At 33.4% G+C, this 288358-nt stretch overlaps 3 protein-coding genes and 1 pseudogene across 3 annotated transcripts; 2 read left to right on the top strand and 2 right to left on the bottom strand.

Moving 5' to 3' along the window:
* Nucleotides 1–60740: 60740 nt before the first annotated feature.
* Nucleotides 60741–164588, top strand: RASA1 (RAS p21 protein activator 1). The gene is made up of 25 exons (XM_051993159.1): nt 60741–61287; nt 87768–87920; nt 88836–88975; nt 92510–92576; nt 98904–99021; nt 100924–100955; nt 113520–113572; nt 115249–115399; nt 118184–118262; nt 126512–126632; nt 127326–127482; nt 130509–130596; nt 133885–133962; nt 139889–140046; nt 140868–140944; nt 141506–141678; nt 142079–142238; nt 143350–143492; nt 145890–146005; nt 146818–146904; nt 148507–148574; nt 150562–150650; nt 161315–161392; nt 162173–162307; nt 163430–164588. The coding sequence occupies exons 1-25, from the start codon at nt 60824–60826 to the stop codon at nt 163511–163513; spliced, it is 3069 nt and encodes a 1022-aa protein (XP_051849119.1). The 5' UTR covers nt 60741–60823; the 3' UTR covers nt 163514–164588.
* LOC127545934 (charged multivesicular body protein 2b-like) lies at nt 118498–123104 on the top strand (annotated as a pseudogene).
* Nucleotides 164589–166532: 1944 nt separating the features above from the next.
* Nucleotides 166533–188579, bottom strand: CCNH (cyclin H). Its single transcript, XM_051993171.1, has 9 exons — nt 188324–188579; nt 183848–183970; nt 181519–181592; nt 181143–181353; nt 179375–179538; nt 175209–175279; nt 170439–170550; nt 168934–168994; nt 166533–166708 (listed from the first exon to the last, which is right to left on the bottom strand). Exons 1-9 carry the CDS (start codon nt 188438–188440, stop codon nt 166670–166672), a joined length of 972 nt encoding a protein of 323 aa, XP_051849131.1. The 5' UTR covers nt 188441–188579; the 3' UTR covers nt 166533–166669.
* Nucleotides 188580–231376: 42797 nt separating this feature from the next.
* LOC127551456 (prohibitin-2-like) lies at nt 231377–232669 on the bottom strand. Its single transcript, XM_051981230.1, has one exon. The coding sequence runs from the start codon at nt 232604–232606 to the stop codon at nt 231707–231709; it is 900 nt and encodes a 299-aa protein (XP_051837190.1). The 5' UTR covers nt 232607–232669; the 3' UTR covers nt 231377–231706.
* Between the last annotated feature and the right edge of the window lie 55689 nt (nt 232670–288358).

Raw genomic sequence — 288358 nt, forward strand, 5'->3', positions numbered from 1 at the left:
TGAAGGTGGCCTAGCTATACCAGATCTAAAACTATACTATAAAGCAGTGGTCATCAAAACCATTTGGTACTGGCTAAGAAATAGACTAGTTGATCAATGCAATAGGTTAGGTTCACAGGATAAAATACTCCATAACTATAGCAATCTAGTGTTTAACAAACCCAAAGATCCCTGTTTTTGGGGGGATAAGAATTCACTATTTGACAAAAACTGCTGGGAAAAATGGAAACTAATATGGCAGAAATTAGGCATTGACCCACACTTAACACTGTATACCAAGATAAGGTCAAAATTGGTTTATGATCTAGACATAAAGAATGACATTATAAATAAATTAGGAGACTTTACCTCTCAGACCTGTGAAGTAAGAAGGAATTTGTGACCAAAAAAGAACTAGAGATCATTATTGATTACAAAATAGATAATTTTGATTATATTAAGTTAAAAAATTTTTTGTACAAACAAAACTAATGCAGACAAGATTAAAAGGGAAGCAATAAACTGGGAAAACATTTTTACAGTAAAAGACTCTGATAAAGGCCTCATTTCCAAAATAATATAGAGAATTAACTCAAATTTATAATAGTTCAAGCTATTCTCCAATTGATAAATGGTCAAAGGATATGAACAGACAATTTTCAATAAAGAAATTGAAACTATTTCTAGTCATATGAAAAGATGTTCCAAATCACTATTGATCAGAGAAATGAAAATTAAGACAACTCTGAGATACCACTACATACCTCTCAAATTGGCTAAGATGACAGGAAAAGATGATGACAAATGTTGGAGGGGATATAGGAAAACTGGGACACTGATACATTGTTGGTGGAACTGTGAACGGATCCAACCATTCTTGAGAGCAATTTGGAACTATGCTCAAAAAGTTATCAAACTGTACATACTCTTTGATCCAGCAGTGTTTCTACTGGGCTTATATCCCAAAGAGATCTTAAAGGAGGGAAAGGGACCCACATGTGCAAAAATGTTTGTGGCAGGTCTTTTTGTAGTGGCCAGAAACTGGAAACTGAGTGGATGTTCATCAATTGGAGAATGGCTGAATAAATTATGACTTATGACTGTTATGGAATATTATTATTCTGTACAAAATGACTAACAGGATGACTTCAGAGAGGCCTGGAGAGACTTACATGAACTGATGCCGAGTGAAATGAGCAGAACCAGGAGATCATTATACACAGCAACAACAAGACTATATAATGATCAATTCTGATGGATGTGGCTGTCTTCAACAATGAGATGATTCAAACCAGTTCCACTTGTTCAGTGATGAAGAGAGCCATCTACACCCAGAGAGAGGACGGTGGGAACTGAGTGTGGACCACAACATAGCATTCTTACTCTCTCTGTTGTTGTTTGCTTGTATTTTTGTTTTCCTTCTCAGTTTTTTTTTTCTTTCTAGATCCAATTTTTCTTGTGCACAAGATAACTGTATAAATATGTGTATATAGATAAACATATATATACACATATATATAAATATATACATATATATATGGGATTCAACATATATTTTGACATTTAACATATATTAGACTGCCTGCCATCTGGAGGAAGAGGTGGGAGTAAGGAGGGGAAAATTTGGAACAGAAGGTTTTGCAAAGGTCAATGTTGAAAAAATTACCCATACATATGATCTGTGAATAAAAAGCTATAATAAAAAAAGAGAAAAAAACTAATAAAAAGCTAAGCCATGTTAGGTGCTTAAATTGAACTAAAACCCTAACAGCAAGGAGAAGAATTTAGCTGGTAAAGATTATAAAGCCCAAGGCAGTAGAAGTGATACTCCACAATAATTAATAATATCATTTATGTTGTAATTTTGAAATCTGCAATGCCCTTTACTTATGTTAACATATTCCATCCTTACAACAGCTCTGGGAGTTAGGTGCTATTATTTTTCTCACTTTACATATGAAGTAACTGAGACAAAAAGTTTGTGATTTGTCCAGAGTCACATAACTAGTAAATGTCTGATGGGAAAATTGAACTCAAGTGAATGTTCCTGATTCCAAGTCTAGCATTTTTTCCATTGTACTACATACTTGCCTTAAAAAGCCCTCAGAATGTCATAGAATGAGTGAAGTGAGTACTCAGGGAAGGGATAAATGGAACCTGTCTGACCTTGGGATAAAGAAACCAGAGCATGCGTACTACATCATATTTCTTAGTCAAATGGGAATGTTCAACAGAGATATTGTTACATTGGAAAGCATTTATGGTATATAAAAAAGGCATCAATAATAGAGTGATTTTAACAAAAGAAAAAAGCCACATTAATTTATAGGAATTTAATGAAGTCCATGGTAAAGGTATAGGAAGCAAGTAAATAATTCCTTGAGGGCAGAGATTGTATATATATGAAAGCCTTTTTCTTTTCTGCTCAAAATGATGTAGAAAGTTCATTATTTTAAGGAAGAATGAAGACTTTTCTATAGTTTTCCCTATTTCAGGGATACAACCACATGGTTGTGTCTAGAATCTAAACACAGAGATCAGCTTGTTTCAGTTATAAGTTTTATTGCAATTAAAAAAACTTGAGTCAATAAATTCAATAAGGAAGTTATATAGAAAGTACCCTAATAAGAAGCAGGTGGTAAAGGCAGATTCTGTGAGTTAACTGTAATTTTATGCTACCTTTTCATTGAAGAATACTCTATTTTAAATACACGCAAACTCCTTATTAATAACTGACACCTTTCTGGGAGCTAGGAGATCCTGCTTTTTTTTTGCAACATAAGTTGCAAAACTAATTAGAATACAAACATTAAGATCAGAAAAGAAAACACTCTCAAAGAAAATGCAATCCAACTCAATTCAGTTAAACAAACATTTACTGAAAGACTATTAAGTATAAGACACAGTGCTAGTTTCTGGTTGTGAAAATATGGTAGTTAGCTAATTGTTGTTCTTTAATTCTTTGAATAACACTAACCTTTCCTGAGTTCCAGTTGTAGCCATGGCATAAAGCATCTACACGGACATACAAATCTGGTACCTGAAAATCACATTATACCCTGGAGCATTTTCTTTCCCCTTCTCCAACATCAACAATAAAATTGTGGATAGGTTTCTTGGCTAGTAATAGATTCTAATCCCTTAACATGTATTATTGAAAAGATTAAGCTAGTCACAGTTTACATTATTTATAAGGATAAATTTTCATTGATATTGCTAGAAGCAAGAGCTTTCTATTTTGTTAACTTAGTCTAATAAAAAGGCATTTAAAAAATCATCTACCTTTGCATGGTCTATTGCCCATAAGTCAGCCTACCAAAGCTTAATATAGCCATTATTATAAACTGTTCAAAGAAAAGAAATATGATTTAGAAATAGAGCAGTCTTTGTTGAACACTTTTAGAGATGAACTTAATTTTTAGAGTGACCTTTTAAAAATACATGAATGAGTTTTAGGGGTATTTAATACTCTCCAAATCCTTAATTTCTTTGCCTTGTCTTCATAGCTAAAAACAAACAAAAAAAGGCACATACATTTCTGGGGCATGGGAAAACAATAAGGGATTTTCATTGAGTCACTGGTATTTTATAAAGATCACCATTATCAGAAAATCTGGACTTGAGGCCTCACTCTGACACTTACTAGCAATAATAAAATAATAATAATAATTGCACTTACTATGTAGCTGGGCCCTGTGCTAAGTGCTTTACAATTATTATCTTATATCTCACAACAACCCTAAGAGTTAGGTGAAAATATCCTCATTTTACAGATGAGGGAACTGAGGCAAAGAGAGATTAAATGACTTGCCTAATATGATTCCAGTGAGTGACTTGAGATCAGAGCTGAAGTAAGTCTTCCTGACTTCCTTAGAGCTCCAGGGCTTGAGCTCTATCCTTTGTATCACTTCATTGCCAAGTAGTAGGTATGTGACCTGGACCAAGATATTTAACTTCTATATTTCTCACTTTCCTTTCATCTGTAAAGAAGGGGTAATAATATTTGTCTTACCTCCACATAGGCTGATCTAAGTTCTAAATGAGTTATAACATATTTTGTAATTTTAAAATATTTAATGAATGCAATAAGGGGAGAAGGGGAAGAACGTCTGTAGTGAAACATAGCACTATTTTCTCTTTGAAAACTTCATTTCCCAGAAGTCTGTGCAGCAATTTCACATCATAGAAAAGCTCACTGAGCTACATAACAATCTTGCCAATATGGATTAATATGGAATTTTAGGCTAAAGCTAGAGAAGAGTGGCAACAGGAAATGAAGGAAACTAGAATATCCAAGAGAACAGAAATAGGACTACAAATATGATACGTCTGGTGACACAGAAATTATAGACCTCGACATGTAATCAAATGATGGTTATGATTACTAATATATGAATACTTAATATAACTGGCCTTTTCAAATTTGCCAGTGATTTCTTAGTTGCCAAAACCAATGGCCTTTTCTCAGTCATTCTCTTCTCACATTGTTCTCCCTAGCCTGGTTTCTGAACAAAGTATTTTTATTTCCTACCTCCTTGTATGTGCACAAATTATCCTCCACTCACCTGGAATACATTGTCTCCTCATCTCTGTCTCTGAGACTCCTCAATTTTATTCAAAGACAGATAAGTTGTCTTCTCCTCCATGAAGCTTTTAAAATTCCTTTTGTTTTTGTTTTTTCCCTCCTCAAATTATCTTATATTTATCTACTTATTATATTATCTACTTATATTTATCTATATAAGTATAAATACTTATATTTATCTATATTTATATTTATCTAGTATAAAATACTAGAACTGTTTTACTCCTACCTTTATATCCCCAGTATATAAGTGCTTAAGGAATATTTAATATTCATATATTAAGGAATATTTGAATTTTATTAAATTAATCAAATCCATTATCTCATCAATAGAGGCATATTAAAATCCTTTTAAACATCAAAATATGTTACTTTTAAAATGCCCTAATCAAAATATTCACACTGTTTTAGCAACCTGATGTTGAACTTTACCACACTTAGCCAGGTTAGTTCTTTGCCTTAAGTGGTCCAGGACTTAAAGATTTCCAGATTAGTAATATATGCCAGAGTTTGTACTCTATTGACAGGGTTTGAAATAGGACCAATTCCAGTCCAGAATGAGGCAGCAGAGTAAGATTTCAATAGAAGAATCATTCTCCATCATTCTCCATTTACTTTGAAAATTAATGAAAATTTCTGTCAAAGTGTAAGTTGTTAAAATAATAGTATCTCTTTCCCATTCCCATTTCCTAAGCTTACTTGCTCTTTGCTCTATATTAGAATGTGCTCTTAAATCATAGTTCAATTAAAAACATGTATTTATCAAAGTGGTTTTTGTACATTATCTATCTTAAACTAACTTTATCTTCATTTCTTTAGCACAGCAATTAGTTCTTTGATTCCAAATTTAAACAGATTGTGCAATATGCTATTTTTTCTAAATAGAGGATCTATTTAAATTCTTTTTCCTCCAACAGATGTGAGTCCTCTCTGGCCCAAATCATTTAAGTTCTAACATGCAAATTAAAGCACTATATTATACAATTTGTTGTGCTGTTATTCTACTTAATTGACATTTCTTAATAATAATAAACTCAAAATATGTTGCATATAATATAACAATAGTTATCAATATGTAGTCAATTTAGTAGGAATTAATGACATCATATATGAAATTCACTATAAATTGTAAAGGGAATTTGTAGAATTTGAACATAGGAAGCAACAAACTTTATGTTAAGTACATATTGACAGAATGTTAAAATTTCAGAGTAAATACAAATTATTATTTGAGGTTATAATTTAGAAATAAGGTATAATTAAGTGCAATAAAGCATGCAATATTTCATTTTAAAAACATTATCTATAGATGATTTGAGTAGCTTTTCTCTCTCATCTATCACCCCTCCTATAATCCTCTCTTCCTTGCCCCAATCAATCAAGTAGAATACAGTCAAGGAGTTGAGGTTAAAAAGAAAATTTTCACTTACTAATTCAAAATAGCTCCAAAGCAAATTCCACCTTTACCCATAGTCTCCTAATGATGTTTTGACTAGTAATCTATTATTATGTAACTCGTATCCCAAAGTTCATTGGTATGAGATGATGGAGAAGAAAGCCCTGCCCTCAGGTGAAATTGGTGAGAGGTGAACTCCAGCCTTCTTGAGTCCTCTTCTGGACACTTCAACCTCTGAGTTGCTTCGAGAACCTCTGGCTTTCAGGTTGGAGAAAAAAGATACAAGAGGCCAAACCCAAGTTGCTGAAGGAAAAAAAACATAAAGGGAACCCGCAGTCTCCATCATTTCCCTATCCCAGCTACAAGTTCCCTATGTTATTATAAAAATGAAAAGAAACAAAACCAAACACAAATAAAACCAGAAACAAATAACAAAACCTAGTATCTGATTAATTCTCTACAAACAAATATCCTTGAGGATGCATGGTTTATTATATAGTAAACAAATCATTGTGGAGTTGTTGCTAGTGACTTCCAATTCTTTGGTACCTGGTACTAACACCAACATGAGTGCCTAGCTCCCAATACTGAATATGTTGTTGTAATATCATTTACCCAATAGTTCTGAATAGATAAGCATTGTCTAAAGTCTGGTAAGAAATTTTTCTCAACAAATTCTTTATGTTCCAAGAGGCTATAAAGAAAATGCCAGCCAGCATTAAACCAATCATTATATTTGTTAACAGGCAGCTCCATTAACACAAGTTTGTTCTAATATATGCAGATTTTTATTGGACTTCATCCAGTTGCTATGCTCCTCATTGATGTTATGGGGCCTTCTGTCATTCAAGATTTGCTTTTTCAGTAATTGGACTTATCTGTTATTTCATTTTTTCAAATATACCATAATAACTTATATAGATGTTGCTAGGCAATGAAATCTAGGAAGAAGATAATAGGATATATCACTCAATATAAAGTGATATAAGCAGAATACTAGACATACTAACAGCAATATTATAATGATAATCATCTATGAAATTTTTAGCTAATAAAAAATACAATGGTCTACTATAATCCCAATACACTTATGATTTAAAAATGCTATCCCTCTCCAAAGATAAAATTGACAAACTTTTGAGTGCAAACTAAAGCATATTTTTCACTTCCTTTTCTTTCATTCATTTATTTTTGCAACATGGCTAATGTGGAAATATATTTTTCATCACTACATATGTACAACAGGAATTTCCTTCTCAATGAGTGAGAGAAGGGGTAGAAAATTTGGAACTGAAAATAATTTTTAAAAATAATTAAAAGAAATAAATATTAAATCTCTTACAATATCACATTTGTGAAATAGTATGGCACAAAATTAACTTTGGAATGGAAGGGAAGAAAAGTACTAACAAGATTTATGTGTCAATGAGAAAATCTCATCTTTAAGTGTTTGGACTAGATGACCCTTCAGGTCTAACATTCTATAAATCTAAGCATGAATGTAGTTTAAAAGAAGCCTTCAGGAAGCTAGGGCATATAAAAAAATGAAATCCATCCTCACTAAGCTGACTTTTTTTTTTTTTCAATTGAAGGTAAAGGGTAAACTGAAGATAAAAATGCTAAAATATGACAACTTTTTTTTGGATCCTTTAGCTTCTTTCAACGCCCTTTTGCTGATTTTTAGTGACCACTACCCTCAATTAACCTATACCTTCCTGTTTTCTACACCTCACTATGTTTTCACTCCCTTACTCTATCAAAAGAAAAAAACCTGAAATCATGACAAGATTCTGTACAGTGGAAAAGGCAAACTGATCAAATTACCAATGGGTGGCTTTATATGATTAGACAAAATAAGAGCAAAATTCATCTCCAAGAACAAAAGGTCAAGGACCTCATGAAAAATGATGAAAAAAAGTAAATAAAAGTAGTAAAAGGGGCCTTAAATTACTAGATCTCATATTATATTATAAAGTAGTAATCATCAAAACTATTTGGTACTGGTTAGAAAATATAGAACCCCATTCAATGGAGCAGATTAGATAAAGAGATCCAGAAGTAGCAAGTGTGATTAACTTAAGAATCTATGAATTACTGGAATAAGAATATGATAATCAACAAAATTTTCTGACAAACTAGATAGCAGCCTGACAGAAATTAGATTTTACCATAATTTTATGCTAGACATATCCTATAATAAAGACCAAATAAATAAATGATTTAAAAAAGAAAAGATCAGATCATTAATAAATGAGAAGACAAGAGGAGGAGATACTTCACGCATCTATGATAAGGAAGAATCTCTAACTTAACAAGGGACAAAGGATAAAATGGACAATTTTAATTATGTAAAACTGAAAAACTTTTTCACAAACAAAATCAATATGGCTATGTATTTATAATTTTATTAACATTTTAGATATATTTATTTTGTTGTTATTATTTATATATAAACAAGCCATGCTACTTTACATACAATGTCAAAAGAATTCTGGTAGGTTTTTTTTTTTCATTTTAATTTTCAGTTCCAAATTCTCTCCTTATCTTCATTCTCTACACCATCCATTGAAAAGGCAATAAATACGATATTCATTAAACATAGATAAGACAGGTAGGTAGGTGGCTCACTGGATAGAGTGCAAGGCCAAGAGTCAAGAAAACTTATCTTCTTGAACATAAATCAAGCCTCAGATACTTACTAGCTGTATGACCTGTGCAAATCACTTAATTCTGTTTACCTCAGTTCTTCATCTGTTGAATAAGTTGGAGAGAGAAATAGAAAATCCCTGTAGTATCTTGGTCAAGAAAATGCCAAATGAAATCACAAAGAGTTGGACACAACTGAAAAACGATAGAATAATATACATATGTAGTCATGCAAAACATATTTCCAATTAATCATGTTGGGAAAAAAAAAAGCAAGAAAATAAAGAAAGTGAAAAAATACGCTTCAATTTGTACTCAGAGGTTCAACAGACGTCTCTCTAAAGACATCATTTCATGATGAGTTCTTTGGAAATATCATATATCATTGTGTTATATAAAAATAAATATTCATCATATTTATATGTATAAATTTATTTATAATTCTAAATTAGAGCTTAACTAATTACTAACTTAGCTTTTTATAATTCTTCACTAGGTAGCTAGGTACAGAGAACCAGGCTTGGAGTCAGAAAAATTTAAGTTCAATTTTGGCCTCAGATACTTACTAGCCATGTTGCCCTGCTCAAGCCATTTAACTTATGCTTGCTTCTATTTCCTTATCTGTAAAATGGGGGCAATATAAACATCTCCCAAGGTTGTTGTGAGGATCAAATGAGATATTTATAATGCATTTAGCACAGTGCCTGGAACATAGGTGTTATGCAAATATTAGCTATTATCATTAGGCAACGAGTACAAGGCAATTTTGATTATGTAAAATTGAAAATTTTGGTGGGAACAAAGAGAAATTGTTAACTGAGAAAAATCTTTGTAATAAATTTCTTCAATAAAGATATGTTATCCAAGATATAAGAAATTAATGCAAAATATGCAAATAAGAACAAGGGTCGTTTTCTCAATAGTTAAGCAACCAAAAGATATAGGTAAGCTGTTTTAAAAAGAAGTGCAAGTTATCAATAACTCCATGAAAAATTACTGCAGATGACTAAAAATAATATAAAGTAAGTTAAATAACTCCAAATTTTACCTCACACTTAGCAGATTAAAAATAAATGACAAAAAAAAAAAAAAAAAAAAAAAAGGAAAATGGCAATTGTTGAGAGGGTTGTCAAAGGATAAGGATATGTTTGTACTATTGAAGGAGGTCTAATTGATCCAACTATTGGAAAGGCAATTTAGAATTCTATTCCCAAAGTCACTAAACTATGCATATCTTTTGACTAGTAATTGCCACTACTAGCTGTATAAACCAAAGAAGTCAAAAACAGAGGGAAAAGTTCCATATGTATAAAAATATTTATAGTGCCACTTTTTTGTTGCTGTTGTTATTGCTGATTACAATAAAGAATTAAAAACAAAGTGAGTCCCTGTCAATTGGTGAATAGATAAATTGCTGAATATGAATTTGATGGAATATTTTTGTACCATAAAAGAGAAAAAAATGACAAATTCAGAGAAACCCAGAAAGATGTCTAAATTGAAGGGAGAGGTAATGTGTATTATCAAATGAACAATTTAAATGATGACAGCAATAAAAAAAGGAAAACAATTTTGAAAAATTTCTGAACTCCAGCCAAATACTGACCAATCTTGCCTTCAGAAGACTGATGATGAAGCATCCTACTCATCTCTTGGTAGAGAGGTGAATGACAAGAAATGGAGAATGACACATATTTGGAAATATGGTCAATGTGTTCATTTGTCTTGCTGGATTATGCTTACTTGTTACAAAGGTGAACATCTTTTAAGGATAACCATGAGTTAATAGTAATACAGATGTACAAAACAAAAAGAAAAAGGAAAAACCATCAATAAAATAATTTAAAATACCCAGAAGAAAATAAACAGTAAATTCTTTACAATTCTGCTATTTAATATATACTTAAAATACTACATGTGAGAAAAATTCATTTTATATACAATCTTTTTATTCTTTGTGTGCTTATTCACATTAGTTGATGATTGTTAAATTCATAATAAGAAGAGGCAAAGGGGAAAGTCTGAAATAATGAAGCAGCAATGTGAGAGGGGGGAAAAAAGTTGGGGTGAGGAAGAAGGTTGGATGTCAGAAATATTGTGAAGCTAAAAAAAAAAGATTTGGCAACTTATTAGAAAAGTTGGGTAAGAGAAAATGAAGACTGGAGGCTAAAGCCATTTGCACGTAGGGAAAAGTAAAAAGATCTTTCAACAAAAAAATTTGAAAAAGGTTGAGAAATTAGAGTAAAAGATGATAAATTTAGTTTTGGACATGTTGATTTTGAAATGAGTTTGGGGCATCCATTTTAATATGTCCCATAGACAATTAAGATGATACCTGAAGCTCAGGGAAAAAGACTGAATATGTTGAATGTGTATGTGTTGTGTGTGTGTGTGTGTGTGTGTGTGTGTGTGTGTGTGTGTGTGTGTGTAACAGGAAACTGACTAAAAAGGGCTCATTTTGGGGAAGATGCAGATCTGCATTATTAGTGCATTACTAGCCCATTACTAGATAATTGTGATGATATGGAATGGAGGGATCTGGCTCTCCACTTTAGAGAATGCATACAGCTGAACCCATTTCACCAGTTTAACCATAAGGAAAATCTGATTCACCTAGACCAGGAATGGCTCTACCTGGCAGGCAGAAGAATATGTCCCACAGTAAGGGAATGATTTGTCTAGTAGCTATGCCACATTTAGTAACAAAGTTGATAGGGTGAATTCTTTGTGGCTTTAAGTTTGAACCTACTCTTCCTCAGGATTTAGTTGATTCGTGTGACTTCATTTGAGGAGAATGTTTGCATACTCTATTTCCTGCTATATCTTTTTAGGAAATATTCCTTTAAAAAAAACCAAATTGATGTTAACTAGTTAAATTTATTATGAGTTGCTAATTAAAGACATTAACTTTATTGAAGAGGTAACTGATGATTGATATTGGAAAAAAACACTTTAAAACGGAAGCTCAACCCTCATTAGAAAGTCACATAACTGTCCCTTACAGGGGATGAGATGTGGCAGTCCTCCAGTGAACCAATTCACCAGGAGAAAGAGTTTGTAGGAGTTACATATCTTAGCCCAAATTCCCCTTATAAATACATTTTCTCCCAATTATAGAATCATAGGACTTTAGAGAACATCTAGGCTAACTCCATCCTTTCACAGATGAAAAAATTCAGACCCGCAAAAGGTATTTTAAAGATAATAAAAGTAAAAAGGCCAGGATTCAAATTCAGATTCTCTAACTTGCAAATTCATTCCATTTTTTTCACATTGCCTTCCCCATAACAGAAAAGTTACAAGAATAAACTGGATAGATATGTTTAAAAAGCAAATACTATGTAGCATACCTTTTTGGTACTCACATATTTGCAGGTTAGGTTTCCTTTGAGTGGATACTTTCAAAAATTCTAAGGGGTAAAAGTGTATGTTCAGAACTCCCAGAACTAAAGCTCACAGGCCTTCATCTGTTAGCTTTCCCTTAATAGTATTCTAGTAAAGAAAATTGATTCAAAGCAATTACACTTACACATAGTAGTAACAGTAGCTGCAAAATATTCCCTCCCAAACCTGGGGCTCTCTCGCTCTCCAAAATATGCACAGAATTTATGGAAAGATTGGAAACAAGCTTCTGGTATACTTGACATGAGGTATGAAACCAAGGCATCTTGTACCTACTGTACTGCATAGTTTTGATGTTTTTTTGTCTCCTTATGAAAGCTTCTTGTTGCTTTCCCTATGACCCTCCTCTTCAGTATTTCTTCTCATTTAGTTGAGCTTCCAAGATTCATCCTTCTCCATGGCTCAATTTTCAATTGCCAAGCCTAGTTCTCTCTTCATATTAAATCTCATCTTTGCTGCCAGAAATCCAATCTTCTGAAGTGCTTGGGTCTCATATTGATCAACTAGACACTCTGCATCCATGTCTGTTTTAAATAAATTCAAACTGATAACCTCTGTTAAACTGGTTTTTCAAAGGAAGCTGGCATATGGTCAATATCTTATCCAGTTAATAACTAGGCTCCACTTCTAATGTAATCAACAGAATTTTTTACACTTCATAAAGGAATGTAGGACATCTGTATCCATGTCTTTACACTTAATTTAATAACTTTCAATATCCCTCTTCTTATGAATATATCCTGGGCTTAGGTATTTGGTCAGGAATCAACTTACCAACTCTTCCCTACATTTATACAAAATTGATGATAGCTGACATCTATATAATGCTTTAAGGTGCATAAAATGTCTTACATACATCATTCATTTTCATCTTTACAAAAATTCTCTAAGTACTGCAGATATTATAGCTATTTTATCAATGAGTAAACTGAACTCGGAAAGGTTTGGTCATTACTATTCCCTTATTATCAGAAGCAAGCAGCAAATTCAGCTTTCTCCTTTTTCACTGTCATTTATCTTCCATTTTTCCATTTGTCCATGTATATAAGGAATGTCCATTCAACTCCTAAGAAAAAAGTACAATGATTTAAAAAAAAAAAAAAAAAAGTAGTCTCCTATAGTAAGTTTCTATCAAACCTTATTATAATATTCAGAAGATGGGATGAATTTTCAAGATAATAAGAGTACTACATAAAAGCTATGACTTTTGACTATTTCAGCTTAGAATTTTTGAAGTGAGGTGTGTGTGTGTGTGTGTGTGTGTGTGTTCTATTAAGTTGGGAAATAATTATGTCTGAATGATTGCAATTTAAGAATTTTTAAAAGGCAAGCTCACCCACTCATTTCTCAGTCTCCTCAAGGCTTTTCAGTCAGTAGACTGGCTCAATACTAATCCAATTGCAATACTATCAGCTGATACGGAAACAGTGATGTTGAGTCTACTACAAACCACTCCCATTCTTCTCTATTTGCTATAGCTTACCTCCTACATGGTTAAACCAACACTGTCCCATTACTATTGTTCTATGTAAAACTAGGAATGGATGGGGCCTCTGTAGTATTTTCAAAAGGCATGCCTACAGCCCTTTCCCAAATAAACTACTAATGTCCTACCCATGGTATCATCAAGAGAGCAGGAATAGCAATATTTAAGTTGTTGGCACTGTGCTTATTGCCATCATCATCATCAGTCTTTCCATTTGCCCATTGGCATTTGCCCAGTCCCTTGGGTAAGTCCCTAATTTCCCATCAGGATCATCCACTCTATATCTGCTGTTCTGCCTGATTTCAACTCTATGGGACAAAATGTCCCTCCCAGATTGAGCTCATAACCTCTAATGTCATCACCACGCTGCTAATTAAGCCTTAAGTGATACTACCTCCTTCAGCCTCCTCTCCCCTCTGATTGGAGGACTGGAGGGTGGAGTACCAAACTCCTCTTAATGCCTTCCTTTCAAGCAGGAAGTGGAACCTCTAAGTTCTCTCCATTTTGTTATTGCTTCCCTGTTAATTTTCAATTCCATGAATAAGATATTATCTGATCTCTCCTTTCTTTTCCTGTTTCCTTTCCTGCCTCTTCTTGTACGCTTTCTCCCCTATTTTAAGCTCCTTGAGGGTAAGGGCTGTATTCCTTATTAATCATATCCTTAACACTTGGCACAGTTCCTGCCAAATACTATAGGTTTAACAAACTATTTTTTGGATTCTTAGATTGCAAAACATTTGTACAAATTGCCTAAAGATTTCCTCCTAACCTATTTGGATCACATTTTAAGAGGGAAGTGGGATCAGGGAGATGTACATTTTTTCAGAATTTTTCAGAATCATCTCAATTAGTTGTATAATCATTGATGAGACCCATAGTTTAAATCTTGACCTTTGGTTGCATAGCTGCTACTTGTGTGTGTACAAGTTAAATATGGAGTTGGCTCTGCAGCTAGACAGAAGAACTTTAAAACCTATCATTTCTACCACTTCTGTGTGCCAAAATAGGGCTTCGTGTATGACTTAAAATGCATTTTCTTTCTTTAATTCAAGAAAAATAATAAATTGGCACAGAGGAGTTTCTTCTGATTGTCTACAGAATTGAGCAATGTAGGAAATGTAGTCATCATACAAGTAAGTCTTCCAAGAGTAACAAAAAATATCTTCTTATTACCCAAGGCAAATAATTTTGGAAACAAAATGAAAATCAAAGCTTGAGTTTTAAAACAAAAACAAACCAAACACCTCAATTAGATCTCTAGCTTCTGTGTAGCATGTTGGATGAACTAAACTCATTAAAAATGAACATAGAAGAATTAACCCAGATCTTCTCCCTTCAGGGTAAAAACATAGTTCTCCACACCCAAAGTTAATTATAAAAGCTGATTAATAAATATGTCATTTACAAAATCAGAATGGTACCAGACATTTTTAAGATGTTTAACAAAATTGTTTCTGTTAAGTATCATGCCTGGGTGAAAGGGTAGGTCAATTCTCTGAGAGCCTTCGCAGCTGTGGATTGTGACACTTGAGGGAGTTGCGGGGCAGCCTTTACTGACACAGGTGTTGCTTGTGGACTGGGAATGAAATAAATTGGAGGCAGAGCGAAGAGGAGAGAGGTCAGACAACACAACAGTTTCTTAGTAGGGAGGTCGGAAAACAGCAACTGCCTCTCAGTCTCCTCGTACCACCATCATCTACTCACAAGAAGAGATACATTCTACAGGTCTAAGTTAGATCTCCAGCAGCCACTGGCAGGTGACTCCCGGTAGCATAACAGTTTCCTTAACCCAGGTTAAGCAAGTCTTCAGATAAATAAATAAGTAAGGTAAAATATAAGTATAGTTCCTTTGAAATTTTAAACAATTAATTTTCAAGCTTAATTCTCTCTCCTCCCCATACTCTATTCCCTGCAGATGATAATGGTTCATGTATTTGGGACAATTTAATGTATTTATGCATCAAAAAAAAAAAATCTAATTTCTCTACATAGATTTAAAGACCTAGAATAGAACAGAACCCCAGAAGCCCTCTAGTTTAATCCCTACTCAAATCATCAATTCCTTTTACAGCTTTCCTAAGAGAAGGTCATCTAGTCTGTATAAATAACTAATAACCGGGAGCTCACTATTCACTGGAGCAACTCATTCCACTCTGTAATTATTTTAAGTGTTAGGAGTTTTTAAGTACAGGATACCCTCTTCTGTGCGCAGATACCATTCCTGGGAGCTTGATATAGAGAAAAGAACTCTACATGACTGCTGAGTTGGAAGAATTAATGACTTAGTGAACCTACAAAGGAAAGTAGCTTCTCCCTCAGCTCAAGCTTTTCACTTTCCAGCTTTGACTCCTGTTAAAACCTGTTTCAAAGTGCTTCCCAAGAGTATTAGGAAGAAATCGAAGAAGAGGTACAATTTAAGGCCAGGTTCCTTGAGACAGAACCTGTTATGACTATATGCTTGGGTATAGGATAAGGATGGGTACAGTAATCAATATCTATGGTCGCATAGCAGTTCTTCAAGGTTAGATTTCTTTTAAACCAAAATATACTACCCTACAACTGCTTCCTAATGTGGTCTTAAAAAGCACCTAAGTCTCCTTTTCCCCAGGCCAAACAATTCCAGTTCCTTCAATCTATCCTTACATGGCTCAATTTCCAGGCCATTGCTCTGTGTGTGCTGCAACTGAGGTTGAAAACAGCAGGACTATAAAATATAGATCATGGCATTTAGAACTGGTTCTGAAACACATGCACACACCTTTTTGGGACAATGCCTGTAATTTCATTGACATAAGGAGCAACAAATGAGGAAATTTCCTTACTTAAATCATCTACTCTGCAACTTAGTCTTTGACAGTTGCCTGGGGCATTGACAGAATGAGTAACTTACCTAGGCCTACAAATCTGATATGTGCTAGATATAGTATTTGAATTTAGGTCTTTCTCAAGTCAAAGCCAGTTAAACACTATGGGTGTGTGTGTGTGTGTGTGTGTGTGTGTGTGTGTGTGTGTGTGTGTGTGTGTGTAGAGAAGTTCAAAGAAAAGTTGCAAAAGTATACTTCAAAGAAATAAGTAATAGACTTGGGATTTCACTGATAAGCAATAGCAATTCATTTTGGTCTCAGAATTACTTTATACTCTTAAAAATTATTGAGAAACCTATTCCCTCCTCAACAAAAAGAACTTTTGTTTCTGTATGTTATGTCTTGGACTTCAAAACATCTTAATATTACTATGAAAAAAGTTTTGACCTTATAGATGCTTTGATATCCCTATTTTAATGGTCTTCAAAACATGGTCTAGAGACTCCCAGTTGTTATGCTAAAATTGCTTAAATAGAGAAACTTTCCCTACCAGTGCAGGTCTCCACCTTCTCTATAATTTATAATCATAGAAATTTGCCTGAGGCAGTGAAAGGTTAACTAGCAATTCTAGAAAAAGTCAGCAAGTTTGGAGTTCATGTGGCAGTTTCCATTTTGGTACCATGCGGGAGTGCTCCAAGAGTCCAAGAACTTTTCCTTCCCACTCTTATTTCCATATGACAAGTCACTCATTGAATTGTAGCCACTGAAGTCAATGAGGATGTTGTACTGATAAAAGCAATGACTGGAGAGATAGCGGAAATGTCCTTCAGAGATAGTATCTTTCTCTCCTGCTAGCCAGTTGAAGAAATATGCTTTCCCTCTCATTGAACCCTTTTTCTGAGGGGAAAGAAATCTAAGCAGAAAGCCTTTCTTTTCTGTTCACAAAGTGAGAACTGGCCCTGGCCTCTATTATATCCAACCAACTTTGCCCCTTCATCCTTTTTCTTTTTTCCCTCTTATTGAGGATGTCAATTCACTTCTATAACAAGTATTATCATCTCATATGGAAGTTGAGTCTGAAAAATTGGTCAGTTTGGGGAAAGCAAAAGGTATATTCAGCCCCTAGTGGGAAAAGGTTAGGGAAAGCAGCAGGGTAAATGTTTCTTCTACAAGAGATCACAAACTTGAGCTTACTCCAAAATTATATTAATTAACCAGTTCAAAATCGATTTATTAAAGAGAGTTTAAAACAAGGAAGTTTAATAATCTAAAGAGAATTAAATTTTTCAGTAAACATCATCCCTCAGAACAGAAAGCCAATTACATTTGAAAGAACAAGACCAGGGCTTATAATAAGGTCACCAAAACTCCTCTTTAATTTCCATTTAAGTTGCATGTGTAGTTGTTCCCTTGTACTTCTCTGTTCTGTATTTTACATATAAGTAAAAGAATATATAGAGTAAGAGACTCCCCTTGGTCCTCTCTGTCATCAACCACTACCCAACACTTCTATTTAATTTACATATGTCCCTCTGTATTACATGTGGTGGCTATTTCCCATGGAGCTTTATTATTCATACAAGTGGAAGATAAGATAGGGTAAAATAAGGTAAGATATTATATAATGTAATTTAATAGGAAATTAAGGGAATTTGATGTTACTTTTTTTAAAAAGTAAACTCAAGCCCTAATTCAGTGAATTAAGTACTCATTGAATATCCAAGGGATAACATATGAAGAACAAAGAATCAAAGGAAGACTTCTGGCAATTTGTAATATATAAATACTTATAAAGTTTATTCTATAAAAGTATTTTGTAGAAAAACTTTAGTTTATTTCCTATAAATGTCAGTAGTGTCATTAGTATTAGTATTGGTATTAAACTTTTTTGTAGCTAGGATTAGATGGAGTGTAGGCTGACCATCTAAGATATTTCTGAGATCTATAAGAAGTATATTTGTAAATTTGACACAGAAACATTTATTCTACACAAAGAGGATCAGATGATGAGGATAGCAAAGACTTGGAGCTAGAAGAAATCATATGTACCCATTTCCTGGATTATATAGATAAAATATTATCCTCAATTTTATAGATGAAGAAACAAAGGCCTATAGACTCAAGATCACACTGCTAATAAGTAGTAGAGCCATTACTGGAATTCAGTACTCTTGTCTCCAATATAATGTTACTTTCCCACCACAGATTACATTAAATAAAGTTCAATGACCAAAGGCAAATGATAATTCCATTATTATCTTGTCAGGCCACATCTGAAGCATTAGATTCAGTTCTGAGAATCACTCCATAATAAAGATGGTGATTTAGGTGCCATCAAAGCATACAGACCAAAGACACTTTAGAAGGAATTGGTAGCATTGTGAATACAGACTAATTCTGTCATTCACTTAGAAATATCCCACACTTCTATCAAAAGATTCTTTTTCTGTGAGCATAATATAAATTCAACAAAGAGATTAAAGATGGTCTAGTGCATATTATTCCCTCTCTTCCATTGTGAACTTGAATGAAGATAAATTTCTAGAAAGGAATCAAAGAAAGACTCTTCTCTCTTCAATATGTCTTATGATGCTCTTGTACTAAAGGGGAAGAATTAATCTCCATGAACTATTTATTGAAGGCCCAGGTATCACAAAATATCAGATCCATTGCTTTTATTTTTTGAAAATGTTTTATTTGATCTCAAAAACAATTCAAAATATAAGTAGCAATAATTGTTATCCAAGCACACTCTTCAGTACCTGGAAGCCCTACCAAAAGAAAAATTCCTGAAATTTTTTAAAAAGGATTATTTCTCCAAGGATAGCAAATTTTAGAGAAGACTTTTAAAAAGCTTTACTTCATACCCAGAATTTAAATTTAATCGATTTTAATATGCAGAAGTAAAAATTAATATCTCTTAAAAGTCAATTATACTTTTTTACTTTAATGCCATTATAAAATAAGATATTTAAGGTACCCCTTTTAACAAGTGAAAAATGTACTGTGAAAAATGTACTGTGAATAGTGAGAAATAAGGAGTGAGCATTAGATCCACTTTCAGCATTAAAGGATCTCTGTTCCATACTAGTACAACGGATTCGCATAATACCTGAGATATCACTTTCTATGAGTTATTCCAAAACCAGTGCTCTAGTCACTAATTCCAAGCCCAATACTCTTCTTTTTCAATACCTAACTAAATGAATGTTACTTATTGTTATTATCACCTCTTCTTTTCTTTCTTTGATGTTCAGATGAAATACTCCTAGCACTAATCAATTTCTTGCTATTATTATTTCATATTTAATGTTTTACAGATTATTGCACAGATAGATAAAATTACTGCTTTTGTGGCTGAATAATGTTAGAAAGTACACCTACCCTTATAGGCTCATAGTAAGCATACTCAGAACAATTTGAGTAGCAAACAAAGCAAACAGGATGATTTGGCTCTCTTCCTATTGTCACATAATTCTTTTCGCCTCAGTCAGATATCTCTAGTTTAGAATTCTTTGACACCATGGAGCCTAGACTGAATATTTAATATGGCAACATCTTTTAAAAATACTGTTGACAAATTTTCATGGGATCGATAGGATCTTTGATTGTAAGAATTTTGTCTGTGATAATAATCTGATTCCACATCTCCAGAATATTTTGAAGACTGTATTTATAGTAAATGGATCTGCCACCTATCAATGTTCTACAATTTTAACATAGGCCCCTGGAGATTCCTGATCTAAGAGAAGCTTTCAAAATTACATTTTGCTCTACTGAATCAATTTTTTTTTAAATGATAGATCTCAAGCTAAGGGGCATAGGAGAAGAGAATGACAGAAGATTTCATACAGGTAATGACACATGAGCTGAACTTTAGAGAAAGCTAAGTATTTTCAGAAGTTGTTAAAAGGATTCTGAAAGGCAGAGGTAAGGAAAAAATGCATTCAGAATATGGGGGATACCTTCAAAATTAAGTTAATTGTAGGTACCATGTTTTTTAGCTAAAGCTAAAAATCACAATCTTTTTTTTTTTTTTTTTTTTTTTGCTGGATTTGGTCATTTCAGGGATATTTCAGACTACTTTTATGGAGACTTTTTTTATATCATTTAAACTTCTCTAAGAAATAACATTGTCTTTACTTTTGTCCATTTCCTCTTTCTCTTCACCTTCAGCCCCCATTCACATATTACCTCTTCCATAAAATGTAGAGGCAACTAATTAGCACAGTCTGGATTCAAGAAAATCAGAATTTGAATCCTGATTCAGATAACTCACTATTAATTGTGTGACCTTAGGGAAGTCACAACAGAGCCTCCTTTTGCCTCAGTTTCCTTATCTGTAAAATGGCAGTCAGAATAGTATTTACCTCCCATGATGGTTGTGAAAAATCAAATAAGGTAATATTTGCATAGTGTTTTGAATAATGCTTTGCATATTTTAAGTTCTTAATAAATCTTTGTTTTCTTCCTTATTTACTGATTTCAAGATCAGTAATATCATTTCTTCTCACAGCACTGTTTTGTACCTCACTAATATACCTATCCAGTAGTATTGCAGATTATCTATGTTTTTATTTAATTTCTCTAAAAGACATGAAAGTTCCATGAGGACATAACTACTACAATAAAATTTATATTACAATAAAGTGAGTCATATAATTTTTTTTGTTTTCTAATGCATAAAAATTATATATAGTCTTTACTACAGTCTATTAAATGTGTAATAGTATTGTGTCTGAATATACATATGTATACATACACACACACACATATATATATTATACACACACACACACATATATTACACACACACACACACACACACACACACACCTTAATTTAAAAATACTTTATTGCTAAAAGATAGTATCATCTGAATCTTCAGTGAATTATAATCTTTTTGCTGGTGAAGGGTTTTTCTCCAATTTTGATGGCGATTGACCAATCAGAATGGTGGTTACTGAAGGTTGAGGTGGCCATGGCAATTTCTTAAAAAAGAAATTAAAATAATAAAGGTTGCTACACTGACATTTCTTTTACTTGAACACTTAGAGGTCATTGTAGCATTATAAATTGACAAATTAATATTGTTGTGTTTCAGGAGACTAGAGGACAGGGAAAGAGAAAAGGGGAAAGACAAGTTGGTAGAGCAGTGAGAACATTTATTAAGTTTGCCATCTTATATATCCACACTCCAAAATAATTATGATAGTAACATAAAAAACTGATAACAGATATAATAATAATGAAATAGTCTGAATTGTGAGAATTATCAAAATGTGGCAAAAAGACACAATGTGAACATATGATACTGGAAAAAAATGGTGTTGATAAATTTACTCAACATAGGTTACCATAAACCTTCAATTTATGAGAAAAAGTATCTATGTAGCATAATAAAAGGAGGCATGCCTATATTTGAATTCTGTATCTCCCAGAATGTTTATTATATGGAATAAATAAAATGTAGCTCTTCATCACATATAATGTCTTATTTTTCACCATTAACTTCTCTTCTAATTTTTTTTGTTTTTTTTTAATGTTTTCTCTAATATGAAAAAGAAAAGTTTATGCTATGAATATAATGAATTATTATTATGAATGAAAATGTATGTTTATTGGTACAACAACTGGTCTTAATAGAAAAGATGTTTGTGAGAAAAATTAAGTTATAAATGCCCACAAATGTCCCTTTGTTTTCAGTCCATTGCATCAGATTTACAGTTTTACTAAGACTTTCTAGAGAAAATAATCACCATCTGCCTAGTTAGTCTGTTTCCTTGGTATCTTGCCTATTCCAACTATTTTAGTGTCGGCTTTCTTTCAAGTTATATACTCATTAGGGATGGTCACAGCTGTCATCATATGAAAAGAAGCACATTATAATAATACCTTAGTGTTTCATTAGCTGTAAGTAGAAATTGACTTCTTCTGCTTTGTACTAGAAGAGACAAAAACTAACAAAAGAGACAAGAGACAGTAGTAAAGCAATAGGTACAAAAATTATACAAATACAAACTCAGAAACTTTAATATATCTTAGCATTGAAGTGAACATATGTTTAAAAGTACAGACTGAAAAGAAGTAACTTGAATTATGTGGGGGAAAGGCCACTTAATGCTTGTAAACAATTCATTAGAAATTTAAAATAGATATATTAGCTTTTTCTGAGGACTTTTCATATTTGCTTATTCCTTTACATAAGATACCTATATAAATCTCAGAAGACTCATAAATGCATGTCTTTTCTTAAACCTTATTATAGAGCTCTTCAAGAGTGTAGATTGTGTTTTGTTTGTTTTCTTTTCTTCCAATCCCCAGTGCCCAACACAGAGTAGGCACTTAAATTCTTGCTGATTCAACTTGACTCTGACATCATTCTGTGAAATTTAGATTGCCTTGGATTTGCAAAGCCAGCGCATTTGAAAGTATAAAGGGGACACTTATCCAATATTAGGAATCTCTATACATTTATCTTCACACCCAATAACTCACACTGTATCTTGCTGCCAACATCTATTAGTATTGAATCATAAAATACAGGATTGGAAGAGGCCATAGAGTTTAACTAGTTCAATTTCTTTATTTGGTAGAGATAAGGAAACTGAGACTGAATAAGGGGAAGTGACATAGAGATAGTGATAGGCCTAAGAATCAAATCCAAGTTCTTTAACTCCAAATTCAGTGTTCTTTCTATTATATCACACTGTCTTTGATCTTATCATTCTAACATTTAGGATGATAGCAACTGAATTTAAAGGCAGGGAAAACAAGGTCTTGTTTTATAGTTTTAAATTCACTTCCTCCATTTGTATTATCTAAATTAAATAGGCATAAAAATGCAATATTGTATATTGTTTATTTATAAGAAGCAGAGAATTTTAGAGTTGAAACAATATCATTCAGTCTTAACTTCTCATTTTACAGAGTTGAAAACTGAGGTCTAAAGGGGTTGAATGACTTATTTGAGATGACACAGGTAGTAAATAGAAGGGCTGAAATGTAAACAATTGGACTCCAATTGCTCATTCCAATTTACATAGTGTCCTAGAATTGGCAAATAGTTACCAAAACTAATAGTGTAAATTCTTGAATGTACACCCACATATTTCATATTTTAAATTAATAATAATCAGAAAATAAGTAAATTAATAAGTATATTAGTACTTAAAATTTTATATTTAAATAAAAAACAGAGTAGATCAATATAACAACATATATAACTTATCAGAATACGGAAAGCTATAGTGCTTAAATCATTGTCTCAGATTGCAATCAAATGTGAGAAGCTTTGGAAGGGGACATGGAAAGAGCAAGAAGTCTGGACCTAAAATAATAGAGACCTGGGTTTAAATGCCACCTGAGAAACTCAAGGATTATATAACAATGGGCAAATGATTCAACAGTTTATACTCAGTTGCCTCATTTACAAAAATGGTGATAAAATACTGCAACTACTTCTGTTATGAAATATGAGATGTGCCTTGCAAATCTTGAAATTCTATAAGAATAGGATTTATTCTTAAGAGAAAGGAATAAGCATTTATATAGTGCCTCTTGTGGGGTAGACACTATGCTAATTGCTTTTCCATATACTATCTCATTTATTCCTCACAATAATCCTGAGAGGCAAATACTATTATCTCCATTTTACAGATGAAGAAATTGAGGCTAACAGAGGTTAAATTACTTGCTCAAATTACTTGCTTAGACTAGATAGCCAGTCTAAGTTTACATTTGAACTCAGATCATGTTGATTCCAGACCCAGTGCCATCGTTCCATCTATTGTGTTACTAGAAGCCTCTACATGGGATAAATACAAATCTTTTTTTTTCTTCCTAAATATGAATTAATAAGAAGTTTGATTAAAATCCATTCTTGTAAAAATCAGTCTTCAAAAGTTTCAGGTCATTAATAAATAATTAATGTTGTTACTTTGGGAACATATCCATCCATCAAGTTTACTGGATAAAGGAAAAAAGTATTAGTGGCTTATAAAGGAGTGTTAAAACATGTTTTCTTTTCATTTGACATATTGTATTTTGAGTAGATTCACTATCATAGGAAGTTTGCAAGAAAGAAGTGAATGATTTCAGAAATGCCCATTGACCCAGCCAAATAGGTATGTGACCTCAGGAATTAACATACAATAAAATAAGGTAAACACAAATTGTGCATAACTGTTAATGAAGCAATGGTGAGCATATTGAGACAAGTTAAACACAAATTTTTTAGTCTTTTCAATAGTATTTTGTTTTCCAATTACATGTAAATATAGTTTTCAACATTCATTTTTTGTAAGATTTTGAGTTTTACATTCTCCTCCATTCCTCCTTTTCCTTCCCTCTCTCCATGACAGCAAGCAATCTGATATAGGTTACATATGTATAATCATTTTAAACATATTTCCATATTATAAAAATATAGTACTCTAAACAACATAGTACTCTAAGGACACTCTAGTTGATAGATCAATGATGAAACAAACTATTCACTTTCTGAAAGAAGGGTCTCAGAGTTTGGGTGCAGACATTTTTGTAGCATTTTGTTTTCATAGAACTATAGATCTAAATTGAGAACTGCCATTCATAGCTTTACATCATTTATACACTTGGCAATGACTCTTAATTTTACAAATTTGAGTCTGTAATATATTTTGGATCTTTATCATAGAAACCTCACCTATCCCTGGCAAAAATGACTTAAAAAAATGTTGGAGAGGCTGTGCAAAAACAGGAATACTGATTCACTATTAGTCTACCTAACAATGGACACAACCATTCCAGAAAACAATTTGGAATTGTACACAAAAAGTTCTAAACAGTGCATACCCTTTGATCCAAATATACCACTACTAGGTGGTATACCTAGCAAAAGAGATTAATACAAAGGAAAAGGTTGTAGGTATGAAAAAATATTTATAGGAGATCTTTTATTGTGATGACCAAAAAAAAGAACAAAATAAAACTCAAACTTGGAAACTAAAGGGAAACCTATCAATTGAGGAATGGCTCAGTAAGTTATGATCTAGAAATGTGAGAGCATTATGAGGAAATAGATTATTTCAAAGAAACACAGAAAGATTTATATGATTCATTTTAGAATGAAGTAAACAAAAATAAAGTTCTGTCTGTAGTATTACATCAATATCATTCACACTATAATACCACCATATTTATACTATAACATCAATATTATTAAAAGGAACAATTTTGAAGGTTTTGACAAACTGACAAACGATGAAATGAGCAGACCTTATTTATAAAATATATTTAGCAGGACAACTTAAAGAATAACACCCTTGAAGATAATAAGAATTATGATCAACACAATGGACATCTAAGGACTGATGATAAAATAGTCTATCTACCTCTTGACAGACAAGTGACATGTGTAAGGTACAGGAGATACAGATATTTTTGTACACAGTTACTGAGGGAATTTATCTGCTTGATTATGCATATTTATTACTAGGAATTTTTTTAAGTATTCAAATAGCAACCTATACATATCTTTCTTAATAAAAATGACATTCATTTCATTCACTTGTCTTTCATTTCTCTTTTTTAGGAAGGATGGGAAATGGAAGGGAGAGAAAACAGATTTCTATTAATTTTAAAAGAACAAACAATTTAAAATAGAGGGTTATTATAGATGTGCTGTATGTTTTCAGATGACATCCCTATATCATTAATTTTACTAAATCGTTTTTACTTTGTTACAAGAGATTGCTCACAGAATGGGAACAATCTTTAAATGTCTGTAATACAAAAACAAAACATATCAATAATATTCTTCTAAAATTATACGTATGTAATTCATCCTTGCTAGAGTGCTTGCTATATTATAGAACTCTTGACAAAGAGCTTGAGAATTTGATTCAACCTTTAATATAAAGTAAGACAAAGGCCAAGTCTGCATAATCATAACTATCAAAATACCAGAGCAAATCTTTGCTGGAATATTTTTTGAAGGGGTGGAGGAATCTAGAACTATAACTTTGTTATATCGAATTCCTGCTATAGAAAGGTTTTCTACCCATGTGGGGACTTAACAATTGATCTACAATTCACAATAGGAGAATCAACTAGAGTTACAGAAAGTTTTATGGCTAATTTTATATCAAAGGCAGAACTTGAACCCAAATCTTCTTTATTTCAAGTTCAGTCCTTGTATATTATTCAGTGCTGTTCCTGATTTGCTGAATATTTGAAGGAAGCATGCTTTGTGGTATAAACTATCCTCAAAGCTAAACTCATCTAACTTCATCTAAAAGCAAAAGAACAAAAGGAAAAAATACCATTAAAGTATAAAATATTATTAAAATCTGTGAATTATGTAGACCTAATCATCGCATAGTCACTAAATTTTACCAACATTTGTGCATAACATATTAGGTCAAAGAGAGTAAAAAAATTAAGACATGAAGAAATATAATATAAGAAATATTTATCTCATTCTATGAAGTTAAAACAAGTTTTTAATTCCAAATTATTATAAAGATGTTGTTTCCTAGAAATACTTAAAGGCATATATATGCATTTCTATGTGCTTAAGATTTCATTTTTTAAACAAAAAGCATCCCAATAGCAATATACACATCTTCCTTAATTAAAAACAAAGACATTCATTTTACTCATTTGTTTAAAAGGATAGAAATGCTTATTTAGGCTTAATTAATATCTCAACTTCAATTTATATTTTACAAATATGACTAAAAAGATGATCAACTTGTAATTAGATAATCGACAAATAATGGAACAAAAATTACGGTTTGTCACTGATGATTAGTTATTTGACCGAGATGTTCTAAAAAATTTAAAACAACAATAATATGATAGTCACTTGGCTATGAAACCACATCAGAGATCATTAAAACTACCATTTGGATAATTAGAGGGAAAGCAGAGTGTAAATTGGGGTCAGTGGCATATGAATGCTCAGAAATAGAATATGATAAGAAGCATTTAATGTGTAGGTAAAGGAGGATTTGGATTTTAATAAAATTAGATGTGCAGTTTAGTCATAAGCCCCCAGAATATCATGTTCAAATTAGAAAATGTTTTGTGCCATTAATAATTGTCACAATCTGTGAGTGTTTTTTAAGGGAAGTTGAAAATTACAGAGATGAAATTTTAAGTCATTTTAATGCATATTAATAAACATTCATCAAGCATCTACTATGTAAAAGATGAGAGGCATTATGATATATGGATAGTCCTCAATCTTGAAGTGAGGACTTGGATTCATTGGAGAAATTCTACTTTTGACAATATTGGCTAAATGACTATAGATAAGTCACTTTATTTCTCAGCATGTCAGACATCTCTGTCAAACTAAAAATTATTAATATATTGCTCTTTGGTATCTGAAGCAGGAATACCAGAGAATTCTTCAACTGATGAAATCACAGGGCTAGACACCACAACATTATATATCTCACTCTCTATACTCCCATGAAATGTGCAAAGCTTTCCATTAGGCACTAAAGATGATAAGACAAATGAAAAAATAGTACCTATGTTCAAGGACATTATGTACTACTGGTAGGAGAAGAGGGTAAAATACAATATTTACACAGATAAATGAGTAGAATCAAATTCATTTGAAGACAAAGAGTTTTCTGGAAAGCTATGGAATCAGGAAAGGTTTCCTATAGAAGGTGGCACCTGAATGGAGTTTTGAAGGAATTTAAAAACTCAGGGAAAAAAATGAATTCCAGGTATACATTTGCAAAATCCCAGTAACAAGAATGTCATATATAGGAAAGAATAAATTGCCTTATTTGAAAAGTATGGAGTATAGAATGATATTAAATATTTGGAAAGATAGACTGGAATCAGAACATGCAGGACTTTAAAATGCCAAACTAAGGAGTTTGTATTTTACTTAATAAGCAGTAGTCAACCAATGAAGCTTCCTGAACAGTGAGGAAAGGAAGAGAGATATAATATGTCTTTTTTTTTTGGGGGGGGGGAGAGGCGGGAATTATTTTGGCAGCCACATAAATGTTGAGCAAAGGTCGGATTGGAGAAAGAAAAAAGATTTAGAGAATAAATACCAATTAGAAGACTATTATAATAATATCAAGAAGTTCCACCAACAATGCATTAGTGTGCCTTTCTTTACATAACTCTTTCAACATTGATTATTGTCATTTTTGAGGAGTCATTTTTGACAATTTTCAGGGTGTAAGGTGAAACTTCAGGATTGTTTTGATTGATGTTTCTGTTATTATTAGTGATTTTGAGCATTCGTTCATACTTTGCAATTTTTTTGAGAACTGTTTGTTCATATCTTTTGACCACTTATCTATTGGGGAATGATTATTAGTAATACTGTATATATAGATATCGATAAGTACATACACATATAAAAACACATGCATTTATGTATACATATTTGCATGTGTACATATACATTGTTGGTTTATGTTGGATAACAAATATTTATCAGAAAAATTTGATATAAAGATTTTTTTCCCATTTTACCATTTCCCTTCTTATCCTGGGTACATTAATTTTGCCAGTGAAGAACTTTTTCAACTTCATAAAATCATATTGATTGATTTTATCTTTTGCAATTGCCTCTATTTGATGTTTAGTTAAGAATACAACTATAAATGTGAAAGGTATATTTTTTGTGTTGTAAAATGTTTGATATCAAAGTTGTTTATCCATATAGAATATATTGTAGAATATGGTGGAAAGTGTTGATCAAATTTCTGCCATACAATTTCCAGTTTTCCCTGAAGTTTTTATCAAATAAGTTTTTTTCCCTAGTAATTTATATCTTCCACATTATCAAACACTGAATCATTGAGTTCTCTTGTTTCTGACTTTTCCCTCATCTAGTTTGTTCCATTGATCTATCTTTCTGCTTTTTAATTAATACCAAATGGTTTGATGATTGATGCTTTATAGTTTGGGGTCTGGAAATGCTGTTCTCCATATGTCTCTGTTTTTCTTCATTTCCTTTGATATTATATATCTTTTGAGTTTTATTTATTTTGAACTGGAAGGGATTTTAGTAACCATTTTACTCAGTCCCGTAATTTTCACAAATGAGGAAGTTCAAACCAACTTAAGTAACTTGTATAAGATCACAAAGGTAGCAAGTTGCAAAGTAAGGATTTGAACCAGATACTTTATAAAATCAATGCAGTTTTGATTTTACCAATAAGTAAAGAAAACGGGATTGATGAAAGAGTTGTGGAAGATAGAAGACTTTGTGAGTGGTTGGATAACAGGAAGTGACAAAGTTTTTTTACCCTTAAAAAGAGGAGGTTGAATCAGATGGGTTCTCAGTTCCAATGCAGATCTAAACTTATAATTCTATGAGTCTAAGATAACTCCAAAGTTTTGAATTCTGGGTGTCTAGGAGACTGAGAATAGGGACATTTCTTCCCATTAAATATATAATAAATAATAAGCTCCCCATTAGACACTTGAGTTAAGATATTTAATGTACATACAAGTTGAAATATCTAGTAGTGAGCTAGTGGTACAAAACTAGATTAAGAGAAATATTAAGAATGGCTTGAGAGTGTGTTCATAACAACTGAAGATTGTTATAAGTCATAAGATTTCTAAGAGAGAGTACAGACAAATAAGATCCAAAGAAGACTCAACCTAGGGTAAAAAGTTAGGACATAGATGATGATCCAGAAAAGTAAATTCAGAAGGAATAACCAGATAGGAAGGAAGAGAATTGGGAGAGAACTGTTTCTCTCAAGGAACAGAAAATATCTATTCCTAGAAAATATCTAGGAATGAATAGTCAATATTATCAAAAGCCATATTGAACAATGATCCAAAACAATTCCAAAAGATACAACATGAAAAAAATGTTGTCTACTTTCAGAGAAAGAATTGATGGAGTCTGAGTGCAGATCGAGGTACACTATTTTTCACTTCAGGTATTTTTTCACATGATTAATATGGTAATATGTTTTGCACGGTTGAACATATATAACCTATATCAATTACTTACTCTATAGGGAAGGAGAAGATGAGGAAGGGAGGGAGTAAGTTTGAAATTCAAAACTTTTGAAAAATGAACATTAAAAATTGTCTTTATATGTAACTGAGAGGAAAAAAAATTTAATTGAGATAAGGGGGGATAGATTGAGATGATTGGTTTTGAATATTTAATTTAACAATTGAATTAATTAGATTTAATCAGTATTTATTAAGGTCCTGCAATTAAATGATTGGTAACTGTGAAAAAAGTAGTTTCAATATAGATGTAAGGTCAGAAGCTACATTGCAAGAGATTGAGAAATGAATGGGAAATTCAACAGCATCATGCTATCCAAATGAATAAAAAATAGAAACAATTTTGTTTATATTATGTTTCTAATATTATTTTAGCTCTTCGTTTTAGAGCTATAAATCTTTCAGAAAAGTAGTTAAACTTGTCTAGTTCTTCTGCAAACATACTCTATTAAAAAACCCTGATCTGAAATTTTACATTATAGTAGATTTTAGGCATCACTTACAGTGACTACAGTGATTCTTACAGAATGTATCATACTATATACATACATATATATGTATATGTATATGTATACACACACACGCATATACATGGGAGACAGAAAAAGAGAAAGGAGTAAGAGAGACTTATGGGGATAAAAATACTAGTATTTCAAAAGAAATAATAAATGTAGGTTTAAAGAGGAAATAACAATTTTGGAACTTCAATTTTATTATAAAGCAGGAATCATCAAAACTTTCCTAGTTAAAAATAGATCAGTGGAATAAACTACAAAAAAAAGAAAGAATCAGAAATAATCAAATTCAATAAGCCAACATTGGATAATCCTGAGAACTCATATTACTTGGTAAAGATCTCTCTATGTGACCATAATAAAGTGCTAATATTAAGTCTACCTCAAACAGAGACAAAACCTCAAAGCTCTTTTGATATGCATTTCTCTTATTTTTAGTGATTTGGAGCAATCCTTCATACCATTGTTAATTATTTACAAATCTTATGTTGAGTGCTCTGTTCATATCCTTTGACCACTCATCTATTGAAAAATGACTTGATAATATATATGTTTGTGGAGGTTCTCACTATATTTTCATCAGACCCTTCCCAAAGATATTTAATGCAAATGTTTTTTCTACCTAATCATCAGTTTCTTTTCTAACCCTAGTTGTACTTTGTTAGTGCAAAAGCTTGTCAATTTCATGTAATTGAAAGGATTTATTTATCTCTTTCTTGTTTGATTAAGAACTTGCTTTCTACCCTGATATAATTCTTTTCTATAATATAATCTTTAATATCAGCTGATTGAGCTAATTTTGCGGCACTATCTCTTTTTAGTCTGAACTTAAGCTAAATGGATTTCCTATTTTCCCAGGAGTTCTGGTCACATAGGGAGATATTCCCCAAGTAATGTATATTCTCAGATTTACCCAACATTTGGGTTGTGAATTTCATTGTTTCTGATTCTTCCTTATTTGTAGTTTATTCCAGTTACAATTTTTAACCAATATCAGGTTTGATGATGCTTACTTTATAATGTAATTAGAGCTTCAGTAGTGTTATTTCCTCTTCATACTTACATTTCTTAATTATCTCCATTGAGATATTGTTGAGTTAATTCTGGTTCAATTTTGGGATGAACTAAGGCATTCAAAAGTCATTGAAGAGTTAATAAAAGTGGCTAACTCTGTACTAACAAATATATAAAAAGCATGCAATGGCCCTTACTTCAGCTATAAAGAAATGTGGCTGCATTTGTCTCTTATGGAAATATGTCTAGTCATTAGGCAGTTTTTGATGACTTTCATGGTCTCAGGCATTTTCCAAGTCTGACAGACCTAGACTTAATATGAGTGAAACTCATGACTACAAAATTAAATCAAAAGATATAAGAACCGATCAGGTCCTGGGAGTAGCTTTGTTTTTTTTTGTTTTTGTTTTTTTTTCTGGAGAAAACTAATCTTTATTGTATAGGGGTACAGGGGAAGTGTGGGCTAACATTCTACTCCAACTAATAAAACCAAGTCTCGTAATCTCCTAAAACCGCTAGATTCTTTATCTGACTACTTCCTTTAAAAATTCTGTTGGAATAGCCGAAAAGATCCTATAATCAATACACTAATTCCTTCAAAATAAGAAAAAAATGATTCTAACCTTTGTTTATTCATAACTCTAATCCCTGTAGGAGATAGGGAAGGTAATATTAATTAGACAAGAGAAATTTCTGATTACAAATGTATTTACTATCTTTAATCATTTTTTCCAAGTTTAATTTTTCTTCTTTTTATATGCTAAAGAGAAAAGTTTGGAAATGGCTTTAGCCGGAGAAATATTTCTTTATTTTTTTAATTGAACTAAAAATGAAGTTTTTTATGCATTTACACAAGACCAATCTTCTCTCCCACTGACTCCTACCTATTATTCCAGGTAGCTAATATCCCAACTTGGCCAGTGTTTTAGGCCACATTTGAATTAAAGTCTTTCTGATTCTAGGTCAGGTGCTCCATCTGCTGCACCACCTACATGTTCTTTTTCCACACAAAAAAGGGAATTTTTTTCTCCCTCTGATGCCTTGTTGTCTTTACAATTCAATCAGTGCTTTTCCTTATCTTTCTATGTATCTCATATGCATAAACAAATTATAATCTCATTAAAGGAGGGATTGTGTTTCTGTATAATCACAAATATAAAATATCAAGACTTTATATATATAATATGATCTGAATGAATAATTGTTAAAGTTAAAATAAAATCACTGAAAATAAAGATAAGGCCTAATTGTTAAGTCTGAACAATTATTGAATATATAAATCCATGTAATTTGGTGAGATTCGTGGTTAAAATACACTGAATTGGATCATATAAATGCAAATTTCTTATTTTAGTCCATTCTCAGGACTGATTCATTTCTAGAAGTTTTTTTTTATAATCTACTCAATTGCCATTTCTTAATTAAGTCCTATAATAATACTTTAGATTTGCATAGCAACTTTACTGCTATAAGTTTGAAGTTCTTATACTATTCTTAACTTGGCCTCTTCTTTATTAGTGCTCACATATCACTGTGTCAGACAGATAATTTGGTAATGTGAATAGAGGTCCATTTAAGAACTAATTTAAAGCAACAGAACTCAATTTTCTTTTGAAAAAGTTTGGATTCAAAACCATGTTTTCAAAAAAGAGCTTATATTCTTCTGGTAACCAATGATTTTTTTCTGCTAATGAAACATGTAAGAATATTAGTTATCAGCCATTCTCCAATTGATAAATGGTCAAAGGATATGAACAGACAATTCTCAGATGAAGAAATTAAAACTATTTATAGCCATATGAAAATATGCTCCAAATCATTATTAATCAGAGAAATGCAAATTAAGACAACTCTGAGATACCACTACACACCTGTCAGATTGGCTAGAATGACAGGGAAAGACAATGTGGAATGTTGGAGAGGATGTGGGAAAACAGGGACACTGATACATTGTTGGTGGAATTGTGAATACATCCAGCCATTCTGGAGAGCAATTTACAACTATGCTCAAAAAGTTATCAAACTGTGCATACCCTTTGATCCAGCAGCGTTTCTACTGGGCTTATACCCCAAAGAGATACTAAAGAAGGGAAAGGGACCTGTATGTGCCAAAATGTTTGCGGCAGCCCTGTTTGTAGTGCCCAGAAGCTGGAAAGTGAATGGATGCCCATCAATTGGAGAATGGTTGAGTAAATTGGGGTATATGAATGTTATGGAATATTATTGTTCTGTAAGGAATGACCAGCAGGATGAATACAGAGAGGACTGGCGAGACTTACATGAACTGATGCTAAGTGAAATGAGCAGAACCAGGAGATCATTATATACCTCAACAACGATACTGTTTGAGGATGTATTCTGATGGAAGTGGATCTCTTTGATAAAGAGAGCTTTAATTGATCAAAGATGGACAGAAGCAGCTACACCCAGAGAAAGAACACTGGGAAATGAATATAAACTGCTTGCATTTTTGTTTTTCTTCCCGGGTTATTTATACCTTCTGAATCCAATTCTCCCTGTGCAACAAGAGAACTGTTCAGTTCTGCACATATATTGTATCTATTTAACATGTAAAGGACTGCTTGCCACCTGGGGGAAGGGCTGGAGGGAGGGAGAGGAAAAATCGGAACAGAAGTGAGTGTAAGGGATAATGCTGTAAAAAATTACCCTGGCATGGGTTCTGTCAATAAAAAGTTAAAAAAAAAGAATATTAATTATTGTTAATCTTAAAGTGAAATTTTAAAAATTATTTTGTTACCCACTTAAGAAGGAAATAGCCTAAGTGTAATGGCATTAAAGGTAGCCAAAAGTTACCAGTTTTTCTCCGTTTCCAGTGTTTCTAAAAGCTACCTTGAGATTTGTGTAACCTCCAGGGTAATTTGCATAATTCTAGCACTAGTAGCCAGAGGTAATCATGAAATATTTCAGCTTCTCCCTATCAGTGGCATGGGAATGAGTGAGAGATTGTACCCCCTAATGAAAGGGATTTAACTTTTTATTCACTTTGCTATTCTGTCCTAAATAATGGCTTTTCTATTTGACTTGTAGCTCTTGGTAGAGGATGCACTGGATAGGGGCTCAAGTTATATTTGTATAAATACCCCATATTGAATAGGAAAGTTATGTAGTCCCCATACCACAGTTAAACCTGATAGTTGTTTTAATTAAAATTAAGGAAAGTAATTGCTTTATGCAATCAATATATCTTGCTCTTAAATAATGAATAATAAATCCTGGTCATATGAATTCAAATTAGCACTATTCAAAATCATAATTAAACAAAATATAATCATTGGTTTCAGTCTAATGGAAATATGCAGTATGAATTCAAATAATGCAACCACATAATGAAATTCATTATTAACACTACTTGGAACCTAGTTGTATATAATAATTTCCACCAACAATTTTACCTACAACAGAAAGTTCTTTTGAATACATCCTGAAATACATACAGTGACAAAACATAATGTAAGCATGAATTTTGTCCTCATAGGATCAAATTTTCTTTCTATAAGATATACAATCATTTTACAGTCATTCTCAGTGAATTTTATTTGCAATTTTCCAATATTGAAATTGAAGGTGCAGATATATTACATAAAGAAAACTACAAAACGATTACATAAAGAAAAAATGGAGAACAGGAAAAGTGTCACAATACTAAAGATCAAGTGTATTTGTTTTCAAAGAAAAAATTAATAGAATCTGGACAGCTAGGTAGCAGTGGAAAGAGTGCTGGCCTTGGAATCTGAAGAACCAGAGTGTAAATCAGGCATTAGTTGTGTGACCTTGAATAAGTCATTTAACTGTTTCCCCTCAATTCCTCATCTATAAAGTGAACTGGAAAAAGGAACAACAAACATTTCAGAATCTTTGCCAAGAAAAGACAAAACCAGTCACACAAAGAGCTGGATATAACTAAACAACATTAAAAATAAAATCTACAGACCACCCATTAAAATTTACTTTGAGTAGTAGGGGGAAAATAGAACACTGTATTAAAAATATATGTAGTGAACATCTAAAAAGAGAATCGAAGAAGGGGCATGGCCACCAAGATCTAGTGATGATAACCTTGCATCCATTAGCCCTGGAAAGTAGCATATCCAGGATAGTAGGCCAATTTTCAGGCCTGCCCCTACTGCCAATTTTTAAGGGACCTCTCCTGTAGAGAAATTATTCTCCATATTCACCACCCTTGGCACTACTACCAACTGAAAGCCACTGAAAGGAAGATGTGGAGTCTGTCTCCTCAGAAGCCACAGCTATTGAAGAAAAAAGACATTTTCACTACTAAAGTCCTTGACACTATCAAATGGCTCAAGATCAGAAATGGATGTGGTTTTATTAGAAGGAAATGGATCTAAAGAAGATGCAATACTGTTTGCTTGTTGCTGCATCAAAACAACCATATTTTCTCTGTAACTGAAACCTATTTGTGCTATCTCCTCCTATTAGGTCATGGCCTCCTTGAGAGAATGGAATGAAATGCTTTGCATATTATAAATACTCAGTAAATTTTATTAAATGAAGCAAATGTTTGTTCACTGACTAGGTCATGTCGATCTAAATTAATTTCTTTTTTTTTTTTTTTTTGAAGAGGGTTACTAAATTAATAGATCAGGAGAAATATGGTTTGTTGTTGTTCATTGATATCCAATTCTTTATGACCCCATTTGAGGTATTTTTTTCCTTGAGGCAATTGGGGTTAAGTGACTTGCCCAGGATCACATAGCTAGGAAGTGTTAAGTGTTTGAGAGCAGATTTGAATTCAGGTCCTCCTGACTTCAAGGCTGGTGCTCTATCCACTGTACCATTTAGCTCCCCCATTTGAGGTATTCTTAATAAAGATACTAGTTTGCATTTCTTTCTCCAAATCATTTTACAGATGAGGAAACTGTGGCAACAGAGTTGTGATTTGCCCAGGGTCAGAATTGTATAGTTAGTCTGAGATGAGATTGAACTCAAAAAGATGAATTTTTCTGACTCCAGGTCTTATGCTCTAACCATTGGGCCACCTAACTGTCCCTTATTTGGATAATTAACCCATATTTTAATGTAAGGTGTTTCATGATTTTTTTGTTGGAAAGTTAGAGAAATATGGGCTAGTTGACAGCTCAAGGTAAAGGAAACCAGTATTTGATAAGTATAGTGCCAGGTACTATGCAAGTCTCTATAAGAATATGGAGAGAAAAAAAAAAAAAAAAGAATCATACATGAAATGTCTGATCTCAGATCTCCAAAGCTTGGAGCTTTGTATTGATCTTTTTAAAGATTACAATCCATTCAGCATATTAGTTTTAAAGTTTATCTGCTTTCCTTGAAAACCACATTCTTGCTCTGTGCACTTTTAAAAACGCTTTATTGACCCTCATCATTTTTTGATGCTTCATTTACACTCTTACCATTATCATTACCCTTTTCTCTACTTCTAATAAACATTGTCAAGTAAAATAAACCTATATATTGGCCATATCTAAAAGTTTGTCTCATTTTTCACTTCTAGTCTATTTCTTATTAAGTATTGTATGCCAGTTTGGAAGTGAGATAGCACAGGAATTTGTGTTAGGCCAGTGCGGCTTAAAATTTTTATCAATGACTTGGGAAAAAAAAAAATAGATGGTGTCCTTATCAAATTTGGTCAAGTACTAGAGATATAATTAGAAAAGTAAGACATTCCAAACTACTGACAGTTAAGAGAAACAACAATAGAAAATGAATAATGGAACTAACTTTGGCATAGACAATCACCTTTTCCTGTGGAATGTTAATTAATATAAGACACGGGATAGGGATAATAATAACACCTACCTCCCACAGTTGTTGTGAGGATCAAATTAGATATTTGTAAAATTCTTATAGAACTTGTATAAATATATATTACATATATAATATATATGTACATGTAACATATATATATTATAAAGTAACTAAATATAAAATTTTATGGAATTTACATAATTACTACTATATAAATGCTAGCTTGTATTTATCTACATAAATATTTACATGCATACCTTCTTTCTTACCTCTATCAAATATTTTTGAGAATAATCTACCTACCTATTAAGGATATCCTTTATGAAAATATGAGAAAGGAACAAGCAATTATGTAAATATAGATATATGAATATATATGTTTATATACACATATGGTGATATGTATATAGAACAGATGACAAAGGTCTAGAAGACATCTTAGTCAGTAGACATTTGATATCCTTGCTAAATAGAAATAGAAGAAGTGGAAGCCAAGATAATAGTAGTTTAAAATGTAAACTTATTTGCCAAACATTATGGAGGGGAATGTGGAATATTATAAACACCTTACATAAATATAAACAGTGAAAGAAAAATAAATTTATAGGAAGTTTGATAAGAGTCCCAATTAAATCAGATTGTTCTAATTTAGAGATGAAATTAAAAGGAAGAAAAGAAACAAATAAAAATAAAAATATGTCAATGTTTTTATTTTAAAATGTTTATCAATGACTAGAGAGCCATCATACTTGGACTCTAACATCATAGTTCCCAACTGTTTCATGAGGAAATAGAAATAACACTTTAAAAATATAGGAAGAACAGCTGGTCCAGACTGAATATGGCCAAAGGAGGTTCATGAAGGAGTTAACAAAATTTAAGGGGACATTGAAGGACTTATTCTCAAAATATCTGCAAATGGAGAATATACCAAATAATTAGGGAAAACTATGTTAAATTACTATCCCAGAATGTAATCAGTAATATCAATTAACCACCAACTTGTATCCCTTCTTTCTCATTTTTATAAAATATTGTAAAGAATAATCTATATACCTAACAAGGACATCCTTTATGAAAAGATGAAGAAAAAAATGAATAGGCTTTCACAAAGGATATTCTGAAGGTTATGTCTTTACAGTCACATAATGGACAGAAAGATAGAACGCACAAGACTCCTCTATTAGATGACTTACAAAATAAACATTTGATAAGGTAAACAAAATGTATCCTTAATGGTTCTGTTCAATCAAGATGTCTATCATATAATGCTAATATTAACTCATTTGTTCAACAAGCAAATATCAACAAGCTATAATCACCTAATATGAACCAGGCACTAGATTAGATATTAAAAAATCAAGGCACTTACATTCTATTAGTGGGTATTTTAGGTTTCATGCACATTGCATCCAAATGCATACTCAGTATTTTAAAAAGCCTTTGTCAATGAGGCATATAATTAAAAATTAAAAAAAAAAACTTTTACTAAATACACTTAGCAAGGAGATAGACAATATTTGATAGATAGATATAGACAGACAAGTGAAGCTCTTCAGGTGTGCATCCAAATCAATAACAATAATAGCACATATGAGAAGAAACAATCTGCCAGTCCTGAAGAGCTACACTTCCTCCCCAACACTGATTTATATTGGAGTTTCCATTCCTTTAGCCTATTCTTGTTCAGATTCTCCATGACTAAAGGCTCTCAATACAGTTTAAATTAGGACTATGCAGCCTAAGCAGCCTGTAAACCCAAAACTGATACAGAACAAATAATGCCTAAAACATTATACCCTTGGATTTTTTCCTGGCATGGTCACTCCAGGACTAAAATCAAACTTTATACCCTACAGAACATCACAAGGTCCCCTCAATAAATTCCAGGATTATTAAAAGAAATTGACCTACTGCTCCCCATAAGATAAATCAGATGAATGAAGAATACCTACTTCTTAGATTGTGATAAGCAATTAAATGAATACTTCCTTGAGTAAGTTTTTCATTTTGTACCTCTTAGATATACTCTACAGATAGGTAATAAATGACAGAGAATTGAGTAATAATAAAATATTAATAATATGTTTATAGATGTTACAGTTTGATAAATATTTTACACAGGATATACTCATTTATCCTCCCAACAACCCTATAATGAATGTTGCATTTTAGAAATCAAGAAACACGCAAACAGTGATTGAGTGACTTGTCTAGTGTCACCTAGCTAGAAAGTGTCTGAGGCAAAATTTGAATAGAAGTTTTCCTGAAACCATGTCCAATATTTTATCAACTAACCCATCAAGGTGTCAAATAAATTGTTGGGTATTTTCAATAATCCCTATCTATAACCCATCACAAAAACAAACAAAATCATCTTTTCAAAGTCAATATTCTCCATGATGCTATCTATATAGTTGTGAATTACCTAGTACCATGAATTCAGAAAAAATAAAAATTTCAGGTAATCTTTTAATGGGCATGGTAGATAGAAGTAGGCTGCAACATATTGCTAACAATGATCTTCATGGGAGAAGAGGCTTAAAAGATTATTTTAAGTACGCATGCATTCAGAACTTCACAAGAATAAAGTAGTTTTAACATATGATTTCAATTGATCATTGCATTTGACAATTCTGCAAAGTAGGCTAAACAAATATCATTATTATTTTAAAAGAAGAGCTCAATAGACTCAGAAAAGTTAATTGACTTGTTCAAAGGTCAAACAGCTAGTTGATATCAGAGGTAAAACCCAAATTCAGATCTTTTGGCTTTAAGTCTAGAGATCAATTGTTACAAACTATGATGCCTTTTGTATTGTCAGGCATATGCTGTAAGTTGTTACAATACTATAAAATTGTTGAAGTCATTGCCATCACCTCTTTGGAAAGCAATAGGTTCCCCCTCATTGGAGAAATTCAAGCCAAATGCATGCCAAAGTACTAGATGGACTAGTGCTATGATGAGAACAAAGGGAAACGTATGTAGTATGAATGCAATCCTTGTATCCATGAAATATTTAAAGAACCAGAATAAGATCTCTATGGCCTTGGGATACATTCTTTGTGCAGAATTTATGGAAAATAGGTAGGGAATACCCATGGCTAAAAACTATACAAATGAAAAGACATTGATGTTTTGCTTTTGTGTCCAATGAGGGGGTATCCACACTGATGATATATATTCTTTGAAGAAGCAATAATAATAACTGATATTTATATAGAACTTCACAAGAATAAAGTAGTTTTAACATATGATTTCAATTGATCATTGCATTTGACAATTCTGCAAAGTAGGCTAAACAAATATCATTATTATTTTAAAAGAAGAGCTCAATAGACTCAGAAAAGTTAATTGACTTGTTCAAAGGTCAAACAGCTAGTTGATATCAGAGGTAAAACCCAAATTCAGATCTTTTGGCTTTAAGTCTAGAGATAAATTGTTACAAACTATGATGCCTTTTGTATTGTCAGGCATATGCTGTAAGTTGTTACAATACTATAAAATTGTTGAAGTCATTGCCATCACCTCTTTGGAAAGCAATAGGTTCCCCCTCATTGGAGAAATTCAAACCAAGACTGGATATATCAGTTATAGGGGAGATCATCATAGGAATTCTTGTTCAGATATAGGCTTTTTTGCCTTTGAGAAATCTTTTAGCTCTAGGTTTCTGTGATTCTGTAACTTTATAGGTGACTAAAGACATTTTAGATGTGTTTGGGCAAAGTATAAATAAAGTATAAATTTTCAGTTTTAGAGTTCTGTGATTCTGTAACTTTAGAGGTGACTAAAGTCATCTCAGATGTGTTTGGACTAAGGAAAGCCTCACACAATACTATTTACTCTTTCTCCTATTACACAATATTTATATATGTTTAAATTAATTGCAGTTGTTTGATTAAAACAATTTAAATTTCTATAGCACTTCAAGGTTTACTAAGTGATCTTCATAACAACTCTCTGACATACATGGTTCAATTGTGGTAATCCTCATTTTACAAATTTGGAAACTGTGATCTGAGACACTAAGTGATTGACTCAGAGGCATAGGGTGTCAGAGCTACACTGAATAAATTGAATAAATGTCTGCTGAATTGATTTGGGAGAAAATATTTCTATCCTGAAGACAAATTTCTATAATGGTCCAGACAGAATTTTGAAGAAATTCTTACAAGGAGTTATCTCAGTGGAATTGATAAGACAATGGTTATCTAGTTTAGCATGATGATTAATAGTTCTCTAGTTCAATACATGTACTCAGTACTTAATATAGTTCTACAAGATTGACACTTATTCTATAAGATTCACACCTACGATGATGTAATTATAATAGAGTATATAAGCTGAGACAAACTCAGCCAGAGTCATTCATTCCATCTCCCACCTTTGGGGTGGCTGGAAGCCAGAGCACAGGCCCTCGGATTCAGAGAGATATTCTATCTTTGATCAGGCTCCTGGTGGCTCTCCTTCATTTCTCCATTGAAACCAAGTCCCCTCTGAAAGACCTCCAGAAAGCTAGCCAGGCCCCAAATGAAGGAGATAGACTTTGAAGGAGATAATAAAGAATTTGGACTGTATCACTAGCTATTCTCGTGGCAATTACTCTGCTGAAACAAAGGCTGGTCTAAAGACTTCCAGAAAACCAACCAAGACACTACAAATTTCAATTTAAAAAAGCAAAAGATTCAAAGTAATAGAAAATTATTACACACTTTATTTCATTTTGGCACAATACTTTGAAATGACTCAGCTCTCAATTTTAGGAAATGCTTGATAAATTGTTTTAAGAAACTTGTCACCCTCAATAATTTCAAGAAAAATACTTTAGCAGTTTGTATTAATGTCAGGGAACATTTTGCTAATGTATTAACTAATTTAAAATAAGTGTATGTCAAGTTTGAGGATTAGAGTAATTTTTAAAGAGTATTGAATGCAAACATGTCTATTGTGAACATCAGGCAAACTGTTTCAGACTTTGTGCTTCCCTTCATTTTTTGTTCAGTAACTATTGAACCAAATATGTCACTTGAATTCTGACTTATCTACTCAGGCTCAGGAACATAAAATAAACACCGCAAAAGCAAAGAATATCTTTGTTGAGAAAAAGGAGAATCACCAGTCTCAAAGTTATGATCTAATGCCCAGAAATGTGGGGTGTGATACTTACTCATTACCACAACAGGAATGTCATCTCAATGTGGTGCTGTGATGCAAGCAAAAGAAACATTTACTGAATTGAATTGAATGGAATGTAGTGTAGTGGGAAGATATTGTGTCACTAGAACTATCTAAAGATCTATTTAATGCTCTCAGTCTTTTCCTTTCTTGGTTGCAACCTAAGCATATGAGAAATACAATTGGGCCTTTTCAAGTCAAGTTAACAAGCATTTATTAAGCATTCCCGATGTACTAGGCACTGTGCTAAGTCCTGGGAAAAAATAAGCAGAAAGATAGTCCCTACCTTGAAGATTATCTTCTGAGGAAGACACAGAATAAGGATCCCAAAAAAGGGAGAGGGATATTAAGGGTTTCATACATAGGTATGGTAGGAAAAGTGTAGAGAGTCACGACTGCAGCCTAGAAGGGAAAGAAGATATGGCTGACCAGAGTCCTTAAATTGAGGAGTTTTGAACCAGCCAATCAAAGGAAGAGGCTGCAGATCTAAGGGTGTGAGAACTTCAGGGATAAGTGAGCTTCCAAGGTGAAGAGATTTCTATGGCATGCATGATAAAGTCCAGCAAGTCAGGAATGCAGCCTAGAGAACACTCATCTAAGCTAGTCAAATACAACCAATCATCTTCTAGTTTCTTTGCTTTTGTGTTTTCTTCATAACACCTTTCCCTTACCTCAGCAAATCAATGTTATCATCACTTTATCACTGACATCCTTCTCCCCCAAACAAGATTTGTTCTCTGATTCTTAAGTTACTTCAGTTTCAATACCTCCAGGATCCATGATTTTATTTATGTGATTACCCTTTCCATCATACATTACCTGTCCCTCGATAATATAGTAGAATAGTCTCATTCTATTATCTTATCTACTTGAGATAAAGATAATAGGCATTGCTGAGATTGAAAAAAATTAATCATTCTTGAGTCAACCTACTTCTTAAAGAATAGACACTTGATTAAAGGGGCTTCTATTCTAATCCTTGAATTTATGCACCATTGGCTCTGTTTTTAAGAACCAGAAACATCATTACACCAGGAAAAGTCCTGGAATAGGAATTTAGTGAAGATGATTAATTTAACTTATATTAAAGTATACATGAAGACTTAAAATTTACTGTTATCAGAGGAATTTTCACTTTAACAGTGATCAAAGGCTTAAGCTTAAAAAAAGACAAAAGTTCAGCTGATAGGACTGCAGAATTAAGTCGGGAAATAGGGAAAGACTTGGAAAAGGAAGAATTAGAACTCTCCTATCTTCCTCTTGCCCTAGTATGTACCCTTAGATTGTAGTCTACTCCAAAATAAATCTGCAGATTTAAAACTGTCTTGTCAGCTCTATCCTCAAATTTTCTGCTTGAGACTAAAAGTTAGGGAAATGAGTTACTGATTGAAAAAATAAGAAGCATCATATCTCTTCTGTCTTAAGCTAGCATCCTCTCCTTGGTTAACAGAAACATTCTCAGAATATGAATTGTTTTACCTTCTAAACTTTTCAGAAGGCGAGGATTCAAAAATAACCTCAATTTGCAGGCATGAGAGAAAATCAGAATCAATATCAATTAAAGAATTTCAGAATTTTAGAGCCAAAATGAGCCTTGGAGATCATTTAGTCAGTTTTTTTTTTTTTCTTCACTCCTTCCTATCATCAGTTTATCAATTAGGAAACTGGGATTAGGAAACTGGGGCCCAGGTGAGTAGGTATAGCACTTAGTATAAGGTCATATGATAAGCAGAGGACCTGGGACCAGAACCCAAATCATGATTTCACCTCCAATTTTCTTTCCATTATTTTCATTATATATTTCCATTATATCATTATATATTGCCCCCAGTTATTACAATAACCATATTACCTGAAGGGGATTTCCTAAAAAAGAACAAGATCAATCAATAATACACAAAGCAATAGGCCTTTTATTTCAGTGAATTTTAACTAATGCATGAGGAGATGAGGTTCTAAAGCAAAAAATACTGGAACAGGGTGATAGAGTTGAGGGCAAGGGTAAAAAAGAGGACTAAGACAGAGATCTTGGATGTGTTGACCTTTAGGCTACAATAAAAGGAGGAAGAGGTCAGTAGTGGTATTTCAATAAGGTCATTCAACTCAGTATACCTATGCCTAGTTCATAATCACCTGCATACCATGGTTGTTCCTGGAGGTAGCCAAAGATTGTGGGTTTTATGGGAAGCAGGGGGAGGGAGGACATTCTTGCTCAGGCAAGTCTGGTTTCCTGTCTCTGATTTCATAGGCAGGGAAATGATAGGTATTGGCTAATAGGAGAGGCTTAGGTGAACCAAATAGGTAATATAAGCACCTATGTATGTGAAAGCTTCCAGAAAATGGCAGCGAATGGATGTTAATAATAGTTGAGCAGTGGGAGTGGGAAAGAGGGAGAGCAAGGAAGCAAACCCAGACCTACCTCTCCAGGTAGAGTGGGGGATCTATTATCACTTTCATTCCTAGGCATTCTGACTAAGCTTAGAGACAGCTAACAGCAGGTAGTTATAAATAAAAGATCTTGGTTCAAATCTTAGATCCTCTGAAGCAGTTCCAGAGCCTCATAATTCTGCCATTTCTATTTTTTGTGAAAAGACATAACTGAACATTCAGCACTCCGAGTCTTATTTTCCTCATCAATATAATAATAATTTTTGTCTTACCTACTGTACCAGATTGTTGTGAAAATCAAATTACATAATCCATATGAAAATGCTTCGCAATCATAATGAGTTATTTTAATCATCTGAAAATCCAGGAATGAAAATTAATAATTGTAAGCATAAGCATGTAGTTAATAATTATATGATTAGTTGAAATTATCCCTATGCTATAACAGGAAATAAAGGTGCTAGAGAGAAAAATCATAGAAGTGCTATCCAAATTGAACTGGAAAACAGCATATTGCTTAGAAGCTGAAATAAATTTTTGTGTCAACTAGAAAGTTGTAGGAGGAATTATACATATAAAAACTGCATTTTAGCAATCTCAGGCCTAAATTAGCTTTTACTTTTAGTAATGCCAAGCTTTGAAAGCCTGATTGTTTCACTATATTCTGGAACCTACTTGAGAAAAGGGCAACTGTAAACAAATAAGGCACATTAGAATTCCTATCTGCTTAGGAGATCAAGAGCATGAAATGACACTGGAGTTATTTTTCAACTACTAGAACATTCTGGTGCTTTGATTTTTCATGCAAAAAGAGAATTCTGATATATCATTTTTCCAAGTTGTGCAAACACCACAAGGACATAGAGAAATAAAATAAAATTTATTTTCACTAGTAAGCACAGGGGGAAAAATCATGTTATGAAACACCTAACTTGCAATTCTAAACAGAATTATAGATTTTCTATAGGCAAAGCAAAAAGGAGAACTGAGAAATAATTGGATTAAAATGAGTAATGGTTGAGCCAAACTCAATTAATTTTAATTTTCTTTTACCTTATGTTCATATAATATTTTAATTTTTTTGCCAAGTATTTTCTTATGGGTTATCTAGTTTCAATGCTGCAAGACATTGAATTAGATGATGAGGAAGATATAATAATTAATATGACAGAGTCCTTTCCCTCAAGGAACCTATAATCTAGCAAGGGACAAATGAGAAACATGTAAATAAATACAAAGTAGGAAACAAAAGAGAACTAAAGAGTACTATAATAGCTTATAGAGGCTATTGATCATTTCTTATTATTCTATCTGCCTGATTCATCTATGACATAGATAAAGGTACCCATTAATAATAAAAATAACATAATTTATGTTAGATCCTCTTGAAGCAGTTCCAGAGCCTCATAATTCTGCCATTTCTATTTTTTGTGAAAAGACATAACTGAACATTCAGCACTCAGAGTCTCATTTTCCTCATCAATATAATAATAATTTTTGTCTTACCTACTGTACTAGATTGTTGTGAAAATCAAATTACATAATCCATATGAAAATGCTTCACAATCATAATGAGTTATTTTAATCATCTGAAAATCTGACTCTATGTCAGATACTGTGTTAGATGTTTATAAATATTAACTCATTTGATTCTCACAATAACCCTGATTTGACCTTTTAGTCAAATGTGATTGTAAATATCTGGAATATCATTTGTAAAAGTCTGCTTCATCAAAAATGTCTTTAATGTGTCTGTTGATTTTTCTAAAATTTTTGGATAGATAAGAAAGATAGATACAAAGACAGTAGTCACTGATATTCTTTCAATTGCTCTAGGTGTTAATGGTAGAGTGGAATTAGTTCTGAGATTTTTCTTTCTCCATGCCTTTATCATCCTCTACTCTTTGCACCTTGAGAATTGAATCCTTACTGCTAAGTTATGTTACCTTCACTTTATACCTCCTCTATCTAGTTCATAGGCTTTTCCCATCTTTGCTTTTTTCAGTACTATTTCCTCTTCCTCCAGCCGTCTAGAACATACATGTGATTTAAAGTCCACATGTAGAAATTAATTATAGAAATCTTTATATACCCTTTCCATTTTTTGTTTGCTTGCCATTTTCTTTCTAGGCTTTTTCTCAAATGACTTTCCTTTGATGGATCTTTAGCCAAGTTTTCTTTAAATTTGTTTTTCTCTTCATTGCTCCTCACTGTTTTAACAGAAAGCCTTCATAATATTTCACAATCCTTCTCAGCAAAGTTTTACAGATAAATTTACATTGTTTATTATTATTATATGTATATTATTATTACATGGTTTATGAGTGTATTTAATTGCATGCCTTATCTTTTTCATATTTTTAGTCTTCTAGGTCAGTATTAATTTTAATTCTTCCTCTAATAATTCAATGGTCTGATTATACACTCAACTCAAAAATGACTTTTAAATCAGCATAATTTCCTTTTCAATAAAACATAATCAATTTCATGTTTAATGATTCTATTTGATATTTGCCATATCTGGTACTTGTCAATTATTTTCTTGACGTAGTTATGATATAGGTATAAGGCTTCTATGTAGCCTTCAAGTCTTTGATTTAATTTCTTACTCCCAAACTATATTTTCAAGCTTTTTTTTGTTGTTGTTGTCATTACCTTCATATTTTCTCTCCCTTGAATTGAAGTAACAAATAGTCACAACAATACATGTTGATTTAAATTGAAAGATCCCATTGAGCTTATCATAATTTGTTGACAGGCGCTGACACACACAGTTTATAAACTGTAATTATTTTCATGATTTCCTTTTTTCAAATATTTATCAGAAGCACTGAATTAAGAAATTATCAAATATCAAAATTATGTTTCTTTTTATCTTTGGATTCATGATAAAACCAACCCCATCAAGGATATTTTTTTTTTTTTCTAAGAAGAGTGTGTGAATTCTTCTATTTAGCTGCAATTTCTGTCTTCTAGTTTGGGTTATGGTGAGAGTGTTATGAGAGTCGTGATTTAGTTCCCCCAGTAGTTTACTTGTTGGTCATTAGATAAGGTTCTTACATTTAAAGAAAAGCAAAATGAATATTTTAGATGGTTTAAAAACTATGCAATCCTTAACACTATCAACTTTTTTTTCTAACATTTTGCCATGGTAACTGCAGAGAAGGTAGTGGTGGTGATATAGATGGGAAAGGAGAAGAAGGAATAAAATTGAGGATTACAGTAGTTTGCATTTCCTTTGTTTCATGGGTTTCCATGACTACCAAGTCACAGATTACTAGTGGTGACCCTCTCCCTAAATAGCTAGGTTGTTCCTCTAAAAGTAGTCTATTCCCTTATTTAGTTTAATTTTTTTAAGCAAGTAATGTCACAAATAACCCTTAGAGAACTGAAACTTTAAAGTTGTCTCCTAGAATCTCGAGTTTTATTTAACCAATCTTTAATTTAAAAATTAAAAAAAGATAAATTTTCAAAATTTATCTCTACTTCTTAAGCTTTTAGCAATGTAATACTAAAATACACCAAGAAGGTGTGACCAGAGAAGAATGGAAAGGAAGCATAACTCTCTTTGGGAAAGGGGGATTAAAATTATTAATCTTATTTTTGGATGACATCATTATTATTTTTAGGAGAAGAAGGAGAAGGAAAAAAGAGAAAAAAGAGAGGAATGTTATTGTTTTGGGCCTCACCTTTCTGCAAAAGTAGAGTCAAGATTATATGGTGTCCATGAAAGGTATCAAAATAGTTTTGAGTTGAGAGGAATAGGTAACAGTGACATGTGGTGAGTTAAAGCAGGTCTTATATATAGTCTTGTATGAATCCTCCCGAAAAAAAATTAATTTGGGGAGATATAACTGTCACAAGGACAGTGTGGAAAAGATTTTACATACAAGACTCTTGGAATGTAAGATATCTGGAAAGATGTTCATAAAATGATAAAATAGCTGCTTCTTTTAGTGAACTGCTAGACACTACTGAGACTTTCCAAATTAACAGAGATCCCAAATTAAAGATGTAGGTTACTGTATGCAAAAATATTCTATCGTGATTTGTGAAGACTACAAATTTTTAATTAGGTCACATCACAGGAGGGGAAACAATATAGAAGTATGACAAGGAGAAACCTAGTCAATGTTAATATACTTAACTGATTCCACATTTGAAACACTTAGCAGTGACAATGTCTCCTTTAAAAAACACTCACTGATCACTGACCTCATACTGAGGATGACTGAATGAGTCACGAGCTAGCCATTCACCTGAGCCATTCCTTGCCGTTGGCTTTAACAAACACGGAGCTCTGGGATTTAAAAGAATTAGAGCTGGTAGACTAGATATGAAATGGGCTCTAGAAGTTTAGTTCTCAGGAGGATTCTGGGAAAATAACTGAGTAGGTCAGTAAATCTTAAACTCTCCAGATTTCACTCACAAATAGAATAAATTTGCGCCTCAGGGGGAACATAGATTGGTTAAAATAAACAAACAAACAACAAATCCCCCTAGGAAGACTTGGAACAGAACCAGAGGCCTCCTGGGACAATCCAAGAAGATCCGAAGAAAGACTTTAGGTCAGGGATTAATCCATGTGAAGGGAAAATACCACTCGGTTGACAAGCAAAAACACCAAGTGGGGACCTCTGGGATGAGCTGGATGTGGCTGAAGCATCAGCAGAAACCACGGAAACCTTCACCTCCTGGACAGTGTGACAAGTAGTGGTCTGAATCCTGGAAGATTGAGTGAACCTGAGCTGATTAGGAACCAGGTCCTGCTGTGCTACCGAAATTCAGCCCTGGGTGAGAACCAATGGGAACCAGCATACCTGGTGAGGACAGAGGTAGTAGGACAGGGATGTTGCTGACTGCTGGCAGTTGCAGAAGGGAATCTTGGTTTGGGGTTCCAGATCAGAGGGGAGAGCTGAGATGAATGGTGCGAGGGGCACCATTCCTTCATTCCACAATTAAAGGAGTTTATACTAATACTTCTCATTAAAATAAATAAAAAGAACAAGAAGAAGAAAGATGAACCCAACCATAGAAACCTACTATGGGAATAGGGAAGACTGGGGCTCATCTTTAGAGAAGTTCCCTAAAGTAAAAAGAGTTTCTACTCCAAAAAGGTGATGTGAAATGGCTTTCTGCCTATAGAGAATTTATAAAACTAATGAAAGAATTTGAAAATCACATGAGAGACATTGAGGAAAAACTCAAAAAAAAATTAAAACCATCCAAGAAAAACAAGATTATGAAATAAAGCTAACCAACTAGAAAAGGAAAGACAGTCATAAAGACAAAAATAACTCTTTGAAAATTAGAATTGGGCAAGATTAAGCCATTGATGGATGCTATATGAGACCACAAAATAATAAAACAGAATATAAAGGATGAAAAAATAGAACAGAATATGAAATATCTTATAAGAAAAACATAGGTTTGGAGAACAGAGTGAGAAAAGAAAATATAAAAATCTTTGGACCACCTGAAAGTTGTGACTAAAAAAAAAAAGAATCTTGACACAATAATGCAAGAAATAATCAAAGAAAACTGTTCTAGAGTGATAGAACATAAGAGGAAAGTAGAAATAGAAAAAATCCATCAATCACCACCTCAAAAAGATTTTTTTGGGGGAAAAAAACCTATGAATATTGCCAAATTTTGAAACCCCTAGATCAAAGAAAATAAAAAAAAATTCAAAAGCTACAATTAGAATGTTACAGAACTTATCAGCAACCATAATAAAAGACCAAAGGTCCTAGAATCATATCTACCAGGAATCGAAAGAACTAGACCTGCAGTCAAAAATATCATATCCAGGAAAATTATCCATAATATTGAGTGAAAAAAAAGTGGACATTCAACCAACTTATAGATTCAGGACTTTCAATCAAATCTGAACTCCACAGAAAATTTAACATGTAATGTTGGAATCCTAGTGTTAACTCAACTTGAAACAAGGTGATAACTCAAGGGAGATGTTAGAATCCTAGTGTTAACTCAACGTAATTGATACAATGCTTGTGTTTACACCTTTACTCATTGGAATTCACAAGTATGAGAGATTCACAAAGTTAACTGTGCAACTTTGTGAATTCACACCTCCCTTGAAGCTCTTAGGGCCAGAGAGCACTCTGGGAAGAAACCCATAATCTCTCTCTCTCTCTCTCTCTCTCTCTCTCTCTCTCTCTCTCTCTTTCTCTCTCTCTCTCTCTCATCCCACAATTCCTCTCTTTCATATATAAGAAACAGACAGAGACTCTTGGACAGAATTCAGCTGAATTACACAGGGAATTCAGCTGAATTTAGATTGGAGAGGAGCACTCTGGGACAGATGCAAAGCACTCTGGGAAATTGAGAGCCAGAAGCCCTCTCTCAAAGGCAAGAAAGATTCATTACAACTTTTGCCTTGGTGCTGGCTGGAGGCAGAGGCAGAAGCAGAAGCAAAGGACAAAGTTGCAAGAGCTCTTGGAACTAAGCAGAGAGATAGGTCTCTAAGCTAACTGGGCTATATTGGAGGCAATAAAAGATCTGAACTTTCAACACCTGGCTGCGTTTTGGGTGATTATTACTTTCAACTGAAACTAAGACTGCCTCCAGAAAACTATCATATTATATATTTTAAAGAAGAAAAAGAACACCAACAATGTAAGAGCCAATATAAAAGATCAATTTCAAGGGATTTAACATGGACAAATTGTTTGTTTTTTACATGGAGATGTATACCATATATTTAAGAATGACATCAGCAATTGAATAGCCCAAAAGAAAAATTGGGGCAGAGTTGAGTATAATCTGACTCAAAAAAAGCAAAACTGCCTTAAAAAAGGTAAAAATAATAATTAAGTTATACAAATTAAGTGTAAAGGAAGAGTAGAAACAGAGACATTAGAGAGGGGAGGAGGGCTTGTAGTTCTGAAAATCTACTTACATGGGGAATGGGTTAAATAGGCAATACTACATATATACCATGAAGTGTATAGCACCCTTCAAAATCTATAAAGAAATAAGGAGGGAGGGATGGATGAAGGGGAAAGCAAAGGGTGAGGGGAAAAAACTAAGGAGGGAACCATGGGTGAGGGGAGGTTAAGTAATAGCAAGGCAAATAAAGGAGCAGAATTAAAGCTAGCAGAATTAAATCAGAATAGTTAGCAGGGATTGAAAAAAGATAACACAGACACTACAACATGGATCAGAGGTAGAATTTATTACAAAAAATATGACTAATAATCATTGATCTTAAACAAAGATTCAATCAAGAGAGCAATCTACATTATATGTCAGCCATACTAATATTGTTTTAAATGTATGTTTATATATGGCAAGTGTATATATATATATATATATATATATATATATATGTGTGTGTGTGTGTGTGTGTGTGTGTGTGTGTGTGGTGAGTATATGTAGACATATATTCTTATTGCTCCATGTATGTGTGTATGTAGATAAATGTGTATGTGACTAGGTCTATGAGTGGAGGGGAACGTGTATATATCTGTGTGTATGTGAGAGACAGGGGTATATGGGTATATATGTGTACATGTGTGTATAATGTATGTATTTCTGAAAAAGGAAAAAAACAATAAAATTTAAAAAGCATGTAGCAAAGAACAAAAGAACAACATACAAAGAAGCAAAGTAAATACATATAACTCATAAATATAATTTCTTCTATTACTATATATTCTTTCTTGAGCTGGCAATTTATTGTTATTCATTTTGAATCCTGCCTGATGTTCTGCTATGAACAATGCAATGTTGTTTGGTTTTATTTTTTCTTTTTTTCTAGTCTAGGTTTTGTTTGTTTGTTTGTTTCTGAGGCAATTGGGGTTAAATGACTTGCCAAGGGTCATACAACTAGGAAGTTTTTTTTTTTTTTTAATAAAATAAATAAATTTAAAAAGAAGCTAAGCTCACTAATGGAGAAGACCGTGTGTCTATAAGGACTACAGAAGTATATGCACTAAGCACTATGTGATCCTAGGAAGAACTACATGGCCACAGAGATGAAAACTACTACAAGTAGAGAAATCCTTAGGGAGGAGTTTCTAGACAAGACTGAGTTCATGAACCAAGATGAATTGTGGGATCATGAAAGTAGGGGAAGTGAGGCTCCAAGAAGGGAGATAAGGAACAATATGAGGTAGAACCACTTTGTATACAGCAAACGTGGATTTAGCCTTTCATCTGTACTGTCAATTTTGTGAATGAAACTGGTTCAGAGGAATGGGAACTCTCTTTTCTTTCCAAATTCTTTCTTTCTGTAGGTAAGCGTCAATTCTAGAGAACTGTATAGATCCCTGAGAGAGGTGGAGCATAATAGAGACTATTTAAAAACTCTAATAATATATGAGTCCTTTATGTTTGAGTTTACTGTAAGAAGAGATAAAACATCCTATGTTGCATATTTTGTTAGCCAGAGTTTTCAGGGGAGCTCATCAGTAACACTTTTATTAAAGATCTAGACACAAACTATACTCAATGTTCCTAGAGAAAACTCTGGGTAGGGACTCAAACCATTCACTAGGGCAGTTTGTGAAGTGATCCCAATATGAATGTGGCCTGTGCAAATTTGGTACTATAGTGCTGAGCTATGTATGGATTTTTTTATCCTAATTAATTTTGTTATCTTCCATTCTACACTAGTTCTATTCCCCAGTTTCTATCAATGACAGAAATAAGGAACTAGATTTAGAGTAAAGGAACTGGAGTAAGAATGTGACTTCGCTATTTTACTAGATGTGTGACCTTGAATAAACTACTTTTGGGACCCCGATTTTCTCATTTATTAAATGAAAGAGTTAGATCAAATGATCTTTAAGGTCTTAAATTTATAATGCTAAATCATAATCATGGTATATGTATGGCCCAAGGCCAAAGCTCTGGATTTACAAGGGTTTCATTTTGTAGGATTGTCATACAAATCTCTCTTTTTGGTTTATGTCCCCATCCAAGCTTTTTCTTAGGAACATCAGAAATTGACTTCTGTCTAGTTCTGAATTACAATTAAAGGTTTAAAATCTTAAAATAATTCTTTATTTTTTTTCATTTCTTCACTTCCTTAACACATTACTTTCTAACACTTGCCAAGTCTTATCATTTATCTATAACAGCATTCATATAACTATATATCATTTATGCAAATATCTAATTTAGCTTATAGAATGCTTTGAGATCACTGTGAAGTCCAGATTAGCTCCCTGGAAGCCTCAGAATCAGCCAGAATCAGGATAAGCAAAAGTCCTTGGTCTTTACGGGGAGAAGTGAAGGGGACTGACAAAATTGCCACATGCTCTCCACCCACCGACTTCTCTTCTCCTGGTCTTACTCCATCCCCTAATCCCTCCTACGTATCTGTATATACCAAAAGATTGAGCCAGCACAGAATAGTAAGAAGGACTATTTTTCCAAATATATGCTAATAGAGTATTGTCCAATAGGTAATTAGCCTTAAGTGCTCAGTTGTCTGATTCCAGTGCACCTATTCAGAGTTTCAGGCCTTTACAATCACAATTTTCAAAACAGGGTTTTCATCTTGCCCCTACCCCCCACCCCCCAATCCCCATGATCAAAAACAAGAGTGGCTTTCCATTGCTATAAAAATAGAGACCAAACTATTAGGCTTTAAAGGTTAACCATAATAAGCTAATTTCACTTTCCTCATCCAATTTATATTATACTATGGGCAATTTCCTAGGCATATAATGGTGCCAGAAGGAATGTTTTCTTACAATGATATTATTAACATATAACCAAATTCCACTGTAAAATAGCTAATCCTTTGTAATATTGAGTGACTTTACTTTCCATGTCACAGTAAGCAAGTCTAAAAAAGTTTCTTTCTCTCTTCTCCCTTTCTGCCCCTCTCTATTGCTCTCTCCTTTTCCTCTCTTCTCTGTTTCTTCTTTTTCTTTCTTTATCACCATTTTTGTAAGCCTCAGGATACCCTTACTTGAACTTTCTTTAGGCTTTCCTTATTATGTCAGTGTTACCCTTCTGCAATTATTTTTCTTTATGTGTTCCTCCTTTTAAGAGTCTTTTAAAAAATCTATACTAACTTAAGTTGTTTCCTATACAGTTATATCCCTCTTTTTAGATATCCTTTTATTCTTTTCCCCCTATGATTCGTTTACAATGTCATTGTCAGATTATTATCTTTGAGAGCCAACCATTTCCCTTAAGCCTCCTTTTATAGATTCTATAGACTTCTGGTTGCCACCAAAACTAAGATCTCTTCTTACTTTTTTTTTTTTTTAATTATATATGGGGCAACTGATTGGTGTAGTGGATAGAGCACCAGCCCTGAAGTCAGTAGAACCTGAGTTCAAATTTGACCTCAGACACCTAACATTTCCTGGCTGTATGACCCTGGGCAATCACTTCATCCCAATTGCCTCAGTAAAAAAAAAAAAAAAAAAAAAAAAAAAAAGCTTTTTTGTTTTGTTTTTTAATACTAGAATTTGAGTTCAAATATTATAGTACTTGCTACTTTTTTTGACTTCAAGCAAGTCACTTAACTTTTATGATTCATCTACTACTAACCTTGAAGAGATAAAAGAAATGGTAGTTATAGCAATGCCTAAGAAATTATCTCTTTAATGATATTAAATGTTATCAATACAACTTTTATTCCAGGATGACATTAATCCATCATTCAAGATATCACTGAGCATGAAGAATAACTCATATTATTGACTCTTTATAGCTAATTCTTTTCATCTATATGATATTTAGATTTTTTTCCTCATTAAATAGTGTCTGGTAGGTAAATGTAATATGAAAAATTATTGACTTAAAATTTTTAATCTCATTTTACACTTTCTCTCCTACAATTTCCTCTGGGTGGTTTGTCTTGTTTTTTAGCACCTCCCTATTTAATATTATTTGTGAATTTCATTAACAGATTGTTTTAACAGATGTTATAAATGAACAGACTTAACACTCACTCTTGCTACACCCCAGGACACCTCTCTCTAACTAGATACTGACACACAGTTGCATATTGTCACTTTGTTGACTTGCTTCTGGTTTTCTATTCTCCTGTCAGTGTCACTCAAAGCTAAGCCAAGTCATTCAGAAGCTTCTGCGTAAAGTAAAGCACCATATAAAAGGCAAAGAGGAAAATTAACAAAGAAAGAAAAAATAAACACAAACAAGGAAAAGATTGCACAGGCAGGGCAGGCCATGTGTGCACAACACACACACACACACACATACACACACACGATGGCAGAAAAATCCTCCAAATATTTGAAACATGAAGCACATTGGGAAAAAAGTAAAAGATGAAGAAAATCTAATGGAATTTCTTTTCATTTTTCAAGATGGGAAGTTCAATTAAATATCAGCACAAATTTTAAAATACTATGCAAAGGAAAAATATATTTTACATTATTTTAAAAGAAAAAAATCAGTCTTTCTGTTGAAAATATGTAGTAAGACCCTCAAAAATATTTTTGAGGGGCCAAGTATAAACTGTTCTAATCCAGAATTTCTCAAAATGGAAATTGTGACACAGGAGATTGTGAAGGCAAATATTTATTAGGAATCTAAAATTGTAGACTGATACTAGAAGAAGTATCAAAACTCATAACACAACACTCCTGAGGGTAGCAGAACTGATTAAAATGTAATTGGAAAATATTTTAAAAATAAACAAAATACAATATGGATAATATTACATTTAAAATTAAGTCAGCATATGGCTTGAAAAGATATTTTCAGATTAGTAGCTGGCATTTCTATTTGGTCTGACATGACTTTAGAAGTGGTATATTAGGCATTATGTGGAATGTAAAAATAGGACAACCTTTTCTGCTTACAGTGGTGCAATGTATCTGAAAACACCTAGGAAAAAATATAAGGCAGCAGTTAGATTCTGATTCCTCATTTGGTAGAACTCTAAGAAGGAAAAAAATCTGACTCTACCTTTTGAAGTTGGGGAGGTTAGACATGTGTGCCCTGAGAGGTGTTATTTCATTACCTTTCCAAGAGTCAAAGAGATACTTCATTCCTCTGGTCCACTATTCTCAATTCCTACATGTAAGGGTCTCCCATAGTTACAGGCAATAGCTCAGTATTTTCTAACGTGTTTCCTTCCCACTCTTACTGTGTGAATGCCGAAATAATTTTTTAATAGTTCCACCCTTAATCTTCTCCTGTCTATTCTGCCCCCTCTCCCTAACATACACAATGGTACTTGGCAAATTTGTATAAGGATGATAACAAGTGTAAGAGAATTGAAATAGTCCTCAGAATAGATATTAAGTGAAAAAGTGTTGCAGGCAAATTAATGACATGAGTAGCCTAGGCATTGAAGAAAATGCCTTTTATCATCCCTTTCTTTTTCTCCTTCCCTCCTTTAGGTCCTTTCCCATTTCTACCCAGTGTGTTAGTATTTTTCTTCTGCCAGTTACACCACAGTGAGAAAATTTATATAAAAATCTAAATTCTTAGGGACTTAATGTTTCCTTTCTCAAAGGGATTTTCATTAAAATGGGAAGAAATGTTTGTATGTAGAGCTTAAGCCACTTGAATGAATCAAATGCTGGTATAATTTGAGATAGATATATAGAGATTTTCTGGTAAATGTTTAACAACTCTCAAAAATTCGGTATTTTACAAGGTAAAACCCTTTAAAATTTAATTAGCACAATTATTTTATTAAGTCTACAAAATCAACAAAATAATAAATCAAATCTAAATTTGTAGCTTTGATTTCTGAGGTCTAAATGCTTATACTGAAAATTTAACAATTTGATTTTAGCACCTAGGAAAAATATCTCCCTATCAAAAGGCAACTGCCTATTTTGCCCAAGCACCTCCCCCTCTTCCTACTAGTGTTATTTTTTGGTTTTTATTGCTAATGGGAAAATATCCTTTTCTATATAAAGAATCTATAAGTTTCTTTCAAGAACTTGTTGGAAAATTTGTAAGAAATACTATGCAAAGAAATCTTAAGGATCAGTAATTTTGCTCGTGTGGTTATTTCCCCCCTCTCCCTTCCCCTCTTCCCGCCCCCCCCCTCCCAATTAAGTAATGTCTCAAGTCGCCTGTATCTTTGGATATTATGGTAGAAAAATTTATTTTCCTACCAACTAGGTGATGAGCTTCTTCAAAATTAGCTAGGCTAGTCCTTGCACAATATGTAGTCATCAATTGCTGGACTTCTACTTTAAGCCTTTCCACGTTGGTAAGACCTGCTAGAACTTGTGCTATCTGGCATAGTGTTCAAGACCCCCCCCCTTTATGCCAGGATGAGGGATGGGAAAACTTGGTGGTGGTATGCAAAGATATCTTTCATTATTAGTTTTTCTGGCCTGTTTCATCTTGCAAAGGTTGTTGATTTTCAGTCTTCTATTTGTCTGTTCTGGCACAAGCAATGAATTGTATATGCCAACGCTTTTTAGGGCAGGGGTTAAGACAAACAGTTTAGTGTTTTGTCTGTGCCGCTGTTGCTTCCTTCCCTCCTCCCTATTATCGTTATGTCTTCCTTAATCTGATCAGAAAGTCACAAAGAAATTGAGCATTATGAACTGAGAAGAACATTGTCAACTAGTCAACAAGCATTTATTAAGCTGATACTATGTGCCAGGTACTATGTGCATACTACAAAGGGAGCGGGGGTGGGGGTGGAGGGGAGTCAGGTGGGAGGGAGTGGAGAGACAAACTAAACAAAAATCTTCCTAGTTCTCCAGCTCAGCGTAATTGGGGGAGAAAACGTATAAACAACCTTGTAGAAATAAGATATATAAAAAATTAGATAATCAACAGGGACGAGCACTAGCTTTACAGGTAACGTGGGGAGGGAGAGTAGGAAAAGGCGAAGGGTTGAGTTTAGCTGGGATTTGAAAAAAGCCAGGGAATGGAGGTAAGGAGGATAAGAATTCCAGGCATGGGGTTATAACTAGATGATTGTAGCAATTTAAACTCAGAGTAATTTAGAGTTGGAAGGGAATTTGAGAGATTATGTAGCACGAATCCCACATTTACAGATTAGACAATCTAGGTTCGGAAAAGGATTAAGTGATTTTGCTGCCAAAAAAGTTACAAAGGCAACTGGCATTTTGACTCGTGCTCTTTTCCACCTCACTCTTTGGATCCTTTACGACCCTACCCCAACTGCAGTTTCTTCCTCCTGGAAGTCCCTGCCAAAATCATACAGTCTACAGGAAACTTCCCCTGTCCTCTTTTAATTAAAGAGCCTTCCCCACTTGCAATTATTTGCATATTGTTTCCACTTTTCGTCTGAGGCTTTGTCGACTGCGGAGACTACTATTCCTACTTTAGCACTTAGCACAGTACCTGGCATAAAGAGGTGCCCAATAAGTGTTGACTGACATATTCCCTTCCTTGTTAGCTTCTGATTTGGGGGAAAGGGGAAATGTAGGCGCTCTAGGGAAGTGTTTTATTATCCCATTTCGTATCCGAGTAAGCCTGGAGACCCCTGAATGTGACGCCCCAGTCTGTGTGTTCCCCGGAACCCACTTTAGACTTCCCATCCCTAAGCCATGCAACTCCTCCAGCGCTCCGGGGGGGGAGGGGAGGGTCACACTTTCCTCGGTCCCCACCCCCTGCAGCCAGCAGCTAGCCTCAGGATGGGTCAGGGCGGCAGAGGTTGGCCGAGGCACTCTGAGGAAGTCTGGGAACAAAGCGGATCGCGGGCCGCGGGCCCATTTGAACAATGCCTTGGAAGACGCGCGCCGCCGCCGAAACGAGGAGGACAATTCAGAGTGGCCGCTCGCCACGCGCCCGGCTGGTAGGAGTCGAATAGAGCCGCGAACGCGCGCGCGCCCACCTCTTCCTTCCCTCTCCTCCCCCGCCCCTTCCTTTTCCTCCTCCCATCAGCTCCACTCCCCGGCTCTCCCCGCGCCCAAAGCTTTCCCAGGGTGCGCCTGCGCAGGAACCTTCTTTCTTTTCCTTTTTTTTTTCCTCCTCTCCCCCTCCCTCCCACCTTCCCTTCCTTTCCCCTTTCGGTATCCCCTCCCCGTTTCCCTTTCTCTTCTCTCTAGTTCCCCTAACTGCGTGTTCCAGTTTGGGAATCGCGATTCGGGATTCTGCTCCGCGCTCTCTCCCGCCCCCAATCCTTCCCTCCCTCTTCTCCTCCTCAACCCTCCCTCCTCCCGCCCCGTGGAGGATGAAGCCGCGGCGGCGGCGGCAGCAGCAGCAGCAGCGGCAGCGGTGGCGGCGGCTGCTGCGGTGGGGGTGGCCAGAACTGGGGCGGTGAAGCGGTGGTAGTGGTGGAGGCTGCAGCAGCAGCGCCGGCTGCAGCTCAGTTTCTCTTCTTCCCATACTCGTTAGTTAGTTATAGAGCTGGGAAGTTTTCTTTTGGGGGTGTGTATCTTTTGTGTGCGTGAGTGCACGCGCGCGTGTGGAAGGTCTGCTTTTAGGGGCGTGTGCGCGCCTCGGCAGGGGGCCGGGGTCGCGGGTCTTTTTTTTTTCCCTCCTCTCTTTCCGTAGCCGGTCAGGGCCGCTCCGGGGCGCCCGGGCTGCAGCCCCAGGGGCTCCTCGGGCCGGAGGGCGGGCGGGCTCCGTCCTTTTATTGTAGTTTCCTCCGCGGCCCGGGGAGCTGAGGGGGGGCCCGCCGGGGAGGGGCGGCCAGGACCCCGGGCCCTGTGGCCCCCGGGGCTCCCGGACGGGCAGGGCCGGGCAGGGCCGGGCCGAGAGGGCTCCAACATGATGGCGGCCGAGGCGGCCGGGAGTGAGGAGGGCGGTCCAGCGACCACAGGGGCGGGAGGCAGTGGAGGCGACTCGGCCTCGGCCGCCGACCCCAATCCCTGTGCTGCTGTGGGTCGGGTCAGGACCTCGGCGGCCCTGCCTTGTCCCCCCGCCTCCTGCCCAGGCCTGGCTCACGGAGTTGGGGGCCCTGCTTTGTGCTCGGCTCTGGGAGGCGGGCCTGGGGCGGGAGGTGCTCCCGCCGCCGTCGGTTCCTCGGGGGAGGCCGTTCCCTCCAAGGGCGCCCTGCTGCCCGCTGACGCCCCCGGCCTGGGGGGCTTTCCGCCTCTGCCGCCACCGCCGCAGCAGCTGCCCTCTCTCCTGGGCGGGGGCCCGGGGACTGTGGACGAAGGCGACTCCCTGGATGGGCCCGAGTACGAGGAGGAGGAGGTGGCCATCCCTCTCAACGCGCCCCCGACCAACCAGTGAGTCTGGAGTGGGGCGGGTGCCTTCGGGGAATGGGAGAATTCGTCCCCCTGAGGGGTCCCTCAATTCGCCACGACTGATCCCGAAACAGACTATTTGGGGGGCAGTTCTGGGCAGAGGATGTAGGGACTCCTACGTAGAGGCATGTTCCCGCTTTTTGGTGCATTTGACTCCTTAAGGAAGGTATAAAGTTTGAAAGGTTGGATGAGGGGGAAATGCCTGCAGAGCAGAACAGTTTATGAAGCCCCAGGTGATAAGCACCTGAGGTTGCTACACACTTGATTGCTGAAACTCAGTTGTCCTGAATGAGGGTGATGAGGGGAAGGTTTAAAATGAGTTAATTATCGAAATAGCGTTTGGTGCTGCTACTACCTTTAAAAAAATGCATTGGTTATTGAAACGATAACTTTTAAAAGAACGCCAATCTAAACTTCAGCACTTCGACGGAAACCACAATGAAGTGAGTGAGGCAAGGAAGGAGACTTGTAATTTTTGAATGAGGAATAATTGAGGGAAGCAATGCCTAATATTCGTTTGGTGATTCAAATTTTTGAATTATATAGTAGTTTTTTTCCCTCAAAATTAATTTTTAATGATACCTATTCAAAGTACTTGTTGAATCTCGAAGAGAGGGAAAAAAGTTTATACTTCTTTTCAATAATTAAAACATATTGGTAGATTCCAATAATCCCATAATCACATGGAAATTAAATCGGCAATGCCAGGAGAATCTTATTTTTGTGTATGATACTGGTAATGTTATAAGCATTTTTAGTTTAATTGTCTTATCAGATTATTTCCTCTTCAGTTGAATTCTGAGTTTAAAGAGATGATCAGGAGTGTAATATTCAAGCATCCTAAACTTTTTTTTTTTTATAAATTTTCTGTTTTTAAATTGACACTTTTCGTCTTGGTAGACTAAATGTGTGGCAGAACCAAAATGATTTGGTTAAAAATCTGTGCAGTTAAATAATTGAGAACACATGACTTGCAATATTTTGATTTTAAGCTACTTAAGAAGTTTAACTGGATTATTCTTAAAATTAATTAGGAAAATATGCTGTAATGCTCATCACACTAAAGTAGGATCTTTTGGTCCTTTTTTGTGGGTGTACATTCTGATTTTTAGGGCAGAAAAGTAGAATTAAATTCTGTTCATAAAGCCATGACTAAAAAGTTCAGAGAGCAATTTTAAGATCTAATTTTATTGTTTTAGGTTAGGTATATGCGTCCCAAATTTGTATGATGGGAATAATAACTCTAATTCCCAACCATCTTTTTCAGTTTACTTTTTTCTTCTCCGAATACAGTATTGACGACTTTATTAAAAATAGGAAATGTTTTTTCATACTGTATGATTAGTCTGTTTGATCACCATCAATTTAAGTTGTCAGTTTATGTATTCAGTAGCCTTCTCAACTAATAAAACACACATGATGAAAATTAACAGTACAAAATTGAATTTGCAAAGAACCTATTTTTTGGGGAAAGGGTCATAAGTATATATAATTTGAAAAGCCCCATGTTTAAACAATGTTGAATCTCTTGAGAATTTAGTTTTTGAACATTATTTCCTACAGAGATTTTGCAGTTTTCACTAAGTGATGTAAAAATTGGTTATTTAGGGGATCATTTTTGAAAATACTATTAAAAATTCAGATTATAGATATTAAGGGTTGTTTTTAAGGTGGGCTAGTAATTTTGTAGTGATAGAAATTTTCTAAAAATTCACTTTGGTTATTCACATGGTAAATAATTGTTTCAAGAAATAAGTTCATTTCTTGTGAGTTTTGATAAGATTGATATTTGGTAAAATTCTTACTTTAGAAATAAAAATGTGATCTTGTAATAATAGGTCACATTTATGTAGCATTTAAAAAATATGTAGTATTTTAAGGTTTACAAAATGCTGTCTTTACAGTTTGATGTAAGTGCTCAAATATTTATTGATTAAGTGTTATTTTATATAAATTTCTGTATATGAAAGAAACCAAATTTTGAAATAGTGTAAAATTGAGTTAGAGACAAATAAGCTGGAATCTTGCACATTTTGTGCTACTGTTCTGTACTACAGATCTCTTGAGATAAAAAGATATTTTTAATATTTCAGTAACTCTGCCCCTTTGGAAGGAAAGACAAAAACAGCTCTTTTATTAAGTATTATTAAATGTTGCTATTGATTAACAACAATATACAGAATTTCCACTAGATTTAACTTTTTTTTTTGTGCTTCAAAGAAAATCAGGAGTGATCATTTGTAGTTACAGTCTAACTAATCTTAGACCCTTACTAGCTCTGTGACCTTGGATAAGATATTGGTTGTTGTATGGATCAAAAGGTTTGTAGAGTGCTTTGCAACCCTTAAAACTATATAAAAATAGAAAGCCTTTTCTATTTTTATTATTATTAAGAATATACTTTGTTTTGTTATTGTAAGTATATGCTATACTTGACATTTTGTTTCATCAACTATTTGTCAACTGTTTAGTGTGTGGTCTTAAGAGCTAAGTAATATTGGGAAAAGTTTAGATAAGGCATAGTCCCTGACGTTAACTGACTTACTGTCAATCCAATAGTGCTACTACATTATAATATTTTGATAAATATATGGTTTCACGAATGTGAGTATACTCCCCAAAGTGTTCTAGATCTCAATTCATTCCTAAATCTTCATCCTTTATGTCTTGAATATCCTTCACTGGGCATCTACCAAAGCACTGAGGGCCTTTCTCTAGATCTTTTAATAGTGGAGCTTGTAGGTGTCCATGGATTATTACATCACTATCTACTTCCTGTTTTGGTCATATGTCTTTTGGATGATACTCTTTATTCCGCTTCAATATATGTATAGCATATGCCTAATACACAAATAAGCAATACAAAGTAAGTACAAGTAATGATAAATGTGAGGACCAAAGAGAAACTTTCAAATAGATTTGCTTTTGACCATTTACCATGCATGCTTTGTGTTATGTTGTTTTGTATCTTGAAGATTTGTCCTATAGTGAAATTTATAGTACATATACAGGATGCTTATTACTTTAATGATTAAAAATCTGTGATTTCATTGATACGTTGATAGTCCCATTTAGGAAAGATGCAGATAATAATCACTTAAGAATTTTGTAGATGGTTTTATAAAGTGGACAAGAAATTAATTACTTAGTGGCAAAACTCTTGATAAATAATGTATCAATCAAGCAACAAATATTAAGTTCCTGACATATACAAGGCATTGTGTTAGGTTTGGGTTACAAATTCAATTTGTGAAATAATCCCTATTCTAGGTAACTTTACATTTATTTCTATGTGGGAGATTTTGTGTGTGTGTGTGTGTGTGTGTGTGTGTGTGTGTGTGTGTGTGTTAAAAGGAGGGGGGGCTGGGGAGGGATGGGAGAAGGGAGGGAGAAGAGATTAGGAAAGTAGTAAGTATTTCTGTATCATATTTTGTGTCAGGCAGTGTGCCAAGCACTTTTTACAAATTTTACATTTGATCCTTAAAATAAGTGAGGTAGGAGCTGTTATTATCCTTATTTTAAATTGAGGGAACTGATTCAAGTTAAGTGATTTGCCTAATGTCACACAGGCTAAGTTTCTGAGAACTGAATTAAACCAAATCTCCCTAATTCCAGGCTCAGTGCTCTAGTCTGGTGGGACTTTTCCATATTTCACCAGTCCTTTTAGCCTGAGAAATGACCCCTGATATGTAAGTATATAAAGTAGGTATATAGATCAAACATTTACTGATAATAAATCCTAAAGAAATTAATTTTTAAAAATTTGGTAAATAATTTTATCATTTAGTAAAGACAAAAACAACTTTGCATACTAATGAAATGGATGTACTTGTATATGAACAAGAATTAAATCTTGGCAGAATATTTGATACCTTTTACTGTTGGCAAATTTTTCTTAACCCCCATATTCAGTTATGTGACCCTATTTTGGGTTGCAACACACAGTTTAAGAAGTTTTGTTCTATGCATGGCAACACCACCAGCTGGCTTATATAAAATATAAAACTATTTGTACTTTAATGTAAAATTAATAAATACATAGACACCCAACTTGGCTAAGTACATAGTAATTTGGGATGGATTAACATCAATAGTTAGGGTGCTAACAAAAGTCTTTGTACTTAATTTTTATCTGACTGAGAGTCCTACTTGAAACTTTCCCAATATTCTATTAATTGGCAGAGCTTCACTCATCTAAGAGAACCTCTGGTTACCTCCAACCCATGATAAGGCAATGCAGAAAGAATTTGATGCCCATGGAAATGTTTTATTTAGGTTATATCTGTTCATGTACAGCTTTTACTGTTGCGATTATTATTATTTTAAATTTGCAGCTATATATCTTTTATGAATTTGGAGAATGCTCCTCATTAAACATTGCATTTGATTTGAAATATTCTTTATCTATTGATCATGGTTATTTTTGTGATCAGAGAATCTTAAATTTGGAGCTGGAAGGCCATTTGGACCCAGCCATTTCATTTTTACAGATGAAAAAACTGTGCATGTTATATAGGTGGTAAGTAATAAAAGTGGGATTTGAATCTTGCTCTCTGATTCTAAATCCGGTGCTCTTTCTATTATACTATGCTTTTCATTACTAGTGATTTTAGGATCACACATTTAGAGCTTCCAGATACCTTAGAAATGTTATTGTCCATTATCTTTTTTTCTACATCTATAGAAACTAAAATTCACCATTAAACTCAGCTCCCTTCTGAAGAGCAGAGACCATTTCCCTCCCCCCCTTCTCCACCCCTCCTTTTTTTTTTTGTATCCACAGGCCATGGTATTTTGACAGCTTTCCAAAGTTCACAGTAGTAGTGAGAGAACCCAGAATTTATATCCAAGACTTCTAATTCTATATTCAGTATTTCTCCCCACTGTAGCTACCACTATCTTTCATGTCATTTCCTTTCCATTCCTAATGTAACCACCCTATTATAATTCCTCATTTCTTCATATTATACTCTTGTTTAATAATTAAGCATTTTAATTGTTCTCTGCTTTCTTCAGTCCATTTTTTTCAATTATCCTGCTATCAGATTAATTTTTCTAATTTGTCTTTCTGATAATAATGTTCCTCTACTACCAAAGGAAAAAGAATGTCATTGGCCTTTCCTTGTTAAACAGATAAATTATAAATTCTTGATTCTGGCAATCTTGGGCTCCTCTATAATTGAGCACCAACGTGTCTTTCCAGGATTAACTATATTATTAAATATTATATGTGCCCATTCCCTTTCCCTCTTCTGGTGTCCCAAATTCTTAAAACATACCCTTCCTTCCTTCTTTTCAGCAAATGCTGTTGTTGAAATCTCACATTCTTCAAGGTCCAGCTGAAATACCCCTGCTTTTATGAAGCGTTTCCTCAGTTATCTAATTGAAAATCAATTCTCAGATTTTTCATAGCACTTTGTGTGAACCTACTCTATGTATATTAGCACATTCTCTTGTTAAATTATCAGTTTTCTTGTTTAATATCAGTTTTCTTTCTAATTAGATTTTAAGTTTTTGAGAGAAAGACTTTGTCTCCTTCCATCTTTTTCTAGTGTTTGGTTATGGTATTAAGTAAAGTGATATATGAAACAATTTGAATTTCTGCTCAAATAACATGGTCACAAAAATAGTTTTGTGATCTGTATGAAGGCTTTTAGGCCTATATGACTAGCATTAGTTTTGCAGAATAATTTTCCATATTTTTTGAATTTGCAGCTTTTGGAAAATTTAAAATCTTACCAATGACTGATAGGAACAAGCAGGATAACTCTTGATGTTGTGGTGTTTTTAACGATTTAAATGTCAGATTAAATCTTGAGTTGTAACCATATTAAAAAGTGGGCAGTGTTTGATTTTCTGATTGGTAAGTTCTTTTGTTTAGAACAAAGTGTTTTAAAAAGAGAAAGAAAGCTCTAACTCACTGGTTTTAACCTTCTATGAGAGTAATGCCTTTTTCTGTTATATTGTCAAAGACTTTACCTGTTAGCTTGGCCGTCTGTGTTTTGCTCTAGAAGGAGAATATCTGAATGGATTAATTAGTACGAATCTGTTACAATTACTGAAAAAAATTATTCATAAGAAAACTGAACAAAGTCTTCTTTGTATGTGAAGATTTAAGACTCCCTGGACTCTAGTCTCCTTTGGACTATTGCAATATTCTTCACTGTTAGGAGAATGATATTCTTAAATGGTAGTCTAGACCATGCCATTTTCTGGCCTAGTAAACTCTGTTGTCAAGTCACTTAATCTTGGCCTTAATTTCTTCTCTAACATGAACATAAATAATCAAAGCACCTACTTAGCAGGTTGTGAGCTCTTCAGGATCTTTGTTCAGTTTATAATTCTTATAACGGATCCTTTAAACTTTTTTGGGGGAGTCTACTTCCCAGATCACTGGCATCATATCTTAGTGGGCTTCACTTCATACTTGGAATGCACTCCCTCTTGGAGCCCAGGTTAGGGGTTAGGGGGTGGGGGCAGTGTTTTTTTGACCATAGGATTCAAAGAAGGGCAGGAGCATGGTAAGACAAAACAAAACTCAATTCTTTTGGCCATCATGAGTCTTCATAAAATTCTGACCAATTATGTTATTACCTCATGATAGTAACTATAGAAACTATCTTGTGTGTTTTAGTTCTTTTCTAATTATATTATGAATAGTTCTAGTGTAGGGCTTACATTTTCTGTTTCTTATATTTCCCCATTCTGTTTAGTACAGTTTTCCTGTACTCAACATTGTGCTTGTTATTGGTTGATGCTTAGAGCTTAAAAACTTCTTTATGATATGTGGAGCCATAAGAAAGGTACAATAACATTTCTTATCTATAAATATCTTAGAATCAGGTTTCATAGTGAATAGAGCCTTGGACTTGGAGTCATTATTGGTTGATGCTTAGCCTAAAACTTCCTAGTGATGTGTGCAGCCATAAAAGAGGTGCAATAAAATTTCTTATCTATAAATATCTTGAAAGTAGGTGTCATAGTGAATAGAGCCTTGGATTTGCAATCAGATCTGAATTCATATTCTGCCTCAGACAATAACTTGCATTTAAACTCCCAAGGATAAAATGAAATAATATTTATAAAGTGCTTTACAAAACCTTACAATGATATATAAATGTCTAGCTATCATTATTATTAGTAGTAATAGTAGTTGTAGTGATATATATATATCTGAAAATTTCAAGCCTAAGTTCTGCTGTGCTTTTTATTCTTTCATTCCCATTCTCTTTTTCTTTATTTCTATTTCTTTCCCCTACTTTCTTGGGAAATCTGAAAAAGATTAAAACTATTGATCCACATGTGAATGCCATAGGAGCAGATATAGAAGGTTGTTATAATTCAGAATTTCAGTGAACGTATGGTTGTTAAATTATGCATTTAAAATAATTTCCTGGATTCCTTTTACTAGAATTCAGTGGATAGCAGAAACAATAGCAGAAATATTGAATTCTAAAAACTAAAGCACTTTTCACCATTTAGTCTCAGTTCTGTTCCTTTATTCATTCTGCTTTTTGATGACCTCCACTTCTTTGATCAATTCCTTAGTTCCCCCCACAGTAAAACTTTTTCAGAACATGGAAAAAAAAGTTATGTTTAACATTAATAGAGAAATTTTTTTTAAAGCAACAACTGGGCTTATTTCTTTGATTTCCTGATAATAATTTTTTCCCCTTAGATTGAATATTATTGTATTACATTCATAAATCTTAATTTTTCTTGCTACCACAAAAAGTGCTGCTGTGAGCATAGTACCTAGTACTGCTTGCTGAATAACTGAATATTTCAGTTGGCGTGGCACCTTTCCATTGGGGTATATGTGCAGTAGTAGTATCACTAGGTCAGAGTATGTACAATTTAATGACTTTGTTAGTAAATTTACCAGTCATTTTCCAAAAATTTGACCCAGTTTGTTACTAGTTATCATTTTCTTCTAAATTGGCATCTTTGCCAGTGTTACAAATATTAATTAAAAAGTAAGTTATTTTAACTTGTATTTCTTTTATTAGTGATTTGGATAATTATGCATTTGCTGACAGTTTGCATTTTAGGAAAAAAAAACCTGCTTATTCACCCTTTTTACTTATCTTTTGGGAAGTAGTTTTTGACTTTGTATCTTCTCCACATAGCTTTCTCTGACTTTCAAATAATATGACATTTGCCCTATAAGTACTGAAGTGTCAGTTTTCTGGAGAAGAATGTAATTTCATAGAGCAGTCTTATAAGAAGCTCATAAGATTAATTGGTTTTGATATTCTCATTGAAAGGGAAATTAATTGTGTGGTTATGGATTTACTTTCAGTGAGTGTGAAACTTGGATAAAATGGCAGATTGATAAACCTTTCTTTAAAATTAGGGCAGAAACACACCTAGTTTTCCCTTTAAACAGGGAAGAATACTTCTAGTTAACATCAAGGCTCCTAAATGTGAAGTATTAAGATATATTTGAAATTATGATAAAAATCTTTAGGAAAATATTTCTGCATACATAGTTTTTTGAAACTCCCTCCCCCAATTTAAATTTCTTTTTGGTGAGGCAATTGGGATTAAGTGACTTGTCCAGGGTCAGGTAGGAAGTGTTAGGTGTCTGAAGTCAGATTTGAACTCAGATTCTTTTTTTTTTTTTTTTTTTTTTTAATAGCCTTTTATTTACAAGTTACATGTATGGGTAACTTTACAGCATTGACAATTGCCTCTTGTTCCAATTTTTCCCCTTCTTCCCCCCACCCCCTCCCTCAGATGGCAGGATGACCAGTAAATGTTAAGTATATTAAAATATAAATTAGACACGCAATTAAGTATACATGACCAAACCGTTATTTTGCTGTACAAAAAGAATCGGACTCTGAAGTATTGTACAATTAGCCTGTGAAGGAAATCAAAAATGCAGGTGGGCAAAAATATAGGGATTGGGAATTCAATGTAATGGTTCTTAGTCATCTCCCAGAGTTCTTTCGCTGGGCGTAGCTGGTTCAGTTCATTACTGCTCCAGTGGAACTGATTTGGTTCATCTCATTGCTGAGGATGGCTAGGTCCATCAGAATTGGTCATCATATAATATTGTTGTTGAAGTATATAATAATCTCCTGGCCCTGCTCACTTCACTTAGCATCAGTTCGTGTAAGTCTCTCCAGGCCTTTCTGAAGTCATCCTGTTGGTCATTTCTTACCGAACAATAATATTCCATAATATTTACATACCAAAATTTATTCAGCCATTCTCCAATTGATGGGCATCCACTCAGTTTCCAATTTCTGTCCACTACAAAGAGGGTTGCCACAAACATTTGTGCACTTACAGATCCCTTTCCCTTCTTTATGATCTCTTTGTGATATAAGCCCTTTGGGATCAAAGGGTATGCACAGATTGATAACTTTTTGAGCATATGAACTCAGGTTCTTTTAACTTCTGGGTCAGTGCTCTCTATTGCATCAAATAATTGTATTCTTCCCCATGTTTTTGAGGGTACCACCCCTTAGCCACCCAGACTTATATTCACTTTCCCATTCTTATATCTATTCACACAGCTATCATTCTAATTCAAGTTCTTATCACCTTTTACCTAATATTTTGATAGCCTAACTGGTCTCCTGTCTCAAGTCTCCTTCCATTCCAATTTGTCCTCTATTAGCTACCAGACTAAATTTTTTTAAGGTAAAGGTCTGACCAAATGGCTTCAGGATTAAATAAAAGGGCTTCTGTTGGACATTTAAAGCTCTTTGTAATTTGATTCCTTCCCACCTTTCTTCCACTTTATTCTCCTCCATTAACTATGATGCAGCTATACTGACTTAATTGTAGTTACACCAAGATTCTTCACATTATATCTTGACATTCCATCTGTTTTGTAGGAGAACTAACTTCATTTTCTAATTATACTTATTTTTGATATAAGTTCTATACAGCTGCCTAAATAATCTCTGTAAAGTATAGAACCAAGTATGTCAGTTCCTTACTTAAAGGAAAATCTTTTCTAATCTTTTGGTTGCTCCATAAATTATATTGTCTTCACTTCTCTATTTTAACCTTGAAGCCAGGAATTGTTTTTCTTTGCATCTCCAGGATCCAACTTAGTCCCATTTCCAGATGCTTATTGCATTGAATCATTTGGTGATAAAGAGTCATTGGTGAAGAAGTTAAGAATTGATGGGAGAAGAGTGGTCATTGGAGTCAGTTTAGTAAAGAAGATGCTGAAATTATCAAGGAGAGAGCTGACCAGGACTTGACCTAAGGTTGTACCTTAGAGATTTTTTAAAGAAAAACATATTTTGAAGATAAAGTCCTTTGTGAGGGGCTATTCTTGATATCAGTGATAGGAAGAAGAGTAAAACTTAGTCTCTGCTTTGAAGAAAGCATATATATAGAATATGCAAAAACATGAAGGTGACAGCACAGGTGTGTTCAGAGTACATAAAGAGAGACTTTATTTAGACTGGGGGTGTACAGGATGCGGAGAGGAGCAGGAGGTCAGATTGAAATTGCAGAGGACCATGCTTGCATTTAATGTCAGCTGTAATCATTATTATTATTTCTGCTTTATATTATCTCATTTGAGCCTGATAGTAACCCTATGAGGTTGATAAGACAGGATTATCATCATTTTAAAGATGAGGAAACCGGTTCAACCAAAAAAAGGAGTCATAGCATGCCAGTGGCAGGGCCGATTTAATACCTTTGAACATGAAGCTTTGAGCTTCTCAGCTCTCTCTACTAAACTGCTTTTCCTACTATAAGTAAGCCATTGAAGATTTGTCTCTTTCTTTCTTTGTTTCTTTCTTTCTTTCTTTTTTTTTGAGATATTTCTTTTTTTTATTATTATTATAGCTTTCTGTTTACAAGATATATGCATGGGTAATTTTTCAGCATTGATAATTGCAAAACCTTTTGTTCCAATTTTTCCCCTACCCTTTCCCCCAGATGGCAGGTTGACCAATACATGTAAAATATGTTAAAGTATAAGTTAAACACAATATATGTATACGTGTCCATACAATTATTTTGCTGTACAAAAAGAATCAGACTTGAAATAGTGTACAATTAACCTGTGAAGGAAATCAGAAATGCAGGCAGACAAAAATAGAGGGATTGGGAATTCTATGTAGTGGTTCATAGTCATCTCCCAGAGTTCTTTCCCTGGGTGTAGTACTGCTCTATTGGAACTGATTTGGTTCATAACATTGTTGAAGAGGGCCACATCCATTAGAATTGATCATCATATAGTATTGTTGTTGACGTATATAATGATCTCCTGGTCCTGCTCATTTCACTTAGCATCAGTTCATTCAAGTCTCTCTAGGCCTTTCTGAAATCATCCTGCTGGTCATTTCTTACTGAACAATAATATTCCATAATATTCATATACCACAATTTATTCAGCCATTCTCCAATTGATGGATATCTACTCGGTTTCCAGTTTCTGGCCACTACAAAGAGGGCTACCACAAACATTCTTGCACATACAAGTCCCTTTTCCTTCTTTAAAATCTCTTTGAGATGTAAGGCTATGCTGGATCAAAGGGTATGTACAGTTTGATAACTTTTTGGCATAGTTCCAAATTGCTCTCCAGAATGGCTGGATGTATTCACAATTCCACCAACAATGTATTAGTGTCTCAGTTTTCTCACATCCCCTCCAACATTTTGCATTATCTTTCCCTGTTATTCTAGCCAATCTGACAGGTGTTTAGTAATATCTCAGAGTTGTCTTAATTTGCATTTCTCTGATTAATAATGACTTGGAGCACCTTTTTATATGGCTAGAAATAGTTTCAATTTCTTCATCTGAGAATTGTCTGTTCATATCCTTTGACCATTTATCAATTGGAGAATGGCTTGATTTCTTATAAATTAAAGTCAATTCTCTATATATTTTGGAAATGAGGCCTTTATCAGAACCTTTGACTGTAAAAATGTTTTCCCGGTTTATTGCTTCCCTTCTAATCTTGTCTGCATTAGTTTTGTTTGTACAAAAAGTTTTCAATTTGATATAATCAAAATTTTCTATTTTGTGATAAATAATGATCTCTAGTTCTTCTTCTTTGGTCATAAATTCCTTCCTCTTTCACAGGTCTGAGAGATAAACTTTCCTATGTTCTTCTAATTTATTTATAATCTCAATCTTTATGCCTAGTCATGAACCCATTTTGATCTTATCTTGGTGGAAGATTTTTCAATAGAGGAATATGTAATTAGAGCGCTGGTCTAGGAAAATTTCTGGAAAAACTGTAGCATTAATAATAGTACAGAGTTTGAGGTAACCAGGACCTGAAAATAGTAATAGAAAGGAGATAAATTCTGGAGATTTGTTAGAAGTCAAATAATAAGATATGGTAACCAATTTGGATTTTGAATGTGAAAGGGGGAAAAAAGATTAGAACTTAGTTTTAAACTTGAGTCATTAAACCATGTATTGATAGGTGAAGGAAGGTTGTGACGAGTAGAAATCTGAAAGTTTAGGAGGGAGAAACAGGTTTATCTTGGTTTTTGTGGGGGTGGAGTATGAAATCTAGTTTTAGAGGTTCAGGTAGGGTGCTTATTATACAATTATACATGTTTGGAACTTGAAGAATTTATTTTTGAATATGATTCATGATAAGTTGAATCATATTCAGCCTTGTGAATTTGATTTAATTAAAAGAAAAGAAATGAGCAACTTTAATGAAATAAGTTAACAAAGTATTAGAAAATGTTAAACCATTGACAAGGAAATTGAGCTTGGAGATTTAAAATTTTTAATAGGAACACTAAGAAAATAGCTTTCCACTTCATAATTATTATCAGGAGGAAGTCATTGTGTTGGGTTCTTAAGTCTTTCAAAAATTGTTTTACTAATGTTGTAGTTATCTTATAAATTGTTCTTCTGATTTTGCTTGCCTCACTCTGCATTAGTTCATTCAAATCTTCCTAGGTTACTCTGACTCCATCCCTTTGATCATTTCTTACTCCATTGTATTCCTATTTCATAATTTGTACAGCTATTCTCTAACTAATGGACAAGCATTTAGTTTGTTTCTTAGGACAAAAAAAGGCTGCCTTCAATGTTTTTGTACACAAGGGTTCTTTCCTCCATTCTTTTATTCTTTGGGATACGTGCCTAGCAGAAGCATATTCAAATATTGGATGTTGTTAATGGCTTTTTGGGGGTATAGTTCTAAATTATTTTCCAGATTGATTGGAGCAATTCAGCACTCCATTTATAATATGTTAGTGAGTCTTAATTCCCCCCTAAAATTTCTATTAATTTAAATCTTTTTTAATACTATTTTTGCTAATGTGGGGGTGTGGGTTTTTTTTTCCCCCCTGTTCATATATCTCTTAATAATCTGGAAGATTTTTTCATAACTTGATAGCTGTTAATAGGGTTTTTCTTTCTTTTTGTAGAACTTCCTAATCTTGTCCTGTCTTTTCTTAATCAGTTCTTTATATAGTTTAACTCTCAAAAAATTTTGTAAAATTTGCTACAAAGAATTTATACTCAGTTAACTTTTCCTGCCAATTTTAATACTTCAACTTTATGTAATCAGAATTTATTATCTCTCATTCTCTCCTTTGGTCAAGAGCTCTTCTCTTTTCCACAGTTGGCAAAAAAAAATATTTCCTAAGCACTCTTAACTTGTTTATATAGCCTTCTTATACTTATGTCTTGTATCCATTTGGAATTTATTGAAGTATATATAATTTTGACAGATTAGTTGCATTTTCCTGGCAGTTTCTGTTGAATAATGAGTCCTTAGTCTAGTAATTGGGTCTTTGGTTTTATTGCACACTCTTTGCTTCTATGCTTTGCCTAATTTATTCCACTGAACACTATTTCTATTTCTTAATTTGTACCAAATAATTTTGATGATGATTGCTTTTCTAGTATATTCCTTTTCTGTTTATTTCAATATTTCTCTCGAAATCTCTACTGCCAGATGAATTTGGCTATATGTGAGGGGATAGGAGGATGAGTATATTGTTAGTTACCAAAATAACTCTTTGGTAGTTTGATATGTTGGTAAGTTAACAAACATTTATTAAGTGCCTACTATGTACCAGGCTAAGTGCTCAGTTCAGATGGTCCAACCATGAACTTACTTAGATCTTTTTTTCCTACAAAGACAGGTTTTTAAAGTTATATTAATAAAATTCCTGTGCCTGTCTTAGATAAATGTATTCCCCAGAATGCTGAATTTGTTTTGAATAGAATTTCTCATTCTGTATCTTCCTGCTGGATTTTGTTGTGTACAGAAAGGTTGATGATTTATGTGGGTTTCTTTCCATTCATTGCTACTTTGTTGAAATGATCCAGTTAAATTTGTAATTAAATCACTACATTTTCTATTAAATCATATCACTTGGAAAAGTCAATAATCTTGTTCTGCCTTGACTTCTTTAAGGTTTTTTTTTTTTCTGTCAATAAAAAGTAATTATTAAATAAAAATTAAAAAATAAAATAACTCACACCAAAAAAAAAAAAAAAAGTGGTAATGATCTTTTACTTTTTTACCCCTGATCATCTTGTAAAGGTATAGCTTATTTTTCTTCATTATCTGTGATTTTCTTTTAGTTTTAGATAGAAATTATTAAGCATTTTAAGGAAAGATCCATTTATTCCTATATTTTTAATTTTTTCCCCAGAAATGGATACTTTTTCTCATATAATTGTGATGTGTGTGTGTGTGTGTGCGCGCGCGCGCGTGTGTGTGTGTGTGTATTAGCAAGCATTTGTTAAGTCCTTACTATGTATCATCAAGAAACATCTATTCGAATATGAGAGACAAATAATCAGGCACATATAGGCTACATACAGAATAGATGGAAAGTTATTTAAGGGGGGAAAAGCATGAGTACCTACATTTTCTGAGGTGGGACTTAAAGAGTTCTAAAAAAAAGCCAGGGAAACAGGATAAAATGTGGAAATAGTTTTTTTAAAACAGGGGAATAGCTAGTGCAAAGGTATAAGCACAGGATATGGACTGTGGTGTCCTAAGACATAAGTAGAGTGGGATAATTGGATAGACCCCAAAAGAAAAAAAAGTCCATGTTTCATCTAAGACTACAATGAAAGAAAGGGAAAATGAGTAATGAGAGATGAGAAGGGATAAGAGAAGCAGGAATTTTCAACAAATGGTATATGAAAGTGAGTCATGTATAAGACTTGAATAGCCTGGTTGTGGCAATATTCTCCCTTGAAATAGGTGTGGATTTAGAGGGAAAGATAATGAGCTTAGTTTTGGACATTCTGAATTTAAGACGATTACAGAGCCTCCAGCTCAACCTGTACAAAAAACATTTTGTGACATAACAAAATGTGAGGTCAAGAAGGATAGGGACTAAGAAAAAGGCATTTTTAAAAACATTTTTTGACACTTTTGTACATTTCCTTCCCACTGCACATGCACATATATACTATATAAATACACAGAATCACTGTGAATTTATAATGTGTTTAGGAAAAAACAAAGAGGGTCAAAGAGGCAGTACTGCTCCAGAAAACAGAATTGGCACCTATAAATATATGTTGCAAAGAAGTACATTTAGACTTCATACCAGGAGAATGAATTATTTCATAAGTAGACTTGTCAGTGACTGGAATGAGCTTCTTTGGAGAGTTATGAATTTCCTCTCATTGTTAAGTCCTCAATGATAGGGCTAGAAAATGACTGTAGGTGTAGTATGTTTTAGTGGACTTCCTTTTCAAATGTAATTGATTAAATGATTTCTGAGGTCTTACCCTTTCCAACTTAGAAAATATATGTATACTGAGACGAAAATGTGTTATTATCACTCTTATCAGTGAAGGGAGTACTTACATTAAAAACAACATACCTTAAAATTAAAAACTTGATAACAAAGTTACAAAATTAAACCATACAACCCAGATGAGAAAAAACATATGCAGTATTCTTCAACCTAGGTGCAGAAATGGCATTCTTCTCTCTTCTTCTTATTTCCTTTTCCCTCTCCCTCTTTTCTCTCTTCCAAATTTACTTTGGAAAGAACACTGTTCTGGGTCTGAAGAGCTAGGTTTTAATCCAAATGGTGCTATTTGTCTACATGTATGATCTTGGGCAATTTCATTTAAGTTTTCTGTTGGCCTAATTTTTTTTTCCCCATAGGTAAAAAATAAGGAATTTGGGATAGGTAATCTCCCAATTCTTTCTTATCTTAAATTCTGGGTTATATAATTTTAAATTATTTTCCATATTTAGAAAAATGATGAACAAAAATGTTTTCCTCTGCTGCATAATATATTTTAATTTTAAGCAAGTTAGGATAACTTTCTGTAATAATACTCTTGGTATTTTGCTTGCTCTTTCTACATGAAAATAGACTTTGAGCATATGTGACAAATCATCAGCAATATAGTAACAGTTCAACAAGACTTGACCTAATGTGCATGAAATTTTGGTATTGAGAAGAGTGATAACTATGATAATTAAATGTAGCAGAGGTTTTGAGTATTATTCCTTTTTCAGATAATTAAAGACAGGTTATTCTGGTGTGCTCTTCAATGCAAATTAAATATCAGAAATTATAGAAATATCTAAGATTGCAAGACAGAACTCTTGATGGATCTCATTTTAATATCATATTGATCCTCATTATTTTAGAGACCATTAAGTATTGTAACCTTTAGGTGTATTAGATGAATGCTTCAGTAGCTGATATTTATTTAGCATGTAATGAATAGTTTGCAAAGCACTTTATATGTATTATTCCATTTGAACTTAACAGCTAAATTTGATAGGTAGTGCAAATATTATCTTTATTTTATAGATAAAAAAATTGTAGCAAATCACTTCACCTTCCCTAGCTTAATGTAAAACAGCTACTAGATGGAACAGCATGGGCATGAACTAAGTCTTTCTAAGACTGAAAACTTAATTTAAATTCATAAGGAGTTTTGATGAAATGATTTCTAAAGTGCATGGTCTTAAGACTGTAGATTTGGTCCTTGTAAAGCTTAGAGACCCTAGTTTTTCCTTTTTTTTGCTTGAATTTCAAAGTTTTTGTCTTTAATTTTTATGATGCATCTTTATAAACAAAGATAAGGGGGAAAAAAAGCCATCATGTATTGCCCTAAGTAGTGTGATTTATAAGATGTTGCCCAATAGAAAAGGAACTGGTCTAGGGGATTAAAAAACAAATGGGAACTCTAATTAAGATAGTAAAATTTTAGCATTGCAGAATTGGAAAAGGCTTAAGAAAATGTAATCTAAATCTTACTTTTAGCACTAACTGGAACCTAAAAAGGTTAAATTCATTTCCCAAAGATATACAGGAAGTTAAGTGGAAAATCCAGTTTCCATTTCTGCTCTGTTGAGTTTTTCTGCTAGTAAAAGCTACTTAAAGAGCAATAATTAAGAAAATGATGCCACATACATGTAAATTGTGACGTCCCAATGAGTAAGTTTTTAAAAGATATTTAAAAATTTTTATTTATTATTTTATTTTTCCCCACTTATGTAAAAACATTGTTTTAACATTCATTTTTAAAACTTTGAGTTCTAGATTCTTTACCTTTTTTCTTCCTCCTTCATTGAGAATGCATGCAATTCAGTATAGATAATATTATATAATCATGCAAAACATTTTAATCATTCATGCAAAACATTTTAATCATGTTCATATTGTGAAAGAAAACATAGACAAAAAACCCTCAAGAAAAATAGTTTAAAAAAAAGTATGGTTCAAACTACATTCAGTCACCAAAAGTTCCTTTTCTGAGGTATGGACAACATTTTTCATAAGTCATTCAGAATTATCTTGGATCATTGTATTGATGAGAGTAGTTTTTAAACAACATTTAATATGTTCAGAAACTGAAGAAACTAAGGTCAGTTATTCACATTTATTAAAGCTGTGCACATACTTCAGAGGTGCTTTGGGTTTTTTAATGTTAAAAGTAACACTTTGTTGAAATATAAACACTTAAAGTTTTTCTGGAAGTATTTGTATATCAACTGGAATGTGAGTTCACTTTCCTACTTGAAAGTGGAAATATGCATATTATCAGTGAATAAGAAATTGTTGGGGTTGGAAATACTTAGAACTTCTTTGACAAACCCCAAGTGCTTATCATTTTCTTCTCAGGATAATCTTCTACTGTCATTGTTAATAAATATTTGATTGTTTATTATGTTCAAGGGAATAAGGATTCAAAAAAATTTGACATGTTCCTTATGATCTCATCCCTCAAAGAGCTTATAGTAGTTTAGTTGACAAGACAGAGCACAAGCATAAAATGATAAAAGCAACATGAGGTGGCTTATTTTAAATGCCAATTAGTGTTTATAGATAACTGTTATTGGAAGAGAGGAGTTTATTTTGTTTCTTGTACCACAAAGGGGAAAAGGATAATTGTAGAGAAGGTAAGGTGTTTCTGTTTCAGATCTGTAAATTCTGTAGATGTTACAGGGTCTGTAAAAAAGAAAAAGCAGTTTTTCATTTGGGTTGACAGGATACCTGTCTTGAAGTTGCTCAGAGGTAGTTTGGCATTGGGCAAGTTATACGAGGTCAAAGGGATGCCAAGAATAGGAATAGCATAGTATGAACAAAGTTGCAAAGCTGAGGAAGGATATTAAGGAATTAATTAAGGAATTAAGGAATGACAAGCTGTCATTTGACAAGTCATCAAATTATATGTTGACTGGAGTGAAGGGAAAATAATGTGAAATAAACCTGGAAAGATATCCTCCAAGATAGTTCAGATCTACTGTTTTCTTTTCATGGAAGAGTTTTTACTTCCAAGGTAAAGGATTTGGAAATTAATTCTGTAGCGTTAACTAGAGAGCCACTGAATTGACTGAAATAAAAAATTATTGGGGATAGCACTACTTTATAACTGGCACATCTCTTGAAACATTTATGATTTTTGAGAACTGAGACTGACCTCTTTGCTTGGTACAATTAAATTACTAATGAATAGATAATAACAATAAAGGATCATTGTAAAACTCTTAAGATTGCACCCTGATATAAGGCTGTGACTTATCAATATTTTTCCTAGTCAAATTATTTGAAATTATATCATGTTGAACACCCAGAAGTATTGTCACTATTCTTTGATATCTTTTCATTTGAAATGCCATTAACTAATGATATAACGTTCTTTTAAGACAATTTTAAGCAGAATTTAACTTTTGTTATTATTATTATTAAAGCTTTTTATTCACAAACCATGTGCATGGGTAATTTTTCCAACATTGACCCCTGCATAACTATACCTGCCGCAAATCTTCCCCTTCTTCTCCCCATCTTCTTCTCCATCTGGCAGACAGTGCCAAATATGCCAAAATACATGCCAGATCCAATATGTGTATACATATTCACACAACCATCTGGTTGTGTGAATGAAAAATCAGATCAAGAAGGAAGAAAAACTGAGAAAAAAGAAACAAAATGCAAGCAAATAATAATAGAGCGTGAGAATGTTATATTGTGTTCCACCCTCTGTTCCCATGGTTCTCTCTCTGGATGTAGATGGTTCTCTTCATCACTGCACAAGTAGAACTGGTCCAAATCATCTCATTGTGGAAGAGAGCCATCAGAATTGATCATCATTTACTCTTGTTGCCATGTATAATGATCTCCTGGTTCTGCTCATTTCTCTTTGCATCAGTTCATGTAGGTCCCTCTGAGCCTTTCTGAAATCATCATGTTGGTTTTTTCTTACAGAAAAATAGTATTCCATAGCATTCATATACCATAATTCAGCCATTCTTCAGTTCATCTGAAAATTGTCTGTTCGTATTCTTTGATCATTTGTCAATTGGAGAATGACTTGTATTCTTATAAATGTGAGTCTCTATATATTTTAGAAATGAGGTCTTATCAAAACCCTTGGATATAAATTTTTTCCCCTAATTTTCCGCTTCCCTTCTAATCTTGGCTGCACTGTCTTTTTAATTTAATATAGTCATTTCGCATTTCACAGTGCGCTCTCATTGTTCTTTGACCAATACACTCCTTTCTTCTCTATGGATCTGAGAGGTAATCTATATCTTATTCTAATTTGCTTATAGTACCACCCTTTACATCTAACTCATGAATCCATTTCTACCTATCTTAGTATATAGGGTGTTAGGTCAGTGCCTAGTTTCTGCCTTACTATTTTATATTTTTTTTCTTTTTTAATTAAAGCTTTTTATTTTCAAAACATATGCATGGATAATTTTTCAACATTGACCCTTGCAAAACCTTGTGTTCCAAATTTTCCCTTCCTTCACCCTACCCTCTCCCTTAGATGGCAGGTAATCCAATAAATGTTAAACATGTTAAAATATATCTTAAATCATATATGTGTGTGTGTGTACACATATTTGTACACTTGCTGTACAAGAAAAATCAGATCAAAAAGAAAAAAAAATGGTAAAGAAAACAAAATGCAAGCAAACTGTTATGAGCCAGAATTCTGAAACAAGGATTCCTCCAAAGTGTTGTCAGTGGAATTGACTTAATAGTTCTCTAGTTCAGTACATGAACTTAATCTTTAATATAGTTCCACATTCACACCTATGATAATATATACTCTGTTATATATTATATGTACTCTATTATATATATAATATATAACAGTATATAACAGCCAGCAAAAGCTGAGACAGATTCATTCCATCATCCATCTTAGTGGTGGCTGGAGACTGAAGCACAAATCTTTGGATGCAAAGAGATTCATTCACTTCATCTCACACCGTCTTGGTGGCAGGCTCTCCTCCTTTGCTTCTCCACTGAAACCAAGACTCCCGAAGGCCTCCAGAAAACTAGCTGAGTGCCAAGTGAAGGAGATAGGACTTTGAAGGAGAGAATAAAGGATTTCTTTTGGACTTTTAACATCTGGCTATTCTTGTGGTGATTATTGAACTGAAAGAAAGGTTACTCCAGAGACCCCAAGAAAACTGAACCCAAGAACATTACAGCAAACAATAAAAAGAGTGAAAATGTTTGTGTTGTGATCTGCTTTCAGTTCCCACAGTCCTCTCTTTGGGTGTAGATGACGTTCTTCATCATAAGCTCATTAGAACTGATCTGAATCATCTCATTGTTGGAAAGAGTCAAATCCATCAGAAATGATCATCATATAATCTTGTTATATCCATGTATAATGATCTCCTGAGTTGCTCATTTCACTTAGCATAAGTTCATGTAAGATTCTTTAGGCCTCTGTGAAATCATCCTGCTGATTGTTTCTTATAGAATAATAATATTCATATATCATAACTTATTCAGCTATTCTCCAACTGATGAGCATCCACTCAATTTCCAATTTCTTGCCACTACAAAAAGGACTGCCAAAAACATATTTGCACATATGGGTCCTTTTCCCTCCTGTAAGATCTCTTTGGGATATAAGCCCAGTAAAAACCCTGATGGATCAAAAGGTATGTACAATTTGATAACTTTGAGCATAGGTACAGATTGCTCTCCAGATTGGCTGGATCCATTCACAATTCTACCAACAATGTATTAGTATCCCAGTTTTCCCACATCCCCTCCAATATTCAGCATTATCTTTTCCTGTTACCTTAACCAATCTGAGAGGTATGTAGTGGTATCTCAGAGTTGTCTTAATTTGAATTTCTCTGATTAATAGTGATTTAGAGCACTTTTTCATATGATTGGAAATAGTTTTAATTTCTTCATCTGAAAATTGTCTATTTGTATCCTTTGATTATTTATCAAGTGGAGAATGGCTTGAATTCTTATACATTTGAGTCAGTTCTCTATATATTTTAGAAATGAAACCTTTATCAGAATCCTTAAATGTAAAAATGTTTTCCTAATTCATTGCTTCCCTTCTGATCTTGTCTGCATTAGTTTTGTTTGTACAAAAAAATTTTAACTTAAGATAATCAAAATCATCTATTTGGTGTTCAATTATGAGTTCCAGTTCTTCTTTGAACACAAATTCCTTCCTTCTCCACAGATCTGACAGGTAAACTATTCTATGTTCTTTTAATTTGCTTATGTCTAAAAATAAACTCATTTCGACTTTATCTTGGTATATGGTGTTAGGTGTGGGTCAGTGCCTAGTTTCTGCCATACTAGTTTCCAATTTTCCCAGAAATTTTTGTCAAATAGTGAGTTCTTGATCCTAAAAACTGCTGTTTTGGGATTTATCAAATACTAGATTACTATTGTCATTGACTATTGTGTCTTGTGAGCTTAACCTATTCCACTGATCCCACTACTCATTTCTTAGCCAGTACCAAATAGTTTTAATGATGGCTGCTTTCTAATAATCTTTTTAGTTCTGGTACAGTTAGACCACCTTCATTTGCATTTTTTTCATTAACTCCCTTGAAATTCTTGATTCTTTGTTCTTCCAGATGAATTTTATTATTTTTTTTTTTACTCTGTAAAGTAATTTCTTGGCAGTTTAATTGGTATAGCACTGAATAAGTAGAATAAGGTAGGATTGATTGTTTTTATTATGTCATCTTGGTCTACCCATGAGCATTTGATATTCTTCCAGTTGTTTAGATATAGTTGTATTTGTATAGAAAGTATTTTTTAATTGTATTCATATAGTTCCTGTCTTGGCAGGAAGATTCCGAAATATTTTATATTATTTACAGTTATGTTAAATGAAATTTATCTTTGTATCTCTTTTTGTGGACTTTATTGGTAATGTATAGAAATACTGGTGATTTGTGGATTTATTTTGTATCCTGCAACTTTGCTAAAGTTAATTGGTTCTGTTTTTTAGTTGATTCTCTAAGATTGATTTAGATTCTCTAAACATGCCAAAATATCATCTGCAAAGAGTGATAATTTTGTTTTCTCTTTACCTACTCTAATTCCTTTAATTTCTTTTTCTCCTTTTACTGATAACATTAACATTTTTAATACACTATTGAATAATAATGATGATAGTGAGCAACCTTATTTCACCCTGTTCTTGGGAATGGTTTTAGTTTATCCCTATCATATATGATGCTTGCTGATAGTTTTAGATAAATGCTACTGATCATTTTAAGAAAAACTTATTTATTCCTATGCTCATTAATAATACAAACAGCTTTTAAATGAGATTTTCCATCTTTGTGTCTTATGTGATATTTAGATCATCAGCGCTTTGTTTTAATAAAATTTTAGGGATGATTTGTGCTGTTCTCACAGTGAAGTAATTTAATGAATAATGTTATTTTTATACTTATACACATCATAGAAATTTTGGAATTGTGAAGAACTTTCAACATTATCCGGGCCAAAGCTTCTTAAACTTTGGATCAGAAAACCCATATAGGGTGATATAACTGAATATAAGGGTCATAAAATTGTGATTTATCAGAAAAAGTTTTATTTGTATGCCTATTTTTTAACACATATATTTGGAATCATGTAAAAAATTCTCTAGTGAAGAGGGGTATTAGTGAAAAAGTTGTAAGAAGCCGTGATCTCTAGGGTAAATTAACCTTCCTTTTCCAGTAAAGAACTGGAGTCTCAAATGTGTTGTGGAAGGTTGGGGAGTAGAAAATATTCACTTCTAAGACAATATTATAGGCTTCTTGATTTAAATAATTAAAATCCTAGATTTAAAAACAACTGCTGGCAAGCATTCAGTACACAGTAAACTTCTTAATCTCCCCTTCCCTGCTCATTTTACAGGTGAGGAAATAGAAGCTCAAAAAAGATGACTTATTTATGATCACACAGCTAGTTAATGATCTGGGCAGGATTTGAATTAGGTTTTTGAGACTGCAAATGTAGCATTTTATGCACTCTGCCTTTCTAAGGTCTTTTGCGCATGAAAATTAGAAAAGTTCTATGAATAAGCCTTATTTTTATGGGGGCAGAGAATAAGGAAATAGTGGTAATACATAAGAATTTTTACTTGATTTGTGAATTCAGTGGGATTTCATTACAATAAACTATCAAATGGTGTCCCCTTTCAAATTTGCCTAACTTTTATCATTCATATTACCTTGCTCTATAGTTCACAGCAACTTGAGATATTTGTGACATTCTGCTGTACTTAAAACTTTTGGGGGATGAACTTGATTTATCTATCCTAGATTTCCCTTAAACTTACAAAAATTACTTTTGGGGAAAGTCATCTGGATTAAGTGACTGGCCCAGGGCCACAGATGCTATATGTCTGAAGCCAAATTTTAACTAAGGCTCTCCAGACAACAAGGCTGGTGCTCTATCTGCTGTGCTACCTGACACCAAAGTTACTTAAAAAAAAAAAAAAAAAAGTTTCTTATTTGATGAACTGAATGCTTTGTAAATATTTTAATATGTCCAAAAATTGAGCTGTTCTTTTCTTCTAGTTCTTTTCTTTCTAATTTCTTTATCCTTTTTGAGTCTACCACATCCTTCTGAGTCACTAGGCTTTCAATCTAGGTGTAATCCTCAAATCTTTACTTCTCTAAAGTTTTGTCAGTTTTCTAATACTGTTTTGACTATCCCCTTCCTCTCCTCCTGATCTTTGCTGTTTGGTCTCCCCTGCTCTAAGTCTCTCCTTGCTCCAATACATCCTCCATTCAATTGTCAATTGTTCTTTCTAAAACACTGATTTGATCATATCATCCTATTCACAATTGCCTTCAGGATCAAATCTAAAATCCTGTGGTTGGTTTACAGAAGTTTTTATTTTTTATTTTTTTTAAACTTTACTCCTCCTTACTTTTCCAGACTAATTACACTCCTGGGCACTATTGCAAATCAATCTTTGCCACCTTTGTTCCTTGCACGTGACATTGTCTTTCCTGATTATTTTCATTGTTTTTAAGTGCAAGTCCATATTTTTCTAAATCCACCAACTTAGCGTTTCCTATACCACAGTAATATTGCAACCTTATATACTACCTATTTTAAATAATCTAAAACAATATTCAATATGGCTGATATATAGTTTCCCTGTTTTACTTTTGATTAAGTTTCTTTTAGCTTTAACTTTAAGATCAATGATTACTACCTTTGCTTTTCTTTCTAATAAATTCTACTGATTATTATTATGTTTGTGTTTATCTTGTTTTCCTATTCCTCTTGACTCTTATGCTTTATTTCTACTTGCTAACTTGCCCTGCTATTACTTAACTTACCTATCCCCCTCAAGGATTTCTTTCCCCTGTTCTCTTTGCCCACCCTTTCCCTTCCTCTTTATCCTGATTCTGGTAATTTACACACCCTTGTATACCCCCATATTTCTTTATTAATTTTGAAGCCTTTTATACCCGTGTGTGTATGTAAATTATTGTTTGCTCTTTAACACTATTCCCAGTGAGAGGTTTCCAGAACTACCAGCTATCTTCTCCCATTGTCCCTCCTCTTACACCTCAATCATATAACATAATTACCTTTTTTACTTTTTCCCCAGACTATTTTGCTTTTTAAGTTATATCATACTTATTAACTAGTCTTTCTTTCAAACTACACAATTATAATGACAATCTTAAACATATGGTTTATATCTTAGTTCTCTTGGATTTTATGTCAAATTTTCTGTTAATTTCAGATCTTTTTGCAAAACCTGAAAGTTGGGTAATTGATTGAATTTCTTTTTTTTCCATTCAGGATTATATTTAACTTCCATATATATGTGTGTACACACACGCGCGTGCACACCCCCCTCCCCCAATATTCTAATTGTGGCACTACTGTTTTTGAATTTTTTTCCTTGTTACTTAAAATATTTTCTTGACCTGGGGGTTTTGGAATTTAGATATGATAGTCAAAAGTAGCTATGTGTATATAGTCTAACTATAGTTATGAGTCTTTTTTTTTTTTTTTTTTTTTGCCAATTATCGTGTCTTTGGTCATGCACAGTTTACAAAGATAATTGAAGCTTTAAAGTTTTTCACGGCCAATACTTTCCATAATAAATTAGAAGTTATCTGATAATTTTTTTTCTCATTTTACTATTCAACATAGACTGTCGTTTTGGTAAATGTTTGTCACATTTTGAAGTATATATTATTCAAGAGTTAGGATGATTGGAAAGCTTGGTAATAATTTAGATATGATATGATCAATTTGAATTATAAATTTAATAAGAGAACATGTATTGATTGTGGATTATGAATTGATTTGGGAAGAGCTCCTTGAGATGCATTAGTATAAGCCCTAAGATCTGAGACTGAGGAATCTCTTGAGTTTAGAGGTTGTAAGCACTATAGGGCATTCTCAGCACTTATGTTAGCCCATTGTTTGCAGTCAGTCACTAGTTGCTTAGGAGAGATGAATTTGCCCATGGCAGAAATAGAGCACATCAAAATTCCTGTGCTGGTCATTAGAGGTGTCCCTATGAATAGCCCCTGAAGTTCTATTCTAGGTCTGAGGAAACCTAGCATTTAGAAAAGACAAAATGATTTAGAAAAATTTGTGTGTAATTTGTTTTTGGTCAAAATTAGCTATTGAAAAGTTGGAAATGAAATGTGGGTATTTCAGTGCCCTCCAATCTAGCAATATTATTTTCCTATTTGCCCTTTTTATTATAATAGCAATTTCATGAGTTCTTTTATTTTTCCTAGATGGTATCATGGAAAACTTGATCGAACCATAGCAGAAGAACGCCTCCGGCAAGCTGGGAAGCCTGGCAGTTACCTAATAAGAGAGAGTGATCGGAGGCCAGGATCCTTTGTACTTTCATTCCTTAGCAAAACAAATGTTGTCAATCATTTTAGGTAAGTTCTTGCTGCTCTATAAAATATCATATAATAATAATAAATTAACAGTAAGTAAATGCAAAGAATACTTAGTGTTAAAAGTTTGAGTTAGAGAAAATTCATAAAGCTGTAGGTTAAAAAAAAAAAAGCAAAACAAACCAAAAAAAATACTTTCAATAAAGATAAGTTACATTTACATTATATACGCTTGCGAGCATACACACCCCTCACTTACACGCTTACTTACTTGGTTTATATGTTTTTCCAGAAATTATACCAATCAAATAGGAAAGCAGTTTTTCAATGATCAGATCCAAATATTCCACTTTGTGTTATTTTGTGGATGATTTCGCTGTTAACACAAAATTTAAGGGAAGAATAGTTGTATCTGAAATGCATATCTTAAAGAATAGAATAGCATAGTTAAAATAAAAAAACTTAATGTTTAAGAATATAAATAGTTGCTCATTTGATATACTTTAAATTTATTATTGTTTTTTTACATTTGCATATGTTTATGTAAATATTTCCAGAACCCAACTATTAGCACCCCACCCCCAATAAAAAAAAAAAAAAGAGAGAATGACTTTTATTATAAATCCAAAATGGGTGATGAGAAGAAATGGGGTTGAGGGGAAAAAAGGATTAAGTTATATTATTAGAGACTGTCAAATATTTTAGTGAATTGTTTAATTCGGTTAGGGCTCTGATATTCAATATATGTCATTTATGTAACAAAAGTTAATGCTTCCCACAACTTAGTATGCAATGAAAAGAGTAATTATTTTAATAATAAACATATGTCTTTGAAAGCCATTTAAAATGGATTATAAAAAATACTTTTGCTATTTAGTTGTCAAAATTGCATTAAATAAATTTATATATTTGCCTGCATTATATACTTTATTTGATTCTTTTTGACTTCACAAACAGGATTATTGCTATGTGTGGAGATTATTACATTGGTGGAAGGCGATTTTCCTCGTTATCAGATCTAATCGGTTATTACAGTCATGTGTCTTGTCTGCTTAAAGGAGAAAAATTACTATATCCAGTAGCACCTCCCGAGGCAAGTAAAACATTAGAATACAAAGTTTCAGATTAGTTGACATAAACATAAGGGTTTCAACTTGTGTTCAGTATTGCTATTTAAAAAAAATAATAATAATTGTAAAGCCTTTTCTTGCTGATCATTATTTATAATGGGAAATTTGTAAAGAAGCATTTTGAGACTCAAGTATCTTTGAGTCATTGAAAATAATTTATATTTTTTGTGCTTCTGGAATTAAATATTTCATTATATTTTAACAATTTGGAAATTTAAAAAATTACTATCTTGTGTAAACTTCAAATGTAGAGTTTTAGGATTTGGATTAAAAGGTACTTTTTAATGATCATCTATCCAGCTGTACTGAGGACAAATATTCAGGCTTAGAAGTGGAGAATGATTTATCCTGAATGATAGTTAGTAAATTTTGGTATTGAAATTTGAATCACAGTTGCCTAGTCCAGAACCCATTCTATTAGACCACATTGCCAAAAAAAAGGGGAGTTTATGTGTACAGAAAAAGGATGCAAAACTTGGTAAAATTTTGTGACAAATTTAGTAAAGAGCTTAATGGGCATTTCATAATCTTAAGTATAACACTAAATAGGTTAAAAAAATCACTAATTAGATAAAATTTCAGTTAGCTTTTCCATTTATCTGGGCCTCATTGTCTTTAAGGAGAGGGTCAGGAATTGCTATATTTATTTGATTTCTTTGCTTGTTTGTTTTTCCCATCTCCAAATTTTAGTTCTAAGATTTCTGGTCTTAGTTCCTCAGTTATTTCAAAAATATTTTATTCTGTTTCTTCTTTAACCCCTGCTCTCCCCATCCCTATTTTAGAGAGAACAACTCTCAGTACTTCTAACATATTTTGAAAGATCTATATTTTCAGTGTAACTCTATACTTTTATAAGTTTGCTAAAGGAAGATTTGTAGAGGTCTTTCTTTTTATTTTACTACTATCTTGAAGAAACCAACTCTTCATCTGTTGGTTTTTATGCTTAGTGCATAAGTGTCCCACTAGTTTTCTGATGATTTTATAGATGCGAAGTAAGATCTTGTAACATAATTCTTTCTTATAAACCATTGTTGGCATTGTGCATGATACAATCTACTGCTACTAGCCTTGCATCTTTGCCTTTTAAGTAGTCTGCAGTTAGTGTGGTTAACCATAGTAATAGTAATAATAATAAGAAGAAACCATGCCACCCCTTACAGTAATTGTGGAAGTTAAAAACTGGCATTTGCATAAATGAGCAATTTGGAAGCACTTTATATAACTTTTATCTCTTCTTCCTATTTAGTCCTAGACTCATTTTATTGTCCGCTTAGAATTCTTGTACAAGATGTGTGTATTGATAGACAGATTTGAGAGTTGTCTGTCCAAATGCATTCCATAATTTAGTTAATATTTTTTCCACTGTTAATTTACTTGATTTATTTTAAAACTATCAATGATTAGATCTCTCACAAAATTGGATTTATTTTACTGAGGGTGCATTGTAGGACTTTAGGGATTTAAAAATTTAGTGTAATGTTACCTTTAAAGCTTTTGAAGAAACTCAGTGAGAATCTATAAGAAGTATTATATTATTTAGACATGCATTGCTTGTGAAACTTGTGAATATGTTTGGGGAACATCTTTTCTATCAGTATTCAGTAGACTTTTGAGTAGTGTAGATTGTTATCATTACAGCATTATAAATTTAGAGTTGGAAGGAATCATTAATCTAGTTGAAACATTTCATTTTACAAGTGAAAGGTCAAGGAAGTTAAGTGGTTTGCCCAAAGTAACAAATATATTAATGTAGCAGTTGTTAAAGTCATTTTTCAATCATGTCTGACTCCTTATGATCCTATTTGTTTCTTGACAAAGATACTGACTGGATTGTTTTCACATTTCTTTGTCCGCTTCATTTTACAGATAAAGAAACAGACACAAATCTCATTAAGTGACTTAGCAAGGGTCACACAGCTAGATTTAAACTCAGAAAGAGCTTCCTGATTTCAGGCCCAGTGCTTTATCCACTAGTGCCATTTAGCTGCTTCATATGTAGCAGTATAAGCATTTAAACTCAGTCTCCTGACTCCAAAGCTAGTATTTGTCACTGTACCATACTATATCCCAGTGTCTTGTGATTTTGATTTAAGAGAAATCATATTTGAGGAAAGCTTTTTGGGTATAATTTTTCCAAATATTTTCTTAATAGTCATGTTATTGACTTAGAAGTATATTTTTCTCCAGCCTATTTTCTTCCAAGGAAGCTTTTGATATGCGCAAAGACTATTTTCAACAATATTTTTATAGAGATGAAGAGGGCAGATAGGTTGGCAAGTTGATGATGTCTACCTTTTCCATCACATGATAAATTTCTTGAGAATAGGAATTAATTTCAACATGTGTCTAAATCCTCATCTCCTAGTAATGTGTCTGGTGCCTAGGCTTGTTGATTGATCAGGGAGTCTTCCTTTCTTTGAGCTATTTTGAAAATTCATCCTTGAGTATTTTTAAAATTGTGTAGTTGTAGCACTAATTTCCTCTCTGTGTGCTTGATTAGCTTCATATGTTTTTTCTGATTCCATCTTTTAAAATTTTGTGTCTACCTGTGGCCTAGTGGCAGAATGTTTATTAATTAGATTTTTGTATGTTTTTGAAGACCAGAAGTTCAACCTATCTTCATAAAACTTTTATTACTAGGTTAGTTTCTGGATGATCCATTTTTTTGGACAGAAAGAGAAGACATGAGTGATGGGAGGGAGGGAGGAATAGTGAACTCTAAATAAGAAATGATGATAATAATAATAATAATACTTTTCTCCCTAGATGATAAAAATATAGTAACTACTAGTTCACGTACCTACTTTTTCACCTTTACAAAATTTTTACAAAAATAATCTAAACATTCACTGGAGTATTCATTGTGAAGCAATGAGAAAGGAACACACAGTTTTGAAAGAACTATTTTATAAGATATCTCATCTTTTTAACTACAAATTAACTAAAATCTATAGATAAGACAAGATCCTATTGCTTACATATAAAATAATTGATTCAGTAGAAGAAAAGTACACTTTGAAGGTTCTCTAGCAAGGAGTCTCCTATACATTTGTTAAAAACAAGATGTCTTTGTAAAATAGAATGTCAAATACAATAATGTTTAAACTGTTTAAGAAAGGCATAAAACAAAGCATCACATTCTTTTCAAAGGCATTTCTCCCTTGGTCATTCCTCACTTATAGTATGTGTCAGGCCAATTTTTTTTTTAAGGTTATAATATTGTTCTTATGACATCTTTTATACCTTCAGCATAATTTCTCATTTGTAATGTATTTCAGATTGTTCAGTATGTTATGCCTATCATAAACAGTTTTTATGTTTCCCTTTGGATGATCCTTGACTTCATTTCTTCAAAGATACAAATTTAAAGTACTCATTAATTTGTACAATCCATGAAGGTAGTTGAATGGGATTTGATTCTTTTTTTGTCTATGTAACACTTTAGTTTGAAAAAGCAATAGTACATTTTAAAAAAATTCTTTGTTTTACCATTTCAGCCAGTTGAAGACAGAAGGCGTGTACGAGCAATACTCCCTTATACAAAAGTACCAGACACAGATGAAATCAGGTATCTTTTTTTATACATATACATATATATATATATATATATATATCATATTTTCATATATGAAAATTATATTTTCATATAATTCTTATAATTATATTAGTATGATGAACCTTGCTTTGAAATCTGGAGGATGTAGGTTTTTTGAGTTAGTGCTCGAAAAACTCTCAGAGTTTGAAAGCAGTACATACTATCTCAGGGTGAACCTGTGTTCATCAATCTCTTTTGGTTGACCTTTATTCATTGTGAGAGCTGAGATAGTAAAGGGAAAAATAGTCAGGCTTTAGTTTTATTATGTTGTTTTATCATAAGGGGAGGGCAGTTCTTGATATTCACCTCATTTCACATTGATCCATGTATCCACAAGATCACTCCCAACTCTATAGCCTGACATTCATTTCCTTCAGGTTGTTCAATTAATTTAAGATATTATATTGATTATTTTAAATATACTTTTTGAGAGGCAGTGTAGCATATTGAATATAAAGTCATTCTCACATCTAAGAAAACTGGACAACTTATTTTTAGACTCTTGCATCAAAGGTGTTGATTTGGATTGGTGGAAGAAATTTCCTCACCTAGGAGTTCTAGTGCCAGTGAAATCACAAGTCTAGTCCTTGTGCTTATAAATGGTTTCCTTCATTTGAAGAAAGCCAGAATAGAACATGTGTTAAAGTAACAAAGACTGTTTTTTGATCAAGGTCTCTACCAACAAATTGCCTCAGTCCTCAGTCTCAACATTTTAATTTCTTTCAATCTATCAGTATTTTATTTTCTGAATTGAAAAAATGATAGTAGTTACCCAGGTAACCTTTAAGATCATAGCTCTATCACTACAAGAGGTCTCAGGCTTTTAACCTCATTTTTTAGTTAAAAGTTTAAGTGACTTACTCATCACATAAATATAATCTTCAGAAGAATTCATTAAACCAATTCCTCATATTTGAGAACCACTTGTCTTTCTTGGTTATTACATTATGAGGGTGCCTAAGTACAGTCTGTAAAATGGATTAAAAACAGTTGTTACAAGAAATGTAAAAATGTCCATTATAAATAGTTGGAAAATTACAGCAGTGATTTTGTTGTCTTAACAAAAAAAATAGAAAAGATTAACTTTTCACAGATGGTACTACAAGACACTATTATTAGTGGCCTGAGGAATAGAAAACAGGGGAAAAAATATGGGTATAAAAAAGTATAAGGATAGCATTGTAAAAGAAATTTTGATTATATATTCAAAAAAGTTGCATCAATCTATGGCAAATGCAGGAGATTAAAAGCTAAGAAGAGAAAAAAAGTATTTTATGTTGATAGGCATATGATAGTTTTGAACTTTATTATTAGTGAGCATGATGTTCCTATGAAGTTCTTGATTAAATAAAAGAAAATCTAAGGATTAATGGGATTTCACAAAGTACTTTAAGCTCCTTTGCAGGGAAAATACAAATTAAAAATGAGGGTGATATTAATGTTATTTCTATTTGTCTTGTGGCTGTCTGAATTAAATAGTTTGGCATATGCTTAATTGTTAGTCGTATGCAGAACCATGTGTCCTAAGGCCTTTGTGGTATAGCAGAAAGAAGATTGGATTTAGAATTTGGAGATTTGGTTCTGCATCTCTGCTTTTCTATTTAACAACTTTTTGACAAGTCACTTAATCTCTTTGATCCCAACTTTTCTTATCTTTAAAATGGAAATAATAATATTTCACATCATTTGTAGGGTTGTCCTGAAGGTCTAATGAGATTTGTGAATTTAGCAGTTATATAAAGGTTTGCTTTTAACTATTAAAGGCAATGAAAAATTTGCTGAGCTTTGTAAGTCAGGGAACAGTAGAGTCTGGATTTTATATTCTACCTCTGAAACTTTTGTGTCCTTGGGTGAGTCACTAGACTTTCCTGGGCCCCACTTTCCTTTATCTATAAAATGAAAGATTTCAGCAAGATAACTTCTGAGATTCTTTTTAGCTCTAGATTTTCATCCTTCAAGTATTATGCAAATATTAGCTGTTAATTTTGCCAAGTTAATACAAAGCCTAAGTATGTGTCTCATGTCATGTCACAGATCTTAGTGCCTTGTGGAATGGATTTGATAAATACAAAATAAGTACTTAAATATAAATAATGATTTCTGGACTATTTAGATTAGAAATGATTCAGTTATTATTGAGTTCCCATGCTCAGCTCTTTTAGTAGGTATTTCTATAGATTAAGAATTAGTCTTATCTTTCATATTATAGTTAGTTAAGAGAATAGTGGCTTTCTTATTTTAGTTCTTTGATATTTGTATTCATACTTGCATTGAAATTCACTTTTTGATCCTGTTCTTTATAAAGCCACTATAAACTATATACGTGTGTGTGTGTGTGTGTATGTGTACTACAATAACTAGTGTTTTAATAACTTAATAAAAACTCATCAACTATTTTGATTGTCTTGACTTACTGGTTTTAGGGAGCAAATGTATTGCAAGGTAAGATAAAGTATACTAATTTCTTAGAAATATTGTAAAAATAAAGCCTTTAACAACATGCCTTTTAAGGAAATTGTTGTCAACTCAAGCTTATTGTGTAGTATAAAGACTTTAATGTGTATAAAGACTGTTAGGACAGAAAGACATCAGTCCCATATCCTAGTGATGGCCATAAAGGCTAGTTTTGAAAAGAAGAATTTTTTTTTTCTTCTTTTAATAGAGTCACAGAATTACAGAATTGAAAGGGAGCTCAGTGTTCATTCAGTCCAATCTGAAAGATATCTCCACTATGTGATATGCTAAAGTTATCATTTAGCCCAGAGATGTCAAAATATATGATCCACAACACTTCTAAATACAATACAAACCAAATTGAAGTAAAATTGGGAAATATTAAGCAAAACAATTAAAATTAAAATGAAACATAATTTTAAAATCCAAGTCAATATGCAACCTACAGAGATCTTTATGTATGGATTAGCAGCTTTCATTTCTATTTGACTTTGACATCTCTGATCCAACTGTTTGAAAATCTCTACTATTTGAGGATTTCCAAGGAAGCACTTCACCAAAAAAATCTGAAATCCTTCAAATAACTAGGGTTCACCTGTGCTTGTTTATAAAATCATGTTTATTTCAGGAAGATACCAAAAGCTAGGAGCTGTTCAGGGTATGAGAACAGACAAGCATTAGGACATTTTAGTTTGAAATGATAAAGGCTGAAAGGGAATGTTAATGAAATCTATAAAATCATGAAGAGTTATGAAAGGATAAAAATTAATTCGTCTTATAACTCCTAACCAAATCTTGGCAGAGTAGAAATTAGTTGCCATTCAAGTAGAGGAGAAATTCAAAGAATTTACTGGTGTGTGTGTGTGTGTGTGTGTGTGTGTATGTATATATAACTAATAAAGAATTAATTATCTCTAAGAGATCATTTGACCAGCCTCCTTCCTAATTTTAGAGTTGAAGATGGTGAGGTGTGAGGCCTAGAGAGTTTGGAATAACTTCTAGCTCATACAACTAATAAATCAGTAGAGCTAACATTCAAACCAGTAGTCCCAGACTTCAATTCAGTATTGTAGTAGTGACCAAAATATAAGTAACTTTGAAAAGTTCTAGACTCATTTCACCATTGGCCTCTCTTCTAAGGGAAAATTGGATATTTGGATTATGTTCCTAACTTTGTAAGATATTAGAAAGACCAAACGTGTCTACTTGTTACATGTTGCTTTTGTGTACTATCAAGAGAGAAAATGCTAGGATTAGATGGACTGAACCTATTTCTGTGGTATATACAGTTAGTGTTTTTAATCGTAAAATATTTAATGTTAAAGCAATAGTGGTTATTTAAAATTTTTAATCTTTTAAATTAAGGCTTTTTTACATTAGTCGTGCATAGTGTTTTACCAGGTTCTATTTGCTTCACTTTGCTACTGTTTTACTTGTTTTCTCATAGACTTCTCTATTTGTTCATATTCATAATTTCTTATGGCACCATAATATTCCTTTATAGTAATTTTAGTAGCCATTCTCTAATCATCAGGCTTTTACTTTGTTTCTAAAAATTCTTTTTTGTAACTGAGAAGCAAAATAAAATGTCAGTAATATGTCTGAGACTATATTTGAAGTCTACTCTTCTCTACCAAAAGACTATATACACACACACACACACACACACACACACACACACACACACACGAGAAAACTAATTAAATGCCAACCAAAAGCTGATTACATACATGTATGCATGCATGCATGAATTGTTTGTTCTCTGAATTAGTCAATGGTTTGATCCTAAGTTGGGATTTATCATTGTATCATAGCATATATCTTTTTTTTTTATTAAAGCTTTTTATTTTCAAAACATATGCATAATTTTCAGTATTCACCCCTTCAAAATCCTGTGTTCTAAATTTTTTCCCTCTTCTACCTATTCCCTCCCCTAGATGGCAAACAATCCAGTATATTTTAAACATGTGTAATTATTCTATACATATTTCCACAATTATCATGCTGCACAAGAAAAATCAGATCAGAAAGGGAAAAAAATGAGAAAGAAAACAAAATGCTAGCAAACAACAATAAAAAGAGTTAAAATACTATATTGGATTCCACATTCAGTTCCCATAGTCCTCTTTGGGTGCAAGATGTCTCTCATCACAAGATCATTGGAATTGGCCTGAATCATCTCATTGTTGAAAAGAGGCACACCCATCAGAATTGATCATCATATAATCTTGCTGTTGCATACGCACAGTTTTTTTAAATAAGATTGATTTATTATTTTTCAAAATTCATTGGAAACTAAACGCAAAATAAAGAAAAAATAAAATAGAAAAAGATGGAAAAGAAAAATTTAAAAAACAAAATAAAGGATTATTATGTGCTCAGCAGAACATTAGAGAGGATTCAAAATATGCAACAATAAATTTGCATTTCAAGAAAGCATGTATAAAAATAATAATAGAGATTATATATTCGTGACTGTCCATCTTTTGGCCTGTCTTTCTCTCAGGCAGTCAACAGTTAAGCACAGGTACACACATACACATATCTAGTTGCACATATCTACACATGCATGTAAAACAATATTAATATGACTGACATATAATGTGGATTCCTATTGATGCATCTTTTAAGTTGGACTTTGAGATCAGTGATTACTGGCCCTACTTTTTTTCTCTAATGAATTCTACTCCTCATCTTTACAGTATTTCTGTATATTTATTTCCAAACAAATTCTACTGCTACTCTAATTCTATTCCTTAACTTGTCTTGCTAATACTTAAAACTTTTCCCCACTAATGGATCCCTTCTTTATCTTCTCTCCCTTCTTCTTTATTCTTTTCCCATTAATCTATATCCCTTGTCCTATTGCCATAAATCTATATAACTTCTGTATCCCCACCTTAATATCTAGATTCCCTCTTTATTTTTTTTAAAGATTTTGGAAAGTGCTGTACCCATCATAGGGGTGTTTGTATATATGTATGTGTGTGTGTGTGTGTGTGTGTGTGTGTGTGTGTGTGTGTGTGTTTTATTTCCTATATAACTCACATTCCTAACGTAAGTTTTTAGCGTTCCCATCCCTCCTCCTTCCTTAGCCTCTCTATCTAGTCTTCCTCTGTGCCTCATTCATATAGCATGATGACTGTTTTTACCTTTTCCTAGATAGTTTTGTTCTGCTCCAATCTTTCTGTTGAGTTACCCAATTACTGATGTATTTTCATGTAATAAACAAACAATGTGTCCTTGTTGAGTCCCTTGAAATTAGTCTTTGATGTTGGCTCTTATATATTAAATTTTCTGTTTAAGGTCGGGTTTGGTGGGGTCCTGAAAATCTACAAGTTTGTTGAATGTCCATTTTTTTGTTCAGTATTATGGTTAGTTTTGTTGCACATGATATTTTTGGAAGCAGGCCAAGTTTTTTTGATTGTTGATTATTTCTTACATTATTGTGTCAAGATTCTTTTTTTGGTCATAGTTTTCAGCTATATTCCAATTATTTATGTTATTTTCTTTATCTTTTCTCCAAATTTGTTGTTTTTTCTTATAAGATATTTCATATTCTCTTCTTTTTTTTTTTTTTTCATTCCTTATATTTTGTTTTGTTATTTTTTGGTCTCATAGCTTCACTGGCTTCCCCTTGCCCAATTCTGATTTTCAAATAATTGTTTTCTTTCTTAAGACTATAACTCCTTTTCTAGTTTAACTTTTTCCTCCATAATCTATTTTTATTTATGTTTTCCTCAATCTGTTTGGTTTGTGGAATAGTACAATGACATCTAGAATTTCCTTTCTTAATATTTTTTAGTGTGATTTAATTTTTTATAACTTCAGTATTTTTCTCCTTAGTTTCTTAAAAGGAGATATGTTCATTGTCCATAACGAATTAGAAGATGGATGGATGTGGGTTACAAATTTAAGAACTGATGAACAAGGCCTTATTGTTGAAGATCTAGTAGAAGAAGTGGTAAGTGGTTTTCTTTTAATTTATAAAGAGTTCCAAGTAATTTACTAGTTGTGTTGATTGAATACTTTTTGATGAGAAAGTTTGATATTTGTTTTACTGAAGGATGGAGATTTTCTAAACTAATATTCATATATAATTAAGGTTATGATGTTAAACTATTAAAATATATGGCAGGATTTTGTTTATATGGAAACATCAAATCAACCTCATAATTTTGAAATGTTTGCATATATTTAGTGTTCCTGCTTTAGATTCCTGTCCTTAGAACTTTATAAGTTCTTTGTTTTCTAATTGTTAAAATTTTACCATTTAAAATTTCCCTTTCATTTGTGTATTACATGGCATATCATTTCATTTTTCTCCATGTGATAATTAGTTATAAGCATGGAAAATGTCTTATTACAATAGTGTAAATTATCATTTAAAATCTATAATTGTAAATTTATGAATATAATAGAAAGAACATCCAAATCATAAGTCTCTCCAAGGCTATTAACTGTGTAATTCTCCATTCTCAGTGAAAATTAAAGTCACTACCTCTTTGAGCTTCCCTATCTATATGTCAGGTGAGGTCATCTTGTTTTTTCCTAGCTTCAAAATTCTACATGTACACGTAATGGAAAAAATTGTCTTATTACTAAAATATGCTATATGATTAAAACACATCATAACAAGTTTTCAGAGTACATCTTTTCCAACAATTTCCAATATGATAGAATAATACTTTAGGACTTCTCCGAGCGTAGAAGTATGAAAATTGACAGACTATGACATGAATATGATTGTGTACTAGATTCTGCCTTCTAATGACCACTTCAAAAAAAGAAATCACACAAGATCTTTTTATCTTTTATCTAATTATCTACCTGATAAAGTAATTACCTGGGGATGAAGGACAGCCTTTTGGTTTTATTTCTCAGTCCAAAGAAGAAAAATATCTTGGGGTTGATGACAGAGATTTCAACCTGTATAAAATGGTTAATATACATGACTTTGAATTAACAATTTTTGTAACAAAAAGAATTTTAAAAATTGAAAATCCTTTGCTTAGTTTTCTGAACAAGTTATGTTTTACCTGTCTGGCAATATAAATTTAAAAATATACTGCAAATTATTGTGTAATGTCTTTGTTTAAAAAGACATGTAAAAAACTTTGTTAATCCTTGTAATAATAGGTTTTTTCCTTCATACTCTTGTTAAGTTAATAAGTAGAAAAATTGAAAGAGAATAAACAGCAAACAGCACCATTTATCTAATTAGAATTTGTTTCATTTAGAAAATTAATTCTTGGCACTTACTCATAGAAGATAAATGCTAATATTTTCTTTACTTTTCTTTAGCATTTTATTTTTATTTTTATTTTTTTTGGGGGGGGGTATTTTTTTTTTTTTTAGTATTTTTTTTTCCAGTTACATGGAGAAACAATTTTTAACATTTGTTTTTAAAATTTTGAATTTCATAGGCCTCCTTCCCTTCTCCCCATTGAGAAGGCAGGGAATTTGATAATGGTTTTATATGTGTAGTCAGTCATACAAAACATTTCTGTGTTAATCATGTTGTAACAGAAAACGGCGACTCTGCCCCTCTGAAGCCACAAGAAAAATAAAATAAAATAGTATGCTTTGATCATTATTCAGACTAGATCAGTTTTTTCTCTGGGTATGAATAGCATTTTTCACCCCACATTACTCAGAGTTGTCTTGGATCATTGTCTTGCTGAGAATAATAGCTAAAATTTTCTAGAAAGAAAGTATCACATTAAGACAAATGTACTTTCTCTCCTGATGTGCATAAACAGATAAGAAGTGTTGATTGTTTTAATTTGATTTTTAGTAAAACTTCAAAATAGATTAGTAATTCATCATAAAAAATGTAAAATATTAATGTCTTCCTTTTAATCAGGGTCGTGAAGAAGATCCACATGAAGGCAAAATGTAAGTTAATGTTAACATTTCATTTTTCAAACTCACCAAGCCATTCAAAATGTATAATAATTTGAATGTTGACTAAACTAAATGTTATCTTTTTATTAGTGGAGAGTTTAACTTAATACTATAATTAAGAACATATTAATAAAAGGGATCTTGAAAGATCATTTGATTCAAGGAAGTGAATGTCTAATATGCTTAAGATAAACTGTTTTAAAATATCTCTGGGGAGACTGGTGTTTTCTTAAACTCATTAATTGATATTATGTCTTTATATAGTTTTTTAAAAAAATTTTCCATAAACAATAAATTTATTACAAATCATTCTTCTAAACTTCCTTAAATCTTCATCCTTTAAAAAAGAAAATATTCTCTTAAAAATATAGAAGAAAAAAAATGTTTTGTGCTTTGCCTCCTCTTATAACTTTTTTAGAGTTGTTTTTCTGCTGTTCCAGAGAATATTCCATTCCATGTTTTCTTTTCTCTTGGAAAATATTTTATTTTTTATTTTAAAAAGAAATCATAGATACCAAAGTCATTATGTTTTTATATCAGATATATTCTAAATAGATTCTTCTGGCATTGCCTTTCCATCAAATCTTCTTTTCTAATAATGGGGGAAGGGAGGACTATTTCAGCAAAACGAACTAAAATTTTGACTGTCAGATAACATTTAGTACTTCATACCTGTGTTTTCCTACTTTAGCAGTGAATGAAAGGGGAAGTGTTATTTTCTGATCTCTTTTGAGTGAAAGTTTGATCATTTCAATTATAGTGCTCAGTTGTTGGTTTTTTGGGTTTTTTTTTCCTGCTTATATTATTTTCTGCTTATATTGGGTTCATTTTCCTTTGCATCCATTCATTTAAGGGAGGGAAAGGAACAAGTGTTTATTAAATGCCTTATGTTCAAGGATTGTGCAAAGTACTTTAAAAAATATTTGATGATTTAAGAATTTCCAGATATCTTATAATACAGCAATATTCCAATGTATTCATGTGCCAAAGTCGAACTATTTCCCAATTAATGTGTACCTATTTTGTATAGTTTTTTCCTATTTTGTATAGTTTTTTACAGAAAATAATAATATAAATATTTGGATGTTTGTGTGATTTGCTTGCTTTGACCTACTTGAAGTCGGCTAGATTCTTTGGATCAAAGAATAGGGACAGTGTTCCAAATTGTTTTTTTTAATATAATGAGAATTGATCTCACCAATTCACATTTTCACTAACAATTCTAGTATACCTTACTTCCTACAACTTTTTCATTTGTTTTTTTTACTTTTTACCAGCTTTATTGGAAATCTGAGTTATTTTCATTTGCATTTCTCTTGGTGATTTGGCATAGTTTTTTTTTAATATGGTTGGTTCTTAATAGTTTGATTCTCGTTTACATTTTTGACCACTTGTCCATTTGGGCGTGGTCCTCTTTGATTCTGGATATCAGACCATTTGTCAGAGATACTTGACGAACTAATTTTTTTCTACTCAGGAGTTCTTAGTTGGCATTGGGTTTTTTGTTGATATGATAGCCTTTCTAATCTTGTGCAACGAATTCATTTAATTTTTTGAATATAGCATTTACTTCTATCCCTTGTTTGACAAAGGATTTCTCCCCTGCCATAATTGTAAAATATACTTCTATTTCTTTTCTTTTAAGGTATTTTTTAATGACATTTTTCCTTTTAGCAAAAATTTTTTAAAAACTATTTTCAAAGATGTTCTCTTTGTCTTCTGAAACTTGATATTAGTTTTATTAGCTTGTTATCTGTGGGGAATTGTTCACTTTTTTGTTACTTGACTTAATATTTTTCTTTATGCCTTAAAATTCTTTCAACCTCCTTCCCCAACTGGGGAGAAGCAAGAGAACAAGGGGGAAGGTGGCAATCCAGATTCCATCTATTTTAGGTATAGAATATGTAATTGTTATTGTTTTTCTTTCATAGGTCCTCTGCCTTTTTCCTTTCTGCAATTCTCATTAATCAGTTGTTTTATAGGTCATGCCTTTCTCTTTCAGTGTCTTATTTTGTTTCAGGGGATCATCCTCTTTATAGGACTTTTGGCATAAGCAGATAAAATTCAAAGTTTGACCTTTCCATTGTTTGTTTTTCTATTATGAATTCTTACATTTGGAATATGAAGACAATGAATTGTTAAATAATGCTGACTTAAATCTGCTTAGATTTTCTTTTTTGTGGCAGATATATTTGCCTATATCTGACCTATTATTCATTGTGGTGATAAATGTTTCCATCACCTGATCTAGAGAAACTCTTAGCAGATTAACGTGAAACATCTCTATCTACAAAGCAAAATATAAGTTAACCCTTTTCACTAGCTGTTCAAGAAGATTCATAGTCTAGTCCTTTCCGTTATGTCTTTAAATATTAATCTGTACTACTCCTTTATGTGATCTCTTTAGTCTCGACAAATTTTTCTACTCCTTGTTCTTGGGATAATACATATTCCTTGACTTTTGTACCTTTGCTGAAGCCATTGTTCACTCCTTCTGCAGAATAGGCCTGATCATCCCCTCTCTGTTTATCTAAGTTGTAAGTTTGACTATTTCAGATGGTTCTGTGAAAATATTTTTATTTACTTCACAGTAATGTTTTCTATTAAAGTTTGTGCCTTTCTGTCAGAGAAGTTTGAAGTGAACTATAAGTGTCAGGAAACCAATAGAAGAGAGATCATTAGGAAGAAGGTGAGTTTTCCACAGTGCCACATTTAAAGAAGGCAAAAAGGATAAGAATTCTTGGCTGTTATAAAGTGATTAATCACCTTGAAAACATTTTTTGGTGGAGTGCTAGATAAGAAAAGTCAGATTCCCTTGAGGGTTAGTTCATAGTGGATCATAAAATAGTCGTTTAGTATATGCTATTATTTACATACTTTTGGTCTGTGGCAGCTTTGAGGAAGGAAAGAGTGAATAGTAGTTTTACCAAATTCTGGAGATTCCCTGGGGCATAAGTGATAATACCAAAAACTGATGATGAAGCATCTCTTTCTCTGCTGCTGATTGAAGGCAAGAAAAGAGAAGATAGATATTGTATGTGAGTCAGCTAGTTAAACTTAAATAAGAAAAGCTTACTTAAGAAAAGACTATTTTAGAAAAGTTTTAAGAGAAACCTTGTTAAAGTAAAAGATGCCATCATATAAAATCTTGGAAGAAAATAAGTGGAAGTATATTTGACAACCATGGCTAGGGAAAAATCCTCTATAAATAAAGGATAGATACATATGCAAAGAATAAAAAAAAATTTAAAAGATTGGGATTTCTGGACCATAGGTTAAAATAGATAATTACTGTTTTTTGGTAAGGGATGGGAATGGAGTGCAAATTTCCCCTTTTAGGGAGGGAGAAAATTTCTTAAGCCTGTTTACCAAGTTAGGTATCATAAAATAGCCACGATTCTCTATGAACGTAAATACTCTCGTATTCTTCCCACAGCATAGGAAAAAGAGATGCCCAGGTACTTATGAGAGAGGAAGAGAATCTAAGAAAGAAGTCAAATAAAAGTATATATTCCAAGTGTTGATATACAAGTGACTGAAAAGAAAAATAAATTAGGACTCTGATAACAAGAAAGCAAATTGATCTAATAGGTATAACATGAGTAAGACCATGTTACTAGAATCTAAATCTCTGAAAGTTTATATTTTATCCAAGGGAACAGGAAAGGAAAGGAGGATGACTATGCAATGGAATAATGATATATTGAAAAGACATTCATATAAGAAATTCTACGGACCTAGAGAGGGGTTTTGTGTAAAATGCTTGTGTAAAACATAATCAGAGGCAGAAACAGATGTTACATTGTCAGTGATCTCTACTCCAAACCATTTGGCTAGAAAAGGACATCGATAAAGATTTGGAGAACAGCTCATAAACCTATCAAGATCTAAGAATAATAACAGATTTCGTTTTTATGATCATATTCAGGAGCCCTCCCTCTATACAGTGAATAATTTCTTGATTTGTCTTAATAATTTTATCCTTTAAAAAAATTTTGTATTTAGAAGAATAATGTTGTCAATAGTGTGATTCTTAGATTCTCATGAAGAAGAAAGTTGATGAAAACCTTTAAAGGGAAGTGATCATTTTTCATTAGAATCTGAGAGGAAAGCTCTGCATAGCCTGAAATTCAAAGAGCTCTTTTTGCATGACAGAATTAGTAGTTTTCAAAGAAAAAGGTTAAGATCCCTTAAGCTCAAGCCCTATGCAAAAAGATTTTCTATTTATTTGATTTTGTTTTTTAAAAGCTTACATTGGTTAAAAAAATTTTAAGTTATGCTAGTTAAAAGAAAATACTCAAATAGGATAAAGGATCACTAGGAATGAACCAATGGCAAAACAATAGACATAGATGTGGCTGTTTAAGATAAATGTGGAGATTATAAGGTAGTATTAATTGCATTTGATGAAGTTTTAATGGCTTGGTACAGATGGTATAAAAATGTATTCCAAGGTACTGAAAACTAGAAATTTGATTGCTAAGCTATTGTCATTGGTTGAGAGGTTTGTTACAAGGAAGGTCTTTTAGTTATGGGAAGAAAGATGCTTGATAGTGATAGTGCCTCTTCCCTAAACTAGCAGCTCCCCTATGACTTCCTGCCCCTTCAAAAAAAAAAAAAAAATCAAGTGATTTTAGATTGTGTTGAGAGATGTACTTTTCAAAATGAGTGAAATTATAGACTTTTCACATACAAAATATTGTGATAAGTCCTGGAATCCATATTTTAGAAAGAAGCAGAGAGCATTTGGAAGATATATTAGAAGGATGAGGATCCTTAAACTCTTACAATATAAGATTTGGCTAAGTGAGATTTAAATTAAGGGAATAAAAAATTTAGGACAGTAAATGACAATAACTTTTCAATACTTCAAGGATTATCATATGGAAGAGGAATTTAGAATAAACTTGTTCTACTTCCTGCAGGAATAACCCAAGAGTGGTAAATGGAGGTTTAATAGGCAAGTTTAGGCTTGAAAAAAGGAAAACAGTTTTGATAAATAAAGTTTATTGAAAGTGGAATGTATTTTCTCAAATAACAGTTGAGTTCTCTCCTACTTAGTAGTTTTGGAACAAAAACTGAATGATGACTATGTGTTTTAGAGAGGATTTTTCACATACAAGTTGAACTAATCTTTATTTCTATGATTTCATTCTATTTAGGATAGGAATGCTGAGCACGCTTAGGAGTTGGGGAAACAAAATTATTTTTCTAAATAAAGAAGTAAAAATTTAAAAGGTGTGGTGAGCTTTTTCTTCTCAAAGCGCAGCCAGGTGATCAAAGTTCAGATCTTTTATTATCTCCAATATAGCCCGGTTAGCTTAGAGGCCTAACTCTCTGCTTGGTTCCAAGAGCTCTTGCCGCTTTGTCCTTTGCTTCTGCCTCTGCTTTCTTCAGCCTCCAGAGCCAGTACCAAGTTGAATCTGTCTTGCCTTGAAGAGAGGGCTTCTGGCGTAATTCTGCTGAAATCCCGACTTGTAGCGTCTTCACTCTGAAGAACCTCTTCGACTGGCCCATTGGCCTATTTATGCTCCTTCCAGAGAGAGGGATTATGGGTTTTCTCCCATAGTGCTCTCTGGCCCAAAGAGCTTCAAGGGAGGTATGAACTCATTGAACTCCAATGAGTAAAGGTGTGAACACAAGCCTTATATTAATTAGCTCTACTTAGTACCTTGTTTCAGGTTCTGCCCAAAACATCTTCTTGTAAGATTAGATCAACTCTAATTAGTTAGCAGTTAGTAAGGATTCCAACAAAAAGGCATAAGTCAGGTATAATTGATGGAGTACAATTCACAAAGGTTATAGTAGTATCTAAAGAATGTTTGTCCTTGGAAAGAAGGAATGGCCACTTATTTTTTTTCTCAGAGTTAGGAGGTGGAGTAATTTTTTTTTTATTTTTCTCTTATATTGTCATCTTGATCCCTTATATAAATCACTCATTTTTCAAATTTTCCTGTTTCTGTGCTGATTTCTTCTTAATTCCTGCTTTTCTAATACATTCTGCTTTCTGACATTTGACTGACAGAAATCTCCATTTGACACTCTAAAATCTTTTTATCTGGTTTCTTCAGAATTCAAATCTTTAACTTGTTATACCAAAAGAGATCTTGAGAAAAAATTTGTGATAGCTTATGTGGAAGATGTAATAGAGGAGTAAAGAGATTCCAAGATATTGATGAAAATTTAATTGTTGCCAGAAAAAAAAATTAACTAAGTAAATGTAATACCATGATTTTTCTCTAGTGCTCAATAGTGTGGAAATAAGAGGAGGCAGATAGGGCAAGTTACCAAGAATTGGAGGATTGCAATATCAAACAGTGTATCCAGGGATTCAAGGATCTGTTTAAGGGACTGATAATTTGGATTATTAGAAGTGAATCCAAAATAAATTTCTTACAGAGAATAGGAAATATTGAGCAGCCTGTCTTGTTCTCTACTAATATATAGGTTTGAAAGAAAAACTTTAAACATTTTCTTTCTACCTACCTTTTGTTGTTGTTACTGATTTCTTTTACAAAACAGTGTGTTATTTCTCACCTTTATTTCTTTCATTTTTCTTATTTTGCCCCAGGATTCATGGACACATGTAGAGGGCTGAAACTCTTGAGTCGTTGCATTGAGGTTGATTCAAGCACTTAGGGCTCATGACTGATTGGACAGTAATCTATCGGCATATGCTTGGAAAATGGTCCTTCCCACTATCCTGTGCTGGTTCAATGATTGGTGTATACAGAGGATTGTAGGAGGGACTAGGGAGTGGAGTAAGGCTAGCCAGAGACACACTTTTTGTGGTAGACGAGGGAGAAGGCGGTCGTGGAGATTCTACTTCCATCCTGTTTAATCCTGTGTCTAAAGACCAAGAATAAAGACTAAGGACTTTTGCTTATCCTGACTCTGGCTGATTCTGGGGTGTCCTGGATGCTAGTGCAGTCTTCATAGACACATATTTAATAGTCTTAGTGACTTCTTAGTTTCTAATATTTTTCCCTTTTCATCTTTTAAAAATATCATGTTTAATAACAGCTTATGTCACTTTGGTCACTTCACCATTTTCTTGACTGATTCTTGTGTCACTGAGTCATTCATTTCCATTTGTTCAGTTCTGATTTTTAATGAATTTCTTTCTTTCCTTTCTTTTCTTTTTTTCTTTCCTTTCCTTCCTTTCCTTCCTTTCCTTTCTTCCTTTCCTTCCTTTCCTTCCTTTCTTTCCTTTCTTTCCTTTCTTTCCTTTCTTTCCTTTCTTTCCTTTCTTTCCTTTCTTTCCTTTCTTTCCTTTCTTTCCTTTCTTTCCTTTCTTTTTCTTTCTTTTTCCTTTCTTTTCTTTCCTTCTTTCCTTCTTTCCTTCCTTTCTTCCTTTCTTTTCTTTCCTTTCTTTTCTTTCTTCTTTTTGTTATCTAGTTCAATTTTTAAATGAGTTGTTTTGTTCTATGGATTTTTTCCCCCCATTTCACAAATTCTGTTTTTCTGGGAGTTGTTTTCTTTTTCTATTTTATCAAATCTATCTTAATGAGTTATATGCCTTTTCCAAACCCTCTTGCAAAATTTTCATTTCCTTTCCCCATTTTTCTTCTAGCTCTTATTAAAGATCCTTTTTAATTCCTTCTAGGAGAGCTTTGTATGATGGGGATCAGGTTATGTCACCTTTTGGGGCTTCATCTAAAGACACAATGTGTTTTAATCTTTTCAGGGTTTTAAATCTATTGTTCTTTCACCATAAAAACTGTCTATGGTCAGAGTTCTTTGCTTTTTTACTCATTTTTTACAAAAAAGTTAAGGTCTACTTTAGGTCAGGAGAGGTTTTCCTCTACAAGCAATAGTGGTTGCATTGAGCCTATGCTGACTCATTTCCAGTGCTGGGTGGCCATGACTATGTCCCGTGAGATTCTGGCCTTTTGGGGTTCACTATCCTTTTGTGTTTATGTTGGATGTTTAATAATCTACTGGCTTACAACCAGCAGAGTAGCCAACACTGCTGTACATTCTTCCTCATAGATTCTCTGCCCCACCCTGCCCCTCTGAGTCTACCCTGTAGAGTCTTCCCTGCCCCCTCTTCCCTCCTTGTCTGCACTGGGGTCTGTGCTCAACCTGCTTGCGCTTGGCCTGCCTCCCTCCATTTCTGATTGAAGTAGACCTTTTCTGGTAATCTTTGAAATGGTCATCTTCTAGTAATTTGTTGCACTCCCAATATTTGTGGATCCTGTCAATCCAGAACTAATTCAGAGGCTGGATTTGCTAATTGTCTGAGGGTTGTAGGAGAAGCCATCTTGGCTCTGCCCTGGGAAGACCACTTCACCATTTTCTGTATGCTTATGCTGCCAAAGATTTATTTAAGCAATTATTAAAAGCCTTAAATACTTTATTCAGGAGGCCATTATAAATGTAACCTGGGCTTTTTTTCTAGACTGCTAAAGTGGTTTTGTTATATAGCAAACAAAAATCTCCATTATTTTTTTTTTTTTAGAATTTCTTTTTCGCTGTCATCTTAATCTGTTTATTTTGATCTCTTAAAGTTGCTGTACATTACAGTGTGCCTTAATTCTCCTTTTTTCTAACTTATTACTTTGATCCTCCATCTCTGTATAGTAAAAATTTTCCTGTTTCTGCATTGATTTCTTCTTAATTCTTGTGTTTTATTTACATTCTACCTTCTCTGTCTTTTTAGTTGAAATCTCCACTTGACACTTCAGAGATTTCAAGTTTTTAACTTTTTGTACCAAAAAGAATCAGTTGGATGAAATGACGTCCTTAATAGCTATTATCTTAAGCTGAGAAAAATTTAGATAATTTTTCAAATGAGAGATAATAGTTCTACTATATGCTCTTTCTGCAGTATTTACTGTATTCAGTTCTGGATACAAAAATTTAGGAAGGAATAATAGGCAGATGGAGGCATGATCTGCATAATAAGATGACTGGGGAGAATGCTTTGCGTATGTATATATGTTGAATTAGTTTATGGGCACTTAAGGTGCACTATGCTAAATGTTAGTGTTACAAAGTGTTACAGAGAAAAATAAAAATTAAAAAACAAGCCAGATCCTGCTTGCATGGTATTTATAAGAAATGTGCAGAATTGAGGTAAAATGCCCTTAGAAGCAAAGGAACTGACATGTGCACACGCATGCTTGTGTGTATATTGGAAATATAGAAAGATACCAAGTTGTGAACAACTTTGAATGCCAAGTACTGGAATTCATGTTTGGTTTTAGAACTATTAAGGAACCAGTAGAGTTTAATGTGTAGGGAATATGAAAGGTAAGACAAATGCTTTAGGAAAAAAAGTATTTACAATTTGAATGTTAATGGAAGAAGTCAGATTGAAAGGAGAAGGGTAGTGAAACCAAGAGAATTGACTTTCTCATTGAGTTTAGCTGAAAAGGGGAGAAAAATATTCAGCATGAAAACTAATGGGGAAGAAGAGAAGTCAGTGAGGATTTTTATTATGGATGGGGAAGCCAAGTACATTTGTAAGCAGCTAGAAAAGAAATCATTCCATATAGGGAGATATTGAAGATGAAAAAGATAGGGATGCTCCTGTGAACAGTTTACTATAGACTACCCAAGAGGGTGGGCTCCAGCATTCATATGGAGTAGAGGAGGAGTGGCCTTGTTAAAGAGGATTGCTTCTTTATCGGAGGTTTGAGGGAAGACGGAGTTAATGGGGCTTGATTTCATAGAGATTAAAAGAAGGGTTTAAAAGAACTTTGAATTACCTCAATTTTTTGACTGAATTATGATGATGGTGTACTCAGCTTAGAGAATACAAGGAAGAGACACCAGAAGAGGCTTAATAAAGAAAGAATAGTTGCTGTCTCTGAGTGGAGACAGAGAATTATTTGGGAAGGAATGAAAAGAATTGCTTTTGCAATGAGGACCTGCTTGAGATTATTTGAGTTTTAAGAGAACGTAAAATCAAGACCAATGAAAAGGCTACTGTAGCAATCCAAGTAAAAAATGAGAGCCTAAAGTAGGGTTGTAGCCATAAATAGAACGAAAATGAGTGCAAAACATGTTGTTGAGGTTGAATCAATAAGATATGATACTTGATTATATACTTGGAGTAAAACTGAGAAAAATAAGATTCTAAACTTCATTTTGGAGTACAGCCAATTTTTACAGTTTCATTATTTCCATAAGTAATAGCATTTGAATGCAAGTGAAGGAAATGGACGATGAGAACAAATCAAGGTTAGAATTGGACAAGGTGGTAATCAGAGAAGAAATAGGGGGACAAAGAATTGGAGAGAAGAAAACTTTGCTGAAAATTTAGTTTTGTTTAGCCGGAAGAAGAGAATTCTTGTGCAGTTAGATGTCTTCAAAGGTATGCTAAAAAGGATTAGATTTGCCTTACTTTTGGCCCCATAGAACAAAACTATGAGCAGCAAATCCTTATAGGAAAGACCTTTGTTTGGTTAAGAGCTAGGAGGGAAATACATTTATTTGATAAATGTGTGCCTTAGCTATAACCAGAAACTGAATTCAAAATTCTTTCCCCCCCCATCCACAATATAATGCCCTGATTTCTATAGCTAGACTGTTCCTATTCCCTCAGAATAATCCCATATCCCCTTATTGCCATCATATGTACCTACTCAATCTGTATGGACTTATTTATTTATTTTTTGGGGGGGATGCTCCTATCAGTTCAATTTCCAGATCTTAAGATACAACTGAAATTGCTTCTGCAAAGTTGCCAATGTTCTCTTAGTGACATTAGCCCAATGGCTTTTTTCTCAGTTTGACCTTTTGACATTTTTCTTTCTTTTTTGCAAGGCAATTGTGGTTAAGTGATTTGCCCAGGGTCATACAGCTAGGAAGTATTGAATGTCTGAGGCTGCATTTGAACTTAGGATCTCCTGACTTTAGGGCCAGTCTTCATTTCCTGCTCCATCTAGCAACTCCTGCTTTTGACACTTTGCAACCCTTCTTCCTAGATTCTGTCTTTGCTTACATGACAGTTATCACTCCTGCTTCAGCTTTCTGATTCCTTAGTCTCATTTTTCATCATCTTCTGTATCCCATCTAAGCTGGTTGTGTAGCAATATATTTTCTGCTCCCTTGTGTTCTGTTGTTCTCTCTCTGTAACTGATTCCTATATTTACATATCTGATTCTAATCTCTCACTTGGGACTTAGTCTTACAAGACATCACCCTTGCTTACAGATATGTTATAGGGCTTTCTAGAACAGCATGCTTAAAATAGAGTTAGCTGTTTCACATTCTCTCCATGGCCAGATTTATTCCTATACCATCAAACGTACCATTTTTCTAGATTTTCATTATCTTTTGGCCACCCAGGTTTACAATCTTAGCATTCTCTTGACTTCTTATTAATTCTTCTCAATTTTACTTTGGAATATAAATCATTTATTAGATCTTGAGTCAGTCTTTATATTATTCATCTTTTCTCTACTCCTGCTTATTAGCCTGTATCAAGCTAATTTTTTTATCCAAAAATTATTTGGATTCTTGGAGTAACATGTTTGTCTTGATTAAAAGTTTTTCCTTCATCTTCCACACAGCAATCATGTTCCTAAATCATAACTCCAGTGATATCACTCCCAGTCAAGAATATTCAGTGATTAAAAAGGTTGGGGAGGAAGGAGAGGACCAAAAACAAAATACCTCTTTATTGCCTTTAGCAAGAAATTAAAAATTTTTAGCTTGACATTTTAATTTCTTCACATTCTGACTTTAGCTTACCTTTCCAGACTTAATTCACATTACTCTTCTTCATATATGTGTAACACTTGCAGTTAATTTGCTTATTGTTTAGAGCACTTGGAATTCTATTTCCTGCTTCTGTGCATAAACTTTCACTAGGCTTAGAATCTACTCTTTCTTCACCTTTGCCTTTTAGGTCCTTAGCTTTCTTTGAGGTTTGTCAGAAATCATCTCCTGTACTTTTCCTGATACCCCTAGTTGTTAGTGTTCTTTCCTACTCTCTCAAGTTGTCTTTCCCTCCTCACTTCCCATCTTTCATTGATTTATTTATATATTATATCTCTTTTGAGATTAGATACGTTTTTATTTTTGTTTTTATTTTCTCTGTGCTTAACATAGCTTGCTCATAATAGAAATAGGTGCATTACATTAAATCATATATAAAATAGTGAGTGATGACTTTAAGGTTCTAAACCTCAGTTTTTGGTGGACCCAGTTAACATGGTTTCATTATTTCTAAAACTAATGGCATTTTAATTAGGAATAAACAACATAGATGGTGGGGACAAACCAAGGCTAGCGTTTATTGAATTAAGCTGAAATTACAGAGAAGCAGATTTTGGCTTGTTCTGAAGAAACTTTTGAACTTCACATGTGTCCTCATTTTTTAGGAACTCCACAGACCAGGGAGTATGGTAGGTGGAGGTTGGGGGTGGGGATGGGCATTGTTCAAGCTGGCCAGCTACTTCTGTTGGGGATTAAGTTAACTTTTTTCCAAGTTCTTTATGTTTTCTTTGAATGACTCAGTAAAATAAATTTTTAGCTTTTGTCCATTCATTATTAAAATAACAAAGATATACATTTGAATTTTCTCTTTATTTCATTTTTAAGATGGTTCCATGGGAAGATTTCCAAACAAGAAGCTTATGCTTTATTGATGACAGGTATATATATTCTTACTGTTAATGTTACTTTGAATTAACTTAGTTCTATGTTTTTCAAATGTGTTTTTATTAGTCTTTAATTTATACACAATTTGTTACTTGACATTGGATAAGAATTGGACCTAGATAACAGATGCTGTTCAGCTAAGTAGTTACTGGCAAGTTGGATAATCAGCTAGAGCTAATTCCTTATTTATAAAAATGAAATTGATAATTTGTAATACTCTGTTTCAAAAGGTCCTTGTGTGAAGAAAATGCTTTGCATACTTTAATGCATTATACAAAAAATGAATTCTCTGCTAAGTTTATCAGGAGTAGGAAATTGCTCTTCATTTTAAAAACTTGATTTTTAGAGAATGAAACTCTTAAGAATAAAGAAAAGAGTTCCATTGAAATTTTAAAGATTTTTTTTTTTTGTTTTGTTCTTGTTTAAAACTCGCCACATTTCATTCCAAAAATGTGTGGCAAATATGTGTTTGTGTATGTTAACTTTTTACCACCTTGTTCTGAGACATCACAGGAATTAGTTACAATTAAAGTAGCTTGAATAATTGGAACTTTTTGGCAAATGTATTGAATTTTAATTTCTCCAAGAAATTCTATAAGTTGATGAACTTTTATATTCTTCCTTTTGTTCCTCACTAAATATATAAATCTAAATAACCTGATAACAAATGCATTTCTTATAGAAATAGTACATTTCACTTTGCTTGAGCTCATAGAGTACTTTGTGGATTTTTCTGATAGCATCATGCTCATCATTTCTAATAGAACAATGATATTCCTTCACAATCTCATAGCACAATTTATTCAGCCATTCTCCAGTTGATGGACATTCCCTCAATTTCTGTTTTTGTCCTGAGGAAAAAGCTGTTAGCAATTTATGCCTAGTAGTGATATTGTTAGGTCAAAGGATATGCATGATTTTATAACCTTTATAGCCATATCTTTTGATCATTTATTAATGGAGGAATGGATCTTAATTACTTTTGTAATTTTGATTGAGTTCCCTTTCCTTTTGAGAAGTGAAACCTTCATTAGAGAAACTTGCTTCAAAATTATTTTCATAATTATTATTACTAACTGTATTTTCCCCATTTATTCTGTTCTTTTCATTCACCCTGTCCCTCCTCAAAAGTGTTTCGCTTCTTACCAGCCCCTTCTTTGGTGTTCCCTTTTTTCTGTCCCTTTCCTGCAGGGTAAGATAGATTTCTCTACCCATATTGAGTGTGTATGTTATTTCCTTTTTGAGCCATTTTTGATAAGAGTGAAGTTCCTTTATTCCTTCTCTCCTCCATTGCAAAAGTTTTTTTCTTGCCTCTTTTATGGCAGGAAATTTACACCATTTAGCTGTTGGCATTTTTTACATTCACTAGGCAACTTAAATGGTACTTAGGTATAGAATTAAAAAAAGGTGTCATGTCAAAGAAAAAGAATTGGACTTGAAAATCAGACAGTATCCAGAAGAAAAACCTAGGTAAAAAGTTGTTTAGAAAATTCTCAGAAAAAGAAATGAGAGAGTAGGGGTAGGGGTGTGTGTGTATACAAATATATCTATATGTGTATATACCTGTATATCTTATTACTTTTTCATATAAATTGCAATCAATTTATGGGAAGTTTTAGGATAACTATGAGTGTATAAAAATAATTGTTACTTTTTTGTATTTTCACAGTAGGTCAGGTTTGCAGTTTCCTTGTACGGCCCTCTGATAATACTCCTGGTGACTATTCACTTTATTTTCGGACCAGTGAAAACATTCAGCGTTTTAAAATATGTCCAACACCCAACAATCAGTTTATGATGGGAGGCCGATACTATAATAGGTGAGTTTAAAAAAAATGTGAATTTTTATTTGCCTTTGGCAAGTATATTTTTATTGTATTTATATTGTATTATATTTGAGCTCTGAGAATTTTAAAAAATAAAGTCACATTGCGTTTAAATATTGACATTTATAATATACTCAAGCCCTCTAGATATGGTAATAAACTTAATTTGTAGGAATCTGAAGATTTAATCTCTAGTAACCTTTTCTTTACACTTGTATTTTTTTTTTTAAAGGAATAAAATGATAAATTAGAATGAGCTTTAGGTAAAGCATGTATAATATATTTTTTAAGGCAATTTGATTTTTTTTTTCTCTAGAAAAAAATTTGGTTAAAATTGCCTCAGATACCAAGAAAGAGGAAAGAAAGAAAGAAAGAAAGGGGAAGGAAGGAAAAGAAAGGGGGCGGGGGGAGGAAAATAGATAGATTTAAAAATATAATTGGATTAGTCTTTTTGGGATTACTAATTTGCACGTCCTATAAACTACAAAGAAATTGCAGATCAAATTTCTAACTATAAGTCTTTTGCTTAGAGCAGAACTTTTAAGTTGAAACTGATACCCCAGTAGATTGATTTAGCAAAATAATTAGTAAAAGAAAATCTAACAAGGCACCAGCCTACATCCCTTTTGGTGAATGTTGTTGAAGATCAGATTGATAAGCAGCTTCTTATTTGGAAGTGTATGTTTATTGAACTAGTTGGTTTCTGTATACCCTAAAGTATAACGTTTTACAAAGGAAGAATTTTTTCCTAAATACTAGAAACAATTTTTTTTGTGCATTGACAGTCCTTCATTACAATAAAGGGCACTATTGAACAACAAGGGAAAAATATTTAGTTTACATTTCTTGTAAATTTCTTTTGCATATAGTTTAGCAGTTAAATATGCAATGTGAAATAATTTCCTTAAAAATATACTAATTAGTTGCTTTATGTTTCTAATATTTGTATTTTTCAGACTTCATTATAATATGAAATTGAGAACATTACAGGGTTTTTATTTATTTATTTATTTTTAAGAAATCCAAATTTATTTAACTTGAGTATGTAGAGAGAATTCTTTGTGGAAAATATATAATTTTTTAACATTTTTTAGTAAAAGCAGTTATATGTTGGGGGATAGGAGTTTATTCTGTCAGTTTTGTATTGTTTATGAGTTAAGCATTTTTTAGAAGTTTATGTAATATATATACTTATAACTTTATTTTCCTGTTAAAGTAAAAGTAAAACCATCCTTGCTTGTTGTTTAGGTGAAGAAAGGAAATAACAGTACCCACATTTCCAAATCACTATGTCTATTATTTAACTGCTTTCTTTTATGAAAGAATAGACTGGATTTAGGGGACAATTAAGAATGAGGAATATCAAATGATCAAAATGAAAGTCACTCTAGGTTTTACAATAAAAGAAAGGTGATTATTGACTAAGATTCATCGAAGTTAATTTTTGAACTGGGAAATTTGGATGATCATCAGCCAAACACTCATTTTAAAATATGAAGTAATCAGCACTTAAAATTTTTAATTAAAAATTTTTTTTTTCCTTAGAAAAATATCAGACAGAGCTTTTTACACTCAGATAATGGCCTCTTTGTAATAGTCCTTTATTATCACTTTCCCTTTTTTCTTGTGTCAAATAATATTTAGAATTCAGTTCATCTGGTCATCTTTTTCATGTAACTTCTTTGAGTCATCTATTTTCACTTTGTAATGATTACTTTTTTACATTTAAAAAAGTATAAAATTTTTAATGGAATTAAAATTTTCCATCTCCTGAGTTGATTTTTTATTAAAAATAGAGCAGTAATGAAAGGACAGATAAAAATAAAATCTTCACTTTTAAGAATTTATTTTTATGAACTTTTTTCCTTAATGAAATAAAGAAATTGTGGAATTTCAGATCAGTCTTAAGGACAGCATAGCATGATGAAAAGAGCACTGGGATTAGAAAATCTAGCTTTTGACATTCAATTTCTTTAATTTATAAAATAGAAACAATACTATGCTACCTAAGGCACTGAATCAGTTGTGGGGGAAATATTTTGCAAGCCTTGAATACAACATACAATGTCAACTTTTAGTTATTAATGTAGTGAAAACTAATTGCTTTGCTATGCATTGTATTTATCATATTCAAATTTATGTATTACTGTCCTTTAGTTTTTTATTCAGACTTTTTTCTTCAAATATTAGATTATTTGTAATGTTGTAAATCAAATTACTTTTTTTATTCTATTGAGAGTAGAATGGTGACATTTGGAAGAGAAATTTATAGTTTTTCTTTGGCTTTATTTTTGCCTCTCAGATATAGGTCCTTCAGAATGCAATTACAGCCAAAATGCATCTGATAATTAGAGAAACAATATTGAGTGATGGTGAGAATAAGTAATTTAACATAACATATTGATTGTTAAGTAAATGGAATATATCTATCAGTTCTTCCATTCTAGTGTTATAGAAGAAATTTAATAAAAGTTGAAGGCTTCTTCTAATCCTCTCTCCACGGTTTTATAATCTCAGCTAATGTCAATGACAATGTTTTTATTTTAAAATTTTGGTACTGACTGACCAAAGGAATCTTGATTTAGAGAAGAACTTGACCAAGAGTTTTTTTTTTTTTTAATCCAGCATTACTATGAGTATGCATTTCATTAATATTTTCCAATTTGTATGCTATGGAGATCTTGCTAATAACATAACTCTGCTTAATATTACCTTTACAAATTAACACTTTTTTGGACATAATATAAATTGTCAGTTTTATAATTTTTATGTTCCTAGCATTGGTGATATCATTGAACATTATCGGAAAGAACAGATTGTTGAAGGCTACTACCTTAAGGATCCTGTTCCAATGCAGGTAAGGGTTTCATACCCCAGAGGCCCAAATAATATTTTTGAGGATTTTTTTAAAGTGTTTTAACTGATAGACTTATATAATTAACAAAATTAAATCTGTGAAGTTAGCCAGAAAAAAATCAAAGTTGAACATAGAGAAAATTATAGGTTGCTTAAATAGCAACAAATTTCTTCAAGTTTCTTCTCTCCTCCGATACAAAACAGCAAATGATCCTTAGAATATTAGAGATTTGCCTATGGCAATTTTGCCTGTGATCCCAGTCAGTGGTAGGACTTGAGCCCCTGTCTTAGTAACTCCAAGTGTTAAGCTATTGCACTAAGACTTGGTACACCTTGCAAAATCACTAATAGTTGTTAAATTGAATTAATTTATGTATTTTCTATATCAAGTTTTAATGCCATCATGGCTATCTTCTGGTACTCTGAATCTACGCCTCACTTCTTTATATCATCACTTGGTTGTTTGAGGGAATGTTAAGTAATTTCAATATTTGTAGTCTAGCAAAGCATGATTAGAAAGGCAAATCTCGTGTGTGTGTGTGTGTGTACATATATATAAATGTATTTCCTAGCGTGAATGCACCTTTTTAGTATAAAATGCTACCCTTCTCCTTTTTTCTTTTGAAAAAAGGATATCTATCTAAACCATGATACAATCATGAGTTTTATACTTCCCAAATACCTGAAGTCAAATTTGCCATCTTAAATTAAAAACAGATTTTCCTTTATTTGTTACCTAAACTTTGTATGTGTAGATATTTGAAGTAATGATTTTAAGTGTTAAATCTTTTATTGGATTTCTGTGTGTGTGTGTGTGTCTGTCTGTCTAGAGAGTCTATTCTTCTTTTCTCTAGACTTCTATTTACTCTCTTTGGTATCTATGGTGGAATGTATATGTGGGGATTTTTTACCCTGTTCTTTTCAATTTAAATTTTTCTTGATTATTATATTTGCCAGATAATTAGAAAATTTCTTTCCAGACTTTGTTACATATGTTCTATATTTGGCTAAGAATCTGTCATTCTGTAAGCTATAATCCCCCATTCTTAGACTTTACTTTCCTAGCCTTTTTTTTTTTTTCATTCATTCATTCATTTATTTATTTAATAGTAACTTTTTATTGACAGAACCCATGCCAGGGTAATTTTTTATAACATTATCCTTGCACTCACTTCGGTTCTGATTTTTCCCCTCCCTGCCTCCACCCCCTCCCCTAGATGGCAAGCAGTCCTATATATGTTAAATATGTTGCAGTATATCCTAGATACAATATATGTATGCAGAAGCGAACGGTTCTCTTGTTGCACAGGGAGAATTGGATTCAGAAGGTAAAAATAACCCGGGAAGAAAAAAATGCAAATAGTTTACATTCATTTCCCAGTGTTCTTTCTTTGGGTGTAGCTGCTTCTGTCCATCATTGATCAGTTGAAACTGAGTTAGGTCTCTTTGTCAAAGAAATCCACTTCCATCAGAATACATCTTCATACAGTATCGTTGTTGAAGTATATAAATGATCTCCTGTTTCTGCTCATTTCACTTAGTATCAGTTCGTGCAAGTCTCTCCAAGCCTCTCTGTATTCATCCTGCTAGTCATTTTTTACAGAACAATAATATTCCATAACATTCATATATCACAATTTACCCAACCATTCTCCAGTTGATGGGCATCCATTCAATTTTCAGTTTCTAGCCACTACAAACAGCTAAATTTTATTTTTCAAATAGTTTTTCACTTTTCATTGGACTTGAAAAGACAAGAGTAACTGTTCTCTTGTAATAGGACAGCTAGGTGGTGTAGCAGATACTGTGCTAGTCCTGGAGTCAGGAAGGCCTAAATTTACATTTGACCTAGCTTGTACAAAGAGTCAAACCAAACATCATTAACATGATGAACCTTAAGACTTCACATTTTTTAGTGATAAGCTCCTTCATGAATCATGAATAGAAAGTAGTTGTCCTCCATTTTGATGTTTTTGTTATGTTTTAGATACATCTTTCAGGAAGATAATAGAGTTCTCCTTTTGTTATCAAGTAAACAAAAAGTCATCTGATTACTTCCTAAGCAGGATATCACTGGCTACTATTACTTTTTGAATTTTCATTTGACACTTAACTTTAGATGATCTCCTGATGACTTCAGTAGCTCTACTGTGTTATTGTCTGTGTGACAGGAGCATTCCCCTCTTTTGGAAGAGTTACAGATTTGAAATTATAAATGTACAAGTCTCTTGTTTTTTTCCTTTCTTCATGTAATAATATACTTCAGCGTCCTGAAAAAGATCTCACCTTTCCTCTACCTCAGATCCTTTTTTATTCCTATTGACGTCTTGCTTCTCTTTCCTTAATATTTTCGAGGAGCATTCTTTGAATACATTCATTTTGTTTTCTGGAGGAAAATCAATCTACACTTTGAACACAGATGTTGTTGCATAAATGCAATCTCTTAAAGCTTGTCACCGCCTAGATTTTCATATTTTTCCCTATTTGTGGGAAATTTCACCTCGACTCTAAGCACATAGCTAAAACTTTTACAGTCAGTTATCTTTAATAACTGGACAATTGTGCTCAACTTCTTTTCTTTAGCCTTAACTCTATTGCTGTACTTACCTTTCTAATTTTCTACCTTATAAATTGTGGTATATGAATGTTATGGAATATTATTGTTCTGTAAGAAATGACCAGCAGGATGAATACAGAGAGGCTTGGCGAGACTTACATGAACTGATGCTAAGTGAAATGAGCAGAACCAGGAGATCATTATACACTTTGACAACGATATTGTATGAGGATATATTCTGATGGAAGTGGACTTCTTTGACAAAGAGACCTAACTGAGTTTCAGTTGATAAATGATGGACAGAAGCAGCTACACCCAAAGAAAGAACACTGGGGAACGAATATGAACTATCTGCATCTTTGTTTTTCTTCCTGGGTTATTTTTACCTTCTGAATCCAATTCTTCCTGTGCAACAAGAGAACTGTTTGGTTCTGCAAACATATATTGTATCTAGGATATACTGCAACATATCTAACATATATAGGACTGCTTGCCATCTAGGGGAGGGGGTGGAAGGAGGGAGGGGAAAAATCGGAACAGAAATGAGTGCAAGGGATAATGTTGTAAAAAAAAAATTACCCTGCATGGATTCTGTCAATATAAAGTTATTATTAAATAAAAAAAAATAATTTTCTACCTTATACTACCTATATATTTCCACAATTTGCCCTATACATAAACCCATCTTACCAAACTGCTATTACCACTTGATCTACTTAACTTTTCTTTACCTTTTCTTATCTTTCTAGTCATCTTATTTGATAATACGTATTCAAGGGATATAATAGAGATAGCATCACTAGCACTTGGCAATTGATTGGTTTTGGAGGATAAAGGAGAAAGCTTCAAGAATGACTTCACAATTGCAAGCCTTGTATGACTAGACAGGTGATAGTTTCTCTAACAGAAATGGGGAAGTTCAGAGGATGGATAGGGAAAGATGATGGTCTCTATTTTGAACATTTAAGAGTCTTAGGATGTCCACATAGAGATGTACATTAGGCTTGGCAATTAACTACTAGAATTTAGAATGAAAAAGAAGACTAGTTTTATACATTTAAGAATCATATGCAGAGCTCCCACCCCACCACCCTGGCATTTCGGGGAATTTGTGACTCTTTTCCCTGCCCCATGGCTTCTCTCCCTAATACACCCTGCTGTACTTGGGATAGAGGCCCCTGAATTATAAGTTGTACAGAAAGTTATAATTAGAGATCAAGCAGCATTAAGAAAACAGGGAAAACAGCTGGAATTAGAAATTTTAAAAATGGCAGCTAAGGAAACAAAACTAGAACTTTTGCTCTGACTTCAAAAATCACTTCTATAGCTACACAAAATAACGAAATGCACTTCCATATGAAGATGGCTGGAGCTTGATCAACTGCTGCAAAAACAATGCAAGCAGTTAACAGGAAGATGGTTCCACAAAAGACATTAAAAACAATATAGAATTTCCAGAAGGAAAAAGTGAAAATGGAAATAACTGAAGGGACGATCCACTAGTGATACATTGGATGACTTTTTTTTATTAAAACTTTTATTTTCAAAACATGCATAATTTTAAACATTCATTCTTTCAAAACCTCGTGTTCCAATTTTTTTCTCTCCCTTATTCTCATCCTCCTCCCCTAGACAGCAAGTAATCAGTATATGTTAAACATGTGCAATTCTTCTACATATTTCCATAATTGTGCTGTACAATAAAAATCTGATCATAAAGGAAAAGATGAGAAAGAAAACAAAATGGAAACAAACAACAACAAAAAAAGTGAAAATGCTTTGTTGTGATCCACACTCAGTCCTCGCAGTCCTCTCTGAGTGCAGATGGCTCTTTTTATCACGAGACCATTGGGACTGGCCTGAGTCATCTCATTGTTGAAAAGAGTCATGTCCATCAGAATTGTTTATCATATAATCTTGCTGTTGCTCCTGGCTCTGCTCACTTCAGTTAGTAACAGTTCATGTAAGTCTTTTCAGGCTTTTCTGAAATCACTGGATGATATTTTTGATGGATTTGACGATGAAGAAGAAAGCCAGGATATTATGAACTAGGTATTGATGAAATTGGAATTGAAATTTCTGTAAAGATGACTGAAGCATCTTCAGCTGCCCGAGGCTGCTACATCTGCAACTACATCAAAAGCATTTATAATTTCTGATGAAGAAATTGAATGGCACCTTAAAGCTTTGGGAGTAGATTAGCTGATATTTATTTGTGATATGCATTAATGATTTACAAAGAGTACAAAACTTGCACCATAGATTCCTTTTACATAACTTACTTATCCTCCCCCCCTCCCCCTCAAAAAAAGTCAGTGAAATTTGAAGACACCTTGTTTTAAATCTTTTTTGCTAAAGAATGATTTACAAAAAAAAGTGTGAGAAAAGTGTGAATCTTAATTACCATATACTTTGAAATGAAAAAAATTGTCTAAGTCTCTTTCCTGCGGTTGTACTATTCTAAGATTCTGTTTAAGATTAGTACCAGATCATATTTGCATTCTAAATCCTTTCTTCTCATGTAGAGAAATGGTACTAAGCACCAACATGAAGAATTGCAAAGGTTCATTCATGATAGGAAACCTGAATCATCTGTTTATATTTTGAAACTGATTTGGAATTATGGCCACAAGAACTACATTTATCAAATTCTATTTAAAGTGGTTTGAAAGAAAAGCCCTCTTTCAATTTGTAAAATTCATAATTAAGGAAAAAAACGTTCTTGGCATCTACTTTAAATATTTGCAGCATAGAAATGTTATACAGATCTTTATTAGTGAGAAACTTGAATTATCAATTTTAAACTTAAATTGAGACCTTGTGTGAGAATATTTCAGGTTTCTGGTCTGGTACTTAACTAGTTACTGCACAGAACTGATAGTCAGTTGTCTGACTAGTCAGGAGACCTAACTTCTGGATCTAACTTTTAACCAGTGATGTAGCTTTGGAAAAGTCACTTGGTCTCTTAATATCTAATTTTCCTCAAGCTGTAAAATGAGGGGGGGTCTTTAAAAAATGATCTGCAAAATTTCTTTTCCAGATCTAAAATTCTGCAAAATTAGCAGTTGAAGGGCACTGATTTTTTTTATTACAATAATAATGTAACAATTTGTTGATCCCTGAAAGAATTATTGTGCCTTTCTTTCCATGTTCTTATGAACTGAATTCATCTTTAGATGAATCTTACCAGATGCCATTGTGTCTAGTATTAAACATTACTACTAAGAGGATAATAATAGTAATAAACATTGCAATTTTAAAACAAAAGTAATTGAAGTTTATGTAAGTAAACTTTTGTCAGAAAAAAGCTGCCTAAAAAGTATGTTAATATACTATGTTATAAATTTTTTAAAGGTAGAAAAATAATGCTGTAGTATTTAATGTGTTTATATTGGAAAAAATTGAACAAAAATTAGTATTTTTCTTTAAAATAGCTTCATAGTAGAAAATGTATTTAGTTCTTTTCCCCTAAAATTGTATCACCATAGACTATGAGAGACTAGGCTTAAATTATAGGGAAAATTGAGAATGGTGAGGATTATTTACTATTGTGATAAGGAATTAAGCCTTGAACAAAACCAAAAGAAGGGAGAACAAATATTCCATAATAATTGTTAGTCAGGAAGGGAAAAGTAGACTCTACACCCATATAATTAAAAAACTTGACTTAGGATTTGTTCATAGAAATTCTTTAGCTCACATAGCTTCTCTGACATTGAAAACTCATCCTGAAACTCTTTGTTGCTCTTGAATATAAATAATAGTATTTTTACCTCTTTTTCATTTTTTTTTTATTGGGGGGGGGAGGAATCTTCATTTTTGTACATTATTTTTATTTTTAAAAATACAATAAAGGTTTTATTCATGAATGCCTTTTTTCCCCCCTTTTATATTTCAAGGTAAATGTTTTGATGTCTGCTAAAGAAAAAAAAGAAATTATCTACAGCAGAGAGCTAGTTGAGACCTGGGAGACAGATAAACAAGAAGGTCCAAGATCGGTTTAGGGGATATTGATCCTTACTGAGCAGGAGGATAACTGAGAAGGAACAATCAGAATATCTTGTAATTAAAATCTGATTTTGGTGAATGGAGGGGAGATTTAAGAATACAATAGGAACTAGAGGGACATAAGTAGTAGGGTCTAGGAAAGAGTATGGATAAAATACGTGGAGAGATAGGGGAGTGAGTAGGCATTAAGGGCTTTAAAAGATGACTTAATCACGGGAATTGAAAGAATAAAGGTGGAAAGTTGAATGGTAAAACATGGAAATGCTGTGTTAGCAACTGGTACTGCTGACCTTTAGTAATATCAGTAGTAGTATATCATCAGTATTTTCTGTCTCCAGATAACAAGGGTAAAGATATTAAGCTATCCAAAGTTGAGTTTTAATCCGTGATCTGAGTTTGTAAATATATAATAATTGGTTCCTTAAGCAACTAATCAAACTTACTACCTTAACTTTGCTTTATCAAGATGGTAGAGGGTAACGTGCCCTCACATTTGTAAAAATCATTTGGCTTTGACTTCCATTTTGTTTCCGAGCTGCTGGTTTTAGAGGAATACTTAGCTTTAAGAAGACTTGATACTGTGTTCTGGTGTTGAATGAGTCTTGGTTTACGTGAGAGGCCTGTTGTCTGACTAGTAAGGGCTAAGTGAGCCATTGCAACTTTTCTCTAGTGGTTAAATGAAGGAGTGCCTTAAACTGTGCTTCTTAAATATAGTAGATTCTAGAACGAGAAAGATTCCAGATCCAGTCAATCCCCTCCACAATAATTATTCCCCATAATGATGGCTAAACTGGAAGCAAGTCTGGTAGTTTAGGAGACAGTTATTCCTTAGATTTGATGTACTGGGTTCTCATCAGGGGCAAGAGAGAGATTTTGGACAAATTGATTAATGTGGTTTGATTTATCTGGCATGTGCTTTCTCAGGGATTATGTAAGATAAAGTACAAAATATACTTGTAAGAAAACAGACATCACTAATGAAATAAACGCTAATGAACACAAATTTATGCAATTATATTTCAGTAGATAGACAAAACATTAATCTGGGAGAACTAAAGTTGTACCCAGCTTTTGTCCATTTTTCCTCTTTAGTCTCATTATGCAGATTTCCTTAGATTAAGTCTATTCCCACATACCAGTAGATCAAATATTTCACTGGTATGGATACGCCTTCCAGTAATAAAGCTGCCAACCTTGTTCTTGCCCACTCGTCCATGAAACCTCTTATCTGTCCTTCTGTAAATTCACCACTGACATTCCATCATGTAAGCCTTCCTCTCCATTCAAGGTTATAATGAAGTTCAGTAGCTATCCCTAGTTTTTCCAAAGTGACCAGCCTTTCTTTTCTTTCATTTATACATTTCCCTGATTATAAATTTTATATTGCTTTGCTTGAGTAATGCATGTGTTCCCAGAAATTATAAATGTGAGCTTCATTGTGTCATGTTATTTTGTAAATTAAAACATTTTCATAGGTTACTAATTATATTTAAGAGCTTTTCTAACTTTGAAAAACAAGAATTTATGAAGCCTCTTGATTTATTATGCAAATTTAGAATATGATGCTTTTTTTTTTTTAATTGAGGGTACATATATCAATTACATCGATTTATCTTGGATTCACCAAGGAGTTATATTTGAGAGACATTTTATGTGTCTTTTTTTTTTTTTTTTTTTTAAATCAGCATCAAGAACAAGTACTTAATGATTCGGTAGATGGCAAAGAAATCTACAATACAATTCGTCGCAAAACCAAGGATGCCTTTTATAAAAATATTGTTAAGAAAGGCTATCTTCTGAAAAAGAGTAAGTAATTTTCATTATATTTTAAAATATTTTTATTTTAAAGTGAGTCATATTAGACACAAAATGCAAGTTTATTAAGTGTACTTTTATAATACTGATTTTTATTTTTATTTTTTTAAGTATAAAGGTTATAAATAAAACTTCTTAAGTATCTTAAGCCCAGTTCTCCAATCCAGGATTTGAAGAACAAATTTGTATGATCTCCAAGTCTCTTACCTCTAGCTTCAAGTAGAATATAGTAATCTTGGGAACATTCCTTTATATGTGAAATATTGGTCCTTATTACTCTTTGAAATGCTTACATATACATCTTGGCTCATTAAGAGTTTTAAACATTTACTTATATTAAAATATGGGAGGAAAAGCTAATATAAGGTAGAGATCTTTTTTACTATTTCTCTAATGCTAAAGAAAATTTATTTTTGTGTTAACAGAGAACTTTAAAAACATAAGACAATTTGTAATCACCAAATGTTTTGATTAAAGGATATATTGAAGTTTCTAGGCATTTTTATTCATTCTGTAATTTTCTATATACAAGATTAAAATTTAGAAAGTACAACTTAAGATTTCAGTAGGGTTTCAAAAATTGTGTTGAACATTTAATTTGTCTTTTTAGTGACAAACTGAATTTGACTTTTAACCTCTAATGTTTATTGGGAAAAGATGAAAATTATTACCTTTTTTTGGCAGGCAAAGGAAAACGGTGGAAAAATTTATATTTTATCTTAGAAGGAAATGATGCCCAGCTTATTTATTTTGAAAGTGAAAAACGAGCCACAAAACCAAAAGGATTAATAGATCTCAGTGTTTGTTCTGTCTATGTTGTTCATGATAGTCTGTTTGGCAGGTAAGATCAATTAATTAATTAATTAATTTTTTGTGGAATTTTCATTCCGTTATTGCCACCAGCACCCTACTCCCTTCTCCCATAACTCCCCATCAAGAGTTTAACTCTTCCATCCAGTGGCCTTGTCTCAATTCTCATTCTGTTTGATCTCTGTCACTTTGGTGGAAAGGATGTGTGAGTGGATGGCAAAGGTTTGGTTTTTTTGAGACTTGAGTGTCCTTGAGCCCTCTTCTCTTATGTATACTCCTTTTTTAGTGATACCTTTATAACAGATAATTCCAAATTTATTTATTGTTTTTGTTTTTCAGTCTGTACTCACATAATTGATCAGTTCTCTCTCTGGTGATGCATAGTAATTTTCATCATGAGTCATGATCAATTGTCTGCCATCATTATATTCATCCAGAGTACCTAAGTCTTTCACAGTTGATCATCAATTACAATATTCCTGAAAAGATTAATTGAAAAATTATGCTCAGTTTTTCTGGTTTCTTATTCTTCAGATTATTCTTAGTTGTTATTTCAGCTCCGTTGCCCTCCAGGGTATTTGAATTATTTTTTTCTGATTATTTGGAATATTTTTTGTTAGACTGTGGAGCCCTGAAATTTCACTATAACATTCATGGGAATTTTCATTTTGGTCTCTTTATGGAGATAGTTGGTGGATTCTTTCAATTTTTGTTTTGCCCTCTTGTTATACACTTTCAGGACAGTTTTCCTTGACAGTTTCTTGAAGTATGATACCTAGTCTCTTTCCCCCCATTTTCTTTTGATTTTGGCTTTCAATAATCCAATAATTCTTTTTTTTTTTAATTATTTTTTTAAATAACTTTTTATTGATAGAACGCATGCCGGGGTAATTTTTTACAGCATTATCCCTTGCATTCACTTCTGTTCCGATTTTTCCCCTCCCTCCTCCACCCCTTCCCCCAGATGGCAAGCAGTCCTTTACATGTTGAATGGGTTACAGTATATCCTAGATACAATATATGTGTGCAGAACCGAACAGTTTTCTTGTTGCACAGGGAGAATTGAATTCAGAAGGTATAAATAACTCGGGAAGAAAAACAAAAATGCTAGCAGTTTATATTCATTTCCCAGTGTTCTTTCTCTGGGTGTAGCTGCTTCTGTCCATCTTTGATCAATTAAAGCTCTCTTTATCAAAGAGATCCACTTCCATCAGAATACATCCTCAAACAGTATCGTTGTTGAGGTATATAATGATCTCCTGGTTCTGCTCATTTCACTTAGCATCAGTTCATGTAAGTCTCGCCAGTCCTCTCTGTATTCATCCTGCTGGTCATTCGTTACAGAACAATAATATTCCATAACATTCATATACCACACTTTACTCAACCATTCTCCAATTGATGGACATTCTTTCATTTTCCAGCTTCTAGCCACTACAAACAGGGCTGCCACAAACATTTTGGCACATATAGGTCCCTTTCCTTTCTTTAGTATCTCTTTGGGGTATAAGCCCAGTAGAAACACTGCTGGGTCAAAGGGTATGCACAGTTTGATAACTTTTTGAGCATAGTTCCAAATTGCTCTCCAGAATGGCTGGATGTGTTCACAATTCCACCAACAATGTATTAGCGTCCCTGTTTTCCCACATCCCCTCCAACGTTCCCCATTATCTTTCCCTGTCATTCTAGCCAATCTTACAGGTGTGTAGTGGTATCTCAGAGTTGTCTTAATTTGCATTTCTCTGATTAATAATGATTTGGAGCATATTTTCATATGGCTATAAATAGTTTCAATTTCTTCGTCTGAGAATTGTCTGTTCATATCCTTTGACCATTTATCAATTGGAGAATAATCCAATAATTCTTAAGTAATTTCTCCTCAATTTGTTTTCCAGCTCAGTTATTCCAATGAAACATTTCACACTATTTTTTCTTTCTTTCCTTCTTTCCTTCTTTCTTTCGTTTTAGCTGAGGCAATTGGGGTTAAATGATTTGCTCAAGGTCACACAGCTAGGATGTATTAAGTGTCTGAGATCAGATTTGAACTCGGGTCCTCCTGACTTCAGGGCTGGTACTCTTATCTACTGCGCCACCTAGTTGCCCCATTGACTTTTGTTTCTTGATGTCTCTTGAAATCATTACCTTCCATTTGTCCAATTCTGATTTTTAGATGTTTTTCTTCAATGAACTTTTGTACCTCCTTTTCCATGTTGAATTCTACTTCTGCCATTTGTGTAAATTCATTTCTATCAGTGATTTTTTTTCCCCCTCTTTTATCTTTAGACCAATTTTGTGTTGTGTCACTATCATTTAGTTTTCTTATTTTTCTTCAAACACACTTATGTTTTTCATAAACTCTTCCGAAGAGTTCTTTTTTTGAGCTGATTCCAATTGTTAATTTTTCATTGAGATTTTGGACATGATAATTTTCACATTGCTGTCTTCTGAGTTTGTCTTGCTCTTTGCTATTATAATAGCTTTTTATAGTCATTTTTTTTTTCTGTTACTTTGAGTTTGATGCTAAAATTGCTAAAACTTTAAATAAAAAATAGGCTTTTTTGCTGTTTGCAGAGCTAATTCGGGGTGTAATCTGGCGAGAAGGATGGTCACTGCCCTTCTGTGTTCTTTCCTTGAAACTGTACCAGGTCTTCTGTTCCCTTGGAACCAACCACAAGTGTTTTAGTGCTAGAACTACAATCAAAACTGTGTATGGATAATAAATTTGCCAATCAATACCAACGACACCCAAGACGCTAGTAATTTCCTTCTGACTAATTGTTCAATTTCCCCTTTTTATCTTTGGGGTGAGAGTTCCCAAAATTCTTTGCCACTATCCCAGTCTTCAATCACAGACTACCTCCTAAGTTGTCTAAGACTCAAAAAATCTTGACATTTTAGTGACTGGATTGCCGCCTCTATTTCATCATCTTCTAAGTGTTTACTTTTAAAAGTTTGAACAATTTTATTAATAAGGTAGCAGTTTATATAATTATATCACTTGATTTTGGTTAAAAAAATTTTTTTTCCAATAATTTTTTTTGTTTTATGTTTTTAAAGGCCAAACTGTTTTCAGATAGTAGTTCAGCACTTTAGTGAAGAGCATTACATCTTTTACTTTGCAGGAGAGACTCCAGAGCAAGCACAGGTGAGAAATTTTTTTGTCTCTAATGTAAAATTTTATGTATTAGAATGTTTCATATTTTGTTCATTTGGGAGAACTCCCTAAAATAATGTAAGGAAAACAAGGAACTTTCTCATATTTTATTCCAAGTAAAGAAAAGAACTTAGAAATTTGTTTATTTATATTTATTTAGAGGAATTTATTTAGAGGAATAGTTAGTGAGAAATGAATTATTTCTCTTCCTTTTAGAACAGGGGTTGGGAACCTTTTTTTGCTAAGGGCCATTTGAATATTTATAACATCATTTATGGACCAAAAAATTTATTAACTTAAAAATTAGCCCATTATATTTATTTGGTCAAACATTTAATTAACCCAATTCTTTTTTTTTTTTTTTTAATTTTTATTTAATAATTGCTTTATATTGACAGAATCCATGCCAGGGTAATTTTTTTACAACATTATCCCTTGCACTCATTTCTGTTCCGATTTTTCCCCTCCCTCCCTCCACCCCCTCCCCTAGATGACAAGCAGTCCTATATATGTTGGATATGTTGCAGTATATCCTAGATACAATATATGTTTGCAGAACCAAACAGTTCTCTTGTTGCACAGGGAGAATTGGATTCAGAAGGTATAAATAACCCGGGAAGAAAAACAAAAATGCAGATAGTTCACATTCGTTTCCCAGTGTTCTTTCTTTGGGTGTAGCTGCTTCTGTCCGTCATTTATCAATTGAAACTCAGGTCTCTTTGTCAAAGAAATATACTTCCATCAAAATACATCCTCATACAATATCGTTGTTGAAGTGTATAATGATCTCCTGGTTCTGCTCATTTCACTTAGCATCAGTTCATGTAAGTCTCGCCAGTCCTCTCTGTATTCATCTTGCTGGTCATTTCTTACAGAACAATAATATTCCATAACATTCATATACCACAATTTACCCAGCCATTCTCCAATTGATGGGCATCCATTCATAATTAACCCAATTCTAATGTAATGGCTGGAACTGTGGTTGACTTGGCTGGTCCAGAACAAATAATTTTGTGGGTCATTTAAGGCCTGCAGGCTGGATGTTTCCCACATCTGTTTTAGAAAATAAATTTATATGATTTTGAAATAAATGCTCATTTTAATTATATCTATACTATGAAAAATTCTTTAATATTTTCAGCACAGGACAGTTAGAAGCAAGCTAGCTTTTTTTAATAGTTCATATACTTTTTTTTCTGGGTTCAAGTCCAGGTATTAAAAGTAGAATTCTGGTCATTAGGAAGAAATAAATATGTGTGTGTGTGTGTGTATACACATATATATGTATATGTATCTTCAGAATTTTTCTTTACTTCTGTCTCCTCTAACATTATTAAGGATTATATACATGTAATACAGTTATGTGTGTGTGTGTGTGTGTGTGTGTGTGTGTGTTCAAAAATCAGTGTACCAGTTTTAATGAAGGAATAATGTTGCTGAAAGATCTAATGTCTAACTTTAAAGTACTACTGTTATGAAATATGTAATTTAGGTATAGCTCTACTATTGACCACTTGTGAATATTTGATGCTCTGTGGAAGAGGTAACCTGACAATGGTTAACAGGGAGAAGGTGGCTTGGTAAAACTGAAGTACTAATATACACTGACAATCCCCTGGGGACAGTGAGAATGATTCTCTTAACTGCACATCATGTTTTGAGTCTGTGTATGACACGGAGTCACATCAAAATACAGGACAAACTATTTAAAAAATCTTTATAGTATGAAAAACTATTAGTCCTGAAAGAAACGTTTTCTTTTTATATTTTACATATAAAATATAGTTTTTTTATATATATATTTATATACATACATATATATTTTCTCTTTTGGGTCTTTGCAGAACTTCTCATTTAACTAAAATACTTTGTATTTTTGTAGCAGTTGTACAAAAATCAAACTTGTACAATATCTCTCTTGAGGTATATATCCCTATTTTGCAGATGGGAAAAACTGGGGCACAGAAAACTTAGTTGACTTGTTCAGTGTCGCAAATGTTAAAAGTGGAGTTAGGAATAGAGCCCAGCACCTCTGGATCCTCTGCTTTAATCACTTTACCATGTTCCCTCTTTCTATGCGAAGATATTCCTCATATCCTGAGGACAACTCTATGTAAGTTTCGCATGTCACATGATTATATGGATAGCCAGTTCTGTAATTTTTTTTCCATTGCATTTACAATCCTTTTTTCCCTTGCTTCTTAATAACTTCTCTGCAGTATGTGATTATTTTCAGGTTTCTTTTAGATAATTGGTGAACTTTTGAATTTTTTGTTTTCATTCCTTGCTCTAATATTCTAGATATTCAGATCTAATAATCTGATATATTGCAGTGATTTTACCATAGACATTGATACATTGAAATAGCTTCCAAATTCAAGACATGGCAAACTTAAAAAAAAAAAAAAAAAAAAAAAAAAAAAAAGCAAAACAAAAATACCTTTCTAGAAATTTGTAATCCAAAGTGCAATATTTGTACTTACTATTTTTTAATAAGCACAAAGCTGTTAGTTCCATTCCCCAGAGCATCTTATATTTGAAAGTTGTTGAAGTAAAACTATACTTTAAATTGAATACCAGGAGAGCTGCTTCAGCTTATAGTACTTTAAATTTATTCTTTCAAGTTTTAGTTAAAAATTTGTTTTTTAAGACAGTAAATAAAACAGAGTAAACAAAAAACAAACTTTGTATTATAGATTAGTAATATATTTAGTAACTATAGTAATATATTTAATAAATCCTGTATTGTTTAATAATGAAAGTTAAGATGCTTATTTAATCAGTTTGCTTTGGAATTTAACATTCTGCACACACAGTCTGTCTCCCCCTCACACATCTAACTTTAGCTGTTTACACAGTTTAACTGCTTTACTTTTGTCCAAAATTATATTTACATAGTTGAAATAAGTACTGGTTCATTCATTAAGAAAATTAAACTAAATTTTTATGAGCTATAAATGCAATAGTGACTATTTTCTATTTAATACTTGATATTTGCTTTTTTAAAAGCCTTTTGATGTATACCATTTTTTAAAAGTTGAATATATGGACATATTTTTGCATACATATATGCCTTTCAAGTGTATACATATGCATATGTGTGTACACACATCAAAGTATATTTGAGATTGCAATGTAGAAGCTAAAAAGGAAAAAATACTTCTACCACATTGTGTTATAAATTGTTAATATTGAATTGGTGTTAGATATCAAATATACATATTAAAAATGTACTTTGAAATATTGGGGTTTTTTTGTGTTTTTTTTTTTTGGTAGGAGTGGATGAAAGGTCTACAGACATTTTGCAATTTACGAAAAACTAGTCCAGGAACATCTAACAAACGCCTACGACAGGTAAAGTATTTTAGTTTTCTTTTGGCTTATTAATTGCAATTTCAAGCATACTATATTTTGAGAATTTATCTAATTTTATCTAAAAATAACTTGTAAAATATAGTTTGTAATATAGTTGTGAAAACTGATATCCTTCAAATATCCTATAGCACTTAGGCTTGGGAGAATAATATTTTTTCTTTTTATTCGTTGAAGTTTTAACTTATAACTTTTTTTTTTTTTTTTTTTTTTTTTTTTTACTATTTTAAAGATCCTATTCAAATACAAGGAGATCTAGATGGCTTAAGTAAATTATTCATAGATTTTTACATCTTTTTTTTTTTTTTTAAATCTCTTAATAACATGAAATAAGCACACATTAGAAAGTGTCCATTAGTTCTTGTTGGAAAATTGATTTCATTGTCTAAAATTAAGAATTTTAACTAAATCTCTGTCACAGGATTATTCAGTTTTAGTTTACTAAACTATTTGGACTAGTTGTTTGTAATTTATTGAACTATAATTTGTTTATAATTTTTGTTAGTTTCAGCTAAAAAGAATTATCCATTTTCTTTATTGAAGCTGAAATGTTATTTTAATTATTATCAACTTCTTTTTAAAAATAAAATGAACTGTGGTTTTCTTTTTTTTTTTTTAGTAGATATTCACATGGGTCTTGGTTGAGATTCTTTGTGATCCTCAAGGACTTTCTAGTCCATCTCATAATTTTATTGTTTTCTTTGCAAAGATACTGAAATGATTTCCCATTCCCTCCCCTAGCTAATTCTATAGGTGAAGCACTGAGGCAAAGCAGTTGAAGTGACTTGTCCAGGGTCACATCAATAGAAAGTGTCTGAAGCTAGATTCGAACTCACTATGATGAGTTTTCCTGGCTCCAGACCTAGCATTCTATCCACAGTGTGATCCGGTATGCACATGGAATTTGCATGATATCATCTTTGGAATTTTGAGATTGAGGGTATTACTTCAGTTAATATTTAATAGTTCTGTGACCTCTAAATTTACTATTTGTTTTGTTTTGCAAGGCAATTGAGATTAATTGATTTGCCCTTGGTCACACAGCTAAGAAGTGTTAAGTGTCTGAGATTTTATTTGAACTCAGCTCCACCTGATTCCAGGGCCAGGGTTCTATCCACTGTCCCATCTAACTACCCATGAATTTACTATTAATTCCTGACAAGTATACTCTTGTTTTTATAGCAAAGGAATTTTTTTTCTCCTAGAAAACTTATATACATACATTGTGGGATTATTTCTCTTCAATGCTTCATTTCCTCTTTATATGGATTCTGTTGCTAGAAAGCATATTGTATATCTTCATGAGAAAATGGATTGAGCATCTTGTGAAAAATTTTAGGGGACTTCTGAATAAGATGGATGTAGTCATTGGTATGTCATAGAGAAGTTTGAACTGTTCCATTTTTATTTCTGCATTGCTATGTAGTAGGAGCACCAGACCAAATAACAATAAATGCATAGAAAAGCATCAGTAAACTTCTTTATCCAGATTAGGAATACACAAAAACATGCATTACATTTATTGGAAGAGGAATTTTGCCAGAGAAACCCAACAAAAATACAAGTAAAAATACCTAAAACTCATGACCACACTATGAATTGGATAGCCTAGAAAGCACAGTAATTGTCAACTTCCAATCAAGGAAACCTTGGAAGGAACAAAAGTCATCCCTAAGGAGTAGGGAGGGGAAAGCAATGATACCCTGACAGGGAAAGTTCCAAGATGGAATATAAGATCATTGTAATGATCTTGTGTCCTGCTTAGGGACAGTTCCTTAGAGAGAACTTACTAGAAGCACAAAGAGCAGACAGACCAGGGGAGGTAGATTACCAGTATCAGGAATCTAAGAAAACAAGGTGAGAAACAGGGTCCTTCCACTCCCATTCAATGATGGAGCTAAAAAGCTTCTTCTTGGACTTTTGTTCCAGATTAAGAATTGAGGCTAAACAGAAGATATTAAAACATTATGAAGAAATTTTTTGGGTTCAAGAATTGTCTGATAGAAAAGAGAATTAAACCCACAACTATGAGCAGGCCTAACCCCTCAGACTAAAATAGATTGCACAGAAGCATTGTAAGAATTCCTAGAAAAAAAGTGGAGCAAGAGATTATAAATACAATGAAAGTCATAGGGTGGGGGAGGGGAGTTAGAGGATAATGTCTTTGAATGTAAAGTAAAAAAACATACTCCCAAAGTGGGTTCCTTGAAAATTAGGATAGACCAACCAAATCATTGACACAACAAGGCATTAGAAAATATTTGAATAAAATCAAAACACTGGACGACCATTGAAAGAGAATTTAAGAATCTTTCAAGAATCTTCAAACTATTGAAAGTTCATAAATAAAAGCCAAAAACCTTGAATATGATATATCAAGAAATCATAAAATGCCAAGGAATCATAATTAGAATGACATAAGACTTTATAATTACATGGCTAAATAGAGGAAATCATGAATATGCTATTCCAGAGTACAAAAGATAGAGACTAACAACCAAAAATAACTTGCAAAATTGAGTATAATTCTGCAAGGAATAAAATGTGTCTTTAATTAAATTAGCAGTTTTTACTTGTTTTCATATGAAAATACCAGATTTGAGCAGAAAGGCCAAAATGCAAACACAGGAATTAAAGAAAACCAAGAAAGGCAAATATATTTAGACAAATGGGAGAGGAGTAGGGAATCATGAAAAGTTTGTATACAAATAGGAGGAATCAAATGTCCCTTCAAAACCTTAAGGTCTTTAAGGGTCAGAGAGGAAACTCAAAAATAAATAAATAATAAAACAATAAATAAATAAATAATAAAAATGGACAAAAAGAGAAATAGTTTGGGACAGGGCTTACAATTTCTCCTAGGTGAATGAGAAGAGTACACAAACAGGGAAGAGAGAAGTGGTTACCACATTACTTTTACTCTTATCTAAGCTGGACAAAACAGGGTTGAAAACATAAGAGTTTAAGTTAGTGAAATACATTAAATTCTTGACTGAAGGAAATTTAGTATTGAGAATAATTAATAGGCAAAAAAAAACCCACTCTAAAATGTTTGTAATAAAAATTTGGCTTGTGCTCAGATTAAGAAAAAAAAAAGATTAAGAACCAATGATTAAATTTTGGGAGAGGGGAGGAATTCAGGGCCAATGGAATAGAAGTAGATCACTTTAATTTCATTGAAATAGTTACTAGTATTGATCACACTTGTTCACCTCTGTACTGTTTGTAAAGAGGGATTAGAAACAAAGGAAAGAAAAAAGAAAATCATGAAAATGAATGTGCAATATGGGAGGTGAACATGGTAATAATAAAATGTAAAAGGATAGAATGGATTAGAAAACAAAACCCAATGTGTTTTCCAGAAAACCCCAGAGACTTGAAACAAAGACTCTGAAGCAGCATTTGAAATTTCAAAAAAAAGAAAAAATGTCAGGGTAACAGATCTGATCTCACAAAGCAACAGTAAAAATAGATATTGTTAAAGGGGATAAACAGGAAAAATGTATCTAATATCTAATAGATAAGAAAGAAATTAAGGTCTTGAGTAGAATTTTAGAATCATTAGGAAAGCTTTACCCTTTATTTTATAGATGTCAGTAGATCAAAAGTGACATAGATGTGTTTCAGTTGTGCATAATTTTGGCACCTTTCTAAAACTTTACCATGTACTATGAAAAAAATATAAACAAATGCAGAAATAATAACATTGTTTTTCCTTTTTCAGTGTTATAAAAATTATAATTTATAAGTCTTTGAAGAAAGAATTAAGTCTTAATTAAAGTGGAAAATTTAATCCTAAAAAATTGATGGGTCAAAGAAAAAATCACCAAAATCATTTCATCAAAGAAAATAAGACAGCATTCCCAGACATCTGAAGTAAACCCAAAACATGCAACTTGAAAAAAAAAAAAATCAAAAAAGCTTCAAATCAACACTAACTTAAAGATTGAAATCTTTAAAAATCAAATAAACAGTTTAACAAGATTGAAAGCAAAAACCACATTTTCAACTGATGAGTAAAACCAGGAACTGTTTTGTAAAGTAGATAAAAATATCAGACAGTCTTATTTTATAAAGAAGAAAACCAGATTGTTATTATAAAGAGTAAGTGAGATTTCAAGTAAATGAAGAGTTAAAGAAATCATTAGAAATATGCCTGGATAACAGAAAATTTGGGGAAAATTTTTGTAAAACAGTCAAATATGTAGAGAATTTTGTCAAATTTATAAGAATATGAAGCGTTCCCTAATTGATGGTTAATGAATATGAATAGGCAGTTTTTTAGTGAAAAAATTTTAGTAAAATACAGAAAAACTTACATGAAATAGTCAAGACTGAAATGCACAGAACCAAGAGAATGTCATATATAGTAATAGCAATATTGTTCAAAGAATAGCTATGAATGATTTAAGTTATTATGAATATTATAAATATTCAAATCAATTACAATGGAGCCATGAAGGAAGGTGCGATTATCTCTCTTCAGAGAAAGACCTGATATAGAAATATGCATAATATGGTTTTACATTTGTATATATCTGTGTCAAATGGTGGTTTTCTTTAATGTGGTGTAGGAAGTATGGGAAGCAGTTTGAAAGTTAAAATGTAACCACCAAAAAAATTAAAAACTTATGTCCAGTTATGTGCCAACAAAAATAGATGAATATTTTTAAAAATCATAAAATAAAAAGAGGAAGTCTTCCTAAATTTCTAAGATATAAATATGGACTTTACACCTAAACCTAGGAAAACCAAAGCAGAAAAAAATACCTATATCTATAATGATAAAAAATCATTATAAAAATATTGAATCAAGTATTAGCAAAATCACAACATAGTTTAAAAAATTAAAAACTAAGACTAGTCTGGATTTAAACCAGGAATATAGAAGTATTTATTAGTAGAGATAGTAAAACAATAGAGATAGTATTAATAAAAACTACAAAAGTCAACATAATTATATCATTTGATTCAGAAAAAGCTTTTAACAAAAAAAAAAATTACCTATAGTTTAGAGTGACTAAATGTTATCAATTTCTTAAGAAACCTGCAAAGATTTGTATGAAATATTGTAGAGCGGAATGTGCAGAACCAGGAAACCTATAACAATATATTTAAACTAAACAACTTTTGAAAGACATAAATAATAATCAGTTTAGTAATCATCCTGATTCTTGAGAACTTGAGGGTGAAATTGAGATATGTCCCCCTTTAACTGTGATTTGTTTGCTTTAACTTTTACAAGAGAATCACCACTACCACCAATACCTGTCCTCTGAGGCATTTTTCAAGGAAAAGAGGTGGGAGATATGTAAATAAAGAATTTTAAAAGAAAGAAAAGAGGGTCACTATAATAAAAATGATGGGGGGAAATTGTAGAAAGTAACAGAAGAATATCCAGGAGGAGAGACAAACAGGTCAGCTTTGAAACCAACATGAATTGTATCTTATAATTTATTTTACATATATTTATCACATGAATTTTTTTTAATCCAACTTAATATGAAATGGAAATTGGTGGGTTTGTATATTTCTAATTTTTTGTGTATATGTAGGAAAATGCTCCTTTTTGATTATTTAAGAGTGTGACAATTTTTATTCTAAAGATTGCAAACACTTAAAAAGGAAATTAACTTGGAATTATGTCATGTTTTTTTAAGGTAGAAAGATTGTTTAAATAATAGTAATGATTTTTTTCTTTATATTTTCTTTATATTTCTTTATATTTTATGTTGCATTCTATGTTGTATCTGATGATAATACTTCTAAGGACAAATATGATTAAAGTCAATATTTTCATTTGAAAAGAGAAAGTCTTTTGAAAAATAGAAGAAAGTAAAAATTTCAGTTAACTTAAAGTGATGATTTTCTGGATCTTTGTAATAAAATGAGACCTTTTTTTCTTTAGGTTAGCAGTCTTGTTTTACATGTTGAAGAAGCTCATAAACTTCCAGTAAAACATTTTACTAATCCATATTGTAACATATACTTGAATAGTGTTCAAGTAGCAAAAACACATGCAAGAGAAGGACAAAACCCTGTATGGTCAGAAGAATTTGTCTTTGAGTAAGTCTTGTTTTGCTATTAAATCTAAATCTTTCTTTTTCTTTTTCTTTCTCTCCCTCCCCCCTCTACCCCCCCACCCCCAAATTGCTTCTATATATTTAATGATCCCTGAAATCACCAGCATAAAGGGAGAGATATTTTAATACTGGCTTTAAAAGAAAATGACATTGCTTTTTTCAGGTCACTTTTATTTATTTATGTATACAATTCAGCTTCCTGTAGTATTTGGTGGTATTGTTGCTGCTGCTATTACCACCACCTTTATTTCCACTTCCATTTCCATTCCCACCCCCACTACTACTTCCCTTTAATCTTACAAGTTCAAAAAAATTTAGCACAAACAAAAGTTTATACAGGTCCTTCAGTAAAAAATTATTGTTTAATTCTTCAGTCATATCTGACTCTTATCATGACCCTGTGGAGCATACTGTCCATGGGGTTTTCTTAGCAAAGATACTAATGTAGTTTGACATTTCTTTCTTTAGTAGATTAAGGCAAACAGTTTAAATGGGTCATGTAGCTAGTAAGTGTCAGAGGCTATATCTGAACTGATCTTCTTGGTTCCAGGAACTGAACCACCTAGCTGCCTAATACATGATTATAATTAACATTTATTTACCACTTATATTCATGAATTAATATTATTTTGGGAGATCTTGAATGTGAGAGGGATTTGAGGATGAGTACTTATTTGTAAAGTAGCTTTTATGTGTCATTTAACATATTTCATTCCTAATTGATTGGGTAGAGGAATTAAATTGTTATGGTGCCAACTATATCTTTATATCAGTCCATTTTTATTCTTTTTTTTTTTTTTCTAGTGATCTCTCACCAGATATCAATAGATTTGAAATAAGTCTAAGTAACAAAACAAAGAAGAGCAAAGATTCTGATATATGTAAGTTGATGTAAAGAACTATGCCCAAATAAATTTTCGGGAATGCTTTGTTTTTAACAAGTTTGATCTTAAAAGTTAGGTTTTTAATCAGTAAATATGTGTTTTAACTATTGAGCTTAATATTGTTTCAGTTTCCATTTATGTAAAATAGGAAATATTTTGTTCTTATTATTTAATTAATATGGTGGGAGGGGAAATAATTGTTAACTTAATAAATATTTTGTACTATATAACTATGAGGTCAGAGTTATTGTTATTTCAGAAAACACACATGGATTTTAAAAGTCAGTACATTTCAGTACAACTAAAAACATCAGAAGGCAAATGGCAGCTGTTCTTAGAACAGCTTTTTTAAGTGTTAAGTTTATTTCTGCTGCTAGCTTGTAATTGGTATTTTGTCTCCAGAAAATGTAATTTCATTTTTTATAAATAGGTAGGTCTGTGACATCATTACATTTTGTTTAAAACTTAATAGTAAAGACAGTGGAGACATAAATGGAAAGCCAAAATTTTTAAAGACATCAACATCTTTTGACTTTGAACAATATTTTTCTTCCCAAGTGTTTATGCGCTGCCAGTTGAGCCGGTTACAGAAAGGGCACGCGACGGATGAATGGTTCCAGCTCAGTTCTCATATACCGTTAAAAGGTATTGAACCAGGCTCCTTGCGTGTCAGAGCACGATATTCTATGGAGAAAATCATGCCAGAAGAAGAATACAGTGAATTTAAAGAGGTATTAAATTGCTTTGCCAGTCTTATTATCCTTGAAGGCATTATTTAATAGAAACATTAAAGTGTTTAATAAAATATCCATTAACTTAAGTATAGTGATTGCGTATTTTAGGGGCATGATGACAGCTAGGAAAGGTTATAAAAAACCTTCCAAAGTTGTGATGTTGGGCTTTAGAGACTAGAATATGTAGCTACATATTTCTTCCATTTTTAAGGAATTATTCAATTATACAATATACCTTGCATATTATATATACGTTGTGTGTCTATTATACATATATAAATGTGTACAATTATATCGTTGTAGCTTCTAAACAGTGTTCTCTTTTTTAATCTCCTAAGACTATTTGATATTGTTGTTATACATGTTAAACAGTTTTGTGTTTTGATATCTTTCTTAGCTTATTCTGCAAAAAGAACTTCACGTGGTCTATGCTTTATCACATGTGTGTGGACAGGACCGAACACTATTGGCTAGCATCTTATTGAAAATTTTTCTTCACGAAAAGCTTGAATCATTATTGTTACGAACACTAAATGACAGAGAAATAAGCATGGAAGGTACAGTATGTATTTGTTAATACCATTCAAAAAATGGAATTAGAAAAAGATTTGTAACTTTTTTTTGCTCTTTGAATAAATGTTTACTCTTTCATCATGTTTCCGATTTTTTTCACCGATTATGAAAGCTCATAATTATTTCTTATGCTGTCTGTTATTTAAACCTGGTTATTCTTATATCTGTAGTGTTATATTATTATGAGTAGCATTACAGAAAAGTTTTTCCAAACAAAACAAATAAGATAAAATTTTGTTTAAATAGATTAATAGTGCTATTGTTCTGATTACTTGGAATTTTACCTCCTACTTTCTCATACTGGGTTCAGAGCTGTTAATTTTAGTTACTCATATCATAAAATGTGAATATTTTAAGTACTTTACTTTTCTCAATACACTTTTATAGTGTACCTTATAGTTAGTCTCATTTGTTCCCATCTTCTCTCCTATAGGAGTTCTCTAAGCTATGTTAAGGGAGGGACCATGCTTTATTACCTTCTGTGCTCAGCATAATGAATCCAAAAGGCTTGGATATCAGCTGTGTACTGTCTTTAACTCCTTTAAGTCTGGTATCCACATAGTATATCTAGACATTCCAGTGCAATTTAGAAACCTCATTGGCATTGGTGAAATTTTTTCCCACCATTCTGATTTCATCAGAATTTGCTCCTGGAATCATTTCTTCCTTGAAAATAATTGCTTTTATACAGTAACAAGTTTTTGCAGAAGAGGTAGACAATAAGTAATGGTTCTTTTGATCATTAATTGTGATAAGCAAGGTGTTGTGTAGTTAAAGACCTGTGTAGCTAAAGACCTAGTTCCTATGCTGCTGCCACGTAACTGTCTGACTGTAAGCAGATTACTTATCTTCTTAAGCTCTGGGTTTTTTAATAAAAAAGATTTTTGCCTTATTTATCTCTTGTAATTAGGAGGACTAGATAATCGATGTTAAAAGTACTTTGTACATGCACTATGCTGTAGGGATGTATGATATGATTTTCATGATACAGCTTGCTTTTTAAATAACCACAATGACCTAGTAGAAATGATTATTGTACTTCAGCATAAATTATTAGACTTTTAAATTCAAATTCCATTTAAAATATTCATTTAGATGAAGCTACTACCTTATTTCGAGCTACCACACTTGCAAGCACCTTGATGGAACAGTATATGAAAGCCACAGCCACACGTTTTGTTCATCATGCTCTGAAAGACACTATTCTAAAGATAATGGAAAGCAAGCAGTCTTGTGAAGTAAGAATTTATTATTTGCAGTATTTTCTTAGCAGAAATGCCAAATATGTATTGCATAATGTGTATTTTAAAGGAAATGTGTGATCTTTCTAAAATAAAATGAAGACATCATGTGCATTTATATTGTGACACATCTTCAAAAATGAATGCCAAAACAGGATTTTAAAAAATGGTTTACTTAAGATTATAATATTGCACCATAAAATTTTGATGTAATTTTCTTATTTTCCTTGATAATCATTATTGTAAGATTTTACATAATTTCCTGAGGTTTTTAAAAATTGAAAATTTGAATAACATATAGGTTTTCATGGTGTAATTTCAAAATAAATCGACTCAAAGCTACTTTTGAAGTGGTCTATTCACTGAAGAAGTCTTAACTGAGGATACCAAAAAGGAACTCATTTTATTTTTAATCTAGTATCAAATAACTAAATCTATACATGTCTGTTTAGTCATCTGTGAATCAGATTAGTTAATCATATTTTTAAGTTTTGTTTTAGTCAGGATAATTGAAAGTCAAAGTATTAAAATGTTTTTTAATGTATATGATTAAATTCAAGGTAAATAATGATTTACTGAAAGAAATTTATCATCAGTGCATCCATTTTGAGATAGGTTTCCTTCAAACTTTGATAGAGAGTAAGACGTGTCTTTTGCTTGGCTTTGTAAATTCACTAAATGAAAGGGTTTTGTTTTTTATATCTAATTTCAAAACCGGTCTCAGACACTAATCTTGTAACCCTTAATGACAAGCAAGTCTCCTGTTTTCCTCACTTTCCTCAGTTGTGAAATGTGAGTCACAATACAACCTACCTCTCAGAGTTATTTTGAAATTCAAATGAGATATTTATAAACCTCAGCACTGTTTCTGGTCCATAGTAGGTGCTACATAAGTCAAGGAACATTAAGAATTTTTAGGATAGTCTTGATTTAGAGGATATGTATCCAGGATCATATTGTCTAGATTCTGAGTATGCATTTTTAGAATTGGAACAGATTTCATGTACTGTTGTTGTGTATGTAGTGTCCTTAGGGCCTTTAACTTTACTGGACATTAAATCTATCTAAATTCATACCAGAGCCTTACCATTTCATAGATTTTTCTTTTTCAGGACATAGGGGGTTTAGTGAAAAGACTATATTGGACTTTGAGTTAAAAAACCTGAATCTGAATTCTGGTTTCTTTGCTTACTAGCATATGATCATATATAGACAGGTCGCTTAATATCTCTGCTTCTGTTTCTTCATCTATACAATGGAGATATTTATAATATTCACCTACCACATTGAGTTTTTATTGTTCTTAAAGTTATATATAAATGTAAATAATCATTGCTCTTTGCCAAATAAAATGGTACTGGTGTTTTTGTTGGGGGGAAGGGGTTGGAGGAGCAAAGAATTATGAACCTGTGATTTTGTTAGTTTAACTATTTACCAATTCAGATTGACTATCTTTAATTTAAAAAACTTGAATGACTTCTCCATGTTCACATTGGAAGAGACTTTATAACTAGATTTTCCTGACTTCAAGGCTACCTTCCTATGCCTTGCACTCAACCCTTTACTCCTTCCCCTATTACTAGTACTTTCTTCTCTGATATTCTCTCATTTTTTTTGTTTATACCTTATAGATACCTAGGGAAATATGTTGTATCCCCATTAAAATATGGGCTCCCCGAGAGAAGGAACTTGTAAAAAATTTTAATCTTTATGCCCTGGCACAGTGCTTGGCACAGAATAAATAATAAATGCTTGTTGACTGTTTCAGAATAGTTACTAAATAAATGCTTGATAGTGGTTTAATTAGTTGTAGGGACTTCCTTCAAGGAAACTTCCTCGAATGTCATTGCAGATTGGCACTTTTCTTGTACTTTGTAGTTTTAAGAAAGTTGTCTGGGGCACAGAAATGTCAAATGATTTGCACAAGGTCAAACAGCCATTATTTTTCAGAAGTAAAACTTTAGTCTGTAAAAATGAAGGTTGAAGGTTTGACCAACTCTCTCTCTCTCTTTCTGCAATTTGGTGTATATATTTAACAAATATATTAGATTGGATTGTTGATCTACAAAGAACACTACCCCATAGATGTGTCCCAAGATCTCAATACAAAGAGGAATAGTTTGCAGATCAGTACTTTATGTATCCTGTTAGTGACTGGAAATGCTTCTTAGTTCTAATTCAGAAGAACTTCTAGGGATAGGGTAAATCGATATGTCTTTTGTTATTGTCATCAACTTTAGTGTAAACAGCCTTTATGTTATTAGCAATTGTTTGTCTAGAGCAAATTATTTTTTTTAAATTGAATTTAATAGAGAATTTAGAATTGGTTGTAGCAATCTCTTTGAAGTTTCACTTTTCAAGAAACATTTATATTGGTTCTTTTCTTTTATTTAGTTAAATCCTTCAAAATTAGAAAAAAATGAAGATGTAAACACTAACTTAGTACACCTATTGAACATACTTTCAGAACTTGTGGAAAAAATATTCATGGCTGCAGAGATTTTGCCTCCGTAAGTTAATGTTTATTTATAATTCTAAAACCAATCTATACTTAAAAAAAAAAAAAAAAACAAAAAAAAAAAACTTACACTCTGTGGGTGATAGGGTTTTTCTTTTCTAATTACAGTATATTTTATTCATCTTCTGTTTAATAGTAGGTACCTTACAAAAATTCTTATAAAAGTATTCTCCATTTAAAAATAACATAGCCTGCATCTCTGAGTTGGAAAAGTAAATAAATAATTGATGATGAAGTTATATACTTTTTTTTTGTTTTCATAGTGTCTCTTGACAACCACTTTGTTGAAGAAATATTATTTATTACTGTGATTAAAAGAAAAATATTTCTCTATAACAAACAAAAAGCAAAATTTTTTTGTTCATTTAAAACAAAAGTAATCTAAAAGTAGCAAAATATTTCTTATTAGGAAAATATCAACGTGATGATATAAATCAAAATAAAAAGTGATTGAAAACTTGGTTAATTTTCATCTTTTTCTGACATTGTACTTTTGGGGAAATGGAGTTTTCTTCAGACCAACAGCATTATGTGCAACCAACCTAACAAGCCTCTTCACTACAATGTGAGCTCTTTGAGGAGAGGGATTTTTCTTTAAGGTTCTGCTTTTAAATTCTTAGTTCTTAGAATAGAGCTTAGTAGGTGTTTAATAAATGTTTGTTGATTGAATTGGATAGAAAGATTTTATAACATGGTATATAAATGTAAAAAGTTAAGTGATTTCTATTTTAAAGTATAGTTAGTATATCATAGAAACATTTTGTTATCTCTTATGTATTAACATAATTTTTGTTATTTTGGCAGGACATTGAGGTATATTTATGGGTGTTTACAGAAATCTGTACAGCACAAATGGCCAACGAATACAACCATGAGAACAAGAGTTGTTAGGTAAGAACTTTCAATTCCTCTATAACCTATAACTTTCATAAGTAAAGACCTAAAAAGAAACCCAATTTTTAAAAAAATAAATTACATAGTTTGACCTCTCATTCGATATTGGAATATTATTAAGTACTCTTTCTGAATCATCAACTTTATCTTAGAATTTAACTTATTGCATTTTTGTATGGATTTCCACAGGCATATCGGGAATCTTGCTTTTAAAAGCTTAGTCTTGGGTGGATGTTAATTTATTTCAGATTTTCATTTTATAAAACCAAGTTTAAAAATTGTTAAGCTAGGACCAGCTAGGTGGAGCAGTGAATAGAGTACTAGCCCTGAAATCAGGAAAACCTGAGTTTAAATGTGGCCTCAGACACTTAACACTTCTTAGCTGTATGACCCTGGGTAAGTCATGTAAGCCCAATTGCCTCAGCCAAAAAAAAGAAAGAAAGAAAAAAATTGTTAAGCTAAAATTAACAAAATCACTAGTGCATTTCATAAAGCTTTTCTTCTCCCAAATTATATTTGTGAAGTAGCCTTCTCTAGCAAAAACCGCAAAGAATAGGTTAATGTTGTAGGGACAACATGGATTACTTTTGAATTAGTTATGAAGTTGTTGTTACTTGTTGATTTGATAGAACATAACTTGCTCTCCTCATTTTCACATGTCCCCAAGACATCATTGAGTGAGTAAAAACCCTAATGTTGTAATAATTTTTCTGTGTTTGCTGAATATAGGTTTAATGTGCTAATATGATCCTTAATGATCAATCAATCTCTATAAAAGAAAATATCAAGAAAACAAAAGTTAGATTGTGACATATCCCCACTCTATAGTAAAATCTTATTATAATATCTTATTGTGGTACAGAAGAACTTTGGGTTTTGAAAGCCAGGCAGGTGGATCTATAGCTCTTTTTAGGTCTGGGTTTAGAGAAGCTAATTAGCAGAATATTGTCAAAGAGATGGTTTTTTAATTTTAACTCTACTACATTATAAAGAGATCTTTTGAAGTGTTTAAATAAATTGAGAACATAGCATGACACATTGTACATTTGTTCTTTTCTGGACATAGATCTCATTGGGGGAAGGCTCCATTGCTTTATATACTTAAAGAATAGTAAGTCCTTAAGTTAGAAGGGACCTTCAATATCATCCATACCATCAGCTGTCCATTTTGCAAATATGAAAACTAAGGCTAAAAGCAGGAGAATTTCCTTACCAGGATTTCATAGGTAACAAATGGCAGTCCTTAACAGCAAATCCAAATCAAACATTTTTCTTTATGCCATGCTGCCTCATTTTGTTTCGAGAGTAAAACAGACTTAAGTTTACTAGAAAAATTATTGCTCTGGTAGAATTAGCATTCTATAATTCTATCAATCAGAAGAGTGGGGAGTGTAATTTCTATTAGTAGTTCTCTGTGATCCTGAATTAGGTTTTGGTATTAGACTTTTTTTCTGATTTTAAAATTGTTAGTGTTGCCTTACATTCAAAGTCAATGTTAACTTTCTACTGTTCTTTGGTTCTTTTGAATGTGTATCACTGTTGTGATGAATCATACTTGGTATTTTTTTTTTTTAATCTCTTTTTTCCCCTCCCATTCAGTGGTTTTGTTTTTCTTCGACTTATCTGTCCTGCTATCCTTAATCCACGGATGTTTAATATCATCTCAGGTAAATAGCTCTTAATGAATTTTAGATGTATAATTTAGTAACCTAGATTATTATGGAAAATATTTATAGTTAAAATGGTTCTTATTGGTATTTGCTATTGTTGTTAGGTCTTTGTTTGGATTTAGTACTTAAAGAGGTAGAGTCAAATGCTAACTTTTTAGAGAATAGCTTTAATTCCCCTATCCTACTTTCAGTATTGGATATAAACAACCAGAAGATAGCATATATCTAATACATAACAAGCACTTTTAAAATGCTTGTTGATAACACTTTACTAATCTTCTATCTTCCCTTTTTTCCTAATTATTTCTTCTTCTAGTGCATCTAAACAATAGGTGTCTATATAGGGAACCATTCTTGCTTTTTTTTTCTCAGACCTGTAACATTCCAATTTGTAAGAAATCTGTACAATAATGGAAAACTAATACTAGCTAGTGTTGTACTGCTACTCTAGTAGGGAAGAATTTTTTCCTTTGATTTTGTTCTTATTAACCTGTACTCACTTCTGTTTTTGTTATTGTGAACTTGTAGTTTTTGAAGTATGATCAGGTTAAAAAGTCTAACTTTGGTAGTAGCAGTATAATGGATTTCAGTGCTTATGAAAAAAGTCTTGATTCTCCTCACCGACTTAAATTTTTGTAAATGTCCAATAAACCACAAATTCTTTTTGTCTTGTGACACACATTTTCTGGAGGATGCCTTACAAATTTAGTCATCTTGTTAAAGAATGTCTGTAAAATGAATCATGTGGAACATGGTTATTGTGTTTTATTTTGTTTTGAACCTATGAAGTTTTATTTGATACAACTGACATATTTTGAAAAACAATGTTTAGTTTTCTAACAGTCATTTCTTTGATGGTGTTTTTCTTTCTTTCTTTTTTTTTTTTTTTTTTTTTTTTTTTTTTGGAAATTGGAAGGCACATAGGTGGCACGGGGGATAAAGTACTGACTCTGGAGTCAGAAATACTCAGCTTTGTGACTTCAGATCTGGCCTCAAACATTTAATAATTATGACTATGAAAAAGTTACTTAATCCCATTTGCCTCCATTCCTCATATACACAATGCCAAAAAAAAGCACTAACAGTGTCATTAAGAGTCAAATGCTACTGAAAAAAGATTGCACAACAATAGCAGAGGTTAGAATTGCTTAAATTCTTAAAGAATTAAGTAATTCATATCTCTTGAATGTAATCATTAAACTATGCAAGTTGGTCTGCCCACATTTAGACTTTTAGGAAACAGTTGTATTAACTTCGGTAATTTTTAAAATTATATTTGAAAGTTTAGGAATCAAAAATCATGCCAAAAAACCAAGATTAAGCATTTAAGTGATCTACAGATGACTTTTTAACTAAAGTGCTTCAGTTTACATGCCTTATAGAGACATATATCTCCCAGTTACCTCTAAAGCACTGCTTAGTTATTCTTGTTATTGAATATGTTTAATAATGTCTTGAATTTGATATGACCTATAGCAGTTAGTGAAATGTTAGAAAGTTTGCAAATTAGAATAGGAATCTGCAACTTTTTCCTTACAATATATTTTTTATTTGAGTGAAGGAGTCCTACAACATTGCTCACCGTGTTTAACAGTTCCTAAATAACCATGTTTAACAGTTCCTAAATAACTAGGTGATCAGTAACTGGCTCCCAGATTCCCCTTGGCTGTTATTGGTTAGTAGTGATAGAATTAGTTCTTGGTTGAAGATTTCCTGAATAAGATGATTTTGTAATTCTAATAACCTCTTTGGTAGCAGTAATACTCTAAAGGGTTTTTGGATTTCTTTAAATCATAAGATTTCCCAATAAATAGGGTGTTTCAAAAGTGCTTTTCCACTTGAATTTTTATGTCAATCTTTACATTTTGGAAGAAGGAATGCTAGAATTTTGATAGTAAAAGTTTTAAGTGCTGATTTCTCAAATAACAATAACAAAACTCCTTTGACTTCAAATCACTAAAAACATTGTTCTTTTTCTTTGTAGATTCTCCTTCTCCTACTGCTGCAAGAACACTGACACTGGTGGCTAAATCTGTGCAGAATTTAGCCAATCTTGTTGAGTTTGGTGCCAAGGTAAAAATATTTTAATGATGTAAAGATGTAATTTTACAATTTTTTTTCAAGAAAAAATCAAAATGTAATTTTAAATAGAATTTTAGTTTTTAAAATTAAATTTTTAGCCCTCCATCTGCATTCTGAAGTACAAAATAATGGTTTAATCTTGTAGCAGATTTTTCAGATAATATGATATGACACTATTTTATATATCGAGTCAGATGCTGAATTTCCTATATTTCCATCATAAGCTAATATCAAAATTGAGAAAACATTTCAAAATTCTAGAAAGTAGATAAATGGTAAAGCTATGAGATAACATTAAACTTTTGAATATAAGCGCCTTTAAAAATACATTCTATCCATATGTTTCATTTTTATAGCATAATAATTTCCCATATAAATACCTGCATATTATACCATCCTTTGTGACAAAGAAAATGATTAAGCAAAAACATCTAATAGAGAGTTTCTAAATGTGAAATAATCAGTTCTGTCATACTTCCCTGCCTTTTTGCGACTTTGGAAGGGCTATATTTCCACATTAATTTTTCACATCTCTTATGTTGTCTTGATCACTTTGTAATCTTTACTTTAGCAGTCCTTTTTGATTTATATTATTGTTAATGATTGGACTTTTTTTTCTTGGATTTTGTTGATTTTACTCAACATTAGATCATTTAAATCTTCACATGCATATTTTTGAATTCCTCACATTTGGGATTCTTACTACAAAATGTGACATATTACATTCATATAACATATTTTTGTGACTTTTCTCACTTTGATAGATACCTACTTTATTTCCCTTCTTTACTGTGATGTGCTGTGAATATTTTGACATAAATTGGACTTTGTTTTCATCTCTGAGTTTCTTAAAAGTTAGTGGGGTGACCCATTTAAAGATTAAAGCAGTTTAATTGCTTTGAATAATTTTCTTATGAACTTCTTAAAACTCTTTTGAATTAAAAAAAAAAACTGAGCAATTTATAGCTCCATCAAGACTGGGGCTCTCTTAGTACAGCCCTTCAAACATTGGAAGATTTTTTTTTTTTTTTAATAGTTTTCTATTGACAGAACTCACATCAGGGTAATTTTTTACAATATTATCCCTTGCACATACTTCTGTTCCGATTTTTTTTCCTCCTTCCTCCCTCCACCCCCTTCCCTAGATGGCAAGCAGTCCTATATACATGTTAAATATGTCACAGTATAGATACAATATATGTGTGCAGAACCGAACAGTTCTCATGTTGCACAGGGAGAATTGGATTCAGAAGGTAGAAATAACCCGGGAAGAAAAACAAAAATGCAAACAGTTTACATTCATTTCCTAGTGTTCTTTCTTTGGGTGTAACTGTTTCTGTCCATCATTGATCATTTGAAACTGAGTTAGATCTTCTCTTTGTTGAAGAAATCCACTTTCATCAGAATACATCCTCATACAGTATCATCATTGAAGTATATAATGATTTCCTGGTTCTGCTCATTTCACTTAGCATCGATTTTTTTTTTTTTTTTAAAGTAAACAATCTTAGTACCAATGTGAAGTTTAGAACAATTTTTAAGGTACATTTCTCTTACTATTGATGATTTTTATATAGTGAATTATAGTTAGTAAGTTAGTTGGAAATTAACTCATTCTTTGCCTTCTTATCTACATGAAAATAGCTTTTAATATTGATTTACCTATAGGTTTTGGATATCAGGCTTTACTAATATTTGATTAAAATTTTTTCCTAATGTTCCTTTCCTGACTTTTTTCATTGATTTTATTTTTGCAAAAGCTTTTTAAAAATTTTAAGCAATTTTAAAAATCTTTTATGATTTCTTCTATCTTCTGTTTAAAAATTTCACCCCTTAATCATAATTGTAGAATATATTTGATTTTCTAGCCCTACAATTATTTAAATGTTATATGACCTTTAGGTTTCAAATGTATTTTGAATGTCTTATGGAACATATTAATATTAATTACTGACAAATTGTTCTACAATCTTTCTAGGACTTCTTAACACAATAGGAGTCCTTCCCCTCCAGAAATCCATGTTCTTGAGTTAATCAGACAGTGGATTACTGCTTTTTATTGCTTGTTTCTTATGTAGTTTATCCCACTGATCTAGTTTTTTTTTTTTTTTTAATACCAAATAGATTACTGCTTTTGTAATACGGTTTTAGTTCTGATAATTCTGTCATCTTCATTTTTTTCTTATTACTTTCTTGATTCTAGATCATTTGTATTTTTCTGGTTTTAAGAAGTATATGATTAGTTATTTACTGTAATACTAAATCTGTATATTTATTTATGTTTAGGTGTTGGCTTTTTTTTTTTTTATCATATTGGCATGGCCTGTAGAATCAATAGCTAGTGAATATCTTCAATTTAAGTCCTTTTTTGTTTTTGTTTTGTAATTATATTTATTTAAATTTTGCATGTATCTCAATAGGTTAACTGCCAGGTATTTATGAAGTTTTGTAACTATTTTGAATGAAATTTATTTTATCACTTCTTTTTGTATTTGTTAGTTATTATATAGAAATTCTCATGATTTTGTGGATTTGTTTTGTTTTCCCATAACTTTTCTTTTCTTTTTTTCTTTTTTCTTTCTTTCTTCCTCTTCCTTACCCTCTCCCTTTTTCTCTTCCCTCTTTCTTTTTAGATAGGTTTTTTTCATAAAATTCACGTGCAGCTACTTCTGGGTTTTTAACCCTTAAGTAATTAATATATACACACACAACACACAAATTTTTTTTTCTGACATTGGATTAAGATATTTATTGTTTTATTATATATTTTTATGAAGTCATCCTTGAAATGTTGCTAGTATTTTAAAATTTTCGCCTAGTGTAGTTTCTGATACCTTTTTTTTTTCATCATTTTCCCCCTTGTGAATCTACCTTGCTCATTTTTATTTTTAAAATAGAATTTTTTTCTAATAGATCATCTAATATTTTAATCTTTTAAAAACCAACTCTTTTGAAAACATAAGAATAATTGGACTACCTGAAAGCTATGACCAAAAAAAAAACCTTGACAGAGTAATACTATAAATTAAGAATATTGTCCAGAAGTGAAAGAACAAGGAGGGAAAGTAGAAATTGAAAAAATTCACGGATCACCACCTCAGAGAAATTCCACAAGGAAAATCATTGCTAAATTTAGAAATCTCCAGATCAAGGAGGATATTTTAAAAGCAACAAAAATAGCAAAATTCAAATATGTTGGAGTTATAATTAAGACTTGCTCAGGATTTATCACTGGCTGCAACAAAAGACAGCAGATCCTGGAAACAATATCTATGAACAATCAAAAGAACTAGGCCTGTGGACAAAAATACCAAAACTAATCATAATACTGAAAAGAGAAAAATGGACATTTAATAGTTTTTCAGGATGTTTTCTCTAACAAACCTCAACTAAATAGAAAATTTAGCATGTAAGAGCCAATATCAAAAACGAATCTCAAGGGACTCAATAAGAACAAATTGTTTATGTTCTATGTATGGAAATGAAAACTGTATGTCTGATTGACATTAGTATTTGGGTACCTCAAAAAAAAAGATCAGGTATAGCTGATGTGTCTATATATGACTCTAAAAAGCAAAACCATTTAGGAAAAGGTAAAAATAGTAATTTTGCTATACAAATGAGGTACTAGAGCAAAAATTGACACGGGAATTAATGGAGGAGGGTTGGTAGTTCTGAAAATCTGCTCACATCTGGAATGGATTATATGCCAAGATGGGTACAGCATGCTCCAAAATTTATAAGTAAGAAGTGAGGGGAACAGGATGTAGTGGAGTAAGGGTGTGTGGGATTAATAGGAGTGTGGAATAAGATGCAGAGATTTGTGGGAAAGAGACTAAGAGGTATGGAAAGGATGGAGGGATATAAAAGAGAGATCCATGGGTAAGGGGGGAGATTAAGGTAACAGCAAAATTAGTTAAGGAGTAGAATTAAAGTAAAAGTTAGCAGGGATAGAAAATTAGAAGTACACCAAACACAACAATGATCAGGAATTGAATTTATTAGAAAAGAAAAGAGTAGTAATCATTTATTTCAGACAAAGTGAAACTTAAAGATTCAATTGAGAGAAATCATCATTACATGTGAGCCATATTAATGTATTGTGTTTACATGTGTACATTTTCATAAAAATTAATGTTTAATTGTAGCCTACTTGAGGGATTTGAGGGAGAAGAAAGAACAAAAAAGAATAAAGTAAAACGTCCAGAGAAAAGAGAACCTAAAAAAAAAAAAAAAAAAAAAAGGAAGGTAATGAATACCTTATCTTCCCTTATTATATATGCTTTCTTGAACTGGAAATTTATTGTTATATATTTTGAATTCTCCCTGATGTTCTCTTGAGTACATGACTATTTTTTTTTTCTTATTTTACATGTAAGTTTTAAATAAGTACAAAAAAAATTACTTTTTTTTTTAACTTTTTCTTCAAATTTTTAAATTTGTGTATTTTTAAAGATTATTGAATAATTTAATAGTCCTTAGTTTTAAAAAATGTCGATCATCTCCTGTTCCTTTTGCGATTATGATCGTTAATTTTTTTTTTTTACTGTAAATGTAATCTATTCTTTGATCTAGTATTTAAGTTTTGTACCTATTATTAATTTTATTGCATTATGATCTGCAAAGTATGTTTTTTTGAAACTTTTTTTGTGAAGTTACCATGATTTCAGGATGATCTTGTAGATAAATCAAAATTCAATCAAATCTACTTTTCCAACATTAAAAATAATGGGTCCTTGCTGTTTGGTCGGGTTGGAAGTGGAATAGTCTGGCTTTGTTTGAAGAATTGATTCAAATGTTTTGACTTGAATGCCCAAGATCCTTTGCTTATGTTTTAATATTTAGGCTCAGATTTGCAGGGCATATTATTTGGTGGGGACAAGGTTCCTAGCCAATGTTACATGTTCTCTTGGATACATTTTTTTATATACATTGATATTATATATTGTATTGAAGTTGAAAGGCCTTGCAATAAGTAACTCGTGTTTCTTCCCATTATAAATGTGGAATTTCTTTTCTCTTGATGGTCTATGGATTTTCTTGATCTGAATTTTTTCTTGTCTGCTTACAATGTTTCTGAGTGGTTCTATGATTTCTTGAGAATGGTATTCAAGTCTTCTTCATGACTTTTTCTGGAAGATATAATTTTGTTAAATTGCTATTTTGTATCCCATATTCTGTATCCCATTTTCAGTTTCTCTATTCTTGTTTTGTTGAGTTCAGATGTATTCTTCTAATCTTTAAAATTTTTAATCCGTTTTTTCTTTTCTGTCTTCATTTTTGTGTTTTAATTCTTTTGTTTTCTTTTTGAAAATCTAATAAGGGAAGTATATTTTTTTCCAAATTCTTTAGTCTTTGGTTTGATTTGATTGTTTATTTCTTGAGAATAAAAATTTCTGGTTTTAGTTTTGATATTTTTACTTATTTGATCATCCTGAATCATTTTGGAAGTTTCCAGGCATGGTATATTGTCATTTCTGAAGACTTTGCTACCTAAGTTTCCTTTGTTGTAAAGCAATAGGTAAATTCCTCTAGATGATATTTTCTTCTGTTGCCTGCTAATTTCTCCTTATGTATTCATTTCATCATCTTTTTACCTAATTTTTTTTTACTAAAGCTTTTTATTCTCAAAACATGCATAATTTTCAACATTCACTTGCAAAACCTTGTTAGTCCAAATTTTTTTCTCCCATCCGTTCCACTAGACAGCAAGTATATGTTTAAAATGTGCAGTTTTTCTATACATACTTCCACAATTATGCTGTACAAGAAAAATCAGATCAAAAAGAAAAAATGAGAAAGAAAACAAAATGCAAGCGAACTCCAACCAAATAAAGTGAAAATACTATGTTGTGATCCACACTTATCAGTTCATGTAAGTCTCTCCAGTCCTCTCTGAAATCATCCTGCCAATCGTTTTCTTATAGAACAGTAATATTCCATAACATTCATATACCACAACTTATACAGCCACTCTTCAACTGATGGGCATTCATTCAGTTTCCAGTTTTTTATGACTACAAAAAGGGTGCTCCAAACATTTTTATACATATGGGTCCTTTTCCCTTTTTTATAATATCTTTGGGATACAAGCCCAGTAGAAATACTGTTGGATAAAAGGGTATGCATAGCTTACCTTATGCCTTTTGGATATAATTCCAAATTGCTCTCCAGAATGGTTGGATCATTTCACAACTCCATCAACAATGTATTAATGTCCCAGGCTTCCCACATCTCCTCCAACATTTGTCATTTTCTCTTTCTGTCATCTTGGCCAATCTAAGAGGTGTGAGTATCTCAGAGTTGTCTTAATTTGCGTTTCTATGATCAGTAGCAATTTAGAGCATTTTTTTATATAACTAGAAATGCTTTTAATTTCTTCATCTGAAAATTAATGTCCTTGGATCATTTATCAATTAGAAAATGGCTTGTATTCTTATAAATTTGAGTCAATTCTCTATGTAAATGAGGTCTTTATCAATTGGACAGAAAATTCCCCCCACCCCACCCCAGTTTACTGCTTTCCTTCTAATTGCATTGGTTTTGTTTGTACAAAAACTTTTTTTTTTTTTTTTTTTTTTTTTTTTTTTGTACTGAGGCAATTGGGATTAAGTGACTTGCCCAGGGTCACATAGTTAGGCAGTGTTAAGTGACTGAGACCAGATTTGAACTCAGGTCCTCCTGACTAAAGGGCTGGTGCTCTCTCCTACTGCATCACCTAGCTGCTCCCAAAACTTTTTAACTTAATATAATCAGAATTACCCATTTTGAATTCCATAATGTACTACAGTTCTTCCTTGGTCAGAAATTCCTTCCTTCTCCACAGTTCTGAGAGGTAGACTATCCTTTATTCTTCTGATTTGCTTATACTATCACACTTTATGTCTAAATCAGGAATCTATTACGACCTTATCTTGGTATAGAGTGTTAGGTATTAGTCAATGCCTAGTTTCTGCTATACTAGTTTCCAATTTTCTCAGCAATTTTTGTTAAAGTGAGTTCTTATTCCAAAACTGTATTCTTTGGTTTTGTCAAACACTGGATTAGTACTGGCTAATTGTCTTGTGAGCCTAACCTGTTCATTGATCAGTTACTCTTATTTCTTAGCCAGTATCAAACAGTTTTTTTCCCCATTTTATTATAGCTTTTTATTGACAAAACATGCATGGATAATTTTTCAACATTGATCCTTGCAAAAGCTTTTGTTCCAACTTTTTCTCTCCTTCCCTTCACCCCCTCCTCTAAATGGCAAGTAGTCCCATACATGTTAAATATGTTAAAGTATATGTTAAATATGATATATGTACACATATTTATAGTTACCTTGCTGCACAAGAAAAATTGAATTTAGAAAGTAAAAATAACCTGAGAAGAAAAACAAAACTGCAAGCAAATAATGGCAGAAAGAGTAGAAATGCTATATTGTGGCCCATACTCATTTCCCAGTGTTCTTTAACTGAGTGTCGCTAGTTCTGTTCCAGTAATCACAGTTTTGATGACTGTTGCTTTATGATATCGTTCTAGAGTTGGCCTAGCAAGGCCACCTTATTTGCATTTTTTTCCCATTAATTCCTTTGAAATTCTTGACTTTTTGTTTTTTCCAAATGAACTTTTGTTATCTTTTACCTGACTTTTTTGTGGTGTACTTGTTGAAAATTTGTTTAATTTCAATAATGGTGATATAAATGTGGTGCTTTATCTCATCAAACCCTTTAATTTTATAGATGACCATAGTCATACAGGTTGTAACCATTAAAGTCAATTGTGATTCCTAAAGCCAATGTTCTTTCCAGTTTTATTATGCTGTCTCTTTTTTCCTTCAGAAGTTAACCATTCTCTATCCCTGTCTCAATTTTTCTCTCTCTCTTTTTTTTTTTTTTTTTCCCCCTAATCTCTGTTCTCAAGACATTCAGAGTTTAATATGTTCAATTTTCTTCAGGTCAGCAAACATTTAGCAAGCATTTTCTTATGCCCCAGTCACTATATTAGGGGTAGGGAATATGAAAAGAGGCAAAAGATACTCCCTGCTCTTAAGGACATCACAATCCAATTAGGGAGAATAAGAAGCAAATATGTGCAAATATGCTATGCAGAAGTAAAACAGGAAACAATTAAAAAAGAAAAGACAGTGGAATTAACAGAGGTTGGGAAATGCTTCCTAGAAAAGATGAGAATTTAGTTGAGACTTCAAAGAAACCAGGAGGCATATAGATGTAAGAGGGAGAACATTCTTGGTATTGAGAAGAGCCAGAAAAAAATAGCTGAAGCCAAGGAATGCAATATTTTATTGAATAGTTAGGAAGACCAAATAGAGATTTTTGTATTTGATCTTGGAAGTGGTAGTTCACCATTGGGATTTTTTCAGTTGGGCATGGTCAGATGTATGCTTTAGGAAAAAAATCATTTTGTTGGGTGCATTGGAATAAGGAGAGACTTGAGGCAGGCAGACCCAGTCTATGGGAATGGTCCAAGTCTACTGGAATAGTCCAAGCATGGCTTGGTGAGGACGTGGGCCAAGATGGTGGTTGTGTCAGAGGGAAGAAGAGGATGAATTAGATGCTGCCAGGGTAAAATTAACAGATCTTTGCAGCAGATTTCTATATGAAAGATAATAGTGAGGAATCACATAGCATCATCTAGGTGGTAGCTGAAGGACAGGGAAAGGATGATTTTCCCCTTGAGAATAATGGGGAAGGAGAGAAGATAATGAGTTCAGCTTTGGACATACTGAGTTTAAAATGACTGAGATGTAGTTGGATATGCACTATTTGACATCAGCAGAGTTTGTTTGAAAATTGTCATCATAAAGAGGGTAATAAATCAGTGGGAGCTGATGAGATCACCAGGTGAAAAAGGACAGAAGGAGGAAAGAACAGAACGTTGTTGGACACCTACAATTAGAGGGCATGATCTGAGTAAGGAACCAACAGAGGAGAAAAAAAGAAGGAACAAGCATGGGTATGGGCCAGAACCTGGTGAGAATAGTGTTTTGAAAACCTAGAGAGAGAACCAGGAAACAGAAGGAAAGAACCATCTAAGTGTCAAAGGCTACAGAGAGACTAGGGAGATGAAGATTGGGATAGAGCCAATGGATTTGGTAATTAAGAGATCTTTGGTAATTTTGGAGAGCAATTTCAGTGGATTGATGAGGTCAAACACTGGATTGTAAGGAATTAAGAAGAGACTGAGAGGAAACAATAGAGATACCTATTGTATTTTTTTTTTTTTTTTAAGGAATTTCACCACAAAAAGCAGAAGAGAGATATAGGATGATAACCAAGGTAGAAGGATCAAATTAAGTTCTCCCTCCCCTCCCCCCGCTAAAAAAGTGAGATATAACAAAAGTGCAAGAAATCTCAAATGGCCACAGTAGTATGGTCCCTTCTCAACTTTTAATAGTCTCATTCTTTTGGTTTCCACTGCCTTTTCTGTAATTTTTCAGTCCCTGCTTGTTTATGAGTAGAACTAAAGAGAGAGGGTGCTTTAAAGAATCTTTTCAGTGGATCTTGAAGTTGATGAATTTTCTTATTTTGTACCTTTGTACTTTTATTAGTGGTATGAAGGGAATATTGACATAAGTTTTTGATCTCTCTTCAAAGCAAATTGTGCCAAGTCAGACAGCCAAGACCTGATCTCTCTTTCCAGTTATTGCTTTCTACTCTGCCATATATAGGAAGCATTTGGAAGCATGTATCTGGAGTGTTGAAGAGAGGTCAAAGATAATATGTTTGGGGGTTAAATAAGTGGTATTTGAATCCATGTCAGTTAATGACTGTCAAGGAGGATAGAGTATTGAAAGGGACTGAGAGTCAGGGAAAAGAAGCAGAAAAGGAACAATTAGGAAGATGGTAAATGAATCAAGATAGTGATTTCTTATTGGAAAAGAGATGGGCAATTTGGGCTTGGGGGAAAGTAACGGCACAGGAAGGGACTGGCTGAGTCAGATGCTATGCCAACATTGAGAGAAAGAAATGTTGGATTTGTAGGTGGGTGTGTGTTTATTTCAAGAGTTCTGCAGGCAAGGTGGGAAAAAGTCAATGTGTTGGGCATTCACTGTTATCACCTGCTAAAACAAAGGTTATAAACTGGTCATCTCACTTTTGGAAGGCAGTTTTTGCCAGAGGTAGAACTTCTACGTCAAGGTAATAAGAATCAGCTATGAATAGAGGGAAGTGATAAACAAATCCTTGATTTTTAAAAAAGGGTTGGAACTATAAAGTATTTTTATATACTCTATTAATTCTGTTCATCACCCTTAAAATCTATCTATGATAACTTCATTTTATCTTCCATTTATAAAACTTGAATATTTTAGTGTTTAGAGTTTGAGAACCAAGGTCATTCACTGTTAAAATTCAAAGGCATTTAATCTCTCTCAAGTTGCAGTTATAAATGCAATTTAGAAATCTTTGTATGGATACCTATCTTAGCTTTATTTTATAAAGCACAAATAACCTGGAACATGGAGTCTAGGGATTTTCTTCAAGTAAAAAGTCAAATAACCAACAGGTTTGTTATCCTATGATAGGATACACAATCATTTTGAACTTTGGTAATATTAAGTAAATTAGTAAGAATTATCATATTGTGACATATGGATAAAAATTTTATTAATTTGTGGGGTTTCATGAAATTTTTTGTTTTTGTTTTTCTAGGAGCCTTACATGGAGGGAGTAAATCCATTTATTAAAAGTAACAAACATCGTATGATTATGTTTTTAGATGAACTTGGGGTATGTGTGTAACATATTACATGTTCTCTCATAAAATTGTTACCTCAGTCAAGATTCCACACACTGTAGGAGAAGCAAAAGAAAACTCTATTGGGATGCTTCAGGGTAGAGTAAATGAGTGCAGGATTCAGAATCAGGAAAAGGCTGGGGAAGTAGGGACCTGAAGTCCTATTTTGACACAGAATAATTCTATTATTTTGGGCAAATCACCTGATCTCTCTGAGCTTCAGTTTCCTTAATCGTAAAACAATAATTGCAGTGACTTTTTCATAGGATTTGTGAGGAACCTGTAGCAAGGGAAGAGTATCACCTGCTCTGCTGCTTAATAGTCTTAGGGAAATGCCTAAGGTAGAGAGAGATCAGGTGGCTTGACCTCTTACTGGTTATCACAGCCAATATCTGTCAGAACCCTGGTCTTAATGTCTCCAAGTTTATTATCATTTTTAAGTTACCTTTTGGGGAAAGACTTGTTTCTTTAGAATACCTAGGAATTTTTTATACTACCTCTATTCTTTTAAAACAAATACTATGGAAGAAAAAGGGAATTGTTACTAATGGCTACCGTAGAAAGGGATTAATACTATGTAAACAGTGTATTTCAAGTCTGTCATGTGTTTGCGGTGTATCAGGAATAGTGTAGTTTTAAGGTTTGGTACTGCATTAAGCTTGAGCAGATAGCTAGTCATTACATTATTGAGTGTCCCAGTTGTAAAATTACATCTTTAAAAGGGCTGTCAAACAATTACCATTCTAAATGCAGTATTGTGATTCTTCTTAAAGAATGTACCTGAACTTCCAGACACTACAGATCATTCTAGAACTGACTTGTCACGTGATCTAGCAGCATTGCATGAAATTTGTGTGGCACATTCAGATGAACTTCGAACACTCAGTAATGAGCGTGGTGTACAACAGGTAGGTTTGCATTATATTTATTTTGGAGAGTAATTAATTAGTGCTTTAAATTATCTGTATCAAGATTAATTGGAGCATAAAACAAGTACTTAGTAAAATTCCTTTATATTTAGATGATTTTGGCTTATTTAAAATCCATCTACAAAAATGCCTTTAAAATATTTAATGCATTTACAAGGTATCTGATGCCTTCTGTCACTAAAGATATTTGGTCACATCTGTTTTCTATTTAATGTGCCTAATTTAAACAAATTTAAGAGTTTCCTTATTTACTATGTTTGCATTTTCATTTGCAAGATAAGACTTTTTTAGAAGAGATTTTTGATAAGCTTTTTAAATAAATTGATCTAAATTTATGTAGAATTGATGTATCTAGATATATACTGAGATATAAGGAAAATGTCAAGCCCTGGGAAGCAAGGTTGGTACTGTGGATAAATAAGCTACTGGGAATACAGTCAGGAAGACCTGGAAGTCCAAATGTGGTCTCAGACACTTATTAGATATGTGACCCCAGACAAGTCATTTCATCTTTGTCTCCCATCAGTTTCCTCATCCTCAGTATCTTTCTCCCCCAAAGAAAGGGGAAGGGTTATTATGAGGATCAAAGGAAAAGATTGTAAAGAAAGAAAGCACTTAGCACAGTGCCTGGTATATAAGTACTGTATAAATAATAATTACTGTTAGTAGCAAGCCCTGCCTCAGTGTTCTTAACATACCCCTGATAATGGCATACTCTATTTGTTTGGCACTAAACCATTTATGACAAGTAGGAGACTACTTCACCTTGAGTAGTTAGCTTTCTGTATTCCAAATCTGAATTTTTCTCATTTGGCTGACTTCTTAAATGTCTGTTTAAGTATGAAGATTTCATCCAGGGATTATCTACTGAAAAGAAAATTGTCAGAGATTTTTGCTTAACTGAGATTCTTTCTCCAGAAGCCTCATTCAGTTGTGAATAGCAGTTTTTTTTCATAAAAATTCATATGAGTAACTTAAATTTATGAAAATTCAAGTTTCCTTCATGGACATTTTTGTCCTAAGCTCAAGTTTCAATTATTCTTAATGTGTTTTCCATACTTTAGGATTCTGAATGTAATAATTTTATTTTTTCTTTCTTAGCATGTCTTAAAAAAGCTCCTGGCTATCACAGAACTGCTTCAACAAAAACAAAACCAGTATTCAGTGACAAATAACATCAGGTAGCAGCCTTTGCCTTAGTATTCTGCATGGATTCAGCATGCCCAACATGGTATAATTCCTATCAGTATCACTTTCTCCTTGCTCTTGCCAAAAATAGCACACCTTTCCACATTCCCAGGGATGTGTGAACTATGCAAAACAAAACCCAAGATTCTGCTGGGGGAAGAGTTGTGCCAGCAGCTTTGTAAGCTATCTGTGCAGGATATTTGCACTTTTTTTCCACGTGGAACAATCTTTAACAACCTCTGAGCCTTGGTGTACAGATCACCTTTCATAAAGTAAAATGCTGTGACTGTCTCTTGAACTTCGAAAATTTATTTTCAATACATCCAATTGCCAAAGTTTCGCTGTCTGTTGGAAAAAGAATTATGTCGTCAACTGACGAGAAAGAAAAGCCTTCTCTTTTGACAGCCGAATATAACTGGATTGCAAATTTTTTTTACTGTAACTTCCTTGTTGGGAGATGACCGTTTGACTGTTCAATCACTTTATTTGTATTTACAGTTTCCAGAGTTTGACATTATAATAGGAAAAATCTTTGTTGTATACTTTTTTTTTTATATTGTACTGTGTTTTTCTTGCCTGGATTGTGTTGAAAGAGAATGTTCAGAATGGTATTTGTCAGCTTTATTTTTTAAATGTGCCATTGATTTTGTTTGAGTTGAGTAATTCTTTCATCAAAGATGGTGAATTCATATAAATCTCAATGCTTTTGTAAAATGTTTACACAACAGTAAATAATTTCAATTCAATAAATTTATTGATCATTGTTATCAGTCATGCATGCCTTCATTAAACCATTTTATAAAATATAAATTTGTTGTCTTTTATGTAAAGCCAAACCTAAGCATTACCTTTGTTTAAAACACTCAGCCATTCCGAATTTTTGTGCTATTTTAGATAAACCACATCTGTTGCTCGTTAAAAAATTCTCATTGGTTGAGAGCTGCACTTCATGAAGGGATATTTTGTTTGACTACATAGTTTTATTTATTGACAAGATTTGCTTCTGTATTTTTTTGTGTGTGTGAAATTCACAAAAACTAAGTTGAAATAAAGTCAAAGGGGTCTTGTGTTATTTGCTGTTTCTTCATTCATTTCTGAGTCTCTGCTTTTCACTAAATATGGATACTATAGACCTTTCATTTTCTTCTTCCTTTTTTCTCTTGTTCACTTTGGATGCAAGTCAAATCATCTTCAAAGGCCCCCGGACAATGAAACGTGGTTGTCTCTCTTTTTACTTAGAAGTTGTTCATTAATGTATTTGAAAACCTAATATTTGCATAATAAAGAGTTACCAGATGTCATCCAGTACTCCAAAAGTTTTCCCACTAAACTAGAAAGATTAATGGAAGCCTTGTGGTATAGTGTTAAAGCACTAGCTCAGGAGTCAAGAGGACCAGAATTCAAATCCTACTCAGAGCCTTTATATATGTGACCATGAGCAAATTATTTTAACTTCTCTGTTCTGCAGTTTATTCATTTCTAATGTGAAGGAGTTGGGATAAATAACTATGTTCTCTACAGAGCTCAATCTATTTTTTTATAAATGATGCTATCATTTAACCTACATTTCTCCATTTTATCTACATAAAAATCATGAGACTGTCATGATTTGTTGAAATCTACATGAATATCAGTTACACTTTGTAAAGTTCCAAATACTTTTAATGATAGGGTATTAATTATGGATAGTAAATGCATACTTACTCTCTTACCACAGTACATATTTATTTTTGCTGAGGCAATTGGAGTTAAGTGACTTGCCCAGAATCACACAGCTAGCAAGTTCAAGAGTCTGAGATCAAAATTGAGCTCAGGTTCTCCTAACTTCAGGGCTGGTGCTCTATCCAGGGTGCCACCTAGTAAGTAGATTTTAAAATTGCTTTTTCAGTACTTCTTCCTGATGGATATGGGGATTACTTACTTAAGCTACAATGAAATTATAGATGAAAAAGGAATGGGACAACTTGTGCAAGAAAGGTTGTTCCTCAAATGTTGGCTTGTGATTTTTTTTTTTTTTTTACCTGTGAAAGAATAGACTGAAGGAAAGGACAATGAAAACAGCTAATCAATAGGAAAAGGCACCACAAAATTGTTAAGGACATGTTTCTTTTCTGAAAATGGGTAAATATTTGCAATCATGCAATTACAGGCCAGGGACTCTTACATTTTAGAATTTTGCCAGAAATCTTATTAAAGAAGAGACATGGAGTAATAAAAAGATTATCTTCTTCTCCATTGTCAGAGATCTGCAGATCTGCCTTCAATGCACCAGTAACCATTCTTCTTAAGAAAGGTATTTACCCTTAAAATCTGGTTTGCCATTCCATTTCCCATCTCATTTTGCAGATGAGTTACTGAGATAAGCAGGGTTAAATGACTTGCAGAGTCATCCAGCTAGTGAACAAACACAGATTTGAACTCAGGAAGACTCAGTCTTCCTGACTTTAGATTGAGTACCCTATCGTATCACCTAAGGGCTGTCCATATATAAACTGGGTTTTATGTTACAGAAGAAGGAAACTGAGGCCGTTGGAACTTGTCCAACGTCAGACAGGTAGTCAGTAGTAGAGATATTTGAAATCACATCTCCAACGCACAGTTTAGCATTTCTTTCTCTTTTACTCCCTGCCTCAGAGTCTGATCCTTTTACTTAAAAAGCTATGAACTTGATCTAAACTATCCAAACCTAAGGAGGAAAATTATTTTACTTAATGGCTAAAATGTCAGGATTACATCTCCTCCATGTGACACTTGGTAGGTAGAATAATAGTCTTTAATGATAATTTATATTATTTATCCTTTACTAGAATATTTTTTATGAACATAAATCATTTCTCTGGTGCCTTATTTTAAAATATTTTTCTGTCTTTGAGAAATAATCTGTGTTAATAAGTAAACTACAGCTTAAATTTTAGTATTATTGAAGACAGCTTATCCAAATCATATACTTGAACTTGGGGAGTATTTTACTTCACATAAAACCCATCTATCCCAAAGAGGCACTGAAAAAACATCATAAATGGAAAAAGTTTAATGAATGGGAGTTATTTTATTGTACAATTTTGGTCCAAGACAAACCCCATCTCTCAGCAGAAGTGATAAAACTAAAATTCAGAACTTGGGAGTCAACTTTGAATGTTCCAAGGTAACAAGTTATAAGGAATCTAGAAGATCATCATCAGTCCATTCTTCCTGAAAAGAAAAAAAGAACATACTGATGTTTAAGAAAAAGTTTTTTTTTTTGGCTACAGAATTGAGCAAACAATGGAGTTACTGTAATCATTCAGTTTCTTATACCTTGTAATTTAGGTCATTGTCCAAAACACTAATGAAAAATTTCAGTTCACCAATGACACCAAAATTTGAATTTAAAAGAACTTAAGTGACCTAATTGAACTTATACTTGGAAAAAAAAAATTACCTCTAAACCACCTAAGAAAGGGTAATTCCACCTTTGCAGAAAAACCTCCAATGCCTGAGAATCTACTACTTCCTGAAACAGTTTATTTCACTCCTATATAGCTTTAACTTAAGGAACTTTTTCATCAAACCTAAAATTACCTCTTTGCAACTTCTACCTATTTAATTGCATTTCCCACGTTTTAAGGTCACCTATAAAAGGCCAAATCCATTTTTCCATATGATTGCCCTTCAAATATCTAAGACAGCTAGCATATTCACCCTAAGTCTTTTCAACTCTTCATCTAAACTCCATGTGAGAGAACTCAAGGTCACTGAGTATTTTCAGTAGTCCTCTTGAGGGTAATTGCAGTTTCCAATGACCTTAAAAACTGGATATCCAGAAGTTAGCACAATACTACTAACATGACATCAGAGTGGGACCATTGCCTCTGTACCATTATGCCTATTTTAACATATCCTGATATAGACTGAGTCATGTGAACACAGAATCAATTAAGACTACTAAATTCTTTCCAGTCATACCTTCCACATTTTATATTTCTTTTTAAAAAAGAAAAATTATTTCAAGTTATATGTGCAATTTTTTTTTTAACATTTCCATATGAGTCATGTTGGGGAAGAATAAAAAAAAACAAGAAAGAAAAAAAAAGGTGAAAATTAAAGAAAAAAACAACCTCTTAAGACAACATATAGCTCCCTATTAAATTACATGTTCATCATGTTTAAACTGAATTCAGCTTCTCCCCATAAAAACTAGCCCTTTGCTATAATTTTCCTATTCATGATACCCATTCTCATGTTAATTCTTCCTAGGTCCAGTCTCTCCACTGCCTTATGTCCTTCATCTAATTTCTTGAAGACTGTCTTTGTTACTGCTACCTTACTAGTATGTCTCAAACATGCTCCCTCCAACCCATTTGATTATGAGCTCCTTAAGAACATCAATAATTACATTTACTTATCTCTGTAATGCCAGCTTTTAGCATAGATCTATACATATAAAGAGAAACTAAGTGGTTTTTTGTTAGTTCCAAATTAACTATAACAACTTATTAAAAGGCAGCTAGAGGACACCGTATAGAATAGCAAGGGATCTGGAGACAGGAAGAACAATTTATATCCAGCCTCAGATCCTTGGCTTGCTGTAATCCTAGACAAGTCTCTTTAACTTCTTTCGTGTCTCAGGCAATTCTAAAATTCTTAATAGTAGAACAAGTGCTCATCTGTATTTATAGGGGAGTTTCCTCCCTAGAATTCCCTATATCAATTAAATTATAGGTTTAGACAAAAAAAATCATCAAAACTCAATGGCACACAATTTGGGAGTATTAGATCTGTGATAAGAGTAGATCTGCATTAGCCGACTGGCACCACCTTTACAACTGATGGTCTTAAAAAGGTAGCCTATAACACTGCCCAGGTAATATAATATATATCAGAGAACACTGTTCTTTCTGATTATCAAACGAGCTTTCTATACGTGAGGCTGGTCATGATGTTTTTCAAAACAATCTAACAAATTCCTCATTATTAGAAAAAAAGTAGGAGTATATATAGAAGAAGTAATTTCAGCAGAGGGCAAAACAGTAGTTAATGAAGCATTTTTTAAATGCAGAGAAATGCAGGATGTTTCCAAAGAAGGAGACAAGGTAGGATAGCTTTGAAAGGAATAAAGTGAATTTATTAAGTGCTTTTATCAAAAAGCAAGTTGTATATAGCAGTTTCATGATTTCATATAAAAACTACTTTTCCTCTTTATTTTATTATAGAAATGTTCTTTCCTTCTGGGGAGTGGGGCAGTTGAGTTGTTCATTAAATTCAGAATAAAGAAAATTTCAAATTAAAAAATTAATAAGCACACACAGCTTTCTCTATTTGCTTGCAGTTTGTTACTGACTCTTGCCTGGTTGCTAAAACTAGAGCTTGAAGAGAATTATAAAAAGAGAATAACTATTTTCAGAATATCAATTCTTCTAAAGAAGAAATATACTAACCTCCTCCAACTTAGATTTCTTTGAGACATACTCATCATCTTCATACCCTTTCCTTTTCTTTCTGCATTAAAGGAAAAATAAGCATAAAATTTCAGTAAGATACCAAAATTACATACAAGTCCACCTGCCAGGACAAAGTTAGGAACTATATGAACACAATTACAAAACATTTTCCACACAAATAAAGTTAGATCTGAACAAATCGAAGAATATCAAGTGCTCATGGCTAGGCTGAGCTAATATAACAAAAGTGACAATTCTATCTAAATTAATTGACTTATTCAGTGCTATACTAATCAAACTGCTAAGAAATTACAGAGCTAGAAAAAAGTTCATCTAGAAGAACAAAAAGTCAAAAATGTCAAGGGAACTAAGGAAATTTGTCTATGGATAAAACATGCAATCTTTTCAGAAACAAAAAAATAAGGCTTGGAAAGATAAAAATGAAAAAAATGTGTATTACCTATCAGGTTCTTTGAAGGACAGTCAATTAAATTCTTTAGGAATTTAACTAACTAATATAAAAATAGGTAAGGGCAAAGTTGTTTGATCCCACTACAAAACCTATTTAAAAGGACATGTTTCACTCAATCCTACAAATACCTTTCTGGAGTGTTGTGTAATTTTCCCGCAATCTCTTCTATATATATATTTTTTGCCATGAAAAAGCCAAAGAAATAAGCTACAAAGTTAAACTTCTGGGATGTACTGACAATTTTTAATAACTATGGTGATAACTACAGGTGTGTGTGTGTGTCCATTCTGAAGTTGCATCAATCCATATCTACCTTATCAATGTAGCAAATATTCATTGCTTCTGATGTGATGAAGAACCCAAATAATTTCAAACTAAGTGATTAAAATTCAACAAAGAATTGTAATTAAATTGAAAGATTAATCTCTATTTTAAATTAAAAATTCCACCTAAAATATTTCATAAACATAGTATGTCTGCATGCTTTAGTATGATAATCTTATCATCGCCAGATCCAAACCAATCATCCACACTTACCTAGCCTTCTTCTACAGTAACAAAATGATATTTGAAAAGATTATTCATTTTGCAAAGAAGATCAAGCACTAACAGCAGAATTTAAAATTCAACATCCAAATCATGAACAGGCACTCCGTTATCTCTCCAATCTTTCCACAAAAGAAAATTACGCAGGATTTCTCTCTTCAGAAAACTATCTCTAGGCAGAAAAGCTATTAGAAATAATAATATCTTGGTACACCTGTGCTATTTCTTTATTATCAAGAATTTATATGTTGTATAGTAGTAACCCTGTATCACAACCTTTAATGAATATAAAGATTAAAGCAAGCTTACAAACTATAAACATAGTTACATTCTGAGCCATGCATTACTAATTTACAAGAAAAAATGCATTATATAATGTTACATTTAAAGAGAAGAATGTATGCATTATAGAATGGCTGCTTCTAAGAGTTAAGTAGAACTCAAATGTCTGTGTTCCTGATGAACATTTTCACAATAGACTTACACGTTTATATTAAATGCAAGTTCAGCACTGTGACACTTCTCTAGTTTCTGTTTTAGAGCAGCGACTTCCTCAGATCTTGGTGGTTCATACTTTTTTACTAAGGTTTTCATGCCTATGAAGATATGAAAGCATTTAACTTCAATAAAAGAAATCCCATTGGCAAAAGTGAGAAAAATAAGAATCTTTTAAAGAAAATGACTTTCCATATTTCATGCTTTCAAAACCAAAACAAAAGCTGAAATAACATTATACTATACATACCAAAATCCAAAAATTCTCATATTTGTTAATATGTATCATAAAATGGCAATTATCATTAAATAACTAATGACTTGTAGTCATTTATACTATACATACGCATATATAGTGTATATACCCTACATATGTACACATACTATATTTAGTACTATTTTATAATTCTTGTTAAATTAAGGGTCCAGACCTATCTCCTGAAATATTGCATCACCATGGAGAATCTATGTTCTTTGCCCCACTTCGCAATATTCATCTCATTTCCTGTTGGCATTTTTTTTGATTTGAAGCTGCTGCTCTGATTTATAAAGAACTCTTTTGGTTCCTTGTCTATGGGCCACATATAGAGCACAAGATATTCTTTTCCAGCTCTACTCAAGAAATCAGCTAGAGAACTGCCTTAAAGACACCTCAAGGTAGAAGCAACAGGTTCATATATTTGTCTTTTAGCCCTATAGGTGAAGGAGTACAGAAGATTCAGAACAAAGTTCACAAGGTGAAGGAGGGACAGGAATCAGGTGATCTGAATTCTGTTCACCTCTGTCATTAACTAGCTGTATGACCGTGGACATGTTACTTTTCTGGGTTGCTAATCTATAAAAAATGGAAATGGATAAAAATCCAGAACAAATACATCTCTAATCTAAGGTCCTTCCACTTTTAAAAAGAATTCTAATTTATATGCTCTGGGGTTCATGTTTTAGCATAATCTAATGAATAATAACACACTATGAAGTGCCTAGTACTCTGGCAAGTCATATCAGGATTATGGATTAAATCATAAATGGACTAATAATTACTATTCTCTGTTTCACTGCCAAAGACTGCATTTCTAACACTGGCAATGCTTTAGAGAATGAATAAAAGAGCTAAAGGATCAATGCAAACTTATTACTCCATTGGGGAAAAGAAACCAAAACCCTGCTAAGAATATGAAACACTAATATCTTCATGCATAGAAAATAGTTCAGCATCCTGGTATAGTAGTAAACATTACACAGAGATGATAATCTGAGTTAGAGAGTTCTTTTCCCCAAAGAAAGTAATTGGAATAATGAGGAGAAAGAATGTTCCTCATATTTTTAACTAATAGATGGTAATTTTATCATTAGTTAGATGATTTCTAAAGGGGAGAGGGGAAGGAAAAATTATCTAAATCTCTTAAGAATTTTTGTGTGAGAGCACTTTTAGGCCTACAGCCAGTTCCAGTGTTCCAAAGAATCAACTATACATAGCTATGGATTTTAAATGTAACTAATAAAATAGCCAATTAAGTCACTATTGACAATCCAATATTCTCTAGGATGACAGTTTTGACCTGGTGTAATTAAAAAAACAAACATTTTATTTCAAAGAATACTCTGCATTTTTACAACTTTCCATTTTAAAAATACAAATTTTTTAAATGGGGTGAAAATATAGAAATTTTAGAACAAAATTCTGTTTTCCTTCTCTCTAAAAGAAAAATATCAGTTTAATTATAAAAGTTCCCTTCCAATTTTACAATTCATTAATTGATTCCTAAATTTACTGAATCAAAAGCATACTTCACTTTCAAAGTGAACCCTCTAGTGGTACAACTAAAGACCTACAACTTAATTTGACCAATTTGTACATGGAAGTTCCAACCTCAAAGTCAGTAATAAACAAAGGATAAAATGACTCATTGTTAACTTGATTTACAAACAAAATTTAAAATTAAAGCTATGATTTAATAACATTTTCATTGACACAAAGTTTGAGAGATGTCAATAACATACTAATATTTATTTTGAACCAGTTTTGAAGTTAAAAAACTTAAAGACTTTCAAAAAACCTTATACTGCATTAGGTTAATCTGGTCCAATGTCTGAGAAATCTGCAAGTGAGGTTTATTCAATTCTCCTGGCCAGGAGTGCATACCTGACCATGACCCTCAGACCTTGCTTGAACTCAAAATCTCCTTGCTGACCATCATCTTTTTCTATGCTTTTTTTTTTTTAATCATTTTCCATTTTCAATTCTTCTTAATTTACTCTTAGTTGTTACCATAATCTCTACTCTGTCTATCTGTTCATTCACATTCTAATCACCCTTTCGCCATTCACAGTGCTGGTCCTGCAAGTAATCAAATTAATTTTGCATATAATCCTTGGTCGGTAATACTTTTGCTATCTTCTCTCTATCCCAAGCAGAGGGAAGAAGTCCCATAAATGTTGTCTACTGGATCCATTACAAGTTCACATTATCTACTCTTCACTAGGCCCATATTGCTGCAAGATCGAAAATATTCTTCAGTAGTTCCCTACTGTATCTAAGACAAAATACAAACTCTAGCCTGATTTCTGAGGTCCTTCACAATATGACTTCTATCTTCACAGCTTTATTTTTTTGTTTGAGGCTACTTTACATTCCAATTACACTATTCCTTGATCTTATCTATATGTTATATCCCTTTATTAGGGTATATAAACTTCTTAAAGGTAGGACCTATTTCTTTTATCTTTATATGTTTGGTGCCACATGCTAAAGCATTTATGTGTTTGTTAAACGAATCAATTTGTTTTATCCCTATTATCTGTAACTATTGATTTCACTTTTTTTTTTTTAACCTCTCCAGTGCACTTAGCACGTAATATTATCTATTACAGCTATCTACCTCACTTCTAAACATTCCATGAGGATGTGATTTCCTCCTTATTCTTTAAACTTTTTATCTCTTCCAAGGTTTAGAGGAGTTCAGTATAGAGTAAACATTTAATAAATATTTGCTAACCCTTAAGTTCACTGAATATAAACATTTTTAACATTCATAATTTTATAGCAGGAACTTATCGAGTCCAAAACACTTACTTTCCAAACAGGTTCAGAGAGGGGAACTAATTTATCTGTGATTATAAGTCAGGTGGCAAAACTGGGACTACTACTAGTTATGTCACATGAATCCAGGTAGGGTCATTTACTCCTTTCCTTCCACTCACATTATCTCATGATCATCTTGAGATGCCCAAAGTATCTAACACAGATATAAGGTCCTCAGTAATGCTGGATAAATAAAAAATAAAGTTTTTTGTTTCTTATACTCCCCCAATTATTCTATCAATATGAGTCTTTCTCCTGGGTTTAGGACTGTTAGGTGTGGAGCAAGGGCTACTTCTCAATAGAAGTCACTACTGATGGGCAGCTTACTGCTATCTTCTAAGGGCCTATTTGGAGGAGTCAACACATAACAGGGTCTAAAATTAGCTTTATGTTTCTTAATTGGTTTCCCAATCTCTTTTCAAATTAAAAAAAAAATATTAGGACAAGGAAGGGATTAAGAACTATCTGAATCCAGTGACATTCCTAATACACCTATTTTGCCCAGATTTCAACAAAGCATTTCACAAAGTCTCTCATATTACCTACCTTTGTGGGCAAAGTAGAAAAATGTAGGCTGAATAATAATACAATTATTATCATCTGGAAATCAGTGAATAACCAAACCCAAGTGAGCTAATGACAGTTTATATGACAATGTGGTGGAATATTGCAGGGATCTTTATCCTTGGTCTTATGTTATTTTTCAATAAGATATATATTAATTTGTATAGTTCTACTCTCTGCTGCCCTGCTTAGACTTAAATATGTGTGTGATTCCAAGGGCCAAATTTTAGGAAGCATATTGTTCTTAGCGGAGATTATGCTATGGAAGGATGGTAAATCCAGGAAAGAGAAAATAGAAATAGGTGCCTTCAAGTATTTATCAGAGAATTTTAGAAGGGATAGCAGTAGTCATCTAATCCAACCAATACCTGAAAACAAATGTCTAAAACAACCTAATACCTGATCACATATTCTTTGCTGAAATGCCTCCAGTGAAAGGAAGCCCAGCACCTCCCAAAGCAGGCTTATTCCATTCCTTAATAGTTCTGATTCCTAGAAAATCTTTCCTTTTATTAATTTTAAATCTGCCTTATTGCAATTTTCACTCAGAAAATCCTGGTTCTAGCCCCTGGAGTCCAACAGAACATACAAAGAATCTTCAACTACTTGAACACAGGCTATTGGGTCTTCTCTTCTCAAATGACCCAGACTTGCACCATCCTGGCTTTCCTGCTCGGGAAATTCTCTACTTTATTAATGCCTTTCCCAAACTACAATATCATTAGGTACTGAAGACAATGCTCCAAATTTGATTTGATTAGAATACAAAAGGATCATCTCCTCACTCCTGAAAGCTCAGCCTTTTAATTCAGTTTAAGAGAGCATTAGATGATTGCCACCTGATACTGTTGACTGGTAAACTTCTCAGAAACAAAACAGTCACATAAACAGTACAGAACAAGTTGCATTTGAGTTTAAAAAATTGATATCACAAATATAAGACTCAATTTTAAATTTTTATAAAACTTAGTTTCATTATATTAAATTCAATCCAATATTCTACTATGTCAAAATCTTTTTGGAGCTTGTATAGTATGACAGCTTAATCTTTTTAATGTCATCTGCAAATTGATGTAAAAGATAAGCATTTTCTTAAAAAGCTTCTTTACTTACATTTCATTGTCTCTAATAATTGTGACAAACAGGTCCGATTCTCTTTCAGCATAAGACTTTCTGATAAATAACTAAAAAAGGGGGAAAAGGTAAAATTACAAACTAATTATTTTATTAATATTTTGTAGCTATTATTTAATAGAATACATATATGTAAGAGGCAAAATCTTCTGTCAATCATGACAGGCAAATGTACTACTATCCTATACTAATTTTAATTATGCTATGATATTTGACATCAGAAAACTAATATCGCATTATCTCCTAATATCTCAAAGATTTATTGCAATTGTAATACAGAAATCAATTTCGGTTCTTTGCAAAAAAAAAATTGCAACTTTATTAAAATCACCAAAATATTAGAACTAGAAATAAAATGCATCAGGATTATCACGGACATAAGATTTTCTGATAATAGACTGTCATTTCATCAGTGCGGAAGAAAATTCCCAGTATGTAAACTCTCTCCATCAATGCAAACTAGCAATCTGTATGACATTCAATCTTAGAAAGTTGTTTTAAACAAAGAGAAGTGACTTGTCCAGAACCATGTTACTAATTTTTATCAGTAGCCAGACTTGGACAATGCTTCCTGAAACCAGGGTTAGGTCTCTATCTATTACTTTACCAAAAGAACAGTTTAATTGTTAATTGTTTAAAATCATTTTTACATTTTATAACTCTTAAAAGGAAAAAAAAAAGTGGAACAATAAAGATATTAGATTTTGTCCTTCATTTTTTCCTCTTTAATATTCCTACTCCAGAATATTCATTCACCCAATGAAAACTTACTATCATATAGATGAATATTACATACATACATTACACATGTCAGTGATCAGAAACATTTTTTACCCTGACATCCAAGGTTAAAGGAATGTTTTGTTAATAATATGAAGATATTAAAACACTTACTTAACATAAACTCAGTTGGAATTTAATTTTTTTCTACTTAAAAATAGACTAATTAAAATTTCTAATGCTTTACAATTAAACATTAGTTGGGAATTAAAAAAAATTATCAAGTTGTAGCTTATAAAGATAAAAGTTTAAAGCACAGTTTTAAGTGGAAAAAGTCTTAAGAAAACAGATTAATACAAAATATAAATGGAAACCCCAAAAATGCAACAGGGAGAATGGGAGAAAAAAATGAAGTAAAAAAAGGACTAGCAGCATGAATATATGATGGAAAATAATAGAAGAAAAACAAAGTATAAAGAAAAGAAATGATGAAGAGTAACTAGAACCTTTTTGTTACTTAATTCTACTCATAAACTGTGTAATTTTTTTTAAAGTTCTACCATACTTTAGTTGGATATTTTAAAAAAATTATAACTATTTTCCTTTTGAATTTTATATGGCACTGAATAGCAGAAATGAACATTCAGATATTCCTCAATTTTATAATTTGGTTACTTGGAATATGGAACATGTTATCCTATAGAAGCAGCATAAAACCAATATTTTACACTTGTGTGTATATATGTATTTGTGTAGAAACATACATACATGTAAACACACACACAAACAACTAAGTTCAAAATGGATATACGATTTAAATGTTAAAGCTTACCATAAAAAATTAAAGAGAACCACATCAAGTATCTCTAATATTTTGGTAAGAGTTCTTGACCAAACGACAAAAGTAATCACAAAAGATAACAATAGATAATTTTGATTATTGAAAATGGAAAAGCTGTAGAAACAAATGAAAGTGACTAGAATAAAAAGAAACAGTTGAAGCAGCTAGGTGGCACAGTGGTTAGAGCAGAGGTCCTCTAACTTTTTAAATAGGGGGCCAGTTCAATGTCCCTCAGACTGTTGGAGGACCAGACTATAGTAAAAACAAAAACTTTGTTTTGTGGGCCTTTAAATAAAGAAACTTCATAAACCTGGGTGAGGGGGATAATCGTCCTCAGCTGCTGCATCTGGCCTGCGGCCGTAGTTTGAGAACCCTTGGGTTGCATCAGTCCTGAAGTCAGGAGGACCTGAGTTCAAATCTGGCTTCGACACTTAACCCTTCCTAGCTCTGTGACTCTGGGCAAGTCACTTAAGCCCAATTGCCTCAGCAAAAAACAAAACAAAACAAAACAAAAAAACAGTTAATTGGGGGAGGGAAGAATTTTGATAAGAGTTTGAGATTAAAATATATCGTCACCAAACACAAAAATGTAAGACTAAGAAACATTGCCCGAGGACTAAGTAGTCAAAGAATATGAACAGTTTTCAAAAGAATTGAAAATTAACAACTATATGAACTATTGTTTCAAATTCCTAACCATAAAAACGCAAATTAATACAACATACAGATTTGACATCTCTTATCCAGCAAGTATGATGTAAAATGGAAATAATCAATACTGTAAAGACTGCAGAAAGACAGTTACAAGATCTGTGAACTTGTCCAACCATCTTGAAAGTAGGTATATACCTTAAGGAGGTCAAAGACAGATATAAAGGTGTTATGGGCCAGAACTCTGAAACAAGGATTCTTAAAAGATCTTTTAAATCAGTGGAATTGATGAGACAATAGTTATCTAGTTTAGCGTGGTGACTGATAGCTCTCTAAGTTCAGTATGATTGATTTAATCTTACAACAAATAATGGTTTCCTAGTGATATAATGATGGGTTTATACTAAGTGTAGTGCATATAAGCTGGGAGCCTCAGTCAGATTTATTCAGAGGTAGGAAGACAAGGGGACTGGAGGCTGAAGTACAAGCCCTTGGACTCAGATTCATTCATCCCATCTCACACCCTGTGGTGGCAGGCCTATCCTCCTGCATTTTCTCCACTGAAACCAAGTCCTGTCTGAAGGCCCTGAGAAAGTTACCTGAGCACCAGGCAAAGAGATAATAAAGACTTTGGGACTTTAACACCTGGCTATTCTTGTGGTGATTACTGAACTGAAAAGGCTGCCCCAAAGACCTCCAGAAAACTAAATAAGAACATTACATAAAGGTCCCATATATACCAAAATATTCATAGAGAAATGAAAACAAAATAGTTTCCTGATTGGGAAATGGCTAAAGCACAAAAATAATACTATTTTACTAAACTATTACCATAAGAAATGATGGATAAGAATTCAGAGCTGCAGAGGAAGATAAGAACTGGTAAGTAATTGTAAGATAAGAAGAACCAGGAAAAACAATATATACAATTTTCATAGCAATGTCAATAGAATCACCAAAAATTTAAAACAAAACCATGAAACTGAATGCTGTGTAATTAGGATGAACAAATTTGTCCTTGGAAAAGAAATTTTAAAAATATTTTCTTTCTTATTCTTATATACTTTCTTATTCTCAAATTAATAATATATTAATATAATTGCAATAATAATAGTTAGCATTTATAAAGTACCTACTAAGTGCCAGGTATTGTTTTCTTTACAATCATTATTCTCTTTTGAGCTTCAAAACAAACCAGGGGAGACATATGCTACTATTACTCTAATTTCACTAATGAGTAAACAGAGGAACCTGTGTTAAGATTAAGTGCCTTGCCTAGAGTTATACAGCCATTAAGCTCCTAAAATAGAAATCAAGTCCTCCAGACTCAGCCTCAATACACTCTGCCTCCCAGCTGCTTCTACATAATCTACATAATATGGGTACCATCTATACATACTGTGCCTCTCCTAATACTCTAGATCAGGGATAGGGACCTTTTTTTTTTTTTCTGGTAAGGGCCATTTGGATATTTATAATATCATTTGCAGGCCACACAAACTATCACTTACAGAACTCAAGCAGTGGGAGGTTATTATATCTAGCTTTTGCTCATTATTGCCTGTGGTTGCCTTATACAGCTCAGGCAGGACATTCCCCACCTCTGCCTAAGATAACAGTGAAATAAATTTCTATATATGCCATATCATAGAGCTATGAAAGGTTTTGAAGAATCATATTGTTCATATCAACCTTTAGGAAGAAATGAATTATTTTGGATGAAAAAAATATTTATTTTTTAAAAAATTTGAAAAAAGATTCAATTATTTAATAGTGTGTTCTACTTTTTAAAATATTTCTATTGTTAAATCAACCCTTAAACTCGGACACAAACTGATACATTTTAAAACAGCACTTTATTAAAAAACAGGGTTTCTATCAGTGGTAAATAAAATGTCAAGTGGTGTAACTAAAACATAAAATGAAATTATACCTTTCCATGTTAATTCCAGCCCTGGAGGCACTGGATAAAATGGTAGTCAGAGCAATCTGTGAAGGTGTATATAAAAGGTAAGCATCTGTCAAAGCAATTCTATTAAGAAAATCATCAGCTGTTTTCCTTAAAATTTCTGGATTCTCCAGGACTGGGTAACGAGTCTTAAAAAAAACAAACAAACAAAAAAAACAGGAATTAAACAGTTTGTTTTAAATCATATTAATAGGAAATTATTTGTTAAAGAAATATTTTTATGTTAAATAAACAATTTAATAAATTTCCCATGTAAAACTGTATGTCCTCTTAGAAAATGGCAAAGCACAAATCACTGTCTGTAAATGTTTTTGCAGTTTGCCAGCTTTCTATACTATTATTCCCTAAGGCAGAAAAAAAAGAGCTAATATGTAATACTTGTAAAATATTTTATTTAGAGCAGATGAATTATCTGAGAGATTGGCTTGTTCTGAAAAAGATATTTTCAAGAGGATGCCTTCTGAAAAGTGGATGTTATGCTGGCCACTAGGGAAAATGCCAGGCAGATGCAAAATAATTTGATCCTTTACTTCCAATTACCCTTCCCTTGTGTCACGTTAAAAGGAATAAATAGGTAAAAGCCACTAAGAAGGCAGGATAATACCACCTAAGGTACTGATAAAGTTCTCTCTGTGCTACAACTCGTTTCCTACTTCACACAATAGACAAAAGTACCATGACGTATAAAATACATATTAATGTATTCACATATAAATAATACTATAAGGTTTGCAAAGTATTTTATAGAAATTATGCCATTTGATCCTCAAAAAAAAATGAATTAGATCCTATTATTATTGTCATTTGGTTCACAGAGATGAGGTTATCTGCTCAAGGTCACACAAAGAATAATTATTAGAGGAAAGATATGAATCTATGTTTTCCAGACTGTATTTCTCTATCCCCTCTGACAACAAAGATAAGTTAAGTAAGCAACTGAATGAGACTAATGAAGTTCCTATCATCACTAAAATTAATCTTGGGTTGATGAAGACTTGCCAATTCTCCCCAAATGCCAACAAAAGCCCCTTTTAGGAAATCCAAAGAAGATGTACACAACTATCACAATCAATTTATAACTCCCAAACTCCCTTTGATATGAATACTAAAACTTAGTTTAATCTTAAGAGACCAGAGCACCAACAAGATTTCTGCTTTCAGGGAGTAGCTATCAAAGTAGAACACCTAAGGAATAGAAGAATCTCTCTTACATTTCAACAGAGTAAGGTGAGGCACTAAGGTGAGCTATTGCTTGGCGAATCAGAACCCATTAAGGCCTTTGCTAATTCCTTTTCAATAATTTAAAGGTTCATCCTGTTGAAATGTTCTATTAATAATAGAAAAATGGTAATTAGCCAAATCATGATGTAATTTATTGAAAAGTTAAAAGCTTATTTGAGGTCCTTAACTCTTTAAAGTACAAAACAACCCATGATATGATATCAGGAAATTCTTTTTAAATGTGATTATTTAATATGGCAAGATTCTTCTAATTACTTGATGAAAGGTTCTTCTAATATTACTCAATATATAAACTTAGAAGGGTTGAAATAGACCCAATGTAAGGATTCCAAACTAAAGAGAGACTCTCATTTGTATAAACCCCAAGTAACCCTAATTAAGTGATACTGATGCTTATATATTTTTAACTACAAAATAAGCTTAAGAGTTTTAAATACTATCTTTCCACATTAAGTACCATTCAATGACAAAACACTATTAATTTACTTACCTTCAAGTCAATGAGAAAACCCTCAAATGGCCGATAAGGATTGTGGACAATAAGGTGGAAATTAAGCTGCTGAATAAGTAAGAGTTCATATTCCAAAATTTGTTCAAGTGCTTTTTCCTGTCCAAGTGGGCTCTCCCGAAGATTTCCAACAAATTGTGCACTAGACACGTTAAATTCATCTACTTTGCATGCCAAAAATGCACAAGTGAGCCTATGAGGAAAAAAAAAAAATTCCACCCATTTAAACTTTTAAAAGTTTGGTTGGAAAATTCAATCTCTCTTGTATGACTGGGTCTTACATTAAAAAACTTTTTCCTAAATTAAAAAAATCAACTAGACAAATAAAGATATCTAAAGTGCTATGTTTATGACTTACATTATTATCCGAGGATGATATTCCATTACTGAGTTATTGAGGTAAAAACGCTTGAAGTACATGCATGCTGTACCCTAAATTAAAGAAAATATTTATTATAAAGTCATATACAACTAAATTATCCTTTTTAATAAAACATCACAAACTGGTTAAGTTTCTCTGAAAATCTCTGAAAAAAACAAAAAAATCCCATAACCGATAACTGGCTCTTATAAAATATAGTCAAAAAACAATACATGAATTTAAACAATTCATAGCCTTTTTCTTATTCTTACTACATATCTGTTATTTTAATAACCTGATTTGGTGGATAGAGTACTGAGCCTAGAGTCAGAGTTAAAATCCAGTCTTAAATCCTTATTAGTTATATGATCCTAAGGCAAGTCACTCAACCTGCTTGCCTTAATTCACTGGAGAAGAAAATGGCAAAGCACTCCATTATCTTTGCCAAGAATGCCCCACAGACAGTACTGATGTGCTATAATCCATGGGATCACAAAGATTTGGACAGAACAGAACTGAACAATTGAACACCACCACCATTTCCAACTCCCCAAATGTATAATAGAGAATAATCCAGAAACACATTAATTATCATAAAATCTACATATATGTATATATATATATATATATATATATATATGTTCTTGTTACTTATCTTTTACTCTTTATAAATATTAACTGAACAATATTCATATGTCAGCTCATCTGCTGACATTTTATAGCTATAAGGGGAAAAACATCCTTTAAGCCCTAGGCATACTACTGAGATAAAATTGCCATTGTTATTCATTCAAAACTAAAAGGATCAAATGAGATAATGTATATAAAATACTTTGAAAACCTTAAAGCACTATGTCAACTATCCTCATCCTCATCCTCAATAATAACAAAAATACCATAAAGGCAACATGCAAAATTCCAAAATGGAAGATCTTTTTTTAAAGGCAGAATTTATAGTAATATTGAAGCCAAAGTCAAATTTAAGCTGGATATTAAGGAAAACCATCCAATGACTACAGCTATACAAAAGTAGAATGAACTTTATATTAGGGTTCATTATCATTGGAAGTCTTCAAACAAGGATAGGAAGGCCACCTGTTGAAGACATTGTTGAGGGGGGATATTTCAAGCACTAGATAGATTCAGAGATCCTATTCAATTCAAATAAATTACTAAACTCAATATATTATACTTATACACTTGAAAGATCATGTGTACCCATATCCACTTTCTCAAAATCTATGTTGTCATCAAATCTAAAAAAATATGGTAAATCTCTCTAGATCCTTACTATCTGAAGAATTTACAACTTCTCAACAAGATTATTCATGTATCATGCTTCTAATTACTTGACTTACATGCAGAGAGAGCACTGAGAAGAGTACTATGGATAGTATATTAAGCAATCCATTCACTACTTTCAAGGCAAAAGAGACATCTAGATCTCAGGACATCTAAAAAGACTGCTATAAATTTCTCTGATCCACAACTTCTAAATACTTATGCTTTATACATTCTGAAGAAATAACACATTGTTCATAAAAGAGAGAAAATATTAGGAATGCTATCGTTTTCAATGGGCTTCATGGTTTCGATGTGCCCAAATTTCTCCATCTGAAAAGCACAATACTTTCTATTAGGTTCAACCTGTTAGACCAGTCATTGTCTGGAAAAAGGTATTAAGGAGTTCTCAACTGACAAGGACAAATATATTAATCAATCAACAAACATGCATTAATCACTTACTATGAAGGGTACTATGTTAGGTAACATAGTTTTTCAAACTTCAAAGAGTCTATATTCTATTGGAGAAAATACAAGATATTAAAAAAAATTAACTATGAGGTAATTTTAAAAAATTGGTGGAAGAGGGAAGGAGAAAAATGGAACAGGAAAAGCTATGGTCTGATTACAAAAAGGAACAAAAATCACCAGAATGAGTTGTTGTAAATAAGTAGGGGTTATTTTCCATAAATAAATGCCAAGTATGAGATTGTATCAGAGGACTGTAGCTTTCAAAAGATGAATGAGAAGCAGAGAAACAGTCTGGGTCAGGCAAAAAAAAACTTCTGATATTGAGAAAAAAAGGAGAATTCAGGTTTAACGAAGAGTTTGAAGTCAATTTATTGGTAATCTTGTCTGTTATGGAAGAGCACAAGAATAATATCAACATTGATTATATGCATATGTGGAAATGATACTTTGTATAAATAGTGAGCAAAAAATATAATATTCATTTAGAAAAAGTTGAATTGGGAAAATTCAGAGTTTAGGAACTAAGTATGTTTCTATGCATTATTGTTCACTCACCCTATCTATGACTTACCACAACAGACCGTGGCATTGTAGGCTTAAATATGGAGCAGAAGTCTAATAGTCTTTTCTCATAATATTTGCAGATTATCAATTCTTCCTGAGGTTCAAGAAATACTGGATCATTTGCCATGACCTTTAAGAAAAAAGTTATCAAATCACTTCAGTCAATTATTGAAACTTTGCACACATCCCAATGAAATAGAAGCGTAATGCCTAACCCATTTCTCCTTCTCAACAAATTTTGCTAGTAAGCATAGGAAGAGAATGATGTGTAGTATAGTGAAAAGCTCCAGATATGCAGTCTTAGTATAAGACAACATTAGAACTAAAAAGGATCTTAAGAAGCCATTGAATTATCTATTTTAAATATCCAAATTAACTTTTATAAAGTTCATGTGAAGATGCCATCCAAAGAATAGATAAATAACAGATGTGTAGAATAATTTTACACATATATACCTAATTTATTTCTAATGATAGCCATTAGAGTGAGGGAATGGAAGCAAGGAAATTAAAAAAAAAAAATAAAAAGAAATTTACATAAGATCTTTGCTGTATATTTGAAAAGAATAGCAAGTTGTGCACAGTACATTTGCAATTCCGTGTACAAGCATCTTTTTTATTGTACTACATCATAAAAATGCCTATTTTATTCCATTATTTAAAAATAAATTCAATATATTATAGTTATATACTTGAAAGATCATGTGTGCTCATTCCCACTTCTCATTTTAAACAAGTATTTAATGAAGCATTTTAACCCATGTCTTCCTATCTACAGTGTCCTAACCACTACCTTAATCAGTTCCAATGCATATATATACAGAAAATGACTAGATCTACATATCCAGTCCTAGTGTTTTAGTAGAGTTCCAGATCTGAATCATGTGTCCATTGAACATTTTAACACAATCATGTCCAAAACTTACAAGCTTTTCCCAACTTCTATGAAGGACACTATCATCCTTTCAACTTAACATGTTCACAACTTCAATGCTATCCTCATTTCTCTTACCCAATCCATTTGGTAACTCTTGTAAGATATGAGGACCTAAACTAATGTTGTTAGCTGTGTGAATACAGAAAAGGGGTTGGATGCAAGAGATGTAGAGGCAGAAACATCAAGCTTTGACAACTGATTAGATATATGGGGTAACCAAAAACGGGATGTCAAAGATAAAGCTGACTAAAAACCTGGGAAAAACCTGGGGGACTGGGAGAATAAACTGTGCCCATGACAGAAATGAAGAAACTGGGGAAGAAGGAAGAGTAGACAGGAAGAGTTGATGAGTTCTGTTTTAGACATGCTAAGTTTGCTTTGCCACCAGTATATCCAGTTTGAAATGGCCCAGTAACTGATGATTCATGTCCGGACTGGGGGGAAGGAGGGAGGAAGGGAAAGATTAAGGAGAAACAATCTAGGAGGAGAGGACATTGTTAACCATGTCAGATACAGAACATATGGTGAGGAATAGAAAGACCACATCAGATTTGGCAATTATAAGATCATCAGCAAATATGGAGAGAACAGTTTCAGGTGAGCAATGAAGTTTGGAAACAGATTACAAAAGGCTCAACAGTTCAGAAGCAACAAATGCACATACATATCTTTTTCATGAAGCTTTCCTGAGAAATGGAGGATTCTAGACAATAACCTGAAGTGATGGTGGGATCTAGTATTTTTAAAGGTGATACATTTGAAAGTAATAAATAAGGAAAGATTGAAGGAGAAAGAGATTAAGAATGACAGAAGATGTCAATCTGATGAAAGGGATAAGGTTGAGAACACATTAGTATTAGTGAGATTAGCTTTGACAAGGCAAAAACCCCACTTCTGTCAGATGCTAAGGGAAGGAGGACAGAGTGGAAAATGTACTCAGAAAAGGGAGTTCATGTCAAATAGCTGTGTAGTTTTTTTCAGCTTTTATGGGGAACAGGATAAGGAGTCAATTAGGAAAGACTAAAATGACTGCTGTGGGTCAGTGAAGGTTCAGTTGAAGCTGGATAACTTGAATTCGTAATAGTCCCCAGAAGAGTTGCAAAGACTTTCTCGAGTCAGCACTTCCTGAGTAGAAGCAAAAGTAAAATGGTGAAGGAAATCCAGAGATGAATGGCAATAGTAATAATGGGTAAGGCATTCTAATGCAGAAGAGAATGTGGAGTAAAAAAAGTAAATTACTGGTTGGTGGAGGATAGGGGGAAGATATGGTTTGAGAAAATTCTGAGGGACTAGAGAGTTTGATGAAAGCAAAGAATAAATTTTGAATGGGTGAGGCCTATGAAAGGTAGGATGATAAGTGAGTGTGATCAGAGAGGAAAGATTTTTCAATAAGGTAAGTGGAATACTTCTGAGTAACAGGAAATTGACAGTGACCATCTCTATACATGTCTGACATGAATGGAAGGAGACACTAAAATTTATTACAATTTACTTCCCATCAAAAATTCACAGTTTAGCCATACTGGTCATCATCTTATTGTTTCTCTTTGTCTTTATACTGGCTGGTTGCCCACGTCTGGAATGCTTTCCCTTACTTCTGCATCTTGAATCCTCTTTGTTTTCTTAGGCCACCTCATCTATTTATAATGTCTTTCCTGACCCTCCTTCCCCTCAAGATTACCTGTTACTTTTTGTGCAAGACCATATAAAGCATATGCTGTCTCCCCTGGTGGGATGTTAGTTACTTGAAACGGGAAGCTGACTTTCCAATTGATAAATAGTCAAAGGATATGTACAGACAATTTTCAGATAATGAAATTGAAACTAGTACCACTCATATGAAAGAGTATTCCAAATCACTATTGATCAGAGAAATGCAAATTAAGACAACTTTGAGATACCACTACACACCTGTTAGATTGGATAAGATGATAGGAAAAAATAATGATGAATGTTGGAGAGGATGCGGGAAAACTGGGACACTGATGCATTGTTGGTGGAGTTGTGAATGAATCCAACCATTCTAGAGAGCAATCTGGAATTATGCCCAAAAAGTTATCAAACTGTGCATACCCTTTGATCCAGCAGTGTTACTTCTGGGCTTATATCCCAAAGAAATACTAAAGAAGGGAAAGGGACAAAATGTTTGTGGCAGCCCTGTTTGTAGTGTCTAGAAACTGGAAATTGAATGGATGCCCATCAATTGGAGAATGGTTGGGTAAATTGTGGTATATGAACGTTATGGAATATTATTGTTCTGTAAGAAGTGACCAGCAGGATGAATACAGAGAGGATTGGAGAGACTTACCCGAACTGATGCTAAGTGAAATGAGCAGAACCAGGAAATCATTATATACTTCAACAATAATACTGTATGAGGATGTATTCTGATGGAAGTGGATCTCTTTGACAAAGAGATCTAACTGTGTTTCAATTGATCAATGATGGACAGAAGCAGCTACACCCAAAGAAAGAACACTGGGAAATGAATGTAAACTGCTTGCAATTTTGTTTTTCTTCCTGGGTCATTTCTACCTTCTGAATCCAATTCTCCCTGTGCAACAAGAGAACTGTTCAGTTCTGCACACATAAATTATATCTAGGCTATACTGCGACATATTTAACATATATAGGACTTCTTGCCATCTAGGGGAGGGGGTGGAGAGAGGGAAAAAATCGGAACAGAAGTGAGTGCAAGGGATAATGTTGTAAAAAATTACCCTGGGATGGGTTCTGTCAATAAAAAGTTATTATAAAATTAAAAAAAAAAAAAAAAAACTGGAGGCTGGCTCAATTCTGTCTTTTAAATATCTCTACTATCCAGCACCTGTTTGTCACAGAAACTACTTAATAAACACTTGAGAATTCATTCCTGCTGTCCTAAAACCAATCTAGACAAATACTAGTTGGTAAGTTACAAGGTAATGAATTCCCAGGCTGTGGCAACCCATGATCTCTACTCTTGTGGAGTAGACACAATTCCACAACATGGCATAAATTTCAAGTCATGGTACTTCTAGCGTAGAGTTTTCTCATTGCCAATTTAAAAAGCGTAATATGAAAAAAAAAAAGTCCCGACATTCCACAAAATAAATATTGCCCCCTGAATCTGGAAGGGAATGGGAATTCGAATTACATAAAGTGTAAACTCTGTGACCCGAACAAGTCATTTAACCCCTCGAGTGGGGTTGGGGCATATCTAAGACTCAAAAATAATAATAGCATTATTTCTATAGCACTTTAATGCGGTGAAAGTGTTGTACAAATGTCTTAGTCGATCTTCACATCAATCGTGGGAGAGAAAGACTGTTATTTTCATTTTTCAGATGGGAAACCGAAGCAGATAAGTGGTAAACAACTTGCCCAGAGTCCTACAGTTTGGCTAAAGCTCTGAGCTTGAATCTGAAACTCAGGTCTTCGTGACTCTGGCCAGAACATGCGATGGGATTTAGGGCTTCAAACACTTCAGATGAGACCGATGAACGTGAACTGAGGGATCTCAATCAGCACTGCCGAGACCTCAGGGGACCGAGGGCTCTCACTAACCTTCCCGTTCGCCACCACTTTGCACTTGAACTTGCGGTTGGCGTCGGCCCGGAGACGCCCCAGCTGCTCCTCGCTGGAGAACGTCCAGTGTCGTTTCTGGCTACTGTTGTGATACATCCTGGAAAGCAGCGGAGGGAAAGGGATGCGGGATGTCCGTAAAGACACCGGCAAAAACAAAGCACTGTCCTGCTCTAATCCCGGCGAGAAGAGAAAACTAACTAAGCCCTCGCGAGATTCTGATTCCGAAGTAAATCACGCTCCGCCTCTCCTCGTCCGTCGACGGGCCGACGTCACGGTGCTTACGTTTTGCGTAGAGTAGGGGCGGGAGACGACTTTATCATTTCCCTTATCACCAATGGCTAACTCTCTCCACACAGGTAGTAGGGCACTCTCCTTTGGCGTCATACGCTGATTTGTGGCCGCAACGCGGTGACGCAGATGCGCCGGGGGCTCCGAACCGGCTGGCCAATCGCCATCTCCTGACCGCCATTCCCACCCACCACCTACCCCGTGCGCCTGCGCACTTCACCATCGCCGCCCTTCCATTCTCCCGTTTTTTTCTGTAGTCTAACTTTTAAACTCAGGTCTCTTCCAACTTTGTCATCAGTTGCTGATTGAATGTATTAAAAACTGCCATGAAAGTTAATATTATTGTACCAATTATTCAATTTATGTTCACTTTGCATATTTTCGTATGAAAAGAAGCAAAGTGAGCATAAACAGAATAATTTACTAATTAATAATTACTTAGGTATAGTAGGGCTGGGCCTATCTAATGTTGATCCTGATAGTTGAGATCTAAAAATGGAATGAAATGAGTCATTTTGGTTCATTTAATAGTTCATGAAAAGAGCTTTACTTAACTACATCAAAGAAAGAAAGCAGGGAAAAGCATCCAAGATATACTTTGATTCAGCTGAGTGTGACTGCTATCTCAATGTTGGTCATCCCTGCTACTACCCTCTTTATCTTTGCTGTTTGTATTCAGTTGACAAAGAAAGGATTGAGGAATTAATTCTCAAGAATAGTTTTGATATCTTTTAAGGAAAAACTTAACCTAACTTGCTAGAGGGAATAAGGAATGAGGGACTTAGGATATTATTCCCCTCACATTTTGTTCCCATCACATCGGTTTTTTCTGAACCAGACAATTGCATCAATCATTGTATTAATCAGTCACTGTATTAATTAAGCTCTTTAGATGTTGAAAGTTGTTCAGCTTTACTGTGTTGTGTTTCTTTTTTAAATCGTCCTAGTATTCACTTAATTTTATAGCAATTGATAGGAATCTCCCCAGTGAAGATATATGTATGTGCTTTCTATTTTTAAGATATATGAGTGGGTGTGGGTGTAGGTTTGAGTGTGTATGGGTCCCAGATGGAAAGGGGCATATGATCTGGATCTTTGTCCATCTTTGTGGAGGAGAGTAAAAGAAAAGTCATGAGGGCACTCTACAGAGAATAGCTGTGAGCAAAGGGTAGGCAGGATATAGGAATACCATGGCAGAGATATCTTGCCTGTCTCTACAAGGTATATTGGGTATATATGGCATGTTTTATTGCACCTTAGTCTATAGTCTAAGTCTAAAAATATTGGGCTGGGTTCAGAATGAAAATCACTTTTTTGGGGAAAAGTAGCCTTTAGCTTAAGCTGTGGAGCTTAGTTCCTTCTCATTAAATACTAGTTACACAAAGACCATCATCTATAGGTAGTCAACCTATTTGATAAGAAAAACAGCAAATGAATCAGAGAAATTATACAGATTAAAATATGCAAAGAATACACAAGAATAAATATTACTGTTATTTGTCCATCAAACGATAACTATGACATCAGAGAGATAATACCATGACATGTAAGTGAATTTGATTTGAGGGAAGGTAAGTTGTGCAAGCCTCATTTTTTTCTTCCTGAACTATTTTGGTCCAGGGGCCAGTTGTAGATCAGGATGACTAGAAATGTGCAGTGGGAGACCTTGCCTTTTTAAGCTAAAGTCTTTAACAGGTTTCACTTTGACTGAGGCAATCACCCATTGAATAATTAAGGTTAGGTAAGACATAAGGCAAAAAATGAAAATAAGAGAGGAAGATCCTCAGAGTTCCAGGCCAAAATAACAATTGCTATTTACATTCATTCTGAAGCAATCAGGGCCAAAACAAAAACCAAGTGGGCTTCACCTGGCACCTTTGATGGCCAATCAATGAGATCCATAGTGATTTGGATTTAATGTATGGTCCTTAAGAAAGAAATTTAGCCTGTGATCCCCAAGATATCAAGGAAGCAAGCAAGCTGTCCTAGTCCTCAGTGGGGCAGTTCCTACTCACAGAGTTTGTCCTTTATTCTCAAAGATGACCATAACATCAGGAAAGCAGTGCCATGACATACGAGTGAACTGGATTTGAGGTGGGGAGGGCTATGCAAGGTCACAAACATCACTTTCTCATTTGGAACCATCTTAAAAACATTCTTTAGCTGGAAATGATATAAGCACTCATCTCAAACCAGAAAAGAGAATTATCTTAGTGGGAATGAAGCAGAGGAGGTGATGGTAAAGTGGATTCTAATCAGCATGCTTTAGGACCGCAGGTACAAAAAAGTCTTGAGAAATGATGAGGGGATGGTTTTCCCTACATGTCTGTGATTTTACTCTGCCATTTAAAATACTTGCTTTCTCTTTCAATCTATCTCAAAATTAGCAAAAACAATCTGCTTTGTCATTATTTTTGTAGCAACTTCCTCTCCACCTAATAGTATTTTATTTTTTCCAATTACTTGTAAAGATAGTTTTCAACATTTATTTCAACAGCCACATTTTTCTCCCTTTCTTCCTTCCCTATTTCTCCCCAAGACATCACACAATTTGATATATAGGTTATACATGTACAACCACTGTAAACATATTAGTCATCTTGTAAAAGAAAATCAGATAAAAAATCAGACACGAGAAAGAAAAAAATAGTATGCTCTTATCTGTATTCATCTTCCACAGTTATTTCTGTGGATATGGATAACATTTTCCATCGTGAGTCTTTTGGAATTGTCTTCTATTATCGTATTGCTGAGAAGAGCTAAATCTTTCATAATCGATCATCACATGATGTTGCTGATGGTATGTAGTGTTCTCCTGGTTCTGCTCACTTAGTATCGGTCTTGTAAGTCTTTCAAGGTTTTTTTGAAATCTTCCTGCTCAATCATTTCTTATAACTTAGAAGTATTCCATTACATACTGCAACTTATTCAGCCATTCCCAAATTGATGAGCATTGTCTTAATTTCCAATTCTTTTCCACCACAGAAAGAACTTCTTTAAATATTTATGTACATGTAGGTCTTTTTCCGTTTTTGATGAATTCTTTGAGACATAGACCCAGTAGAGGCACCACTGGATCAAAGGGCATGCAGTTTTATAGCCCTTTGGGCATAGTTCCAAATTGTTCCCCAAAATAATTGGATCAGTTTATAATTCTACCAACAATGCATTAGTCTCCCAATTTTCCCACATCTTCTTCAACATTTTTTATTTTCCTTTTCTGTTATATCAATTGAGGAATTGTTTGAGTATATACTAGTAAAAGTGTAAGGTGGTTCCTTGAAATTGCTTTCATTTGCATTTCTCTAATCAAAGTGATTTAGCATTTTTTTCATATATCTATAGAGAGTTTTAAATTCTTCATCTGAAAACTGCCAGTTTATATCCTTTAATCATTTATCAATTGGGGATTGACTTGTATTCTTATAAATTTGACTTAGTTCTCTATATATTTTAGAAATTAAGCTTTTATCAGAAATACTGGTTATAAAAATGGTTTCCCTGCTTTCTGCTTTCCTTTTAATCTATGTTGCATTTTTTTTTGTATGCAAAACTTTTAAATTTAATATATTCAAAATCAGATATTTTTCTTTTTTCATAATGTTCTATATCTCCTATTTGGTCATAAATTCTTTTCTTCTCCATAAATCTGACATGTAAAGTATTTCTTGATCTTCTAATTTGTTTATTGCATATCCTGTTTTGTGTAAATATATACCTATTTTGACCTTATCTTGGCATAGAATGTAAGATATTGGTCTATACCTACTTTCTGCCATACTGTTTTCCAGTTTTCCCAGTAGTTTTTGTCAAATAGTTTCTCAGAACTCTGGAGTTTTGGAGAAATCTCAGAAACTGGAGTTCAGCTTTATCAAATAGTAGATTATTAAAGTATTTAGCTACTGTGTCTTATGTATCCAAACTATTACACTGATCTATCACTGTTTCTTAGCCAATAACAAATAGTTTTTATGATTACTACTTTATAATATAGTTTAATATCTGGTACTGATAGCCTACCTTCCTTTATATTTTTCACTAATTCCCTTGGTATTTCTGACCTTTTGTTATTCCAATAATTTCTTTATCCTTTTTTCCAGCTCTATTAAATAAATTTTTGGTATTGCATCAATGTTCACCTATTTTTCCAAATGGTTTATATAATATTAGAATAATTATTCTTTAATTGATAGAATTTACTTGGAAAGCCATCTGGCCCTGGAGATTTTTTCTTAGGAAATTTGTTGAGGGCTTGTTCAATTTCTTTTTCTAAAATGGAATTGTTTGAGTATATATTTTCTCTTCTGTTAATTTGAAAATTTTATATTTTTGTAAATATTTATATATTTCATTTAGATTATCAGATTTATTGACATACAGTTGGAGAAAATAGCTTGTAATTATTGCTTTAATTTCCTTGGTGGTGAATTCACCCTTTTCATTTTTGATATTGGTAGCTTATTTTTCTTCTTTCTTTTTTACATCAAATTAATCAAAGCTTTATCTATTTTACTGATTTTTTTTCATAAAATCAGTCCTTGGTTTTATATATTAGTTTAATAGTTTTCTTTTTTCCATTTTTGTTAATCTCTCCTTTGATTTTCAGAATTTCTAATTCATTATTTAATTGGAAATTTTTTTCTAGCTTTTTTAGTTGTGAGTCCAGTTCATTGATCTTCTCTTTCTTTATCTTATTCATGTAAGCATTTAGAAATATATAATTTCACCTAAGTATTGTTTTTGGCCACATTCAATGAATCTGGGTGAATTGTCTTATTATTTTCATTCTCTTTGATGAAATTATTGATTGTTTTTATGATTTGATATTTGACCCACTCTTTCTTTAGGATTGGATTATATAATTTCCAATTAGATTTTAATTTACCTTTCTATGGTTCTCCATTACATGTAATTTTTAATGCATCATGACCTGAAAAGCATATATTTAATATTTCTGCCTATCTGCATTTGATTGAGATATTCTGATGCCCTAATACCTGGTCAATTTTTGTGTAGGTTCCATGAACCATTGAGAAAAAGGTTTACTTCTTTCCATCCTCATTCAGTTTTCTCTAAAGGTCTGTCATATCTGACTTTTCTAAAATTCTATTCATTTCCTTAGCCTCTTGTTTATTTTGTGATTAATTTTATTTCATTTTCAGAAAGGGGAAGGCTAAAATCCTTTACTAGTATAGTTTTGCTCTCTTTTCTTCCTGTAACTCACTTAACTTCTCCTCTAAGAATTTGGATGCTTTACCACTTGGTAGCATATGTATTTAGTATTGATATTGCTTCATTGTTGATGGTATCTTTTAGCAAGGTATTTCTTCTAATTCATTAAATTTGTTTGTGCTTTTGCTTTGTCTGACTTCTTTTACTTCACCTGAATCATAATATATCTTGCTTCAGATTTTACCTTTACTCTCTGTATATCTCTCTCCTTCAAATATATTTCTTGTGAACAAAATATTGTAGGATTCTGGTTTTTAAACCATTCTGGTATCCACTTTTGTTTTATGGGAGAGTTCATCCCATTCATATTCACAGTTGTGATTACTACCTGCATATTTCCTTCTATCCTATATCCCTCCCATTTATATTTTTCTTTCTCCTTTCACCCTGTCCTTTCTCACTAGTGTTTTGCTTCTGATACTGCCTCTCTAAATCTGTCCTCTCTTCTGTCAGCTCCCCCACTTCTCCCCCCACTTCATTTCATTCCCCTTTCTCCTCCTAATTCCTTATAGGATAAGATAAATTTCTATAACCAACTGAATATATATATTATTTCCTAATTGAGTCAAAACTTATGCTAGTAAGATTTAAACAATGCTCACTCCCTCTCTTCTTTCCATCTACTGTAATTGGTCTTTTGTGCCTTTTCATGTGATATAATTTACCATATTCTGTCTCCCTCTTTCTTCTTCTCCCAATACAATCCTCTTTTTTAACCTCTTATTTTTTATTTTTGTATCAGAATAATAAAATCAGTTCATATCTTTATCCTCTATATACACGCCTTCTAACTGCTCTAATAGAAATCTAAATAGTTCAACATTATTGAATAACATGTTTTGATTTTTTTTTTAATGCTTCTCTTTAGTCTTGTTTTTGAAGATCAAATTTTCTGTTCATCTCTGGTCTTTTCAAAAGTAAAGTTTTAATGGCCCCTATTTCATTGAATTTCCATCTTTCCCCCTAAAAGATTATGCTCAATTTTCTGGGAAGTAGATTCTTGGTTGTTATCCAAGATCCTTTGTTTTCTAAAATGTTATATTCCAAGCCCTTTGATTCTTTAATGTTGAAGCTGCTATATCCTGTGTAATTTTGATTGTGGCTCCTTGATATTTATTTTTTTTTTCCTGTCTGTCTTGTCGTATTTTATCCTTGACCTGATACCTCTGGAATTTTGTTACAGTATTCCTTAGAGTTTTCATTTTAGAATTTCTTTCTGGACGTGATTGGTGGATTCTTTCAATGGTTATATTACCCCCTTGTTCTAGGATATCTGAGTATTTTTCCTCATAATTTTTTTAAAGATGCTGTCCAGGCTCTTTTTATTCATGATGGCTTTCAGGTAGTCTCATAATTCTCAAATGATCTCCCCTGGATCTATTTTCCAGATTGTTTTTTCAATGAGGGATCTCACATTTTCTTCTATTTTTCATTTGTTTGATTTTGTTTGACTGATTCTTGATATCTCATATAGTTGTTAGCTTCTCCTTGCCCAATTCTAATTTTTAAGGAATTATTTTCTTCCATTAGTTTACATATTTCCTTTTTCATTTGGCTAATTTTACTTATTTAAGGAATTGTTTTCTTCATTCAATTTTTGTCCTTCCTTTTCCAAGTCGTTCTTGCCTATCTCTTATTTCTTTTCAAATTTTTCTTCTGTCTCTCATATTTAACTTAAATTTTTGTTTTTTGAGCTCTTCTAAGAAGACTTTTGGTCTTGAGATCAATTTACCTTCCCCTTTGAGTCTTCACATATAGTCATTGTGATATTGTTGTCCTCTTCTATGTTTGTGTTTTGATCTTTCCTATCAACATTGTAGCTTTCTATGGTCAGGTCTTTTTTCTATTTTTAAAGCATTTTTAAAGCCTATTTTGTAACTTTTAAAATTGAGTTCTGTTCCTGCCCGAAGCTTCTTGTGCTGGGGGTCAGAGCCTGGTCATTAGCTTTCTCTACTCAGGTGTCAGCTCCTAGCAGTTTGCACATTGCTGGAGTGGATCAGCCTAATCACATCTTTTGGACCAGGGGTTCCAGAGCTGGCAATTTGCTTTCTGTGCTTAAGGCTTGAGGCCTTCCAGATGGTTCCACTAGCCTGCTAAATGAAGACCTCTTACGGATTTTTGCTATGATTAAGAGCCTCTCACTGGCTTGCCTGAGCAAATTTGTGCTGGGATGTACTGCCCTTTTACTCAAGTGGGACTGATCTTTCCTGAAGTCTTTTTAAATTGGAAATTTTTTCACTCTGGATGTTTATAGGTTCTGTTACTCCAGAATCTATTTGGAGGCTTGATTTAATGTTGTTTCTGAGAGCAATTGGGGACAGTTCAGAGAACTTCCTGAATTTTCTCTGCCATTTTGGCTCTTTCTCTCAAATAGTGATTCTTTATACCAATAGTTGGTTTCCTTGAGTTTTTCAAATTTACTTTATTCTGAACTTAATAAAACAAATATTTCCATAGCATAATAGAATAAAAAAAAAAGGTAATTGCTCATGAATTTACAAATTTGTTTTATATAACTTGCTATTTATTTTATAAATAAATAGCTGACAAAGCAGCTGGAAAGCATTAAGAATTGGACAAGAAAGGAGTTAAGTACAGTAATGATGAAATTAAGGAATGTAGGGCTTCTCAGCAGGAGTTCTTAGAGCATTCCCCATCTTATGACCTTCCTCCCTCAATTTTGCTTTTGTGAGTGGAGAGAGGAGTAGGAGTAGGAGGGACAGTGACACCATCAGCACCACCCATGGAGCAGCTTTGTCCACCCCCTATGACACTATTACAAAAGGCACTAGTTAAAGCTAAAAATGAAGGACAGGATATATCTGATTTGAGAATAGACGCATACCCTGTGAAGAGTTTGACTCTTCAGGTAAAAAAAAGAAGATACATTCCTTTTAATCTGGAAATTATCAAAAATCTGAAAAAGGCTAGCACTATTTATGGGTAGACATCATCTTATGTTAAGATGATATTAGAGAATTTTTAACTCCTAGTGATTGGAAATCTATAGCAAGGACATGCTTAGAACTTGCACAAAACTTGTGGTTTCTGAGAATAGTGAACTCTGTAGAAGACAAGCCCAACGAAATAGGCAAACTGGAGTTAATATACCAGTCACCTTTTATCAACTGCAGGTTTAGGTCCTTATGCAGACACTTTAGCACAGATTAATTACCCTCTAGCAGCATATGAGCAAATTGCTTCTGCTGCTATCAAAGCATGGGGCACCTTCCCAGGAAGACAAGATAGAGGGGAAGTCTTCATGAAAATAGCACAAGGTCCAAATGAACCCTTTTCTGATTTCATGGGACATCTGCAAACAGCTGTCATACAAACTATTGGTGAAAATTCAGCAACAAAAATTATGATAAGACAACTTGCAAGAGAAAATGTTAATGAGGTTTGTAGAAGAATTATACTAGGACTTCACAAGGATGCTCCTTTAGTTGAGATCATAAGACGCTGTGCCACAGTGCACACAAATGCCTTTTATACCCAGATTATGATGCAGACTTCTCAATATCTGAACATGGGAAGACAGGGTCTCTTTTGGCACAGGACTTCCAGCGAGACTAGTCAATGCTTTCAATTTGGTAAAGAAGGCATTTGAAAGCTCAATGTTGGCATAAAGATAGAGTTTAAAAAATAGGGTGAGAGAACAAGAACCAAAACCCTATGTCCAAAATTTAACAAAGGCTTCCATTGGGCATCAGAATGTAGATTGACTTAGGGAAACGGGAAGCGGGGCTTGGCTCCAGGACCCCAGGCAAAAAACACTTGGGGCATGATGGCAGCTGATGTTACACCCAGAGAGTCTTTAGAAGTTCAGTACTCCAACATGATCAATTGGCTGAGAAGCAACTTGATGGGGGAAAAGAGATTATAATTGGGGAGAATAGAGTTCTATGCAGCTGGGACTACTGAGATATCCCCAGAATTGTCCGGCCTATGGATCCCTTGCCTCCAGGCACAGTAGGCTTGACCATTTCACCTCCTGAGAGTGCTTACAAAACAGTGTTCATCCATACACAGATTTGGGAAACTGGGAAATGTGTAGCTAATATCCCAGTCACTAATACAGATAGAGAATGTGTGACTTATCATCCAGGAGAAGTAGTAGCATCAGGTTTACTGATATACACTCCTGATAGGCAATTTGGTGAGATTTTGATTCCAAGCAACAGAATCAAGGAATATTCTGGATAGCAGCTGTGACTGCTGACCAACCTATGCTCACTCTATGTAAATAGCATGCCATTGAAAGGGTTGGTAGGCCCAAGTGCAGATCGTACAGTCATTAGAGGTGCCAATTGGCCCAGTCATTGGCCAAAGATTAAGGCAGACATCTATATGTCTGATGTAGGAGGATCAATACCAGGTGAAATTAGTGCTACCCTTTTGAGATGGATATTTGAAGGTGAAACAGGACTTTTTACTCCTTTTGTAGTAAATAAAATCCCCATCAATCTATTGGGAAGAGACACCTTACAATAGTTCAGATTACAATTGAGTACTTTGGCTTTTTAGGCAGGACTGCCGTTGAAGGCCTGCCTTCACTCTTACCTGTTTCCTTTCAATGGGAAACTGATACACCAGTATGGGTAGAACAGTGGCCCTTAACAAGTGAAAAAATTCAGGCTTTATTAGGACAGGAGCTGTTTGGCCAAGGATATTTACAACCTTCTCTAAGTCCTTGGAATTTCACTGTATTTGTTGTTTAAAAAAAAAAAAAAAAAAGGAAAGAAATCTGGAAAATGGAGGATGTTGATTGATCTGAGAAAAGTAAATGAACAGATGGAAACTATGGGAACTCTTCAATCTTGACTTCCATCTTCTATTCAATTGTCTAGGTAATGGCCTCTTTGCGTTATAGATATTAAACATTGTTTCTATTCTGTCCCTCTAGATAAGGAGGATATAGAAAGATTTGCCTTTTCAGTACTCGGTGTTAATTAAGCTGAGTCTTATAAAAGATATGAATGGACAGTTTTGCCACAAGGAATGAAAAATAGCCCTACTATGTGTCAAATGTATGTTGCTGCTGTTCTACCTCCAATAAGAAAAGCATTTCTAAAAGTTATGTTGTTACATTACATGGATGATATCTGAGATGTGTCCTTGAGAAGCAAATGTTAGAAGCATGTCTATAAAAGACCATAAAAACACTTAGGAATATAGTTCCAGAAAAAATTCAAAGACACAGTCCTTTTCAATGTTTAGCATATGAGGTATATCCTAAGGTGCTTATAGTACAAAAGCTTTTTTTAAGAACAGAGAAGTAGAACACCTTAAATGACTTTCAAAAATTAATAAGAGATATCCAATGGATGCGTCCAGTGTTAGGCTTAACTACCAATCAACTGCAACCTTTATATGATATTTTAAAGGGAGACACTGTTATAAATTCACCACGCCAGCTTACAAAAGAAGCTCAAGAGGCTTTGAGAGAAGTTGAACTGGCTTTATCCAATGTGCTTGAAAGAATTACTCAAAAACCCTTGAAAATATCAGTTTTTGCTTCAAAAGAGGCACCGATAGCAGTCCTTCATCAAGAGACAGTGTGATAGAGTGGGTGAACCTCCCAGCACAACCAGAACAAAGCTTTACTCCTTACCCAGTGCTTGTGGCTAGAATCTTATTAAAGACCATTAAACAAATAGTACAATTATCTGGGATAAGACCTGACAAGACATACACCTTTTATACTAATACATAAATTAATGTGTGCTGTGAAACCATCCCAGAGTGGCAAATTTTATTAGCCATAGCTCCAAATTTTATACACAGGTCTCCATTAAAGATAACCCAGATATTACATAATTGGCAATGAATTTTTGAAGAAAAGGTTTCTAAGCTTCCTCTTAAAAGATCAACTATCTTTACAGATGCATCCAAACATAAAACTTGTGTTGTATACTCTCATGATTTAACTATAAAGAGAGGAGTAAGAATTCCTTTTTAGTCCACTCAGCAGAATGAATTGTATGCAATCATTCTAGCTCTTATTTATTATCCAGGAGATATAAATATAATATCTGATTTGGCCTTTTCAGTAGGTGTGGTACAAAGAATTGCCACAGCCCAAATAAAATATGCAGCTTCTAATATATATCAGCTCTTTAAGGAACTTCAAGAACAAGTGAGAAAGCATCCAGGTAAGATTTATATCTTGCATGTCCACTCTTATAGTGGACTTCTAGGTCCTATTTTTGATGGAAATTAAAAGACAGATCACCTTCTAACCATGTTAGCCAATATTCCTTTATTTCATGCAGCCCAGGAATCTCATTCTGAATATCATCAGACTCCTCGAGCTTTATGTTTGCAATTTGGAATAACAAAAGAGGAAGCTAGGAACATAGTAAAAGCCTGTACAGCTTGCCTTCCTTTCCACACTCGTATGCTCCCTCCAGGGAAGAACTCTTGTGGTTTGAGACCCAATGAAATGTGGCAAATGGACGTGACCCATTATAAATCTTTCAGTCATCTGTGTTTTATCCATGTTATAGTAGACACCTTTTCAGGATTTACTTTTGCAATACCAGCAGCAAAAGAGACTGTCTTAGTAGTCACTGGATTTCTTATACAAGTTTTTGCAATTTGGGTGTGCCACAAGCAATAAAAACATATAATAGACCTGCATACACTTCTAAACATTTTGTACACTTTTGTGCACAGCATAAGATTTTACACACCACTGGCATACCTTTTAATCCTTGAGGACAGGCAATAGCAGAGAGGAGAAACAGAGACATCAAGATGCTCCTCCAAAAACAAAAGGGGGAGCCACAGCTCCCTATAGAACTTGAAAATTTAGCTATTTACACTATTGATTTTTTGATTTGTGATAAGTGTCCAGTGCGAGTAGCTCTACTATCTTTAGATAATCGCCAGGTGATGTGGAGAGATCCAGAAAGTGGTGAATGGAAGGGACCAGATAGGTTAACTGCTTGGGGGAGAGGGTTTGCTTGTATCTCTACAGATGAAGAAGGAATCAGAGGAGTGCCAATGAGCTGTATTCACCTTGTCCATCAGAGAGAGATGGAGAAGACCCTTGAAACGAAGAAGAAAACCCAAGAAACATAATCTAGTTCCATCTCTGACTACATGTGCCAACGAACAACAAAAATTGTTAATTAAATTACTACAGGACTTCAAAATCTGCATGAATCATTGAATTCCTTGACATATGATGAAACTGTTGCAGGACTTCAAAAGTTGCAGGAATCATTGGATTTCCTGACACATGAAATAGTGGACAATTGGTTTTGGACTATCACTTGGCTGATGAAGGAGGTGTATGTGTGATTGTTATCTATATACCCTCCTTCTAGCACTGATGGACATGTCTAATTCTTCATATTGATTCATGTTGTTTGTTACATCACTACTCACCTGTGTTATATTACTATGTGCTTGTGTAATATCTCCCATGTTGATGGATTTATGTATACCTGTTTCAAGTTAGACCCTTCAGTCCAGAGGAAACCTGCTAACAATATCTAGTTTGACTCCCCATTTTCCCTTTAGTTCCTACCTCTCTTCCTGAGAAGTCAAGAAGGGTGTCATCACTTCTCTTTGATGATTTCACCTCACTTCCTAAGAAGTCAGGGAGGCTGTAACTATCTGTGTTCTAAAACAAAAGAAAGGGGAGATGTAGAGGGCCAAACTCTGGAGGAGTATACTTGAAACAAGGATACTTACAACAAGGTGATTTCTCAGTGTGATTGATGAGATAATGGTTTTCTATTTACATATACTTAGTAGTTAGCATGGTGATATAATGGTTCTTTAGTTCACACATACTCAGGATGCTGTAATGATATAATTGTAATAGGGTATTTAAGGGCTGAGAAAACTGGAGACACAATCAGTCAGAGTGAACAGACTGTGAAGGAGACAGACTGTAACAGACACAGACTGTGAAGGAGACAGATTGTGAAAGACACAGATTGTGAAGGAGACGATAAAGACTTTAGACTCTATTCCTAACCATCCTCGTGGTGACTATCCTGCTGAGACCAAGGCCTGTCTGGAGGACCTCCAGAAAGGTAGCCCAAATATTACACCCAAGTATTACTCCTGGTATGCTATAGCTGGGGCTGTGCTGGAACACTTTGCACTAGTTGTGCTGTACTCTTACCCAGGTTTGACCAAAAAAACCTTTCCTGTTGACCTTCAGTCATCTTTGGGATCTGTGGTCTGAGAGGTTTAGAAACTGCTCCTGCTGCCACTGATAGAGTTGCCCTGAGGCCTGTTCCTGGTTTTCTGGGGTGTTGTGTCCTGCTTTCTAGAGCCCCCAAGCTGGGGTGGCAAAACATACCATTGCTTTATAAAGCTCCCACACTGGGGTGATTAAAATATATCTTCCTAGTGGAGAAGTGATGAGGCAGGATCCTGAGGATGGTGGAAAAATGGAGTCCATTTATTTCAAGAGCTTTCCTCTTTATATAATGTAACAAAAGCAACACTGTGCACATGAGACCATGTAAATAACTTGTTATTGTACATAGTTTGCCACCTGGTATCACTCTGCTTCAATCTCAACACAGATTGTCATCGCTCACTGACTTTTCAGGAAGGCCGAGAGCCCTTAGGAGAGATGGAGAGCTGAAGCAAACATTGTTAGAAGGTTCTCTCTGGACTGAAGAGTCTTATACCTCATCCAGAGTTTCCCCACTGACTGTGACCCTCTACACTGGGGCAGGGCTGTGTTGTGATGACTTGTGCTGACCTGAGCTCCACTTTCACTCTGGTTTGACAGACCTTTCCTGCCAAGCTTCCAAATTGTACTAAGCTGGAAAATAGTTTCTTTCACTCCATCTTTTTGTGGGTTCTACTACTCTAAAATTTGTTGAGTCGTTATGTAAGAGTATTTTGGAGAGATTTGGGGGTAAGCCCTACCTTTACTCCACCATCTTGGCTCTTCTTCTCTTATAAATTACATTCAAATCATAATTTGTTAAAAAATTATATTTTAATTATAGATAAATCTTATTTAAGTTTAAAGTATATGTTAACAAATTTAAATAATAAAATGATCATGCAACTTTTTTCTTCCCCCTCACCCTTCTTTAAGGATGGCTATCATTAGAATCAAATGTATGTGTATACATAAACACACATACACACATATATATTTATATATGTAAAACCATTCTATATATACTTTAAATATACATATACACACACACATATATATATTTATATATGTAAAATCATTCTATATATACTTCTTTTCAATCAGATAGCATCTTCCTTCTTATGTCCTTTGTAGTTAATTTGGGTATTTATAATGGTCAAAATAACTTGATTGCTCAAAGTTGTTTTTAAAATAATATTGTTGTTAGTATGTACAGTGTTCTTTTGATTTTCATTTTGCTCTTCAATATTTTGTTTATGTGTATTCATGTTTTTCTAAGATCACAGAACTCATTATTTCTTATAGCACAGTAGTATTCCATCACAATCATATACCACAGCTTGTTTAACCATTCCCCACTTGAAAGGAATCTCCACAATTTCCAGTTCTTTGCCACCACAAACTTGGTATACATATTTTAAAACACATAGTTTCTTTTATATATTCAATGTCCTTCCAATTAAATTACCCAAAAATTATTTTACCACGTTAGAAAAAAATAATAACAGGATAGATTTGGAAGAATAAAAGGTTAAGAATATCAAAAGAATTAATTTTTAAAAATGTAAAGGAAGGAAGTTTAGCAGTAACATATTTTAAACTATATCATAAGGCAGTAAATATGTGGTACTGGCTAAGAAATAGGCAGATCAGCAGAACAATGTAGGTATAATTTAAAATAGAGATGATTATAGTAATTTTGTGTTTGACAAGATTTTGGCAAAATAATTCATTATTTGGTTTTTAAAAAAATATTGGGAAAGCTGGAAAGCTGTCTGGTAAAAATTAGACATAGACTAATATCTTGCACAATTTACCAAGATAAGATCAAAATGGATACATAACCTAGATATCCTTGACTTTATTAAGAAATATTATGCTACTTTGTTTGATTAACTGGTTCTAATATGTTCCACTGATCAATTTTTCTATTTTAAAATCAGTATCAGAAGGTTTTCATGGTTATTTGGAATTTGTAGTAAAATTGTAGGTGTTATACTTCTAATTCCCCCTTACCTTTAAAAAATTATTTTTTCTCTTGATAGTTACCTTGTGCTTTTGGATAAATTCAGATAGATTTATGAAATAATTATTTAGTTTGAATCTGTTAATTACTTTAGGCAGGATTCTCCTTAAAATATTTGCATATCCTAACCATGAACAATTACTATCATTCTAATTCTTTATTTGCCCTTTATTTCCTTAAAAGTATGTTTCTAGTTATATTCATATAATTTTTGGATGTATAGCTAAAATCCCACTTCCTACAAGAAGCCTTTTCCAATTCCTCTTGATTCTATTGTTTTCCTTCCATTAATTATTTCCTATTTATTCTGCACATAAGCATGTTTGTTTATACATATTTGTTGTTAATCTCATTTTGTTGTGAATTACTTGAGGGTAGTTACTGTCTTTTGCCTTACTTTATATTCCCAGCATTCATCACAATGTCTGACTTAAGAGTAAGCACTTAATAAGTACTTTTTGGCTGACACGTGGAATCCCAGGTATTCTATACTATACATTATGTAGTAATTTTGAATTTTTTTTTGCTAGATTTTCTTGACTATATATAGTAAAGCTAGTGATTTTTCTAAACTTTTTAATATACTTTTACTTTATTGAAGTTATTGTTCAAATAAATTTTTAGTTGAAAGTTTAAGTAACTAAAATATCTGCAAAAAAGTAGTAATGTCGTCTCTTTGCCTATATTCCCTAATTTTATTTGTCTAACCGCTATTGCTAGCATTTCTAGAATGCTAAAAATTTATTATTTTATTTCTTCCTGTTCCACATTTTGTGACCAAACTATTTTTTCCCCTCTATAATTCTGTTTGTTATTATGGAGCTTCTTTTTTTAATCTGGGATTAATACTTTTCTTTTAACCCATAGTATTTCTTCACTTTATTCATTTTTTGTTTGTTTGTTTTTGTCTTCCCTGACATTATCTTTTATAGCACTTTGATTTCAAATCAATTTAGTAGGGCTTGTATTACCTCCTCTAGTACAAAAATTCTTTCCCTGCCTTCACCAGATTCTGGCTATGTTTTTTGGAGTTCCTAGATGGATGAGAGAGCTTAATTCTGTTATTCTTCAGTTTTCTTTTGCTGATATATATGTGAAAGAATGGACTTTCGCCTTGTTATCTTACTTTTGTGGGCCTATCTTAGTTCAGCTTACAGAAATGTCCTAGGTCCATAGCTAGCTTGTATTTGTTGCTTCCAACTCTGTCCTTCATATTCACTTTTATTTTCCTGTAAGAAGTATTATCTATTGTAAGTTGCTGAGTATCCTTGATCTCACAGGACTTCACCAGTCCCCTAGTCACTTGGGTCAGTCAAGCATTATCCATCTGTTTCATAGGTATTACTCCTTTGATTATTTCTTTCTGAAATGACTCTTACATCTATGGCATAAAATTGGACATCTTTTCTCTGTTCTATTAAAGGATTTTAAGGAGCTTAATATACCTGCCTTGAATACTCTAAATTACACCAAAAATGGCAGTTTAGTCCTGTAGCACTATAACTTTAGAGAAATGTTGCATTATTCAAGAAGTGACTGAGGTCAAAAGTTCTGAACAATAATTTTCAAAAAGGTTATAGTTTTTCAAGGGATTTCTAAAATTTTCCATCTTTGAAAAGGACATTTTCCAAGAAACTTGACTCATTCATGTAGTGAATATAATGGATGGATAGCCTCATGTTCTAGCATTAATACCTTAGTAATGTTAAGAAATCTAGCAGAAGACCCCACACATATTTGATGGACTCCTTTTATAAGATTTAGGTGAAGATCTAGAGAAGAGTGAATGAGAAACCTTGGGTAGGGTGCTTTCTGTACCACTGGAAGGAGTGCATTAAAAATTGTGATTAAAGCATTGAAAATATGTCATGTTCAAGCTGCACTTAAACACTTTTATTACAACTTACATAGCTGTCAACAAAACAAAACAGTCAAATGAAAATAGACATGAAAGAACAAAATATTATTCCAAATCATAGCTTTTAATGGGGCTGAATCAAATTAGCAAACAACAAACCAAAAAAAAAAAAAAAAAAGATGCTTTTGTTATATGTCACTTTCTAGACTTGCCCAAAGTTCTACCACTTTTAGCTTTAAAATTCAATAACAATTTTCAATGGATTTGTATTTTATTAATTCAAGCTGCTGCTACATACATTTGAAAAATAATGTTCATGAGACATTTACTTAATTTATAAAAGGTATGTGTGCATATTTTAAAATGTTTTATTTGTATTATTTTTTTTAAATGTTGTTGGCATAACTCTCCTCAACCCGTGCAAGAGGACCTTCCCTTATTATAATATATAAACATATATTAACTATGTATTAAAATAAAGGCCAATTTTGCTGAAAAAAAGAAGCTCCTTTTATCATTGCCAGTCCTCTGAATTCATAGTCTGTTACTGCTGTACTAATCAGAGTATTAATATCTTTGTTATTTTTTTTTATTATTATTATGATGGTTAATGTGCAAATTGTTCTGTTTCTGTTTATTTTGATATCAAGTCATTTAAGTCTTCCAAAGCTTCCCTGAATTCTTTATGTTCATCATTTCTTATGGCATAGGATACAACATTTATATTACATATGTATTTCATGATATGAGTATTCTAGAGTTAGTTCGGACATTTAACAATTGATGGACGTTAATTTTATTCTATGTTACAACACAGAGTGCTACAAGAAATATTTTTAGATAAATGGGACCTTCTCCTTGATCTTTGATAGTATATTGTTTCATCAAATAATACATACAAGTTAGTGATTTTTCTAATTATAAATCTAAATTGACTTCTAGAATGGTTGAACCATTTTGTAGCTCTACCAACAATGCCTTGATGTGTCTTTTTACCCCCTCAGCCTTGCTAAGATAAATTATTTTCATTTTGGTAAACATTCATAGTATGATGAGTATGAGCTTTCTCTTATTAGTCATTTGGAATTTTCTTTAATGTGCTGTTTGAGAGTTTGTATTTCTTTTATTTTCGACAACTGCCTATTCAAATCCTTTTACCACTTAGCTATCAGAAAAATTACTTTTTCCCTAATGTATTTGTATCAATCCCATTCATCTCTAATATCAGATTTTTATCACAGACATTGACTGTAAAGTTTTTTTTTCCCCCAAGCAAGCAACAACCATTTATTAACTTAACTATATCACAGACACTTTATTAAGAACTGGGTATACAAACAACAAGCAAAAGCAGTATCTGCTCTCAATTAGCTTACATTTCAGCAAAGGAAGCTAATACACAAAAGGTAAATGGAAAAACTAGGTGGGAGGTAGGACGAAGAAGGGACCCAAATGAAGGCATGATGCCAGTCAGAAAGTTTGGAAAGTCAGAACAAGAGCCAAGAGATAAATGGTGATTGGTTGGCTTGGGTGCTCCAAAATGGTGGCCCTAGGAGGAATTCATAAATAGGAAAAGTTGGTCAGCATGGTAGAGGTATGTCCCAGGAAGTGAAGTCTCCAGATCAAGAAATTTATTATAGAATGAGGGAGGCCAGGGCACTAAAAGATGACCCAGGCTGAGATGGCTGCTAGGTGGCAAAGTGGATAGAAAACACTGGAGTTAGGAAGGAGTCAAGAGGACCTGAGGCCCAATATGACCTTAGACTTTTACTCACTAAGTGACAAATCACTTAACTATTCTTGTTGTTTCAGTCTTTTCAAATATAAAACAGGAATAATAATAACATATACCTCAGAGAGTTGTTGTAAAGAGAAAAGGAGACATTTGTAAAGTACTTAGCAAGTGTCCGACATATAATAGGCAAAAATAAAATGTTCCCTTCTCTCTCCACCCCTCATAGTGGCACAGGATCAAGTGACTTGCCCAATCACACAACTAATAATTGTCAAGTGTCTGAGACCAGATTTAAATTTAAGTCCTTCTGACTTCAGAGCCAGTGCTATAGCCACTCTGCCACCTAGCTGCCACAATGGTTTCCCATCTTAATGTAGTCACATTGATTTTGTTTTGCAAAAGCATTTAAACATTATATAATCCAAATTGTCTAATTTGTCTTCTACAGTAACTTATCTCTTGCTGTCCTCTACCTATCCTTGTAAAAGGATTCTTCCATTTTTGAATTTTTTTCTTTATTTTTATATGATGTTATCTTTTAAGGTTAGGTCATGAATCTACTTGGATCTTATTTTATTACATATAATGTTAGATGCTGATCTAAAACTAATTTCTGCCAAACTTCCTCAGTTTTCTCAGCATTTTTATCTGTTTTCATGGGTCACTATGGTATTCATCATGTAAAGTCCAACCTTATATGTCAGTAAATTAAGTGACTTGTTCAAGGTCACACAACTAATATCTGTCAAGTGTCTGAGGACAAATTTAAACATGGGATTCTTCTCACTTCAGGGCCGGTGCTATATCCACTATGCCACCTATCTGCCTTGGTGATTTCCTTTCTTAACTCAGTTAATCAACAGACATTTATTATGCCAAGAATTGTGCAAGGTTCTTGGGATATAAATATATAAAGAATTAAATAGTCCCTACTCACTAAGAGCTTACATTCCTTTGAGAGAGAACAAATTCAACTATAAGTATAAATATAATAAATACAAAGTTATTAAATATAAACTGATCTAGAAAGGAAGGAACCAGGAAGTGGGGGATTAGGACAGATTCCTAATAGAAAGTAGTAGCTGTGTTTTAAAGGAAGAAGAGGATTCTATAAGATGGACTAAGTAGTGCCATTTGGGTGAGGAACAAAGAGAAGTCCAGTTTCATTGTATCATAAAGTATAGGAAGGGGGAGTGATATACAATGAAGTTGAAAAGTTTTGTCTATGTTCATAACTAAGCAAACTCAATATGTTGGCTCTAGGTACCTTCTCTATGCCAAAGTATAATGCTGGAGAAACTGAGGCAAGATAGAGATTAGAGAGCTTTTAATATTTTATTTGGATTTCTGAGAGGGAGAGATTTTCTGGGACCAAAGAATCAATTTTGGTCTGATGTCTCAAAGCATTCAGCAGCAACAGCAGCAGCCTTAGAATCAGCTTCAGTTTTAGCATCAGCAAGGAATGTGAGTTTCCAATGAAATATATGTTTCCATAGATCAGGGTGGAAATGGGTGGGATCCAAATACTGGTAAATGATGGGAATTTTCAAGGACAGACCATCAATTCGATTCTGACAGGGTGGGGATAGGACCATAAATTCTTGATAACTTAGGAGGACTTAGGAGCCAGGAAGTCCGAATTCTCCCTTGTTACACATTTACAGTTTATAACCTTAGAGTAGTCAACCTTAAGTTATATCAATCAGGAGCGGGGTGGTGTTGCAACCAGGGGGATTAAGGCAGAACAATTTACGGAAATGGAGGCAGGACAATAAAAGGAAACTGGCACAACAAAAGAACCAATTATAAGCTAGGATGTCCTAGTAGATTTCATAGTCTAAACTGATGGACCTGCAATCTGTTTTCTATGATCCATTTTCCATGATTTACCTGAATTCACAATGAAGAAGTGATGACAATTAGCTATAGTGCCTTCATCTTTGTCATCATATTTTATTATTTGTAGCCTGTTGCAACAGCACATCACTTTCAGCCCACCCTCCTTCTTCCTATGGCATCATAGACTGATTGCTGTTTTTGAGGTCTAGAAGACTTGAGTGTCCTTCAGTCAGAGTCAGAGTTAAACAACTGGGTCTCTTGGGGGGATAAAAGGAACAAGCCAAACCTTCAAGTTTAATCTGCATTATTAACATTGTTTTTATCACTTTCTTAAGTCTAGAGTCTAGACAAAACAATAAATCAACTCCTGCTTTGTAGGCTTTGCTAATTTCTGAGCTGTCAATGCTCATGTTGTTAACAATTGGCTCTAGACATTCTGTTTGAGGTGACTCCATTACAGCCTTAGATTAAATCTTTTTTTTTTTTTTTTGATATATATTTACTCCATGCAAGTGACTTAACTTCTATGGTTTTGAATACCTCATCTGTAAAATGGAGGCATTGGACTTGACATCAAAGGTCTCTTCTCCTCTAAATCAGTGATCCTATCATCCTAAGTTTTAGGTTAATGAAAAGTACCTTCTGTTTATCCCTGATGTCAGTATTGGTAGATCAAGGTGAGACATTATCAGTATGGGTGAGGCTAGTAAAAATTGTGCTAGAGGTCAATCCTGCTTATAAAGTGAGTTTGCAAGTCTGGGTTTTAGTCTATGCAGTTCTTAGAGCTAAAGTTGAAAGGGATTTAACTGCTATCTACCCCAGCCCCCTTATTCTACAGATGAGAAAATAGAGGCTCAGAAAAATGTCACAAGTAGCAAGGGGCAAAGCCAGAATTCAATTCCTGGTCCCCTGACTCAAAATCTAGTATTCTTTCTACCATATAAATACCTTTACATATTTTCTCAAAGTTAAAAAAGTTTCAAAACATTAAATAAAACACAAGCTGTAGAATTACTTGCTCCTTAAAACCTGGCATAAAACTGTACCTCTAAGCTGCTGACATATATTTCTGACTTTTGAACATTTCATTAGCACAGCTCTGTAAAGTTTTCAAAAATGATTAGTCCCATCCCTCGACCCTGGCCAAATCCTATTTGGCATGCCAAATTTGCATTGGTTCCACCCATCTTTATTAGTTTTAACTATATTCCCACTAGTCATGCTGCCTTCGGCTTTCCACATCTGTAGTCTGTGAGAATACAGGAGATTTCTCTGTAACAGATACACTGATTTTTTTTTTCCAGAAATAGATTACCATTAAAAGCAAAATGGAAATAGAAAGGAGAGATGGGATATATTAGATTTTTTCAGGCCTATCACCAATATGATCTCATTATATCCAATCTGATTTTAGTTCCAGAGTTATTAATAATATATAGGAGAGCTTGAAAACATAAGAAAGAAGAGAGTAGTTTGGGAATTGATATAGTGCTATTATCCTTTACAGGAGGTATCTGATTAAATAAACGAAGACTTTTTTTTCTTGCTTTGTGTTGTTTTCTTTGATGGTAATCACCTTGAAGGCAAAAGCAATTTACATTTTGTGAAGTACATCTAAACTGTTTTAGGAACCTGTGGGAAAATACAAAGCAATTAAAACATGTCTCTAAAGCCAATTTAAGGTAAATCAACACCTTCCCTATACCCACTTCCTAATATATGTTACTTATACACTAAATGTTTAATCATATTTAATAATATTTTGTTTAAATAAAATGAAGAAAATATTTGTAAATCATCAATGTGATAGAAATCTAACAGATAGTCTTAACATGGTGAAAGTCTCACTGCCATTTGGAATAGTTTTCTCTAATGATAGTAATAGTGATAAAACATATCATTTTACAATTTTCTTGATTTTGTTGTCATTTTAGAGGATGTCCATAAGAAAATAGAATTTGCAGATGAGTTTACATTGTAAAAAGGTGGCATATCTTCAAATTTCAAGGACACCTTCCTCCTCTCTGTTGAATTGTCTATGGGAATTATTTGTGTGTTCAAATTATATCACTTTCTTAAACAGGAGAATGTTAAGTGTACTAAAGCTTAGGCTGATGATGAATGCTAAAAACGATTAAAAAAAAAAGGCTAAAATAAGCCATGTTGGGGACAAGAAGAAAATCAAAGAAGGTATAGGATGGGTAGATAGGAGGAAGAGAAGATAAAGTTATTTAATTTTTGCCTTGCTTCTGTTAGGTCTTTTAAGGAAAATGGTTTTTAAATGGAGAAGAGAAAGAAAACGTTTTCTAGGGAAATAAAGCTCTGAAGAAAAGTAAGGAGATGAAGCTCCCAAGATAAATGAAAAGATGGTAAAAAGAACATTCATTGGTCCTCTGATTGAATGGCTACACTCAAAGAGTACTGATTAATGGATCTATTTTAGCATGAAGAAGGACTCTGGTGGACTCTAGTGAATTGCCTAGAGGATTTCTTCTTGATCCTATTCTGTCCAATGCACTTAATAATGATTTAGGTGGAGACATAAATGACATGATCATTAAGTTTGTGGATGTCACAAAGCTGACAGAACTAGTTTGACAATAAAATTAAGATCACTCTCAAAACTTAACAGGCTAGAAGACTGGACCACCTCTAATAATATGAAATTTAACAGAGATAAATTTAAGTATCTATAGTTGGGAATCAAAAAATCAAATCTCAAATCCAGGCAGGATAAGGGAGAAGAAAAAAGCTAAAATTAATTTTTGACTATATTAACTAGATCTCTGGTATCCAAGTAATGGGGGTGATAGTCCACACCTATAATAATATATTTAACTTCTAAGTTCCATGTTTTAGGAAGAAGATTGATAAGCTAAAAGAGTTGTCAGAGGAGGATGACTAGGATATCAAAGGGCTTTGAGATCATTCTGTGTGCTGGAATTAGAAATATCTGGCTTTGAGAAGAGGGGGAAACATATCTTTCTCCTTCTACCATGTAGAAGAAGGATTGGATTTTGATTTGAGCAAACAACTGGTAGCAATTAATAGAAATTACTGAGATTTTGACTTGATAGAACAAAACACTTACCCAACAATTGGTATTATCCAAAAGTGGAATAGGCAAACTTATAGAGTGGTGAGTTACTTATCACTGAAGATCTTCAAACAGAGGCTGGTTTACTGCTTATCAAATAGGTTACAGAAGTTTAATTATTGCTTGAATTGGATGTCTTCAACTCAAAGAGGCTGAGTCTATGAAATGTTCTCAACATTTCCTTTTAACTACTTGATTTCCTTGAAATATTCCAACCTTATTTCACATACACTTTTGATTACATCATTTCCCCTTCCTACAATGCTCTCTCTCTCTCCTTTTTTAAAGTATTCAAATCTTACTTTTCCTCCCTCCTTTTTTTTTTAACCTTAAAAGACGTATGTCAAATTTATCACAAAACCATCCTCCACAATTGTAGTAATTGCCTTAACAATAAGATCGGTAGCAACTCCGAGCCCTCAGTCTGCCAAACTCTTGGACTTGAAGCGCCAAGGGTCAGTCACCTGCAGAATTCTTTAATATTGAATAAGGCTATCTTCTGTTTTCTTCTTGGAGGCCTCATCCATATATTTCTGATAATGGGTCACCAGGACTTTAGAGATGGACTTCCAAATAGCAGAAATCTGGGTGACATGGAGGACAGGCAGAGGAGGACAGGCTCTAGCAGCTCGTACTGCAGGGTGAGAGGATCAACCATCACCTATTTACCTTGAACAACTCATTGCCTCTCTTGCAGTGAGAGCACAGCGGGGGCAGTTTTCTTTCATTTGAGAACCTGGATGTAATAGAACGGCCCCTTGGACTGCGTGCTACTGGCTGCTGGTGCAGACCCAGAGCAAGTATAGAGGTGGCAACATGTTGGCGGTGACAGAAGCCGGAGATAGAGCTCCTCTCCAGTGCTGCTCTAAAGCATGAACCACACCATTTATCCTTTAAAACCAAACTTCAAGAGCTTTTCTCTGTACAATTTTATATGACTACTCCAGCTTACTATGGTTTCTTTTCTGAACCCAGGAGCATTCACTGTCTTAACCATTCACTCGGCCCTTGTCATATATATCATGATTCTGTTATTTTAAAATAAATTTTCATTGTGTGTATGTCCTTTCTCCCTCACCTTGGTTGTAAACTCCTAGAAAGCAGAGAGGTTGTCTTACGCTTCTTTATATTCCCCACAGCTCTTTAGCAAAATGCCTGGCACACAGTGATCATGCGGTAAATATTTGTTGAATGAATTTGTTGAATGTATATTTTCTATTCACCTCAGGATTTTTTGTTGTCAGTGGAACATTATTACCTGAAGTGGAACATTGACATTTTTATAACTAATTTAATTTTTCACCAATATTGAGATTCAGATATTGTGTACTACAAAGTGAACATTTGTTTCAAAGTTCTATTAAATAAAGAAAAGTACATTAATAAAGCAAAATGCAAATCATGCAATTTATATTGAATCAAGCTGTGTAACTGGAATGTAAACTTTAGAAAGCCTTAAAGATAAAAAGTCCAACTAAATTATGAACTGAAGGAATTGCTCATTGGATAAATCATCCTTAGGCTAAAAATCTGAAATGCAATGATAATTTTACTAGTCTTATATTTCCTTTTTGGAAATAACTTGCAAGAGATATTAATTAATTGCAAAGTCAATAAAATGTAAAAGTATAGCTGAAGAAAATGTTTTATTTTGCCATTAAGCATCAAATCTTTTTGAGTATTCAAGTAGAATTTTTGAGTAATAAATTAGGATGTGACTTGTGATTATAAAAGGTTTAATAAAAAATTAACTTGTGGTTTAAATTTCACCTACATTTTCCAATATTTTCCAAAGAATCAGGGTTTTGTGAAGCTATTTTCTAAGAATTTTATATTCATGTGAATAACACATAATTCACATTTCAATGTAATTTTTTGCAACATTTTTCAAACTAGTAACCTACAAAACTATCTTTTTGCTATATGAGATATTGTTGACACTTTGTAAAAGCTAGAAAATTCCAATTGAATACATATTCTACACAAAAGCAAATTAAAAAGAAACTTCATTACATAAATTTTCATTTTGCCTTTCATATATAAGGCAAAAACAGATTTATTCTGAATACAATGTCATATTCCACCTTTCCCAAATATCAGCATACTGGGTGGTTCTCCCTTTTGTTCAAAGATATTATCATTCATAACATTAGTGTTATTTATTTCTGCTTCCAGAAAAACATCCTCAGGCATAGTCTACATGACAACAGCAAACTGGACTAGGAAAAAAAAATTGGTCAACATGGCACACCACAGTTCTCCACATGGTGGAGCCATGTTGCTAGGACCTGGAAGCACTCTACATTTGTTGCTCATATGGTTTTAAGGTAGCCCATGGTGCACCCAGCTGACCAAATATTTCGTGCCCAGATTCAACTTTTCTCTCGTCATGTAAACAAGGCCTCATGTTGTTTAAACCTGGGATTGTTATCATAGGATTTAGAGTTGGAAAGGATTTTAGAGATTACATCTCTTCATGAATTAGGAAATGGTGGCCAAAATAGTGATTAATTGAACTTGCTCAAGATCATACAGGTAGCAGAATTGGATTTAGAATAAAAGTCCTGTGATACCATATTTTTCTCTATGCTATAAGGATGCTGATTTTTATCACATTACTTTTTAAAATTAATTGATAGCACACATATATCAAACATACATTAAGTGTTTATGTAGGGCATTGTGCTAGGTAATAGGGCTGAAATAAGTCAAAGCAAATTGTCTCAATTGGGCAAAACTGAAGAATGTAGATGATATGTAAAATATATATCTATTATTTCAAATATATCATGTCATTATGATGATAATGGTGGTGGTGGTACTCTTGGGATATGTGTATGTGTGTGTATACATGAGCATACATGTCCTTCCTCACTAGTCTCATTTTATACCTTTACATTGTGCACCAGCTCAACTAGTTATAGAGCCACTAGATACTGTGGAGGAATACAAAGATGTATTATCACTTCCAGTGCCTGGAGGTGATAAGGGTATTAAAGAAATAAATTAAAGATGTAATAAAAGAATTAAATAACAATGCAACACAAGCAATATCACAATAATTGCTATGAATTCAGAGAAGGGAAAAGTTGTGGTCACTAGCTTCAGGGAGGAGCCAAGAGCTTGAGCTCTGTGACAAGCATAGTAGTCTAGAAAGGTCAGAACTGTGTTTATACTAGCCTCACTCCAAAAGATTCTCAAGAGATTGGCTCATCGCTGAGGTCATCCCAATCTGGTCCTAAAACCTTGTTCTAACTTAATACTGAACCATCTTGTGGGAATTGGTGGACCTGCGAAGTAGGCAATTTGTGCTTTATATCTAGAAGTCTACTTTTTCATTCTAGATTTTACAAGCATTGTATAATGAGGATTTAAATGCTATCAGTTTGGACTTATTTATTGCTTTACATCTTGCTCATCTTTAATATGAAATAGTTAAACTAGATGTCAACTAAATTCCATATCACTTCTGACATTCCAAAACTGCAAAACTGAAAAAAAAGACTGAAGTTCTTAGCTTATTTTATTTTTAAGTTAGGGAAACCAAAGTTTATAATGTTTCTGGTGATGAAGACCAAGCAAAAGTAAATATTCAAGGCTGGGATTATAGATATGAAGTAAGTAGAGGTGGAATGATTCGAAGGGTATAGACAAAAGGTGCCTCTGCTTAAAAATACTTCTTCCTCCTTTTATACTCCCCTCCTTAAGTTCTATAAAAGCTGTCTATAATGTCCACCATTACAAGTTCATTATTTTGGGTTAAGGTAATGATATCTAAGAGCCCTCTTCTAAAATACAAGTTAATTGAGCTAAAATGATTATAGCACAATGTGAGAATTATAGAATTTTAGTATTAGAAGGACTATCAGAAGATCATCCATTTCTATTCCACTCCTCTCTCCCGATTTTGCTGATGAATTAAGTGAGGTTGTTGTGGTTAATTGAATTGCCTGCATACTGTACATAGCTACTTAGTTACTTATCTAGGATCTTCAACTAAGTAGCAATGTGCACATGTTCAAAGTTGACTCTTATTTTAAAATTCCTGACTCCAATGTGAATTTTTTTGGACATGTGGTAATACACAAATAACTGTTCAGTTAAATTTATCAAATATTTATTTCCTATTTATATCACTAAATGAGGTCTTTAAGAAATAGTGAGATGTACAAAATTGGGCTCTGCTCCTAAGATTACAATCTATTAGAAGAGATAAAAGCCTATCCAAATACCTATGAATTAAAAAAAAAACAGTACAGTACAAAGTGTTAAGAAGTCAGAGAAGGAAGAGATGATTTCCTCATATTGGGAAAGGATTCGTGAAGGAGGTAATATTTCAGATAGACTTTGAAGAAAGTAGTAATGAGACTATGAGAAGAGGATTCCAGACATGAGGAAAAGAAGGAAAATGAAGACTCAGAAATATAGGATAAATCAGGAGAATCATGAATTGTTCAGTTTAATTGGAGAGGGCACAAAATATGGATAGGTTGGAAATTAGTATCAGAAGATAAGTTAGGGTTTAAAAGTAGAGAGATTTGAATATCTGCCTAAGGAAGTTAGATTTTGTTTGGTAAGTAATGGAGAGCCATTGAACATTTTGAATAGGTAAGTGAAAAAGTTTTGCTTTAAGAAAATAGGTTAAGCAGTTGTCAACCAGATTAAAATGGAAACTAATAAACACATAAAATTATAACACATACATAATATTATTCCTTATTAATGTCTTCTGCTGGATCATCCATCCTTTTAAAAGCCCACTAAATGTGGGCAAATTTATATTTGTAGGTATAGAGAAAAGACCCAGTGAAGAAGATAAGGTAACAAAATGGAGAAAATTGATGGCATAATCTAAATCTCCTGCTTCAGGAGATAGTAGAAAATGAGGTAGAAGAACAGGTGGAGAAATAAATCTTAGAAAAGGGAATTTCTTTTCTTTTGTAAAGTAGAAATAGAAAAAGCCAAAAATTTGTAGGAAGAAAAGAGATATAACTTCAATTTTCTCAGCAAAGCAGGCTACAAAATTATCTGTAGAGAGTGAGGTAGCCTAAATCTGAAGATATGATAAATGTTTAGAATTGTCACCATGAAAAATCTAGTAAATTATCAACTCAGAGGTGAATAAATGAATTGATAATCAGTATTAATAATCCAACAACTGTGGTTCTTTGCATAGATGTTTCTTAGAAAAAATTAATACAACTTCATGACTTTTTCTCTTAGAGTTCAAGAGCATAAGTGGAAAAAGTAGATGATGCAATTTACCCAAATTTGGAGATTAGTAAAGTGGCTACATAGAAAATGAGATCATCAAGGACCAAAAAAATCATGGAATCTTGAAAGAAGAGGCTTCAGAACAGAGCTTAGGAGACTTCTACACTTAGTGGAGAAGAGGCTGGTGAATTAACAAAGATCAATGAAAACAAATGGTCTTTACTACTAGAGGCAACATCACTGACCCAGGTTCAAATTTGCACTCATTTTTCCTTTGAAGAAATGATTTGACCTTTCTGGGCTTTAATTTCCCTATTTACAAAATGGGAAAATTCTATTATATGATATATAAGATCTTTTCATACCTTCAATTCTATCATCTTATTTCATCAATGAAAAGGCCCACCACAAATACAGAAAAATTGCTACAGAATCTATGCTAAAATAGTGTCCACATTTTTCCAATAGTATACTTAAGTCCTTTGTATTTGTTACTCAATTGTAGACTTTCTAAGTGTATTTGCTTGCTTCCATTGTATCAACCTAGTTTAAAAAATCTTGTTAATCTGTTGAGTAACAGATTTATTTGAAATATGCAGACATTTTCCTTCTTTTTTTTTCTCCCCCTATAGCAGATCTGTCATTAGTATAGATCTTTCTGATGTAGATTGTCAAATTACATATTGTATATGAGGTCAGCTGGACTCTGTGATCTCTTAAGTTCCTTTTCAATTTTTAATCTATGATCCTATGAACTCCTATAGTTGTAGCAAGTTGTCAAGGAAACTGAGAAATTAAGTGACTTGCCCATGTCACTTATAAGTTATTATGTGTTAATCTTTGATGACAATGGCATAATAATTTACATTTGTATTGTATTTTATCTTTTCAAAATTTCTTTTCTATTCTTTTATAAGATTTGAAAAGCAACAAAACAACATAAGAGTTGATAGTCTTTAATACTTTTCATATGACTAGGAAAGTCAATCTCTATGGATCTCATTCCATTTGCCTCATTGTAAAAATGAGGTGATTGGACTATAATCTCTGAGGTCTTTTGGATAATAAAAGCTATCATTTTTCAAAAGGGATTTTCAGCTAGAAATGTATGTTGAAATATATTAATACTGAGTGGTGGAGTTTGAAGTAAGTTTGGTCAATGCAGGGATAAGGTTAAGTTAAATGAAGTTGATATAATCCCTTATTTTCTGTAACTTTATTCATTAAGTGGAATCAGGCTTTACATGGGGGCCAGTCTTTATGACATTGATAAAATTTGTGATGAGAAAGGCTCGAATTATATGTAGACATGTCTTATCTGAATATAATGATCATGATGTGCAACTCATGTCAGATAAGTAAAGAAAAAATAAAATGAATGGGTGAAGATATCTCACCCCTGATCTTTCAGAGTGTCTATGCAGTGGCATACTAAATACTAATTGTTTTTGTTTCCAATGAAAAATCAGAAAAGAATAAAATTCCTGTGAATAAATCCTTAGAGTTTTGGTAGCCAAAATATTGAATAGTAGAAATTCAATTGGATAGTTTCTGAGGGGTTGGATGACTTTATCTGATACCTTACATGCTAAATACAGAGACAACACAATCCTTGAAAAAGCAAATCATAAACAGTAAGCCAATTCTAACATTTTATGAGAGCAAATGTAGCCAAATTAGATTCCACTCAGTAAATTCACCCTGACTAAATTACATAGAAAATATGCAGTTTAACTAGTTAAGTGAATGCTTCTCCTTACTAATAATTTTCTTTTTCAATATTAAGACTCTGAGATTTTTAGCCACTCTTATTCAGTACTTTAAAAAGGAAAAAAAAGATTTGTTTTACTTGAAATTTCTTATGATCTCTATTTAAAACCCACCTTTCTTGAAAATTATGGTAAAATTCTTTGTGTTGAGACAATGCAAAGCACTTGTTATTATGTGACTTTCTAAAGAACTCTTTCTTACAAAGCCTTCGTTTTATCTATATACTACTCCTGAGGTATATATGCAAGCTCATATAATTCCAACACTGGACAGGAACTTGGACTAGGTAATCTCAAAGGTCCTCACCAGTTCCGAGATTCTATGATTCTCTATTGGCAGAAACACTCCCACCAAATTTCATTTCTTCTTCTACCAGTAGATTTTAGCTAGTCTCTCCCACCTTAAAAATAATTTTCACAGCCTTTTCGAAATGACTTGCAACCTTGGCTTCTGTGACACTGTGCTGTCATTACCAAAAAGCTTTAAAGATTGTCCCACAATGGCTTTATGACAGTTCATTCTTGTCTCCAAGGGGGAAAGGAATTGAGTTCAATAAGTTCTGGTACAGAGTTTAGTCTCATGTACTTTTCCTTTTTATTTCTCCCTATTTCCCTGCTCTTGCTTGATCAGAACATCAGGGATGGTGGAAGTAAAACTTTTGCTTTTTTATTTCTGCACAAAATCTAATGGCCTAAATAACATACAAAAACAGAAAAATAGTAGGCAGTGGCATAGTAAATTTAGAAAATAAAATTAAGAATTTTTCCTTTTTTCTCCGCTATTATCATTATCATGATTATGAAAACTTTGTTAAGATTCTAGTGTGCCCAAGGTATGCTAAGAAACAAAAATGTTATGCCCTGTGCTCAGTAAGCTTAGATATAATTGTAGAGCCAATGCACGAATACTGAAAGATAAATAATAATACGTAATTATAAATGGCAAATGCCAAATAAGAAATGGAGACAATAAATATTTTAGGAAGTCAAAAGAGAGGACATTCAATTTTTCTCTTCTTTTGGGTTAATGCTTTTGCCAATGTGTTTTATTGGGAACAGATTCCCAACAAAAGGTATAAGAATGCAGAGATAGGGAGAACCTGAGTGGAGTTAGTGCAAATTCCCCTTATAAAGAGAAATTCTTCCTGTCCTTATTATAAGGAGAACTTATTCAAGTGTATTTGTTTTCACTATGCAAATGGACTTTTTTTCCCCATTGCTCAGCAAGGAATATAAGCAGAAGCAATTCATCAAGAGATTCTCTGGTAGGTAGACTCATGAAGAAATATAGAAGAAAGGTGAAAGAATGATTTTTCTGCAATTGGCAGGGTACACAGTCTTCCATATAAAGGGAAGGACTTAGCCCCATAATGTCCACAATCATCTCTTTGCTGTAGTCAAACTGGATGTTTATTGCAAGTCATTCCTGGAATGTCTTTTCCCTCTTCATTTTTATTGTTGAATTCTCACCAGTCTTTTAAAGTGTAACTCAAATGCAATCTAAGACAATAAAGCCTCCCCAGATCTTTCTGTGTAGGGGACCTTGCCTTCCTTGAATTGCACACAGTATTTTCCATATACCTCTCTGATGCATTTGGCATTGGGTCCTAATTTAACTTGGGGATCTGAAAGCCCCCAAGTTCAGTTACCTTTTAGATCCACACCTAATAAAAACTACAGCTCTTGAACCCTTATCTGAAAACCATTTTGCTTAGATTGAACTGTATGACACAACAACTCAAATAGTTAAACAGAGTTGCAAGGTAAATATCAGAAAATTCTTCCTTGTATAGGCTGTCATATTTTATTTCACATTAATACCACAAGCAGTAAAAACAGAACACAAAACTCACTAAGATTGCATCCTGGTTGGAATATCTCTCTGCCTCTAATTCTGCTGTCTGTTACTTGCTTGTAGAACTGCTAATGCCGTTAATCGCTCTATTGATGTCATCTTATGAGTTACTTTCTCTGTTGTGCTGACATTTACTATTTCTTCCCTGAACTATTACTGATATCTGTTCTTTTCCACTGAATGCTTCTACTAGTCAGTCATTGCTTTGAATAGGACAGTTTTTAGCTCCTTTGGCTATGTTAGCTCTTTTGTGAATCAAATCTACAGCCATATTTAACTAGTAAATAAGTGTCTTTCAGACCAATTTTTTCTTTTGATTGACATTGCTTCCTTTTCAGCAGAAATGCCACCAGAACCATTGGCTTCTGATTGTAATATATAAGTTGTAGTGAAAAATTTCATTTCAATTTTCATCCTGCCCCTGGGAAACTAATATTAATTTATATACATTACTTTGGAACCAGGTTAGAGGAATTTCAATGAACAATCTACACAGTAGACCCTATACTTCATCTTGGTCAAGGGAGGTAGGGAGAGAGACATAAGCACTCCTTAAAGTTGACATCCTGCAGGACAATAGTTGTTATACCACAATTTCCTATATGTGTACTTCATTACTGTTGAGGTTTATGCCAAATCTTTTCAAGGCAATGGATATATTTGCAGAAGAATTTGTCCCAGGTTTATAGAGGGAACGTTAACACTATGTTTATCTTAGAAAATAACCTTTGCCTTTTGTCTACATGATAATAGGTATAGGAAAATTCATGAGTCTGAGCTTCAATTCAATAATTTAATTACCATTTATTAAGCACCTACTATGTGCCAGGTAAAGTGCCAAGAAGAATGAGAGTCTCTGTTCTCAAGGAAATATGATGTAATATAATTATGGATTATATAATTATGTTTGAGCATCATGAACGACAGTTTGGCTAGATTATAGACTCTAAGAAATGAAGAAATATATAATCAGATAGGAAAAGTAGGTTGGAGTCATGTTCTGAAGGACTTTAAAGGCACAAAAAAAGTTGTGGAGTTCCTAGATTCTGGGTGACCTCAAGATAAATTAGGAACCACTAACTATTGAATAGGGTAATGATATATTGCAACCTGCACCTGAGGAAAATAATTTTAGCATCTATTCAGAAGATGGATTGGAGAAAGGAACAAATCTGGGTAAGGAGGCCCATTATAATAGTCCAAGTAAGAAGTGATAACCTCCTGAGCTAAGATGGTAATTATGTGAGTTTTGTAAAGGGGAGGCATTCAAGAGATGTTATGAAAGTAGAAAACAATATTTGACAACAATTAGGGTATGTGTAATGAGTGAGTTAGGAGTCAAGGAAAATAGCAATATTGTGAATTTGGGAGAAAGAAGGGATGTTTAACTTGGATCTCTGGAAAACAATGTATTTATGACACACTTTTAAAGTTCAATTTGCATTATTGACATTTTAACATTAACATTATTGACATCACTTTCTTAAGTCTAGACAATTAAAAAGACAACAAATTAAGTCTTGATTTATAATATTTGATGATTTCTAAGATGTAAATACTTACACTAAAAATTTAGCAATTATCTGTAGCAAGTTGATTGGAACTGTCCCTGGCATATATGCCTGTCCTCTCAACAGAAACAGGTAAGCTGGATAAGTTTGTGGTTTAGGAGAGTTGGGGAAGGAATAGAACTCATTCTGTTTGGGAAATTTTAAAGTATATCAGGTTTGAAATGGTGATGTGGAATTGGAGCGCATGCAAGAGAATAGGGCTGTATATTTCTCTGAGATGTCTGTATAGGGTGAAAATTAAGCCCATAGAAGCTGACAGGGTTATGGAATGAGAAAATATATAGACAGAAGAGAGTCCAGGACAGAGCTTTTGTATACATCTATCTTCAGAGAGCATTGTATAGTTGATGAATCAGCAAAGGAGACTGAGGAGTCATCAGAGATGTAGGAGGAAAACCTGGAAGGAGTTGTGTCATGAAACTCCCAGAGAAGTAAGTATCCAGGAAAAGAGAGTAATCAGTATTGCCAGGTACAGCAGAGAGGACCAGAAGGTGATTAAAGGATCATGGTAACTGGAGAAAGCATTTTCAGTTAAGTGATGAGGTGAAGAAGAGAAGACAAGGACTCCTTTTTCTAAGTTTGAGATAGAGAGGACAGAGGCTAATAGTTTCCGAAGATGAAAGGATTTAAGTGAAGGTTTTGTTATTGTTTATTTGTTTGTTTTTTTAGGGTCATGTTTTTAACCAGCTGAAAGGAGTCAATAGAAAGGGAGAGAGGAAATGATAATGGAGGCAATCTGAAGAAGATGGGAAGGGATGGAATCACAGGATTACCTCCTTATCAGAAGTGAGAGTAAAGGAAAGATGAATGGGGGATAATTAAAAAAAAAGGTGTTGAGATAAAAAGGAGAGAAGAGAGCTCACTGCAAATGATCTCTGTTTTCTCAGTAAAGTCTGAAGCAAGGTCTTTAGGTAAGGGAGAAAGAAGGAAAGATACGGAAGATTAAAAAGAGAATATTTAGAACAGCCTCTTTGAGGGGCAAAATAAAGATGGAGACTCTTGATCTTTTCCCAAAGGACTTATTAGCCTATCACAAAGGGGATGTCTACCAATCACAAGATGAAGAGATGGGACATGTTCCATTCTCTTCATAATAACCAATTTTGGGGTATGTCTTGGGGAAGCTAGGTGGTACAATGTATAAAGCATCAGGCTTGAAGTCAAAAAGATGTGAGTTCAAATCCATTCTTAGATTCTGTATGATCCAGGCCAAGTCCACTTGACCATTGTTTTGCCTCAGTTTCCTCATTTGTAAAATGTAAATAATAATAGCCCTACCTCCCAATGCTTTTGTGAAGATTAAATGAAATATTTTTAAAGTGCTTAATAAAGTACCCAGCACATGATACCATAAAAGTGTTAGTTATGATGATCATAATGTCTTCAACTAAACAGCACTTGACCCAGACTCTACTTCCTCAACCTGATGTGCAAGCCCTCAATTTTCCCCCTTTTAAGTCAGAAATTGTAATGCTGAAGAAACTAAGACAAGATAGAGATTAGAGTTTTTAATATTTTATTTGGATTTCTGAGAGGGAGAGATTGTGCTGGGACCAAAAGAATCCATTTTTGATCCCAGGGCTGAATGAAACTTTTGTCTCCAAGAATCCAGCAGCCAACGTGAGTTCTCAATGACATACATATGCCTCTAAGCTTGGGTACACAAAGTGGGGTGGAGTCCAAACTCTGGGGAGTAGGAATCTCCAGGCAGGGACCATCAATCCAGATCTGACAGATAGGTCAAATTGGGAGGACTTAGGAGGTGTCCAACTAGAGTCAGGAAGTCTGAAACTTAGAGATATAGATAATGCCAATTAGGTATCTTAGATAGGACATCTGGAGTCTTGTCTTCTGGAATGCCAGATCTTCGCAGCCCTAATTATCTCAGTTCTAATTGAGCAAAAAAGGAGGGTTGCAACCAGAGGTATTGAGGCAGAACAATTCAGGGAAAATGAGGCAGGACAATTTAGGGAAACTGAGTGAGTGCAATTAGGGAAACGGAGTCAGGACAATTAGGGAAACTGAGGTACAACAAAAGCAGCATGGCAAGATTCTTGGACACTCACAGCAACAATTGCATAGTGACCATCGAAAATTCTGCCTCCATATTTCTTTTTTTTTAAGTCAATCTATATTAAGATGTGCTCAGTGTCACATAGATTGTAAGTGTCTGAGGCTGAATTTGAACATGACTCCAGTGCTGGTGCTATATCTACCAGGCCACTTAGCTGTTCCTCCTTCCATATTTTTTCTGTGGCTGCAGTAGATATTCTTGAGAAGCTGAACTCTGTGCTAAAAATAAAAGTAAAAATAAATAAACATATTGGAAAATAAATAAACATCTTGGGACGTGTACTTGAAAATTTTTTTTTAATGATTAAAAAAAAAGTTTAGAGACTGCTGCAATAGAAAATGAATTATGAAGGGTACAATGATTGTCCTGTTGCAGTAATGCCTAACCTTTGAACAAATGCATCATATCTCTTTAGGTGTTCCAAAGTCATACAATTTCTAAATACCTGAAGCAGGATTCAAATTCATACCCGCTTGATTCCAAATCTGATGTAACATAAAATAATGAACATAAAATATTCTAAGAATATGTAATAACCTATTGAAATGGATTTTTTCAACTCAATTCCATTTAATTACAGCATTTATTAAGTCCAAAGTACTAAAATAGTTTCTTGGGATACAAAATTTAAAAAATTATAATGTTCTCTGTCCTCAGGGAGTTTATTGTAAATATGTCTAGCTAGCTTTTTCTGGAGTCTCTGGAGTCTGAGCTTGAGCACACTCTCTCTCGAGCCTGCTTATTTCAAGTCCTCTCAGCTCTTATAGACCTTAGTACAATTACATCACTACAGCACACTAATCATGTGTCAACTGTAGAACCATTACATCATCATATTAAGTACTAAGTATATATATATATATATAAACTAGAGAACCATTATCTCATCAGTCATACTGAGTAAACACCCTGTTGTAAGTATCCTTGTTTCAAGTATACTTTTCTAGAGTTCCGGCCCCCTACAGTTTATGTTTTGGGAAGGGACAACCTGTACAAAGAAAAGCAAATTTTAAAAATTATATATATTAAGTAAATACAATATCTTGTGTGTGACAGACAACAGACCATTTTGGGGGGGAATGTAATGTACATGAAACAGTAATGATAAGGTTGAGAGCAGGATCTGTTTTAAATCAGTTAGCTTGGCTTCTTTCTAAAAGGGCAGGAAAGGCATTTTAGGGATCATTATTGACTTAACTTGCCTGCTTCCTGAGGCAATAAAAGGCTTAGGCTGGAAAAACAAGGAAGCAATTTGGCGTGGATTAGGTTTAAACCAACATTTTACACTATATACCAAGACAAGCTACATAAATACATTATACAAAAAAATCACATCATAAACAAATTAGAAGTTCTAGAAAGAAATTATCTTTTGGCTCTGTGATTAATGGAAAAAATTCATGACTAAACAACTGATAGAAAGAATCACAAAAGATAAAATGGACAATTTTGATTATAGGAAATATAAAAATTTCTGCACATGTCTTATGTAATTAAAATTAGAAGGAAAACTGTTAACTGGGGGGAAAAATCTTTATACCATTTTCCTCTGATAAAGGTCTAATATCCAAGATATATAAGAAACTGATTCAAATCTATAAGACTAAGAGCCATTCCATAGTAGATAAATTGTCAAAGCATATGGATAAATGGTTTTCAAAGAAATAGAAGTTAGTATTTTATCTGAGTTGTATCTTTTACCATCTTAAGACAAATTGTTTCTATTGCATTTTGATAGTACTTGAATATCTCATTGTATTCTAATTTTGAATCTGAATTTCTGGTCTAGCCTAAGTTAGACCTAGTTCTAAATTTTTGGTGGGGTTGTTAGGGTTGATTGCAGTGACTTTGTGTGTAAACTTATTGTTGAAGTAGGGAAAAGGATGATGTGGGAGAAAGAAAACCTTTTCTGGTGATTTGATGATAAGATGTAGGATCCTGGTATCCTATGTTTATCTCAGTGTTAGGAATAAATAAGCATCTTTTCAATGGCATAAGGAGGGAATTAACACAGATTCTCTAGGATTAGCCAATGAAGGTGTAAGGAGTTTGACAGGAAAAATAGAAATGTGCCAAAATTAAAAATGGATTTCACAAATAATTTTAGAAAGTGTAAGGACAATGAAAATAAATATTTTTTTTCAAATTCAACAATTAGAAGTAATGACTGAGTTTTGAAGGGAGAGAAGCAGCTTATAAATTTAATAGCATACAGATGAAGGGTCAATATTAATGGGGGCAGGGATTTATAGGCTAGAGATTGGAATTATTATCTCTGAGTCAGAGGTTTCCTTGGTGAATTTGTTAAATTCTGCTGAGATTAGTGTTACAAAAAGAAAACAGGAGTAAGGATAAGGATTAGAATTAGGATAAGAAAAAAAAAAAAGAGAAAAGAGTTATTTCATTATATCCTCTGGGATGCTGGCGCTTAGAGACTAGTTTATTCCATAGCAGGTTTAGAGTAGATAGATAGGTTTTGCCATCAAGAATTTGGAAAATTACAAAAGTTTAAACAGTAAACTTATGGGTTATTAGAATAATGGCTTATAACAGTATGGTCTAATGAAGACAATGCAGAGTTTTTGTCAGTTACGGAGTTACAATGATTGGGTGAGTTTACAGAGGATTACACACAAAATTAACTTAAAAATAAGACTTCAGAGAGAAATTGTCATTTGTCACATTTTAGGTGGCTAAAATGATTTTTGTGTTCTTGACCCTCAAAAGATGAATTCTCTTTGTATGTGGTAGCAATCTGCAATCCTACTTCTTAATAAAGGATCACAAGGGCGGGGTTGAAATTTTGAAAAGAGCATGGTTTTCTAGACTGATTTATATTAATCGTATTCTCCATTCCCTATTATAAGTTGCTTCTATTGCAATTATATTTTTTCTGTCTCACTTAAATCTGATTTACATGTAAATCAAGACATCATGCTGATGATGTCATCAGTTATTTTTTGAAAACAAAAGTCAAATAGCAACAACAGCAATAATGATAGTAAGCATTTATTTATTTATTATTATTTTTAATTTTAATTTTATTTAATAATAACTTTGTATTGACAGAATCCATGCCAGGGTAATTTTTTACAACATTATCCCTTGCACTCGCTTATGTTTCGTTTTTTCCCCTCCCTCCCTCCACCCCCCCCCCCAAGATGGCAAGCAGTCCTATATATGTTAAATATGTTGCAGTATATCCTAGATACAATACATATTTGCAGAACTGAACAGTTCTCCTGTTGCACAGGGAGAATTGGATTCAGAAGGTAAAAATAACTTGGAAGAAAATCAAAAATGCAAATAGTTCACATTCATTTCCCAGTGTTCCTTCTTTGGGTGTAGCTGTTTCTGTCCGTCATTTATCCATTGAAACTCAGTTAGGTCTCTTTGTCATAGAAATCCACTTCCATCAGAATACATCCTCATACAATATCGTTGTCAAAGTGTATAATGATCTCCTGGTTCTGCTCATCTCACTTAGCATCAGTCCATGTAGGTCTCTCAAAGCCTCTCTGTATTCATCCTGCTGGTCATTCCTTACAGAGCAATAATATTCCATAACATTCATATACCACAATTTACCCAGCCATTCTCCAATTGATGGGCATCCAGTAAGCATTTATTTAAAGCTTCCAGTAATCCAGGTACTGGATCGAGTGTTTTATAAATATAAAATCTTTTTTTTTATCTTAACAATAATCCTGAGAGGTATTTTAATTTGATTATTTAACCCAGCAAATGTAATAATTTGATTTAATTATTTAAATGATTTTATATTTTAAACATATTATTTTAAAGAAGTTAGACTAAATACCATACTTTTCAAAAATAATAAAGATTAGGCAAGGAGTGTGTGCATGTGTATGTGTGTGTATGAAAGAGAGAGAGAAAGGGAAAGAGGAGAGAAGAGAGGGAGAATCATAAGACGACATATTACTCAATACATGGTCAATGCCATCTTCATTTTTTCCCCCGGTATATTTTTTGAAACTATCTAAATATATGTAGTCCTGGTGAATGTTCTCTAAAACTTTAAAAGTCATTATTCTAGTTGTTCACATTAGGATAAGGTATGGATAGTTATTGTTTTTAGAAAACTTATACTTTACTTGGAAATATTAAACATTAAGATATAAATAAATAACTAAATATATTAGGAAGTTAATAACATGTCAGATGAATGTTATTGACAAGAAGAACTACAGAAGTTCAGAATAAGAAGAGAGTATATCTAGTTTGAGATATTAGGTATGGTATTATGTGGAAGACAGAATCTAAATGAGCCTTTAAGGATGGATAGAATTTAGATAGGCAAACATTAAGTGAAAGGGGCATTCTTGGATGGAAAAATGGCCTGGAGAAAAGAGCAGAAGTGGCAAAATAGAAGTTATGTTCAAGTTGAAATTGGAAGTCTAGTCTGGTATGGAAAAAAAATTGAGTATTATCGTTAGATTTGTAAATTGCAGCCAGATTACCAGGTTGTGGATCTTATCTTATAGGCAATGAGAAACTATTGCCAATTTTAATTTCCCATAATCTTTTTTTTTGTTACTCTAATATCTTTTAAGTCCTAAAGGTTTATGCTAATTTTCATGGGTAAGTTATTTTTTGAAATATTTGATGAAAAAAGAAACAGTTCTTTTGTGCTTACAAATTATACTGTCCAGTGATGCTGTATTGTTTATTTTTCATAAATATATTGTCCTTTACTTTGATAGTGTTCACTAATGGTAATCCCTAGGTATTTTTTTGCTAGTTGCCCCAAATAAGTCATCTCTGTTCCCTACCAGCTCCCTGAAAGAGATAAGGTGAGATTACATAGCACTATGTACACAAAAATTCTGTAGATGAAGTACTGATAAAATGCCAATTTTTACAATTCTTTATTTTTAATCATTTGTAGGTTAGTTAAAAAATTTTATTTTTATTTTTGTTATTTGTAGTTATACTTGCTGAACTTATTTCTTTTTTAGTTATTTGTTAACATGTTTACAAATTTTGCTTATCAATAAATTGGGAAAACATTTTTACAGTCAAAGGTTCTGATAAAGACCTCATTTCCAAAATATATAGAGAACTGACTTTAATTTATAAGGAATCAAGCCATTCTCCAATTGATAAATGGTCAAAGGATATGAACAGACAATTCTCAGACGAAGACATTGAAAACATTTCTAGCCATATGAAAAGATGCTCCAAGTCATTATTAACCAGAGAAATGCAAATTAAGACAACTCTGAGATACCACTACACACCTGTCAGATTGGCTAGAATGACAGGGAAAGATAATGCGGAATGTTGGAGGGAATGTGGGAAAACTGGGACACTGATACATTGTTGGTGGAATTGTGAATACATCCAGCCATTCTGCAAAGCGATTTGGAACTATGCTCAAAAAGTTATCAAACTGTGCATACCCTTAGATCTAGCAATGATATTACTGGGCTTATATCACAAAGAGATCTTAAAGAAGAGAAAGGGACATGTATGCACAAGAATGTTTGTGGCAGCCCTCTTTGTAGTGACCAGAAACTGGAAACTGAGTGGATGCCCATCAATTGGAGAATGGCTGAAAAAATTGTGGTATATGAATGTTATAGAATATTATTGTTCTGTAAGAAATGACCAGCAGGATGATTTCAGAAAGGCCTGAAGAGACTTACATGAACTGATGCTGAGTGAAATGAGCAGGACCAGGAGATCATTATATACTTCAACAACAATACTATATGATGATCAATTCTGATGGTTGTGACTCTCTTCAACAATGAGATGAACTAAATCAGCTCCATTTGCTCAATAATGAATAGAACCAGCTACACCCAGTGAAAAAACTTTGGGAAATGAGTGTGAACCACTACATGGCATTCCCAATCCTTCTATTTTTGTCTGCCTGCATTTTTGATTTCCTTCACAGGTTAAGTGTACATTATTTCAAAGTCCGATTCTTCTTGTACAGCAAAATAACTGTATGGACATGTATACATATATTATATTTAACATATACTTTAACATATTTAACATGTATTGGTCTACCTGCCATCTGGGGGAGGAGTGGGGAAAGGAGGGAAAAAATTGGAACAAAAGATTTTGGAATTGTCAGTACGGAAAAATAACCCATGCATATATATCTTGTAAATAAAAACTTATTTAAAAAAAAACAAATTTTGCTTATCTTAGGTTCATATGAAAATTTTATTTCACAAACTAAAGATTTTTTTTGCTGCTTTCCTTTTTAGGAAACCAAGAGCTTTCTTACCTGATTAAGCATGCTCTAACTATATTGAATAGGTGTCTTGAATGGCACTAATTAACATAAATGAGCTTCTTTTTTTTTTTTTCCACTTAAGTAATAAAAAATTTATTAAGAATTCCTGGGATAGCTGCTATCTCCTCCCGGCCTTGGAGGGAAACCAGCAAGAGAGGAAATCACTGAGAAATCACACAGTCCTTATACCCCAGGCCCCCAGCAAAATATGGGGAGGGGGATTAGGGAAAGGAACATCTGTCAGTCTTCATTTATCCAACGTGGGGGAGGGGGGGCAGTGGAGGAAAGTCACATGATGGTGGGTGAGGGAGGTGGACCCGTCTGCCAGCCCGTCCAAGACTAACTCGGGGAGGAAGAGATCAGCTTGCTCTGGAGGTCAGGAAGTCTCTACTTCTTGCCTTTGATGAGGCTGTCACTTCCTCGGGTGAAGCTTTCATCCTGCAAGTTCAGCACGAGGTTGTCAGCAGTGAGATAGATTCGGTTCTGAGATGTGGCGATCGTCTTGGAGATGTTCTGGGCAGCTCGGATTTTACGCAGTTTTATGTAGCCAGGGTTCTTGCTCAGAGCTTCCCCAAGCATCTTGGCAGCCTCAGCTTCACCCTCGGCTTGTACGATCTTTTGCCTCTGCTCCTGCTTTGCCTTTTCTACCAGAAACTGAGCCCTCTGAGCCGCCTGCTGGGCCACTTGCTTGGCCTCCACTGCAGCCGTATACTCTCTGCTGAAGCTCAGCTCTGTGATGGCCTCGTCGTCCAGAATGAGGCTGAAGTCCTTGGCCCGCTCCGTCAGCTCCCGCCGGATCAACAAGGACACCTGGGCCCGCTGGGTGATGAGCTGGGAGGCGTTGAACTTGGCCACCACTCTCTTGAGCACCTCATTCACGATAGAGGGCAGCACCCGCTCCTCATAGTCCAAGCCCAGGCGCTGGTACATGCTGGGCAGCTCCAGGGCATTGGGTCGGGACAGCACGCGGAGGGAAATGTTCATCATCTGAAGGTCTTTGGAGCCTGTGGGAGAAGAGATCTTGCGGGGCCGGGCACGAATGTCATAGATGATGGGGTACTGCAACCAGGGGATCCTGAAGTGCAGTCCTTCTGCGAGGATAGTGTCCTGCTGCACACCCCCAATTCGGTTAAAGAAAGTGGCTCTTTGCCCACCTTCCACAGTAAACACGGACTCTCGGACTCCGTAGGCCACAGCCCCGGCCCCGAGAAGCAGCTTCAGCGCAGTGCCCATGCCTCGGGGCCCGGCGGGCAGCCGTCCCGCGAAGTCCTTCAGGTTCTGGGCCATGTTTGCTTCCTGGCGCCGCGGCGGGGAACTAGGCCAGGGATGCCAACCAGTTCTCCCCTTGCCCTTCCGCAGTCCCCGGCCCTGGCCGGTGGTACTTCTCTCGGGATCCGCAGCTCTCGCACGAGGCTCCGCTACTTGCTCGCTCCTCCCAGGAGAAAGGGCACCGGAAGAGCCCATAAATGAGCTTCTTGAAGATTTCAGGAAAATAGTGATTAACACACAGTGCTTAGGAAACCATTGATTTAACTATCAGAGAATATTATTTTCTTGGGTTTCCTGTGTGATATTTTACATGTTCAAGTGAAAAATGGAATCCTGGGAATGTGTTGTTAAAGCAATCATTTCACACTTGTTTTTGCTGTTAACCAGACAGTTCCAGAATTTACAGATCAAAGCTTAAAGGCATTAGTTTGTTGGAAGAAAGGGTGTAATTGTTAAATATGCCAAGTGGTAATTATGCTGACATTTTAGAAAGAAGTATACCAAACTTGAAACTTGTACCATATCATTCATTGAGGAGGGAAATGAATAAGCAAACCTCCTATCTGCCTGAGTTGGTGGGTATCTTAGGTGAACACTGAAGAGAATATATAGTCATTGCCAATCAAGCCACATAGCATGGAGACCAAAAGATTGATCTGTAAATCACATTAACTTAATTCTCAGACGATTATTACATCTGAATGACCATTATGATAGAATCAGGATCTACCATGGTAATCATCCTATACTCCATTCCCTATGAATATTTGGCTAATACTTTCCATAAAAGACAAAGAAGCTGTCCTTCAGACTCGACTGTCCAAGAGTCTAAGATCCAGTCATTGACACTGCTTCCCAGTGGCCTCAGATCATGTTATCATGACTTTCTGGTCATAGGAAAGCACAAAAAGTCCTGTCCACAATCCAACCTCTTGAGATTTGGATAATGTCCCAAGACCTTATGAGTGACTATATTCTGCCTTGCCAATAAAATGGCTTCTATGAGATATGATAACTTTCTGTAGTACTTTTTAAAAGAATGTTTTTTCCCCTAATTATCTCTTTTAAGTGTCTATTTTTTACTTTTGCTTTGTCTAATGTCATGGTTGCTATCTCCTACCATTTTTACTCATTTGAAGCATATTAGATTCTACTCCAGTCCCTTATTTTAACTCTGTGTATAGCTTTCTGTTTCAAGTGTGTTTCTTGTAAAAAAACATTGTTGGAGTATAGTTTCTAATCCATTCTGTTATCCTCTTCTATTTTATGTGTTAGTTCATTCTATTCACATACATGTTTTGATTATTAATTGAAAATTCCCCTTCAACCTATTCTTTTATTCTTTTCCTTCTCTTTATTTCCCACATTTTCTTTAAGACGATTTTGTTTTGACTAATATTTCTCTTAATGTATTCTCCCTCTTAATTCCCCTTTTCTCTTAACTTCTTTTGCTTCTTTTTCCCTTTTAGAGGAAATGTATTTCTGTACCTATTGTATATGTGTATGTACATTCTTCACTTTTTGATTAGTTCAGATGAGAGTGAAGTTCAAGCTTTGCCCACTCCTTCCACCTTCTCTTTCTCATAAGCTTCCATTTGTACATCCCAATTATGTGATATAATTTTCCCGTTCTTCTTCTCCCTTCTTCTCAGTTTATTCTTTTATAATCTCTGTCCAATTTTTAAAAGTTTTTTATTTTCAAAATATACGCATGGATAATACAAGTTATATGCATGGGTAATTTTACTGCATTGACAACTGCCAAACCTTTTGTTCCAATTTTCCCCCTCCTTCCCCCCCCCCCCTCCCCTAGATCCAGGATGACCAGTAGATATAAAATATATTAAAGTATAAATTAAATACAAAATAAGTATACATGACCAAACTGTTATTTTGCTGTACAAAAAGAATCGGATTCTGAAATATTGTACAATTAGCCTGTGAAGGAAATCCAAAATGCTGGCAGGCAAAAATATAGGGTTTGGGAATTCAATGTAATGGTTCTTAGTCATCTCCCAGAGTTCTTTTGCTGGGTGTAGCTGGTTCACTTCATTATTGCTCCACTGGAACTGATTTGGTTCATCTCATTACTGAAGATGGCCAGGTCCATCAAAATTGATCATCATATAGTATTGTTGTTGAAGTATATAATGATCTCCTGGTCCTGCTCATTTCACTCAGCATCAGTTTGTGTAAGTCTCTTTAGGCCTTTCTGAAATCATCCTGTTGGACATTTCTTACTGAACAATAATATTCCATAATATGCATGGATAATTTTTTCAACATTGACCCTGGCATAATCTTGTGTTTCAGATTTCCCCCTCTTTCCCTCTGCTCCCTCCTCTAGATGGCAAGCAATCCAATATATATTATACATGATAAAATATATGAAAACAAATTTGTACAATTATCTTGATGCACAAGAAAGATCAAATCAAAAAGGAAAGAAAATGAAGAAATGCAAGCAAACAACAAAAAGAATGAGAATGTTATGTTGTGATTCACATTCAGTTCTCAAAGTCCTCTCTCTGGGTGTAGGTGACTCTCTTCATCACAAGATCATTGGAACTAGTATCAGTCATCTCATTGTTGGAAAGAGTCATTAGAATTGATCATTCTACAGAGAGGACTGGCGAGACTTACATGAACTTATGCTGAGTGAAATGAGCAGAACCAGGAGATCATTATATACCTCAACAAAGATACTGTTTGAGGATGTATTCTGATGGAAGTGGATCTCTTCGATAAAGAGAGCTAATTCAGTTTCAGGATCAAGGAGGGACAGAAGCAGCTACACCCAAAGAAAGAACACTGGGAAATGAATATAAACTGTTTGCATTTTTGTTTTTCTTCCCGGGTTATTTATACCTTCTGAATCCAATTCTCCCTGTGCAACAAGAAAACTGTTCGGTTCTGCACACATATATTGTATCTAGGATATATTGTAACCTATTCAACATGTAAAAGACTGCTTGCCATCTGGGGGAGGGGGTGAAGGGAGGGAGGGGAAAAATCGGAACAGAAGTGAGTGCAAGGAATAATGCTGTAAAAATTACCCTGGCATGGGTTCTATCAATAAAAAGTTATTAAAAAAAAAGAATTGATCATTCTATGATACTGATGTTGCTGTGTACAATAATTTCCTGGTTCTGCTCATTTCACTTAGCATCAGTTCATGTTAGTCTCTCCATGCCTCTCTAAAATCATCCTGCTGATCATTTCTTATAGAACAATAATATTCCATAACATTCATATATCATAACTTATTCAACTATTCTCCACCTGATGGTCATCCACTCAGTTTCCAATTTCTTGCCACTATGAAAATGGCTGCTACAAACATTTTTGCACATGTGGGTCCCTTTCCCTCCTTTAAAATATTTTTGGGATATAAGATCAGTAGAAACATTGCTGGATCAAAGGGTATGCACAGTTTGATACCCTTTCCAGCATAGTTCCAAATTGCTCTTCAGGTTGGCTGTAGCCATTCACAGTTCCACTAACAATGTATCACTGTCCTAGTTTTCCTACATCCCTGCCAACATTCAACATTATCTTTTCCTGTCATGTTAAGCAATCTGAGAGGTGTGTAGTGGTATCTCAGAGTTGTCTTAATTTGAATTTCTCTGATTAATTGTGATTTAGAGCACTTTTTCATATGATTAGAAATAGTTTTAATTTCTTCATCTGAAAATTGTCTGTTCATATCCTTTGATTATTTATCAAGTGGAGAATGGCTTGAATTTTTATACACTTGAGTCAATTCTCTATATATTTTAGAAATGAGGCCTTTATCAGAACTCTTAAATGTAAAAATGTTTTTCTAATTCATTACTTCCCTTCTGGTCTTGTCTGCATTAGTTTTGTTTGTACAATTTTTTTTTTTAAATTTAAGATAATCAAAATCATCTATTTGGTGTTCAATTATGAGTTCCAATTCTTCTTTGGACACAAATCCCCTCCTTCTCCACATATCTGAGAGGTAAACTATATGTTCTTCTAATTTGCTTAAAATATCATTCTTTATGTCTAAGTCATGAATTCATTTTGACCTTATCTTGGTATGTGGTATTAGGTGTGGGTCAGTCCCTAGTTTTTTCCATACTAGTTTCCAATTTTCCCAGCAGTTTTTGTCAAATAATGAATTCTTATCCCCACAGCTGGGGCCTTTGAGTTTGTCAATCACTGGATTGCTATAGTTATTGACTATTTTGTCTTGTGATCCTAACCTATTCCACAGATTAACTAGTCTATTTCTCAGCCAGTACCAAATGGTTTTGATGACCACGGCTTTATAATATAGTTTTAGGTCTTGCACTTCTAGGCCATCTTCATTGGCATTTTTTCATTAATTCACTGGAAATTCTTGACCTTTTGTTCTTCCAGATGAACTTTGTTATTATTTTTTCTAGGTCTATAAAATAATTTCTTGGGAGTTTGATTGGTATGCTACTGAATAAGTAGATTAATTTAGATAGTATTTTCATTTGTATTATATTTGTTCAGCCTACAAATGAGCGCTTGATATTTTTTGAACTGAGTAGATCTGACTTTATTTGTGTGGAAAGTGTGTTGTATTTGTGTTCATATAGTTCTTGACTTTCCCTTGGCAGATAGATTCCCAAATATTTTATACTATTAAAAGTTATTTTGAATGGTATCTCTTGCTGCTGGACTTCATTGGTAATATATAAAAATGCTGATGATTTATGTGAATTTATTTTGTATCCTGCAACTTTGCTAAAGTTGTGAATTTTTCCTAATAGGTTTTTAGTTGATTCTCTAGGGTTCTTTAAGTATACCATCATATCCTTTGCAAAGAATGATAATTTGGTTTCCTCATTACCTACTCTAATTCCTTTAATCTCTTTTTCTTCTCTTATTGCCAAAGCTAACATTTCTAATTCAATGAATTGTAATAGTAATTGTGATAGTAGGTACCCTTGTTTCACTCCTGATCTTATTGGGAATGGTTCTAGTTTGTCCCCATTATACATGATGTTTGCTGATGGTTTTAAATAGATGCTACTGATCATTTTAAGGAAAAATCTTTTTATTCCTATATTCTCTAAGAGTTTTTAATAGGAATGGGTGTTGAATTTTATCAAATGCTTTTTCTGCATTTATTGAGATACCCATGTGATTTTTGTTAGTTTAGTTATTGATATAATCAATTATGTTAATAGTTTTCCTGATATTGAAGCAGCCTTGCATTCCTGGTATATTATCCTTGGGATGAATTTTTGTAATTTTGTTGCTAATATTTTATTTAAGATTTTTGCATCAATATTCATTAGGGAAGTTTTCTTTTTCTGTCTTCACTCTACCTAGTTTAGCTATCAGTGTCATAAAAGGAATTTGGCAAGACATCTTCTTTACCTATTTTTTCAAATAGTTTATATAGTATTGGAATTAATTGTTTTCTAAATATTTGGTAGAATTCACATGTAAATACATCTAGCCCTGGATTTTTTTTTTAGGGAGTTGATTAATAGCTTGTTCTATTTCTTTTTCTAAAGTGGGACTATTTAAATAATTCATTTCCTCTTCTGTTAACTTGGGCAATTTATATTTTTGTAGATATTCCTCCATTTCATTTAGATTATCAAATTTATTGGCATATAGTTGGGCAAAATAACTCCTAATTATTGCTCTCCCTTTTCATTTTTGAGACTAACAATTTAATTTTCTCCTTTCCTTTTTCTAATCAAATTAAATAAAAGTTTATCTATTTTTCATAAAACCAACTCTTAATTTCATTTATTAATTCAGTAGTTTTCTTATTTTCAATTTTGTTAATCTCCCCTTTTATTTTCAGAATTTCAAATTTGGTATTTAATTGAGGATTTTTAATTTGTTCTTTTTCTAGCCTTTTTAGTTGTAATTCATTGATCTCTGTTGGAATCTTTACAAACTGCTAACTCATTAGAGTTGATAGATTATTGATCTGATCTTACAAGAAGGTGTTTTGGGTCAGAACCTGAAACAAGGTACTAAGTAGAACTAATTGATACAATGCTTGTGTTCACACCTTTACTCATTGGAGTTCACACGTTTGGGAGATTTCAAAGTTTAGTATGAAATATCCGAATTTATACCTCCCTTGAAGCTCTTAAGGCCAGAGAGCACTATGGGAGAAAACCCAAAATCCCACTCTCTGATATAGAAAAAGAAAGCAGAGACCCAGTTAAGGGAATTCAGCTGAATTACATGAAGAGGGGAGTGTCAAGTCAGAAGAAACCACGAGTCGGAGTTGAGCTAGAGCCAGGAGAGAATTACTTTGGAAGGCAAGAGAGATAGATTCATCTTTGTGCTGGCTGGAGGCTGAAGGGAGCAGAGGCAAAGGACAAAGCTGCAGGAGCTCTCAGAACCAAGCAGAAAGATCGGCCTCTAAGAATCTAACTATCCAGGCCCAAGGAAAGAGACAAGACTGGGAAGGAGAAATAAACATTTGCATTTTTACCAGCTGGCTGCATTTGGGGTAATTATTGATCTGAACTGCAACTAAGGCTGCCTCCAGAAAACCTCCCCAAGAAACCTGCTTTCTCCCAGAAAGAACCATTATATTATATATTATAAAGAAGAAGAACCCAACAGATCTCTTTCTCTATTTTGTGTAAGTAAGCATCTAGAGATATAAATTTACCCTTATAACTGCTTTGGCTGCATCCCACAGATTTTGATATGTTGTCTCATTATTGTCATTCTCTTGCATGAAGTTGTTGATTGTGTCTATGATTTATTGTTTCATTGATTCATTCTTTAGGATTAGATTATTTAATTTCCAGTTAATTTTTGGTCAATTTTCTCTTGGCCTTTTATTGCATGTGATACTTATATACAAATTTTTTATAGGTTCCTTGAACTTCCAAGAAAAAAAAGTAAACTCCTTTCTGTCTCCATTCAATTTTCCCCAAAGATCTATCATATCTCACTTTTATAACATTCTGTTTACCTCCTTAATTTCTTTCTTATTTATTTTGTGATTCAATTTCTCTAGTTCTGAGAATGCAAGGTTGAGATCCCCCACTAGTATAGATTTGTTGTCTATTTCTTCTTGAATCTTTCTTAACTTCTCCTTTAGGAATTTGGATGCTATATCACTTGGTGCATATATGTTTAGTATTGATATTGCTTCATTATCTAAAAATATAGTTGCCTTCCTTATCTCTTTGAATTATATCTATCTTTGCTTTTACTTGATCTGAGATCAGGATTGCTACCCCTACTTTTTTTTTACTTCACCTGCTCCAGCCCTTTACCTTCACTCTGTATATATCACTCTGGTTTAAATGTGTTTATTGTAAACAACATATTGTAGAATTCTGGCTTTTAATCCAGTCTGCTATCAGCTTCCATTTTAAAGAAGAGTTCATCCTATTCATATTCACAATTAAAATAACTAATTCTGTATTTCCTGCCATCTAATTTACCCTGTTATGCTTTCCTCTTTCCCTCCTTCCCAGTATTTTGCTTTTAATAACCACTTCCCTCAAACAGCCCTCCCCCTTTAGAGCCCCTCCTCCCCTTTTTACATTTTTTCCTAATACTTCTATTTTCTCTTATATTAGTCTTTCCTTCTCTTTTCCCCTTTCCCTTCCCAATTTCTTATAAGGTGAAATAAGTTCCTTTGTTAAGCCAAATATGTCTAATATTCTCTCTTTGAGCCAAATCTGATAGGAATAAGAGTCACACAATGCTCATCCCCCTTCCTTCTTTCCCTCAATTATAATAGGTCTTCTTTGCCTCTTTGTGAAATGTAATTTCCCTTATTTTATCTCCTTTTCTCCCTTTTTCCAGTATAATCCCCTTTCTACCTCTAGTTTCTTTTTTATATCAAAATACTATCAGATTATACCTGCACTCTCTAAGTATATCCAAAACAGAAATATAATTCTCAAGAGTTCTTTCCTTTTTACCTTTTTATGCTTCTCTTGAGTTCTGTATTTGGAGATCAAATTTTTTATTCAGTTCTGATCTTTTCATTAGAAATAGGTGAAAATCATCTATATCATTGAATGTCCAACTTTCCCCCTGAAAAATAATGCTCAATTTAGCTGGAATAGTTGATTCTTGGCTGTAATCCAAGTTCCCTTGTCTTTCAATCCTTTAAGGTAGAAGCTGCTAGATCCTGGGTAATCCTATTTATGGCTCCATGGTATTTAAATTGTTTCTTTCTGGCTGCTTGCAATATTTTTTTCTTCTGATACTTCTGAAATTTAGCCATGCTATTCCTTGGGGTTTTAATTTTGGGGTCTCTTTCAGGAGGTGATTGGCAAATTTTTCATGGCTATTTTACCTTCTGATTCTAAGACATCTAGGCAGTTTTCCTCGATGATTTCCTGAAAGATAATGTCTAGGTTCTTTTCTTCATTGTGGCTTTCAGGAAGTCCAATAATCCTTAGATTGTCTCTCCTGGATCTATTTTCTAGGTCAGTTGTTTTTCCTAGGAGATATTTCATATTTTCTTCTATTTTTTCCATTTTTTGTTTTTGTTTGATTGATTCTTGAAGTCTTATTGAGTCAACCATTTCTATTTGTTCAATTCCAATTTTTAGTGCATGTTTTCTTCAGTTATCTTTTTTAGATCCTTTTGTATTTGGCCAATTGAATTGTTTTATTCATTGCATTTTTTTTCATTTCACAAATTTTGTTTTTCAATGAATTGGTATCTTTTTCATATCTATTTCATATGTATTTTCATATATTATTCATATCTCTCAAAGCGTTATATGCTTTTCCCATTTCTTCAAATCTATTTTGTAGGAGTTATATACTTTTCCCATCCTTTTTTGCAAAGATCTCATTTCCTTTCCACATTTTTCTTCTAACTCTCTTTTAAGATCCTTTATGTAATATTCCAAGAAAGCCTTCTGAAATGGGGACCAGCTTATATCCCCTTTTGGGGCTTCAACTGGAATTAATTTGCCTTTAGGAACCTCAGGATTTGAGGTCTGTTTTTCTCTCTCTCCATAAAAAAACTGTCTACAGTGAAAGTTCTTTTGGCATTTTTTTGCTCATTTTTTTTAAAGGCTTGAGGTCTGTTCTTAATGAAAAGGAGTGACAGCTGCTTTAGTTTTCCCTGGGGCAGTTCTGCTGATTGACTTCCAGTGCTGAGTCATGGCAGCTAGGTTCCATTCTTCCAGGGCTCATGATTTACCTTTGTAGAAAATTTGCCAAACTACCTGCTTGCCACCAGGACATAATAGCCTAAGCAACTCACAGAAGATTCCCTAGTGTGTGGAAGCTGCCAAGCTGTGACTCCTTGCTCCAACTCCTTCCCCCTGTCTCCCTGTGTTATGGTCTGAGCTTGGCAGACTCTCCCCTTACCCAATTGAAACAGAACTGTTCTGAAGTTCTTCCAAGGTATCTTCTTCTGGAAATGTGTTGTATTCCAAATATTTGTGGGTTCTTTGATTCCAAAACCAGTTTAGAGGCTTAATCTACTGTTGGTTTGAAAGAAGGTCAGAGGAGATCACAGAAAGTCATGCCTTCTCTCTGCCATCTTGGTTCTGCTGTCCTTTGTCCAATTTTTTAAAGATCACCAAATTAATATAACAGTATCCCTCTTAGACTGTCTCATCAGACTTTCTTTCTGTCTCTCTTTCTGTGTCTGCTCATTCTGTCTGTCTGTCTCTCTCCTTTTTTTGTCTATATCTCTATCTATATACATCAATACGTATATTATCTCTTTATATAAAAATATGAAAAGTTTATCCTTGTTTAGTTTCTTATGAATGTTCTTTCATGTTTACCTTTTTATGTTCTCTTAACTCCTATGTATGTCAGATTTTCTTATTAGCTCTGGTCTTTCTTCAGCATGGAAGTCTTCTATTCATTAAAGGTGCTTCCCTTCCTTCCATTATCCCATATGAGTATACTCAGTTTTACTGGGTGAATTATTCTAGGTTGTAAACATAGCTATGTTTATTTGTCATCTGGAATATCACATTTCAAGATCTCTGCTTTTATATACTGATAACTACTAAATTTTGTGTAATTCTATATGTGACTCCATAATACTTCAATTATTTTGTCAGCTTGCAATAATTTTCCTATAACTTGGGAGCTTTAGATTTTGATTATAATATTTCTGTGAGTTTTAAGTTTTGGATTTATTTCAGGAATTGACCAGCGATTCTTTCAATTTCTATTTTGCCCTCTGGTTCTATGAGATCTGGATAGTTTTCTTTTCAGATTGCTTGAAACATGATGTCTAGATTCTTTGTCTAGCCATGGCTTTCAGGTAATTTAATGATTCTTAAATTTTTCTCTTTGACCTGTTTTCTAGTCAGTTATTTCTTACTATGAGATACATTTTTTCCTTTATTTTTCCATTCTGATATTTAATATTTTTGATGTCTTATGAAGTTGATTGTTTTTCTTTGTCAATTTAAATTTTTAGGGAGTTATTTTCTTGGTAAAGTTTTATTTTTTTTTCTTACATTATCTTCCCATATCTTTCTTCCACAGCTCTCATTTCTTTTCCATTTTTGCTTTGTCATTCATTTTTTAAAATTAATTTTTAGTTTTAATTTTTTTTTGCTTTATATCTTTCAGCAATTCTTTATGGGGTTTATGCTTAAACTGTATTTTTCTTTGAGGCTTTGCTTGTAGATGTTTTTAAGTCATTTTCTTTTTCTAGGTTTATTTCTTGAGAGTCTTTGTCACCATTTGTGATAGATTTTTGTTGCTGTTGTTGTTGTTCATTCTTTCATACTTGACATTTCTTGACTTTCAACCTTATGTTAGATCTGGGGCTTTTCATACATCTGTACAAGGAATACATGCCAAAGCTAAGCTTTTGGGTCCTTCTGTAGCTTTTATTATACTGAATATATGGAGTTGTACTTTTAGCATCTCATGGATAGCTCAAGTTGGAGCTAAAAAATTAAATATGCTTTGAAAGGAACGTTATGCAGGGGGAAATGATCTCTACCCTTTTTGTCTAACCTCTACAAATTCCCAACTATGTTTCGGTCAGTTAGCTTTTTCCCTGGTTGGACATTTCTGTAAACTGTTGCTAGACTCAGCCACTATTAAGTTGCTGGGAGCCCTAAAAGATCAGTGAAAATGAACTTTTGATTTCCATTTAGTCTAGTACTACTATCTTGGCTATTCTATTATAGGTTTTAGCCTGGGCTGATCTTTGAGCTGTGTTTGGAATCAGAGCCATACTGCCACTATTTGTTTCTAACATCTTATTTTGTTTAATATTCACTAGGATGTTTGGCTATGACCTTTCTGCTATCTCTAGGTGCAATTTACATCCTCAGAACACCTGAATCTGTGACCTAGGATCCAGTACTGAGTAACCAAGTTTGGTTTAGTGCGTAAGAATAAATATTCATCCAAATTATAGGAGATTGGTTAAATAAATAGAAGGATAGATCAATGGAATAGTCTATTCAAAGAAAAAACAAATAATGAAACATTGATCCATATTTGATACACTGGAAAATACAGACTACTTGGGAAAGAATTGCTCATTTGATAATAATTACTAGAAAGAGTAGAAAACAGTCTGACTAAAATTAAATTTAGACCAAAAAGTTAAATATTATGTATCTTTGGAGAAAATTCAATGGGGATAGAAAGGGCTTTATCTTTTTCTCAGTGATACATAGACCTATACAAAAATTGACCATTATTAGGGTATAAAAACCTGACAATTAAATAATCCAATTCTTTAAAAAATGAATGGTCAAACAGCAAATCTTAGGAACAATAAATAATTTCATCAAAGAGAATGACAACAAAAAGACAACATAATCAAATTTATTGGATTCAGCAAAGCAGTATTTCTTTAAATACTTACATGAATAAAATAGAGAAAGAGTAGATCAATGAATTGGGCATGCAATTTAAAAAGCTAAAAAAAAAAGAAAAAAGAAAATCTTCAATTAAATATAAAATTAGAAATTCTGAAAAACAAAAGGAAAAATTAATAAAATTGAAAATCAGAAAACTATTGAACCAATAAATAAAACAAAGATCTGATTTTATGAAAAAATAGACAATAGACATTGGTTAATTTGATTAAAAAAGAAAGGTAAAACAAATTACTAGTACCCAGAAAAGGATAAATGCACTACTAATGAAGATACAATTAAGGCAATTATTAGCAATTATTTAGTCCAATTATATGCCAATAAAACTGACAAGTTAAGAGAAATGGATGAATTCTTACAAAAATATAAACCGTCCCAATTAACAAATCTTAGACAAAGAAATTGACCATGCCATCAATGCTCTCCTTAAAAAAAAGTGTTCCTGGGACCAGATATACTTACACATAAATTCTAACAAACATTTCAAATGTTTAAAGAACAATTAATCCCAATAGTACATAAAATTTAAAAAAAGAATAAAGGAAAAATACTACATTTCTGACACAATTATGATTTTGGTATCTAAAACAAGGAGAGCTTAAATAGAGAAAGAAAATTATAGATCAATTTTCTTTATGAATATTAATGTTGGAGATTACAGAATTATATCACAAAGACCATATGCTATAAAGGGATGGAATGTTGGGCTCATTTAATATTAGGAAATATTATCAGCATATTGAACATGTTGATAACAATAGCAACAAAAATTATGATTATATCAATAGTTGCAGAAAAAGTTTTTTGATAAATATACCTATTCCTATTAAAAACACTAGGAAGCATAGTAATTAATGAAAATTTTCTTAAAATGATGATTAGTATCTATCTAAAATCAATCTTTAATTGTCTATAATGGAGATAAACTTGAAACTTTCTCAATAAGATCAAAAATGAGGCAGGGATGTCCATTATCAGTGCTATTGTTCAATATTGTATCAGAACTGCTAGCTATTGCAATGTCAAGAAAAAAAAATTGTTGAAGGAATAAAAATAGAAACAAACCTATGACTCTTTGCAAATACTGTGATGGTATGCTTATAGAGCCCTAAAGGATCAACTAGTTTACACCTCCAATAAAATTGCTAGAAATAAATACACATGTATCATATGCATTTCTATAAACTACCAATAAAGCCCTGCAGCAAAAGATAGAATAAGAAATCTCAGTTCAAATAACTGCAGATAATATAAGATTCTTAGGAATATACCTATTAGGATAAACCCAGGGATTATCTGAGCACAGTCACAAAACATTTTCACACAGATAAAAATAAAGACAAATCTAAATGATCCGAAAAAATATTAGTAGTTCCTGACTACATTAAGTCAATATAATAAAAAATGACAATCCTTCCTAAATTATTTTACCTATTTACTGAGATATCAATCAAACCATCAAGGAATTATTTTATAGTGCTAGGAAAAAATAGTAACAAAATTCATTTGGAAGACCAGTCAAGAACATCAAGGGAATCAATTAAAAATATTAAGGAAGATAGCTTAATCTTTCCAGATTTTAAACTAAATTACAAAGCAATAATCATCAAAACAATCTAGTACTGGCAAGAAATAAAGTGGTATATAAATGGAACAAATTAGGTTCACAATGCACAGTAATAAATGAACATATTAATGTAATAATGCTTAATAAATCCCAAAATTAAGGATATTGTTAGAGTTCAAATGTTGGAGTTCTTGTTCTTCTCAAAGCACAGCCGGTTTAGAGGCTTGGAGCCCTTCGGATGTCTCCAAATCCAAAGGTTCTGTCCTTCAGCCTCTGCCTCTGCTTTCTTCAGCCTCCAACCAACACAGAGATGGAATGTCTCTCTTGTCTCCTTCTGGGGAGTCCAGCCACCAACTACAGTGGTATGAGATGAAGATGAATCTGGTTGTCCACTGAACTCTCCACTCGTAGCTGTATCCTCTGAAAACCCTTCGTCTGCCACCAGAGTTGCTCCTCTCGAGTCCAGCTGAACTCTCTTCTGTGACCAGCCAGCCAAGAGGAAAAAAGTATTCTGGAATGGCTGTCTCGCCTTATATGTGAATCTTCTGAGAGAATGGGATTATGGGTTTTCTCCCATAGTGCTCTCTGGCCCAAAGAGCTTTAAGGGAGGTGTGGACTCCCTTGAAGTTAGAAAGTGTACTTTGTGAAGCTAGCATACTTGTGGACTCCAATGAGTAAAGGTGTGAACACAAGCCTTGTATTAATTAGTTCTACTTAGTACCTTGTTTCAGGTTCTGGCCAAAATCTTCTTGTAAGATTAGATCAACTCTAATTAGTTAGCAGTTAGTAAGGATTCCAACAGGGTATGAATTCAACATTTGACAAAAATTGCTAAGAAAACTGGAAAGCAATTTAGAAGAAACTAAGCATGGGATCGACATTTCACAATGGATAAATGATTTAGACATAAAGAGTGATGAAAGAAAATTAGGAATATGGGAAAATGTACTTATTAGATCTATGTATAAGGGAAGATTGTTTAATCAAATAAGTAAAGTAAATCATTTTTTATTATATGAAATTAAAAAAAATCTTTGCACAAACAAAAATAATATAGCTAAAATTATACAGAAATAGGAAATGGGAAAAATTTTACAGCAAGTTTTTCTGATAAAGGCCTTATTTCTCATATATATATATATAAATGAAAATAAAAATGAAAATCCTGTAGGAAGTGTGGAAAAATTGGGACACTAATGTACTGTTGATATAGTTGTAAATTAATACAACTATTCTGGAGAACAATTTGGAAATATGTTCAAAAAGCAATCAAATTGAGAATATCATTTTGTCCAGCAATCAAACTACTAAATCTGTATCTCAAAAAAGGTGAAATAAAATGGAAAAAACTTATTCATACAAAAAATTTATGTGTTGTGGCAAAAAATTGGAAATCAAGGGAATGCCTACCAATTGGGAAACAGCTGAACAAGACATGGCATATAATTGTGATGGAATACCTGCCATAAGAAATGACAAGCATAATGGTTTCAGGAAAAAAAAAAAAACAAGAGCAAGACATGAATTGACACAAAGTAAAGTGAGCAGAACCAGGAAGACATTGTTCTCAATTATAGCAATATTGTAAAGATGATCAACTTTGAAAGATTTAGTTACACTGATTAAAACAATGTTCCAAGACAATTCCAAAGGATCTATGATGAAAAATGCTGTTTACCTCCCGAGAGAGAACTGATGAACTCTAAATGAAGATTGGAATATACCATTTTTCCTTTTTATTTATTTTTATTATTTTATTTTATTTGTTTTCTTTTGCAACATAACAAATATGGAAATGTTTTTGTATAATTTCACAAGTATAATTGCAATCAAATTGGTTGTCTTCCCAAAAAGGAAAGAAGAGCAGGAAGTACAAAAACATTTTGAATCTTCAAACTTAAAAAAAAGTGTTAAATTTGGTATAATTGAGAAATATTTAATGATATAAAAATAATTTAAACAATAAATCCTAGACTTCCATTTGAATATGAGTTATTGTTATGAATACCATTATGACCTGATTTCTTCCTGTCTTATAGTCTCTTAACTAAGGGTGATAGCAGTAATAAACCTACTGCCTGTTACACATTTTAAGTTAGGATTGGGAGATGTTAATTCAATGACATAGCTATAATTTTCAAAGCAGAAAGCAGAAACTTAGGCTATTATAGCCCTATCTTCTGCATTCACAAGTGTGAAGTTGTAATTGGTATTTTTGCATGCTGGTAAGCATGAATACCAGATTTACATCCCATGGCATGGTTTGCTCACAGTTATAACATGTGGTTGGAACTACTTTTTCTCAGCACTTTGGAAGCTTTTAGAAAAACGTTTGTGTGGAGCCATGTAATGTACCAATTTTGTCCTTTTCATTTCCTGGTCGTGTGCCATGCTGTGATGTTGCCATTTTTGAGAATCAATGACACCAGATAGTGTGAGCGACAAGCTGCACACAAGGATTACCAAGGATGTGGTTTCCTTAGCAACAATAACCATGCAAGGGCAGACAGAAGTACTTATCCACTACTCATGTGTTTTTTGCTCTGGTTTAAATAGCATAGATAAAGGAATTGAATGCTAAGTATCTGATTCAGAATGTTCTGCAGAGGATGGAATTGTAGGAAACCAGAATAGTATGAAGAATGTGCAATATAGTTTTATACGTTAAGAAGAACCCTTAAAATATTTCTTTACTTCAGAGTGTCATGGTTCTTATACTTTTAGTGGGATGAAGTTGAGCAATACCTGGGACTCCCAAAGTCAAAATAGTGTAAAGATCTTGCCAAAAACTATAAAGAAAGTACTCTTGTATCTTCATAAATTTGAAAACTCTCCCACTTCATTGGTTACCACAAACATATACAAGTTAACTGTGAGGAGGCAAAAGGCCAGAATACTATTCTAATAGAGCAACTCATTTCCATATGTTAAAGTATATTTGTTTTAATTTAAGATGATTTTTCTTCAATCACAGTCATGTTGATATCCTGATATTGGAATAGGTTATCATTATCTTCTTACAATTGATATTTAATACTTATTTCATGACAATTAACAGACTGAGCACAAAGGAAAAGGAAGTCATCACATTTGCTACTGATCAGCATGTAATATTGCTACATATATGGATATATTATGGTTTTCATATATTAATGTAAAAATGTAATGTTCTAGGCTGTATATCCAGGGAGTTGGATATACAGAAGCGATTAGATGACACAGTGGATGGATTGCCAGATTTGGAGTTTGGAAGACTTCTCTTCCTAAATTCAAATCTAGCTTCAGACACTAGGTGTGTGAATCTGTATGTCACTTAACCCTATTTGCTTCAGTTTCCTCATTTGTAAAATAAGCTGGGGAAGGAAATAGCAACTACATCAGTATATTAACAAGAAAATTCCAAATGTGATCACAAAGAGTCAAACATAAATGAAAACTACTGAACTATAATATATAACAGATACATCAGGGTCTCAGACAAATACAGCATATGAAAAATGAAGATGATAAGATTGTAGACTTCTGTCTTAAAGGGGATTCTAATATCTTAATGTTTATTGAATTTTTCCCAAAATTTAATCCTTCTTCTTCTTCATATTTCTAAAGTCTTCCAAATTACATTAGAATTCCTTTTCCTTCTTTAGCTTAAGTTCCCCTTTTCTGGATCTTCCTCACACACAACTTTTTTTGGAAGCTGGAAATAGAAATCTATTCTGTAGAAGTTGAAGATCAAAGACATAAAAATTAAGGTTCTAGAAGGTAAGTGATTTGCCCAGGGTCTCATCATTAGTTATGAATTATGAGAGGTAGGATTTGAACACAGGTGTTCTGATTCTAGAGCCAGCTCTTTTCACTGCATTGTGAGTCAGGCTTATCATTTAGGAAGAAGAGAATAAGATAGATAAGCTTTAGGAAGTTACTCAATGCTTTCAGTTAACTTAGGTTTCTCCCTGAAACAAATGATCACATTTTTAATATCATTATTCTTCTGATGATGAATATAATTGGGAATAGGTTATAAAACATTTCTAAAGGATTGAAATCATGATACATGGGTTGTTTAAAGAGGACTAGCACCTAGGGCTGCTCATCCACCTCTGATATTCATTTTTTATACAACTCTCACCTATACCTCCAAGTAGCTATAATATGTGCTGCAACCACACAGCAGTAAAACTATCTTGGGAGACAAGTTAAATCAGTTTGAGGCTAACCAAAGTGAATTAGGGGTAAGTCTATCATAAATATATGAAGATTTTCCGTGTGGAATAGGTAGATGAGAACATTTTGTTCCAACAGCCAGGAAGGTGGGTGAAGCAGTATGGTGGAAAGCTTAGAGTGTGATCAATGTTGAAGGTGTCAAAATCATCCTTTTTATCTTGGTCCATTACCAATCATCTTGACTTTTGTTTTGCCAGTGGACTTTGAAGACTCTGGAAGTGAGACTGATGACTGTGTGTGACTCTGACTCCCTTAAATCCAGTTCTCTTGCAAGTCATCACCATTATGATGTTGTTAGTCCTTTTTGAAAATAGGCTGCACAAGATTCCCAATGAAGAATTTTACTTGAGAAGCATAGGGAATGTATCATCACAAAGTTGAATGTCTGAAAAAAGAAGTAGGTCCATGTTGTATAGTGTGAAGAATAATAAAAATAGCCTAATGCTTCACTGGTGTACATGAAAAGTCAAGTGATCAAGAGAAAAACTCCCAGGACCCCTTCACTTCAAATAGATTATCTTGTGGAAGATTTATGAGAGGACTTAAAGTTAAGAAAATATATATGGTTTATTATCTAATCTATTAGAGGAAACACATAGAATGATGAAATTGTTAAAGGTATACTAGTTAAGAGTATCTCAAATCACATTACCAGGAATTATACCAACATCTTGGCTTTGGCCTAATTGAGAATGGCCACTGAGGAGAGGAAAAAATTGTCACAATGTTGCCATTCTACAATTCTACCTCTGGAAAGTCAATTTTCATTAAATGCTTTCTCCAATAATTTGCTTCCAATGCCTACTGTATTAAAAACAAGTAATGGAATATTATTGTTCTTTAAGAAATGATGAGCAAGCTGATTTTAGAAAAGGCTGGAAGGACTTACATGAACTGATGCTGAGTGAAGTAAGCAGAACCAAGATAAAAATTGCATTTAGTCAGAGTAAGACTAGGTGATGATCAACTATAATGGACTTAGTTTTTTTCAACAATGTGGTGATTCAAGGCAATTCCAATAGATTTGGGATGGAAAATGCCATCCACATCCAGAGAGAGAACTACAGAGACTGAATGTGGATCAAAGCATGGTGTTTTCACCTTTTTTATTTGTTGTTTTTTCTTGTGTTTTTTCCCCTTTTGGCCTGATTTTTCCCATACAACATGACAAATATGGAAATATGTTTAAAAGAATTGCTCATATTTAACCTATATCAGATTATTTGCTCTCTAGGGGAGAGAGCAAGAGGAAAGAGAGGAAGAAAAATTTGGAACACAAAGTCTTATAAAAATGAATGTTGAAAACTATCTTCACATATATTTGGAAAATAAAATATTATCAAACATAAAAAAAACAACTGTTTCTTTGTATTTGTTTCCCCAGAGGTAAGCAAATATCCTGGCACAAAATAAATGCTTAATAAGTACTTGCAGAGGAGAGGGAGGAAGTAGTCACAAGCTTTGAGGTGGTACAGGGTGAAAGGAAAGACAGAATAGAATAAACAGCTGGGAAAATAGAATAGAGGATAATAGTTGGAAATAGTAACTGGGAAAAAAAATTGAAGCAAGTTTCTCTGATAAAGATTTTATTTCTCAAACATATAGAGAACTGAGTCAAATGTATAAAAATTAAAACCATTCTCCAGTGGATAAATGATTAAAAATATGAAGAATTTTTCCATGAAGTAATCAAAACTATTATAGCCATATAAAAATGTTCTAACTCACTATTGGTTGGAGAAATGAAAATTAAAATATTTGTGTGGCGCTACTCATATCTATTAGGTTGGCTAACAGAACAGAAAAAGAAAATGACAAATGTTGAAGGGGATGTAGGGAAAATGAAACATTAATGCATTGTTGGTGGAGTTATGAACTGATTCAACCATTCTGTACAGCAATTTGGAACTATATCCAAAAAGCTATAAAATCATGTACAACTTTTGATGTAGCAATTGATATTAAACCAGTCCTGCATTCCTGGTAAAACTGTATTATCCTGGTGATAAGTTGTTATAATCTCTGTGCTAATATTTAATTTGAAATTTTGTATCAGTATTTATTTGGAGAATTAATCTATAATTTTCTTTCTCTGTTTTGATCCTTCCTAGTTTGGTTACCAGCACCATATTTGTTTCATAATAGGAATTTGGTAGAACTCTTTCTTCCCCTATTTTTCTAAATAGTTTATATAATATTGGACTCAATTGTTCTTTAAATATTTGGTAGAATTTACTTGTAAATTCATCTAGCCTTGGATGTTTTCTTAGGGAGTTCATTAATAGCATGTTCAATTTCTTTTTCTAAAATTGGACTATTTAAGTAATTTATTGCCTCATCTATTAATCTGGGCAATATTTATCTTTGTATTCATCTATGTCTCTTATATTATCAGATTTATTGGCATACAATTGTTCTCCTAATTATTGTTTTATTTTCCTTTTCATTGGTGGTAAGTTTACTTTTCTAAAATTCTAAAATTCGATTCACTTCCTTAACTTTTTTCTTGTTTATTTTGTGGTTCAATTTATCTAGTTCTGACAGAAGGAGGTTGAGATCACTAGCATAGTATTGCTATTTTTTTTTCCCTTTCAAATCACTTAACTTCTTCGCTAGGGATTTCACTATGCCACTTGATGCATGTATGTTTAGTATTGATAGTAGTTTCCTTCCTTATTTATTATAATTAGATATATTTTTGCTTTTGCTTGATCTGAGATTAGGATCACCATTCCTGTTTTTTTTTTATAAAAACTTCAGCTGAAGCATAATATATTCTGTTTCAGCCTTTTACTTTAACTTTGTATGTACCTTCTGCTTCAAATGTATTCCTTATAAATAACCTATTATAGGATTCTGGCTTTTAATCCACTCTGCTATCTACTTCCATTGTATGGGAAAGTTCATCCCATTCACATTTACAGCTAAGATTACTAACTCTGTATTTACCATCCTATTTTTCCTATGTTATACTTTTCTCTCTCCTTTTACCCTTTCCCTCTTTACCAATGCTTTGCTTCTAACCACCACCTTCCTCAATTTCTTTTTCTCTCTTTTCAGCCAGTCCCTTTCTTATCCTTATACCCTTCTATTTCTGTCTTCCCTTCTATTAACCTCACCTTTTCTTTTCCTTTTTTATCACCCTATAGGGTGAGACAAATTTCTATACCAAACTAAGTATGTATGTTATTCACTCTTTGAGCCAGATCCGGATTAAATTTCAAACAATGCTCATGCCCCTTCTTTTTTTCCCTCAACTGTAAGAGGTCTTTTGGGTCTTTTCATGTGACATAATTTACCTCATTTTTATCTCCCCTTTCCTCTTCTCACAGTGCACCCCCCCTTTTCATCCCTAATTTCTTTTTTATATCATAACATGAAAGTCAATTTATACCCATACCCTTTAAGTATACTCCTTCTAACTGCCCCAACAAGGATATAGTTCTCAAGTTACATGTATCATCTTCCCATGTAGGGATATAAACTTTTCAACTTTAAAAAACAGGTTTTTTTTCTATTTACCTTTTTATCCTTCTCTTGTATAGTATATTTGGAGATCAAATTTTTTGTTCACCTCTGGTCTTTTCATCAGAAATGATTGGGAAAACCCTATTTCATTGAATGTCCATTTCCTTCCCCTTGAAAGATAATGCTTTATTTGGCTGGGTGGTTGATGCTTGATTGTGGTCTGAGCTCCTTTACCTTCTGGAATATTATATTCCAGGTTCTTTTATTTTTTAATTTAGAAATTGTTAGAACTTGGGTAATCCCTTGTAGCTCCTTGATATCTGAATTGTTTCTTTCTAGCTGCTTGCAGTATTTTATCCTTGATCTGATAATTCTGGAATTTAGCTATAATATTCTCTGGAGTTTTCATTTTGGTATTTCTTTCAGGATGTGATCAGTGCATTCTTTTAACGATTATTTTATCTGCTGGTTCTAGGATATCAGGGCAGTTTTTCTTGGTGAATTCTTAAAAGATGCTGTCCAAGAGCTTTTTTCTCTTCATTGTGGCTTTCAGGCAGACCAATAATTCTTAGAATATCTTTCTTGGATTTATTTTTCAGATCAGTTTTTTTAAAAAATGAAATACTTTACATTTTCTTCCATTTTTTTCATTTTAAAATTTGGTTTGATTTATTATTGATATCTACTGAGTCATTCACTTCCATTTATCCAATTCTAATATTTAGTGAACTCTTTTTTTCAGTTAGCTTTTTAAACCTCCTTTTGCTTTTAGTCAATTGTTCTTTTAAAGGAGATATTTTGTTCAGTGGGTTTTTCCCCATTTCATCAATTCTATTTTTAAGGAGTTGTTTTCTTTTTCTATTTTGCAAATTTACTTTTTAAGAAGTTGTTTTTTAAGTATATTTTTTCCATTTCACCAAATTTATTTTTTAAGTTGTTTTCTTCCATCAATTTCTGTGCTTCTTTTTCTAAGGTGTTGGCTTTTCCATCAAAACTTTCACAACTCTCCTACATAGATTTCATTTCTTTCCCCCCATTTTCTTCTCTTTTTAAAGATTGCTTTTGAACATTTCCAAGAGGGACTTTTGAAGTAGAGAACTAGAGCTTCCTTTGAGGTTTCACATGAAAATATTATTCATTTGCTGTCTTCTTTTAGGTTTGCGTTCTGACCTTCCTTTTCTCCATAGTAGCTCTCTATACTCAGAGCTTTTCCCATTCCTTCTCTCCTCCCTCCCCCACTGACTTTGCTCATTTTTAATGGTTGAGGTCTGCTCTTTGGATATAAGGGACTAGTTCGGAGCTTTCTCTGCAGGGCAACAGGGGCTTCTCATTGACTGTGCTGGAGCTTGTGATGCTGCAGGCTTCCCCACTGTATTGGGTGGGCCTTGTCAAATCTTGTCTGTTATACTGGGGTTTGGGGATTCACAATTTATCTTCTATAGTTGTGATAGAGTTCTCACAGCTGGTCTCTTGATTTACTGACCTTCTGAACCAGGATAGAGTAGCTAATGCTGCTGTATTTTGGTTAAGAGCCTCCTGCTAGGGACAGCTAGGTGCTGCAGTGGATAGAGCACCAGCCCTGAAGTCAGGAGGCCTCAGACACTTAACACTTCCTAGCTGTGTGATCCTGAGCAAGTCACTTAACCCCAATTGGCTCAGGGGAAAAAAGAGCCTCCTGTTAGACTTTCTGTGCTGGGCCCCACTCTGCATCTGTACTGGGCTGCATTTTCCCCCATCCAATTGAAGCAGACTTTTCCTGAAACCCTTCCATGATATCTTAAGATGCAAATTTATTACACTTCAAATGTTTGTGAGTTCTGTCACTTTAAAATCTGTTCAAAGGTTTTATCTAGTATTGATTCTGAGGGAAGCTGAGGAAAGATCAGGCAATGTTCTGTCTATTCTCTGCCATCTTGGCTCCACTTAGCATTCATTTGTAGAAGAATTTTGAGATCCAAATTTTTCTCTCTCCCCTTTTCTTTTTCTCTCATCTCTTCCAAAGAAAGTAGTCAGTTTCATCTAGTTTATATATGTGCTATAATGTAAAATATATTTCCCCATTAGTCACAGTTTTGAAAGAAGAAACAGATCAAAAGGAAAAGAAAACTTGAGAAAAATAAAGTAAGCTTAAAAAAGTATATTTTGATCTGCATTCAGAGTCCATCAGTTCTTTATCTGGGTAAGGATAGCATTTTTCATTGTAAGTTCTTCAGAGTTGTCTTGGATCATGATATTGCTGAGAATAGTTATGTCATTCACAACTGATCATGTTATAATATTGCTATTAATTTGTACACAGTACATTTCATTTTGCATCAGCTCTTGAAAATCTTCCCAGTTTTTTTGAGAGTGAACAGGGGTTCATCATTTCTTATAGGACACTAGTATTCCATCATAATTAAATACCACAATTTATTCAGCCATTCCTTAATAATGGGTATCCCTCAGTTTCCAATTCTTTTCCCTTAGAAAAGAACTGCTATCAATATTTTTTGTACATATAGGTCTTTTTCCTTTTGATCTCTTTTGGGTTACAGACCTAGTAGTGGTATTGGTAGGTCAGAGGATATGCATGGTTTTATAGTCTTTGGGGCATAGTTCCAATTTCTCTACAGAATGGTTGAATCAATTCACAATTGCAACATTGCATTAAAAAGCCATTTTCCCCATGCCCCCTCCAAAATTTATCATTTTCCTTTTCTGTCTTTTTAGCCAATCTAATAAGCATGTGATAATACTTTGAATTTTACATTTTTTCCAATCAATGGGGAGTTAGAGCTTTATTTTTTCCTTTGGCACCTGTGGGCTGAGAAGTCTGGAAACTGTCTCTGCTTTCAATGATTCAGTTTACCTCAGGCTTGCTCTGGACTGTGCTCTACTCTCATCCTAGTGCAACAAACTTTTCCTTCTGACCTTCTAAGTTGTACTGGGCTGAAAAATTGTTTCACTGAATCTTTTTGTGAGCTCGAATGCTCCAAAAGTTGTCCAGTGTAATTATTTAAAGTTATTTAAAGCTCCTGCCTTTACTTTGCCATCTTAGTTCTGCTTTCAGTAATCTATATCAATTTTTCCATCAAATCTTTATGAGTGATTTATAACCATATTGTGGGCATCCTTGGTTAAAATATAAGAGAATCAACAGAATGAGTTTTTGCAAGAAATTACATTTTCATAGGCATATAGTTGACTCTAAAGGTTTCAAGAATATATGGTCCCATTTTCTTATCATTTTCTGACTAGTGATTATTAAAGAAAAGCAAACAAATGTTTGCCTTCTAGAAGGGCTTCTACCATGCTGAGGTAGATCTTCTATGGTGTGGATATGAATAAGAATTGCACAGAATGAAATAGTGAGGTTTCCACAGGGAAGGGAATGTTCATATTGAAGATTTAAGGGACAGATTATGGGAGATGCCTGACTGGTTTAATGACCTAATCAGGAGGCAAGACTGTCTGAGACATTTTATTGTTCATACTTAATAGAACATCCCAGCCTAGGGTATGCTTACCCCAATGGGTAAGAGAAGCTTTTCAAGAGAGAGAGAGAGAGAGAGAGAGAGAGAGAGAGAGAGAGAGAGAGAGAGAGAGAGAGCTTTAAAGTATGTCTGAAAAATCAGAGACAGTTGAAAAAATAATTTCTACTGAACAAATCTAAGTGAATGAGGTTTGGATACAAATATCTTTTAATACAGATCTAGAAAAAGTTAATGAGAACAGCCCAATGAAATTTATGTCAGAAATAACCAGAAACTCTGATGATTTTCAGTCAATGAAGTTACAAATGTTTAATACACTTTGGAAAAGTATCCATTCTTACCAAGACTGTAGTTCTATGCATAATATAATAGTTACAATAACAACTTATTTCTCTTAATCAAGATTATTTTAGTCAAGAAGTAAACTGGAGGCTGAATATAATATGCAGATGTCACTTTCAAAAAACTCTTACTGAGAACAAAACTGTTGGTTGACAAGACTCAGAATCAAGGGACTTAGAAAGACCCTTTTGGCAATTTCATGATATTAAGAAAAGGTCAGAAACCCCTCTAGTAAGACACAATGCAGCATTAAAGTCTTTTCCCTCATAAGATGTCTTCTGTGCACATAGACATGAGTCCATGAAAGTCAAATAACCACGGAGATAACTTTGTTTAATGATCCTCTCAATATCAGTATCAATATAGACATAAAAAAGGAAGCTCCTACCAATAAAATCATGGAATAATTTTCCATGAGGAAAAATTAAATCAATAGAGATTATCTATTTTCCAAAGGATATCATGCAGTTGGATATATTATCAGTCAATTAATCAACATGTCTACTGTGCTAGGCATTATGCTAAGCCCTGAGGATACAATAGAAGTTTTTTAAAAGTTTCTGTTTTTAAGGTACACAGTCTAAAGGATGAAACAACAAATCAGTGGCTGTGTACAAGAAACTATACTCTGGGAAATAATAAACCAACGGAAGGTACTAGAATTAAAATAGTTCAGGAAAGGTGAGATTTTAGCACAGACTTTAGGAAAGCCAGGGAGTAGAGATGAGGTGCGAAAGTATTTGAAGTATAGAGGTCAGCAAGAGGAAATGTTCAGAGTTGGGAGATGGAGTATTAAATTGAAAGAAAAGCAAAGAAGCCAATTTTCACTGAATAAGAGAGTACATGGTGAGAACAGGGACAGTAAGAGGGAGATTTAAAGTGTAAGAGAGTATTTAGGTGACAAAGAAGACCTAAATTTAAATCAAACCTTAGACATTTACTAGCTATGTGATCAAAGGAAAGTCACTTAACCCTGTTTGCCTCAGTTTCCTCTTCTATAAAATAGACTGGAGCAGAAAATGGCAATATTTTTACAGTTAAATACAAAACAAAGGATTTTATATTTGATCCTGGAAGTTCATTGAATTAATCTAATTGTGAATGTTTTTTGGATAGATACTACAGATAGGTGATGATTGAGCCCTTAATAGAAGAGAGTAGGCTGAATTGCAACTGAGAAATTGTGCTGGTTCTTCCTTGATCCCAAACTACTCTCTGATTCAAAACTCCAATCATCATCATCATCTTCTTCTTCTCATGAAACACCATAATCTTCAGAAAATAACAAGCAAACCGAAGATCAATCCAAAGATGCCCTGGAAAGTTTGTTACCAATAATTTTCATGTGAGAGTTATAATCCAGAAACTGTTTCATTGGACCAAAAAGTAGCTTGGTTATGTAGCAAGAAAAAAAAAAGATGGCATATAGTAGTATTATTATCCCCATCCCAATTAGGAAAAACTTATAGGAAAGTCTCCACCATGTTGGGGTAGATCCCTTATAGAGAATATATTGAAATATATGGGCAAGAATTGCACAGTATAAGATAGTGGAATTTCACCATAGTTGGGAATGCCCATATTGTTAATTTATTATTATTATTATTAATTGTTAATTTAAGAAATAGGTCAAGAGACTTACCACTTATATGATGAGCTGACCAGAAGATAAGCTTTTTCAGGGATATTTTTTTGGTCATGCTTCTCTCCAAAGAATGTGAATATGCCTATTGTCATTTTGTTAAAAGGACAAAAGACAACTCCTGCTTAAGCCCTAGTGATTGATGCTACCTCAAAATAAATTGTGAGGACAGACTCTTTTGGGAAGAATCTAACTTTATAATGGTCTATAAAAATAAGTCAACAGGTCTGCCCAAGTGTTTTTTTGCTCTTTTTCCCAACTTTTCCTTCTCAATTCTCTTTTTCTCCAAGTCTCAGTTTTCTCATCTGCAAAGTCATAAGTTTGGATTAGATAAGCTCCAAAGTCTCTTTTAACTCTATAACTAAGATTCTATAATCTCTAAAGCAGTATATTTTACTTTGTAAAAGCTCTAAATTTTATGAAGTTTTTTGTTTTATTTTTTTTAACATGACGTCTAAATTTGTTTCTTTGCAACTTAAATTCAGCTCTCTTGAGTTCTTTGCTTGAATCCAAACCAAGCAAGTCTGATCTCCTTTCTTTATGACAGATTTTCAAAAGCTTTAAGACAGTCCAAGACTCAGTTCTCCTCAGAGCCTTCTATTCTTCAGACTCACTATCTTTAATTACTTCAACTATTCTACACATGGAATGGACCTGAGGATCCTTATCCTTTTTATTGTCTTCTCTTGGATGTACTTCTGAAAATGTAGTACCCAGCACCCAACACTCTTGATGTAGTTTGGCCAGGGCAAAGTACATTGGGACTATCCATATTCCTGGAAAATCTAATTCTCTCAATATAACCTGAGATCACATTAACTTTGGCTGCCATATTATACTGCTGACATATTGAGCTTTAAAAAATAAGCCCACTTTAAAAACCTCCAGTTCTTTTTCAGAAAAAAAGCATTTGTTATTTAGCTTCTTCCTTCCTGAAGTTATGAAATAAAATGTTTAAATCAAAGCACAATATTTGGCATTTTTTGTTGTTGCTCCATGGTATCCAACTCTTTGGGACGTCATTAGGGATTCTGAAGTGATTTCCACATTTGTTTCTCCAGATCATTTTGTAGATGTAGACCCTGAGACAAACAGGATGAAGTGACTTACCCAGGAACACACAGCCAGCAAGTGCCTCTACGTGGATTTGAACTCAGGAAAATGAATCTTTCTGACTCCAGGCCAGACGCTCCCTGAGGCTTCTCACTGTCTAGATTAGGATTCAGTTGTTATGATCACCCTCTAACCAAAAACTTTTTTGGGTATTGATTTTATCATACACTTTGATGGGTGTTCATCTTAGCTCTATGTTATTTATGTCATTTGTGAATTTGATTGAGATGTTGTCTATACCTTTTTCTGTCATTGATAAAACATCCTGAATCTTTCATTTTCTTCTTCATTCCATCCCTTCTTCATTCCTTCTTCATTCCTGTGACATCTCTCTTAGTCTCCATAACCTTTTAATATCAATCTATGATTGGCAACCTATTTGCCAATTCTTTCATTACTTTAAAATACAGTCATTTGGGCTGGGTGGATTGAATCTATCAAGAGCAATAAGCAATAATATTATCTTCTTACTTATCTTGAGTGATTAACTTTCTATTATGGATTTTTGTTGATTTTTCAGCTTAAAGTATGATATGGTAGAAAAAGCACTGATGTGCCATCAGGGGAACCAGATTTAAATCATGCTCTGATAGTTACTACTTGTATGACTTGGGCAAGCCACTTAACCTTGGTCTGCCTTAGTTTTCTCATCTATCAACTGGGGATAATAATAATACCTACCTCCCGAGGTTATTGTGAGGATCAAATAAGATTATATTTATAAAATGCTTAGTACAGTTCCAAGTACACAATAGGTACTTAATAAATGCTCATTTTCTTCTTTGCTTTCTCCTATAGCCCATTCTATAATTCAGGTTTAAAATAATAAGCTACTTATATCTTTCTAGTCACTTTAGAAAGTTCTACTACTAAGAAGTTTGGGTTGTTTTTTTCACAAAAAGCTACTTGTTCAAATAAGGGCTTTTGTTTTTATTTTAACCTTTAGGCAGTGGAAGTATTTGTAGTTTACAAATGTGGTCGAGTTTCAGAAGTTATGCATTCATAACAGTGTCATAATCAAGCAAAAATGTTCATATACATACTCTAAGTCTTCCATCTAGGGCAGAAATCTTTTGTTGAACAGCATCTTAGAAATTTAAGGGCAAATTGAAATATAATTCATAATTTCCTCATTTATTTTTCTATCAGTAAAGAAAGTAGTTGACATTACATGTTAGCTAGCTAAAAAGATACTGAGTTGTACTTAAAGTGTTTCCTTATAACACATGGAAAACTATTGAAAATGATACAAATGACAACTTAATATTTATTTTTGAAGGAGAACATTTATACTATAGTAATTTCTCAGTATTCAGAACATCTCAGTATTTCAAATTTAACAAGGATCTAGATATAAGTAAAGAAAATGGACCATATCATGATTTCCACCTGTAAGACAGACTCTTTTAACTTCCCAAACAAGTGATATTCAAAGTATTTTTAAGGATTGATCATAAAATGTGAGAGTTGTAAGGTTGTTCTATTTGTCCATTTTCAAAGAGGACCAATGATATCATGGGTGATGACTTGTCACGAATTGCATTTAAGTGAAGCAGAATTATTCTGAGTTGTCAGTCTTATTCTTTCTTCCAGTCATCCAAGACTTTTGGCAAGCCAAAAGTCAAGAAGATTGTCTGTGGCTTGGGGTGCTGTGAATGACCTTGGTGTTTTTGATGTCTAACCAAGCTCTAAGTTCTACATAGCATCTGCTTATGCTGCCTTCATAGCCATTGGAACAGATTGTTCTCATCTGTCTATGAACAATAGCAAAAAAGAAACCAAGCAAGATGAAGTTAAATAACTTATCCAAGTATAAAAAATGATAGTCAAAGAGTTCAAACTTTCTCACCCCTCAAGGCTTTACTATTTTTACATCATAGTGTTTGCTTCATATATTAGTTTATGTTTTATTTCCTTTTAAATATCAATTAAATAGTTTTGTGCTACTTATCTAGCTAAGTATCTACAAATTCATTTCAAGGGTAGGGATAACAAACACTTAATCTTGGTAAGTAGGCAGTACCTTTCTGGGTGACCAAGGTAATACACAAGGGGCTCTGACTCAGAATCCAGGTTTTAGTGGCATATTGATTATACAGGCACTCATCCCCTTTCACATATTCCCCCATAATCCTCCCCTCCCCCCACATATTCACATAATCCCCCTGCAAGCAGATGCTAACATAAATTCCTTTGTGCTTAGCTTTTTGACTACTTGCCTCTTGGCATCATCCTAGTGAATTCTGGATTAGGAAACTAGATGTTAACTGGACATCTGTGGATGTAGAGATTATTGGGCACTAATGCAATGCTTTCTGCAGACTCCCAGGAATGGCAGTGAATATTGGAAAATACTTTAATTCACAAATCCTAAGATCCTCTTGGAGAGGAATTCTATCCCACATTGGTCTGTTTGACTGGAAGTTGATAAATCAGGCAAGTCTAGCAGATAAAATGTTTAATTATCATCAAATAATGGGCAGTTATCAGGTGGATAGTAAATTCCTGAATGAAGGGAAGGATATACACATATACATCTCTATGAGTACATAGATATATGTATGTCTCTGTGTGTATGCATGCACAATATACATATATACACATACATCTAGATATGTACACAGAGATACACATGTGGTTTTATACAATCTTACTTAGGATGATATGACATGGCAAAAAGGAAAATTTAAGCAGCCTATCAGGTGAAGTTGCTTAGCCACTTTGGTTATTTGGAAGGTTGAGTAATAGGGACAGGATATCAGACAGTTTTAGGGAAAATTTGTTCATCTTGGAGTTGCCTAAGACCAGTTGTGTTTTGGTAAGATAAAGTTTTCTCTTTATGTAATCCAGTGTTCCAATGTTGGGATAGTAAATTTTCATGCTGGTGGAAGCCTCCCTCGTGGATAGGATCATTCAGAGATTTAACAATATCCATATCACTCTTCCATCAAAAGGGAGAATACACATTTTTCTAGCTCTGTCTGGTAAACACAATAGTTAGGAACTCGTCAATTCACTTAAATTTAGGATTTCTTTACTTTCTTTGATTAGATCTTAGTCTTCCTTGCTGGGTAAGTCTTATCCAAGGTTTCCCACAATGATTGATTTCTGGATGAGGAAATAGAAAACCCATTAGTCCTAGTTCAATAATTGGTTATTAATATATGAAAGAAATAATTTTTCTCACATGTTAATAAAGCTTGGTAGGCTCTCACAGGGTTGCTGTGCCTTGTCTAAGCTTCACTCACAATTATAACTATAAATAGAAATACTATATTGCTTCAAGGACTTGGGTTTTGATTGGTGTGGATTCTCTCACTACTGGTATATTATAATCCCTCTACCAATTATTATGTAGTCTTTGAGGGTTACTGTGTTTAAAAAATTCATCACTCTGGGACCACACTCATGATAAGCCTCTCTGAAGTTTGTTATCTTGGTCCTTGAACATCAGATGCACTGCCTCATAACTTGAATTTTAGTTGAAGTCTTTCTCCTGGCCTGGACCTACCAGAGCTTATCTTCTGCTTTGAAAATTCAGGGTCACTTCCATACTGTGATAAAATATTAAAGTAGAACTTTTGACCAATGCAGATCAGCAATCATATTTTGCAAGTTAGTCTTAGTTATCTTGAGCATTGAGAATTTAAGTGACTTGCCCAGAACCACAAAGGCAATGTAGCTTAGAGATGAGCCTTGAACTCAGGTTTTCCTGATTATAGGATGAGCTGTCTCCTTTATGTGAGAATGCCTGTGATTTATGAATTATTATTCACAAAACAGAGATTTAGTGTTGGATCAATGTTAAATGAACCCAAGAGTACTATTAGATGGGGAGCCTGCTACTTTCTCCCCTTGAAGTTGTAAATGGTCAGTCAAATTTGAACACATTTTGAATAGTCTTGAAGAGAAAAAGAAATATAAAGTTAAATGTGAACTATGAGGCATTGTACAAAAAATACATTTTAAATATTTAGTGCTTTATGCTTATGCCAAAGAGTAAGGTGAGACTTGAAGAGCATTTCTTCTCTCATATTCCTAGCATGAGTGGATTTCCTCTTTTAGAGTTTATCAGTTTGCTTCAGTGTGGAAAACATAAGCTATAAAATATTTCCATCTTAATAAACAAGTTGAACTTTCTCACCTCCAGTTAGCAGAATAGTTCTGTTTGGCTACCTGTGACATGGTGTTGATAGCTTAAAGAGGGTAGCTGAAAAAAAAGAAAAGAAAAGCAAGGCATATGTTTAGCTTCAGCAGATTTCTTTTTTATTTAATAAAATGCTGTATAACCCACAAGCTATGATCCATGTGTTTACGATCTGCTGTTCCATAACTTTATTTTCCTTTGTGGAAAAAATACTTACAAAAGCTTTGACAATTTGTCTTTAAGACAGAATATCAGGTCACCAAGTTGTTCTACTCAACATACAAGTTAGAGGCACTTACTGACAGGAAATTATTTTCTCAGGCTATCTGCAAAAGCAACCTTTCTTTACAGACATGTACTAAAAGTTAGAACTGTGAAGTGAGTTTTCTCCTTCTTCCTTTATGGTAAAATTGACTCTTTCAATTCTTCATACATTTCATAATCCTGATTGAATATTTTTCTTAAATTAAAACTATGTTTTTTGGTACATTTCAATTTTCTCTATAGGAACAACACATACTTAAATAAAAGGTTTCTCTTGGGCAGGTCTCTCTTAAGAGAGTGACCCTAAGGAAAGAGTTACTAGCTATACTGTGAGATCACTAGAGAATCCTGGAGAAGTATTAAGGGATAAAGAACACCAAGTCAGGTTTCAAGTCAAGATGACTTGGGTTCAAGTTGGACCATTTGTCTACGGGCTTTTAGAAATTACAGAAATGTGATTTATGTACATTAGGGAAGTCATATTTCTTCCTTTCTCTCCTTTCCTTACAAAACAAAAGCAAATCTAAACAAAAAAAAAAATCCAATTCTTGTGATTTAAGAAAAACAAACACAATTTCTTTATTTGTGCCAAGTAGTTTTGTTTTTCTAGGATAGTTCAAAGCTGGTGTCTATTTTCTATTTATAAAAATATGCATGTTATTTATTCTTGTTTTGTGGGTATATTTACAATATACTCATCATCCTAAATTAAATGAATACACATCAAAATTATGATGTAAAGCAAAGGAAAAGAAAAACGCAAAGAGAGCTCAAGGCTTGAAAATCTTTTTTCCCCCTAGATATTTTTAGTAGAAAAACCTCATATGAGGTTAATGCTGTAAAACAGTTTTAATCTGATTCTAGATATGTCTAAATTAATCTATATAGGCAAATGAAACTTTTTGGTCCAAATATTAAATTAATACCTATAAGAAGGAAAGGATGGGGAAAGAATAAGCATTTATAGAGCCAAGAAGTACGTTAAGTACTTTTTATAAAAGTTATCTCATTTGATCCTCATTACAACTTTATGAATTAGGCACTTTTTTGACCTCCATTTGACAGTTGAAGAAACTAAGGCAGAGAGATAAAGTGACTTATCCTGGGTCAGACAGTTAGTAAGTATCTAAGGCCACTTTAAACTATTCATTGCACTTTCAACTGTTTTTTGCCTATATCAATCTGAAATCAAAGAAAGTCCAATCCTATTGCTACCAAAAAAGAACAATTTACATACTTTTAATTCATTTAAATTACTTTGTATTGACTAATCTTTAATTGGTTAAATAAGATATTATTATCTTATCAAAATCATATTTCAGACTCTTTAAAGGAAATGAATTTTGGAAATAATCTGTCCTGTGCTTAAACTCTCCTGGTTTGAAGCTATTTTTTGAAGCTATTATCTGACTTCATATTCCTTCAACTAAACTTTCCTTAAGAAATGCCTTTCAAGTTGTAGAAAATCCAGGTACCTTTTTTAATGAATGCTGACTCAGAATATAATTTTTAAATTAATAGATGTTCACAGAATATTAGCAAAGTCAATGGATTAAATATGTTGTTGTTATGGGAGAAATATCTCTTTTTTGAGTTCATGTGGTAATTAACTATTGCTGAAATAGATCTACTATAATGCAGAAGGTAAAAAGCTAGGTTTTGTTATGCTTAAACAGGTTCAGAGGTGGTAGAAAAAGTGCCCTTGAACAAGAATTGGGATTCAAAAGGCCTTCTTATAGATAAAATTATGTCAGAAAGATAGAGAAGTAATTCTTTTTACATATTGCAATCTCATACATTCTCTTACGCTACAAAACTTTTTTTTTTAAGAGAGATCCATAATCCTGTGCTTCCTTAAATGTCACAAATGTTGAAGAAATTCAGTTAAATAAAATAAAAATCTCACATATCCCCTAAGGAAACAAACCCAAACAGAGTCTATAGGTAAACTAAGTCTTATTAAAGTTTAAACTACATTTAGAGGGTTCACAATTGGCTGACTGAGAAGAAAGCTTTACATTCCTACAGTCAGTGTCAGATGAATCCTGCCTTAAATCAAATTACTTGGGAACCCTGATTCCCTTTTTGACTTCTGTTCTGAGGAATATGCGAGGCCTTACATACATTTTCATATCCCATGGAACAAGTTTCAGTCAGCTTAGTAATCTCCTAACTAGAAGAAATAGCTCTGGCTCTCCTCCCTTAAATAAATAAAAGGAAATAAAAAATTAAAAATTCCCACAACACTATATAATTTTAAATGTATACCTTATATTTTGTATATAATTCTCTATGCTTGTTCACTTCCTCACCTTCTATTTCATCTACCATCTTGCCCTTAAAATGCTGGTGCTATCATGAAATGTCAAATGGATATGAAAACAAATGGCAAGCAACCCTACCCCTAATTCCTTGGACCCTCAGTTTTTCTCCACTCTGACCTTGATATATAGGCATGAAGGCATAGGCCCCAGAAGGACTATTTCCATTCTTGGAAAATAAAAACTAATTTAACCATGGAACATTTGTGGGCCTGAAATATATTGATGGAACACATAATTTGCAGTTTGGCAGGGTGTTAGTAGCATGAAATACCCACAAAAGAAAGCAAAGACTGGGGAGACATGGTGGGCAGAATTGAGGGATTTGAGCCTACTTTCATCTGCCCCCCAAATTCTTGAAATAATATTTTATTCATATATAATTTAATATTTTAGAAGGAAAAAAGAAGATTAGCATTGAAATATTCTCATGAAAATGCTATTCAATTTATGGCATTATACCTAGCATACAAAATAAGTGTAGTAATAGAGCACTATATTTATATTTAGGCAAGAACAGGATTCAAATTCAACCTCTACCATTTACAAGTCATTTAACTTCTTTGACCTCAGTTTTCTTATTAGTAAAATGGGCTTTATGAGGATCAGGTGAAATAATTTGTATAACATATAAACATACATTTACATATTGTAAATAAATATATTTGTATATAAAATATAAATAAATTATCAATATATTTTATAAACCTTAAGTGCCATGTAAATATCAGTTATTATTATTAGTTGCCTCTCAGTGTGGTGGTGAGGAAGATATTCTCTAAGCTTTTATCAGGGGTCCTCAAATTACGACCAGCGGGCCAGATGCAGCAACTGAGGATGTTTATCCCCCTTACCCAGGGCTATGAAGTTTCTTTATTTAAAGGCCCACAAAACAAAGTTTTTGTTTTTACTATAGTCCAGCCCTCCAGCAGTCTGAGGGACAGTAAACTGGCCCCCTATTTAAAAATTTTGAGGACCTCTGCAAAGTTTAGATGCCAAATAAATGGGAGGTATAGTTTAAACTCATCTTTCTGAAAAAGCATACCTTGGAAAACAAAGATATTTTTATTAAAGCTTTTTAATTTTCTAAAAATGTGCATGAATAATTTTTAACATTAACCCTTGCAAAACCTTGTGCTCCAATTTGCCTCCTTTTCTTCACCCCCCTCCTCTATACAGCAAGCAATCTAATATATGTTAAACATGATAAAATATATGTTAAATCCCAATATATGCATACATATTTATACAATTATCTTGCTGCACAAGAAAAATCAAATCAAAAAGGAAAAAAATGAGAAACTAAATAAAATGCAAGCAAACAACAACAAAAAGAGTGAAAACACTATGCTGTAAGCCATACTCATCAATTCATGCAAGTCTCCAGGCCTCTGTGAAATCATTCTCCTGATCATTTCTTAAAGAGCAATAATATTTCATAACATTCATATACCATAACTTTTTCAGCCATTCTCCAACTGATGGGCATCCACTCAGTTTCCAATTTCTTGCCACTATAAAAAGAGCTGCTACAAACAATTTTCATACACGTGGGTCCCTTTCCCTCCTTTAAGATCTCTTTGGGGATATAAACCCAATACAAACACTGCTGGGCCAAAGGGTATGCACAGTTTGTTCTCCAGAATGGTTGGATCACTTCACAACTCCACCAACAATGTATTAGTATCCCAGTTTTCCACATTCCCTCCAACATGAATCATTGTCTTTTCCTGTCATCTTAAACAATATGAGAGGTGAGTAGTGGTTGCATCAGAGTTGTTTCAATTTGCATTTCTCTGATCAGTAGTGATTTAGAGAAATTTTTCATATGATTAGAAATGATTTTAATTTCTTCATCTGAAAATTGTCTGCTCATATCCTTTGACTATCAATTGGAGAATGGCGTGAATTCTTATAAATATTTTAGAAATGAGGCCTTTATCAGAACCTTTGAATGTAAAAATGGAAAACAAATATTTTTAAATGTTTCTTAAATTAACTAAAAGATGATAAATTAATGAGATTCAATTAAAGATGAATCCATAGCAAATGTCTTGAATTAGTACTTGCTGTTCTTTGAATAGTAGGTTTTTTTCACCTGACAATTTTATTTAATATTTCTTAGAGGATTCCTGCTAGATATTAAGCATTTATTAAGTGTCTACTATGTGCCAGACGATAGCCCATAACACTGCAATGCAGGCATTTCCCCAGTGATATTTCTCCAACTAATGCCATTTTGCTCACAAGCAAAGTGAAGGTGTGAAACTAGATAATTTATAAATTCCCTTTCTATTTTAAATCTTATGATGGTGCACCATTAGATGGATTGTCCCCATATTTTCTGGCATGCATATAAAAACTCTACTTTCCATCTGAGTTTTTGCCTGGTTTAAATTTCACTAACAAGATGTTCCTCCCAGAATAAATTGATCACTCTAGTCTTGTCACTAACTCATGCTTGATTAACATCCTCTATTCTACCTCCCCTCACCTCTGATTGGAAGGCTGAAGATTAGAGAACTAAATTCCTCTCAAAGTTTTCTTTTATAAAAGACAGAAATCAGACTTCTCAGCTCACTCCTTTTTTCATCTGTAGTTTTGCCTGGTTTTAGCTTCATGAAACAAGATATAGCCTCACTGAGTATCCTTAAAGTCCAACTACGCCTTTTCAGCTTTCTTTTGTGCTTTGTTTTTCCAGTTGGATTGAAAACTTCTTGAAGGTAGGACCTGTCTTTCTTTTTTTATTTGTATCATCAGTACCAAGCACAGTGTCTGGCATACATTAGGCACTTAATAAATGTTAATCATATTGAAGTGTTAGCAAGATGGACCAGAGCAGGAATAAATATAAAAAAAGCAGAATTTGGTTAGATTTACTAGACAGGACAAGAAAACTAGAAACAGTGCAGCTTTAAGCAATGGAGAAGTTTAGATAGATGGAAGACAGAAGTTGAAAGGGGTATAGGGCAGTATGTGAGTTCCCAAAACAATAGACTTGAGATATAGCATTAGGGAGATCTGCCTAATGACCCTAGAGAGGCTCATTTAGCACCCAAGTACTAAAGGAATCTGCTGTTAGACAATAAAAGCTGGTGATGGAATTCTACCAGTGGGACTGGAGCCCTAGGGAAAAAACTCTAGTTTCTAAGAGGACTAGTGGGAATAAATCAGCAACTCTTAATAAGTTTTAATCTTTCTTTTACCTCTGACTCAGATTGGTCCCAGAATTTGGAGCACAGGCAGATAGGGATTAAGTTGCTTCCAGTTGTAGAGATTTGGGGGATACAGAGACAGAGGGGAACCTCTGGGGCACTGGACTAATTTGATTTGTTTAAACCCATGTCAGAAGGTCATATTGTACTTGTCCATGCAATGTGACTAGTGCCTGAAATACAGACGCAAAGAGATCTTTTACCTTGATCTGGAATTGTGCACTGCTAGAATTCTGGACTTGAAATAAAAAATATATGTATTTAAATCCTGTCTCAGTTATTAACTAATTGTGTGACCCTGACCAAACTATTTAATTTTTCTCAGCCTCGGTTTTTTCCTTTGTAAAATGGGAATAATAACAGTATCTACCTTACAGAATTATTTTGAGGATCTAATGAGATAACATACGTAAAATACTTTGTAAATCATGCTAGGTGTTATTATTGATATATTTATATCACTAATTTGTTATTGTTTGGGTTCAAGTCTGAGGTATCTCTCTTCATACACATATGTAAATAATATAATATATACATAATAAAATAATATAATAATAATCTGGTATCCCAGGAAAATATATCAAGTTAAGGTGATTTTCTAGGTATGTAAATTATTGAATGAGTCTATAATATGTAAAATGTGTATAAAATATATAATATGTAATTTTACAATGAAGGTAATAATAATTACCTTGGCCCCCACTTCCAGAAAGCCAGCTATATTATTTTTATCACCTTTCCCCAGGGTCTTCCAGTATCCCTAAAGGGGGTTGGGAAGTATCTAGTCTCTGCCAATGGCTCAATCTTCCCCAAATTTTAGGGAAGCCTTAGCATTCAGGTTTCATTCAGCAATTTAACAATCAGATTAGTACAGTCAGATTAGTTTTTATAACAGAAGATTTACTTCAATGGTATAGCAAAAACAAAATTACAAATATTCCCTCAGTATCTGAAAGCATAATCTCTCCTATAACCCTTGATTTTATAGAGAGGGGAGAGGAATTAGGTTCTTATCTTAATTCCTATATATATAGCATCTTCCTACCAAGTTCCAAGTCCAGGAATCTCTGATTTATCAGGATTCCCTGCTTGATGGTCAGTACCATCTGGTCTGGAATCCTAGCTCCAATGTTACCATGGCTCAAACACCTAGTTCTAGAGACTCTACCACCTGTGCCTAGAATGAAACAGACCAAAACACATTTCTTAAGACCTAATGGGAGATGGAGAAGGTAGTTCTTTCTCTCACTTAATGTATGTTAACAATCATACTATGGGTGAATAAAGTCTTCACCCCCTAGACATAGTTGGGAAAAGAGAATATTGCTTTGGTTCGGAGCAGCTAGTTCTGATTGTATAGACAATGAAAATAAACTCCTATCCATGTGGTAGCAGAACAGAGAATGTCTTTTTCCAGAAATAGGTCCTGTGTGCCTTTTTCATGAATGTCTCTCTCTTAGGTTATCTCAGTATATAGAAAGTCTATTTAAATATGTTAATGTATTTTTACATTCATGATTTGTTATTTCACATTTTGATCATATTACCTTAAAATTTTAATAGTTTGTGTATTAACAGTTGACTAAAACTAGTCATCTAAGATATTTAGTCTTTGAGTACAAGTAATATCTTTTCAGTCTATAAATGCCACTTAAAATAGACCATTAGGTATAGTTTTTATATTGTTGGATCGCTGAAGATGTTGCACATTGCATGACTAATATGGCATGATTAAGGTTAATTCATCTGCCTGTATGATCCTGGAAATAAACTCATTGAGAAGCGATAGAAAGCTTCTGATTTTTAAATCTGTAACTGCCCATATTCATCTCTACTTTTTAAAGGCTATCTTGTTCAGTCATTTCAGTTGTGTCCAACTTTTTGGGATCCCATCTGAGGCTTTCTTGGCAGAGATACTGGAGTGGTTTGCCCTTTCCTTCACCAGCTCGTTTTACAGGTGAGGAAACTGAGGTAAATAAGCTAAGTGGCTCTTTGGTCTTTTCCTCTAATGTTCCTCTAATCTAATCCTCTAAAATTTCCTCTAATTTCTCCCAAAACATCTATTTTAAGGAAAATGCCAAGATCAGGTATGTCTTCTTTTCTCTCCAGGCTGTCATTGCTACTAATTGGACTTTCTCTACCATACCCAGTCTTCTCCCACTCCTTCTTCATCTTTTAAACTTCCTTTTAAGTATAGTGTTCTTCCATTAGAATGTAAGCTCCTTAGGTCAGAAATAATCTTTCTCTCTACTCAAATGAGATAATAATTGTAAAGCATTTAGCATTGGGCCCTAATATATAGTAAGTGCTGTAAACATTTCATCATCATCATCATCATCATCACCATCATTTGAAGAACCTTAGCTTTAAATTATATGATGCACTTACTAGGAACTTGGGTACATATATCCCAGTAGAGAGCCTGGGTAGACACTAACATTTAGTGGATGGAGAGAGAAAGAGAGGGGAAAGAGAGAGACAGAGAGAAATGAGAGAGAGATAGAGACAGAGAGACAAAAAAGAGACAGAGAGACATGAGAGAGACAGAGATAGAGAGAGACAGGAAGACAGAAAGAAATAGAAAAACAGAGAGACAGGGAGATAGAAAGAAATAGAAAGGCAGAGAGACAGACAGAAAAAGACAAAGAGACAGAGAGACATGAGAGAGAGGGGGAGAGGGAGAGGGAGAGGGGGAGAGAGGGGGGGAGAGGGGGAAGGGAAGAGGGGAAAAAGAGGAGAGGGGAAAAAGGGGGAGAGGGGAAAAAGAGGAAAGGGGGAAGAGGGGGAGGGGGAGAAGGGGGAGAAGGGGGAGAGGGGGAGAAGGGGAGGGGGAGGGGGAGAGGGAGAGAAAATCAATAAAAGAAACCAAGTATTAGGTGGTGGTGATAGAATGAAGGTTTTAAGAGATGTAGGTGAATGGCGAAGAGTAGCCCTATTGAAACTAGCAGAGAAGAAAAAATCTGGGAAGAAGTCAATAGTGTTAAATCCTGCAGAAAAGTCTAAGGGATTGAGAATATGGGGAAGGTTGTAGTTGCCAATGAGAAGATCCCTTGAAAAGAATAGCTTCAGCAGAGAATGGTCAGAAGCACATCAGGAGGGCTTGAAGAGGGAGAGGTTTATGAAGAGGAAGCAGCAGTTCTGTGCAGTTTAGCAGAAAAAGTGAGGAGTTGGTCACAGGGTTAAGGAGAGGTTTTTTTAAGTGCTAGGAAACCTGAGCATGATGGTAAATCATGGGGCAGAATAGATAATAAATGGGGAAAGATTGTGGGCAAGAAAGATATAATAAAAAGGCAATAGAATCAAAGAACTAGGGTCTGGATCCTAACTCTTCTACCTGTGTCACCATGAGCATTTGGAGCTTTAATTTCCTCATCTAAAAAAGGAAGTATTTGACCAGATGATCTCTAAGATCTATTTCTGCTCCAAATTTATGGTTATGATTAAATTCTCTCATGAGTGGTATGTAAAGAAACTGAATTAGCTATAGATAATTATTAAGATATATTTAGCAGTTAAAAGGAGTTAGGGAGACAGGAGAGAGAGAGAGAGAGAGAGAGAGAGAGAGAGAGAGAGAGAGAGAGAGAGAGAGAGAGAGAGAGAGAGAGAAAGACAAAAACAGGACACAGAAACAGAGAGAGATAAAGAGACAGAGAGAGAAAAAGAGAGAGACAGAGAGATAGAGGGAAGGAGACACAAAAAAGATAGAAAAGACAGAGAGATGGAGGAAGGGAAGGAGAGACACACAGAGAGAGACACACACAGAGAGAGATGGAGAGGGATTGGCAGGGGTGTTCAGTAAACTTAATGACGTATTCATAGGTGGGGGCATTGGACTAGAAAAGAATGAGGATGAGAAAGAATAGAGAGAAAACATACTTTAGAGTGAAAGAATATGAGAGTAAAAGAGAAAGTATGAATATGATTGATGAAACAAACAAAAAATAGATGGGGAATGATATCAAAGGTATTATACAGTATGGAGGATAGCTTTGACAGGAAGGACCACCTCAGCCTCTGTGATAGGAAAACAGGAAGATAGTACTGGTGATGATATGGAGATGCTTTAAATTGTGGAATTAGGGAAATTAAAGAGCAGATAACAAATAGCCTCTGGTCTAGATGAGGCTAAAACTTAGACTCATCTAGTAATTTATATATGGGGTAGAAGAATACTTACAGACCATCTAACATTGGAAGTTACTAAGCATCATAGAAAATATATTCCACAAAAACAACAGCATTGGTTCAGTTGGGAGCAGCTCCCTTGCCTCCTCATTTGCCATAATGGCATATCTACTTAGAAAGGTGTTAAGGATCATGCCTAAGTGAAGGGGCAGGTCAATTCACCAAGAGCCTCCACAGCTGTGAATCATAAACTTGAAGGCGTTGCAAAGCAATCTTCGCAGATGTTCCTTGTGGATTGGGAATAAAATAAATTGGAGGCAAGAGGGAAGAAGAGAGAGCTTAGAGAATGCAATTGCTCTCAGGCTCCTTGTATCATCATCATTCTCTCACATGAAGAGATCCATTCTATAGGTCTGAGTTAGACCTCCAGCAGCCACTGGCAGGTGGCTCCCGTATCACAACAGAAAGGTATATATCAAACCTGAGAAACGCATGATGCCTTTTGCACTTGGCTTTTGCAGCAAGAAAACTATTCCACAGTTTTAGTCTTAGTCTCTTGGGTCAATTAAGGATTGAGGATGGTTTTTAATCTCCTTTAGGGAAAGACTAGCCTGGCTTATATAGCAGTAGCTATTGTTCCTTCTCCATCCTATGCCTTGGAAGCAATATCTGAGAGGTCTTCTGGAGGAAGTTCTACCACTTAAATGGCCTTGGGTTATCCAATAATGATAACCCTGGGGATACAAGAAGATTGGCATAGACAGCACTGGAGAAGTAATAGAATAAATAAAAGAAAAATAAAAACACAAAAAGAGCATAAAAGACAAATATAATGTAATGGCCCCACAAAGTAGGGACTAAATATGGGGAATGAAGATCACTAATCCCAAACTTTGTTTTTGCCTTTCAGAAGGATTTCATTCCACCACATCTTTATCTTTGGTTCATGTGTATGTCCATTTCATAGAGGATCTTCCAATATAAAACAAAATAGGATAAGGTGGGAGGGGGGGCTTAACAAAAGCAGGAGAAGAGCCATAACATAGATGAAGCTTCTGGCCCAATCACTGATTGTCATTACAAGCCAGGGTTATCTGTTGTTAAGTGACAGTCAGTACTTTGTTTCATGTAGCCTATTCAAACGCCAGTAACAATAGTAACAATCACTCTGTCACTACCCATTTATTGTTTCCCACTCTTCCTCTTCACTAGTAACCAGGTGTATGTATGTAGGTATGTATGCATGTATGTGCTGTGGGAAGAAAGCAGTTATATGGGTCAGCGGATAGAGCACTGGACCTGGAGTCAGGAAGTCCTGAGTTCAAATCTCACCAAGTCACTTTGCTTTATTTACCTTAGTTTCCTTATATGTAAAAAGTAATTGGTGAAGGAAATGGCAAAACACTTCATTATCATTGTCAATAAAACCCTAAGTGGACCATGAAGAGCTGGACATGACTGAAAATGACACCAACAACAAGGAATTGGGGATAGAAGGAAGAAATATTTGTCCCATTGAGGGCCTTTGTTGAAGGATTGCCTCCTTATTCCAAGGTGGCCAGGAAGTTATCCGGAGAGCCTGTGTTAAACAAAGCCACATGCCCACAATTTCACTTTTTAGCCCTTAGAGATGGTTACAGGGCTGACCATAGAATGTTGCACTGGCAGCAAGGTAGGAGTCTTTTCTCATTCTGGACTGCGATAAGCAAAAAGTTATAATAATGGCTTTGCCTGTAATCTTGCTCATCATTCTGCTCACCTAGAATAGGCAGTGTTACAGACCTCATTGACGGTGGCGTGAATAATGGTATGAATACAAGCTCAAGTGCCAGGGTCAAGTTCTGATGGGACTGAGTGATGGGGCCAAGTACCCAACTCCCTGCCTTCCTCCCGCCCCAAACACTTGTCTGGGTGCTGTCCCTTCCCCTCCTGCAGCTGAGATATCACAGGCAGTGCTGACAGGCCTGGGGACTCAGTGGTCCTGGCCTGCTACATTAAGGACTGGACTCCTTCTGGTGGTAGTCTTTGTCATGGGTTCAGAAAAACCTCTTGTGGCTTGAGGAACCCAAGAGTTCCTGTCATTTTGAGTTTTGCAGCAGTCAAAAATTAAAGTATATATTGATTGAATTCAGAGGATTGAAGAATTTCTCTCTCCCCATCTTCAACAATAGACTTGGTGCTTATGCCAAAATTATCTCCATTTTGGGTTATTAGTTGCCTCCATTTAGCATTAAACTCTCTGATAAGGGATGAATAAATGCTCCCTTACAGTGATTTCTCATTGCTTTTTGTGCAGAATAAACCTACTCCAAAAACTCCTTAATTTTCTTTTTTAGGAAAAACTTGCCTTCCATTTTATGTTAACCTCTGTTATTGCTTATGCTATTATGTTATATAAAAGTTATTATTTATGTTATATTATTTATATATAATCAGTTATATTGTTTATCTTATTTATATTAAATTTATATGTAAAAACTGATTCCTAGAACCCTCTTCTTCACCCTTTTTACCTTATAAATATAGCAATGGAAGGGAGGACACATAGGAATGAAGGCCATTTTGTCTTTTTATCTTTCATGGTTTGCTATAGATAAAGCATTCATGTAGTATCCCATCTACATAGTACAGAGGACTTTGCTTAGCTAGATTGCTCCTTGGAAAGAGATATAATATTTCACAGGCAACATACTAAGTTTTTCTATCATAGTCTAACGTTCCAGGTTTATACTCTGTTGACAGAAATTAGATAACATTAGAATCACCTATTCACTGCAATGAAGCATCAAAGATTTTTTTTAATGGGAGTTAGGTGATTATATTAATCTTTCAGGAGAATCCCAGACAAGCAACCTGTGGGGTAAGCAACCAGTTGGCAATTTGACAGCAGTTGTTATATGTTCTTCATTCTCTAAGAGTCAGGGAGGCGAGATGACATGAAATGCAAGTGAATTAGATTTAAGTGGGGGAGGGCTGTGCAAGGTCACTTGCCTCACTTTTCCCTCCAGAGCCATTTGGATCCAGTGGCCAGATAAAGATCAGGATGGTGATAGCCGTGGATGCTGTGGAAGACCTTGGCCTTTTAAAGCTAAGGTCTTCCATAAGTTTTAAGTCTGACTAAGGTTGTACCCATTAAGTGATTAAGGCAACTTTAGCAAGAACACTGTCAAGTTGATAAAGATTTGTTAAGCACCTACTATGTGCCAGATACTCTGCTGTGTGCTAAAGATATAAAGAAATGTTTCCCATAAAACAAGACATAACTTGGACTGAAGTGAAATCCTATTGGCAGTTCAACTTAGGAAGGAATATTAGACTCTTAAAATCCAGCTGAGTCTGACAACCCTGGATGTAGGAACCATTATGGTAGAAACTATGTGCTTTTTTTTCCACTGAAAAAATTTCTGAATTTGTGGGTACAAAAGGGAAAAAATCATGTAGGGGAAAACTGTGAATTTTTTTTTAAAGTTATACAGAAAAAATTGGAAAAAATGTTAGGAAAGTTGCATCATGAGGAAAATTGGGCTAAAATCTGGCACCTTTCTACCTTTTCAGTCTCTTATACTTTATCTCATATTCAGATTCTATGATCCAGCTACACTGGTCTATTTGTTCTTTGAATAAGACTTCATCTTTTTCCTTTTTGCTTTTGTTCTAGCTAAATTCAGTGTTTAATGTTCTCTCTCCTCATCTCTGTCTCTTAGCTTTCCCAGCTTTCTTTAAGACTCTACTCAAAATCTACCTTCCACTGGAAGCCTTTTCTAGTCCCCTTTTTGTTCAACTGCTAGTGCCTTCTCTTCCATCTATTTATACTCCATTCCCCTATATGTATATATATGCATACATACATATATACATACTACCATATATATAGCTTACATATATATGTATGCATATGTATATGCATACACATATGTTGTGTGCACATAGTAGTTTACATTTGTCTCTTCCATTAGAATGTGAATTCCTTGAGGGCAGGGATTATGATTTTACTTGTATTTGTGTCTTCAGAGCTTAGTACAGTACCTGAAATATAGTAAATAATATGTATGAGGAGGGGAGAGGGTAGGAGGGAAAAGGATTTATTAAGTGCCTATGATGTACCAGGAGCTTCCAAATACTACCTCATTTAATCCTCTCAACAATCTTACAAGGTAGGGACTATTATTATCCCCATTTTATAGATGAGAAAACCGAGGCACACAGCCCCGGGTCACATAGTCACTAAATGTCTGAAGTCAGATTTGAATTCAGGTATTCCTGACTCTAGAGTATTCCAGTGCTCCTACCACCATGCTATCTAGCTGTTTCTACTAAGAATTTATTCAATAATTGTTGACTGACTAAATACACTTTGCTCTATCAACATCAGATTATAATTTAAATTGAATCTTTCTTCAGGGATGAAGGCTTTTTGGAGACACGTAGGCTAAATTCAAGGAAAGAAATGCAAGAAATTATCCAACCAATTATTAGCAAGCCCTATGAGAGGGCAAGCCAGGGGTTGGCTGGAGAAAAAGGAATTGTAGGCACTACAAGTGACAAAGGAGTATAAATATTGGATTCAGCGCTTTTTTGGTTAGAAAAATAAAACAAAAACAAAATAAAAAACAATGAGAGCTCTAATTTTGAATATAAGTGAAATCTTTACTGTGGAAGACAAAAATTCTAGCCTAAATAGCTGTTTATTTTTTTCATTAACTGTTGCACACGTATTTTGAGGTGGAGGAAGGATTGGAATAATCTTTTTTGTTATTATTCTTTAAACTGTTTAGGGAAATATATTCATCTTATAAATATTCCATTGAACAGTTGTGTTTCCCTTCTTTCTGAAACATCATCTGTGACTGTCTCAGGAGGGATATTTTCCAATAAGGAAGACAGATGAGGCCTTGAGCATGTAAAAGTTATTTGTGGCCTGAGACAGGGACTCATGTATGACAACAGCACAGACATCACTGTGAGAGTGTGAGTCCTTATTGACCCTAAAACTGCTTCTGATTGTTGCCCTAAACTTAGTCTTTCAAAATATTCTGAAATCTTGTGGTTTTATTTCATGTATTATTTTATTGACATGAAATCCTAAAGTTGTCCAGCTAATCTTACCTCAGCCAAATACCTGTATGTCTTTTATAATACCTTCCACAAGTGATCATCTAATTCTTCAAAGATGCTGATCCCTATATAGATATATGCCAAGCTCCAGACAAAAGAATATAATACTTTGAAGACTGGATTTGAGAACTGGGACTTCTATTTAATTCTTGTCAGGCTAAGCTGTAAGAGAGAGAAAAGCAGTTGTGTTGTCAAATTGAATGGCAAAAGTTAACATAAAATTGGCTAATTAAATAATAAGTGGATCCTGACTCATATGGAGGTGAATGTCAGAATTCATCAGTGTGAATGGTATTTGACAGGGGTGATAAATCTTGTTTTCAGGGGGTGATATTCCTCAATACCCTGGTGCATCCCAGGGCATTTCAAAGTAATAGATTGAGAGAGGTAGATTAGTAGCAGTCTGATTTACCGCTACCTTTAGGATGGTCATGCTAATTAGCACATGTCAGGGACCTTTAAAGAAATCAAATTGAATTTAGAGGAAATTAGGGAATAGTCTCTTGCAAGATGCTAGAAGTCAGAGAAGATAGAAGTATACTTACATATGAGACTGCTTAATAATGATGAGGAGGTTGGTGTGTGGAAAAAAATGATTATAAAAGTTGAGATCTCAGAGATTGGGGTGAATGAAATACTTAAAGCACTGTATAGAAAAGCTTGCAGTATATAATTAAAGCTTATATTTTCTCTTTGTTATTATAAAGAGTTTTCTCACTGACCTACAGACAGGCTGGAAGAGCATGTATCAGAAACTCCTGTGACTGGTGCTACAAAATAAGAATTACAGATCTAGAAATCTAGAAAGATGACTCAGAGGTCATTTAACCCACCTCCACCCCTCATTTCACAGATGAGATAACTAAGACTCAGGGATGTTAAATAACTAGCTAAATGTCACATAGGAAGTAGGTAGGAGAGGTAGACTTTGAATCCAAATCCTCTGATGCTTGAAACTGAAGCAGATTGCTTCTGTCCCCACAAATTACCTGCATCCCTTCGAGTTCCATAGACAGGATTTTCCCTGATAAATTTTGCAAGAAACACTTGAGTGGAAAGGGGTGGAGGATAACTGGGAGTTCCAGAATCAGACTCCATTCTCACTTTTAAATAGACGATCAGGGATGGAAGACTTGTGTGGAATTCAATTTCACAAAGTAAAACAGTGGTTGGAGGAGAAAAGCAGAGTTATTGGTCTAATAAAATTGTTTTGTTTCTAAGGTTTGGTATTGAGTGAGGGAATACTCCAAGAGTGGACCAGGGAGGAGGAGGAAAAAAAAGGACTCATCTGTGTTAGGTTTCTCTTCAGCCAAAAGAAGCTTGTTGACGTTTTTCACCTCAAAAAAGGATCTGATATTAGGGTAACAGAGTGAAGACATTTTGGTCCTCTTCGAGAATGAAGAACAGCAACGAATGACGAACCAATCAACTGCCTCTCTGTTGGACTAAGAAGTTAACTATTACAAACCTTCCATACCTTCAATTTGAAAATATGTAAAGGATGACAAGGTTATATTGTTTTAATTACAATTTAGAGTGACTAAGTCATTTTGACTATTATATGTATGCAAATTAACCACAAAGGACATATGAAGGAAGATATTATCTGTATCCAGAGAAAGAACTAATAAATAGAAGTAGGTAAATGATTTTACAGACACATACATATTTGTATCTGATGGCATTTATCTCTAGGGTGGAGAGAGAGGGGAAAAAAGGAAAGCAAAGATTACATGACAACTTTATTTATATATTTAAAAGGAATAGCAAGTTGTAAGCAATAGATTTGCAGTTTCATGTACAATCATCTTTTAAAAATTCTACTGTTATGCAAATGCCTGTTTTCATAAATTAAAATGACAATAAATAATTTTTATCATAAATAATCTTAACTGCAAGACCATCAGTAGAAATCTGTGAATGAAAGCTGAATTTCAATAAAATCCTTAGGGTTCTCATGGGTACAGCTTGTCTGGCACCACTTAACCTAGAGTGACTTTCAGTTATATTTATATACCCAGACCACACTTGAGAAGCATCATTTCAATAGCCCAAAAAGGCAAAAACGAAGAAAAGGAACAATATACATGAAAGATATTGAACACAGTTTATTTTGTTACTGCAAAAATGGAAAGCAAGTTATCAATAAATTGATGGTTGGACAAATTATGGCATATGAATATAAGGGAGTGGTATGATGGCAGAAATGATGAAGAGGATGGTTTCAGAGCAGAACCAGTAGAATAATTTATACAATATCAACAATATTGTTAAAATAAATAACTTTTATTAACTAAAAAACCCTGACAATTCTAAAGAACCAAGGATAAACTACTTCTTCACAGAAAACTGATGGACTCAGAAAATATATTTTTTAGAATTAGCCAATGCAGGAATTTATTTTGCTTGACTTTGCATATATATTTTTTTAAATTAAAGGTTTTGTTTTCCAGTTTGAAGAGAGGATGTAGGAAGGAGGTAAAATAGGTCTTCATTAATTTAAAAATAAAATTAAACCAAAAAAAAAAAAAAACAAAGAAAATGTCATTTCAGAGAGTTAAGAATGATGACAAAAATAAATGCACAGAAAAACATTGATAGTATTCTTAATATCCTCAAAAGCAGCCACTACAAATGAAAATGCTAAATTATATTGTTTGGAGCAATTTTGCAAATAACAGTTTGCCTAATTGCCTGAGGGGCGTGGCAAGTTCAGCTGGGCAAGTGGAGCTGAGAATGCTGAGTATGTATTTTATTTTCTGCGTGCTTGTTTCAGAGAAGACAGTGAATTGAGAGTAAGTGATTGTGGGCTGGTATCATGTCACAGGTATTTACAAGGCTGGTTTAAGATGATTCAGAACACACTGCCCCCATTGTTCTTAATAAGTAGCAAGTTACAGGAAATCCCCCTTTAATGTTTTTACAACGTAAAATAAGCACTAAAATTAGGAAAAAAATGTTGCAGATTATGCAAGGGAGTAGAAGAAATGTCAGTGCTTTTTTTTAAGCTCAGGAAAGAAAAGGAAAAATTATATTTAGAGAAGAATTTTTCAGTGGATGTTTCCCGGGTCATCTGAATTAGGTTCACTAAACAACCCCAAGGGCTCTGGGACTCATAACAAACAATTCATTGTCAATAGCTGAGAAATGAGTGCCATCTGAGAACCACTGACCTATGCAGGTTGTTTAGCTTGCAAGACAGTATGCGTTCCAATTTCAGTAATTGGTGTTGATGACTTTGTGTAGATTTTGCTGACTAATACATTTAGTCCAAGGTTTCACATGAATTACTTTCTATGATGTTTTTTGTTCCAGGCAAGAAATAAATGAGGCTTCCTGTTTTCCTTGGAGAAAAATTTAAACAATACTCTATGTACAATGTAAGTGCCACTGACTAATTTTATATCTCCTAATTGTGTGTTTAAAATGGGTTTACTAAGGTGACTTTACATCTGTACTTCTGCCAGACATTAGATGCTTGTTTACATATTTGTAAAGGCAAGTTATTATGTACAGCATAAAATCAGTCCTGGAACCAATGGCACAGGTATACCTCTGTGTATGGATATTATTATCTTTTGTTATATTGGTATTATTTATAGAATAGCTGAATTGTTAGAAGATTTCATATAAAATATTTTGTATGACACATTTAAGGCAAGATTATATTTTTATTTCAGAAAAATAACATTCAAAATGACACAAAGAAACAAAAGCAATAACTGAATATAGCTAATGTTGGATTTTTCTTAAACAGAGGCCCCCTGAATCCATTTGTAGAGAGAGTTCTTAGTAAGGGATTTTGTTTTTAAACCAATGTTAATTCGCACCTTCTTTACAACTTATAGTCTTAGAACGATATTGGGGCACAGAGAGGGCAATGTTGAGATTTATAAGCTACCAGGTCAATTTTGTATCCACTCTACCAAGATACCTCCAAAGCTAGATATGTCATGGGTCAGATTAATTCATTTAAATGCATTGTCATTACTTAATGAATAAATGAATGAATAATTCAACACAGTAAATAAACTGGATAATGTGGCTGAACCATAACTTCTAAGTTTCTGTGAAGGGCATCATTTCCCTTTTAGTCACCCACATTCACACTTTAGAGTTATATTCAGTTCTTCACTTTTAAACTCATTCTCTATATTTAATCAGTTGTCAAGTCTTGTTGAATTTACCCGTTCAATATATTCTTGAATCTACCTCTCCAATATATTCTGCATCTGCCCAACTTCTGTTTCTTCATATGGCTACCATCCCACTTCAGGCTCTTATCACTTCCTAGCTGAAATATTGCAGTAGCCTCCTCATTAGTTTCTCTGACTCCTATATCTTTCCTCTTCAATTCATCCTCCAGAATAACAACAAAATAATATTCACAAATATTACCATGTCACTCCCTCTTTTAAGAAGTGTTAGTGTTTCCTACTGTCTGTAGGATAAAATAAAAACTCATTTCTTTGTTATTTAAAGAGCTCCACAGTCTGACTCCACCCTATTTGACTTATTTCATATTATTCCACCTCATAAACTTCCAGCTAAACTGGACAACTTAATTTTCCCATTCAAAACATTCCATCTTTGGTGTCCTTGTCTTTGTTGAGTTGTCCCTCCATACAATGAATGTTTTCCTCCTCAGCTTCATCTCTTAGAATCCTTGATTTCTTTCAAGGCTCAATTCAAATGCCATATACCACATGATGCCTTTCTCGATCCTCTCTGAAATTACATTTTGCTTACTTTTTATATTTTGTAATTATTTATCTATGCATGTCCTGTCTCCTTCTAGTAGAATGAAAGTTTCTTTTTGAGTAGGAAATGTTTTGATTTTTGTTCATTTCTTGGCACAGAGTAAAGTATGGTTGCATTAAATTATTAGGTCTCTAACCTATTCCTCAGCATAAGCATTATAAAGATATTCTATTATATTAATGGCTAACAATCTTTATGTGAGGTAGAATGAAGAAAGAAAGATTATTAAACGAATTTGGTAATTCAACAAACATTTATCAGGCAAGGCGTAAGACACTCTAAATATGAATTATCTTTAGGAACTGTAATAGGGAGGCGGAATGTCTGTTGTACTAGTAGTCCTATGTGGAATCCACAAAGGCCCACATGAAAATTTTGATCCAAAAATATAACCTATTCTTTGTGCCTAAATTTTCATGATTAGAGATTCCTTTCCATTGGGTTATTAAGGGTCTGTGCTCCATTAAAATTAAAATTAACTTAGTTGAGGTAATATATTAAACCTCATTTCACATTAGTAGGAAAAGCAGTTTGTAGAAAAATGATCCACACTATAGGTAAATTTGAAAGGAGAAGAATAGATTTCCAGAGTTCATTGACTCAGGAAGGTAGTTCTGTGAAAGTATCATACTAGGTTGTTTTCTGTATTGGACACAGAGAGAACATAGAATCCACTCAACGGAATCCAATGACTGTCCTTCCATTGCAACCCCAGCATATATTCTTTTCCTTTCCTTGCCTACTCCAATGCAAATTTGTGAAAGAAGAGAAATGCCTCTTATTATTTCTCTGTTATTGTCATTTCTGATTTGTTAAATAATAATAAAAGTACATTAGTATTATTAATATATTACATATTCAATTTTGGATCCATCATTCTATCATAAGAAAAGAGCACAGGCCCATTAAAGAATGAAACTGGCAATCTTATGTTCATTAGTTCCATTTTTACCACTACCCCACCCAAAAAAAAAAAGGTTATCCTGCTGAGTTTTTGACTTTCTGTGGGATCTAGTTTTTAAATTGAGTGGTCCCTTTGTTGTTCTTTCTCCCTTTGTAATGTGACCTATCTGGGATTTCTTAGAAGAATTAACTATCTTTTGTATATGTCTTCCCTTCTCTGCTCTGAAGTCTTATACTAATTAAACTAAGACTTTTGACTATCTATTATCTTTCTAAGGAGGCAAGCCTATAGCCTTTTGGCTCTTCAGAAGCAGTTAGCTCATCACTTCTTAGCTTTTAATCGACCATATTTGTTGTTGTTGTTGTTTAATTTTTGATGGACCAGCAAATTAATATTTTGCATTTATATAATAATGTAAATAAAAATAACAATATTCCCTATAATGGAGAAGGTCCATATTACCAGTATCATTACTGTATTTTATAGATAAGAAAATAGAAGCTAAATGATTTGCTCAAACATACCTTAAAAACTAGGACTTGAACAAGTGATAATAACTCAAATTTACAAATTTCTTTAAAGTTTGCAAAATGATTTAGGAAAATTATCTCATCCTCACAACAACCTTCAAAGATAGAGGATATTTTTATCTCCATTTTATAATTGATGAAATTAAAACTAAAAAAGAAGTTAAGTGATTTGTCAAGGGTCATATAGCTAAAAAATATTTGATCCCGAATATCAGTACTTGGGCCAGCTAGATGACACAGTGGATAGAGCACCAGCCCTGAAGTCAGGAGAACCTAAGTTCAAATCTAGCCTCAGATACTTAATACTTCCTGGCTGTGTGACTCTGGGAAAGTCACTTAACCCCAATTGCCTCAGCAAAAAAAAAAAAAAAAAAAGTCAAATATCAGTATTCTAGCCCTGTGTCACTTAGCTATCTTTTGATGTCCAGTTTAGCATTCCACTCAACCATCTTGCTTTTCCAAATAAAAGGAAGAAAAAAGTTATTGGAAGTCAAGGAGAAGAGAAAAAAGCTTTGTAATATGTCCAAGTGACAGACCACAAGAAATTTAAAATTCCATGAATGTGAATATAGCCAAATTTATTTCCTAACAAGTCTCACTTCTCTCCAATCCATCCTTCACAGTTATCAAAGTGATTTTTTCCTAAAGTGTGGGTCTTATTATATCACTTTTTAAATCGCAAAACTCTAGTGACTCCTGATTTCCTGTAAAAGTGGATATACTCCTTTGTTTGGTATTTAAAATCCCTCAGAATCTAGACATCCTGATCCAACCTGATCTAATCTATTTTTCCAGTCCTGCTATACATTTCTTCCCTCCATGCACTGCACAGTCAACTCAGTTGGATTTTTTCTACCACACTGTTTCTCATCTTGGTGCCTCTGTTCTGGCTTTTCCTTTAGTTTCCCTGTGTTTCTTCTTCACTTAGAATTCTAAGTTTTCTTCAAGATTCAGCTTGTTGTTGTTATTCAGTGGTTTCAGTCATGTCTTACTCTTTGTGACCCCATTTGGGGTTTTCTTGACAAAGATTCTAGAGTGGTTGACCATGAGCAAACTGAGGCAAACAGGGTTAGGTGACTTTCCCATAGTCACACAACTAGTAAGTATCTAAAGCCACATTTGGATTTAGATCTTCCTGTCTCCAGGCCGAGTATTCTATCCTACTATGCTAGCTAGCATTTCATGTTTAAATTTACATGCCACATTCTACATGATTCTCCTACCTACAGTATTCTCTCTCCTCAAATCACCTTGGAAGCTATCATATCTCTATGTACATAATCTCTCATGATTAAATGTAAGCTCCCTGAGCACAAGGAGGAGTCTAACTTTTTTCTATCTCACTCTTCTCCCCAGTACCTAATACAGTACCTGGCACATTATAGATTCCTAATTAATACTGATTGATTGAAATTCTATAAAACTCCAAATTTGGGGTTGCTGTGTATTGAAGGATACCATTATTTTTTCAGCATTGTGTTATTGATAAATTTAAAAAAAATCTAGTCCCTTTGTAATTCATGCTATACTATGGAATTTTAGGGAAGAAATTTTTGGTTAATATATATGCAATACTTCGGCTATAAATGTGCTTCTTTTGTATGAAGAAATTTCCTTGATGCTGTGACTAATCATGATAAAAAGGCAAATATTTCGTATTCTTATTTTACCTTGAAAATGAAAGCACTTTTTAAACAAATCAGTCCTGTTCAAAAAAAAAAATACAGGTTCATAAAAATATTTACTTGAGTTCTGAATGTTTAGGGATGGATCCATTCTGTTTTTAATGATTATGTTACTTCTCTTTATCCAAGTGACCTATGACCATAGTCTTTCCTTTACCTCAGGGATGGGGAATGTCTGGGCCTGAGGGCCATAAGGCAATCATAGAAGAGAATAAGCTGAACTAGATGCAATGACCTCCTACTGTTTGAGTTCTATAAGTTGATAATTGTAAGGCCCTCAAATAATGCTACAAATATCCAAATGGCTCTTGGAAGAAAAAAAATTCCCCATCCCTGCTCTACATCAAGGTCTATGAATGAAAGTAGAATTTAAGAATGAGAATCATATTCCTTTATTTGGATTTCTGAGTGAGGATCAGATTTGTATCATTTAGGAAATTTGCTTTAAGATTAAATCTCAAATCTATAATCCTGACTTTCAAGGAATTACATAGTCTGGTCTCACCTTTCCTACCTGATAACTGCTCAGGAACATTACTTTAATCAGGTCAATATTCTCACTGACTTGGAGACAAAGCACACAGCATTCTTCAGTGTCTTTCCTCATGTTGATTCCTTTAAAGCTCCTCTTTCTGGGAATGCTCTTCTTTCTGCTTTCTATCTTTCTGAATACTACTCATTCCTCAAGACACAACTAAAATTCCATCTCCTTCACAAAGTCCTCATTGAATACTCTAACTTTCCCTCTCTGATGGAGAGCAGCTGGTAGAATAGTTAAGAGTTTTGGAGTCAAGAAGTTCTGAGTAATTTGTCAGATATTTACTAGCTATCTAATCCTAAGAAGATCAGTAAGCTCTGTTTGCTTCAGTGTTTTCAACTGTAAAATGGGGATAACAATAAATATCTACCTTTCAGGGTTATTATAAGGATCCAATAAGAGAATATTGCAAAAATATCACTTAGCACAGTGCCTGACACATAGTAGGTTTATTATATAAATGCTTAACCTTTCCCTTCACTTTCCGTCATTTTTCTTACTTTCC

Source organism: Antechinus flavipes, chromosome 1, assembly GCF_016432865.1.
Source record: "Antechinus flavipes isolate AdamAnt ecotype Samford, QLD, Australia chromosome 1, AdamAnt_v2, whole genome shotgun sequence".
Classification (NCBI taxonomy): Eukaryota; Metazoa; Chordata; class Mammalia; order Dasyuromorphia; family Dasyuridae; genus Antechinus; species Antechinus flavipes.

Coding starts and splice junctions, on each gene's coding strand:
- RASA1 (XM_051993159.1), top strand. CDS start 60,824: ATGATGGCGGCCGAGGCGGCCGGGAGTGAGGAGGGCGGTCCAGCGACC. Junction 140,945..141,505: donor GAGCAAAGATTCTGATATAT/GTAAGTTGATGT, acceptor TTTCTTCCCAAG/TGTTTATGCGCTGCCAGTTG. Junction 148,575..150,561: donor GATGTTTAATATCATCTCAG/GTAAATAGCTCT, acceptor TTTTCTTTGTAG/ATTCTCCTTCTCCTACTGCT.
- LOC127551456 (XM_051981230.1), bottom strand. CDS start 232,606: ATGGCCCAGAACCTGAAGGACTTCGCGGGACGGCTGCCCGCCGGGCCC.
- CCNH (XM_051993171.1), bottom strand. CDS start 188,440: ATGTATCACAACAGTAGCCAGAAACGACACTGGACGTTCTCCAGCGAG. Junction 183,971..188,323: donor AAGTGGTGGCGAACGGGAAG/GTTAGTGAGAGC, acceptor TTTTTCTTAAAG/GTCATGGCAAATGATCCAGT. Junction 175,280..179,374: donor GCTGGAATTAACATGGAAAG/GTATAATTTCAT, acceptor CCCCTTTTTTAG/TTATTTATCAGAAAGTCTTA.